We start from the raw sequence: 288,358 nt of genomic DNA, 5'->3' as shown, positions 1-288,358 counted from the left end.
AGCCGTCCACTGTGGTATTTCTGCTACAGCAGCACTAGAGAACGAAGATACTGTATATGAAAACCCCCAAAGTTCTGAATACTGAAACACATTTGTTTTCAAAAGTTGTCAGCTAAGGGACTGTGAACTTAAAGCAAGGTGGGTATGGGTTACCTGATGATGTAGTGCTTATTGTTCTGCTCATGGTCATTGGCTAATGCTAGTTCATGCTCTATTAGCTGATGCTAGTTCTGTGGCAAATCCCATGCAGATATTGCATCCAACTAAAGTCTGGCTGAGCTCTGAGTTAAAAAGGACAAACCATCGCAACATTGCACCTGCCCTGTACAGCACCATCCACTACTGGTACTTGTGTGATAGAGGAGTAACAGAATGAAATACAAATTCCTCTTTTAAAAAATGATAGGGGGATGTGCAGTTACCATTGGACCACTGCTATTGTGGAATCCTACTGGGCAGAAATTGTGTAAGCACCCCCACCCCTGTGAAGCATAATCCTGGATCAAATGATAATTCTGCTCTCTTGTAGGAATTCCCTTCATTGTTCTGCAAACGCAGACCTTACCCTCCGAGAGCTCTTTCTTGTTTATTATTTTCCATGACCACATCTTTCCCTTTTCTTTCTTTTTTTACATTTTAATTCTGAATTAGGTGAAGGTTCACAGAACTGATCATCAGTTTCATGTTTAATATTTTATGCATCCCTTTCAATCCTCTCAATGTAATATTGGTTATCACTCCTCCTCTCTGGTATCCTGTTTCCATTCCTCCTCCTTTCGGAACCTCCTGTCCTTGGGCAAATGCTGCCTTTTTTATTGTAAAGGGTTGATTATTCTAACACTTGAGGGGTGACTAGGGACAATAGTTTGGTGTGTGTGGGGGGCACCAGTCTGTATCTGACCATTAAGCCTGATCTCTTTAAGGGTTTAGGGCTTTGTTCATATTTTTCTCACATTATATCCAGGATATTTTTCTCACATTGTATCCATTGTATCTAATGGGATCCCTTTCAGAGCAGTTGGCAGTGTTAGCTGGGTCCCATACAGTTCGGGTCTCAGGGTTGTGGAGATTGATGTTCATATGGTTCAGTAGTGCACTGGATGAATCGTTTCCACATGTCTTTTGAAGTTCATCACTCTCTATGTTAGACAGGGTTCTCTAGAGAAACAAAACCAGGAAACTAATGATTTTGTGTGTGTGTATATATATATTATTAATTGATATACATAATTATATATAAAACACAAGAAATAAACAGTTAATTAATCTATAAAGCAGTACAAATGGCTCAGTGCAACTTACTTCTGTGAGACAGCTAATACACTGGCAGTTGTTCAAGTGTTGAGGGCCGCTGTAGAGCACTTCAGGCTCTCCGGGCACAGGCAGCAAACAGCAAGGCAGGTCACCAACAGTCAGCCAGATGACAGGGTCCAGACAGTCCCCAGCTCAAGTGATGTACACTCCAGTAGCATGGTGAAGCAGGTCTTGAAGGAACCTCAAATTACAGCGACACAGTCCATGGGTTAGGTGTCCCACAGGTAGTGTAGTTTGCAAATTGAGGCAAAGAACCAGCAAGGCAGCCGCACACTGGTCCGATGATCAAAGAGCAAGAGACAAGAAAGGCTAGGCTCACTGAGCCATTTATCTCTCCGCCCTTCAATTAATCCCACACGTGTTCATTGGCTATGTTGGCACAATAAACCTACTGATCACACTCTCCTTTCCTTTAGACAAAAAAGCACCGTTTCACCTTAAATGACTGCTCATGAGCTTTTGAGGCTCCAGTAGCTATTCACCAAAGTAGGATGAGAACATTGTATTTATCTATCTAACTATCTATCTATCTATTTATTATTGATGGATTGCTATGCCAAGTGACCTTGGTGTCCCCAAAAGCTATGGTCGTGAGCTGCCTCGGAGGCTCATTTGCTCAAGGCATTTGGTTATGTCGAACACATTTTCAAAACTTTGCCCCCGTGGGCTCCACCACATTCATGGATACATTGGCAACAAAGACGAACACACATGTATAAATATCCTCTGTCAATCTTATTATGTATACTCATTCTCCCTCATGTGTTCAGCCTGCTTGTATCCAAGCACCTGCTTGCAGACCACCATCACGGCAGGGCTGTCCAGAGGATCGTATTTGCTTCTGTTGCCTTAACCGCTTGAAAAATTCCTAGTTTCTTCCCCTAACGCCATCTCGTTTTCCTGACCTCCTTGCTATTATATTGCCACACTTGAAGCGAGCAACGGACGCTGCCTTTGATTGGAGCTATGTAGCCTTTGCAACCTGTTTCTTGCGAGGGCTGCTGTAAGGCTTGCCGGTCCCCGATTTCTAATATACTATCTTACACAAAGCCATGGGGTTCTGATCTGTTTTTGCCTCTAGATAATTTCAAGCATCTGTAGCTAAACCCAAAGTTCTTTCCTAAACACAATTCTTAAATCTGACTTACTGGCTTTTCACCTTTGCTCTCTCCATGCTTAGGGGAGGCAACCTTTAAGCCACCTGTCATAGGCCTGGAAGAAGGGATTCCATCTGCATCTGATCTTTGTGCAGGAATGAGCTCCAATGAGCCGTCGCTTCTCAAAGTCTCTTTAGCTTCATTTTCTTGTTTGACGTCTAGACAAACATGGGTTTCCCACCTAATCAAGACCCCACATTTCTGGACTCAATTCCTTTCTTTTCTGCTTACAAACCAGCCAACCTTGTCTTGAGTCACTTTATTCCTAGCTTGTTATACTTGCTAAAAGCAGAAATTTGAAGCCTCTATGCTTTCTCACGTGGATCTTTTCCAAATACTTTCACCAGAGCACAGTGGCGGCCCTGTCAGATCAACAACCATGAGGCCTGGGGGTCAAATACACCTGCCGCTCCTTGGGAGAAGATGAGGTTATCTGCTACCCTAAAGATTTACAGACACAGAAACCCCTGGGGCCACTACTAATCTGAGTCAACGTGATGACAGTGTGTTTGGGAGAGCATCGTTTCAGTGGATCTATTTGCCTTCGAGTGGTTAGAACTGTTTTATTCAAAGTTCTACAGCTGTAATCATTGGGTCTCCGTCTTTTCAGCACCACATACATTTCTTCACCACTGCCTGCCTGCGAAACCAGCAACATTTATTTTTAGTTAAGACAGCATCCCAATTCAAAAAGCAACAACAACGAAAACAAAACAAACACCAAACTCACTGCCGCCAAGTTGAGTCTGAGTCATAGTGACCCTGTAGGACAGGGTGGAACTGGCCCTGTGGGCTTCTGGGACTGTCTGGTTAGCAGCCTAGTGCGTAACCATGACGTCATTGATGAGGAACTCCCCTTGTAGGATTTAGGTGAGAAATAAACTTCTTTGAGATGAAATCCATTGAGCTAAGGAAACCTAGTGGCTCAATGGTTAAGGGCTTAGCTGCCAACCTGTGGGAAGCTGCAGCTCTCGCCGCCATTACAAGATGGCGCCGGGCAGTCAGGGCGGTGGCCCAGTTAAATGGTAAACAACCACTTAGAGCATGCGCACTGCTTAGATGACGTAGTCATAACTCCACCCTGGAGTATGCTAATAAGGGTTCTGGCGAATGCACCAATCAATGCACAGCACGTCCCCATAGAGCGCATATAAGCAGCAGTAGTTTGGGGCTTCGGGGTCTTTTTCCGCATCTGCAAATCGAACCCGCATTAAACGCCTGTGGAAGAATCCTGTTGTGGCGCGTCCTTCTTGCTGGCGAGACTGAGCGCGCGACACCAACCTACAGGGTGGTGGCCTGCACACACCTAGCATCTATTTGGGAGGAAGACCTGGTGGTCTTCTTCCATAAAGATGGGAGGCTAGAGTATCCTATGGGGGCAGGGCTACCCCGTCACAGAAGATCATTGAGGTGCAAATGGACGTGGTGCCACCTCAAAACAAGGCAACATTAGCTGCTGGAATATCTCAAAGGCGCAGTGGGTTTTTGTCAAATAGAAGTTTATTTCTCACTCACCTAAACTCTGCAATGGGAGTTTCCTCATCAACGGGCAAGTCTCCTCTAAAGATATCATCTGACATCTTCAACATACAGCTTTCAAGATAGTTATAAATACTCATGTTTAATCATGTCATATGAGAAGTTGAAAGCTTTCCCATCTCTATTATGCTAAGGGACAGTTTAAATAGCATTGACATTAAAGTTTTTAAAAAAAACTTTAATTAAAGTGTTTTTTTTTGCTCATTAAAGATTGGATAGCATTCTGCTATGAAAATATCCGGGCCTAGTATTTTTTCCTCTCCTTGAGGGTGGGAGCAGAGGTCTTGGACAAAGTTATGTATGTGTTTTTCTTATGAAAACTGAAAGGATTTAGTAGCTTAGTATAATACCAATTTCATTGGCTCACATTGTGAGAACTGACACTCTGGACTGTGATCAGTTGGGCAGTTCTGTTGGTCTCACCTGGAATTACTCAGATGGCTGCAGTCAGGTGACCCACTGGAGGGAATGGCCAAGATGACCCTTCACCTACGACTGTCAAGGGATGCAGGTTGTAAGCAGGATGCTCAGTCTCTCAGCAGGCTTGTCCAGGTTTCTTCTCACAAACTGGAAGTATTCCCAAAGGGTAAACCCCAGGGTACAAAGTTGCTGCAAGCTTTTGCTTGTGTCACACTTGCTGATGTCTCAGTGGCCAAAGCCAATCATACGGTCAATCCCAGATTCTATATGGGAGAGCGTAGATTCCACAAGGGCACAGATACAGGAGGAGCTCTTCTTGGGGACCGTATATTATATAATGTTATATAGTACTATTAAGTTTCTTCATATAATGGCATGCCCCAGCTTCTGGGAGGAGCGGGGACTTGTCTGAGTGGAAGGGAGTCACTTCTACCATGTCACGCTCTTTTCGTGGGAGCCCACATCCAAAGATGGAATGATGTGGGATGACTGAGCCCTGACCCCCCATCCCGATTTGAGGGTTATCCCAATCCAGAGCTTCCTGTAGGACCAGCTGGGACCTGCTACGACTGCAGAGCAGGATGCTTTTTCCTTTTGCCCAACTCTGTCTTCTTTGCTCCAAGACGAGTGTTGATTCTGAAGACAGCCTCGAGTAAACGTTGTGCATGCAAGTTTCCTTTGTAGGAACCCAGCCTGTGACGATGGAGTTATACAGAGTAATATCACACTTTCTCACAAAACAGACATCCCTCTTTGATTCTGCGATTATTCCCCGCTCTGTAATTTCTTATATTTCATGCTAATGCTTCCCCTCTCCACTTTTATTTCCTTACTCCATTACATTTTCTAGTGGCTAATTTTCTTACTTTTTTCCCAATAGCCACATTGTCCACATATTTTTTAGTTTAACTATTTACTCATTTTTAAATGGGAAATCTACTGTATATGTTTTGAATTGATGAAACCATTTTAGACCGGGCTTTATGGTTTTACTGCATTGCTTATGAGAGAAGGTTGCCCACGTGGCTTGTGGAACTGATTACAGGAGTATTTGGTTAATTTTCATAAATTAACATGAACACGTGAAGTGTACTACAATATCAGGGCACAGAATTTGATTCATAGCAGTGAATTCTACCCTATAGACTTCCTGGCTTTATTCTCTGTCCACTTGAGCTTGGATTCAGAAAGGTGATAAAAGTCACTACCAGTAGTGAGTAGTGGTTTGTTTTTCCTTGATGAAAGTTGTTGCCAATTTACTTGGTCACTTATAAAGATAATATCTTCACTGGAAGTGGTACCATTTAGCATTACAACATACCTTTTTTTTCTCCCTCTTAACACTTTTTGGCCTGAATACATCTTGTTTGATGTCAACATTATATCTACTTTCTTTTCTTTTTATTAAGTTGCCTGGTTTCTCGTGTCCATTCTTTAATTATCAACCTTTCTGAAGTACCTACCGGTACTTTATTTTAAAGTGTCTTTTGTATATGAGAGTAAGTAAAAAATGTATGGCTACAAAATCATAGAAACCTTCATGAAACAGAAATATCAACATGTGAAGCTCCTGTTTCTCAGCACATCCTCTATGTAGGCTCTCAGGCTCTCAGAGTGGTGTGTTCCTCTCTCCACACCTGTTCTGAAGAATTCTGCATTCTTCAGTGGACATGATGTCACATAGCAGTTTAGGCATCCTTAAGGTCTCAAAAATTGTGTTCCTTTGAATTAATCTTTGCTTTTGGGGAACAAAAAGAAGGGGCAGGACAACTCATTTGGAATGAAAGAACAAAAAAACACAAGAAGAAAACCCTCACCATTACCTTCTCAGTGGACTGCTCAGCTGCCCTTGGAAGTCACTTAATTTTTTTAATTGGCTCTAATTATTTGGAGGGTTTTTTAAGGAAATGAGACAATTGCCTTACTGAAAGAACTAGAGTTGTCCCCTGGCGGCGGGGACATCTGTGAACACTTTTTGCTCAGAAGTTATAACCCATGAATGTATAAACTGGAACCCTGGTAAGGGTGACTTTTGGATTCACCTGTGTGCTTGCGTGCGTGTGTGTCCTTTCACTCTGTGGGCTGTCAGCATCTTGGAAAGTTTATGTCTATCTTAGTGGTGTTTCATATCTGTAATCACCTCTTCCTTAGGCAATCCCTTTGGGTCCTGTCTATGCAACTCAATGACATCGCTTCAATCCCAACGCTTGCCACCCTATAGGGCAGAGTAGGACTGCTCCTGTGGGTTTTCAAGACTGTAACTCTTTTCTTTTTTTTAGAAAAATATGGAACGCCTCATGAATTTGCGTGTCATCCTTGTGCAGGGGCATGCTAATCTTCTCTGTATCGTTCCAATTTTAGTATGTGTGCTGCCGAAGCAAGCACATCAAGATTGCAACTCTTTATGGGAGTAGAAAGCTTCATCTTTCTCCCGAGGAGCAACTAGTGGTTTCGAACTGCTGCCTTTCCGGTTAGCAGCCCAACTTGGAACCCACTACACCAGCAGGGATCTTTTATGAATAGCAACAAAATATTGGCTTATAAGGTTCCCTCCTCCATCTCTTTCCTCTCTGCCACTTCACAGTTTCAGGCAATTAATATTTCTGAATGCTCACTCTTTATGCCCCTAAATATGCTTCGTAAAGGTATCCAACTGCATGGATCCTAACAAACTATGAACATTGAGGAGAGTGGGAATTTCGGAACACTTCATTGTGCTCATGTGGAACCGGTCCGTGGATCAAGAGGCAGTGTTGAACAGGACAAACTGCACGGTTTGAAAGTCAGGAAAGCGGGGCGTCGGGATTGTCTTCTCTCACCACATTTACTCATTCTGTATGCGGAGCAAATCATCTCAGGAGCTGAAGGACACGAGGAGGAAGAGTGTGGCATGGCAATTAGAGGAAGGCTTATTAAGAACCTGTGATGTGCAGAGGACACAGCCTTGCTTACTGAAAATGAGGAGGACTCAAAGCCCTTGCTGATGAAGATCAAGGATTGCAACTATAAATATGGATCACAACTCAATATTTTAAAAAATGTTTTGTTAGGGGCTCATACAACTCTGATCACAATCCATACATACATCAATTGTGTAAAGCACATCTGTACCTTCATTGCCCTCATCATTCTCAAAGCACAACTCAATATTAACAAACAAAACCAAACTCAAATCCTCACAAGTACCAATAGGCAACGTCGTGATAAACAGAAAGGGTCGAGGTTGTCTAGAATTTCCTCTTGTTTGGATCCTCAATCAATGCTTGTGGAAGCGGCGGTCAAGGAAACAAATGAGCTAATCGCACAAGTTAAAGCATGTTAGGTTTCTGGAGAGGGTTGTGCCTTGGTTCTTCGTTTGCACGCTGAAAGAATTCACACCGAAGCATGTTTTGTCATGCAAGCGAGTTTTTATGAAGGACAAGAGAAGTGTTATGTTTTACCGTCTCAAAAGGGTGCGCGCTATTTATGTAAGGAGTGCCAAGCTGCGCGGGAGCTGCGCGGGGTTCACAACTGGGCACGAACAACCACGTGGAAAAGAGCACCTGCACGTACGGAACTAGGGTGGGGGCGGGCAGGGATGCCAGGGGGTCAGAAACCCAAGAACCCTAAAGGCTAAGAGCATGTGGGCCAAGAGGCTGTGGGCCACGAGCAGGCTCGGAGCGGACGCACCTGCACCTGTGCAGGACCAGGGTAAGAGAGAGAAATTGGCCCTCCCAGACCCGGCTTTCCACACCTCTGGCTGGAAAGACATGGTTGAAGGTATTGTTTGACCTCATTGGCTGAGTTATGGCCACCTCTGCGATATGGTGGAGGATGGGTTCTAAGTTTCACCTGTGCTCAGGGGTCCTAGTCTGTGCATGCTCAGTTTGGGGTCTTCCCATAGGTGTCTAATGGGGTGCCTGATTTCTTTCCAACCTCCTCTATGTGGGTCTTTGCAGTCATGGGAGGGACAACCCCTGTCCCTAACAGAACACGGGTGTCACTATGAGTACTAAGATGTGCCAACCCTTGGTACTTTTAGTTGCCTAAAACAGACCAATCATAGGATAATTATTCCTGCAGAATTATCAACACAACACCCCAAGGAGCGTAGGTAAGAACAACTCACTGCAGTACAGATCTCGGTCTCTGTCTTCTGAACCTCAGTTCTCTGAGCTCAGGGTATAATCACCACTCAACATCCTTTCTTCCACACATAGGTGGTTTCTCATTCCTTTTTATGGTTATGGTGTTTCTTAGGGAAGCAGCAGGTTATAACTCAGAATCAGGATACAGTTCTTTGGTCAGGCCAGTCTGTTCTCAGTCCTGCTCGCAAGCTGACCCTTCCTTGGGGCTAAGCCTGTTGTCCCTTGGCCCTTTAGGCCTCTTGGGTCAGGCTGGCCTTTGCCTGATTCTGGAAGATGTTACAAAGCTCTTTAGGTTCACCCCGTCAGAAATGCTCCTTGCTGAAGGTGCTGCTCAGCGCTTTCTCTGTGGACCAGAAGCCTACTGTTCCATCTCGTGTTGGCTCTGGGTTCTGCTCCTTCCGTTTTTCTGCCGAGGCTCCTCACCATCTCATGCAATCTCCGGGGTTACAGATCTCTCTGTCTTTTGCGTCTAGGTGGTTCTCAGCTCAGGGACCCTGGGTCCAAAAGATGTGGTCTTCTCTCTCACTGATTTTTTTCTTGGTAGTAGTGAGAGCTCCACTTTCCACCTCTGGGCTGGCTTACTTAAATCCATCAGGATAGCAAGACTGACCAAGGCCTTCCATTAGTATTGTAATAAATTAGGGTTTCCATACTCCTTATTTGCATGATTCCATCCCCACAAGGCCCCTTATTTGCATTATTAACAAGCTGGCCAATTCCCTTACTGAGCTAAAACCACAAAGAGTTTTTTTTTTTAACTATCTACTATGTGTCAAGCATATTTCTAGGTTCTAGAGATCTAGCACTAACAGGGCTGAAGCCCCTGTCCTCATAAGCAGACTCTCACAGGGTCACTTAAGCTGGGATGAAACTCATGAGAAGAATCATCACCAAGTGGAAATGGGTCCCTTGAAGACCTGTTTGCAGTTTTGGGGGGATGATTTTTCTCTTTGTTCAGATTGAATAATTTCTATTGTTCCATCTTCCACTTCACTGATTCCCTGCCCCCCCGCCCCAGTCTCTTCCATTCTACTATTGAATCTGCCTATTGATATTTTTGTTTTACTTATTATATTTTTTATGGTTTTCCTTTTCACATTCCACTTCTTTTCTAAGGCTTTCCTTTGTTGCATTTGCTTCAAGTGTGTTCATCGTTGCGCATGAAACATTTAAAAAACCTCCCCCAGTCTCTTCAGAGAATTCCACTATTTCTGTCATCTTGATGTTGGCGTCCAGTAACTCTTGTTCCTCGCTTAGACATCTTCTTGGTTCTTGGCATGGTGAGCGATTTTTAAATGGAAACCTGGACATTTGGGGCATTGTGCTCTGAGACTCCGGATGCTTCTGTTTTGATTGGCTTCCTCAGATGCTGCTCCAAGAGGGGAAGCCAGGCATCACGCTTCTAGGGCCACCATCTGGCTAGGGCCAGATGGAAGGAGAAACTGAAGTTCTTCATCTGGCCTCCGTTGACACATGAGTGGGAGGAGGACTCCTCATTGCTCCTGGGTGGTGGGGGCTCCTGTCCCCCATTCACCATGTGGCCTCTACAGGGGATGGGGAGGAGCTATGGCCTGTGGAGACGGAAGTCCCAGTTCCCTACTTGACCTTCTCTGAAGTGCCAGAGAAGTGACATCCCTTGTGCTTTCACAGTGGAAGAAGTCTGTGCGCAGTGCCCAGCCATAACGGGTGTTTATGCGGACAGTTTTTTTCTGTGGTGTTTGGCGGGAACCAAGGGGTTATCGTCTAAAAGATTCTGTCTCGGCAGGCTGCTCTTTCCCCAGCCGTCTGGCCAGAAAAAGTCGGCTTCTGTTGGAGTTCTGTGCACCTGTGGGTGTTTCTGGGTTGCTGGCTTCTCTAGCACCCAGCCTGTGATATGGGAGAGAACACAAAACCAAAAACACCTCTAGATACCCACTGCTTGTTTCTTGGGTTCTGAATCCCTATCTGGACTGCCTTTTTTTCTCCATCTCTCTGAACATGGTTGTGTTTATTGTATGTATTATGTCTAAGGTTTTTGGTCGTACTTAGTGGAAGGAAAAGGAAGCAAGGTACAATTTGCATACACGTACATTTGAAAGAGCTTGTTGCTTCCCATTTCTCCCCCAGCCTTTCAGCCTGAGTACTTAATATTGTTAGAAACATTTTTGAAAAGAAAGAATGTGTGATGAAATGCAGAAAACCCCCAAACTGGGCCCATCTAAATCCCTTCTGATTTTAGACCACGATTGGGAATGGCTATTTTTTTTATTACTTTCTTTGGATTTTTATTGTTGTTGTTTTGTTTTTTTTAAAATAATTTTATTGGGGGCTCATACAACTCTCATCACAATCCATATATCCATCCATTGTGTCGAGCACATTTGTACATTTTTGCCATCATCATTCTCAAAACATTTGCTTTCTACTTGAGCCCTTTATATCAGCTCCTCATTTTCCCCCTCCCTCCCCATCCCCCCCCCCTTATGAGCCCTTGATAATTTATAGATTATTATTATTTTGTCATATCGTTCACTGTCCAATGTCTCCCTTCACCCACTTTTCTGTTGTCCATCCCCCAGGGAGGAGATTATATGTAGACCCTTGTAATCGGTTCCCCCTTTCCAACCCACCCTCCCTCCACCCTCCAGGTATCACTATTCTCACCACGGTCCTGAAGGGATCATCTGTCCTGGATTCCCTGTGTTTCCATTTCCTATCTGTACCAGTGTACATCCTCTGTCTAGCCATACTTGTAAGGTAGAATTATGATCATGTTAGTGTGGGGAAGGAAGCATTTAAGAAGTAAGGGAAAGTTGTATGTTTCATCGTTGCTACCCTGCAATCTGACTCTTTTCCTCCCCGCGACCCTGCATGGCCTTGTTATCAATGTAGAACGCATTAGAAAGTGGATGCAATTAGGCTAAAATTTAGCACCCTATCATTTGATCTCCCCTATGATCCTTTGAATTTGTTCTGGTTTTAAATATTTTCTGCTTTCTTTATGATTGGGACTTTTTATCTGTTTTACTTTATTATAGTTATTAGCTTTTGTATGCTTTTTAAAAAAAAGTTTCCCATGTATGAAACTCAGGATAGGGAAATCTAGAGAGACAGTAACTAGATTAATGGTTCCTTGGGGGTGTGGCAGTGGAGATTGGGAGAAATGGGGAGTTAATAACGATGAGTACAATAGTTAGAAAACTATTTTAAAACTGATTGCGGTGATCATTGTACAACTCTCCTTGATGTGATTGAATTGGATTGTATGCTATGTAAAGTCTATGCCAATAAAACTATTGAAAACAACAACAAACAAACACACATTGGGCAAATCTCAACGGGCTTTAACAGTGTTCAGAGTGCTTTATGGATGGCAGTGGACGCCCCAAGTCCATTTGTGGGGTCCTTCTGTGGGTTGAGCAACTGGTGAATCCCCACGGACCATGGTCTAGGAATGGGGATAGCTTTAATAACAAAGAGCATGCATTGTAAAGTGGATTTGAACCAGTGCAGCCAGGCTGGAATGCAACACCTTTTCATTAGATCTCCCTTCTCAATTTATTCTGTTTTTAAGCATTTTTCTGCTTCCTTTCCAATGGAGGTTTTTGTCTGTTTTATTTGGCCATTGTTGTGGGGTCCTTTTTTATTCTTTGTTTCTGTTTTGTATATTTTTCTGCGCAGAGAGGTCAGGACAGGTGGATCTGTTAGGTAGCTAGGTCAGGGACAAGGGCGTTGTCCCTCCCATGCCTGTGAAGGTCCCCATAAAGGAGGTTGGGAAGAACTCATGCGATCATTAGACATCTATGAAGACTCTTAACTGAGCGTGCTCAAATTCAAACCCCTAGCCAGGTGGGAGGTACACCTGGGCAGTCCAAACTAGGCCCAGACCCATGACATTACCCAGGTGGGTTTAACAGCACCAATGGGCTCAACTTATACCTTCAACCATGCCTCCCCCAGCCAGGGGGTGGGTCAGAATAAAGGCAGGAAGCACACTCTGGGGCTTCCTCTTTCTCACCCTGCTCCTGGTCAGTGGCAGGTCAGGGTGGTGGTGAGGGGTGATGGGGGTGAGGTCTCCCTCCGCTGCATGGGCGCACAAGCACCCACCCTGGCCTACTTTGGGGCCACAGCCTCTCTTGCTCCATCAAGCTCTCTTGTGGCCCGTGCTCTCTCGGGCCCAGTCCTCTTGCCCTTTCTCCCTCCACCTCTCAGCCCCTGGGGCCCCTCCCCAAGTCTCGTACGTGTGGCTTCCCTTAAACCTCTCTTTAATTGTAACCAGCAGAGAGTGGCTGTGAAAGGTAGCAAGATTAGGGATAGAAGGGGTTATCTCCACTGAATGCCTACCTAAACAAAAATTAACTGGCCATGCCACCATCAAGGGGTTACAAAGAGATCAGGCACACATTAGACACCTATGGGAATGATTCTAGGCCCAGGTGGAGATCATCCTGAGCATGCACACAGGGCACCAGAGACATTACATCACACACGTGCACCTGAACCCAGCCCCACCCTCCCCTCGCAAGCCAATGGCTAAATCGCAGAGGGCAGGTCACCCCTCCTGCAGGTGCTCTCTTGCAGGCCCCAGGGTGGGATCTCTGCCGTGTGCTTGGCGCACAGGCGCCTGCCTCTTTTTTGATTCAGGCACTATACTGAACCTGTAGACTCCTCTTCACGCCCCCAGCCCCACCAGGCGGCCTTGCCATCTTTCCACAGATGGCATGCACTTTCTGAGACTGTCATACTGGAAGCTTCCCTTTCCCTGATAAAAGTCACTTGGAGTTACAAAAGTGCTCCTGCCCCAGGCATCCATTCAGCATTGAGAAGCAAGAACCTCGGTAAACCATTGCAGAATCCACCAGATGCGTTTAGAGATCAGCATACGCTTAACAGTGACTGTGAGAAACCAGATCTCTGTTGGAAGGAGCTTATCAATTTATAGAGGGTACATGACAAGAGTCTGCTTCCTGGACAATTATACACGTCTGGCTTCTTTACACACAGGTCAAGGGAAATACTTCATTATGAGTACTGGACAACTAAGGGACGAAGGAGGAGAAGGCTTGGCTGCTTTTAGAGATGGGCAAAAGCCAGGTGCCATACAGCTTCATATTAGCATTTTAAAGGAGGGCAGTCGTGGGGAGAACGCTTTCTGTCCAGAGAGTGCACATTAGGTTGGATTCTCACTGGAGCTGGTCTTCCCAGCCCTGAGGTTACAAGGGAAGAGATTAGGCTGCTTCCAGGTTCTCAGTTTCCCACAATTGCACAAGGCTTCTTACTATGATGGAACTATTGAATTGGTATGATATGTTAATGGAAGCTTGATAAAATGATTTTTAAAAGTTTGCAGAGTAGTGATATATAGGTATGGCCAGGGCTGTCCAGCATGGGAACTCCCTACTGCTACATGTTATGTTATTTAAAAAGTATCAAACCTGATGGTGGTCCTCATTTCCTCCTCGTCCTCCAATAATTTGTCACCCACATGAAGATGTGAGGGATATTGCTTTTCTGATGTGAGGTGTCATTTTTCATATACTTTTATCAGGTGATAAAAATTAGGTCAAGTGGCAACACCCTTATCAGTGGAAGGGAATGACCTTAAGCGACCCTGACCAAGCGGAGGGTGTTGACTTGAGATTCAGACAGCTCCTGTTTCTAATGTTCTGCTCTAAAATCTCTGACCTCTACGGACCTGAACTGTGGTTCCAGATTTAACCCACAACTCTTGAACTACCCAAGCAGTACACTTGCAGTGCAGAGGGGTGGGGCTTTCCGAAGTAAAATGCTTGCTATACATAAAAAAAAGAAACCTCATTAGTCCTCAGTCCGAGATGGGAAATTGATTTCTAGAGTTGCAGTTTAAAAAGAAAGTAACCAAAAGAATTTGGTATCGGTTTTAAGTTTCATAGATTAGATTTATAAGGATTGAATAGGAGGTTAGAAAAGAGAGTTGTTAGCTCTGCCAGGCATTTGTAAAGCTTTTATATATATATATATAAATATATATTATCTTATATATTATATAAAGCTTATGCTTATATATAATATATATTATATGTCTTATAGATTTTAAAAATATGTAACATGCCTAAATAGTTTAAAATGTTTAAGGGAATTTGATTTTAAAAAGGAAAATATAGACTACTGGTTTAGAGTACGGACTGTGGGAGCAGACTGTGTTAGGGGCTGGTAAACTGGTCTGCCATCTGCTTAAAATTAAGAATACATTTTGTTGTTCAGAACATACACTACTTTATAATTTAGTGACATTCTTTGAGCAGCCATTCTGTTTCTCCTTTCAGACTTGTTTTTCCTCCATTGACAATAAACTCACTAGTCTCTAAGAGTGTTTTTAAAAAAATCATTGTATTAGGGGCTCATACAACTCTTATCACAATCCATCCATACAGACATCAATTGTGTAAAGCACGTTTGTACACTCATTGTCCTCATCATTCTCAAAACATTTGCTTTCCACTTAAGCCCCTGGCATCAGCTCCTCATTTTCCCCCTCCCTCCCCGCTCCCCCCTCCCTCATGAACCCTTGATAATTTATAAATTATTATTTTGTCATATCTTGCACTGCCCAACGTCTCCCTTCACCTACTTTTCTGTTGTCTGTCCCATGGGGGAGGTTATGTATAGATCCTTATAATCGGTTCCTCCTTCTCACCCCACCCTCCCTCTACCCTACCAGTATCGCCACTCTCACCACTGGTCCTGAAGGGGTCATCTGTCCTGGAATCCCTGCGTTTCCAGTTCTTTTTTTTTTTTCGTGATCCAAGTGAATTTAATGAAAGTTCAAAGGAGCATCAGGTTTTACGCGGCACCCATAGGATTCCTTTGACCATGCGGCCTGGCAGAGACTGCTCCAGGACATGGAAGGATCTCTCCCCTCCCATGAAGACGACCAGACCACACAAGCAAGCCAAGACAAGACCCCTCTCCCTCTCGGTCCCTGCCTTTTCAAGGGTTCCGGGGGGGGGGAGGGGGGCGTGGTGAAAGACCCCAGGTTGATCCGATTGGCTGGATTGCAGTCACCTGGCCCAGGTGGGCTGCTCCAGGTATAACGCCCATCTGGGCCCACCGGTGGGAAAATCCAGCTTTTGTCCTTTGCTGGCTCTCCTGGGCATGCGTAAATGGACTTCCCAATTCCCTAGGCTAAGCTACCTAACAGAACCAGTGACTCCTCTACCGTGTCTGTTCAATGTAGGAGGAGATATCGATCTCGTCTGGCAGCTCACTAAGATTGACCTCAAAGTGGTCCTGCACATCATTGAGAATCTTGGCATCATTCTCATCCGAAACAAATGTGATGGCCAAGCCCTTGGTGCCGAACCGGTCCGCTCTGGCCACCCGATGCAGGTAGGTGTCTGAATCCTCAGCCATGTCGTAGTTGAAAGCGATGTTCACCCGCTCAATGTCCATGCCTCGGCCAAACAGGTTGGTGGCCACAAGAATTCGTCGCTGAAAATCTTTAAACTGCTGGTACCGAGACAGCCTCTCTTCCTGGGGCAAGCCCCGGTGGATGGCGATGCCGGGGAAGTTCTCCACGAGGAGCCGGGCCAGGGCAATGCACTACTGCACGGACTTCACAAAGATTTTTCACCACCTGGTTAAACTCAAGGACATCTAGAAGGTCAAAGAGCTTCCGGTTCTTCTCGTTGTCCTTCAGCTTCATGTAGTACTGCTGCAACCCAGGCAGCACCAGCTTCGTCTCATCATCCATGAAGATCTCCATTGGGTCTTGCATGAACTTGCGGCAGACTGGACGGACATCTTTGCTCAAGGTAGCACTGAACATCATGACCTGCTTCTCATGGGGGGTCATGCGAAAAATTTCCTGGACATCCCAACGCATGTCAAGCTGGTCGAGCATCTTATCACATTCATCCAAGATAAAGTGTTTGATATGTTTGAGGTTCAGGCTCTTATTTCGAGTCAGGGCTAGGATCGGCCAGGGGTCCCCACTACAAGATGCGGGCAATTCTTCTTCAGCACCTCTTCATCCTTCTTGATAGAGAGACCACCGAAAAACACCGTGACCTTGACATTGGGCATGTATTTAGAGAACCGCTCATACTCCTTGCTGATCTGGAAAGGCAACTCCCGATTGTGACACATCACCAGCACGGACACCTGCCCAGTAACTGGTTCGGGCTGTTGCAGTGTGGCCAGGACAAACACTGCAGTGTTCCCCATGCCTGACTTGGCCTGGCACAGGACATCCATTCCCAGATGGCCTGAGGGATGCATTCATGCTGGACTTCTGACGGATGCTCAAAACCACAGTCACCAATGGCACGGAGCAACTCTGGCTTGAGCAGAAAGTCACGGAAGCCAGAGCTGTGGATGGAGACGTAGGAGCCTTTGACATCCTTCTTGGCAGGGGCTTCGGCCCCATCTCCTCCAGCTGCGGTCTCCACTTCATCAACGTCATAGTCCAAGAGTTCATTTCCACATCGTTCTCTGCCATAACTGCGCCGGCAGGGGGACAGGGGCGGGGTTTCTGGGCAGGTTCCCTCCTGGACGGCCATGATCTTCGTGTTTCCAGTTCTTATCTGTACCAGTGTACATCCTCTGGTCTAGCCAGATTTGTAAGGTGGAATTGGGATCATGATAGTGGGTGGGGAGGAAGCATTTAGGAACTAGAGGAAAGTTGTATGTTTCATCGTTGCTACACTGCACCCTGACTGGCTGGTCTCCTCCCCGAGACCCTTTCATAAGGGGATGTCCAATGGCCTCTAAGGTTCTTATCTAATCTTCTTTGAGTTATGGTCGACAATTTGATACCATCAAGATAATTTTGCTCAAAGCAAAGTTAAAAAGCAAACAAAGCAAAACAAATATTAGTTGAGCTAAATTGTTTGGATTAAAAACTTCGGGGGATATTTTTGGCTCACGGTTTTAAGATGCTCTCAGGGCAGTAGTTTCCGGGGTTCATCCACCCTCCATAACTCCGGAAAGGGTAGAGTACATGAGAAATTTGAAAGTCTATTCTGCATTTTCCCCTTTGACCAAAATGTCCAGCATTGGTAGTACCGGAGACCATTACCAGACCCATTATCATACAGCTTTTCCTGGTCTGGTGGCAAAGGAGAAAGCTAGTCACGGAAGCAATGAGCCACATATTGCATATTCTCCTCCTGTTACGGACTCCCCGGCTTCTGTTGTTCCAGGTGAACGGAGACCCAGTGCTGGGCTGTGGCTGGTCATTCACAGGCTTTTAAGACCCGGAACTACTCAACAGAGGGGGAGGTTGAACAGAAGCGCTAAACAGGTTATGAGGCCAACTTACTGGGATGCCCATGAAACCACGACCTCAGCCGCTGCTCTTGTGTGATTTGGGGTCACTCTTGTAAAGGCATCGATCACTCAACTTTCGCTAATTTAACTTTTTACAGATTACAACTTCTTGACAGCAATTACAATAATTGACTGTGCAACTCTACCTTGATCAACTTGATTTTTCTTCCACCACTGTTAACCCCTACTTTCCATTTCTGTTCCACCCCTGGCAACTGCTGATCAATATTTCCCCCCCCTACTCATTTGCCTTTTCTTGTCTTTTTATGCAAGTAAGGCCATACGAAATTTGACCTTTTATGATTGACTTCACTCAGGATCATGTCTTCCAAGACAGCCTGTAGTATTTTTAATCGTCTTCACTGACACCGCAATTCAAATGCTTCAGTTTTTCTGTGGTCGTTCTTACTCATTGTCCAATTTTAATATTCATACAATGGCTTAGGTCAGGTGTACCTTACTCTTCAAATGACATCCTTGCTCTTCAATGTTTCAGAAAGGTCTTGTGCGTGATAATTGCCTCATGAAATATGTCTTTTAATTTCCTGTCCACTGCTTCCGTGAGCATTGACCCTGGATCCGAGTAAAAATGATCATATGGTTTTTCTTTGCTTTATTGATGTGCTATAATACAATGATTGATTTTCAAATGTGAATCCTCCCTGCATTCCAAAATAAATTCTATGATTTAGGCATAGTGCTGGTATATTACTTGTTAAATATGCTGTTAATTAAAAAAAGTATTTCTGCATCTATATTTAGGAGATACTGGCTTGTAGTTTTCTTGTCTGGTTAGGGTATCAGGGTATGTTTGCTTCGTAGACTCCCTTACGGATTATTCTTTCCTTCTTTATCTGCAGGGAAAGTTTAAACATTTAAATGCAGGTGTCAATCCTTCTCTAAGTATTTTGGATATTTTTCCCAGTGAATCCATCTTGTCCAAGTCTTACTTTTGTTTGAAGGTTTTGATCACTGATTGAACCTCTTCGCGAGTTTTGGGTCTTTTGAGGCTTTGTGATCTCCTTTTGAGTTGGCTTGTGTGACTAAGAATTTATCCATTTCATCTAGGTTATCAAATTTGTTGCCAAGCAATGACTCATGATATTCCGACATAGCTCTTTATTGCCACGGGGTCAGATGTGACATCACCTCTTTCAAGGTGCCAATACTCTGCATCTTTCCATTGTCAGTCTAGCTAAGGTTTGTAAAATTTTTTGATGTTTTCAAAGAACCAGCTTCTGATTTTCATTGAGTCTCTCTATTGTTTTTAAACAGTTGTTCATGCTCTGATCTCTGTTATTTCCTTTCTCTGCCATCTGTTTTTGTATTGTCTGCGGGCTAAGAATAGTTTTGATACTTTAAAGTGGTGGGAAACGCCCCAATGTTACATATGAACATTGTATGAAATAGAACATACATGAGGTTTTATCTGTGGCTGAGTTGAGGAGCTATGACACACACCGTACGGCCTGCAAGGGTTAACATAGTTACTGTCTGACTCTTTACAGACAAGGTTTGTCAATCTTGACCCGACTTCCAGCTTAATTATTATTTGAAAAGTGCTTAGAATAGTACCCAGTGCCCTGTACGTGCATTATGTGTTTAAAAATCACTTGGGGGAATTTAATCTGTTGCACTTAAATGAACTGACCATTACTTGAAAAAAGACAGCAAAAGCAATTAAATTTTTTCTTAAGAGTAGTAACTTTTATAAATAGAATCAGGATTTACAGTTGAAACTGGTGAACAAAGCTTAGGGCTTTAAAAGGTAGAACTTCAGTAAATTAAATATTAAACACCCCAGTAACTCTATTAGTTCTCTGCCAACCTCAACTTCCCTCTTGGACTTGTGGGCCAGGTGCTGCGAAGAATTCTCGTGCTCATAAGCCAGGCTATCTAAGACTGGGAGGTAGTGGGGAATAAGTAATTATCTGGAGTGATTCCTGGATCAAATTCTGACACCTTTGTTGTGAGATGTTTGGGTACGTCCTATCTGTAAAATAGGTAACATCTGTTTTATAAGCATGTTGTGAAGATGAAACCTGCCAGTGGTCATAGGCGCAGTTCTGCCTTGGGATGGCAGTGAGATTTTGGTTGTGATGCTTGTGAAACGCTGGCGGCAGTGCCTGGCTTTTTAGTAAGCACTCCATAATTGCCATTATTTTCATCACCATTTTCCGAAGGGAGGGCACAGAGTGAGCTACTGCTTCTAGCAGAGCAGAAGGTCCTGTGTGTGGTGTGATTTGAGTGGGACTAGGAAGCTCTCTCTGGTTGGCTTGATATTTTGACCCACTACTCTAAGATTCTTCTAGTTGGACGCCGCCGTACTCTCCCCAAACCTGTTGCCGCAGTGTGAATTCTGACTCGTGGTGACCCCAGGTGTTACTAAGTGGACTGCTCCATTGGATTTTCTTAGCAGTAATCTTTCTGTGGCAGCGCAGCAGGCTTTTCTTCTTTGGCACTGCAGGCGTCGACCGGAACCAGCCACCTCTAGTACTCTTTAGAGGGTGCCACTTCCTCCTTCGTGGGCTTTTATCAGTACTACCTAGTATTTTTCTTAAAGAGCTCTGCTGGCTAGTGGGTTGCTCACTGGGCTGCTAACCACAAGGTCAGCAGTTCGAAACCACCCACCTCTCCCATAAAGCATTATAGTTTGGAAGCCCAGAGGTCATTCTACCTTGTTCTGTAGGGTCACTATGAGTTGGAATAAACTTGGTGGTGGTACTGAGTTGTGTGTGTGTGTTTATTATGGTGTTTTTCTTAAAAAGGCAGCCTGAGAGCAGTGGAGATGCAAGGGCCTGGATTAGTGTACTCCAATGGAGGATGGGTACTGAGCCTCTGAAAGTTGATAAAGAGTCAAAGAAAAGGAGCAACTGTACACGCGCTCAAGTTTGTCTCATTAACCTGTTCCCCTCAGGTGTTAGGGCAGCTCCACTTTCTTCCTGGGCCACTACCCCTTGGGCAGGCCTGCCTCCTCCATGCACCCTGGGCAGGAATGGAACTTTTGTGCAGCCAGATTTCCCCTCTTCCTGCTCACTCGCTGCCCCAAGCCCCTCAAGCCCTGTAATTTGATACCAGGACTCCAGTGGTCTTGGCGCCAGGTGAGGGACCAGAGTTTATTTCCCAGTGACCTTGAGGTTTGACAGACGAGCCAATTCCCTGGCAGATGGTTGGGGCCTGCGGCTTAGGTTCACATTTCACATTAACAGCATGCCTAGCAGCAGGTCTGATTTTTCCCAGGAGTGGGGAATACGGTTACCAGGTTGACCTTGACCACTAGCGACGGCGGGGAATGGCTCATTGCACTTGTACCTTGCACATTACCATCTTGAGGTTTCAGGATGCGTCGGACCCAATTTTAGTCTCTGGGTCTGGTCCTTTCCCCAGGGAGAAGAGTGGCGAAGGGATTGGCTGAAGACCCGTGTCTCCATGGAGACTGTGACGCGATCCCTGGACGCGGAGTTAGGAAGGGGGGGCCGACGGGAGAGGCTGAAGGAGGTCCCGGATTTGACCACCTTCCTCGAGTCCCCGCCTTAGGGTGATCCTCTTTCCCGCTTTGCTTTCGAGGCTTGGGAAAACTGGCAGATCCCATTTTGGAGGGGGAAACTGAGGTCCGGAAAAGGCAGCGAATCTTTTGGGGTCATCTTGTGCCCCCAGGAAGAATAGAGGTAGCTGATGTGCCCCCAGGAAGAATAGAGGTAGCTGAACGTGGCAACCGAGGCCTTTCTTCCCCTTCCAAGTCTGGGAAGTCCCCCGTTGTCCTTTGAGCCTTCCCCCACGCAAACCGGAGTCGGCAGGTGAGAGCTCTTCCTGGACAGGTAGCCCAGGCGGTTGTCCTTCCAGGAGCGCGTCCCCTTTAAGAATAGGCTCCGCCCACGACGCAGCGTCGCCCCTGGCGGCCCCGCCCCCTCCAACCGCTTCCGCGGGCCGTCCAGGCCCCTTTAAGGCGGAGCCCCACCCCCGCCGCCCCTCCCCCCGTCCGCACCAGGTGCCACGGCAGGTCCTGCTGCGCGGCGCGCGGCGGTGAGCGCTGGGCCCGAAGGGCGCGCGGCAAGACCCCCGGCTCCCCGCCTTTGTCCGAGGCGGCCGGGGCCCAGGGAGGGGGGGCGGTGGCCGGGTCCTCCCGAGAGAGGGGTCCGGGCGATTTAAAGGGCAGGGGTGGCCCGTAGTGCCAGGGACTGGGGTTAAGGTCGGGCGTTTTTACAGCCCCCCACGCCCCTTTCCTGGACAGTGCCCCTGTGCAGCCCAGCTGGGGAAGTGTCCTCCGTGGACCACGGACCTGTAAGGTCGAGGCCACCTCCCTGGGGGCGGCTGCTGCCCGGGTCCAGCTGGCTGAGGCCAGGAGGTGGAGGCCCACGCCCCCCCCCCCCACACCCCCAGAGGTCCAGGCTGAAGACTGTGTCCTTTGAGAGGGTTGGGGTGGGGGGCAGGCCTCGCCTCCCCGTGAACTCCAGGCAGAGGTGGGGTCCCAGTAAAAGGCACTGGTGTGGAGGGTCGCATAGCCTCCCCCATAGGCGACCTGAGTTGGGGGCTGGGGGGAGGATCTCCCTTGGGGAAACCTCAGTGCAAACTCTCTGCCCATCAGAGAGCTGGCCGTCACCATGGCAATGCGGGAGTTGGTGGAGGCAGAATGTGGGGGTGCCAACCCCCTCATGAAGCTGGCCGGACACTTCACCCAGGACAAGGCCCTGCGACAGGAGGGCTTGAGGCCTGGTCCCTGGCCCCCGGGAGCGCCCACCCCAGAGGCGGTGAGTGGAAGGCCCAGATGTGCACCTTGGGCTAACTGCTTTCTTTATCGTGTTGAAAATGGTGATTACCACTTAATGAGTGTCTACTAAGCACTGTGCTTGTTTATATAGCCGAAGTTGCAGTTTCATAGATGAAGAAACGGAGGCTCAGTGGCAGACTTGACTTGTCCTAGGTTGTCTTCCTAGTCAATGGAAGAGCCGGAGTCTAACTCACTTTTAATGGACCGGAGGATTTTCACCATGGCACCATGTTGCCCTTCTTATGACGATTATTTTCTTTTTCAGGTCTCTAAGCCTTTGGGAGTAGCCTCTGAAGATGAGGTAAGTGTCTTTTCTGCCCTAAACGATTAAGAACTTGGCTACTAGCCAGTAGAGTGGCTGGTGTGAACCCCCCAAAGGTGCTTTGGAAGAGAGGCTTGGCAATCTGCTTCCAAAAGGTGACAGTCTCAGAAACTGTGGAGCAGGTTCTACGATACACACCTGGAGCTGCCGTGGATTGGGCATTGGCTCAATGACATTGTGTTTTTACCTGTAAACTACGCTCATCCTTGTTTCACGTGGAGACCTTTCCTGACCACATGAGACTTGCTTTTGCTTTCTGTTTCCAAGTCTTTGGAAAGAAAGTTTCTCTCCCTTTTTAAAAAAATCCAGTTTTATGTGCTTGCTATTCCTTCAATAGTGTCCCGCCCCCCGAAGGACCCGGTCTCATGGGGAGACCTCCTGACTGTTCCTTTCATCATCTTTGTGTGGCAGCTGGTGGCAGAATTCCTGCAGGATCAGAATGCCCCCGTGGTATCCCGGGCCCCTCAGACCTTCAAGATGGACGACCTCCTGGCGGAAATGCAGGAGATCGAACAGTCCAGCTTCCGCCAGGCTCCCCAGAGAGGTGGGTGCGGTATGTGGTGGGAGCGGAACCCACCGTTCTCTGGGCAGGGCCACAGGGGTTCTGAATTAGGCCGACGGCATTGGGAACTAGATTGCAGACTGAAACAGAAGGGGCGTAGTGTTTCTGTGTGCCCCCTGGGTTCCTTAGGCGTGACGGAATGCAAGGATTTCTTCTTTCTCATTTAAGCCCCTGGTGTGGCCGACTTGGCCTTGTCTGAGAACTGGGCCCAGGAGTTTCTTGCAGCTGGAGATGCTGTGGACGTCACTCAGGATTATAATGAGACAGACTGGTCCCAGGAATTTATCTCTGAAGTTACAGGTGAGGCTCTTCATGGGGAAATCTTTAATGGTTCCTACGGGGCAATCAGAATGTATACTGCTCCCCTACTTCATTTTAGGATGCAGTGTGATTTCAGTTGCTTGTGACTTCCCTGGCCTCTTGATTTATTTTTTGCAGGGCATTGCTTCAGTTGCTAATAGGGACTTGAATTTCATGTTAAGCAGAGGACAGAGTTTCAACTAGATAAGAGATTTTTCAAAATCTATTGTTGAAAGCCAGTTCAAACCCAAACATGCGGATAGGAGAGAATGATGGGTTAGGGCAGTCGGTTTGCTCTCTGAGTTTAATGACTGCAGTGTGGTGAGAGGCTTCCCAGAGACTGGATGGATGGCCATGGTACCCAGGGAGAGCGAGATATCTGTCACAGCACCTGGGATTCTGTTGTCCTTTGGAATGTATTCGGGACCTTGGGAAGTGGGATTGTGGAACTTTATTTCTTTTTAGTTGAGAATAATTTTATTTAGCAATTTGTGATCTCTGTAGAATTATACAAGCAATGCATTAGTACTGTCTCATTTGAAAAGATTCAAATTATAGCAAAGTGTACAAGGATCCTTCATGGCACAGCAGTTAAACAATTAACTACTAACCCAGGTCAGTGGTTCAAACCCACCAGCTGCTCCACAGAAGAAAGACGAAGCAATGTTTCCCAAAACAGCACGAAACCCGCTGGGGCAGTTCTGCTCGGTCCCGTGAGGTCGCTCGGAGTCACACTTGATTCAACAGCCACTGGTTTGGGTTTGATGCAAGGCAAAACCTGAAGCTTCTTACCCAGCATATGGCGCCACTCCCCACCCCCCAAGCCCCCTCCAATACAGTTTCCTCGCTTGAGGGAAACCCACTTGTTTGGGGTCCGTCCTAGGACCCTTCTAAGTGAGTACAACAGCCCATTACAAACAACTGATTTGCCTTACAGTGACCCTACCTGACCCAGTAGAAGAGACTTATCCCAAGTCCACACCCTGATGACAATAATGAAAAAATGAATAATAATAGTCAATGTTTTTTTTTCCCCATAGGCTTTAAATGCATTTATCTGTTTAAACCCCATGAAAATTCTTGAGGTACTTGCTGATTCTAGTTCCAGTTACAGACACGGAAATTGACATTTAGAGGTTAAGTAACTTGCCCAGTTTTGCCTGTGGAGAGTTGAGATTTGACTCTAGGATGAGCTATTTTCTGTCTTGCCTGGCCACAGACTCCAGGTCTGAGAGTGCCCATTGCTCACTTCACATGCTGGATTGATCTTTTGCCAGGTAACCCTGGTTGCTCTCAAAGGGAAGCGCCGTTAGCCTTTCCTCAGTTTATATCAACGGTAGCAAATGCAAATTAGAGAAGGTGAAAAAAGATTCCAGACCCGAGCTGCTCAAGTTTGACTAGCTTGGCTGATCACGGGAATCACCTGGGGATCTGGTAAAACTGCAGATCCCTGATGTCTGTTTGCCACACAGTGAATTAGAACCCCTAGTGGGAGGAGCTCAGGGATCTGAACTTTCATCAGGTCCTCAGGTGATCCCAGTGATCAGGAAGTTTGGAGACCTAGCTTCTAGACCAGTGGTTCTCACTGCTGGGTTGGACCGACCCTTTTGCAGGGGTCGCCCGATTCATAAATTACAGTGATGGGTGAAGTTGGGGTCACCACATGAGGAACTGTATGAAAGGGCTGTGGCATGAGGAAGGTGGACAACCACTGGGCTGGATTCTTAGGACCCTCTGCCTGGATTTTTCTGAGGTGATACTTGATTTCTCTCCCACATTATTATTATTAATACTGTAGTAAGGTGGAAGTTTACCTTAGCAAGTAAGGTTCCCATGTATTAATTTCTGCACAAACCTATTCATAGAGATTGGTTACATTTTTAATAATATGTCCTAATTGTCATCCATTCACTTTGTGATCATACTATTTCTACTACTCTGCAGTTTCCCTGGTCCCTTACTTCCTTGTTTTTGCTCTTGAGTGATTTTTGACCATTTGGTCTCCTATAGATGTTTTTTTTTGTTTTAAAGGTGTTCATTACACATGGGTGATACTCTGTTTTATGAGTGAATCTGTTATTTAGCTCAACGGTGACTTCAAGAGATGAAGTCATCTTTTTTTTTTTGCTTTAAGGTTTAAATGGTCTGTTCAGGTGATTGTCTCAACCAGCCCAGTGTGCCTGGACTTTGTAAGACTTTGAATTCTGGTCCAACTTCCCTCTTGTTCTGTTAGGACTCATCTGCTGTGGCTCAGATGAGAACGGTCAGCAGAGGCCTGACACCCTCTGTAGTTGTCCCGATCTCAGGGTCAGTAAGGCCATGGTTGTGTCTGTAACTGCGTCCCCCAGGTGGCTTATTGTTTTTATGGATGTACATGCATGCACGTACATACCCATATGTACAGATGCCTGTCTGTGCACATCCACGTCCCCACATACACGACCAATGCACATAAATCCCCGGAGACACACGTTCACAGTCCTTGGCTGTTGTCATTGTCGCAAGCTTACATTTATCATCTCTTGGTCAGAAATGCCTTTTTCTACTATACACTTCTTCGTGACATAATTTACCCTGGCCAAGAGAAACAGAATCAGTGGCATTCCTTTATGTGTAGGAAAGAGCCTATATCAGGAAGTATATCAAGAAGGCCTTCCAGCCCAGCTCAAGTCCCTAAGTCTGATGCCAGTCCATAACGCTCTCTCAAGACTCGGCTAGCTGCAGGCTGGGGACACACAAAGTTGAAGTGGGGCGCAGGAAGGTCAGAGGCCAGTGGGCACGGAGTCGCAAGGATCCAGTCAGTGGAAACATAGCAAGGTACTTACAGCTCTCAGGGTCAGTAGGTCCCCATGGGACGCCCCTGGAGCAGGCAGGGTCCCATCAAGCAGGCACGCAAAGGGCCAGAGAGAGGGAGGTTCTCTGGTTCTTGCTCATGAGAAGCCACACCCCCAAGTAAGGCATTATCAGGCTGTGGCCTGGTTGACAGATTGGATTTTACCCTCCACGTTCATAGAATTTCAAGTTGACGTGACATCTCACTGCCACAGTACATTCCCTCCATTTGCCTGACTGCCCTTTCCATTACCACCATCACCAAACATAACACCTCTCCCTCCACCATCTCTGCTGAATGTTGGTGTCTGTATAGCTCGCTAGTCTTACCTTTTCCTAAAAGTGCATTTATGCAACACTTGCCCTTTCGCCACATCATTTTTATTCTCTCAAAGATAGGGCTGTCTCCACATGCAGAAGAGAAAGGCCCCTCAAATCTAACAAACCCAACTCACCTGTAATGAAAGCCAGGGAGCCCTGTGCACAGGGCTCCTTTCCAAGCCGGCAGTTGGCGTGAAGGTGGACAGCAAGTGACTCCTGGTTCCATGAACAGTGCTAAGTACTTTTGATTCTTGAACACGTTTTATCTTCATAGTAGCGCCTGTTAAAAGCCCCTACTCCCCATCGCATAGACGGGGAAACTACGATCTGGAAAGATTAAGTACTTGTGCTTAAAATCATTGAGTAATGGAGTTGGCATTCAAACTCATGTCCGTTTTAGCTTCGGTGCCTAGGTCTTTGTCCAGTGAAAACTTGAACTTGAGCAAAGGTGCTCTCCTCCTGACAAAGGCTCGGTTTTGCATACAAACCCTCAACTTGGATTTTGCAGTCACCTCTTCCCCTCCGATCTCTTGCAAGGTGGCTTCTGCCATCTTCTGACAGCTCAGGAAACAAAAGTCGCCGCTGTGAGTGCTGCAAGGTTGCTGCGATCTGAATGGCGTGCAGTTGGCGATGCTTTCTTTAACCCATAACTGCAAATCACTGCAAATCACTACTTCAACATAAAACTTAGAAAACATGCCGGGCCTGCCTCCTGTGTTAGTCCCCTGTGAGAGAGCTCGCTCTTCTATTTTTATGTTCTGTTGGATCTCTGGCTGCTTCCTCGACACAAAGATCTATGAAACAGGGAAAGACCGTGTGTGTGCTTGGAGTCTGGCTTCATACAAATGTCTCCCGGAGGCAGTGTATGTAGGAAGTCTTCAGATTTGCTGTTGAGAAAGATGGAAGTAGCTTTATCACAGAGCACTGAGCAAGGGGTCAAGGGGAGGGTGACTCATCTGACTCCCTGAATCTCTGGGTGGTTTTGGTGCCTTCCCCCCCCCCCCCACCAGTTTATTAGGTAAATGCCAGGGAGCCAGCCCCTAACAAATCATCATGGGTCCGGGAGGCGCAATTCTACAGCAATAAGATTGTTGTAAAGGCATAGATAATAAGAGAGAGAAGAGAGATTGAAATAAAGGAGTCGGACACATTTCATGGTAGATTGCTCGCCTCAGCCCCGCCCAGTGGTCCAGGTGAGGATGTGGAAGGTGGGAATTGCAGGAGCGAGGGAGAGCAGTGTATTACTAACCAAGGCTTATATCTCTCTTGGGGGCGTGCAGGTCCCCTAACTACAGGTAAGGACATAGGTCACAGGAAGGGGTTGTGCTATAGGTAATACAACAGGCGTCCTCAAACAACGGCCTGCGGCCCGCTGAGGACATTTATTCAGCCCACTGGGTGTTTTTGCCTCGTTTGTTTTTTTACTTCAAAATCAGATATGTGCAGTGTGCATAGGAATTTGTTCATAGTTTTTTTTTTTTTAAACTATAGTCCAGCCCTCCAATGGGTTTGAGGGACAGTGAACTGGTCCCTGTTTAAAAAGTTTGAGGACCCCTGTATAAGGTGACCAGACGTCCCGCTTTTGGCGGGACAGTTCCAATTTTTAACAAATTTTCCCGTGTCCTGCAGCGTTTTTAAAAGTCCTGATTTTTGAAAAGCATGCACGAAAAGCTAGGGTATACGGTTTTCGGCTGCCATGTGGCTATTTCACCAGGATATGAGTTTTATTAATGGTGCCCCGCTGGTGTCCCATTTACCAATGTTAAAATCTGGTCACCTTACTGTAATACAGTGATGAGAGGGGGATGATTTGGGGGTATACATTCAATAGGAAGGGGAGGGATTAGGGGTACACATGTGACAAGATGGGCGGATCCTAGATACTGGGAGGCAGCCTAATTTTGGATGTTACTGAGCAGGTTTGACCTGTTCTCTGGCTCTCCCTAGAAACCATATCAGTAGGGTGTGAACCCCACCTACAGTGGACCAGACCCATTTTGCTGGGGGTGGGGGTGGGGTTGGGGGTGGTTAAATTGGCTGAAGACTGTGTTTGGGTGGGACCCAAGCTAATGGAGTTTGACTGCCTGGTTATCGTGTGACTTCTGCTGCTGCTTTCTGAAAAACAGCCAAACAGAAAGTTAGGTTCTGTACCAAACGAGCAAGAGTGGGGTGACATTAGCCCCAGAGAGGGCAGGTTTAGTTCCCCCTTGAGTCAGAATCGGCCCGATGACAGTGAGTTTGGGTTTTGAGTTGTGACAGTTCCCAATTCTAAGAGATCGGTGGCAGGGAGTTTTGTGACTAGTTCTTGCCGCTCAGAGTTAAGGGGCCAGTGCAAGGCATTGCTTGACAGCCTTGCTGGCTCCGTGCTTTTGGTCAGGAGGGTGTGCTAAAGCCTACAGGCTGGGAGCTTGCAACTGCCGAGATATGAACTTGGATATTAATTTTAGGATGTAAGTTCCCAAAGGTAGGAATGGCCATAAAACCAGGAAGGGAATTGTTGTGGGCTGCAGCCACCAGAAACGGAGGAGTGGGTAATGTGTTTATGGTCAAGTGACTAGGGAAGACTGGGGGCTAGAGCCGGACAGGCTCTCACGCTGTGAGAGGTTTCCATCAGCAGCCGCAGCCCGTGGCTGTGGGATCAGCCTGCTGCTCTTCCACTCGGTCAGTTGTTGACATTGTAACTGTTAGCACTTATTCACATGGGCTGCATGGTCGGAATTGGGAGTGATTTATATTTGTAGGCAAGAAAATTCGTTTAAAAGGCCTGGGAACAGCCACCAGACACTGAGGATGTAAATGACAACAGGAGGGCAGGCAACAATACGAGCTTGAATCAGACCTTTTTGGATCCCTTGGCTGAGCTCCGTCTTGAGGAGGAGTTTTAAACCTGAAGCGGTTTGCGGCCCCGTAATGGTTGCCACTTGGGGCGCACAGTGACATGTCACTGCTGGCTGGTGGGCCTCAGTGGTCAGCTTGGCAGATGGGTGGGCCGCTAAGAGTACCACTTCAGATATCGCCGACTTTACAATCTTCCTAGAACCCGATGGGCGCTGGGTCTTGTGGAGCGACCGATGTAAGGCAGTTTCTAAAGGGAATCCAGTCTTGAAATGTTGAATGACTGGAGATCTGGAAGTTAAAGTAAATGGATTTTTCTTTTCTCTTTATTACAGCATTTGTGGATGATGACGATTAATTATTGCTTTATGAGTGAGTAGACTTGAGATGAGAAATGGTTATATTAAATCTTTATAATTTAATCCCCATTGTTAAGGTCCTAGAATCAAGTTTAGAAGGCACCTTCAATTCCTTTTTGTTTTTTCGCTTTTTTTAACAGAAAATATAGTTAAACTAGAAGTTGCTCTCTGCCCAACCCCCGCCCTGTGTCGTACCAGCCCTCACAATCGAATGGGTCCAAGGGGCGATTTTGTAATTGAGGAGGAAAATTAAAGAGACATCAGACAAGATAAAGCATGCAATTGCTCACTTCCCAGACAGCCATGATCCCAGCAGCCAGGTCTGTGTAGAGAGCATGAATGTATTTCTATTCACGGCTTATATACACCTAGGGGACGTGCACACCCCCTAATTACATTATAACAGGAAGGGGCTGTACCATAGGCATATGTGCGCCAGGAAGGGGATGAGCTAGGGGTCCACATGTGACAAGATGGGTGGGCTCTAGGGTCCAGATGGCAGCCTAACCTTGGTCCTTCCTGAGTTGGCTTGACCTTGTCTTTGGGCCCTCCTTCAGGGGAGCAATCCACTGTCCTTAGGAGAAGGGAGTGGGCCCCACCTAGGGTGGGACAGACTATAGGATCTGATCTCTCTAGACCAGGGGTCCTCATGCGGCCCGCCGAGGACATTTATCCGGCCTCCCGAGTGTTTTTGCTGCCGCTGCCTGTCCTGCTTAACAGCCGACTGGTCCAGTGTGCATAGGAATTTGTTCATAGCTTTTTAAAAAAACTATAGTCCTGCCCTCCAAAGGTCTGAGGGACAGTGAACTGGCCCCCTGTTTAAAAAGTTTGAGGTGGCTGTTAACCGAAAGGTTGGTGGTTCGAGCCCACCCAGGGACGGGATGCACGTTAAGGTGCCTCTCCTTGGGAGGTACAAGAAAAAAAGATTGAGGACCCCTGTAGATGGCTAAAACCCTCAGGGAGGTAACCTCCAAGCAGCTGATTGACCATGTGTTAGCAAGCAGCATCTTAGGTTTGGCATATAATTTGGACAGGACAACCTGGGGAATAACCATTCTGTATCCCACACCTTCCCCCACAAAAAGGTTCAGGGAAGTTCTGACTTTTTGTATCATTATAGTACTATGTCAAAGATTGGGAAATTGCCCCTGGTATGTATTTGTTTATACGTACTTGGGGTGTGTGTGTGTGTGTGTGTGTGCGTGTGTGTGCGTGTGTGTGCGCGCGCGCACGCACGTGTGTATTCTAGGCAAATTCATCATTTGCAGATTTCTGTAACCAACATAGCTATCACGATACATAACTGCTCTGTGTACACAAAGCTGATTTTTCAGTCTGCCATATATATTTTTAAAAATGTGTGGATATTTGAATGCTTCCTTGCAGTTCTCTGGACCAAATATTTCTCCACTTTGTGCTGGATGAAGCACACCTTTCAAGCAGGGTGCTTGGATGTAGATTCCGTTCGGCAGCCTCAGCTGCGCGGAGCGTGAGGTTCAGAAGCCAATTACGAGAGGTGAAACTGAACTTTGACAGGCGAAGCAAGCAGCGGGCGACAAAAGCCTGAGGTGGTAACTCAGGGACGGCTCTGGGGCGTGGACAGCAGCCTCACTGGGACCTTGCCTGCTGTGGATGCGCGCTTGCTGGAGCAGGTCGCCCTGCTTAGTACGGTCGGTCTGCTTCATGTGTGCATTCTCGTGCAGTCTTCACAGCAGCCTCTGTGACTTGATAAGTAGGCCTGTTTTATAGACTTGGAAATGGAAGCGTGAAGGATTAAATAACACAATGACAACGGGAAATTAAGAGACAGGGTCCATGATCAACCCCCTCCGCACCCCCGAAACGCAACAGAACAAAGCAATACACCTGTCCACGACAGCTCCTGTTATATGAATAATAAGTAGCGTGCTATTCTTTGCAGTTAGGCATATCTTGAAAGTCTTGATCCGATGTGGAGATCAATTTGGTAAAAGTATGCTGGCACAGTTAAAGTGGAACCGAAAGTTCTGTTACGCAATCATACGGAGGGGCTACGTCTTGGCTTCTCAGACTTGAAAACAACAACAGCCAGCTGTGGACATTGGGCGTCAAGAGGACGGCCGCTTCAAGTGTGTGCTCTGTAGAGCTGTGGACCGAGGGCCGAGGGCCCGCTACTCTAGGGCCGCTGGAACGATCTTTTGCCTTGCCCCATTGGCTCCCTCCCCGCCTGCCCCAGGGCAGTGAAGAGCAAAGTCCGGGAGGCCGAGCCGCAGCGCAGCGCCTCCCCCGCTGACTTGTTCCTCCTGGGGCTGCAGCAGTGCCCCTTGTCACTAGTTTCTGAAGTTGTTTCTAGAGTTTGACTTAAAAACACAGCCCCCAAAACTTGACTCAGATGATCCAAGTCAGACTGGGGTGGCAGACTGGGGTGGCGGTATGAGGCGCAGGGGAGCCTGCAGCCTTCGGGGAGACTAGAGTTCTGTATCTTGATGTGCTGGGTGGTGGTTCTGTATCTGTATTCATAGGTAGGGAGCAGTTAGGCAGTCACTGTCCTTAAGTTGGGCCCACTCTGTGTGCTTCCTTGTTGGCATGTAATAGTGCATTTTAAAAATGACAACAGCATGAACTGGCAAGAGTGGGCCCATGTTTCTTTCATCCTAGCCCCGCGTTCTGCCACGCAGATCCTCTTGGCGTGATGTGAAGCCTTATTGGCGGTGTGGACTCTGGACCGACGGCGAGCAGTTCAGAGCCTTCTGTTCTCAACTCCTTTCCAGCTCCCTGTAGTCCCTTCTAGGAAAGGGAGGCCCTTGTGCCTACCTGCCCAATTGAAGGGGAAGAGTGTGATCGGTCCTTTCTGAGCTGCGTTGTGTGGTCCTTTGCTCACAACTCGCAGTAAATGCCTTCTCATGGTTCCTCTGGCGTGGGCTGGCTCCTGAAGCTTGTGTCGGAAATGGAGCCTCTTCTTTTAACCAGGGGCGTCCGAGGGAGTCCCCGGAGCTTTGTCTGATTTGGCTTGGTGAACGGGATCGGTTGAGTATGTGCTTACGCTCCCTGGCCCTGGCCCCTCAGTGGACTTGGCGTGATTTCCCCTTCTCTGCTCCTTGCAGACCCCCTGTCGGTGTCCCCTGCCCGCTGGGCTGAGGAATACCTGGAGCAGTCCGAGGAGAAGCTGTGGCTGGGGGAGCCTGAGGGGACAGCCACCGCTGATCGCTGGTGAGCCCCGCTACTGCGCTTTGGATTCCTGCAGAGGACAGCCCCGTCCAGCCCTCTCCAGCTACATCCTCTCCAACCAACGTGCCATCCCTTCTTTCTTCCTTCCGTCTTTAAGATTTCCACCAGTGCTGTCGCGCCAGTTAACCTCTCACATGTTGTGAAGCCAAGAATCCCAACTAGACCCTACTAGGCAGCAGCTCTGATGAACAACCCCAGAAACCAACTGCATGCCCTTGAGGCCATGCTGACTCATAGTGACCCTCCGCAGGCCGAGGCTCCTGTATGTCACTGTTTACAGGACTACAAAGCCCAGTCTTTCTTCCCCAGAGCTGCTGCTGGGTTCAGACGGCCAACCATGCGGGTCCCAGCCCAGTGCTTAGCCACTAGACCACCAGGGAGCCTCCCCGTTCCGACAGCCTGACCTTTTGCACTCTCGTCCCTCTGCAGAGCTGAGCTTGCTCTGTTTGCTCTGAAAGCATGATGCTTTGGGAAAGGGGAGGTAAAAGCTGTAGCTGGGTTTCCACTCCCGCCCAGAGGCCTCCTTTAATGCAGACTGGGGTTGGTAGGCACCTGCGAGTGGAGTGGTGTCCCCCTCCCCGCTCATAGGCACTCCGATTGCCCTGGCCTGGGAGTAGGGGCTGGCAGGGGAGGTGGCGGACGCTGTCACGTGAGTGTAAGCCTCACCTTCTCAGGTACGATGAATACCACCCTGAGGAGGATCTGCAGCACACAGCCAGCGACTTCGTGGCCAAGGTGGATGACCCCAAGCTTGCTAACTCGGAGGTGAGCTATATCCTGTGGCTTCTCAGCCCAGCAGGACTCGTCTGCACAAGCAAGAGGCTGGCTTCTCTGGCCCCTGTTGAAAGAGGCCTTTTCCTTCCTGTCCAGAGGATAGACGTAGGGGCTGTGTCTCCCTTCCAGTATTGTCTCTATTTTCCTTGTTGCCGTTTCTCTTCTCTGACGCTTTCTTCAACCTTTAGAGACAGAAATCCTTTTCCCTTTATTTTCTCTCTCTCCCTCTCTCCTCCCCCTTTCCCCCTCCCTCTCCCCCTCCCTCCAACTTTTTCCTGGCCAGGGTTGTTAGCACAGTTGTTTGCAGCTAGAGGTGGTCAGGGGAGGGGCGAGTGCAGGGTCCTCTTGGGCATGGTTCAGAGAGCACACCTGGAAGCCCTCTCCCCAGTGGCCCATGTGTGTCTCTGTGCCCCAGTTCCTGAAATTCGTGCGGCAGATTGGCGAGGGGCAGGTGTCTCTGGAGTCCGGTGCAGGGTCGGGCCGAGCTCAGGCAGAACAGTGGGCAGCAGAGTTTATTCAGCAGCAGGTATGACACTGACCCGTCCCAGCCCCACCTCAGCAGCACCTGGTGGCCTCGGCTTCGGGCTCGGGGTGCTGCCGTCCTTGATGGGGAGGGGTTGTTGTGGCCAGCTTCTCCCGGTAGCATACAGGTACTGAGCTGGGTGGGAAAGAGGTGTTGAGGATGGGCTCCTCCTCAGGAGTGTTGAGGTGGGTGGTGGTTTGTGGGGGGCTGGCTGTGGTGCGGGGGGTGCAGAGTGGGGGTGCTGAGCAGCGTTCTTTGTCACAGGGTGCCTCGGAGGCCTGGGTTGACCAGTTCACGAGACCAGCCAACACCTCTGCCCTTGATGTGGAGTTCGAGAGAGCCAAGTCAGCTGTAGAGGTGAACACAGGGACAGGGACCCAAGAGAGACTCCCTTGGCCGGAGTGGGTGTTAGGGACATCGAAGACGAGGGTGACTGCGTTTCGTAGCGTCCCTGGGCCATCTGTGTCAGAATTAGGGGCCGGGCCGGGGATCGCCTTATAGAAAATGCCGACTCTGCCCGTGAGGGGACAGAATCGAATCAGGGACACGTGTGTCTTAGAAGAGCGCTCCAGGACATCCTTCCTTAAACTGCAGGGCTGCTCCTTCGAGCCTGAGTCTGCATGGGCCGAGGGGGCGGGGGGGCCTCGAGGAGTCTCTGGTTGCAGCTCCCTTCCCGTTCTTACAGTCTGATGTCGATTTCTGGGACAAGTTGCAGGCAGAGTTGGAGGAGATGGCCAAGCGCGATGCCGAGGCGCACCCCTGGCTGTCCGACTTGGATGACCTCACCGCTGCCTCCTATGATAAGGTAAGAACTCGCTCTTCTGGTTCGAGAATTTCTTTCCTTGTCTCTCCTCTGAGGCTGTGACTGGAAGATGCTCACGTTGAGTACTCTCATTTTCTGGATCCCTTCCCTAACAAGCAGCATGAGTCGCCCCCTTGCTGCAGCCCTCCTCCGGCCTTCGGTGTGTCTTCTTGGGCTGCGGCACAGTGAACGTTCTCGTCTGTGGATATGCCAACGCAACGCACTATGTGGACCGAGAGTCGAGGCTGCAGCTGATGCAGACTGTGCACCGTTTGAGAAGACTGTGAGCTCCCTTGGTGGGAGTGGTCGTTTGTCCACTGTGTCTTTGACGCCACATCTCGATATCTTTGTTTTTGTTGTTGTTAATGTTGTATGATGAACTGGGTGAAGGTATACAGAGCAAATAATTATTTTTTTATTCCATAATTGACACACAGTTTGTCTCATGCTATCAATTGCAGTCCCTACTGTGTAACGTTGCCTCTCCCACTTCCTCCTTGTGTTTTGTTTTCGTTCCTCCCCCCTAGCCCTTCTGATTAACTGCTGCCCTTTTATCTTAAAGGATTGGTTATTGTAAAGTGGGCGTGCCTTCCTAGTGTTATTGGCTTCCCTATCGACCTGTCTGGTTTTGCTGAAAATTGAGCTTTTGGGGTGAGTTCATTTCCAGACCTGAAGGATGACAAAGGGCTCTCCCAGAGCTGTCCGACCTGCCAGCCCGGCCTTTGATGCTTTTGAGTTTTGTACCACACTCTCTTGCTGTGTCCGGGACCTACTGATGCGCAGTTGGTAGTGGTAGCAGGCACTGCGTCTCTGGTCCCCGAGTTGAGGTTGATGAGGTCCACTGGTCGTTTGGGCGAAGGGTTCCCTGCATATTTGATTGTCTTCACTCTGGGCACTGGGTGGAGAGAGACTAAGATGGGCACCTTACATGGCCACTCACTAGCTCTCAAGACCCAGCGCGGGATATAGAAGGTTGTCGTGGACTAAGAGTGCTCATGGTGGTTAGCTTGCATAGACTTGAGGTCACGGCAGTACTGCCAACCCCATCCTCAATGCTGTGGGTTGCTAAGAGTTACTCCAGAATGCTCTTTTGTTTTGTTCATTTATGCACATACTCTAATTTGGAAAATTCTTCCCTAGTCAGTACTGCAAGAAGGGTAGATTGCATGGATTAGGAACCAGCATTGTGGTTACAGGAGGATGACACTGATTCGTTGCATTGGAGAGGCCTGAAGGACATCTCGATCACGCTTGTTTTCGTACACAGGCACACACACGCGTGTGTGTGATGTATTAGTATGGTGTTTTAAGTTGAAGTTTATATAGCATATTTAGGTCCCCACTAAATAATTTTGATACAGTTCTGTGACATGGGTTGCATGGTCCACCTTCTCCTTATTTCCCTTCTTCTTTGCCTCCTGCATGCCAGCTCCCATCCTGTAGCTTTCCCCGTTGTTCTAGGGCAAGGGTGGGCGCCGGCCGCATGCAGCTGTTTGTGCAATGCAGCACGGCAGTCCCCGGCGATGTGGTGTGCATTTGCTAAGCCAGTCTGTTATTTGGACAGAAGGTGACGGCTGGGAATGGCTTCACTTCTGAGTGCCCAGGACTGTTTGAGAGCGGTAGTCTTCCTCTCCTCTCGGATGGCCCAGTATGCATGGCCTTCCTTAGGGGTTTTAGTGTTCGACATTTTCTCCCCTTCTCTCTGGGACCTTTGGTTGTGTCCTGGTTAGAATGGCCAGTCGAGGGAGCTGAGCCCGGTGTACTGTGCTCAGATCTCGGGCCAGATGAGGGTGACACGCATGATTTGTCGGGTGGACTAGTGGAGGAGTCTTTGGTTGCTCTCATTTCCGTTTTGTTCCACATACGTAGAGAACAATAGTTATATCTCGGGGGTAGCGCACAGCTTTCAGTGACTCACTGAACTAGGATGTAGACCATTTTCTTTATGAACTCCAGTCGATCAAGTCGTCCCAGGACACTGTGGTCCCAAGTCTTCAAGCCTAGTATACCAGCCCGAGAGGTGTCTGGTTATGTCTAGGTAGTATCTTCACAGACACTACCCTCGTGTGCTTCAGTGCATGTATGAACACCCACGCAGTGCACGTGCACATACACGTGTATATGCATGCGCCTGCAGATGCGTCTGTATGTGCACTCCATTATACTCCTATGTGCCCGCACACGCCCTTGTGTGTACAAGACTTCCTGTCTACACACACATTTCTTGGTATAATTGTTACAAAATTGCGTGTTACAAAAATCATTTACCAAAGTCACCTGTATATGTTTCTTAGTATCTTCATTTACCGTGGGCAAGCTGTGCAGGCTTCCCCGGTACTTGGTGTTGAATTTCCTATCACCGAAAGAACAAGTGTCTACTGCTTAGAAAGAGATTCCTCCTTCCTCTCCCTCCCATTCCTCGCCATCCTCGGTCATTGCCTTCTGTGTGTGTACCCATCCTGGGTCTTTTACGAACGTGCGATTGGACGATGGCTGTCTTGCTGTGACCAGCTTACTTTCCGCAGCATCGCGTCTTCCCGATCCATTCATGCTGTGCTTCGGCGCCTCCGCCTCGTTTGGTTCCCTTGTCTACATGGACGGTGTCTGCTCTGTGTCCATCACTGGGTGCTGAGGTTGCTCTGATTGTCTGATCTGGTGAGGAGCACTGCAGTGATCCTAGATGTGCACGTGTCTGTCCTTGTCATCACCTTCGTGTCTTTGGATCTGTATGCAGAAGTCGGATGGCTGGACCGTAGGCATTGCGATTTCTCACTGTCTGAAGCAGTGCCATGCTTTTGCCGTACTGGCTGTACCATTTTATAATTCCGCCTGTGTAATGCCCGGCCCTGGTCAGCATCGACTCGCTGGCAGTGAGTTTGGTTTTGGTCCATATTAAGGAAGTTTTCAAAGCAATGAGGATAGTATCTGTTTAGAGTATTTTAAACTTCTTGGCGAGGCTCTGGTGTATATTCCCATTTGATGCTCTCAGAAGGTAAACATTGTTTTCATTAGGAAATGGACTTAGAGATGGACAGTAATTTTCCCCCTATAGGGTGTTGCAACATATGGATGGATGATGGACAGTATTAAGGTGGAGTGCAGAAGGATTTATTCTATTGAGTTCTAATGGTCTAGGGCTGGGGTTGGCCTGTCACCTCTTTATCTGCGGCCTGCGAGCTGAGAATGGTTTGAGTGTTTGTTCCTGGATGAGCATCCCCGGATGTGGAAACGCAGGTCTATCGAAGACTTCCTGAAATAGACTCACCCCTCCCAAGGGTCAATGTCTGTCCTCCCGCCTTGCTCCCCACGTGTTGTGAGCGGGAGAGGCAGTGTGAGCCTGACACGGAATGGGTTGACTTGAGCAGCGATGGTGCTCTGGAATACAGAGCATTGCCGGCCCGTACTCCCCGAGTCCTCTTGGGCCCCAGCTTCTTTCTTCCTCGTCCCCGTTGTGGCTCATCCTTTGACCCCGAGCTCTCTCCTTTCTCATTTGCTTCCCTTCCTTGTAGGGGTACCACTTTGAGGAGGAGAACCCCCTGCGTGACCACCCCCAGCCTTTTGAGGAAGGGTTGCGGCGACTTCAGGGGGGGGACCTGCCGAATGCTGTGCTGCTCTTTGAGGCGGCCGTGCAGCAGGACCCGAAGCACATGGAGGTGAGGGACTCGTTCTCCTGGGGCCGGCCTCGTCTGCTGCTGAGCGCAGCCCTAGGTTGGGCAGTGCAGATGGGCTAGGGCCTGCGTGCTGGACGGTGGCCGAGGGCTCAGAGCAAGATGGTGAGCGGGAGAAGCCAGAATAGGAGAGGATGGAAAGGTGAATCCAAGGGTGATGGAATCTGTCAACTTCCCTCTAGGCCTGGCAGTATCTGGGTACCACTCAGGCCGAGAATGAGCAAGAACTGCTAGCCATCAGTGCACTGCGGAGGTGAGTACACAGAAAGGTGGGCCGGGGGATGGCTGCAGGTCTCTGCAGGAGCGTGTAGGAGGAAAGGACCCAGGCCCAGTTCCTTGTCTTCTTTCTGGGCACTACCAGGACTGTTTTCTCAACTTCCACACTGAAGTTGGGAGAGAGGTGGAGCTAACTGGCTTTAGTCTCTTCACCAGCTTTGGGTTTCTTCGTGAGGCCACGGCTGGTTCCTTGGTCACTGACGCTTGCCTCGCCACCGAGCTGGATCTCGACTCTTAGCTCCCATGCCAGAGGATGCCTCTGGATCTCTCCTTGGGGAGGGTGGGCATTGTGGTTGGATTGGACGCTTGCTTTCAATTGCTGGGAACTGATGGGTGCCAGTGCCATTGCTGACGCCAGGGCCGCCCTCTTCTGTCCCAATAGATGCCTGGAGCTAAAGCCGGACAACCGGACAGCACTGATGGCACTGGCGGTCAGCTTCACCAACGAGTCCCTGCAGCGCCAGGCCTGTGAGACCCTGCGAGACTGGCTGCGCTGCACACCTGCCTACGCCCACCTGGTGCCCCCGAGCGAAGAGGGGGCCAGTGGATCAGGGCTCAGCCCCGGCAAGCGCGTCCTGGGATCTCTCGTATCGGAGTGAGTGCCAGGGACCGAGTCCCAGGGGGTAGGATGGGACCTTATTTCGCCAGTGTGGGTTCATTGAGACCCAGGGGCCTGACACTGGGATGGGGACCGCGGGACCCACTTGGCGGGGCAGTCTCCGTTCTCCAGGTCAGTGTTAGGGTGAAGCAGAAAAACAGGTTTCTGGGGTCGAGTTTGGGACGGCGGGATCTTGAAGCCGTGGTTGGCTGACTATGGAGTTAATTATGGAGGGCGTGGCAATGTAAACCTAACCGTCTACCCACTTAGTTTCTGTGTTTCCCCGACTCCTCCTGCAGCTCCATGTTTCTTGAAGTTAAAGAGCTCTTTCTGGCCGCAGTGCGCCTGGACCCTTCTTCCATCGACCCTGACGTGCAGTGCGGGCTGGGCGTCCTTTTCAACCTCAGCGGGGAATATGACAAAGCCGTGGACTGTTTCACGGCTGCTCTCAGTGTCCGTCCCAATGTGAGCCTGCAGGGAGGACGAGGCCTTCGTTGGGACGCCAGGAGCCATGGGCTATTTTCCCCAGTGTCCCGTAGGCTGCTTGCCCAGGGAGGATTGAGGAGAGGAGGGCGGGAGTCCAGGGTCATTGGGATGTGAGAGCAGAGTCTGCCTGGGTGAAGAGTTAACATTGTGGCCGACTGTTGAGGAAGGGTGGAGGGCCACCCCTGTCAGCACAAAACAGAGTGGGAGCTGGCGTGGGGCGTGGAGAGAGCTCGTGTGCCTGATGTGTCTGCATCTCCACCCCAGGACTATTTGTTGTGGAACAAGCTGGGAGCCACCCTGGCCAATGGAAACCAGAGTGAAGAAGCGGTAGCTGCCTACCGCCGGGCCCTCGAGCTGCAACCTGGCTACATCCGTTCCCGCTATAATCTGGGCATCAGCTGCATCAACCTCGGGGCTCACCGGTGAGAGTGTCTGTTGAATAACCGAGGGATGGATGGGTCCCCCGGGTCCATCCCCCTCCCCCCACCCGTTTCCAGCTCCTCCTCCTTGGGTTGTGCCATTTCACTAAGCAGCCCTGGCGTTGTCTCCCCCGACGCCAACAGCCGCCCGCCCTCCGTGGCCATTCTGCTCACCAGCTCTCACTCCACTTCTTCCCTGCAGGGAGGCTGCGGAGCACTTTCTGGAGGCCTTGAACATGCAGAGGAAAAGCCGGGGCCCTCGGGGCACAGGGGGTGCCATGTCCGAGAACATCTGGAGCACGCTGCGCTTGGCGCTGTCTATGTTAGGGCAGAGCGATGCCTACGGGGCAGCGGATGCCCGGGATTTGCCCACGCTCCTTGATTTGTTTGGCATGCCCCAGTGACAGTGGGATGGGCTGCCCTGTGAGTGTCTGCCCGGAGGGGTCCCCGCGCTGGCTGTGACTCCCTCTCCCCAAATGGGCCTGCCAAGGGGGTGGGCTGATGACCGTTAGCGGTACGACCTCTCAGGAGTTGCCTCAGTATAGGGTCCGGTAGCCCGTGTTCCAGTCCCTACGTGATGGTAGGAAAGGGAGCTGTGTGCTCTCTGTCCTTGGCACTTCCAGGGCCGCGTCCACATCCAGCGACTGATCTCTCTGCCCGTCATGCCCTTTCTTGGTGCTGCTTTTTGGGTAGGGCCCAAAGATAGAGGGTATCTGTCATCAGCTGCCATTTCTCACAGGGCCTACACCATCTGTAACGTCTGTTGTGTCCCGTTCCCCCTTTCTTGGGAGTTGATAGTGTAGCATCTGTAGTCAGTTATGTGTTGAAGGCTCTCCTGCCATGGCCCCTCTCACAATGATGACGACAGCTGGGATAAGGCGTGTGTTGACTGGACTCTCGAGCGGAGCTCACCTTTGGGAGAGGTGTTCATGGTTCTGGTGTACTTGACCTTCTGCTCAGATTCCCTGCACGGCACTGCAAGCAGACATTGCTGGTGTCCTCATCATTGTGGGCGTGCTCAGAAGCTTAGATGTGGGTCATCAGTGGGCCAGGGCCCAATGCTTCAGTGTGGGGGGTGGTCGCTGGGAGGATGGAAACTAGAGGGGACCAGATGGGGTCAGATCCAGGGCTCTGTTCTAGGGGCTTTGGTGGGAGGACCCTAGGAGCAGGATGCCGCCGCTGTGGTGCAGCAAACCCACCTCTTACAAAGGCCCGTTTGTGGGAGTTGAGCGAGTTCTGGGAAGTTTACGGATTGCAGCCTTGCCAAATTCTTTCAAAGACGGGCACCAGTGTTACTGTAAGCCTTTGTCGTCCTTCTTGACATGTTTCTAGGGGAGAGGGTAAGCAAGTCCGCCTCCCTGTTACCTCACAAGGTGAAGATGAAGCAGCCTTTTGGATTCTTCTCAATGTTCCTGCAAGATATGCAAGCCCCAGAAATGACTGCTAAGCCTTTTGCCTTGTCTTCAGTAGCTAATGATCAGAGAGATTTTTAAAAGAAAAATAACTACCATGGTCTCAAAGTTCCATCCTGAAATGTATTTTTCTCTGTATGAATGTGTATATGATTTAAAAATAAAAATGTAAAATATTTGTATGAATAATAAACAGCTGACACGGGTTTGAAGCTCGTTGCTGGTTGTGAAGGTCAGGGGTGGAAGGTGGGTTGGTGTTTGGAGAATTGGTATTCAGTAGTTTTCCTCTTCTGTCTTCAAGATCGCATTGGAAGATTAATTATCCGTCTGGCTAATCATCCTGAAGAAGCTAATTATGTGCTCAGTGGTGGTATGAATAAGATGGGCAGGGTGTCCCTCGTCATGGCGCTGATGTTCCAGTGAAAGGGACAGTGTTTAGCAATCACAGACCTTTACTCTGTTTGCTGCCCCCAAGGAAAACAGGGTGTCATATAAAGGTTAAAAGTACCAGCCTGTGTGATCCAAGGCTTATAATAATAAAGTACAAATCCATGGGAGGGAACGATGAGCTTACATTCTGAACAGTCAGCTTGTAGAAGGCTGTGGTTGACAGTGGGAGCCCCAGATCCACTCACAGGGCCCCCCCAAAATTGGCTTTTGACGCTAGTCCAGAGATGTGTTGAGCCCTGCTCTCAGGAAGCGTTTTCAAGTTGGCCAGTTTAAGGCATAACGCCTTAATCGATCTCCCTCATGACCTACTTTGGATTGCTTGGGGGTGCAGTGGCTGCACCCTGGGCCGTGACCCACAAAGCCAGCAGTCCGAAGCAACAGCAGCTCAGAGGGAGAAAGACCGCCCAGAGACCCGCGGGGGCTCCCTGTGAGTCAGCTTTGGCTTGAGGCGGTAAGTTTTGGCCCGTTTGAGGAGCCGTGGTTGTGTAATGATTTGTGTGTTAGGCTGATAAACTGCAAGGTCAGCAATTCTTAGCTACCACTCATGGGGAGGGAGATGGGGCTTTCTACTCCCGTAAAGAGTAAATGGTCTACCCTGTTACAGGGTTGCTATGAGTCAGCATCTACACGATGGTGGTGAGATTTTTTTTTTTTTAGTTTGATCTATTTTGAATTTGTTCCAGTTTTTAGTATTTTATGGCTTTTCTTTTTCATTGGAAGCTTTTATGTTTTTTTTGTGTGTCATTTTTAAAATCTTGATTTTTTTTCTGTCTGAAATCTAGGAGAGGTAAATCTACAGGGTCAGCAACTGGATTAATAATTACCTAGGGACATGGCAGGGAGGCTTGGAGGGGGATGGGACACTAATGAGTACAAGGAAGAAGAGAATGTTCTAAATTTGTAGTGATTGCACAGAACTGCTCAGTACCCTTGAACTATTGAATTGCGTGATAGGTGAGTTACATTGCCTAAAAAAGGTTCCTGCATGTGGTGTGGCCAGTTGGCTTGAGTGTCAGCGGAAGGTTGGTGGTTCCTGGACGTGCAGACTGAGTGCTGTTGGCTTGAGCTGTGGTGAAGAAGATGGAATGGTCTTCCAGAAGAACACGCCAATCTGCCTTTACAAGTCAGCCTGAGGCCTCCTTAGATGTGAAACTGGTGAGCCTGTGGTCTCAAGTACTTTGGACAGGTTATCAGAAGCAACCGGTCTTTGGAGAAGGTGATCATGCTTGGTAGAGAGTGAAAAAGGGGAAGAGGCTGTATGAGATGGATTGATAGCCTGGCTTCCACAAGGAGTGCAAACAGCAATGACTGGGAGGTTGATGCCGGACTGGACAGGCATTCCTTTTATTGTACGCCGGGGTCACTATGAGTCAGAACCGAATTAGTGATGGCCCGAACAGCAGCCATGAACTGGAGGCACACACGTCATTGTCCACTTCAGAGGTGGCCCAAGAGATAATTGACAAAGAAGACACACCCAGAGGGCGGATCAGTGGCCACAAGGAACAAGGGACAGGAGGGTCCCAGAGAACAGAAGGAGGGCCTATTTAAAGGACTTCTGTACTTTTAGGGCAGAGTCATTCATCATGCGTGGTCCAGAGGGTTTCCAGAACTATTAGGGACCTATTACTGCCATGTGCCACCCATTAAAACAAAACCAAACTTAAACTCTGTTTCATTCATTGCCCTTCCTTCAGTATAACATCATGTGTCTGTTTCCACTCTTTCCCCAGTCCTTCTGAACTGTGACTTTTTTCAACTCAAATCACTTTAACATGTGCCAACCTCACGAATGTTCCTGTGCCTCTTACACATCTGTCTATTGTTTGGCTGGTAATTGAGCTGCCAGCGTGAGTGCAGTTCCAGACCTGAAGGGTGGCGAAGGGCCTTAGCCTCCGAGGTTCCAGCAGCTGTCTCACCAGCAAGCCCAGTCTCTCAGCCCCACGTTTCTCTCATTCCATCCAGGACCTTCTTACTTGTGCCATTCTCCTTTCCCCGTCCAGAACGGATGTCCGTCTTTTTGTTTGCTAGAGCCTGCTTTTGTATCCTGGGTAGGGAATTTATCGTGGGTCTAGTTTGTTAGTTGACAGACCACAAGAAGTATACTGAGCTTTGGAAAGGCTAGCGCATTTCCTGGATATCTTGGGTTGGAAGCTTGCCTCAGTGACTGAGTGGGGTTTTGGGTTGTCTCCCTAGCAGAGTGATAAAGCTGTCCTACATAAGAAGGGGTACCAAATTTTGTTTTTTTTAAAGCTATGTATTTAATTTTTTTTTTTTTTACAAAACAACCTTGTTACCTTCAAAGTACTCTCTATTACACTTAATACATTTGTCAAATCTGTGATTCTGTTCTTGGAAACATTTTTCAAACTCATCTGTTTGGATGACTGACAGCACCTCCCTCACTTTTTTCCCTTCACCTCTTCTACATTGTCAAATCACTGTCCTTTCATGTCCCTCTTCATTTGTGGAAACAAGAAGTCCCACAGAGTGAGATCAAGTGAGTCAGGTATGTGGGTCATTAGAGGCATACTTTTTTTTGGCCCAAACTGGTGCACTGAGATGACTACCAAAGCAGGTGCGTTGTCGTGGTGGCAAAACAAGTCCGCTGTCTGCCCCAAATCAAGCCTTTTTAGTCATACATGGTTATGCAACCTTTTCAGAACCTCTAAATAGCTTGATTAGCAGTCTGCTTTGGTGGGACAAACTCCAAATGCACTATCCCTCTCACATCAAAATAACAGATGAGTATCAGTTTTTTGTGATACCCCTCATATGAAAAATAGAGAGCAAATGGATATTTCGGGGCCAGAGCAGTGGACTATGACAGTGGGTGTTAATACTCACCAATATCCAGGTTCCCAGCTTCCTGGGCCCATGGAAGATGCCTTTCCAACTTCCTGACTCTAGATGGGCCCATATGACTCATTCTTGCCAACTGAACCTTTAGTAAGGATTTCACTTCTGGGTGGTGGTGCTGTAGTTAGGTGCCCTCCAGCTGGTCCCGACTCACAGGGACCTCGTGCACAGCAGAGTGAAACACTGCCCAGTCCTGCCTCAGCTTCCTAATGGCGCCTGTGCTTGAACCCAGTGTTGCAGCCACGGTGTCAATCCGTCTCGTCCAGGGCCTTCTCCTTTTACGCTGCTCCTCTATGAAGCACGATGTCCTTGTCCAGGGACTAGTCTCCCAACAATACGTCCAAAGTACGTAAGAGGAAGTCTCGCCATTCTTGCCTCCAAGGAGGACTGTGGCCACACCTCTTCCAAGACGGACCTGTTGGTCCTTTTGGCAGTCCTTGGTACTTTCACTGTTCTTCTCCAGCATCACCACTCACTCAAACGCACCAAGTCTTCTGGGTAGGTACAGTTAAAAGCGGTGTGTCATTTCCACCCTCTGCTCCATCGTGACTGAAATACATAAGATGGCAAATAAATAGAAAATGTGAAACCACACCGTGAAGGTGAATAAAACTTGAATAATAATTGTGTGGGAGAAGCACCCTTGCTGACCGACACTGGACTACATAAATCTCAAGTCTCTGAGGTTTTGTGGTTTCTTTGAACCGTTAGCATTTTCCGACTGATTCAATTAGTTGTTCTTAAAAGCATCATCCTTTCTAGTGTTCCACATGGGAAATTTTAACTGCCAACTTGTGTCGGTTACTAAGTAGTAACTGATCATTTAAAATATTTTAAAATAATTATCTGTTAGGTATTATTTGAGTCTTACCAAGAATACATTTAACTTAATATGTAACTGATGGTGCACAATAATGAGTTTATATTCAATGTCATAAGATTGTTATCAGTAATGTGCAGACTTCTTGCCATTTCTTCAGAAGTAACTATTCATTGCTTTTAAAAAACAGTTTTATTAGCATAGTTCACATTGCATATAATTCCATAGTTCAGCCCTATGAAGGAGAGTTATACAGTCATCATCACAATCAATTTTAGAACATTTTCTTTGCTTTAAATTTTAATATAGTCTGATAAGGACTTTTTCCGCCTTATGGTTTTTTGGTTTTGTTTATTTTGGTCCTCAAGGAATTGACTATTTTTTCTTTTTTTTCAAGGTAGAATTTGGATCATGGTAGTTGGGGGGGGGGGAGGAAGCATTTCATTTTCTTCTTTCTTGTAATCATTGTTATTAACTCCCCATTTTCCCCAACTTCCCCTACCACACCCCCAAGAAACCATTAATCAAATTACTGTCTCTCTAGATTTATCTATCTGGATTTAATATTCAGAAAAACATACAAAAAACCCACAACCACCAATATCAAAGTAAAACTGAAAAACTTCAATGAAAAAGAGAGCAGAAAATACTAAAAATTAGAAGAAATTAAAAATGGGTCAAAAGGGAGATCAAATGCTAAGGTGTCAAATGACCTGGTGTCTGATCAGAAAGGATTTACCAGCGGCTTAGTCCATGTATACTTCCCTTTCCTCTTTCTTTTTTAACTGAAACAACTTTAGAATGGATCAAATGGGAGACCAGTGATCTTACATTTTACCCCAACTCCATCTGCCACAGGTGAGTCTACAAGTCTCTTTGTCAGATAACAAGGCTGCTCACATCCCTTGGCTATGACCAGAGGGGACTCACCACAGGCTTGAACCGTGTGTGGCCCTTGAAAGTGAATTTTGGGTTCCCACTGTCAGCCAGGTGTTCCTCATTGAAGTTCTGCTCCAAGGATCATAAATAATGTGGTGTGCTTCCTCCATGAGGACTTAGTTGACACTTCTCATAGAAGGCTGCTTGTTTGAAGACACGCCTTTAAGACCCCACATACTACTCTTTCTCATAGCCAGACACCATCTAGTTTCTTCACCATACTTTGGTATAGCATCCATATCTTCAGCGGGTGAACGGGGAGCCGGGCCATGTCATAAGAACTAATTGTTTTTTGATTAGGGCTAGCATTAAGTGCTGGAAGCTTTAGCTAGAGCCAATTTGAGTCAAGACAGAGGTCAATTGATCAAGCATCAAGTTTGATCCAGCAAAATCATGATTACAATGATCTCTGATAGTAAAGCTGTTCGAGACCCGTACCTGTGGCTAGAGGGGATCTTGAAGCTTCTTAAACTGACTAGATACTCTGCAGATTGGTTTTGGGCTCCCACTGTCCTCCCCAGTCTTCTACAAATTGGGTGTTCACAATTCGGCTCTGATATTATTCTCTTTGTCGTATTTGAATTTTGTTATTGTTGTGTTTGGATCACACAAGCTGCTGTGCTTCTTCCATGTGGACTTAGTTAACTCCTTGCTTAGATGGCTGCTTATTTGAATACAAGCCTTTAAGACCCCAGACACTATTCTGATGATAGCTGGGTACCATCTACTTTCTTCACCACACTTTGCTGTATCATCCTTATCTTCAGTGATCATTTCATGAAGGTGAGTATCGAGCAGGGCCATGTTATAAAAACCAACTGTTCTAGGATTGGGGCTAGAGTTCAGTGGGGGCCCAGAATTCATCTGCTTGTCCCTGAGATATGCATGACTCGGGTTTACTTTGACTGTCATATTATGATAAAATCAAAATCCCATAAGACCCAACTATCCCAACAATAGCAACAAACCAATTATCAGACAACAACAACAAAAAGCAAACAAAAACAAGCAAACAAAAGGCAGGAAAACAAAAATCCATAGAAACAGAAAAGCAAAACATTGACAATCATCCCCCTGGGTAGAAGGCAATTGCACTGGTAACATCAATTTTCCTAATGACGTGCACTTTGGACACCGTCAGCATGAGGAGTCTATGGGAGCACAGTGCCACTGTGAGCCGCCCCTATGAGTTGTTGTCCTGCACAGTTGGATCTCCCATGCAATTGAGCTCTGTTTACCCTACGCATGGGGCTTGGTGCCAGGGGGGAAACTTCCTGGATCAATTCTTCCAAGTGCAGATCCCTGCCCAACAGATCGAAGCCTGCCATATCACTGCCATCGAGAGGGCCATGAAGTGCTAAATATATGGTGATTCTGGGTTCCTTTCCATTGGACACCACCAAGCCTGGGTTCTCTCCTAGGTCCAATGACCACCAAGTCCACAGGTCCAGGATGGCCACTCTCTGCTTCCTCTCCCCTCCAAGTACCTCAGTCTTTAGCTCAAGGGTTCAGGCACCTTTGAGGCAGGGCTCAGTTCATTCAGCTAGGCCTCTATGTTAAGTTCTTCTGGTTTAGCCCTTGTGTTATGCCATGCTGCCCGCAAGGCCAGCATTCAAGGTCATCTTGATGTTTATTAGTCCATGACATGGTTCACCAAGGGTTGGGTAGAAATGTATTTGTAGTGTGTGCCCAGGAACATAAAATCTTGCCCATTGCCTCTTTACATTCTCTGCAATCATTGGTTCCTTCTCCCCCATCACCCACCATACTCACCAACAGAATTAGCAGTGTCTCCTGTAGACGCTCCTCTCCCCTGGTCTTGGCTTGATTGTCTGGAAAGGCTCTCCTTCCATTCCCGTAGGGGCCCACGGATTTTTCCCAGACTTGTCTTGGTACTGTACAGCCCCACGTGGATGGTCTTCTCCCATTTCCCCCCTCTTGAAGGAGTGACCCCAGACAGCGTGAGGTCTCCTCCTCCTCAAGATGGCTCTTGTGAGGCGCATAAAAGGGAGGTGATGTATGGTTCATGGCCAGTAGGTAGCTTTCTCCCCTTTTATTCAGGAATTGGTCCCTAATAGCTGTTCAACTGGTGTTTATTTATGGTAGTGGACTCACGCAACACTTGTCCTTTTGTTGACTTACGTCACTCAGCGTAATGGTTTCCAGGTCTGTCTGTGTCATGAGGTATTTCATGTTTTCATCACTGGTCATTTGGGATGCATCGGATTCCATTGTATGTGTGCATCATCATTTCTTTATCCATTTTTATGCTGCTGGGCATTTGGGTTGCTTCCTGTTTCTTGCTATTGTGAACTGTGCTGCTATGAACATAGGAGATCATACCTGCAATCATGTTGTGTCTCATTTCTTTAAGGTAAATGCCTAATAGTGGTATTGCTGGATCATATGGGATTTCAAGTTCCAGTTGTTTTAAGTATCACCATATTGTTTTCCATATTGACAGTATGTATTTACAAGTGGACTAACAATGCGTACAAGTTCCAATCTCTGCACATCCTCTCCAGCATTTGTAGTTTTCTGGTTTTTAAAAAAAAATTTGGGCTAGCATTGTGGGTATAAAGTGGTATCTTATGGTGGTTTAAATTTGCATCTTTCTGATGGCTAGTGATCATGAGCAATTTTCCATGTGTTTGTTAGCCATGTGTACTTCAGTTTTGGTGAACTAGTTGTTCATGTATTTTTCCCGTTTCTTAATTTGGTCTCTTGTTATTTTCTTATTGAGTTGTTGTAGAGTTCTGTATAGTTTAGTAATTAGCCCTTAGTCTGATGTGTTGGTACAAAGTGTGGGCTCTCATTTCACTCTCCTGATGAAGTCTTTTGATGTGCATAAGTGATGTAATTTCAGCATGCCCACATCATCTATCTTGTCTTCTGCTGTGTGTGACTCCTCATTATACTTGATATTCTATGTAAGTCCTGCAGTAGGCCCCTTAAGTTTGTTCCATCCCTCTCCCCAGTGATCCTGAGAGATTTGGGGTGTGTTAGATAGGGTTCCCTAGAGACAAAAAACCAGGACACTTATGAATATATATATATATATATTGATATAGTTAAAGTTTATTGTGCCAACCTGGCCAATAAACAGATGTGGGGTTAAAGGAAGGGCAGAAAGATAAATGGCTCGGTGAGCCTTGCCTTTCTAGTTCTCGGGTCTCTTTCTTTCTGATGGTCGGACCAGGGTGCAGCTGCCTTAGCCAGTTCATGCTTCAGCTGGCAAGGTTCACTTCCTGGAAGACTTCCATGAGGAGAAGCCACATGGACCACCTACCCTGATGCAGCCCTGGGTGCTGGAGCAGCCATGTAGAGACTCCTGCCAGCACTGAGATGCTTACACATTCACTGACTCAGCTTTCCCACTACAGTTGGCATCATTGCATCTGTTTTGTGAGATGGAGGAGGGCTTTGTGGAATGGTGTTGAACATATGGGTAATGTTAGACTTGTGGGCTTGGGCAGCATTGGGTTCGGTTGTTTTCTTGATGTGCTCTTACCCTTATATAAAACTCTTTCTCATACATATGAGTTTTCTGTGGATTTGTTTCTCTAATGTACCCAGACTAATACAGATCTATATTGATAGATATATACAGCATGAAATAAAATAACAGCTAATTAGTCCACACAGCAGTACAGAGGGCTCAGTTCAACTCACTTCTGTGGAACAGTTAATACACTGGAAGTCCTTCAACTCATGAGGGCTGCTGGGTCCAAGGTCAAGGAAGCAGACAACTGAGTCTTCCTTAGATCAATGTAGGCAGTCTGGCCACAGGCAGCAAAGAGTAGAGTGGGTCACCAACATTCAGCAGCTCAGGAACTTAGTGAAGAAGGTTTGAATGGGATCTTGAACTCAAGCAATGCAAGATGACAGGATCCGCAGCCTCAAGCTCAAGCAATGTATACACCAGCAAAATGAAGAAGCAGGTCTTGAAGGAACCTCAAGCTCTAGCAATGCTATCCACGCGTTGGCTGTCCCACAGGTAGTGTAGCTCATAAGTTGAGGCAGAGAACTAGCTAAAGCAGCCACACGCTGCTGGTCTGATCACCAGAGAGCAAGAGAGAGAGAGGGGCGGGCCTTGCCAAGTCATTTATCTTTTTGCCTGCCAATCAAACTGCGACCTTATTAATCCCACATGTTCCTATCGGCCAGGTTGGCACAATAAACCTATCACATGGGGTTTACATTTAAGACTAATCCATTTTGAGTTTTTTTTTGGTGTGTGTGGGGAAAGATATGGGTCTTGTTTCATTCTTCTGCATATGGAAATCCAGTTTGTCCAACACCACTTGTTGAAGAGGCTTTCTCCCAGTGGATATTTCTAGGTCTTTTGTCAAAGATTAGTTGCTTGTTGGCTGATACATTTATGTCTGGATTTTCTGGTCTGATCCATTGGTCCATGCATCTCTTGTGCCAGTACCAGGCTGTTTGACTACTGCGGCTAGGTAGAGGTTTTAGGTCAGGTAGTGCCAGACTTTCTACTTAGTTCTTCTTTTTAATAAGTTATTTGCTTATCTTGGGTCTTTTGCTTGCTCATGTGAATTGGTAATTCGGTTTTCCATTTCTTTAAAGAATCTATTTGGGATTTGAATTGGTATTGAATTGTATCTGTAGATTGTTTTGGATCAGTGATTTTCAACCTGTGGGTCGCGACCCCTTTGGGGGTTGAATGACCTGTTCACAGGGTCGCCTAATTCATAATGGTAACAAAATTACAGTTATGAAGTAGCAACGAAAATCACTTTATGGTTGGGGAGTCACCACCACATGAGGAACTGTATTAAAGGGTTGCGGTATTGGGAAGGTTGAGAACCACTGTTTTAGATAGTATTGTCATTTTCACAATATTAAATCTGCCTATCCATGAACATGGGATACTCTTCCATTTATGTAGGTCCCTTTTAGTTTCTTATAGTTGTGTTTTGTAATTTTCTCTGTATAGGTATTTTATTTCTTTAGTTAAGTTTATTTCTAAGTATTCAATCTTTTGTATGGTTATTGTAAATGATATTGGTTTCTTAATGTCTTTTTCATAGCTCGTTTTACTGGTATACAGGAATCCAATTGATTTTTGGTTATTAACTTTGTATCCTGTTACCTTGCTGAATGCCTCCATTGTTTCCAGCAGGCTTTTTGTGGAGGGTTTTGTATATATAGGATCACATCATCTGCGATGAGAGTTTCACTTCTTATTTGCCTCCGTGTATTACCTTGATTTCTTCTTTTTGTCAGATGGCTCTAGCTAAAACTTCCAGCACAATGTTGAATGAGAATGGTGATCGGGGAAATCCTTGCCTGGTCCCTGTTTTCAGTGTGAATGTTTCTGACTTTCCCTCATTGAGCATGATGTTGGCTGCTGGTTTCTCATATGTGGCTTTTATTATGTTGAGGAATTTTCTTTCTGTCTTGTTGAGTGTTTTGAACATGAATGGATGTTAAATATTGTCAGAGACCTTTTCTGCATCTATTGATGTGATCATGTAGTTTTTATTTCTTGTCTTGTTTATGGGGTGGGTTACAAAATACTTTCATCACATATGTTTGCTTGCTCATTTTTGAATTCTCTAAAAAATGGTTTTATGCTCTTGTTGCTTCTTGGGATTTGCTGTTTCTCATTTAGTATTATATTTAAATGATTCATGAATATTTTAATAACCTGCAGTTAATTAATATATCATTTTTTTCATGCTTTGGATGAGTATTTAGGTTATATCTCTTTTTTACCTGTAATAAGCAAAATTCTGCTACAAGTATTTGTGTAACTGTTCCCTAGTGCACACGTGCAAGCAATTCTTGGGTAGATGTCAAAGATTAGAATTATTGGGTGTAGGATATGTGGTATTTCATTTATAACATAATGCTCATATGTTGCCATGGTAAGTGTTTTAATTTACCCTCCCACCATCAGTGTTCCCATTGTTCTGTATGACTTCCATCCTTAGTCCTATGAGGCTCTATGGGCATGATTTTCCCATTCTAGGGTCTTAAAATGATATTTTATTGTGATTTTAATTTGCAGTTCTTTGATTAATGAAAAGATTGAGTATCTTTATAAGTTTCTTGGCTATTTATATGTCCCCTTCTGTTACTTGCCTAGTTTATTTCTACTGCCCATTTGGTCATAGGATTGTCCTTATTATTTTTAGAAGATATTGATATATTTGGATAATACTACATATGTATCACAAATGATTTCTCTGTGGATTGTCTTTTCACTTATTTTATGGTATGTATGGATTGGCACAAATTCTTAATTTTAAATTTCATTTCTCGATCTTTTAAATTATTGCTTTTTGTGTGTAGTTAAAAAAGTTTGTGCCTATCTCAAGCTCATAAATATCCTATATATTATTTTAGAAGTTTTAGTGCTTTGAATTTTATATTTAAATTTCTAATATTATGAAATTGATTTATATACATGTTGAGGATTTTTCCCATATGGGAGTCAGCACCATGCATTGAGTTAGTCCTCTTTTTTGGGTAATGATCTGCACAATGTCACCTGTAGTATATATCAAGGGCCCACATATATTTATTTCTGGCTTCCTATTTTTTAAAAAAATTAATTAATTAATTAATTTTAACATTGTATTAGGGACTCATACAACTCTTATCACAATCCATACATACATCAATTGTATAAATCACATCTGTACATTCTTTGCCCTAATCATTTTCAAAGCATTTGCTCTCCACTTTAGCCCTTTGCATCAAGTCCTCGTTTTTCCCCTCCCTGCTCCCCCCTCCCTCATGAGTCCTTGATAATTTATAAATTATTATTTTGTCATATCTTGCCCTATCCGGCGTCTCCCTGGCTTTCTATTTTTTTAATGCTTTTTTTTTGGCCACCTAATTCAAAATCATACAATTTAATAGTTCAATCATATTAAGAAGAGTTGTACAATCTCTTCTTGGCTTCATTTATTTTGATTTTTCCTGGTGCCAATATCAAAGAGCACACGTGGTCCTTGCCATTGCTGTTGGATTAATTCCAACTCCAGGTGACTCTCTGTGTACAGAGTAGGACAGGATCATGGTGTTTCCAGAGCTGTGACCTTGTAGAAGCCGATGGCTCAATCTTTCTTCTGAGTGGCCTCTGAGTGTGTGTACACGGCCAGCTTTTTGGATAATAGCCTAGGGCTTAAACATTGGCACCGCCCAGGGACTCTTAATGGTCTTTGCTGTAAGTCTTGGTCAATCCCTATTTCTAAATTTATTCATGTTTAATGATCTTGCTTTTTTTTTTTGTTTCATGAACCTTTTCTTTTCATGTAAAATTTCAAAAGAACTCATACAATTCTGTAGAAAACCTATTTGGATTATATTTAATCTGTAGGCCAATGTAGCAATCTTAAAAAACTCATTGTCATCGAATTGATATTGACCTATAGTGACCCTATATGCCAGGGTAGAACTGCCCCTGTGGATTTCTGAGACTATAACTGTTCATGAGGGTAGAAGACCTTGTCCCTCTCCCGAGGAATGACTTGTGGTTGAACCGCTGTCCTTTCGGATCACAGGCCAGTGTGTAATCCCTGCAACCAAGGCTCCTGTAATGATCTTGACTGTTTGAAATTTTAAAAATCAATTGACTTGACCCAAGTGAATTTGAATTCTCTTATGTTTATATTAATATTATAACTCCTGCTTTTTGATTTAAGAACTTAGAACAAAAAGACCTCAAAATTCATAGAGAAATGGAATTAAAAGATAATGGAATTTTTTGAAATCCTTTTTATGCACTTGAAAAAAATTTAAATCTGGAGTGTCCTTTATTTATGTTTATGTTGTCTTCAGGCTTATTAATTGTTAACCTGTTTTCCATTTTGATTTACTGTTATTTTTTCTTATAACACAATGAGGACTTTAAGGTCATTAAACCAATGAAAAATTTCCTATATTATCATTGATACACTTGAAAAGGAGATAATGTGTCCTCCCCCAAGAGAATAATAATGTCAAAATTAACTAGCAATTGTGTAGTTTATAAATCACTCATGTATTTATTAATTTATCTACTTTCTTATTGTTAGCTGGATATTTGTATCCAAAGGGTTTGCCTTAGGAAAAAAATATGTATTTTGTAAAACGGTTGATTTACTATGTCAATCATCATCTAATTTACAATAAAAAGTGAAAAAACAAAAACAAACAAAAAATTCCCCTACTCTAATATTGCTAATTAACATACCAAAGAACCTTCTGATGAATGTGATTGTAAATATAGGTATAAATGTTAGGATTTACAAAATCTATATATTTTAGAAGACACAAATCATTCCACAACTCATTTTTGTCCCCCAAGACTTGGCTTGTAGGGCTTCCTGTAGGAAGCCCTTACTAAGTCTCTGGGTGTTCTTATCCAATCTCCTTATGTTTCTAGAACATACTATGTAACTTTTATCCAATTCTAATCGCAACTTATATTGATGTGCAGCATTTCTGTGTTTGTCTATCTTATTAAATAACAAGCACAGCACATGATACATTTACAGAGTCTTTGCTCCAAAACAATTTTATGGGCTAATCGGCAACATGATTTTTTTCTCATTCTCTCAGCCCCTGCTATTTCTCACCTCCTCTTGGAAATCTTAGGAAAAAATTTTAAGGTTTAGTCTTATGAACTATTATCTTTACGGCTTGTGTTTGGACTCCTTTTGGCATATTCATCCTTAACTTTCATTAATTCTCAGTTTAATTTGCCTGTTCTCAACATTATTTCTTAGTTAAATGAGACGAGAAGTCGAAGATGAAAACACTTTATGCAGATGGAATAGGAAGAGGAAAAACCATAAGTTACTATATCCCAACCCACTATCATGGGGCCAGTTCTGACTCATATCAACCCTATAGGACAGGGTAGAACTGCTCCTTAGGGTTCTGACATTGTAAATTTTCACAGTGACAGTTACTCTCATCTTTCTCCAGTAGAGAAGCTGGTGGGTTTGAATTGCTGACCTTTGGGTTAGCAACCCAACACTTACACAACTGTGCCTCTAGAAAACAAAAAGGATTTGGAATTGCCACCACTGGGTCAACAGACCTTAATAGCAACCAACAGCTCTCCACACAGAAGACCCCCCATACTCCAACCTTGCTAGGGGCTTCAGGAATGCAGTGATCATTAAGAGCAAAGATCCAGGAATGAGATTGCCTGCCTTCATAACACACTTGTCAATCATAATACACTTGGTTATCAACTTTAATGGTCTCAGGGGCTGATTTAGTATTTCTAGAGCCAGGTGTTGCCTCTGGCCACTCATGCACCCCTACCATATGTGTGTATGCACATGGGCACAAAAGGTCTAGTAATGGTGAGGAGATTACTCTCCTTATTTTCCAGACACCTGATGAGTCGAGAGTGGCTGCAACAAAGCAATGATGGGCACAAGACTGGGCAACATTTCATTCTGTTACATTATAGCTCACTAACAGGTGCCCTGGTGGTGTGGCGATTAAGTGTTGGGGTGTTATCTGTATGGTCGGCAGTTGAAAACCACCAGCAGCTTTGTGGAAGAAAGACTGGGGGTAGAAGGGAGTGGAGCACAACCTGGCCCCCCAAGCTCAGAGGACAATAGCCCCGCTCAGAGCAGCCAACACACAGAGAGGAGCATATGGCCGGCCCCACTAGTGCGACATCCTGTACTGACCCATAGCCCTACATGGGACAACAGTGGAGACACAGTGGGGGATGTGTGGCCAAGCTGACCCACCACCCCGAGGCAAAACACTAAAGGCGTGCAATAGAACAGTAAGGGGAGCAGAGCAAGGAAGTCCCGAGGGAATATAAAAAATAGACTTTGGTGCCAGGGTGTCGCACCCTATCAGACTCAACTGAAAAACACTCCTAAAGATCAATAAACAGACTTGAACGATTTACAAGCTTTTCTTTCTTTTGTTGTTCTTTTAGATTTTGTATATCATTGGCTTTTTGTTGTTATTGTTGTTGCTGTCATTGTTGCCTTGTTTTTATGTGTCACTTTGTTTGGCACTGTCGAGATTAAAACAATCATTTTATTAGAAGCTCATACAATTTTTTTCACAATCCATACATACATCATTTGTGTCCAGCACGTTCGTACATATGTTGCCATCATCAGTCTCAAAATACCTGCTTTCTACTAGAGCCCTTGGTATCAACTCCTCATTTTACTCCCCCCTCCTCCTGAACCCTTGATAATTTATGAGTAATTATTTTTTATCATATCTTACACCATCCGACGTCTTCCTCAGCTAGTTCTCCGCTGTCCGTCCTCCAGGGAGGAGGTTATATGTAGACCTTGTTATCTGTTTCCCCTTTCTCCCTCACCCTCCCTCCACCTTCCCGATATCCCCACTCTCACCACTGTTCCTGAGGGGCTCATCTGTCCTGGATTCCCTGTATTACCAGTTCCTATCTGTGCCAGTGTACATCTCCCGGTCCAGCTGGTTATTTTAGGTAGAATTGGGATCACGATAGTGGGGGGAGGAAGCATTCAAGAACTAGAGGAAAATTGTATGTTTCATCATTTCTACACTGCACTCTGACCTGCTTGTCACCACCCCACAGCCCTTCTGCAAGGGGATGTCCAATTTCCCCCGGATGGGCTCTGGGTCCCCACTCTTCACTCCCCTTCATTCACAATGCTATTATTTTTATTAATTTTTTGGTCTTTGATGCCTGATACCGGATCCCTCGATGCCTTGTCATCTCACATGCTGGTGTGCATTTTCCATGTGGGCTTTGTTGTTTTTCAGTTAGATGGCCCCTTGTTTATTTTTCAGCCTAGGGGACCCCAGATTATGTGCACATTATTATCTCTGCAGGCTATCTAGTTAAGGCAGGCTGAATAAACAATGTGGAGAAGAAAACAACAGGACTGATGGTTCTTGGGGGACATGGGAGAGTGGGAGGTGGGGGGGAAGGGAAGTGGTATTAACCAACTCAGGGACAAGGGAACTATGAGTGATCCAAAACCAGTGGCAAGAAGGGGGTGTGAGGACTGGTAGGGAGTGATCAAGGGCAATGTAACTGAGCAGAATTACTGAAACCCAAATGAAGGCTGAGCATGGTAGTGGGACAAGAGGAAATCTAAAGGAAATAGAGGAAAGAAGTAGGAGGCAAAGGGCAGACCTAGAGGCCTAAATACAGGCAGGTACATATGTAAATATATTTATGTATGATGATGGGGAACTGGATCTATGTGCATATGTTTATAGGTTTAGCAGTAGGGTAGCAGATGGACATTGGGCCTCCACTCACATACTCCCTCAATATAAGAACCCTTTGCTCAACTAAACAGACATTCCATGATACCCACCTTCCCAACATGATCGCTGAAGACAAATGTGTGCATAAGCAAATGTGGTGAAGGAAGCTGATGGTGCCCAGCTATCAAAAGATATAGCGCCTGGTGTCTTAAAGGCTTGAAAGTAAACAAGAGGATATCTAGCTGAGAAGCAACAAAGCCCACATGGAATAAGCACACCAGCCTGTGTGATCACAAGGGTCAAAGGGATCAGGTATCAAGCACGAAAGAACAACAAATCATACCATCATGAGTGAGGGAGAGTGTGGGGTGGGTACCCAACACCCATCTGTAGGCAACTGGACATCCCTTGCAGAGGGGTAGCAGGGAGGAGATGAACCAGGTAGGGTTCAGGGTAGTATCAATGAAATACACAACTTTTCCCTACTTCTTAAATGCTTCCTCCCCCCACCACCACTATCATGATCCCAATTCTACCTTACAAACCTAGTTAGACCAGAGGATGTACACTGGTACAGATAAGAACTGGAAACAGGGAATCCAGGACAGATGAATCCCCCAGGACCAGTGGTGAGAGTGGCAATACTGGGGTAGAAATGGGCAACCAATTACAAGGATCTACATGTAATCTCCTCCCTGGGGGATGGACAGCAGAAAAATGGGTGAATGGAGACATCAGACAGTGTAAGATATGACAAAATAATAATAATTTAAAAATTATCAAGCTTTCAGGAGGGAGGGCAAATGGGGAGGGAGGGGAAAAAATTGAAAAATGAGGAGCTGACTCCAAGAGCCCAAGTGGAGAGCAAATGTTTTGAGAATGACGAGGGTAACAAATGCACAAATGTGCTAGACACAATAGATGGATGTGTGAATTGTGATGAGAGTTGTATGATCCCTCAATAAAACGATTAAATAAAGAAAAAAGCTAGTCTCCAAAACCCACACGAGGTGGCCGAGTCAGCATTGACTCAATGGCAGTGACTTTGGTTTGGTTTATGAGTTAGAACAAGGATCCCTGGTGGTGTAGTGAATTATGAATTTGGCTGCAGGCCGCAAGGTCAGCAGTTACAATCCACTAGCTGCTCCACAGGAGAAAGATGAGACTTTCTCTGTTCCAGTAAATATTTACAGTCTTAAAATGCAAAGGGATATTTTCATTCTTTCTTATAGGTTTCTATGAGTCAGACCAGATTCTACGAGGCAGTGGGGCAAGTTGGAACCAACTTGATGCCACCCAGCAGCAGCAACAACAACAATAACAGCAACAGCAGCAGCAGCAGCAACAACAGCAGCAACAGCAGTAACAGCAATAGCAAAAGCAGCAGCAACAGTAAAAACAGCAGCAGCAGCAGCAGCAGCAATAGCAACAATAGCAGTAACAGTGAAAACAGCAAAAGCAGCAACAGTAACAAGAGCCACAGCCACAGCCACAGCCACAGCAGCCACAGCAACAGCAGCAACAGCAACAACAGCAACAGCCGAAGCAACAACTACAGCAGCAGCAACAGCAACAACAGCAATATCAGCAGCAACAGCAGAAGCAGCAGCAGTAGCAACCACAGCAACAGCAGCCACAGCAACAACAATAACAACAACAGCAGCAACAGCAGTAACAGCAATAGCAACAACAGTAACAGCAACAATAACAGGAACAGCAGTAGCAACAGCAACAACAGCAGCAACAGCAGTAACAGCAGCAACAGCAACAGCCACAGCAACAACTACAGTCGCAGCAGTAGCAACCACAGCAACAGCAGCCACAGCAACAGCAGCAACAACTACAGCCACAGCAACAGCAGCAACAGCAGCTGCAACAACAATAACAGCAACAGCAACAGCAACAATAACAGCAACAACAATAATAACAGCAACAGCAGCAGCAACAATAACAACAACAGCAGTAACAGCAATAGCAACAACAGTAGCAACAACAGTAACAGCAATAGCAACAAGAGCAACAACAGCACCAAGAGCAGCAACAGCGAAAACAGCAGCAATAGCAACAATAGCAGTAATAGTGAAAACAGCAAAAGCAGCAACAGCAACAGCCACAGCAACAGCAACAACAACAATAGCAACAGCAGCAACAGCAACAGCAGCAGCAGTAGCAACCACAGCAACAGCAGCCACAGCAATAGCAGCAGCAACAACAATAACAGCAACAGCAACAATAACAGCAACAGCAGCAGTAACAGCAATAGCAACAAGAGCAACAACAGCACCAAGAGCAGCAACAGCAAAAACAGCAGCAGCAGCAGCAGCAATAGCAACAATAGCAGTAACAGTGAAAACAGCAAAAACAGAAACAGTAACAACAGCAACAGCCGCAGCAACAACTACAGCTGCAGCAACAGCAACAACAGCAATAGCAACAGCAGCAACAACAGCAGCAGCAGCAGTAGCAACCAAAGCAACAGCGGCCACAGCAACAGCAGCAACAACGGCAACAACAGCAGAAGCAGCAGCAGCAACAGCAGCAGCAACCACAGCAACAGCAACAGCAGTAACAGCAACAACAACAGCAACAGCAAAAGCAGCAGCAGCAACAGCAGCAATAGCAGTAACAGTGAAAACAGCAAAAGCAGCAACAGTAACAACAGCAACCACAGGAGCAACAGCACCAACAACAGCAATAACAACACCAGCAATAGTGACAGCAACAGCCACAGCAGCAGCAGCAGCAATGGAAACAGCAAAAGTAGCAGCAGCAGCAACAGCGGCAGCAACAGCAATAACAACAGGAGTAACAACAGCAGTAACAGCAGCAACATCAACAACAGCAGCAACAGCAGCAACATCAACAGCAGCAGCAGCAACAATAGCAACAACAGCAACAAAAGCAGCAGCAGCAAAAACAGCAGCAACTGCAACAACAGCAATAGCAGCAACCACAGCAGCAGCAACAGCAACAACAGCTGCAAACAATAGCAGTAACAGCAACAGCAGCAGCAACATCAACAACAGCAGCAACAGCAATCGCAACATAAGCAGTAACAGCAACAGCAGCAATAGTAGCAGCAACAGCAACAGTAGCAGTAACAGCAATAGCAGTAATAACAGTAGCAACGGCAACAGCAACAACAGCAGCAGCAGCAACAGCAGGCACAGCAGCAGCAACAATAACAACAGTGGGAACAGCAACAGCAGCAGAATAGCAAGAACAAAGACAGAAACAGATACTTGAGCTAAAGCAGCAACATGTTTGAGGACTTGCAGATGGACATTTTGCTTTTCCAAGTGGGATAAAACCAAAAACTCACTACCACTGAATTGATTCCAACTCATAGTGACCTTCAACGGCAGGGTATAAATGCCCCGGTGGGTTTCCAAAGCTGTAAATCTTTACAGAAGTCAACAGCCGCATCTTTCTCCCATGTAGCTACTGGTGGGTTTAAACTGCTGACTTTACAGTTAGCATTCCATTGCGTAATCCACTAAGCCACCGGGACTCCTTCCACTTTATGACCTTATAGGCCAGGGGAACCAGAGCTGTTGAGTTGTAGGACCTCCTGGGAAAATCCTGAGAAATCATGTATCTGTTAGTCATACACACATATCTGTACCAGCACCCCGACTCTTCCTGACTCCTCTTCTTTAGTTCTCTTGCTCCCCCAACAGTGGAGCCCTGGTGACATATTGGACTTCAAGTTGGGCTGTTAGCTTCAAGGTCAGCAGTTCAAAAGCACCAGCCCCATTCATGGGAGCAAGATAAGGCTTTCTATTCCCAGTGAGTAACAGCCTTGGAAACGCATGGGGCAAGTCTACACCGTCCTGTATGGTCTTTATGTGTTGGAATCCACCAGATGACCACGGGTGACTCTGAACAGTTATTATGTACAATCATTTAGTTGTTTGATTGCTAGACCTCCTTCAAGATCAGCTCAAGAGCACTCTCCCTTCATACTGTGAAAACTAATGAAACATTCTCTACCGTACTGTCATCCTCATAGCATACAGACACTGCTGCAGAATTTGTTTAAAGACAAATTTTCTTTTTTAAAAATTTTGATATTTTAATTTTTTAGTTTTTAAGGGCTCATAAAACTCTTATCACAATCCATCCATACATAATTGTGTAAAGCACATTTGTACATTCATTACCCTCATCATTGTCAAAACATTTGCTTTCCACTTAAGCCCCTGGCATCAGGTCCTCATATTTCAGCCTCCCTCCCTGCAATCCCCTCCCTCCTGAACCCTTGATTAAAAAAAAAAAAGAAGAAAAAGACGACTTTTCTTTCTGTTATCATTCCGGTGTGGTTTCAATTGAGATACAGTCAAATGATGAATACGCAGATAGACATCCTGTCTCCCCAGTTGTGTTTGATTAAGACTTCATTGAACAAACCATACAGTCTTCAGCTGTTAGCGTGTTGGCGTTTACTTTGTATATTTTCTAAGGACAGAGAGATTTGCAGCATGTAAATATTTGTTGAAGAGAAGGCACATACTTAATTTATTTTGTAACTGGAATTTGCCTTAGTAATCATGAAAAGCTTAAGCCTTTGAAACAGAAGTATAAATGATTTGAATGATATTCTCAACATACTTCCTCTTACATAAGATAATTCGTGTTAAATATCTATCACCATGCCATTCATTAAACATTATCAGCTGAGCATCCATTAAGTTATAGACTTGGGAGAACCAGCACTCCCCTCAGTGTGAAACCTAAGTAACTTTGATCAAAGAATTGCAGGTGCTGGGAGGTAAAATGGGGACGATGATTAGGAATAAGGTCAAGGTGCTAAGTATAAAAGCGAGGAAAAGGGACCATGTATGGCTCTCTGCACAGATCAATGTAAAAGGGAAATATCTAGGTCCATCTGCTCTTTAAAAGAGTGTTATTTTTATTTTTAAAAAAACCCTATTAAATGTAGTTCTCTTTCTTTTTACCTTTCCTCCCTCCCTCCCTTTTTCCCTCTCTCCCTTCCTATCCCTCCTTCTCCCTGCTCCCGCCCTGTCGTCCCTGGCCTCCTCTTAGTCATCAAAGTCTTTTGGTGTAAAAGGACATTTTTATTTTCTTATAGTAATGATTCTATTAAATATTTATCTTTGTGAGACTGACTGAGCTTGTTCAACACAATGTTCTCTCATGTTGCCTGTGTCTTGGTCGTGTTGAAGAGCGCTGTCATTGTTTTAAATCGATGGGTACATTCCATTGTATGAACATACCAGGGTTGTTGTTTTTTAATCTATTCCTCTATAATCTGAGTTGTTGGTTGTTTCCATGTTTTTGCTATCCTGGAAACTGCAGCAATGAACATAGGTGTGTGTGTGTGTGTGTGTGTGTGTGTGTGTGTGTTCATGCTGTCTGCTCTTTAAAAGAGTTTTAAATCTTGTGTTTGAGATTTGAGAGAGCTTCCTGATGTTGAAAGCACTTCTGAAGGTGACAGCCTATTTCTTCACGTTTCATATTTATATTAGTCAAAGCAGGCCCGATTATGTTGTGGTAACAAGTTATTCCAAATAACAAATGGTTCGCAAATAAAAATGTTACTGCTCATGGTCTTACAAATCTTGTGGCCAGCAGGGGGCACTGCTGCATGGTGACACGGGCTGCCCGGGCCTCCGCCATTGGAAGCCGCATTTTGGGGGTTCTGCGGCAGGAAAAGAGAGAGACTGGAGAATCGTAGTTTCGCTTTTCACTCCCCGTGATGGAGGAGACACATCGGATAGCACACACATTCATGGCCAGGACGGAGGAAAGAAATATGTGATGGATATTACTGCCCTTACTACATCTTTTAGCCCAGTTCTTTTTTTTAATTTTTTATTTTTTTTCAATTAATTAATTAATTAATTTATTTACATTTTATTAGGGGCTCATACAACTCTTATCACAATCCATACATATACATATACATACATCAATTGTATAAAGCACATCCGTACATTCTTTGCCCTAATCATTTTCTTTTTTTAATCTTTTTATTGGGGCTCATAAGGCTCTTATCACAATCTGTGCATACATCAAATGAGCAAAGCACCCTTATACATTCGTTGCACTCGTCACTCTCATAATTTACCTTCCACTTGGGTTCCTGGAATCAGCTCGGTTTCCCTTTGAGAGGGATGCCAGTGTTTCTTGCTTTGGAGAAGCTTTTGCGATGTGGCTTTGTGCAGAAAGTGGACATGGCCTGAACCTGCCCAGTGAAACTTGAAGACACCGTCTATTTGCGTCCTTTGGCTGGGGGCGGGGGGGGGGGCGGGGAGGTGGGGCTTCATTCTCTGTTACTGTTTTAGTCTAAGTCCAGGGTGGTAACTCAGGTTCTGTCTCCTTCATTCTCTACTTCCCAATCCTCCCAATAGCTTCTTACCACAGGGTTATTTTTGTTATATTGCCTTTGTTTAGGCACCACTTAAAAAAATGTGTTCAGTCGGCATCAACTTGATGGCAGTGAGTTTAAAAAAGAAATCTTAGGTCCTAGGGCTTGTTATCAGGTGGCATCAAGTTGGTTCTGACCCATAGCAACCCTGTGCACAACAGAACGAACCACTGCCTGGCCCCGGGCCATCCTCATCATTGTTCCTGAGGCCGAGCCCCTGGTTGCAGCCACCGTGTCAATCCATCTCCTCGAGAGCCTTCCTCTTTTTCGTTGTCCTTCTACTTTACCAAGCCTAAGATCCCTTTCCAGGGACTGGTCTCTCCTGGCATATATCTATATTCCAAAACAATCTCACTGCCATCAAGTCAATGCTGACTCTTAGCAACTCCCTCTACCTCTCCCAGTTGGTTCTGATTTCTAGGACATCCTGATGAGTAACAACATGTGTAGTAACAGCAAGCGAGTGCTGGTGTCTAGTCTGGTCTTTTCAGAAATGGCTTACAGACCCCTGGATCTTTCTGCGATGAGGCATTGGACCCAGTTGTGCTGAGCTCTGTATTATTATTATTATTTCGGTTGGATGGAGTTGCGTTTGCTTTTGTGTTCTGATGACATCTTTCTTCAAGATTATGCTCAGGCCCTCTCTTTGCAATTTATAAGCTCAATTAAGTAGCTGTCTTAAGTCAAAGGGTAGAACTCTTCCCAGACTTCACATCTGGATTTCTCATTCCTTTCAGAAGCTGCTGAACTACAATTTTTTTAATAGCAGAATTTTCTTCTTGTTACAGTCACGTGTGGTTTTAATTGAAAATGTGCCAAATGACAAACACATAAACATCCTGCCCAAGAAGCCTCTTGCTCTTCACCTGTCAGTGCTGTGGTTTGCCTTCTGGGTCTTTGGACACACAAAGAAGTCTGCACCATGTATGCGCTTTCAGAATGGGCTGTGTTCCCCCCCTGAAAGTGCAATGTGTAGCGGAAATGTGTCTTCTTGAACTGTAGTTTATACAATTTAATGATATTGTATTAAATAACACAAATAGCTAAGCACTTCATGCTACTATATTATCATCGTGTTACATAATATAATTTACACTGTGATGTTAAGTCCTCATAACATCAAACTGAATAATGTTCTCAAAATCGTTCTTTTTAGTTGAGACAATTTGGGTAAAATACCTAGCAGAGTGCTATTCGCTTATCCAGTAAACATAACGGGAGGTTTTCTAATAGCTAGGTGTTGGGGATATAGAGGGAATGAGATACCGAACTTCTGCTAAAAATGATGTATAGATGCTAAGTTATGGCTCTGTTGGTTTGAATGACTAACCGAAAGGTTGGTGGTTCAAATGCACCAGCAGCTCTGCGGGAGAAAGACAGTCTAACTGCTTCTGTAAAGCAGCGCCGCAGACACCCTATTTCGATAGGGTTACTATGAGTCAGAATCAACTCTGTCGAAGAGGGTTTGGGTTTTGGAAAGTGGGATTGCATGTCCAGTAGAATGAGGGCATAAAAGAGAGAGGAGCCCATTGTAGCTGGCTCACTAGTCGGAGGAGCAATTCCTTCCATTACACCGAGACCCTCGTGTGGGTCCATGGTCGATTTTGGACAGCTTCCAGTCAAGTTTAGAGGTATGAGACTTTAATTTTTCACTCCTGAGGCCTGTGATCCCTGGGGTGGAATGGAGAAAGTTGACCCAATACTAACTATACTACAGTGTACTAAAGAGACAGATGACTACTAGCCACTGTAACGCCATCTTTTTTTTTCTTATTTATTTATTTTAAGACCATTTTCCTGGGGGCTCATACAGCTCTTATAACAATCCATACATCAACTATATCAAGCATATTTGTACATGTGTTGCCATCTTTAGTTTCTGTAACGCCATCTTGCTGCCTGCTGAATGACCTGCCTTCTTCCCCCTCTCCTCTTGGAAAGTCCCACTAGTGATTGATTTCAGCATGTGCTCTTATGTTATTGAGATCAGAACATTGTAATTAATAACATTGTTCCTTTTGATGTGGTAACCAGGATATTACTATTTTTTATTTTATTAACCAGAATGCTATAATCAATACTGTACCCTGTAATGCTCACTCACTCTAAAGAATAACATTAATTTTGCTTTCTGCTTCTGTCCACGCTTGCTTAAGTCCTAGACAAATGATAAGTGCATTTTTTGCCTTTAAAGATGGACTGAAATATCCACTCAGGACTGCAATCAAGGAGTCATTTTTAGATTCTCGCACCCCGGTTATAACCGAATAAAGGACTCTTCTAATAAATTTCTAGACAGTATAGTGGTTGTCATTTATTTGAACCTGCAACAGTACCAACTAAACCCTATAATCCCACTTTCTCATGCATACTCATTGTTCCAACTCATTTAATTCTCACGAGAATTCTCTTATCTGGGCACTGATGTCATGATTATTAGAGGGGAGGCCACCAAGACACGGGAGTTTAAAAAAGCCTGATCAGGTAACATATATCTAGTAGTATATCTGTTAAGTCAAGGCCCTGTAGTCTGACTCTAAAGACTATCTTCTTAATCCAGTTGGGTTGGTTGTGGGAACCAGACCCAGGAAGAGAATGCGTGCAGATGATTAAGAGTCTGGGAAGCAGACTCTGGTGGAGGAAGGCCTTCATGCTCATGAGTTGGAGATGAATCCCAGTCACATTATCCTGACTAAAAATCATTCACAATATCCCCCCAGAATAGTATGCTTCTTACAAGCTCATGGTTGCTTACTATACGCCTGAAGGTTGTCTGAGAGCAATCAGACCTATTGTGCGGCCCACTCCCTCCCGATACTGACCACCGATTGTTCCCCTGGAGAAGAGCTCCAGGACATCCAAGGTTGAGCCAGCTCAGGGATGGCCAAGGTGAAGCCGCCATCTTAACTCTAGAAACTGCCCACCTTGTTACACATGTGCCTTCTTATCACACGTATGTACCTCCCCTTCCTATTCCGTGTGTGCCTCCTGTTACCTATGTGTGTGACGTGGCTTGCATGTCCAGTGATTATATAAGCCTGTTGGAGAATACATTTGTTCTCTCTCTGGTTCCAGACTCCATAAGAGAGCAGAGCCCTTGCATGTCTTGTCCATTGTCTCGTTAGTTTTCCCTTTCAATTACACAACTGCTCCTTAGGACCCATTAGGTCATAAGGCTGGACCTTACAGTCGGTGACCACTCAAAACCGCTACTCCACTTTTTATGGCCGATGAGGTTGCATATTGGGGTGCTCTCATGTGTCAGAGAAGATCTTCCCTTTGGCCTATATTGACCCTGCACTCCAAGCCCTGGAATACAGAGTGCTTCTGGGAGACAGCAAGGCTCCCTGGTGGCATAGTAGCTACATGTTGGGCTATGATCGCATGTTCAACAGTTCAAAGCCACCAGTATCTCTGCAGGAGAAACAGCCTCAGAAAACCACAGGGCTTCCTATGAGTTAACTGTGACTCGATAGCAGTGAATCAGTCTTGGAGACAGCAGGCCAGACTTGAGGTGAGCGCCCTCTTACTAGCCCACAAGTCTCCATAACAGGGTTTGGAGGCCATCACAGTGCCTTATCGATATGATCTCCACCCCGAGATGAGTGAGACCATATAAAACTGGTTCCACTCAATGCATGCCTGTTTCTTTGGGAAAGGACTGTGTGTTAGTCTGGGCAGACGAGAGAAACAAATGCATGGACACTCATATGTGTATAAGAAAGAGCTTTATATACAAGAACGGTTGTATATTGAGAAAACATCCCAGCCCAGATCTAGTCCATAAGCCTGATATTAGCCCATATGTCTGATACCAAGCTATAAAGTCCTCTTCACACTCACAAAACACATGCAGTGACGCCAAATGCAGGAAGATCACAGGCCAGTGGGTGGAAAGTCTTGTGGCTCCAGCAGCGGTATAAACATCTCAGTGCTGGCAGGGGTCTCCATGTGGCTCCTCCAGCTCAGGGCTCTAGCTTAGCTCCATGTGTCTTGTCTGCAGGAATGTCTCACGGGGAGTGAGCGTGTGTCCCACCTCCAGTGAGTTATTTATCGCCTTAGCGCCTCCAATGAGGTCATCAAGTTGCGACCTGATTGACAGGTTAAACTCCACCCCTTCACCCTTAAGTCTCCAGTTGACAACAGATTATGTAGCTACCACAGACGGTTAGACTCCTACCCTTCCTTCAGTCCAAGGAGGTGCAGGAGGGCTGGCACTGATGGGCTTAGGTAGCATCTGCCCCTTGTCTTTTACATTTCTTTCCTCCCTAGCCCACAGCCACCCTCTGGCAATAAGCTGTTTATGTTCTCTTCCCATTTGGGACAGTTCTCTTCAATGGTATTTTGCATCTTATTTAGCTGTGGAATCTTAATGGTGCAGTGGGCTAAGTGTTATGCTACTGACCCCAAGGTTAGTGGTTCAAACACACCAGTCATTCCAAGAGAATGCTGTAAGGTTCAAAATGTAAAAACTCATAGCCACTGTAAACTCTCAAAAGCCCTTTATTGGGTTTCTGTGAGTTAGAATCATGGCATTGGGGGCTGTGGGTTGTTTATTTTTAATGATGGTTTATAATACAGTTATGCTTTCAGTCTTATCAGACCAGTATATGAAGAGGGGGCATTTAAAATTTAGAAAAATCCAGTTTTTCAAAATAGTTTTCTTCTTGAGACCCCCAGAACCTTCTTTCTCATTTCCAATAAAACATCTCTCTCCCTTCCAAATCATTATTTAGTGAGTCCGACTCAAAGGGGGAACTCATAAAATGAAGACAATAAAATAAAACAAAGTGAATGTAGCACATTTAAGAAGCTTTTCCATAGGGGTGTGTGTGTAAAAGGGAGCTCATGTCAAGGAGTTCAAGAAGGAAGAGAAAGTTTTGAAACGGATTGTGGTAGCAATTGTACAACACTGCTTGATGTGCTCGAACTATGGAACGATATGATATCTGTATTAACCCCCAGTTAAATTGTTTGGGGGGAAAAAAGATTTTTGAAGCCTTTTCTTTCTCCCTCCTTCTCTCCCTTCCATTTGTCGATCCTATCTTCATTTATTTCTTTCATAATTCAAAGAGACTATGATAATTTAGGCAACAGATGATTGGAATTGTTGAAGTATTAGCTGCATATTAATCGCGACCTTTATGCAAATTATGCAAATGAACCTGTCTTTGATTGCTGAGTTGGGATGAACTCCATGGCAGAGAGCTTGGGGTCTTTCGCTTCCCCGGAATATGTCAGTGCCAGCTCTGACATCTTGTGGAGATCCCTTAAACTGCATGTTGAAACCTAAAAAGTGAAACAAAGCCCCCAACCTACCAACCCGCTTGCTTCAGTGTGGATTTCAAATGCTGGTGACCCTGCAGGACAAACTAGCGCTTCTTTCCAGAAGCAGACAGCCACAGCTTTCCCCCTTGATCCTTGAGGCCGACCTTCAGGTTGGCAGGTATGTGCATAACCACTTGGCCTCCTGAGCTCCGTTCTTGAAACCTGGAACCTTTGATTTCAGAGGAGCAAATTCAGGACGCAGTGAATGGATTCCAGTTTGAAAATAAACGACTGAGGGTTTGCAATTGATCAATCTAGGACAGATCTCAGGCTATGTAAAGACCACATTTGCACTTGACGTGGGGTCTGGGTTGGAATGATTCTGTAGCAGTGGATTTTTGGGGAAGGCTGGTAGTGAGCCGGGGGAAAGAGGGTAGGAACAGGAGGCAGGGCGCCTCATCACCCCAACTGTCTCCTTTGCCTTAAACAATGCCCAACCCCAGTCATCCCTGGACGAAATAGCGGCCTGTGTTCATATCTGACGGAGATAGGCTTATGTTTCCTTTCTCTTCCTTGAAGAAAATTGAATAAATCAAAGAATAATATCTAGATTTCTGGGTATTACATGACAATATGATAAAAATTAACATTTATGGCATTTGACAAATTTCCTTTCGGGGACTATAACAGTAATAATTCCTTTTTTTTTTAAAAGAATTCCCTCTTTGGGTATCTATTATAAATAAAAATTATTTTAAGAAAGTTAATCATGAGCATGTTCTTATTTGTTAAAAATAGCTGAGATGCCTACTAATTGCAAATTCTTAAAATTGTCACTTACATTTTAAATCGGGACCCCACTGTTATTAGTTTGCACTTGTATTGAACAATGTGACCATCAGCTGGACTGGATAGGACTTGGATCTGACCAGAGGCACTTCTAGCCTTAATGCACAGAGGTGGAGAAGGGTTCGTCACGAAAGAATTGGGCATCCACTACGGGGAAGTTGACTGTTGTTCACTTGGGACATTTCCTAGCCTCATGCTCAGCAACAGAGTTGGTGTCTCTTCTGTCCCAACCAGGCAATGTCCTATATCTGTCAGGAGATCAGGCCATCATATTGGTCAGGAAGGGCATTCTCTTGCTTGAACTTGCATAGACAACTCTGCTGTTGGTCTTTAAGGGCCCTTTTAAAGCTCTGGAGCACAACGTTAAAACTGAAGTTACTGTCAGGGAACCCAGTGAGCTGGAGAGAACTGAGCTGAGACGCCCAGCGTAGGAGTAGCTGATTAAGACAGTGATCTGAACTGAAAGTAACAGTCAAGCCTTTAATCACAGATGGTGTCCGCAAGAGAAGCCCACAGAAAGTTCTGACTCTCCCCTGTTCCTTAGTTCTCAGGAGCGGCTCTTGAGTGGGGAATTAAGTGAATCAGCACCGAGACAGAGACCTGCCTCACTGCCAAGAGAGCCCTAATAAATGGCTTCTGCAGTTTCTGAATCCACAATCCAAGGAGAGGGCCAGTTCAATAAAGTCTGCTTGTTGTTGTTAGGTGCTGAGGTAGTTTATTGTGCCAACCTGGCCGATAAACACATGTGGAGTTAATTGAAGGGCGGAGGGATAAATGGCTCAATGAGCCTCACCTTTCTGGTTCTGGGGTCTCTTGCTTTGTGATGGTCAGACCACGGTGAAGCTGCCTTAGTCAGTTCCTGCTTCAGCTGGAACTGCACCCTGGCTCACTTCCTGCAAGACATCCCCAAGGAGAAGCCACATGGATCTACCCCGATACAGCCCTGGTTGCTAGAGCAGCCGTGTGGAGACCCGTGCCAGCACTGAGATGCTTACACATTCACTGATTCAGCTTTCTTCCTGCAGTCGGCATCATTGCGTGTGTTTTGTGAGATGGAGGAGGACTTTGTGGATTGGTGTTGGACATATGGGTTAATGTTGACTTGTGGGTTTGGGCAGCACTAGGTGGGGATATTTTCTTGATGCGCACTTAACCTTTATATCAAGCTCTCTTATACATATGAGTTTCTGTGGATTTGTTTCTCTAAAGTACCCGGACTAACACAGGTGCCATCAGTTGATGCCAACTGATAGCAATCTTATGCCCAATAGAATGAAACACTGCCCGGTCCTGCACTACCCTCATAGTTGTTCCTGTGTTTGAGCCCACTGTTGTAGCCACTGGGTCAGTCCATCTCGTTGAGAGCCTTCCTATATTTTGCTGCCCCTCTACTTTACCAAGCATGAAGTCTTCTTAGTTTTTTCAGGCTCTGGATTCTTGGAGGACTGGCTCTACATCTTTATACCTTTATACCTGTCAGTTAAGTGCACCCCTTTGTAAACCAACCTCGTTTCCCCCCTTAATGCCTAGTGCATTTTATTTCAGGTAGACTCAGAGAGAAGAGATAATAATGAATTTTAAGGACAGGTACAGTTCAAAGGAGGAGCCTTGGTGATGCACTGGGTTAAGGTGGATGATCTAAGCCTACTACTACTGCTTCTTGCAAGGAAGTTGTGGCCGTCCACCCACAGTATACAGCCTTGGGAACAGTATATGAGAGTTCCACCTTATCCTTTAGAGTCATTATGAGTCAGGCTTGATTACAGGCGAATTAAAAAATAATATTTTCTTTAAAAAATCATTTTATTGGAAGCTCTTACAACATTATAGCAATCCATAATTCAATTAGATCAAGCATAATTATACAATTACTGCCACCATCAGTTTCAAAAACTTTTTCTTTCTTCTTGAACTCTTTGGTATCAGTTCCCCTTTATCCCTCCTCCAAACTCTGCTCCCCAGGAACTATTATAATATCATTTGCTGTATCTTATACCGTCCAATGTATCCATTCACCTACAATTCTATTATTTGTTCCCCTTGACTAGGGTTATACAATCATCATTCCTATTGGATTCCCCTTTCCCCCTCTATTCATATACCCTTAGGGAACCATTACTCCCATTACTATTTCTGAAGGGTTTATCTATCTTGAATTTCATGTATTGAACCATCTTTATTATACAAATGAACATGCACAGGTCTCACAAGATTAATGAGGTGACACTAAGATCATAATAGTAAGGGGAGGAAATATTAAAGAACTAGAGGATATTTATGTGTTTCATCAGTACTATACTGCACCCTGGATATGTCGTCCCTTCCCTGTGACCCTCCTGTGAGGTACTGTCCAGTTATCTTACAGGTGAGCTTTGGGTCTCCACTTTGTCTGTGCTCCTTCACATCAATCTGATTGCTTGTTTTTGAATTTCTGATACCTATTCTTGTTAGCACCTCATAATCACACAGGCTGGTGTACTGATGTAGGCAACTCTTTAAGATCCCAGATGCTATATTTTTTAATAGCTGGCACTACTGGCTTTCTTCACCACATTTGCTTATGCACCCATTTTGTCTTCAGTGATGGGGTCCAGAATGTATATAATGCCACATTATTTGAACCAACTGTTTTTGTACTGAGGTAAGATTTAAGTTGAGGCCCAAAGACCATCTGCTTCCTTATTGTATACACACACACACACACACACAGATACACCTATCTTTATATGTTTACATATCTATATTTATACTTATATATTTAATTTTTACTTTCTTATTTGTTCCTCTTTTTCTTTCCTCCTGTCCCCACTATCATGTTTACTCATCATTCACCTCTCAGTAATTCCTCTCGGATATATTTAAATTGACCTAATATGACCAGGAACGCTACACCTTCCTCACTGTCAATTTTAGATCCCTTGCTATTCCTCTGTCCCTGTTGTTATTTGCTCATCACCACCACCCCTCCCCCCATGCCTCCCACTCCTCCCCCATTGGTAAGGAAAAAACCAAAACAAACCAGGCAGAGACCATACAAATAGTTCTGAGTCTCACTGTTGTAATCCTCGGCTATTATCCATTGAGCCAATCCCCTTTTCTTTGAGGGATCCATAACCCAGGACCCGCTTTCAAGGTCCTATTTTAGGAAAAAAATCTATTGTGAATTGGGTGAATATTTAAAGAATAAACCAGTTTACCATTCAATTTCTGTACTGTTTTGTTTCATGTCATTTATCGGCAGATCAGTGGCAGGCTTCTGGATGTCGCGGGAAAGAATCCAAGAGGCCAGAGGATGAGACAGATGCAGGATCTAGATCCAACTGAAGACAAATGAGCTTTGCCAGAATGACCATATCTATTGGAAGCAGGTTGCACCCTTGAAAAAACTCCCTTCCAATTGATTGGCTGCTCATAATCTGTTTCATCATGGAAGTAATTACATCATATCAGATGTCATCAAGAGAGAATACCTGCATCATGACCACCAAACCACTGAGAGTTATGGCCCAGCCAAGATGATGCAACACCTTAATCATCACCGTTCTTTATGCCACTTCCACCTTAGGTTGTGCGTTTCCATTCCTTCTTTTCAAACGCTTCTGGGTGTTGCCCATGGCTAAGTGCTGCCCTTTGAGCTCAAGCAGCTGGCTTTTCTAAGGTGTGCCTACTCTCTACTGTTACTCTTCCCCTTAGAGACCTATTCATTGTTTGGCCGAACTGTGGCAAAGGGCCATAGTCTAGGGGGTTCCACTAGTCTGTATCTGACAAGTAAGCCTGGTCTCTTCTTTGATTTTGAGCTTTGCTTCACATTTCTCCCCAATGCCACCCAGGACCTTCTACTGTGACCCTTTCAGATGAGTGCTTGCATAGAGCCGTCACGCTCTAGTCTGTGGGATTGTGGAGACTGATGTTTGTATGTTTCATCAGCTCTCTTGACTAATTGTTTCCGTGTATCATTGACCTCCTCCACTCTTCTTTCCATCTGGACCTGTAAAGACCAATCGTTGTACCTTAAATGGCTTCTCATGAGCTTTTAAGCCATCAGAGGTTACACACTAAAGGAGGAGGTAGGAGATTGTTTTTTTATGGACTATGTTAAGTGTGTTAGTCTGGGTATATTAGAGAAACAAATCCACAGAAACTCATGTATAAGAGAGTTTTATATAAAGGGTAAGTTCACATCAAGAAAACATCCCAACTCAGTGCTTCCCAAGCCCACAACTCCAACATTAACCCATTAACCCATATGTCGAACACCAATCCACAAAGTCCTCCTCCATCTCACAAAGCAGAGGCAATGATGTCAACTTCAGGAGAAAAGCCGAGTCAGTGAATGTGTAAGCATCTCAGCGGTGGCAGGGGTCTCCACATGGGTGCTCCAGCACCCAGGGCTGCATCGGGGTAGATCCATGTGGCTTCTCCTCAAGGATGTCTTGCAGGAAGTGAGCCTTGTCAGTTGAAGCAGGGAACTGGCTAAGGCAGCTGCACCCGGGTCCAACCATGAGAGACCAAGAGACACAAAAACCAGAAAGGTGAGGCTCATTGAGCCATTAATCCCTCCACCCTTCAATTACCCCCACATGTGTTTATTGGCCAGATTGGCACAATACACTAACTACCTCATTAAGACAATGGGTTTTTGTGGCTGAAGTGAGAGCAAGGATTAGGAGATCAGAACAGACATTTGCAGAAACTCAGAGAGGGGGCAGTTACTAGAAATGAAACACTCTAGGGCAGGGCCATGAGTGTGGGTTGGGGGACTGGCATTTCCGGGAAAATCCCAATACATTCACTAGGCATCCACTAATATCCCTTCTGAAGAGAACTTTTCTCTGACTCGGTTCAGCTTTCTTGAAGTCCACCATTACAACCTTCACTTCTACAGTTACAACCCCTATAGCTACTCAGTATGTTTCCTTTATAGTTTTTCACATTTGTAATGGAACAATTTTATATCTAATTATTTATAGAACATCTTTCACTGCCAGCAAACACTAGGATGCCAGGAGTAGTGTTTGTATTATTCTTTCTTTTATTGCCAGCCTATGGTCCACGGCTTATATGCTTAGTAAATGCAGACTGTGCTCAGTACTGTTGGTGTGACACCCTGTACTCAGTAACTCACAGTTTACTTCAGTCAGCAGTCATACTCTATGAATATTTGTTATTTCTATCACTGTTTTTGCTCTCTCATGGGACAGATAATAAAAGCCATTAAAAATGAAGAGAGGATCAGCATATGAATTAGAGACAGCAAGGATGAGATGGATTTGGGGTCAAACCTCCTGGGAAGAAAATGGGGCAAGTGAGTCAGTCAACTGGCTTATCCTGGGGGAGAGAGTGGAGGAGGAGGAGGGCAGCCCTGGAGGGCACTGAAGCTGGGAGATTGCTGAAGCCTGGCCATCAGCCTGGCACTCGGAGCAGGAGGGTTGGCTCCCAGAGAACAGAGTAAAGGAGGTTTGTTTTGTGAATACCTTGTAGACTAGACTCATCCTAGTGGGCTTGACAAAGTGGTTTTAGGGGGTACAAAAGATCCCCAGGAGAGACTAAAGTTAAGTTTCATCAAAGCCCCTTGTCATTATGAACACGTCTGTGCTCCTGGTGCACAGCCTCCAGACTAAACAGAGAAGAGGAGGAAGACCATACTGAGATGGAAAAAGCACGCACCCTCCACCGATCGATAATTTCCACCTACCTCCCTGTACATTCACCTGTCTATTTCTAAGCAGCCAGTTTCCTTTTTTCTGCCGACTTGATACTTATTCTTATAATTCAAGCCTTCTTGTGGGTCAGCTTCAGTTGTGAGCCGAGCCACAGGGAAGAACCAAGGGGAACGGCACCATACTTGTCCTGCAGGCCCGGAGATGAGAGTCAACTGATCCCAGGACCCTCCCCCAGAAGGCTCTCGCAGGCATGCCAATCAGCCAGAGAGCTGGGCTTTTGTGGGGAGACGGCCACTTATGCTGTTGGATGCAGCCCACCAGCCCTGACTACAGGGACCGGAATCGTGGGACCAGTTCATGGGGCTTCTTCTGAGGGACCTAAGGAAATATGATGTCAAAGGCTGTGCTGCTCATATAAGGAGATATGTGAGATCCAGCCTCTAATTGGTGCTTGAGCTTCAGAAGGTGGTAGATTAAAGTCTTCAATAGCTTCTGAGAAGGTAAAAAGGGTCTCTATTGGCTCTAGATATAGAGGGCGTAAGGGGATGTGCCTATATATTCCCCTCCCACCCTGCTAAACCTTTGTCAGTTCCTGAGAACCCCTCACAGTTTTGTTGTCTGCTGTTTTTTATGGTAGCAGGGGTGAACTCGCCGGCAAGGGGCTCAGGATGGCTTGGAGTGGACATTTCTTTCCCCAGGGACTCTGTTTTCTCCTCCTCAGCATCCCTGTGGGCTATTCAGGTAAGAGGCACTACCTCTTTCTGGAATCAGTAGTAAGCGGGCGGACACACTGGACAGGGGGCAGGTCCGTGGAGGCATGGACTAAGCCTCAATGCAGACTATATATGTTTGACCAGAAAGGAACCATGTGATGATAAGTACTAGTTGTTTTCCTGTGGGGTGATAACTGGGTGTAATGGCAGATTTTACAGAGAAATAGCTGTCCCTCACTTAGCTGGTTAGGGTTCAGCCCTCCCCCATATCTCCCTTGATTTCAGTGAGGTTCTGTTTAGTCCAGAGGGCTCCCAGACTGTGGGAAGAACCAGTGAGTGGCCTGGGTGGAGTCTCTGGAAGGCGCCTCACAAACTACCTGACTTCCTCATGATTTCAGTGTTTCTGTTCCTTTCTGACTGCAAGCGTGTGTGAGCACACACGTGAGAGTTCGTGTGAACCTGAGTGAGTGTGGATGTAAAGGGTATATCCAGGCTAGTTGTGTGAGAGGGGACAGGGCTGCCCCAAATGACCCAGTCAGTCTGTAGAATATGCAGTGCCCATATCATTGGAGTGTGCACCTATGTGTGTGTGCGTTTACCTGTGGGAGTGTGATGATTGGCAGAGGCGGAAGACCTGCCAGCTATAACTTGATTATAGACCGTCTTGGACCTGCCTGTCTCTCTGAGAATCCCATGGCCTCATCTTTGTCTGACTGCAGTGCTTGTCTAACCCTGGGCTCTGAGGAGTCCTCTGCCTCCTGGTCTCACCTCTACTTCTTGGGTCTCCGCTGTAAAGCAGAGAAACCTGCAGCCACGAGGAGGGTCTGCTACTTCACAAGCCAAGACATGTCTGTAAAGTCTCTTCTGTCCCTGCTGCTATGTAGTTTTTCATGTTCTGGGGTCTTGGGCTGGGACTTTCCCGCCAGGATCCATTATTGAAGAGGAGTGAATTTTGGGGGGTGACTCTTCAATCTCATGGAAATTTTCTTTGTTTTCCTACATGCTGGTTTCCCCTTAACCTCTGACACAGAGGAGCTCAGTATAGGGACTGGGCTGTACCCTGGAGGAGGTAACTCTATTAGGATATGAACATTAGTCCAGGCGGAGACTGTGACAGCTCTGTCTTTCCTCAGTGTTTCTTGTCCCCTCGCTCAGTTTTTCAACTTCTGTAATTCTCCATGGAAAAACTCCACGGAGTTCTTATTTTTCAAGTATTGTCAGATGCTACTAATTTCACCATAAATACAAACATTGCACAAAGCATAAACATATACCCTGATAAATTACCACCAAGGGAGCACAGTACTATGACCACCTTATACTAGACATTCACTGTTCTTGGAGAGGGGCATGATTGAAAGGACTAGACATTCCAAATGATGTTAAGGCATTCGTTAAAGAATAGAGACCTGCAGGAGAGGTCTACAGGGGACATGCCATGGACAATACGGCCTCCGAGAGTTTACAGGGTGAAAAGTTTTTGTGGGGATGTTGTCTTAGTATGTGTTTCTCGGGGTCAGTTTCTGGTTTGTACAGTCACATGGTTTTAGGAGCTTTTTCTAGGTCATTTTCCGTGTGTGTGTGTGTGTGTGTGTGTGTGTGTGTGTGTGCGCGCGTGTGTTCACGCCAAGATGGCGTCTGGAAATGCAAAATGGACTCTGTAGCAAGGGTGTCTGAGATACTTAGTATGTCTAGTTTGTCGTGTGTGCAACTATTTTTTTCTTAGCTCCAATCCTGGCTTGGAGCTGGCGCGGCCATGTTAGGTCAACTAGACATCACTCCTGTCTTTGCTAGGTTCTGTTCTTAAACTAGTTGAACCCCGTATCTCAGGAGAAAGAAGACCTGGAAAACAACTGAGGCACAGACTTGAGAGGTGACTTTATAACAGCCTGAGGTCCGTCCTGTTCCTGTTAGTGTCTGCTACTCCTTCTGCTGCCTGTAGTTTTTCCGTACATTGCCTGCTTCCTTGGTTGATTTATTATTATTGTTTTTCAATTTGAAGCGGTACTTTACATACAATGGGGAGGGAGAAAATAAACACATGTCTAGTCCAAATGCAATGTTGAAAACAGCATTTTCATACCAACCTCCTCCCCCAAACACTAGGGTTAATAGCATGTACATGGATTCAAGAAGGACCACCTCTGTCTTTCACACTCAGTTTAAAAAATCATTTTATTGGGGGTTTGTATAGCTCTGATTACAGTCCATCCGTCCATCCATTGTGTCAAACACATTTGTACATATGTTGCCATCATCATTTTAAAAACATTTTCTTGGTATCAGCTCCTCATTTCCCCCCCTCCCTTCCTCATGAACCCTTGATAATTTAGAAATTATTATTATTTTTTCATGTCTTACACTGACCAATGTCTCCCTCCACCCACTTTTCTGTTGTCCATCCCCTGGGAGAGGGTTATATGTAGATCATTGTGATCAGTTCCCCCTTTCTCTTCCCCTCTCCCCTTCTCCCTTCCCCTCCTGGTATTGCTACGCTCATTATTGATCCTGAGGGGTTTATCTGTCATGGATTCCCTGTGTTTCCAGCTCTTATTTTTACCCATATACATGCTCAGGTCTAGCCAGATTTGTAAGGTAGAATTGGGATCATGATAGTGGGAGGTGGGAGGAAGCATTAAAGAACTAGAGGAAAGTTGTATGTTTCATCAGTGCTGTGCTACCCCAACTGGCTCGTCTCTTCCTCGTGACCCTTCTGTAAGGGGATGTCCAATTATCTACAGATGGGCTGTGATTCTCCACTCTGCACCAACCCTCATTCACATGGATATGATTTTTTGTTCTGGGTCTTTGATGCCTGATACCTGATCCCATTGACACCTCATGATCACACAGGATAATGTGTGTGCTTCTTCCATGTGGACTTTGTTACTTCTCAATTAGATGACTGCTTGTTTATCTTCAAACCTTTAAGACCCCAGACACTATATCTTTAGATAGCTGGTCAATATCAGTTTTCTTCACCACATTTGCTTATGCACCCATTTTGTCTTCAGCGATCGTGTTGGGAAGGTGAGCATCACAGAATGCCAGGTTATTAGAACAAAGTGTCCTTGCATTGAGGGAGTACTTGAGTAGATGCCCAATGTCCATCTGCTACCTTGATACTTAACATATAAATATATGTACATAGATCTTTTTCCCTATCATTAGATATAAATATAATGATATATGTACATGCCTGCATTTAGACCTCTATAAATGTCTTGCCTCCTAGTTCTTTCCTCTATTTCCTTTTAATTTCCTCTTGTCCCACTCTCATGTTCGGCCTTCATTCAGGTTTCAGTAATTCCTCTTGGTTATATTGCCCTTGATCAAGCCCTACCAGGCCTCCTATGCCATTTTTTGCCATCGATTTCAGATCACTTGTTGTTCCCTTTTCCCTGGGTTTGTTAACACCCACTTCCTTTCCTCTCCCCCTCTCTCTCCCTCGCTGGTGTCCTCCTGGAATCACTGGTTCCATTGTTTTTTCCCCCTCCAGATTGTTTATCCTGCCTACCGTATCTAGATAGATGTGCAGAGACAACAATCAGCACAAAAACAAGGCAGAGTAAAACAAAACAATAAAAGAAACAAAACAACAAAAAACACCCACAAAAAAGAGCCTATAAATAGTTCCGGTCTGTTTGTTGACCTTTATGAGTGTTTTCCAGTCAAGTCCAATGAGGTGCCATGCCCTGATCCCCAAGTTTATGTTTGGTATTCCCTGGGGACCTCATTGCTCTAACTGCTCTCTTGCATGCCCTTAGCGTTTCTCCCCTGTGTTGCACTCTGTTTATTAACAATCTGATACAGAAAATGAGCTGCTATGTTACCATTCTATGCAGTGATTGGATCTTCCTGAATTTCCTTATTTATAAGTCATTATAGTGCTTGCATCACACTAGAATTGCTTTTTCTCATTCCAAGTTCCACAAGGAACAAAGAAAAGAAGGCTTCTTCCCTTTGAAGAAAGGGAAGAAGAGAGTGATAACCCAATTTTTTGGGTCTAAAACCAGTTTTATCAGGGAAACAAAGAACAATTTCTACATCTGCAAGACAGAGTTTGGCTTCGGCTGGTATGTATAGATAAGATGTGTGTGGGTATATGTACACACACACAGGTTGTCCGCAGCCTGGAGCCCATCCCTACCATCCATGGTAATACTTTGTGTAGGAGTCTAGGTTCTTTAGAGAAAAAAATCCACAGAAACTAATGTATAAGAGAGAGTTTTATATAAAGGTTAAGTGCACATCAAGAAAACATCCCAACCCAGTACTGCCCAAGCCCACAAGTCCAACATTAACACGTATGTCCTACACCAATCCACAAAGTCCTCCTCCATCTCACAAACACACACTATGATGCCGACTGCAGGAGGAAAGCTGAATTAGTGAATGTGTAAGCATCTCAGCTCCAGCATTCAGGGTTGCATCGGGGTAGGTCCATGTGGCTTCTCCTCAGGGATGTCATACAGGTAGTGAGCCTTGCAAGTTGAAGCAGGGAACTGGCTAAGGAAGCTGCACCCTGGTGCGACCATCAGAAAGTAAGAGACCCGAAAACTAGAAAGGCGAGGTTCACCGAGCTGTTTAATCTCTCCACCTTCAATTAGCCCCACATGTGTTTATCGGCCAGGTTGGCACAATGAACTGACTAACTCACTTGGAGAGTGCCAGCGGAGTTCACTATAGAAAAAGGAAAAAAGAACAAAGGAGGGGAAAAATAGATCTTCCCATAACATCAGAATGTTATAGGGATACATTATAAGCACTATTTCAGGAAGTCAGTTTCCGAATATTATTTTTTTCGTCTTGCTTTTAAACATAAATGTTTTAATTTTCACAGCCATTATTTCCTCTGTGTATTATCTCTACAATAACTAACCCTCTAAAAATCTTCATTTCCCCCCTTCTCATTGTTTGTATTCTTTCCTCTTCCACCGGTAACCACAATAATGACTTCTAATGTCCCAGATGAATTCAGCCTGAGCTCAAACATTATGACAGTCTGTATTCTCTGCTGGAGTTCTTTCAGGAGAAAGTTTATTTTTTCAATTTATCAATGTTGTTTCATTTGTTAGTCTGGGTAGACTAGAGAAACAAAGTCATAGACACTCATATGTATATAAGAAAGAGGTTTATATACAAGAGCAGTTGAATATTGAGAAAACATCCCAGCTCAGTCCAGATTAAGTCCATAAGTCCAATAGCTCATATATCCAATACCAATCTATAATGTCCTCTTCAGACTCACAGAATACATGCAATGATGCCGAATGCAGGAGGCTCACAGGCCAGTGGGTTGGAAGTCTTGTGGATCCATTGCTGTTGTAAGCATCTCAGTGCTGGCAGGGGTCTCCACATGGCTCCTCTGGCTCCAGAGGTCTGGTTGCATCGGGGTAGGTTCATGCGGCTTCTCCAGCTCCCAGGGGGTAGCCCCATGCGTCTTGTCAGTAGAGCATCTCTCAGGGAGTGAGCAGAGAGAGAGAAGTGTCTCCCACCTCCCAGGAGGAAATACAGGAATTCCCAGAATTCTCGGGAAGGCCATGCCCACACAGAGGCCTCATTGGTTATATCTTGATTGACAGGCCAGACTCCTCCCCTTCACTCACAATCCTCTCAAATTGACACCAGATTATGGAAATACCACACATTTCATCATAGATTGTTCATTTTTTTTGTGCTCTATATTGGTTCATTACGTAAATTTGTAACCATTTAGTTTTCTGTTCAACTGTCAATGGACTCAGGGTCTATTCCTAAAACAGAGCATTGTAATAACACTACTCTGAACATTATTATGTATGCTTTTTTGGGGGGTGGTGGTGGTATTTACTAGCTTCTCTGATGTCATTCCCATTTAATACTCTTTTTAAAATCCCATTTAATATTCTTAATGAATTCACACTTATCTTTAAATTTACTTTGATTTTCCATTCTATCTTATCTGGTCATCTCCAAAAAAGTCAACCTTACTGCCATTGAGTCGATTCTAATTCCTAGCAACCCTATGGGACATGGTAGAGCTGCTTTGTGGGTTTCTGGGTCGGTAAACTCTTTACTGGAGCATAAGCAACAGCAACAGCAGGCTCCGTGTACAGCTGGACAGTAGCAGGCTGTGTCAGTCAGGGTAGATTAGAGCTACAAACTTATAAACAACCATCTGTGTATAAGAAAGAGCTTTATATACAAGAGCAATTAAATATTGAGAAAACATTCCAGCCCAGTCCAGATCAAGTCCGTAAGTCTGATATGAGTCCATATGTCCAATACCAAGCTATAACGTCCTCTTCACACATGCAATTACACCAAATGCAGGAAGATAAAAGACCAGTGGGTGAAAGTCTTGTGTATCTAGTGGTGTTGTAAGCATCTCAGTGCTGGCAGGGATCTCCATGTGGCTCCTCCAGTTTCCAGGGAATGGGAGCTATCAGTGCAGTCCCATGTGTCTTGTCAGTAGAGCGCCTCTCAGGGAGTGAGCAGAAAAAGAGTGTGTCCCACCTCCAAGGAGGAAATTACAGGAGTTCCCAGAATCCTCAGGAGAAGACCATGCCCACACAGAGGCCTCACTGGCTATGGCCTGATTGACAAACTAGACCCCACCTCTTCACATTTAATCCTCTCAACTCCCAAATTGACACCAGATTATGTAACTACCACACAGGCTTATAGAGGTTCATTAGGACGAAGCACACAGAACAATGTAGAACACGAGGTTGAAACCTTTTCTGGAGTTTTAAGAAGCTCCAGGGAAAGGTTGTTAATGTTGCATTCCCAGCTTCAATTGTAAACCAAAAAAGGCTAAATCAAATATTACACACACACACGCACACACACACACACACAACCATGAACTGACAAAAGGACAAATAAATCATTATTGGAAGAAGTATGGCCAGAGTGCTCCTTGAAGGCAAGGTGAGACTTCATGTGGCTTACTTCAGACATGTTGTCAGGAGAGACCAGTCCCTGGAGAAGGACATCATGCTTGGTAAAGGAAGGAAAAAGAGGAAGGACCTTGGTGAGATGAATGGGCTCAAGCATCGGAACAATTGTGAGGATGGTGCAGGATCACACAGTGTTTCATTCTGTGTGCAGAGGGTGGCCATGGGCTGGAACTGACTTGATGTCACCTAACAACAATAAGCCTTAGTTCAAGGCCTGGCTTTTGAAAAATATCTCCTGTGTCCGGTGTCTTTGTGTTGCAGATGTGGAGCTGAAACTGGATGGTGGAGCCCACGGCTGTGAGGGGAGAATGGCAATGAAGTATGAAGGAAGGTGGTATATAGTGTGGGATCCCTCCTGGAACTTGGACAAAGTGGCTGTGGTGTGCAGACAACTGGGATGTGGAACTGCTGTTGATGGTTCCCAAACACGGCTTCATATGGAAGAAAAGCCCAATGCAATTCACTTTAAACAATTTTCCTGCAAGGGAACAGAAACAACTCTCAATAAATGTCCACATTTTGCTTTCTCAAGTTATTACTCTCTGTATGTAACAGAGCTTTCAAATGTTGCAGTTGTATGCTCAGGTAAGGCCATTCTGATCTGGCAGGGTATTCCTCAGTATAAAAGCCTCAGTCTTTTAAGTAGAATTACTGTGGAAATTTAGGCTCATGGCCTCTTGAGCTTCCCTGGGTAAAGTCTGCCCTCATGAATGAGTCTTAGAGCATTATGGGATCAGTAGGAGAGTTTTCTTAACTCAGGGTAGCAAAGGCCTTAGGTCAATGATTCCTGGAACTTTGAAATATTGGTTGTGCGTCTTGAGATGCAGGGATGGTGGGTGGGTCAGGAGGTGTGGTGCTAGAGCTGCTTAACAACTGTGTACAACTATGAACCTGAAACCTCTCTGGGTTCTGTCTCTTCAGGTGTAATATGGAGACCCATGACTCAGTTTCCCCTACTGTTATTTCAGATGCGAGAATCTAAGACATCCATTCAATCATGCTTCAGTAAGAGATTATTAGTCTCTAATAATGACCTTCAAATATGACTTAATCTGGTAACGTTGGGACATTATATAGAGAATTCAGAAAGAACTTCCTAAAGTGACTTTTATGTGATTTTCCCACTGAACAATATTGAAACCCTCATTCCTCACCTGTCCCCAGCCCCCACATTCCCAAATATTGCCCAGGAAAAATTTATCTGTCTGTAATTTTCAAAACCATAGACAAAGACTCTCATCTGGGTCCTGTGCCAGGACGCAATCCAGGGAGGCCCGATTCCATTCTGACTTCGTCAGTCTGAGTCCTGCCAGGGAGGATCTACACTGAGACCTGTGTTGGGCTTCTGGGACCTCCCATGATGCTTAAGGCAAAGGGATGTCTATGTCTCTTCCAAGTTATCTTACACAGATTCGCTCTGTGGGAGATGGTGACCGGACTTCAGATTTCAAGACATTTTAGGCAGACCTACCAGCAAAATAAGGCCCTAGGTGGCCTAAATGATTTGCACTGGGTTGTTAACCTGAAAGGTGGCAGTTCAAATGCCCTCAGTGTTGTGGAAGAAAAGGCCTGCTGATCTGCTGCTGGCACTATCGCAGCCAAGAAAATCCCACGAAACAGTTCTCTGCTCAGTCCCACATGGGCATGCCATGAGTTTGAATGGACTCAATGGCAACCAACTAACAATAACAACAACTAGGGAAGTTGGAATCGGTAGGTGGTACTTGGCTGCTAACTGGAAGGTTGGAGGTTTGAGTTCACCTTCTTCTGAGATGCCTCCTAAGAAAGGCCTGGAAATCTACTGCCAAAAAAACCCAACCAACCAACCAAACGAAGACATCCCTTGAAAATCCTATGGAGCACAAATCTGCTCCGACACAGAGTCGCCGTGGGGCGGAGCTGCCTTGACAGCGGCTATTACAATGATTACTTTTTGCTGGCACTAGTGAAATCAGTGAACAAAAGACATTGGTTAAAATGGATGCTTTTATTTAATAGAAAAAAATTAATTAGCTATTCCTTTCACTCTTGCCACACTCTTTTTTGGGTTTCTACAGATTTAGAGTAAAGTGGAGTGGGTGTGGGTTTCTGTTTCTCTTGGGAAATACATAGCATTGATCCAGGGCTCTTGTACTCTGTGCTGTAGTGACTGCTAGAAGAGACTTCAGCTTTCTAAATAGTAATGTCCAGTAATAGAATTAAGAGAAAAGAAAGCTACATAGCATGCCGGTGTGAAGCTGATGCGACCTCCTTAATGAGAGGCTTTAGCTGCCTTTCATGCACCAGCCTCCCTGTGATGTCCCTTCTGCCCAGGCTCAACTTCTGCTGAAGAAAAGGAGATAAGAAACACCCAATGGAAGGGTTCTGTGCTCCTGTGAATCCCAAGCTCTGTTAACTGTTGACTAAGACCATCATTAAATCATTGAATCGTTTTAGTCACCGTGGCTCTCCTCCCTCACTTCACAGAGATCTCACAAGCAAAGTATTGTCGTGAGGAGAGCTTGCTCTTTAATCTCAGATATTAGCTACCTTCCTTGATGTGGATATATTATGAACTTTTGGGGAGATATGCTGAGTCATTGTTTAAAATGGAGTCTTTTGGAGTTCTCGTTGGGCTGATCTATTCAGATGAGAAAATTCTTTACTTTTCAAATAATATACATAATGATGGAAAATTAACAGAGTAGGGAAGATTCTAAAGGGTAAAATAATCCTACACAATTCTAATGTCTTTTAGCTTTTATGTCTCGCTAGCCAGCCATACAATTTAAGCCTTGACTAGACTTTTAATTTATTATTGGCTGCATTGCATAAAAATCACCCACCAATCTTTAGTCTTCTGTTCAGCCATCAGGGTGATATGAAGCTTCTCACTTTGCATGTCTCCGAGTGTTTCCCTATCCTTGATTTTCTGTATTTCTACCCATTCTCTGTACATTATCTTTTACTTAAAAATCTGGTGATTTGAGTGATCTGAACTGAATTTTGTTTGCTACCAGGTCCTGGATAAAATGTATGATGAAGTTCATCAACTAATCTTCCAATGTGGAAATCAAACTTGCTAGCCAATTTGGGTTGATATATAATCTTTTAAGATTTTGTCTGCTAATTTTTTTGGGGAAGGTTATTTCTTATGTACTTACTTAAGTATTATAGAATTATTCAGTTTTATTAGGTTTCTTTAAAGTTGAACCCAAATTCCCAAAATTCCTGGCACATCATTGGTCCTAATATCTTTTTATTGTGTTTTTAATGCCAGCAGAATTTTCAGTGACCACTGCTTTTACTTTATTAACGATTACTCGTGCCTTGTTAAGTTGTGATCACGCTTGTTCCACAGTTGGGCCTCCCCTCACCCCACGCTCTCTCTCTTTGGCGATTTTATGATAGTCGCAAGGGAAGGTAGCGAGGATCTAGTGCTGCAAACGCAGAAGCCACGAGAGGGAGCCCATCCCTAAGGGAATGCCAGCTGCCGCACCTGTCCCGATTTCCCTCCCGAGATCTCACTCTTCCCAGCTCCACTGGTGAGTCTTGGGGCTTTAACACCGGCTAACTCAAGGATTTCCTCACATAAAAACTTAAGAAAGAAAAACAAGGCGCCAACCCTCTGCCCTCCAGATGATTCCAACTCATAGGGACCCAGTGCAGGGTTTGTGAGACTGTAAACGACGGGGGCAGATTGCCTCATTTTGCTCCTGCTGAGAGAGAACCCCAAACCAAACTGCACTGCTGTTGAGCCAGTAACTGTTGACGGTAGTAGAAAGCTCTGTTCTTCCAAGGAGCTGCTGGGGGTTTCCCACTGCCCCCCCCCATCCCCCATCACAGCCCAAGGCACGACTGCTACCCCAGGAGGTTCCAAGTTTCGATCTTTAGTTAGCAGGCCAGTGTGTAACTCATTAACCCATCGGGAGAGGATAAATCCTTTCTACTCAGTTCACCTAAGAGAGGAGGAACACGCCATCAGTAAATATGGAAAACAAGCTAAACGTAAAGGTGCAACAGTGGCCAGGCAGCTTCCGTATTTTATCTTCTAAATACTAGGCTTGTTTATAGATTCAAGGAGCAGGCCTGGCTTAAGCGGTCAAAAATGATTGTAAAAAAATTAAATAAACTTGAAGAGTTGATTTGGTTTTAGAAAGGTTACTGAATTGGGCAGCACACGCCTAGTAAATTATTAATAATAAAACCTCCACTGAACCCTGAACAAGAGAAAGTACGATTTTAATACCCCAAACAAAAACAGAATCCAAAAGGAAACAAAGCCCTTCTAAACAAACAAACAAACAAACAAACAAACAAACAAACAAACAACAACATTACAAAGCAGCAGATAAAAACCCCAGCAGCAGCAAAGAGAGAGTAGGGGGATTTTGCAAAGCTGTGATGTTTATGAAAGTAGATTGTTGCATCTTTTTCCTTCGAGCGGCTGGTGGGTTTGAAACAGTAACCTGTTGGTTAGAAGCTGCGTACTTAGCCCAAGAAGAACGCACATTGGCCCTATTCCTGACCCACGGGGTGCCGGATGTGGAAAGAAAGGAGCAATCTCAGTCATTTTAAGATTCTTGCCTATCCTTTGTTTTGCTTTTAAAATCAAGTCCCAGAGTGCTCCAGCAGGTCAGATATCAATATCCAAGCCGAATGTTTATTCAATGAGCCGTTTCCTTGACCTTGGTCCTGTTGGGTTCACACATCATTCTCTAGGGATTCAGGATCTTCTCAACTGAGAGGGAAGTTGTTGCCTAACATTGGCCCTTTCCTTTACGGAGGCTGACCCTGGACGCTCGGTTGGAACGCCGCTTCTGCGTGGTCCATCTGCTTTAATTGAACTATGCTTCCAGAAGGCTGACTCCCCCACTGAGGAGGGCTTTCTCTTCTATGTCTTGTTCTCACTCAGCTGTTAGGTCATTCTTTCCCTCTAGGACAGCATATGCCTTCTCAGGGCTGCCGCCGACACTCCACACACAACCATCTCCTGGGGCTTAAAGTTTTTCTTTTTCGTCCTCAGGGTTTGTCCGTCTGGCTGCAGGAAGTGGACCATGCTCAGGGCGAGTGGAAGTATATCCGGAAACCGAGTGGACTCCGGTTTCTGATAGGAACTTCACCGACGCCACTGCCCACGTCATCTGTGCAGAGTTGGAGTGTGGCAAGGCTGTGTCTGTTCGGGGGGACATGCCCTTGCGAGACACTAATGGGAAGATCTGGGCGGAAGAATTTCAGTGTGAGGGGTCAGAGGCTGAGCTCAGGCTGTGTCCTAGAGTGCCCTGTCCTGGAGGCACTTGTCACCGCGGCAGGGCTGTCCACGTTGAGTGTTCGAGTAAGACTCAGAGCAGAACTTTCACCTGCTCCGTCACCCCTCCACTTGGCGAACCTTAGAATGTGAACTGGACACGTTTCCAGTTGGAGGCTCCTCAAAATTATCTTCCAAGCGAGACATCTATTAGGGAGAGGCACCTTGCAAGCGGGACGTGAAGGGTAACTGGATAGAGAAGCATCCTGGAAGGGCGGATGTGGAGGACTCGACGGCAACACAGGCCGTGTTTCCACAAAGGAAAAGGGCTTTTGAAAGGGAATTTAGGTGGGAAGGACATCATGTTTATTCATGAAAAGAGGCAAAGCGTTCTAGGAATTGAGCCCACATCGCCGGAGTTATGGTAACTGGGCACACCTGCAGCAGGCAATCGAGTGGGGACTGAGGCACACACTTGCGGGCGGGGTGTCGTCAGTCATTACAGGAGGTGTGCACGTGCCAGGACTTCCTCTGCGTGGGTGTTTTTGGCCCTTGGGTGCAGCTCAGGTCACTCGTGTCTGGTCTGCCCCTGCTCCTGTGCTCACTCAGAGCTGGCCAACTACTGAAAGCTGCAGACCAGGGAGCAGGACTAAAACACGTTATTCTTACAGCGGAGAAAAACACATGATTTTTGCAGCGGGGAAAGGAACGGACAATTGTCTAGGCTAGTGTAACATGCCTCAAGTTTAAATGTTAGTGGAATGTGAGGGTCATACGTGTTGGCCTAGGGAAATCCCCCAGTCACCCCAACTCGGAATACAGGTTGGGAGAATGCAGCCTCTTTCCTAACTTGTCTCCAGGAAATATCACATTGTTTTATCAACATTCCCACTTCTCTTTCCCAGGATACACAGGACTGAGACTTGCACCCCCAAATGGCTCTGAATGTGAGGGCCAAGTGGAGATCCAGTTTCTTGGAGATTGGAGACCACTCTGTGACTCTCTCTGGGATCTTGCGGATGCCAATGTTGTCTGTCAGGACCTTGGCTGCGGAGTTGCCCTTTCTACCCCAGCACGAGTGCCCTTTCAGGAAGGAAGTGGCCAGGTGTGGAACCACCGGTTTCGCTGCTCAGGCACTGAGTCCCATTTCTGGGAGTGCCCTGTGACTGCCTTGGGGAACCCTAACTGCTTCCATGGGGATGCTGCCGCTGTGATCTGCTCAGGTAAGACAGAGGAAGGGCCGATGCATTTAGGACTCCTCCTAATAGAGGTGCCTGAGTGAGGGATCTTAACGGTGGGACTCACAGATGAAGACTTTTGGAAGAAGTGACTTCTAGTCTCATAGACCATTCACTTTTCAACTCTAGGCAATAATTATAAAACAGTACTTCCCTGTTCATTCTGAGGCCTCTGACTTGCTGAGCCCTGCTCTTGACTTTCTTTTTTTCTGTCTTTTTTTTTTAGCTATAGGCTTGTTTTCTTTGAAAAAAAAAAAAGGCATCTCACTGTGGTCGATGAGCACACACAGTGCCCAAACGTACACGAATGACACACAGACAATTCAGTGACAGTGATCACATTCCTTGAGTTGCGCCATCACCTCACCCTCTTTTTCTCTGAGCTGTTTCTCCCCCATTAAGATAATCTTATTTCCCCCATAAGTTTACCATCTATCCTTTTGAGTTGCTATTGCCAATGTGATCTCATATAACTAGACCTTGAAGGAGACATCCTTTGCAAAATATGTATTAAGTGTAAGATGAAATAGAGTCCAGCTCTTATCTTACAAATCAAAAGGGTTTGAGAGGGGCATGATCTGCGTTGAGAAAACGTCTGGACCAGAGATAAAAGGACAGATGCAGTTAGGACACTTGGGGGCCCTGCAGTGAGACACTCCCTGGTCCAGAACTTTATACAAGCCAGGTCTATATACACTCCCTGTCATCTAGCCGACATCTTCTTACAGGTTTACACAAAGGGACAGTTAACAATTATCTGTAAACAAGGAAACGTTAATACATCAGCCAAAAAAGCACACCAGCCTGTGTGACCAAAAGCTGTCGAAGGGATTAGGTATCAAGCATCAAAGAATGAAAAAAATCATATCATTGTAAATGTGGGTGAGTGCAGAGTAGAGACTCAAAGCCCATTGGTAAGCAACTGGACACCCCCTTACTGAAGGGTTGTGGGGAAGAGATCAGCCAGTCAGGGTGCAGGGTAGTAGCAACGATGAAACATATACCTTTCCTCTAGTTCTTAATGCTTCCTCCCCGCCCCTCCCCCACTAACATGATTCCAATTCTACCTTACAAATCTGGCTAGACCAGAGGATGTACATTGGTACAGATAGCAACTGGAAACACAGGGAATCCAGGACAGATGACTCCTTTAGGACCAGTGGTGAGAGTGGCGATGCCTGGAGGGTGGAGGGAATGTGGGGTAGAAAGGGGAACTGATTACAAGAATCTACGTATAGCCTCCTCCCTGGGGGATGGACAGCAGAGAAGAGGGCGGGGGCAGATGTCGGACAGTGTAACATATGACAAAATAATAATAATTTATGAATTATGAAGGGTTCATGAGGTAGGGGGGAGTGGGGAGGAAGGGGGAAAATCAGCAGCTGATATTAAGGGCTCAAGCAGAAGGCAAATATTTTGAGAACGATGATGGCAACAAATATACAAATGTGCTTGACACAATGGATGTATGTATAGATTGTGATAAGAGTTGTAGGAGCCCCCAGTAAAATGATTTAAAAAACACACAAACATCAGCCAAACTGTTCACAGATGGGAGGGAGGATAGGGTAAGGAGCAGGGAGTAGCAGATATTTTGCAGACTGCTGTGCTTCTTCAGCGTTAATCAGGGAACATGAGGAAAAATGTCCATTTTATCTCAGTGGAGAGTCAGGCCAGCCACTGCTTCATCAGTTCTTTAGATTGAGCTGTCAGCATGTTCCCACGGCCTTGAACCATGGGAGGTGGTGGTCTTGTCCCATTTACCTAAGGAGCAAACAACATTGCCCCCACAAATAAGCAAAATTATTGTTTGGTCTTAAAATGCCTGAGGATATTTTTGGTTTATGCTTTCCTTTAAAGATTATCTGAGGGCAAATTAGTTTGTTTATTTCTTAACAATTGCACTGACATGCAATTCACATATCGTACCTTTTACAAGTTCAATCACATTCATAAGAGGTATGCAACCATCCCTACTATCAATTCCACGATGTTTCTTCTTCCTGGTACTCATTGTTGTTAGCTCCCTATTTCCCACTGACATCCCCTGATGTGTCCCTTTGAGCCTACTGATCCAGGTAGTGCATCTATAGGTTTACCTATCCTGTACACAATGTCATACAAAGCCAAGACACAATGCAAACAAACGGTCCAGCAATGACAGACTCGAACAGTGGAAAACCTCAGTTGAAAACAAAGCAGAAGATAATGCAAACTGGAACAATTACATATTGGATCAAGAGGGAGATCAATGATAAGTGGTCACATTTTGCCCTAACTGCAACAGCAGTGATCTACCCTACTGATAACAAGGCCTTTCCCATCTCTGGTTACTGGTCAGAGGGAATTCACCAGAGTCTTGATCTGCATGGCGGACCCTGTAAATGGGTTCTGAGCTTTCATTGGCATCCACAGACTTTTGCAAACTGGGCGTTCAGAATTTAAGCTCTGGTACTGTTCCCTCCTCTGGGTTTGGATTTTATTTACAATTCTTGGATCACACAGGCTGGCATGCATCTTCCATGTGGACTTAGCTGATGTCTCACTTTGATGGCTGCTTATTTTAAGTAAGACACTCCTTGAAGACACCGGATACGATTATTTTTGGTAGCTGGGCACCATCTACTTTTTCCACCACACTTTTCTATAATACCCATAGCTTTAGTGATCACTTCATGGGGGTAGTTATTGAGCAGGACCATGTCATAAGAACGAATGGTTCTTACATTAGGGCTTCAATTAAGGGCAAGCCCCAAATCGATTCATATATCTATGGTTTATATACATCCCTGGTTAATTTGACAAACATCATTATTTTGCTGATATATATTATAAATTATCTCCATTTGGCATATAGTTTTATTGACATTACCATTAATTTAGCCAAAGGGATAGAATTTAAAACACTGTTGAGAAAAACAAAGTATACATGTGCAGGGCAGGTTTTTAGACCAAAATACACAGATTACTGATTTGTACAGATTAACAAGTTTGGTGGCTGGACACTCTTTACACTAACAATGCGAGTTGGAGAAAGAGCAAAACTTTCAATAGTGCTCATTCACAAGGCAACACTGGTCTATAAATGCCATACAAAGGCAAAGAAGAGTCTTTAAAGATAATACACATGGCTGCCTTGCGTTGCCAATATTGGGCACCCCCAATCTCTTCCTGTGCCTGACTCCCTTTCTTTTTCTTTTGCTCCAGCAAAATAGAGAGTGATTGTGCTTTGGTTGGCTACTTTCAAGATTTTAAGACCCCCAGGCATATGCAACAAACCAGAAGGTAGCACAGAAACACCAAACACATCATCATGTGTCCCAAGGAGCCGTGACCCTAAGCCTTCAGACCAAGAAACCAAAACCCATGAGGTGTTTGGTTGTATATGGTAGTTTAGCAGTATTACTTCCCCCCACTAAATATAGCTCCACCACAACTTTTGACAATTTTACAACTTTGTTTTCCTTTTAGCTCCTCATTTTCCCCTTCCCACCTCCACCTTCCCTCCCTCCCCCACGCCCCCTTGATAATTTATAAATTCTTCCCCCATGTCTTACACTGACTGCTGTCTCATTTCACCCACTTTTCTGCTGTCCATACCCCTCCGATGGGGGCCATATGTGGATCATTGTGATCAGTGCCCCTTACTCCCCCCCACCCCTTCCCACTTACCCTCTTTTTATTGCTGCTCCATTTACTTGTCCTGAGGGGTTTATCTGTTCTGGGTTTCCCGTGTTCCGTTCTTCTGGTCTAACCAGATTGGTAAGATAGAATTGGGATCATGATAGTGTGTGTGTGGGAGGGGGGCGGGCAGGGAGGAAGTATTAAAGAACTAGAGGAAAGTTGTATGTTTCATCGGTGCTATACTGCACCATTACTGGTTTGTCTCTTCCTTGTGGCTATTCTGACAGGGGATATCTAATTGACTACCGATGGGCTTTGAGTCTCACTCTGTTCTCCCCCTCATCCCCATTGATAAACCTTTTGTTTGTTTTGTTTTGGGTCTTTGATGCCTGCTACCTGATCCCATCGACATCTCATGGTCACCCAGGCTGGTGTGCTTCTTCCTTCTGGGCTTTGTTGCTTTTCAGCTAGATGGCCACTTATTTATCTTCAAGCCTTTAAGACCCCAGACACTATATCTTTTGATAGCCAGGCACCAACAACTTTATTCACCACATTTGCTTATACACCCATTTTGTCTTCAGTGAATGTGTCGGGGAAGATGGGCATCACAGAATGCTGTCTTAGTATAACAAATTGTTCTTGCATTGAGGGAATACTTGAATGGAGATCCAATGTCCATCTGCTACCAAAATACTTTATAAATAAATATATGTAAATAGCTCTATTCCCCTGTCATTGTATATAAATGTGTTTACATGTATACATGACTGTATTTAGACCTCTATAAAGGTCCTATGTCTCCCAGTTGTTTCCTCTATTTCCTTTTACTTTTCTCCTGTCCCACTGTCATGTTTGGCCTTCATTCAGGTTTTGGTAATTCCTCTTGGCTACATTGCCCTTGATTGATCCCCCACCCCCCAACATCCTATGCCCTTCTCATAATCAATTTTAGATCACTTATTGTTTCCTTGTCCCTGGGTTTGTTGGCACCCCCCTCCTTTTCCTACATCACTTCCTCTTTCGTGCCCCCCAGGAACTGTCGGTCCCATTGTTCTCTCTTCTGGATTGTTCATCCAGCCTATCTTGTCCAGATAGACATGCGTAGACAACAATACACACAAAAACAAAGCAAAGCAAAACATAACAGAAAAAGAAGACAAAATAGAAATCAACAGCTAATAAAACAAAATAAAAAAATAATAAAGAAAAGAAAAACCAACAGCAAAAACTGAGAAGCACTCAAACTGTTCCAGGTCTGTCCATTGACCTTTATGAGTGTTTTACAGTCGAGTCTCCTGGGGTGCCACGGCCTGGCCCCCAAGTCCACCTTTGGCACTCCCCAGGGACTTCGTTGCTTTGCTCCCCTGGCTGCTCCGCTGTACACCCTTCGTGTTCACCGCAGTGTGGTGGGCTAGGATTGGGCACATCTCCCACATACAGGTACAACTTTATTGACAGCAATTACAGTAACAGCTATGAAAACCTACCCTCAATCAGTGTGATCTTTCCACCATCAATGGAAACTCAGTGCTTCACAAACAGCAGCACTTCTTTTTCCTCTCACTTCTACCAACCAGTAAGGAACTTTGATCTCTGTGCTTGCCTATTCTTGTAATTTTATATGAATGAGATAGCAAAATATTTGTCCCACTTAGCTTAGAAGGATGAGACTTTCTACTTCTGTGAAGATCAATAGTCTTGATTTTTGGTCACTTGACCTCCCTCTTGACCCAACCTGAATTTGCTTTAGGCTTAAATATTCCTTGCTTGTCCCATGACAGAAGTTTGTTTTCTGGCTTTTAGAATATTGATGGTGGCCTTTTCTTTCCTATTTTTTATTTGTATTTTTATCTTTATAGTATTATTTTCATTTTTGCCATTTTCTTTTATTATTTCTGTTGGGTGTCCCAGTTTTGAAGCAAGGAGCGACCGCACGGAGACAATAGCTGATGCAAGGGTTGATCGGGGATGTGGAGAGGGTTGGGGAGTGAGGTGTGGGTAAGGGAATTTGGGGAGCAAACAATGAATTCAGGAAGGAGCACTAGAACTGATTGTGATGATGTATATACAACTCTTTAAAAAGTGATTTAACCATGGAAGTGTATGATATGTGAACACTATCAAGAAAACTCCTAAAAACAAATTTGACCTTGACCAATGGTGACCATGGGTGAAGGAGGAAGAGTTGTTGACTAGGGGGCATTTGAGTGTATGTCCATGGTGGTGGGATAATTTGGAAAAGGATATTAATAATGGTTGTATAATATGAAGAGTATAAATCAATGGCACTGAATTATACATGTAGAAGTGGTTGATTTGAAGAATGTTTTGTTGTGTATATTTATGCCACAATTAAAAATATAATTACATGAATAACAATGAGCACAAGGAAGAAGAAAATGTTCTGGAATTAACTGTGGTGATAATTGTACAACTCTTCTCGATATGACTGGATTATTGAATTGTATGACATGTGCATGAAGGGGTAATACAATTGTTAAAAAACAGAGTAAACGTCAGAGGAAAAAATTAAGTCTTGAAAACTCACAGAGGCAATTCTACCCCATTCTATAGTGTCACTGTGAGTCGCAGTTGACTCAATGGCACTGTTTGAGTTTGAATGTCCTCAAGGTCCATTCATACATACAAAAACATAGCAAAACCAAACTCACGGCCATGGACTTGATTCTGACTCATCATGACCGTGCAGGCAGAGTACAATGGCCCCTGTGGATTTCTGAAACAGTAACTGCTCACAGGGGTAGAAAGCTTCAACTTGCTCCCATGGAACAGTGTGTCTCACAACTTTATTGCTCTTCCTGCCTGAGTAGTATTCAACGGCGTGCATGTACTACATGTTATTGACATATTTATCTGCTGATGAAGTTAGGCTGTTTTTACCTTTCAGCTATTGCTAGAGTCTCAGTGAATGTTGGCACAGAAGTATCTGAGTCTCTGCTTTCCTCTTTTTGGGTTACATCTAGGAATGGAATTGTCAGGTCCTACAAGACCTGGGTGGCATACTTGTGAAATGTTGAGCTGCTAACTGCAAGGCCATCACTTTGAAACAGTCCCCTGGGAGGAAGAAGGGGCTTTTTACTCCCCAAACAGTTAGAGTTTTGGAACCCGCAGGGGCCATTCCACCCTGCATCCTAGGGTCACTCTGAGTCGGCAGCCACTCAATGACAGGGCGTTTTGGAGTGTAGTAGTTGTAAAGACTGTGTTTCTTAAGCTCTAATGTTTCTAACCTCATGTTCATCGAGATGAACGTCAGAGCTGAGCTCAGCGGATGTGGTCTGTGCCTTAGAATGACCTGCACGTAATTTAATGCTTTTCTGTTACTTTTTTGAAAGCTTACTACTTTTTGAACAAGAAGCCCACATGTTATTTTGCATGGAACCCTACCAATAATGTTGTTGGTCCTACTGAGCAGTGTGTCCCTTGTAGGAAAACAGACCCATCTTCTGCTCCCAGGCAACAACTCCACGTCTCATCCAGCGGGCTCTGCAGCCTTGGAGGACAGAGCTGCCAACCGCTCAGGTGAGGTCCCACAGCAGCAGACCCCTACTCAATCCTGCCTAAATTCCTGATTGACATGTCTCTCTTTCCCTAGAGAGCAGATGGCTCCGCCTGGTGGACGGGGGCAGCCCCTGTGCTGGGAGAGTAGAGATTCTTCACCAGGGGTCCTGGGGCACCATCTGCGATGACAACTGGGATATGAAGGATGCCCATGTGGTGTGCAGACAGCTGGGCTGTGGAGTGGCCATTAATGCCACTGCCTCTGCTCACTTTGGGGAAGGGACGGGACCCATCTGGCTGGATGATCTGCAATGCACTGGGGAGGAGTCCCATGTGTGGAAGTGCCCTTCCCAGGGCTGGAAGAAGCACAACTGCAGACACAAGGAAGACGCAGGGGCCATCTGCTCAGGTATGCTCTCCCATGTCTGCATCCTGGGGGAAGCTGCATGGAGCACCCCAGAGGTGGGGTCGGTCCCTGGGGAGCTTGAGCTGATTTAACTGGAGAGGAAGAGGCTTTCTGCTGGGCTCCTTGCTGTTCAAGCAGTTTCTTTCTGGCAGTGTTTCCTTTCAAAAGGTAGCTTTTCCCAGAGTTATCCAAACAAAAGCAGCACTTGTATTTCAGACCTAGTAAAAAGGGCTATCTAAGTGGCTTGTAATCTTGCGTGTCTCTCTAGAAGTCCCGCATCCCCTTGCCGCAATTGCTCCAGTCCTGATAATGCGAGACTACAGGGTTCAAATGGAGGCAGACATACCCCGATTAAGGAAAGCGAACAGAAAGGATTTTATAAACTCCGTCAAAGTGGACGAGTCCTTTGCAGTGTCTGAGATCAAGAGTCACATCTCCTGACAGTGGAGGACCACAGCACTAAGGTCAGTCACCCTGCACCCCAGGGCCTCATTCTTTTCATCTCTACTTCCAGAGTCTCTGGCCCTGAGGCTGGTGAGTGATGACCATGACTGTGCTGGGTGGCTGGAAGTCTTCTACAACGGCACGTGGGGCAGCGTCTGCAGTAACCTGATGGAGTCCACCACGCTGGCTGTGATCTGCAGGCAGTTGGGCTGTGGGAACACTGGGCAGCTCAACATTTCTGCTGGTGTCAGGACAGGCTCTCTGCTCCAGTGGGTGGATAGAATCCAATGTCACAAAAGTGACTCTACCTTGTGGCAGTGTCCTTCTGATCCCTGGAACAACAGATCCTGCCCTCCAAATGAAGTCGCTCACATCGTTTGTGAAGGTGAATTAGTTATCTGAACTTGGGTGGACTATACCATCATTTTGTTGTGTTTGTTTAATTGTATAGCTTCAATGTCAGATTAAGTCTACAAAATGCACTTACACATTAAGAAGATTAATTCTCGAACCTTATATCTGTTTCCTGAGAAATATGAAGAGACTTTTTAGGCTTGCATCGGTCACTATCATTTTCAGCTTCTCCGCTTTCTTGAAAAGCTCCTATCCTGATTACAGTACGTCCCGGTTAGGCTCGCATAACTGCACAACTCTGAAGAAACAGGCCTCACATCACTAATCGCACCCCAAGAAACCACTTGAGATATATGTGTCCAACTTAAGTATCCAAAACTATATTGTCTCAAAATATGCCCCCTTTCCCCCAATTCTGACTTACCTTCCAATACTGGAAACACATGGTAGCAATAAAAAATTTAAAGTAAAATCTAACCTGGTCATAAAAGTATCAAAACATAATTGGGTGTAAACAGAGATACGAGCATCTTGATCGTGTACTTCAGTGAAAACACAAATTTTGTAGATGGAATCTTATAACCTAGAATATGGGAGGCTAGAGATGGGCCTTCACTTTCAATTATGCTACGTAGTGGTAAAACCCACCTCAGCAATAAAATCAGGACTCTAGTCCAAAAGTCATTTTGCTTTCCTGGCTAAAGAAGATTTTATTTTTTTCTTGAACTGATGAATCCATGGAAAAGCAAACCAAAAAAATGGAAAGAAAAAGAATAAAGGAAAAAGAACAGTAGTATATGTCCTTGTGTGATGCAAATAGTTAATGCAGCTGCTTTCAGACAGATTGGTAGTTCGAGTCCACCCATAGGCCACAAAAGAAAGGTCTGGCAATATAATTCCCCAAACCCAGTCCCTGAAAACCCTACACCAGACTTCAGTGAGTAGCTGGTTAGCGTCTTAGAAGATTGTAAGGAGCAGTCTAAAGTGTAACTATTGGTTTCTCCCTGAGTGGAGGGAAGAAGATAAATGAAAAAAATTAATCTAATAGTTTAATGGACCATAAAACATTAATCTCTTGGACCCTGAGACTAGACAAACTAGGCAATGCCAGTTACCATAACCAATTGTCCTGGAAGGGATCATGTTAGAAGCTCCTGGACAGAGTGGGAAAAGGATATGGAACAAAACTCAAAATGATATGCATACAAAGATCAGTTTCATTGATCAGATAGAGACTAGTAGGCTGGAGCCCTAATAGGGTAGTGGTTATGTGTTGGGCTGCTAACTGCAAGGTCAGCAGTTCAAAACCACTTGGTGTCCCTTGGGAGACAGACAAGATGTTTTTTACTCTCATGAAGAGTTATAGTCTTGGAAAGCCATAGGGCAGGTTTACTTTCTCCTACAGTGCCGCTATGAGTTGGAATTGAGTCAGTGGCAGAAAGAGAGAAAGATGGACACGGGTGGAACCTCTGAAATTCTATCTCTTAGTCACCCTTTAGGTCTGGGAATCAGCTCACTCTCGTGACTCAACTTTCAACCAAACCAGAGACAGTCCTGTAAAGACAGTGGTGGGATTCAAATAAATTACCAACTGGTTCACTGCCCCAATGACCATTTAAAAGCTTGTAATCAGCAGTCTAAGTGTAACTATTGGTTTCACTTAAATGTTAAAAAAATGATATACTGAAAGGTAGTTTATTATTCCATACAATTAACACTCAACTAAGTACAGCAAAGGGGGGGTATACAAAACTAGTTTATGTTATAAGAAAGAGTTTTAAAATTTTAGTGAAAAATATGAAATATTATCTGACAAAAACCAATAAAACTGCTATTTAAGATATTTCCATATTACTTCTTGATTTGTGTCTTCCCGTGTGATCTGCTTCACTTTCATCCGAGCATCATTGCTGTGTGATTTATCCTTAACCAGCTTTTCTCTGTAGGAGGGGGTCCCCTTGCCTTTGAGGTAGGTCAGCTAGAGAAGAGTCATTGTGTTCCATATACTTGAAACAGGCGACCTCTGCCCTCTGAACATACTATGTTCGCCTTTGACAAATCCCTTTCCACTCCTGCTGAACTTACAGCAATTGTTCTTTTTAGCTCGTTGAACATGTCCCGGAATTGCATCACAATCCACTCCATGCCTGGGAATTTGGGGTGTGACTCAAAGCTGAAATGAACGGCGTGCATGACACCGGGTCCCCCTCTGGTTGTTTGGCACTTTTCCCTCTTCGAGTTCTGTGCGTGTTTACTGAAGTCACAGATGCAAGGCAATAACAATCGTTAAAAGTATATCGAATTTCAGGAAACATGGATACATATTAAAGTGTTGCACCATCTAATTTTTATACCTATGGGAGGAGTGAACATTACTACGGGTGCTTAGTAATGTTAAAAAGAATGTTAAGAAGATAAGGAATGTGACTTTGTGATTTCCACATTGTGTGACTGCCCAGATCTCCACCATAGTGAGAACCCTGACCCAAGTGCCATTTTAACAACCAGATCGCCAATTCAACAAAAAATTAGGTAATCCCTTTTGGACAGATTGAATCCCACCACTGTCTCAAGAGATAAATGAAATCAAGGCAGGGAAGTACACACATCTTAGAATAATCAATCATTTGAGATCAAAAGAGCAGCATCTATGCAAGAACAAAGTTCAGATGGTTAGGAATGAAAAAAGGAGAGAAACAAGAAAAAGCAAGGAAGTAGGATAATTAATGTTGCATTGTGGGGATTGCAATCAAGGAGATGAAACAACATGTATATAAATTGATGAACAGAAAACTGTCCTGTCAACCTTCATTCTGTAAACCTTCAGTCAACCCACCATAAAAACCTTAAAACAAACAACCCCCCATGAAGTGCAGTTCTACTTATGCACAACATGGAGACTTCATATCTTAGAAAAGTTGGCAACCTGTTTTTAAGTGCACGTCTCAGTTTTAAACCTGTTGAAGTTGATATTGAAGCCTCTGGCCACTTGATTGTTTCTAGATCCCCCTAATCCAGCTCTTCCCCATTGCCTGTTTTTTCAGGAAAGAAGCCTAAGAGCTGTCCCACCGGCGCACCCTGCAAAGGTAGTCACTCCGCAGATCTTTCCTCTACTGGTTCTCGGGTTGCCAGCTTTCCACTGTCAGTAATAAGTGTTCCTGCTTCCAGACAGGGAGAAGCTCCGCCTCAGGGGAGGAGACAGCAAGTGCTCAGGGCGAGTGGAGATCTGGCACAATGGCTCCTGGGGCACCGTGTGTGATGACTCCTGGAGCCTGGCAGAGGCCCAGGTGGTGTGTCAGCAGCTGGGCTGTGGCTCTGCCCTGGAAGCCCTGCACGAGGCTGCATTCGGTCCAGGAAATGGGAGCATCTGGCTGGATAATGTGCAGTGCAGGGGCAGGGAGTCCTCCCTGTGGGCCTGTGCAGCTCAGCCCTGGGGCCCTAGTGAGTGCAAGCATGAGGAGGATGCTGGAGTGAGGTGCTCAGGTGAGTGCAGAAGTGGGGAGCAAGAGTGTAGGTTGAAAGAGGACTGAGATTGTATCCAGAAACTCTTCCTGGGCAGACCTGTCTGCCTGTGCGCTGGCTTTAGACACAGACAGATGTGGTCTCCTGAGAACTGGGAGAATGTTACATGATGATAGGTGTGACATGATGGCCTCTCCAGTGTTCCCATGTTCTTTCTCTTCCTTCCAGGAGAGAGGTCAACATCTCCTCCCACCACTAAAGGTAAGTGGCTTTTGGATATGATCATGTGATAGAGAAGAGACTCAGATTTCTCAAGGATCTGCAATACAAAATTTTTCCATATTTCTGACACAATTAGACATTGTCAATTTTGATTGCCCTATTATAACAAAACGGGGACCCTAGTGTTCACAGGCATGTAGAGCACCTTAAGACCACATTGAGAACACAGGTGACACACCGAGAGCAGCTCCTAGGTCAGGCACGTCTTGAGGCACAAGAAAACCCATGTGACCTGAGCTGACACTCTCCTGGAGCCAAGGACTAAAGAGAGACTGAGTTCAGGAGTGCTCCTGGACATCGGGTCCTCTCTAGAGGCTGAAGTCCCCTTTTCTTCCCCCAGGAAACCCTGCACCCTCCTCCCCGGACTACGGCATCTTCTCCCTGCCTTGGGTGCTCTGTGTCATCCTAGGGGCTCTTCTCTTCCTGGTCTTTATCATCTTGGGAACGCAGCTGCACAGACGGAGAGCAGAGCACCGAGGTAGGCCTCAGGGATTCTAAAGGAACTGGAAAGGAGGGAACAAATGTGTTGGGCCACTTGTGAGAGCAAGAAAAATGCACAAGTTTAGTCTTTACTCTCATGCTCCGGCAAAACTCCACCTTCTGTACAATAAACTCAGTATCTGCATCATTAAGTCTGTGGTCCGGGGTCAGTGTGGGAAGTCTCTGAAAGAGTGACTCTTTTCAGTGGAGCTTGACTGTCAGACCAAGATGCAGGACCTAGTTCTAACCCACAAGGGCACAGGCTGAAGCTGTGCCTGACAGGCCAGAGGGTTTCTCCAAGGGTGGGCCCTGGAACAACCGAAGACTTTGCCTATTAATAAGTGCACCGTCTAGATCAGCCTCTGAGCTCACGTTGCTTTCTGCAGACGCACACGCTTTTGAAGATGCTCTTGAGGAGGCCTTGTATGAGGACATTGACTACCTCGTCAACCCAGAGAAGGGGAAGCTTTTGGAGCTCTCAGGTGTGTATGCTGTGTCCTCCCTTCTGTCTGGCTATCGCTGTGGGGCTCTTCAGGAAGCACATAGTCTCTAGCTGTGCACAGCAGCTTTGTTTTCAGCAGGAACACGACCCCCTGTCTCTACTCGTCTAAAGACTCAGGATTTCTTCTGAACCTTGACATTCAACCTTCTTCTGTAGGAAAAGCTTTGCTTGTTATATGTTATTTCTTCCCCTCTCAGAAAACATGTCTGATGACTCAGTGACTAAGCTGCCATATTACACTGGGGACAATGAGGAGGATGAAGATCCTGAATCTGCTCCAGGTAATAGGAATAGATCTGCCTTTGGATTGTTGGGTTGTGGAAGAAGAATCCCATCCAAACATTTCTTCTGTGCTTGGGATGGAAAGGGTCCCCTATCTCTAGTGAAACAATGCCTTATTCTCTGCCTACTCTGTGACCCCAGATGGAGAAAACCCAGCTCAGCTTTTGCATCCATAACTACTTCTCCTCAAGCACAGACGTATATCTATTGTGCTGGTATCAACTCAGAGACTATGTTTTAAAAATAACACTTCAATCGAGCAATCTCCAATATTCCAGGGTGAGAGAGAACACTGGAAAGTAGAGTTTTGAACCTGAGGTAGCATGATATTTGAATTATTTGGTGTTTATATGTATATTGAGATGAGGGAGAAATTGATGTATTAAAGCCCTGGAATAAATGGAGCATGTAGTGTTACACTGATCAACCATGAGGAGTTCTTACTGGCATGGGGCCTCAGAGCTAGACCCAGGGACCTGGTGGGGCCATGTTTAAACATCCGCCTGCTAACCCCAAGGTCAGCGACTCACATGGACCAGCTGCTGGGCAGCAATCTGCTCCCATAAAGAGAGCAGCCTTGAAACACTTGGGGCCGCTCTGCACTCTGCGACGAGGTCACTGGGTCTGAATGGACTCAAACCATGGGTGGGGCATGTTTTTGTAAGACCAGACTTTTCTCTGAGGGTTCCCCAGGGAGGAGAGGTGGTTAGCTCTAGGGATGGGTGATGGCCAGATGAGCTTTGTAAAAATGGGATCCTGAGTTATCAGCCCACTGTAGGGGATTGAAAGCCAGACCTCCGTGACTGGAATTGGTGGGTCTCCTGCCTCCGCATGACAGATACCCAAGTGTCTGTCTCTCTGAGAACTGTGTGTGTCTCATAGCTTCAGAAGGTAAGTGAGCAACCTCATGTTCACCCTCCCTCAGTCACTAATATGGACATATGGGTTCCAACTCTTTTACTGTATATTGAAAATAGTAACATAATAACTTTTATTATATATTTGGGTATTAAGGACCATCGTAGAAAGGCATAAGTAGTCTAAATACATTTCAATATATTGAGATCAAATATGTGCCTTTGAAATCTGGGGCCTGTGTGGATCAGCTAGAATCTCTGCGTTTGAAGAAACTGAGCATCCCACGTAGGCCAACAAATGGTAGCTGTTCCACTAACACCCTTGCCTGCTTTCAGAACCTCCAGGAAGCCCGGCTGATGCCTCTGAACATGGTTATGATGATACTGAAGAGTTGCCTTTTCCTGAAATTTCTCCTACCCCAGGAATGAGTGAAAAACATTTTTTCCCAGAGGGAAGAAATGATGCTCAATGGTCCCAGGCAGGTGAGTGGACCACTGTCCCTCCATAATCTTGCATTTTTGTCAGAAGAACATTCTGTTTGGATGCTCCAGTGCTCATTTTTGTTTCCTGCACAGTCACAAGCTGGCCAACTTCCTACACCCAGAGATGGCTCTTCCAAATGCTTGAATATTGTAGCCATTTATCTTTTCTTTCACATGGTCCCATTGGGCCCTCTGTTCCATACCTACCATCCCCTCAATGGGAATGGGCTGCATAATGAGCTTTTGTTCATGTGTTTTACACCCTAGTGGGACATCCGTTCTAACAATAAACAGGAGACATTTGAGGATCATGAGAGCTTATCTGAGAAAATAACGAGGTAAATTGAATGGCTGAGCTAGTTGTCTGACTTGGAAAACATGTAACCTAGAGATTAAGGTGGCATTTCACAGTCTTATTGCAAAATGTACAGTGGCCTCAGTTAAACTCTGAAAGTCTCAGCCCTAAAATGAAACAAATGTATTTCAATGGACAGATAAAGATTATTATTTTCTTCGACCAAGATAATGCTGACGTATGGCTGTGTGGTCATTGAGGTGCAAGGGACTACAATATGAAATTTCCTGGGTATTTTAGAGAAACAAATCCACAGAAACTCATGTGTAAGAGAGTGTTTTATATAAAGGTTAAGTGTACATCAAGAAAACATCCCAATGCAGTGCTGCCTAAGCCGACAAGATCAACATTAACCTGTCTGACGCCAATCCACAAAGTCCTCCTCCATCTCACAAAACACACACAATAATGCTGAATGTAGGAGGAAAGCTGAATCAGTGAACGCGTAAGCATCTCAGCGCTGGCAGGGGTCTCCACCCGGCTGCTCCAGCACCCAGGGCTGCATCGGGTAGGTCCATGCGGCTTCTCCTAAGGGATGTCTTGCAGGAAGTGAGCCTTGCCAGCTAAAGCAGGGAACTGGCTCAGGCAGCTGCACCTTGGTCCAACTATCACAAAGCAAGAGACCCAAGAACCAGAAAAGTGAGGCTCACTGAGCCATTTATCGCTGTCCTTCAATTAACCCCACATGTGTTTATTGGCCAGGTTGGCACAATAAACTAACTAACTCACCTACCTTAGCATCTGGCCGAGGATCCAGGAGCATTCTCATGAATAGTTCGAGGTAAGGATTGTCTGTTTACTGTCTGTGTAGTGAGGGACTAAGGTATACAGAAACATAATTTTTTCCTTGAGTCTTTAAAAATCAGTTTAGAGTAGTATTGAAGAAGAATGTTCGCCTCTCTCCCAGTCTTTCTCATTGCTGGCTCATCTTCTTACTAGCTGTCATGATCAGCACAAGGCTTTGCACAGAGCACCGAGTCAGTATGGTGGCTCTAGTCTGTCAGACAAGCACTGAGTGTCCACAGATACTTGGGGACCACTCTGTACTAGTCTGTCCTTCTAACAAGGGCCTCCGTCCTATCTTTTTGTCATTGCTGTAACCAGAATTATCCTTCTTGTTTCAGGCGAATCTCTGCAGCCTCCTAGCAAAGCTGCTTACTCCAAAATGGACGGGAAAGCTTCCTCAGTGGTCCACGGGCACGGGGAAGACCTTGGATACGATGATGTTGAGCTTAGCACCATGTAGTGCTGTTTGCAGAACAATTATATCAGTGAAGAACCGTTTATATTTTGTTTCCCCAAATAAGCATGTATTCTGTTTTCTCCATTATTGTAATGCTGAAAAAAATCATAATAAATACTCTTAGTTTCTCAACCCAGTGTTGGTCTCTTAAGGATTTAGTAACATTCATCCCTTTTAACCAGAGAAAGGTCAGTCTTCATCCAAATGCCTTTCCCAATGTGATTTCTCACTTGAAATCTCAGTATATTACCTCTCCACAGACCCCATTCATTCTTTCTTCATGTACAGCAATGTTTGTGCTTTCCCTGCATATCATGAAACTCTGGAATCTTGTCTTACACGTAGCATTTGCTCTTAGGAAGACTAACTTATGAAATGTTCAGAGAATAATTCAGAATATTCCACATTCTACCCAAACCTAGCAGTTAGGTTCAAAGTGTGTGGGTAGGTGAGGTGGGTACAGCAGTTCTCATTTTTTATAGAGTGAAAATAACAAAAGTCTTGCCTTATAACTTCCTTTTCTCTTTCTCAGCTATTCCTCCATTCCCAAAGGTTTCACTTTCTGTGTCAAATTTCATGTCCCATTATTTACCAAAGTGATTATTAATTGAATGCCTTGATTCAGGAAAAGGATCTAAAATTTGGGGTTAACATCATTTCATGCCATGATTTTTTTTCCTAGAAGAACCATCCATATCTTGGAGACTAATAAACTTGAAAATCTATTTAGAAAATTAATCCTTACCATTTTTTCTAGAATCACTCTAAATACTAAATGTTTTAGACTGGGATTTCTAGAAAAGCAAAATAAGTGGGGTATTTATAGAGAGGCATGCTGGTTTTTGCCCCAAATTGGCACACTGAGATGGCTGTGTGAGCAGGTGCATTGTCGTTTTGTCAAAGCCTGTCCCCTGGACAGGAGGAAAGTAAAAGTAAATAAAGGAAAGAACTACGAGGCAAAAGACATTTATAGAGATATAAATATAGGCATGTATATATGTAAATGTACGAATATATATAATGATAATGATATAGGTTCATGTGCATATCTTTATATGTCAAGTATTAAGGCAGCAGAAAGACTTCACCATCCTTCTGTTAACTTCCAGCCTTATGGCACAGTAGTTTGAGAGAGATGTCTGTATTGTCTCTATGTACTACAATTTATTCAAGTTTTATTTGTCTGGAAAGCTCTGAAATAATCTATCAAGTCATCCAATTTTGCTGTTTAGATCTTTAGCCTCCTTGTTGAGTTTATTTCTCAGTGATCTGTCTTTTTCAGAAAGTTGTGTATTAAAGTTATCAATTATAATGGTTGAGCCTGTGATTTCTTTTGTCATCTTTGATTTATAAATTTCATGGGTCTCCCATTTGGCGTGTATATATTTATTATGCTAACTGGTTCTTGGTCTGTTGTTCCCTTGAGCATTATCTAGTGCCCCTCCTTGTCTCTTGTTATGGCCTGTATCTTGAGATCAATTTTGTCAGATATTAAGATCCCTATCCCTGGTTTTTTTTTGCAGTGCCATTTTCTTGGCACATTTTTCTCCAGAGTTTAATTCTGAAATTGTTTTTGTCTGCAAGCTTGAGATGTGTCTTCTGTAGGCAGCAGATCGATGGGTTATGTTTCTGATCTCATCTGTTAGCCTCTGCCTTTTAATGCCTGAGTTCTGGCCATTGATATTCAGTGTTATTACATCCATCTGTGAACTCTGTGATGTCATCTTATACCTTTTGTGTTGGGTATTTTCCTACCTACCCAACTTATCTCTTATGTTGTGTGTGTGGTTTATGTTTGCCTTCTTTCTACTATTCAACCAATGCAATCATGGGTACTGTTTTCTCTTTGCCACCCTGTGGGTGGAGTTTTTCTATGTGATGGTCTCTTATTTATCCGTGGTGAATGTTGTTCTTCTGTGCATACTGGATCAACAAGAAACTTTTATAGGCTTGTGTTTCTTTTTATGTATTCTTTGAGGTTGTCCTTGTCTTGGAAGACTCTGACTTCTCCATCTTTCTTAATAGATTATTTGGTTGGGTAAAGTATTCTTGGGTTTGAGTTGTTTCCCTTCAATTTTTGGAAATATGTTACTCCATTCCCTCCTCTTCTTCGTTTCCACTGATAGGTCTGAACATGCTCTTATTGGGGTGCTTTTATATGTGACTGCTTGCTTTTCCCTAGTTGCTTTTATAATCTTCTCCTTTTCTTCATAGTTGGATAATCTGACAATTATGTGTCTTGGTGACTTCTCGGGATTCAGTCTGTCTGGTGTTCTTTCAGCCTCCTGAATGGTTTCCTGATTTTTCATTTATTAATCTGGGGAAGGTTTCCTTTAATAATTTCCTTGCTATTTTCCCTGTTGACTTGTTTATTGTGTCTTTTTATGGTAGTCCAATTTTTCTAATATTGTTCCTCCTCATAGCATCAGACATAGATCTCAAGTTTTCTTCAGCTTCTCTCATTGCCTTATTTAACTGCTTTTCCCCTTTGTTGAGGTCTGCTTGGTTATCCTCTCGGTCACTGGTGTGATTTTCTGCCTCCTCAAGTCTGTTGACAAAGTCTGTCAATTTGCCACTGGATTTTGTTATTTCCTCCCTTAAATCTTGTATTTTGCTTTGGCAGTTGCCTTTATATCCTCTATCATTTCATCCTTTTTCTGCATTGCGTCCCTCACATCCTGTTTGACTCCAGACATCATTCTGAAAATTCCTTTCTGTGGCAGGTCAATATATTCTTCTTCTATGCATATTGTTAGGTTCATGACTTCTTCCAGCATTGCCTTCTGTTTTTATTGCTTTTCCTTTCGAGTGGTTAGACCTGGTTGCTGTTTACATGTTGTTTTAAAGGAGCCTGGTGACATCTTCTAGAATCTAAAAGCACTGGGCTCTCTCTTGGGGGATTCATATGAGTGCTTCTATGAACTACCTGCCAGTAGCTATACTGAGGGGTCAGGTTATCGCTATATCCCTTGTTTTCACTCTTGCCCTAGCCATTCAGTTTTTTATTATATTGAATGTGAGTTGGATAGTCTTCTCATGTGACGCTGGTTGGGTTGTTGTGGGCTCGGCTCACGAGGGCATAGCTTCACTGGCTGATCTCTAAGTAGGCCTCATGGTTCCTTGTACTTCTCGGGTGGCCTGTGGAGTTTTCATGTGCAATTGGAATGCCGAGAAGGGCATGTACCCTCCTTGGTGTAGAGCTCTGTAGCTGTCAGGAGGTATTATTATAGACTGAGAGATCACATTGGAGGTTGGGTGATGTTCCCGCAGTAGCATGGAGCGCCACCAGTGTTTGGCAGGAGTTTCCCACAGTCACTTATAGGGCCTCATGGTTTAGGCTGGAGTTCCCCCCACTGTTTGAAGGAAAGAACACCCTGTTGCCTGGTGTATGAAGAGGACCGGCGTGATTTCCCCAAGTTCAAAGCCAACAAATGACGGTGGGAGCTCCCCCTGTTGGGCCTTCAGAGTTGCTTCGGTGGAGGGGAGTGGCCTGGAGGCCCCTAGTGGCTTGTGAAAGGAGAGAGGGAGTGGAGGAAAAAGAGAAGGAATATAAGAAAGACTGGAGCAACAATGCCAAGCAAAATAAGACCCACTCACACAACTAAAATTCACAGAATGAACAGAAATGAAAACAGTAAAAATAAATAAGTAATAAAACAAAAAGTAGAACTGAATCTGCCGAGTTTGTGGCAGGAAAGAGCTAAGAGATAGAAGAAGAGGAAAAAGGAAGAAAAAGTGTAAGAAGAGCAAAAAGAAAAGAACATGGAAAAAAGAAAGCAAAGGAGGGAAAATTAAAAAATGTAGATAGTTGAACCCCATGTCATGCTGTGTGCTCACTGTCTCAGGGGGTTGGCTGTATCTCTCCCCACTGGTTGGGCATTGTTGCCCTAGGCAGAGGGTAGGGGTCTGGAAACCAGCAGTGGCATGTGGAAGGAAAGAGAGGGAGAGGAGAGAATCATAAAAGCAGAGAGAGAAGAGAAGAGAAGGAAGAAAGAGAGAAGAAAGAAAGAAAAAGAGAATAAAGAGAAAGAAGAGGAAAAAGCTCAACTGTGCACACTAAGATTGGCTGTGATGGTAAAGAGGGTAGAAAGAGGAGGAACTACAGAATAAAGAGATAGATGATCCCTGATTACCTGACTGTGGGGCCAGAAGGGTTTAAACCCTGCCCCATGATGGCAGGTTGGTGTGCCCTTTTAATGTAGTTAGCCAGTGGTGCTGGGCGGAATTTCTCTAGTTGGTGAGATCATCTTAGAAGTCTGATGGATGTTTCCTCAGCAGCACAGCATGCTATAGAGAGCTGTCCCAGCTGCCTCCTGTTGTGTGTAGCACTCCTACAGAGGGCAGGCTAGAGTTCCCCCTGCTGTTTGGGTTGATTTGCCCTAGGCGGAGGTTAGTGACCTGGAAGCCAGTATTGGTGTATGATAGGAAAGAGAGGGAGAGAAGAGGAGAATGAGGGAAAAAAAGGGGGGGGGGGAAAGAGGTAAAAAGAAGAAAGAAAGAGAGAAAAAACAAACAAAACCAAAGCACACCTGAACTTGTTGAGACCGATTGTGGTGGGAAAGATAGAAAGAAGGGCGAGAGAATAAAGGAGAAGAAATAGAGTGGTAATTAAGGAGATAACTGAGATTTGATCACCTGTCCACGGGGCTGGAGGAATTCCTACTCTTCCTCAATTTAGTGGGGGTGGTGTGCCTGCGTGATGTAGGGTTCCACAGATGCAGGGTGGGATTACTATTGCAGGCAAGATCACACCAGCGGCCAGGTGTCAGCTCCCAATGCAGTACTGACCCAGTATAATGGTTTACAAATCGATCCATGCCACGAGTATTTTATGATTTCATCACTAATTATTTAGGGGTGCATAGTATTATATTGTATGAGCAAACAGGTGTTTCTGTATACATTCTTCAACTGATAGGCATTTGGGCTGTTTGCAACCTCTTGCTATTGTGAACCGTGCTACTATGAACTAGGGGGAGGATATGTCACTTCATGCTCTGCCTCTTACTTCCTTGGGGTCCGTGTGCCCAGCAGAGGTATTGCTGAGTCACATGGTATTGTATTCCCACTTGTGTCAAGAAGCAGCCTATCACTTTCCATAATCACTGTACACGTGCACAATCCTACCAACAGTGTGTGTGTGCCAATCTCGTCACAACTTCTCCAGCATTTGTTGCTCTGTTTTTTTAAATTGGGCTATTGTTGTGGGTGTAAGGTGATATTAGATCATTGTTTTGGTGGCTAGTGATTGCAAGCATTTCCTCATGTGCTTCTTACCCATGCAAGTGTCATCTTTGGCTACTTCTTGGTACATGTCCTTGATTGCTGTTATTATTGTTAGGTGCTCTCGAGTTGGTTCCAACTCAGAGAGATCCTAGGTTCAACAGAGGTAAACTAACTGCCCACTTCTGTGCCAGCCAGGCAATTTTTCTTACGTTTGAGTCCATTGTTGCAGTCACTGTGCCAATCCATCTTGTTGATTGCCTTCCTCTGTTTTACTGACCAAGCGAATTGTCCTTCTCTAGGTTTCTCTTGACGGTATATCCAAAGGACATGAGACAAAGTTTCATCATTCTTGCATCTGAGGAGCATTCTGACTGTACTACTAGCAAGACAGATTTGGTTTTCCTTTGGACAATCCTTGGGACTTCCAATATTGTAAGCCAGCAGCATAATACGAATGCACCTATTTTTTTTCAATCTTCCTTAATCAATGTTCAATTTTCACATGTAATGAGGCAATTGAAGATACTATGTCTTGGGTCAGGCATGCCTTAGTCCTCAAAGTAACCTCCTTGCGTTACAACACTTTAAATGGTTTTCAGCAGCAGATTTGCCCAATGCAATGCATTGTTTGATCTCTAGACTGTTGCTTCCTTGAACATTGATTATGGATCCAGCAAGACCAAATCCTTGACAACTTCAATCTTTTCTCCATTTATCATTAAGTTACCTATTGGTCTAGTTGTGAAGATTTTGGTCTTCTTTACAGTGAGTTGTAATGCATACTGAAGACTTCAATCATTGATCTTCATCAGTAAGTCTTTCAATACATCCTCACTTTCATCAAGTAAGGTTGTGTCATCTGCATATCACAGATTGTTAATAAGTCTTCTTCCAATCCTGATGTTGCATTCTTCTTCATATAAACCAGTTTCTCTGATGATTCATTCATCATATAGAGTGAAGAAATATGATGAGGGGCTACAATCCTGACACACACTTTTCCTGATTTTAAACCATGCAGTAACCCTTTATTCTGTCCAAATAACTGCCTCTTGATCCATGTACAAGTTCCTGAGGAACACAGTGAAATGTCCTGGAATTCCCATTCTTCTCAAGGATTTTTTATTCTGATCCACACAGTTGAATGCTTTTGAATAGCCAATACAGCACCAGTTAACATATTTACCATAATTAAACCCAACCATTCTTATTTGGTCTTTCTTATTCTCTGCTTTTAGTCAAGATCCATCTGACATCTGTGATATATCCCTTGTTCCAAGTCCTCTTCTAAATCCAGCGTGAACCTCTGGCATCTTCTGGGCAATGGACTGTTGAAAACATTATTGGAAGACCTTCAGCAAAATTTTACTTGCATGTGGTAGCAATGATATTTTTCTATAATTTGAGTGTTCTGTTGGATCACCTTTCATTGGAATGGGCAAAGAGATGGATCTCTTCAAGGCAGTTGGCCAAGTAATTGTTTTTCCAAATTTTCTAACAAAAATGAGTAAGTGCTTCATCACTCTTGAAACATTTCAATGGGTATTCCATCAATTCCTGAAACCTTGTTTTTGGCTAATGCTTTCAGTGCAGTTTAAACTTCTTCATTTGGTAGCATTTGTACTTGCTCATATGCTACCTCCTGAAATGGTAAAATGTCAACTGGATCTTTGGAATACAGTGACTATATGTTCTTTCCATCTTCTTTGCTGCTTCCTGCACCATTCAATATTTTGCCCATAGAATCTTTCAATATTGTACCTCAAGGCTTAAAAATTTTAAATTCTTTCAGTTGGAAATATGCTGAACATGTTAGCAATTTGGGCTGTTTAACACGATACATCAATTGTATAAAGCACATCTGTACATTCTTTGCCCTAAACATTTTCAAAGCATTTGCTCTCCACTTAAGCCCTTTGCATCAGGTCCTCTTTTTTCCCCTCCCTCCTCACTGCTCCCTCCCTCCTGAGCCCTTGATAATTTATAAATTATTATTTTGTCATATCTTTCCCTATCCGGCATCTCCCTTCACCCCCTTCTCTGTTGTCCGTCCCCGAGGGAGGAGGTCACACGTAGATCCTTGTAATCGGTTCCCCCTTTCCAACTCATTCACCCTCTACTCTCCCAGTATCGCCCCTCACACCCCTGGTCCTGAAGGTATATCATACACCCTGGATTCCCTGTGCCTCCAGCTCTTATATGCACCAGTGTACAACCTCTGCTCTATCCAGACTTGCAAGGTAGAATTCAGATAATGGTAGTTGGCGGTGGAGGGGAGGACGCATTTAGGAACTGGGGGGAAAGCTGTATTCTTCATCGGTGCTACATTGCACCCTGACTGACTCATCTCCTCCTCTAGACCGCTATGGGAGGGGATCTCCAGTGGCCGACAAATGGGCTTTGGGTCTCCACTCTGCACTTTCCCCTTCTTTCACTATGTTAAGATTTTTTTTTTTGATGATGCCTTATACCTGATCCCTTCGACACCTCGTGATCGCACAGGCTGGCGTGCTTCTTCTATGTGGGCTTTGTTGCTTCTGAGGTAGATGGCCGCTTGTTCACCTTCAAGCCTTTAAGATCCCAGACACTATCTCTTTTGATAGCCGGACACCACCAGCTTTCTTCGCCACATTTGCTTATGCACCCGTTTGTCCTCAGTGATCGTATCATGGAGGTGTGCACCTATTGATATGATTTTCAGTTCTTTGATACCTGATAACTGATCCCTTTGGAACCATGTGATCACACAGGTTGGTGTGTTCTTCCATGTGGGCTTTGTTGCTTCTGAGCTAGAGGGCCGCTTGTTTATCTTCAAGCCTTTAAGACCCCAGACACTGTCTCCTTTGATAGTCGGGCACCATCAGCTTTCTTCACCACATTTACTTGTTCACCTGCTTTGGCTTCAGCGGTTGTGTCGGGAGGGTGAGCATCATAGAATGCCAATTTAATAGAAGAAAGTATCCAGGCATTGAGGGAGTGGTTGAGTAGAGGACCAAGGTCCTTCCTCCACCTCAATACTAAACCTATAAATATAGGCACATAGATCTATTTCCCCATCCTCATATATATTTCCATATACATGTCTTTGTCTAGACCTCTATAAATACCCTTTGCCTCCTAGCTCTTTCCTCTATTTCCCTTGACCTTCCTCCTGCCCCACTATTATGCTCCGTCCCCACCTGGGTTACAGCTGTACCTCTTCATTACGTTACCTTACCCTTGATCATTCCCTACCAGGCCTGCCGCTCCCCCCTCACCACCAATTTGGATCCCATGTTGTTCCCTTTCCCCTGGGTTTGTTAACACCACTTCCTTACCCCCCACCTCCCCCTATCCCAAGTCCCCCTGGAACTGTTGGTCCCATTGTTTTTCCTCCAGATAGTTCATCCAGCCTATCTTATTTAGACAGACCTGTGGAGATAATACCATGCACAAAAACAAGACAGAGGAAAACAAAGCAACAGTATACAACAAAACAACAACAAACCACTGACAAAGAACAAAACAAAACACATAAAGAAAGGAAAGCTTGTAGTCAGTTCAAGGATCATTCGTTTGCCCTTAGGAGTGTTTTCCAGTCCAACCTGTTGGGGCACCCCGCCCTGGCCCCAAAGTCCACCCCCAGCACTCCCTGGGGACCCTGCCACCCCATTCCCCTGCTGTTCCGCTGCACTCTCCCAGTGCTTCGCCTTGGTGTGGTGGGATCAGGTCAGGTGCAATTCCCACACTGTCTCTGGTGCTGTCCCCTGTAGTGCCATCGGTCAGTGAAGGGCGTCATGTCCCATAGTGGGGCCAGCCATGTTGTCCTCTCTGTGGACTGGCTGCTCTAATCAGGAACATCATCCTCATGGCCTGGTGGGCCAGGCTGTGCCCCACGCTCTCCTCCTCCCCTTTCATCTGCTCCCGTGTGCTCCGATCAGACATATCCCTCTCCCAGAGCTGCAGAATCAATGTCGTCCTTTGAAACAAATTATTCTGGGGGGAGGGGCAGGCACCCACTTAATTTTTGGTACTAGGGCCAGCTTCCTAGACCTCTCTAATGGTTCCCTATTCCACACCAGAATGTTGCCTTCACACCTTGAGGCACTGGGTTGAAGTCTGGTCCCTCTTTCCCTGTGGAGATATAAACAATACCCTCCCCTTGGGTGGCAAACCCACCACTCTTGTAAAGATTTAAAACTTCAGAATCCCACAGGAGAAGTTCTGCTCTGATTTTCAGGGTCACTGTGAGTGGGAATCTACTCAATGGCAATTGGTGAATGGTATAATTGTCCTAAAATCCTCTGAACACTCATCTTGTACAGGCATTAGCAACATTAATTGTGATAATCAAATGACAACTCACACTCTCTAGTGTGTAATTCTATACCAGGCACCAAAATCTAAATTCACTGCTATCAAGTCTATGCAGGTTCATAGCAACCCTATGGAACAGGGTAGATCTGCCCCGTTGTGGGTTTCTGCAACTTTTACTACTTTTCAGAAGTAAAAAGCCTCATCTTTCTCTCAAGGAGCAGCTGGTGGTTCCAAACTGCTGACCTTGTGTTTAGCAGCCCAGTGCCTAACCACTATGAAACCAGCGCTCCAATTAATATTTGAACTCATTTGAACACTGTAATTTGTACAGTATTCCAAATTATAAAAATAAAAAAAATTGAGTCAAAAAGTCACTTAAAACTTTTTAAAGTGGTAGAATTGAAATTCAAACCCAGGAAGCCCAGAAGTGGGTTCCATGTTGTTCACCATCATTATACCTAGCCTCTCATCCAGCCCAAATATTATATTCTGTCAAATTAAATATGGCATTTCAAACATGATCACTGTACTCTCTTTAATGATAAAGACATTGTATCATAATGATAAAGAATAAATCATCAGGCAGTGTTTTAAGTGTGAAACTTTTTAATACATTAGGATCAATAGAAATGGAGGTTATAGCATCTTGAAAAACATCACATTGTTAAGAAATTCTCAACCTATTGACAATTATATAAATAAAAATTATTTGTCATAAATAAATAATATATTTATTGTAAAGTAACTATCAATGTTAATATTAATTAATAAAAAGTCAAAGTAAAAAGAGTTTGGCACGTTTCTTACAACAAATCAGATCTCAGCATTAACAAGGCTAGAGGGAGAAATCATAGATTTCTAAAAATCACAAAATTATTCAAATGGTCTGATGGAAACATGGATGCTACAACTTAACTTTCCTGTGGAGTATTTTTATAATAACTAGCGTATGATGTAGTTTTAATTTATATTTAAATACACATGAACATCCACTGCCACTCCATCCAGTCCTTTCTAGTGCACAGCAATCATATCTGGGAGTCCTGAGACTATAAGCCTTTCCTGGGCAGTCAGCCTCGTCTTTCTCTTGAGGAGGCCCCTGCTGCTAGCATTTCACTGCTCACCCAACAGCACCACCAGATCGCATATCTCACATCAACAGACCAACGAATAAATATTTAAAATGTGTTTCTAAAAGACCATGTGGATACCAGACAGCACTGCTGGCAGAATGGGGAAGGACCAGTCTGAGACGCTCATAACAGAGGGCAATGGTTGTCATGGGGATAACCATGAACTGAGCAGCCACATCTTCCATGCTCCAACCCCCCCTCCTTCCCCTCTTGACCGATACCAGTTGATCTCCATCCAAGAGGACATGTTCAGAAACAGATTTAATTAGATAGAGTAATCAAAATCTGTGACATTTATTTTACATTAATTTTATCCTTAAATATCCCATGGTTACAAATATAGTCTCAATCTACTTGCCTCAAATATCTGGCAGATAAAACATACAAACTAAATAGAAGAACCTGGATGGATTGACTTGTGGATCCCCACAATATTTCTCCCCCCCCACAATGTTTCTTGTAAATTAACCTCTGTGTCTTTGGTTATAAGCCCATTTGGAATGACTTGTCTTTCTTATACTAATGAGGCCCATGTCAGTCTGGCACATATTGACCTTACATACAATAGAATGAAACACTGTCTGATCCTGCACTATCTTCAAAATTGTTATATTTGAACCCATTTTTGCAGATACTATGTTCATCCATCTCCTTGATAGTCCACCTCTTTTTTCAATGACCCCTCTACTTTCCAGGGACAGATCTTTCCTGATAACATATCTAAAGTATATAAGTCTCACCATACTGGATTTTCAGAGCATTCTGACTGTCCTTCTTCCAAGACAGAATTATTTGTGCTGTGGCAGCATCTTCAATAGTCTTTGCCAATACCAATGCACATGGGCAAGGTCTGCAGTTGAAAACCACCAGCCTCTCCATGCAAGAGAGAAGGGGCTTTCTACTCCCAGTGAACAGTTACAGTCTCAGAAACTCACCAGACACGACTGTGAGTCAGCATTGACTGGACAGCAATAACTGTATTTTGGGTTTGAGTTGGCCAACACCATCACCCAAATGCATCAGTTCTTCTGTGGTCTTCCTTATTCATTATCCAGCTTTCACGTACATATGGAATAATTGATACTTCAGTCTTCAAAGGAACAAGATTAATATAGAATGTGTCTTGAATTGCTCTCTGTTGAGATGCATAAGAGCTTCAACAAGCATACAGGGAAGGGGAAAGAGATGCCAAAGGTCATGAAACTCACTCAGAAGTAGGAGCTCAGAGACCAAGACCTTCTCACAGAGCCAACACACAGAGAGAAAGTCATCCCATAGGGCCAATGACCTGAATTCAGACTTCTAGCCTCCTGGCTTATGAAAATTAGATTTCTGTTGGTTAAAGCCACTTATATGTGGTATTTCTGTGATAGCAGTACTAGGTAACTAAGATAACAATCTCCTAAAATATAAAACCACCAAGTGACTTCCTATAGCAATTAAGATCAAATTCAAGATTTTGTTTTTTAACAAGATCCTTTCCGATGTGCATTAGCCTCCCTTTCTGCATCCGCCCATTCCTCTTTCCTCCTTGCTCTTCCTGCTTCACCATCTCCCTGGATTTTTCAGATATCTGATCAAAAGCAAAGTGCTTTCCTACCTCAGGCTATTTCTATGTGCTTCAGTACTCCTCAGAACCCTGGTGGCAGTGTTGAGGAAGTGGTGGCCTGACAACTACAAGGTTGGTGGTTTAAGTCCACCTGTGACTCTGCAGGAGAAAGTTGAGGCAGTAAAGATTTACAGCCTCTGACACGCATAGGGTCACTGTGAGTCAGAATCAATTTGATGGCAGTAGGTCTGGGAGATCTGGGCAGGGAGAGGAGGGAGTTCGTGCTACTTGGAATGCTTTTCTGCTTTTATAGATTGCTCTTAATCTTGCATACCTCTGTTCAAATACAGCTCTTTGTGAAAAATGTCCTTCATAATCTTGCAGCCCTTATGCCTCCACTACCATTTCCACCTGGCTTGTGTCTTCCTACTGTATGATCACGCTGGCCACTTCCTTTACTTAATAGTACCTTTTGAGTGCTCGTCACTTAACCATTTATTTGCCTAATATCAGTCTTCTTTTCTAAAATAGACATTAAAGATAGTCTGACTTGTTTAACATCCCCGTTCCCCCACCCCCAGCATCTAGTAAAAGGTCAGTAACCAGTAACATGTTATAAGCATTTGCTGAATAGCAATAAAGGTAAAAAATAAATAAACTGACAGCCTTGGAGTCAATGCTGATTCATAGCAATCTTATAGGACAGAGTAGAACTGCCCTTGGGGAGAGGCTCTAAATCTATTTAGGAAAGAAAGCCTCATCTTTCTCCTGTGGAGCAGTTGGTGGTTTGAACAGCAGCCCAATGTGGCACTAAGCCACCAGGGCACTTTACACTAATTCACAGCTTTAGTGCCCTGTGCCACGCATGGTTCAAAATCCTTCCATATGGAGCTTTTAAAGTGAGAGAAGGGTATTTGCTGAGAACCAAAAGTGAGATGGATAATTTGTATCAAACTGTTTTCATTTCCAAACTGTAACATGAGCCATCCTATTTATTTAGAGCTTTGGTCAAGGCCAGAAAAGATTGTGCCAGTGGACTAGTTAGTTTATATTAAAATAAAGGGTCAGAAGAGGAACTGTTGAAAAAGAGAACTCAGGAGAAAATGGGCGCCCCTGTTCTAGTTTCTAAAACTGATTGCTATGAACAGACTGCTGTTTTATAAAATGGGGGTTAATGTCGTCACTAACGTGTAGGGTGTCCCCTGACTGTAATCCAGGAGCAGGTAGTTTCTCCTTCAGTGAAACGTGTGTACCGGCCATTTCCTCTAAATGCAAGAGGCTCTCTGTGACGTGAGGGAAGAGAAGAAAGTCAGTCTTGTACTTGATCTCCACAAGGGCTCGGGACTCTGGGACCTTCCTGAAGCTGCACTTAGCCAGAAGTGACAGGAATAGGAATTCTCCTGTTTAAAGTCCAGTGTCACCGTCCTTGTGATTAATGGAGAATTGTTCATCTCTCTAACCCCAATTCTCCATTACCTGACTCTATTGTTGCTCTTAGGCACTACCCTGTAGCCATGACATTTTGATTATTTGGCTCAATGAAACAGGAGGCCTAGGTTCAAGTCAACACAAAGTGTATTTTCTTGGGCCGGTGGGCTGAGGAGAACAATCCAAGAGCCAGGCATTTGATTCAAGCAGCTGAGCCGGATACCTGGGTTGTAGGAAGAAATGCTATATTTATTCTTAATAGATCTTTTCTCTATCAGCCTCAAGAACAGAATGACACCCGACATCATGAAGTGTTTGCATCTCATATAAGGAAATATTTTACACTCGGCATCTAATTGGTGTTTTCATTTCATAAAGCTACTGTTACATGCCCTTGATGGCAATGCAGATGTCTCATTGAGCTTCTATTGGTTCGGGAAGATGGTGATGTCAGGGCACGGGGCTATATAAAATCCCCTCCGTGCTTTACAAGCCGTGAGAAGAGCTGAGAGGACTCTTTTGCTACTTGGAGGACACGGAGGCAGCGACCTGAGGACATGAGCATCACAATGATGATAAGAGGGCGCTCTGCTCTCCAGGGACTTATTAGTCTTCTCCCCGGGGTCTTAGCAGGAGCTCAAGGTAAGCCTGGCTTTACTTCCTAAATCTGTAGAGCCCTATCAGGTTAGCTCAGGGCTCTGAACAATAATCATTAGTGACCCGTTGATTGTGACCACTTATAAGGACTGCTAGCCTCAAGGTTTGCCCTTTAAATTCAGAGGGCTCACAGGAGATTGCTGAGAAGATCAGCTTCAGGACAATGTACTGCCTATCTGGGGTTCCTCAGGGTCAGGATCAACCCTAGGGCAGTGGGTCTAGTTGTCTGGGGGGATTGGTGAAACTTCATGACAGTGACTGTTGGATTTTCTCCTCGAGCATCTCTGTTTTCCACTGTTGCCAGTGGATTGTGAGGGAGTTGAAAAATGTGTCTTCAGGTTGAACTGAGTCTATGTTCCAACTCTCTTCCACAACATCTACAAGCCTTGAGACTTCCAGACCACGTGTCAGTTTTCCCATAATGAATGATGGCTGAGTGACTAGCTCATGACGGGTGCCTGATTTGTACCTCTTAGTTTTGCCAATATGTCTTCTTCCAGTAGGGACTTGGTATTTCTACTGCTTTAGGCTGTAACCTCGAGTGTCTGTCTGTGAGGGTATATATGTATGTGCATGTGTACATATGAAAACATGTATGTCTGAGAGAAAGAGGAATAATATGTGAGTGGCATTTGAGGTTATGTGAAAGCTAAGTGGGAAAGCAGTCTGTGTGCTCCGTAGAAGTCCATTTCTTAGGTGTGAGAACAGAGCTCACACTTTCTCAAGTTTGGCTGTTGTATTTGATGGCACAGGTGGTAGTGATGCTGTGTGTGCATGGACAGACAGGGAAGTCTTGCTACTGTGAAGAAAACCCTCCCAATGTCAACTCTGGTTAAACTCCAGTTGACCCTGCACCTGCAGTCTGCGCCTGACTTTGAGTTCTTTGACATCCCCCCACAAACCCACAGCTCATGTGTGTGTCTGTTTTATTGTAATCTTTCCCCAGCACTGAGTTCTTGGCAGACCCTTATCTTCGTCCGTGTGATGTTTCCCTTCCTGCCCTTTGGGTGGATGTCCTCCAACCCCAGTGCAGAGAAAAGTAATGTCGAATATAGGTGTCCGTGGGTTCCTTGATAGCAGTGCTGAAGGCAGGAAAGGGATCTAGTCTTGCAGATTTCAGGACGCACCTTGGTCAGTGTATCCCAGCCTCAGTGGGGACACTGGACCTTGTTCTCTGGCTTCCTCTTCAAAAAAGAAAAACAAAAACAAGAAAAGTCAGTGGTGAATTGATTTAGCCTCATGGTGAGGCCATCATGTCAGAGCACAGCCATGCTCAGCATTTTCAACGGTGTTCTTTACAAAGGACACACCAGGCCTTCTGTCTGTGCAGCACTGAACCGCCAGTATTTCCGTGGGCAGCCAACAGCATGAACCATGTACCACACAGACTTCACGACGTTCTTTAAGATCTACTGTTTAGGAAGAGCCCTGTCGCTGTGAATGTCCTTCTCTGGAATTTCTCCTCAGCGGCTCCCTCAATCCCTACATGTCTGGGGGTGTCCTGCCTCTGAGGGGTTCCAGACATACATGTTTAAGTTCCAACATAAGAATGTTCAATCCTCATGGTGATAGAATCAGCAGTTCTTCATGTTAATCTTGGTCCTGACCCTGTCAGTAATTTTCCCATCTCTCTATCTTTTCTCCCTGGTTCAAGCTTCTCCGCTCTGAATCTTCATCTTGCTCCTTTGGGAAATTCTAACCCTGCCAAGAGTAGTAGGAAATTTCTGCTCCTCACTCCATTAGTGTATGTCTTAGAAATTCTAGTTCCTTGAGTATGGGCCACATGCCAATGAGGGGTGTTATGTTTTAATCATTATATTAGGGGCTCATATAACTCTTATCACAATCCATACATACATCAATTGTGTAAAGCACATTTGTACATTCATTGCCTCATCATTCTCAAAACATCCGCTCTCCACCCAAGCCCTTGGCATCAGCTCTTCATTATTTCCCCACCCCTCTCCCCTCCCTCATGAAAACTTGATAATTTACAAATTATTATTTTGTCATATTGTACCCTCTCCGACGTCTCCCTTCACCCCCTTTTCTGTTTTCCGTCCCCCAGGAGGATATCACATGTAGATCCTTGTAATCGGTTCCCCCTTTCCAACCTACTCACCCTCTACCCTCCCAGTATCGCCCCTCACACCCCTGGTCCTGAAGGGATCATCGGCCCTGGTATCCTTGTGTTTCCAGTTCCCATCTGTACCAGTGTACATCCTCTGGTCTAGCCAGATTTATAAGGTAGAATTGGGATCATGATAGTGGGGTGGTGGTGGTGGAGGAAGCATTTAGGAATTAGAGGAAAGTTGTATGTTTCATTGTTGCTACATTGCACCCTGGCTTGCTCATCTCCTCCCTGAAACCCTTCCATAAGGGGATGTCCATTGACCTACAAATGGGCTTTGGGTCTCCTCTCTGCAGTCCCCCCACCATTCACAATGATATAATTTTTTGTTCTGATGATACCTGATCCCTTCGACACCTCATGACCGCACAGGCTGGTATACTTTCTCCGTGTGGGCTTTGTTGCTTCTGAGCTAAATGGCCACTTATTTACTTTCAAGTTTTTAAGATCCCAGATGCTATATCTTTTCATAGCAGGGCTCCATCAGCTTTCTTCACTACATTTGCTTATTCACCCACTTGGTCTTCAGTGATTGTGTTGGGTGGGTGAGCATCATAGAATGCCAGTTTAATAGAAGAATATTTTCTTGTATTAAGGGAGTAGTTGAGTGGAGGCCCAATGTCCATCTGCTGCCTTAATGCTAAACCTATAAATATATGCACATAGATCTAGTTCCCCATCCTCATATATAAATATATTTACATATGTGCATACCTTTTTAAAGACCTTTATAAATGCCCTTTGCCTCCTAGCTCTTTCCTCTGTTTACCTGGACTTTCCTCTTGTCCCACTCTTATGCTCAGTCTTCATTTGAAACGAGGGCTGTTCTTACCAGACCTGGCTCTCTCTGAGAAGCAGTGGTCACCTCTGAAAATGAAATACATAATTACTGTGCTGATTCCCTTGTAGTGTTTTTAGCTATGAGAGCAGTCAATATACATTTCACTGGACCAAGAAAGATCCACCTCTCCAACAGGCCTTTCTCAAAGATAATTTTGTAGGAACATATTATTAAAGTCTATTCTTCTAGTTCACATTGCTTTGCCTATCTAGCTGTGAAATCTCATCCACCATTTGGTACCAAAAAGCATTACGTTTTTCAGGAGCCTGGGACAAGTTACAAGTTGTCTCTATAGTAAAAGTAGAAAGTTTTTCCAACAAAAATATTTGTTAAACACTAACCTTTCATTTTAATAGAGAGCAAGCCTCAGTCTCTGCACACCCAAACACCCATGCAGGCACATACACATAAAGTTTGTTGACACCTGTGGTTCTCAACCAGTGGGTCATGACCATTTTGGGAGTCAGATGACCCTTTCACAGTGGTCGCCTGATTCAGAACAGTAGCAAAATTAGAGTTATGAAGTAGCAACGAAAATAATTTTATGGATGGGGTCACCATAACCTGAGGAACTATATTAAAGGGTCATGGCATTAGGAAGGTTGAGAACCACTGGTTTACAGCATTTTCTATCTGCTTTAAAAATTGATCAGCTATTTAAAATTTCTTTGTTACATGAAAATATATTTTATGCCATTTTATAGTAATTCAATATATTATTGAATATTTCCTATCTTGTTCCATTTGTTGACTTTTATGTTTTTGCTAATAATTCCCTAATAAACAAAGTTCTTAGCTATGTCTACATTGATCTCCTAAAAATATCATTATTATTTTCTTAGGACAGTCATTTTGATAGACTAATATGTATTTCCTAGTTGCCCATGAAAATAATGTTCATCTGCTTTAACTCTCAATAACAATAACTGAAAATGCTATGTTTTCTTTATACTCTTCTATGGATGTAATGTATCATATATTTAAACCCATTTTGACCCTATATGCAAAAATACGATCTTCTTTCCTATATTACACTTCAAAGATTTCTAAAATTCCAGCTGCTTAACATCCTCATCAACACTTGATATGGCAAATCTTTTTTCATATTAGCCATTCTTTCAGGTGTATCATATTGTGATGGTTTTGTTTTGCATATCCCTGATAAGTAGAAACACACATTTTCTATAATGATAGCAATGTGGGTCTTCCTTTCTGAAATTCCAATTTCTTTTGCCCAGTCTCTATTGAGTTGTTGTTTCAATATGGGTTTGTAAGAAGCTTGTGATTTTAGCTTTCAATTCTTGGTCAGATGATATGCACTGTGATTTCTCTCTTCCTCTTTGGCACTCTCTTGCTGGCATATTTGGATGAAGATAAGTGATTAACTATTATATAACTAGGTTTTGTTTTTTGCATCATAGTTCATTAGCCTTGTTTGTGTTTCTCTAAGAAATCTTCACATACTACAAAAATAGGTCCTGGTGGCCCATTGTATAATCATATGACTGCCAATCACCAATTCGATCTCACCAGCCACTTCCCTGGAGGAAGGGCAGCAGTCTGCTTTCTTCAAGCTCATAGTCTTGTGAAAGCCAGGATGGGGTCGAGGAGCCCAGGAAGAAAAAGAATGTTTGAAAACTGATTGTTATAGCAATTGTATACTTCTGCTTAATGCAATTGAACTCTGGAGGGATGTATGTATTCATTCTCATTTAATAATACATTTATAAATAAATAAAAATATATTTTAAAACATCACAGTCTTGGAAACACCAGGAGGGAGGTCTGGTCCCCTCTACCCCCTCTTGACATCAGTATCATTGGTAGCCAGTCCGAAGGTATCATACATTTACGTCAACTACTTGACCTCAGAGATTTATTGTTTTAATTTTTGCTTTTTGATTTTCAAACCTTGTAAAATTGGTTTTGGTTTGTGAGATGAGCTAAACATCATGCAATAAAAAAAAATTATGCCCACTAAATTAACCATTCATTATTTCACGCATCAAATTTCAGTGAAATCATTGTAAAAAATTTGATGACTATTTGCCTATGAATTAGTTTCTGGATTTTAACTCTATACCACTTATTATTTCTCTATCTTTGTTCCAATATTTCACTGTCTCAATATTACAACCTAATAGTAAATTTTTTTATATTGGTAACTTAAGTCATCTAGTTTTGTTCTTAATTTGTTCTTGATCTTTTCATATGAATTTTAGAATAAACTCGACAATTTCCAAAAAGGATTGATGTAAATTTTTGTACTGAGATTGTGTTAAATGTGTAGATTAGTCTTGAAATAATTAGCCTTTTCATAATCCCAATCTTCAAAGGTACAAATATATCTTTCCTATGTTTTTCAAGTGTGTTTAATTTCTCTAACAATATTTCTTACATGTGATTTCTTGGATCTGTTCAAAGGTTTGTACGATTTTTATGCTGCTCAAGACCAATTTCTATGAGGCTAAGGTCAGACATGCTTCCATCCTCCACATATCCCACCCAAAGCACTCTCTGCTGCTCAGTTAAAAAATCATTACAATGGTCACACAAAACTCACAGACTACATTACTGATTATGAGGTTTATTAAGGATGTTAGCGAGTCACAAATGCTCAGCATTCAATTATTGTGACAAATAGTCTTTCTCAGCCATGCATCCAGGCAGGGCTCTCTGGTTTCACAGTCCACTGGCATCTGCTCAAGCAGGCTTACAAAACTCTTTTAGAATTTCCAACAATGCCCAAAGGGCATGCCTCTTCACCAAATGACTCAGCCCAAGGTGCTTAGCTCTAAACGCCCCCCCCACCCCCCGTCAGTAAATCTAGCTCCCCCAATTAAGTATCTGGAAGCACCCTGCTCCACAAACCAGCCTCATCTCTGAAGGCACTTTGCTTTGTGCCTTCACCTACATTTCTGTTGTTTGTCCCCCTGGGTGTTGGTGGTGGTGGTGGGGGGTGTTGGGCATTGATCATTGTGATCAGTTCTCCCTTCTACCCCTTCTCCTCCAACCTACCCCCTACTCTCCTGGTATTGCTATTCCCATTTCTGTTCCTGAGGGGTTTATCTGATCTGGATTCTTTGTGGAAAGCTCTTATCTGTACCAGTGCATGTGCTCTGGAACTGAAAAGTAGAACTGGGTCATGATAATGGGGGTTAGGAAGCCTCAAAGAACCAGGGGAATAGTGTGAGTTTCATCAGAGCTATGCTGTGCCCTGGTTGACTCACCCTTTCCTGTGACCCTTCTGTGAGGGGATGTTCCATTGTCTATAGATGAGTTTTGGATCTCTACACTGACCCCACCCTTGTTCTCAACAATATGATTTTTTGTTGGTTGGTTGGTGGGTTGGTTTATAACATCACTTTGCCCTCTTCCTCCCTGTGTTTCTGGTTTCTCTTTCTCTTTCTTTCTTAATTCTACTGAACTTTGGCTGAGGGTAAATGTTGCCCTTTTTCTCTTTAGTGGTTGACTATTCTAAGGAGTGCATACCTCCTGTAGTGACACACACTTCGGCTCTTTTTTCCGTTCTGTTCATAATTCCTGCAAAATGACTTGATGCTATCACACAAATAAAGTTAAAGGACTCTGATTCAGTGATTAATTAGTTTTACTACGATGATGGGTACAAAGTGAGCCATGTTAAAAGGAGGAAAAATAATTCTATAACCAGCAAAAGAAGGAGCCAAACTCATCCAGGATCTCTGTGTAGAGAAGCAGGAGCAGGGACCATGAAGAAAGAGTCATAGTGGCAACTTCCTTGTCCACAGAATAAATAAAACCGAGAACCTGAGGTCAGGTGTCTGGCTTACAGACAGAGTGGACATTTGTCAACACCAAAGGAGATTTGTGACAATTTCCTGAGCAGGGCAGAGGCAAAAGGTCCCCATGCCTGAGAAATCAAAAAACAGAAAGAGAGAAGTACATTTAAAAAAAACATTTTATTAGGGGCTCATACAACTCTTATCACAATCCATTCATATACATACATCAATTGTATAAAGCACATCCGCACATTCCCTGCCCCAATCATTCTCAAAGCATTTTCTCTCCACTTAAGCCCTTTGCATCAGGTCCTCTTCCTCCACCCTCCCTGCTCCTCCCTCCCTCATGTGCCCTTGGTAATTTATACATTGTTATTTTGTCATATCTTGCCCTATCTGGAGTCTCCCTTCCCCCCCCTTCTCTGCCGTCCATCTCCCAGGGAGGAGGTCACATGTGGATCCTTGGAATCAGTTCCCCCTTTCCAACCCACTCACCCTCCACTCTCCCAGCATCGCCCCTCACACCCTTGGTCCTGAAGGTATCATCCACCCTGGATTCCCTGTGCCTCCAGCCCCCATATGCACCAGTGTACAACCTCTGACCTATTCAGTCCTGCAAGGTAGAATTCGGATCATGGTAGTTGGGGGAGGAAGCATCCAGGATCTGGGCGAAAGCTGTGTTCTTCATCGGTACTACCTTGCACCCTGACAGTCCCATCTCCTCTCCTAAACCCCTCTATGAGGGGATCTCCAGTGGCCGACATTTGGGCCTTGGGTCTCCACTCTGTACTTCCCCCTTCATTCAATATGGTATATATATATATATATACATATATATATATATATATATACACACACACATACATACATATATCTTCTTCTTTTTTCTTTTTTTTGCATGATGCCTTATACCTGGTCCCTTTGGCACCTTGTGATCGCACTGGCTGGTGTGCTTCTTCCATGTGAGCTTTTTTTGCTTCTTAGCTAGATGGCCGCTTGTTCACCTTCAAGAGAGAAGTACATTTTAAGGATGTATCCATAAGGTTTTCTGATCCTGAGCAGTTGCAACCAGTTAACTTCCCTAATAAACTCCCATAATCCCAATTGTGGTTTGTGTAACAGATGAGCAAACCCAGTAGAGAAGTAGAATGCCACGGGAGGGATGATTGGTGTCAGAATAGGAACAAGAAGGATGGAGGTGGAGGTGTGTCTATCCTCTGCCTCAAAGTAATTATCCTTGAACAGAAAGAAAATTGAGTTCTCATTCTCCTTTCTGACACTGGGGGAGGCAGACATGGTTTCCACACCATTTATTCACTTTGCTAATCTTATTGTTCTTTATATAGGCCTGACTATTGTTTGGCTGAAAACTGACGTAAGGGGATGAGTTGAGTTGCAGACCTGAAAGGTAATTAAGGCCATTGTCTCAGGAGTTCCACCAGTCTCTATGCAACTAGTAAACTCATTCATTATTATTAGTCCGCCATCTCTCCCAACCCCAAGAAATGATTAATCCAGTTACTCTCTCTATAGAGTTACCTATCCTGGATGTCATATAAAGAAAAGCACAGGACAACCAAATGCAATCAATCATCAATAATAATAATAACAAAATAAAACACAGAAAAAACTCAGTTGAAAAGTACATATCTAGCTTTCTGAGAAATTCCCAACTGTTTCAAGAAATAGTTTTACGTAAACTTATGTACACAATATCAGTGGAAAAGGATTCCAATTTCCTCACATTTTTGCCAACACTCATTATTGTGATTTTCATTAGTAGGTATGAAGTGATAGCTGATAGGAGTTTTTTTCTCAGATATCGTACATTGTAATCATTTGGTCATCGTGAGTTGTACAATCATCGCCACAATCAATTTCAGAACATTTTCTTCCCACACTCACTATTTCCTTCCATCGTACTCTGCTTTGTCCCTTTATAGATCTACCTGTATAGGATTTCTTCTACAGAGAAGTCATACAAAACACAATCATACAAAATCCTGCAAAGCAAACAAACAAAAAATGACTCAATAAAACATACATATGGGGGGCTGGCACAGCAGCGCTACGGGCACCACGTGAGGCCTCAGCCGCGCTGGGGAAATGGCAGCTTCTGGGGAGAGCGGGTCTGCGGGCGGGGGGTGGGGGCGGCACGGAGGAGGAGTTTATGACCTTTTATAGTGAGGTCAAACAAAAGAGAAGAGAGACTCGGTTTTAACATCCAAAAATCAGATAGAAAGACTGACCTGTCCTGGCTCCTCCTACTTCAATTTGAACACATTGAGGTTCTTCAGATAGATCCTGAAGTGACAGATTAAGATATAAAAAAGAGATTTTGGCAGTTGTCGATATTGGTGCATCCTGACAAAAACCAAGACGATGCTGACAGAGCACAAAAGGCGTTCGAAGCTGTGGACAAAGCTTACAAGTTGCCACTGGATCAGGAACAAAAGAAGAGGGCCCTGGGTGTAATTCAGGCAGGAAAAGAATACGTGGCACACTCTGTGAAAGAGCGAAAAAAGCAACTGAAGAAGGAAGGGAAAGCCACAAATGTGGAGGAGGCTGACCCCGAGCTGTTCAAACAGCGGTATATAAACAGGCCGTGAAACTCTTTGCCGACCTGGAAATTAAAGGGAAAGAAAGAGACGCCAAAGAGATGCATGAAAGGAAAGGGCAAAGGGAAGAGGAGATTGAGGCTCAAGAAAAAGCCAAACGAGAAAGGGAGTGGCAGAAAAACTTTGAGGAAAGTCGAGATGGCCGAGTGGACAGCTGGCGAAATTTCCAAGCAAACACAAAAGGGAAGAAAGAGAAGAAAAACCGAACCTTCCTGAGACCACCAAAAGTAAAAATGGAGCAGCGGGAGTGACCACCGCCGGGCCCGGCCACAGAAGCTTCCACCAGCTGCCCCCCTCCTGCTTGGAAGGACTCATTCTCTCTCCCGCCCTCCCCCCACATAAAATAGTACTTGCTTTTTAGTCCACTTTGTTTCAGTATACTTTAATATCAATCAGAATAATTCTTTTGTACATTGAAATGAGGGGCTCAGTTACAAAAAACAAACACCAAACCAAAAAGACCTTCCGCACTCCCTGCTCCCTGAGCAACCTGGGTAGGAAGGTGCCGCCCTTGGGGATCCTTCTCTCTCCACGGCCTGGAACTTCATGTTTGAAGTTCATGTTTGAATTGTGACGGCTAGAAACTTCATGTGGAGTTGATGGAAATCATTCCATTAAAGCTGTTGCTTACGATGGTGTTGCAGTCACTTCTGTAGAGACAAGCCTGGACCACCCTACGGAGCCCCTGTTCTTGAGTTGCTTGCTTCTGGGCGTGGTATCCTCTGAAGCCTGAATCTGACAGGGGCGGCAGCGCGGGCGGGCAGGCAGGGCAGCCCCTCAGTGCCCTGCTGCTCCTGGGTGTTCGGCATGTGCTCTCCTAATCTCGCTGACCCATCAGTGTGGCACGAGGCTCTGAGACATCCAAACCTGTTCACGTTCCAAAGAGCTAGCTGTCCTCATCCCAGTACCATGTGTCCTAGCCCATCTGTGTGCACTAGTAAGCTTCTGGATGTGTAATAAATTTTTATACCCCCCCTCACCCCCCAAAAAAAACCATACATATGAAAATCTCAATCAAAGAGAAAGCAAAAAATATTGAAGAGGAAAAATATTAAAAAGTGACACATGTTACTAGAGACATGTGTTCTCTAGAGAAACAAAACCAGAATGCTAATAATTTTATGTACATTTATATAGATAGATGTGTAATATAAGAAATAAACAGTTCATTAAATTATAAAGCAGTACAAATGGCTCAGTGTAACTCACTTCTGTGAGACAGTTCTGAAACATTGGCAGTCCTTCAAGCTTTGGGGCTGCTGGGTAGTCCTCTGCAGAGCAATTCAGGCTATTCGGGTACAGGAAGCAAACAGCAAGGCAGGTCACCAACAGTCAGCCAGATGGCAGGGTCCGAAAGTCCCCAGCTCAAGTGATGTAAATTCCAGTGATGTGGCGAAGCAGGTCTTGAAGGAACCTCAAATTACAGCGACACAGTCCACGAGTTAGGTGTCCCACAGGTATTGCAGCTTGCAAATTGAGACAGAGAACAAGCAAGGTAGCCGCACACTGGTCCAATGATCAAAGAGCAAGAGACAAGAGAGGCGAGGCACACAGAGCCATTTATCACTCCACCCTTCAATTAATCCCACATGTGTTTATCGACCAGGTTGGCACAATAAACTAACTACCTCATGAAGCAGCATTAAAATGGGTCAAAAGGAGATCAAACAATAAGGTATTGCATTTAGCAGGTTATTCCCATCCCTCGATTATGGTCTGGGGGAATTCACTGGATACTGAAACTATGTGGGGACCCTGCAACTGGATTTTGGGTTTCCACTGTCATCCATAGCTTTCTGTAAACCAATCGTTACAATTTAAACTCTGATACAATTCCTTCCTTTAGTTTGAATTGTATTACTTACAATCCTTGAATCACACAAACTGCTGTACTGCTTCTATGTGGATTTAGTATATCCTGATTTAGATGGCTGCTTCTTGGAAGACAATACTTCAAGACCCCAAGCACTATTCTTCCTGACAGGCCAGCACCATCTTATTTCTTCATCTTAGTTCTTATTTCTTCATCTTATTTCTTATTTCATCTTATTTCTTCATCTTATTTCTGCTCTCCCCTGAATGGGAATAGGTCTGGACAGTGAGATGTAGATATTTTTTTCATGTATTTTACACCCTAGTGGGACATGCGCTATGACAATAAATAGGAGACCTTGGAAGATCGTGAGAGATTATGTGAGAAATTTCTTTAATAAAAAGGTAAATTGAATGCCTGAGCTAGTTGTCTGACTTGGAAAACATTTAACCTAGGGATTAAGGTGGCATTGCCCAGTCTTATTGCAAAATGTACAGTGGCCTCAGTTAAAGTCTGAAAGTCTCAGCACTAAAAGGAAAAAAAAATATAATTACTTCTCATTATTTCAATGACCAAAATAATTCCGAGGTATGGCTATGTGTTCTGTGAGGTGCAAGGGAGTACAATATGAGATGCCTTGGGTATTTTAGAGAAACAAATCCACAGAAACTCATGTATAAGAGAGAGTTTTATGTAAAGGGCAAGTGCACATCAAGAAAACACTCCACCCCAGTGCTGCCCAAGCCCACAAATCCAACATTAACCTATATGTCCGATACCAATCCACAAAATCCTCCTCCATCTCACAAAGCACATGCAACGATGCCGACTGCAGGAGGAAAGCCGAATCAGTGAATGTGTAAGCATCTCGGTGTTGGCAGGCATCTCCACACGGCTGCTCCAGCACCCAGGGTTGCATCGGGGTAGGTCCATGCAGCTTCTCCTAAGGGATGTCTTGCAGGAAGTGAGCCTTGTCAGTTGAAGCAGGGAACTGGCTAAGGCAGCTGGCACCCTCGTCCGACCATCAAAAAGCAAGAGACCCAAGAACTCGAAAAGTGAGGCTCACTGGGCCATTTATCTCTCCACTCTTCTATTAACCCCACATGTGTTTATCGGTCAGGTTGGCATAATAAACTAACTAACTCACCTGCCTCAGCATCTGATCGAGAATCTAGGAGCATTCTCATGAATAGTTCGAGGTAAGGATTGTCTGTTTACTGTCTGTGTAGTGAGGGACTAAGGTATACAGAAAAGTAATTTTTGCCTTGATTCTTTAAAAATCAGTTTAGAGTAATATTGAAGAATGTTCGTCTCTCTCCCAGTCTTTCTCATTACTGACTTGTCTTCTTACCAGCAGTCACCATCAGCACAAGGCTTTGCACAGAGCACCGAGTCAGTATGTGGTGGCTCTAGTGTTTCAGACAAGCACTGAATGTCCACAGATACTTGGGGACCCCTCTGTACTAGTCTGTCCTTCCACCAAGGGCCTCCGTCCTGTCTTTGTGTCATTGCTGTAACCAGAATGATTCTTCTTGTTTCAGGTGAATCCCTGCAGCCTCCTAGCAAAGCTGCTTACCCCAAAATGGAAGGGAAAGCTTCTTCAACGGTCCATGGGCAAGGGGAAGACCTTGGATACGATGATGTTGAGCTTAGCACCATGTAGTGCCATTTTCAGGAAATTATATCAGTGAAGAATCATTTTTATTTTATTTCCCAAAATAAACATGGATTCTGTTTTTATCATTATTGTAATGCTGAAAAAAATCATAATAAATACTCTGAGTTTCCCACCCAGTGTTATTCTCTTAAGGATCTAGGAACATTGAGTCCTATTAACCCAGGAAAAGTAAGCCTTCTTATATATGCCTTTCCCCATGTGACTTCTCACTTGAGATATCACTCTCAGTATATTACCTCTCCACAGACCCCATTGAGTCTTTCTTTAGGATTAATAATGTTAGTGTTTCCCTGCATATCACGAAACTCTGGAATCATGTCTTACACTAAGCACTTACTCTTAGGAAGACTAACTGATGAAATGCGCAGTGAATATTCCACATTCTACCAAAACCTAGCAGTGAGGTCCAAAGTGCGTGGGTAGGTGAGGGGGATAGAAGACAGTTGCAGCAGTTCTCATTTTTTATAGAGTGAAAATAACAAAAAATTTAAAGTATAGCTTCTTTTTCTCTGTCTTAGCTATTCCTCCACATCCAAAGGCTTCACTTTCTGTGTCATTTTCATATCCTATTGTTCACCAAAGTGATTATTAATTGAATGCATTGATTCAGGAAAAGGACCTAAAATTTGGGGTAACATCATCTCATGCTATGGATTTTCCTAGAAGAATAATCATCCATATCTTCCAGACTAACCAAACTTGAAAATCTATTTGGAAAACTCATCCATACCATTTTTTCCCCTCTAGAATCATTAAACTGGGTTCTCTAGAGAAATAAAATCATTGGGATATACCCTGCTCCCCCAAAAGTAAGACACCCCCGAAAATAAGACCAACTTACAGTTTTGCCTCCCGCTGAAATATAAGGCACCCCGAAAATAAGACCTCCCCGAAAATAAGACCCACCGAAGCTACCATAACTCTGGACTCTGGACTGTAGTGGCGGGTGCTGCCGTGCAGCTCACTGTTGGCTGCAGCACAGCCATAGCAGACAGAATGTGTGAGATCTCTTTTAATACAACAATAAACAATAAATGTGTACTGTATTGTTCATGGAAAAATAAGACATCCCCTGAAAATAAGACCTAGTGCATTTTTTGGGAGCAAAAATTAATATAAGACACTGTCTTATTTTTGGGGAAACAGGGTATCTATATTATTTATATCAAGAAAATAGTTCCAGCAACTTTTGATGCTGCCAATTTCAGAGTCCTAGCATCAGGCATCAAGTTCTTTGCGTGTGATTCATGTAGGTGCAGGGGCTGATGAATCAAAATCATCAGAAAGCAATGTGTTAGTTCACAAGTTACTAAGGCGAATGACTCCAACATAGGGAAGATGGCAAACTAGTGGCTCATAAGCTTTGGAGGCTGACAATTCCCAAGAATCAGCATTCAGATGGTGGGTTCCAAGGAAGAAGCATAGTAATGGCAGATATATATATATATACATACATACATATATACAAATATATGTGTTCATGTGTAATATGTCTATATGTGTGTGTATCTATATGTCTATGTATACACACACACATAGCATGTAGGCCACAATCCTGAGGAAACTCCTCTTACAATTAATTGACTGATTGCATCAGATTATATCATGGGAGATGATTACGTTGTCACACAACTGACACATTACATCATTATATGGCTGCCAAACTAGTCAGAACGGTGGCCCAGTCAAGGTGGTTTGCAACCTTAAGCAACAACACTGTTTTTCTCCCCGGCTCTAATTTATATCCTTTAAAAATAACTCAGTGTGTGAAAGGCTGGCACGCCCCAAACATGTTCTCTATCCCACCCTATGGAGATGATTTCCCCCCACTCCCACCCCCAAAGCAGAGTAACTTGTTCAGAACGTTCTCTTACATGCTGTGTATTTGACCTTCTGGAGGCAAACTGCAGTTGGGTACAACAACCTTCAAAAGGTCTAGCAACAACTACCAGAGAGATGTCAGGAAAACCCAGGGACTTCAAACTGAGGATCCCAAATAATACGAGGCAGCTCTCCAAGCTTAGCATGCCAACTCCATTTTAAAAAATATATAACAATAGTTTTAATAAAACAAAAGATGATACATGGCATAATTCAGTCAATATAATGCATTAAAGTTTCCTATGATTTGCCATTCTGTTTTTTTTAATTTTAACAATTTATTAGGGGCTCATACAATTCTTATCACAGTTCATACATATACATATATCAATTGTATAAAGCACATCTGTACAGTCTTTGCCCTAATCATTTTTTTTCTCCTCTTTTCTTTTTTTACATTTTATTAGGGACTCATACAACTCTTATCACCATCCATACATATACATACATCAACTGTATAAAGCACATCCATACATTCCCTGCCCCAATCATTCTCAAGGCATTTGCTCTCCACTTAAGCCCCTTGCATCAGGTCCTCTTTTTTTCCCCCTCCCTCCCCTTTCCCCCCTCCCTCATGTGCCCTTGGTAATTTATACCTCGTTATTTTGTCATATCTTGCCCTATCCGGAGTCTCCCTTCCCCCCTTCTCTGCTGTCCCTCTACCAGGGAAGAGGTCACATGTGGATCCTTGTAATCAGTTCCCCCTTTCCAACCCACTCACCCTCCACTCTCCCAGCATCGTCTCTCACACCCCTGGTCCTGAAGGTATCATCCACCCTGGATACCCTGTACCTCCGCCAACTCCATTTTTGTAGAAAAGAGTTTCCTATAAATTCTTCCCATATTGAGTTCTAACTCTTTTGTCACCATTATTACTATGCAGAAAGGTTTTCTGGCTCCCCCCCCCCCCCAGATCCTGGAATGATAAACCCTACAAAACCCAATCATCATTAGACTCATTCATAGACCACATGGATTGCTTGAAATGGTTGCCTTCCTGAACTCACACTATGAAAGACTGCTCAATGACTCCTGGCTACTTTTTGCTCTCCCGTCCATCATCAGGCCATTCTGGTTCTCTCCAAAATCTGGGTGCTGAGCTTTGTCCTAACCCGTCTTCATTGTTTTTCCCTGATTCATATTGTGGCACTAACTTCTTTTAGAAGAATTAATACCAGACTAATCCCAAGGAGTTAGAGAGTAAAGATATCCTAAATGTCTAACTTTTAAGATGCTGCTCTGCTCCATTTCCCCAGACTCCTCCCTTGAGTCTATTCCCTCAGTCTCCTAGGTGCTGCGATTCACCGCAACATCCCACAGAGGCTCACAAAGCTTGGAGCAGATGTCTCACAGGGTGGGGGGTATGATTTTGTTGATGATCCAAAGGTCAGGCGGAGGCAAGCCAAAGGTAGGGTCTAGACCCAGAAGCCCAAAATGTCCAAAGGTCATGGCAGGTCCTTTTGCTTCTTCCAAAGCTCTGTCAGGAAGTAGGGGTATGGCTTTCCAGATAAGGTGATGTGTGTAAAAATTGCATGATGGTACCAGTCACATCCTCTAGAAAGTCACAACCTCTACAAAGTCACACCCTCTACCAAGGTAGAAGCAAAGGTTGTATCTTGGTTGACACCCACTATTAAGGTGAGGTCTTAATCTCACCGTAATCCTGTCTATTAACATCATAGAGAATGCCCTTCAAAATGGGACTGTAGTCCTAGGCACTTAGAGTCCAGAATTCTTATATGTCACATAAGGAATTTTGTCTAGGAGGGCCACACGAATGGACTATAACCCACCGAAAATTATAGTCGCTATCTATTTTGTCTTTGTTGACTCCATGCATCCGAAGTAAAATATGGAGAGTAGAGGGGGACTTCAAAAAGTTCATGGGAAATGGAAATAAAATATAGTGGACTTTCCCACAAACATTTTGAAGCCCCCCTCACAGAATAACTGTGATGGCATCCTAGGTAGGTCAGCACTCGACGACTGTCTGAAAGACTCCACTGTTCAAACCCACCAGTTGCTTCTAGGGAGAAATATGAGGTTATCGGCCCCTGTATAAATTTATACAGCCTTAGAAACCCTCTATGGGCCATTATGAGTCGGAATAGCTTGATGTCAGTGGGTTTGACTTGGGTACTTTAATAGCTTAATCTATCATTATTTTGTTCTCAGTCCCATGGCCAATATATGATGGAAGACCAACTGGGAAACACGTTAGATGTCTTCTAATCCCCATACATTTCCAAAACTCACAAGGACTGTAAAATCAAGCATAGGTGATATGCTGTGCTTTCCTGACAGTATCTAGATCCATCACCTAAGTAATAGGCTGGTTTCAACTTGTTTTCAAGTGATCACTTTCAGTTCTTTGGTTTGTTTGCTTGTTTCTCACTTGTATGTCACTAAAGAATCCAAGTCCACTCCACGTTTACTTGTCCTCCTTTTATTGCCACTTAGACCAATGTTTGATCTGAAGGATAAGGAATCTATTTTTAGTTGTGACCCTTCACTCACTCTGTCTTAAAATTATTTTAACTTCAGCTATTTATTTTAATTTTAAAGAAAAGTATATTTCATGTTGAAAGAAAAGTATGTCCTTTTCCTTCTGTTGTTGCGCAGCCATCTCCAAATCAAATCACATCAACCGTAGTGCCCCATGGAGCACCCCCATCAACGTGGTCATTATTACTTTTTCCTCCCTCCATAATTTCCTGCCCCCCCCTTCCTGCCCCCACCTCTGACCCTGGCCTCCTCTTCAAAGTCTTATCCTGTGGAGTGAAAATCACTTTTCTTTTTCTGACAATAATGCGTCATTAAATATTTATCTTTGTATAGTATTTTCTAACATAACATGACAATGATGTCTCTAACATGTACTGAAGACATATATAACTCATAAATATATGAGTGGAGAGAGCACTCGCCCGCTGGGAGGAGATAGAGTGCCAGTGGAGGGCAAGGGCGACTGAGGAGCACACAGTCCATGGAGAACAGCGCAAGGGCATCACTGAAAGGCGTATCACGAGGACTTCCAGGAAGATGGCGCCGAGGCAGGGTCGCCCATGGGAAGAGCTCACTGTGTGATTGTCAGATTTATGGGTGAAGAGGCTGAGGAGGGGTACCAGGACACGAGACTGAGTCTCACAGCACCTGGGGTTCTTTTGTCAGTTCTCCCACGGAGAGCACAGCTGTGTCTGTCATGCACACATTCCCTTTTCAAAGAACGCCCCTACCAATGTCCAGTTCTTTGCCTCTGTTGTCTGAGTGGTGGAAACTCCTGGCCTCTTCCCCTTCCCTCTGCACCCCCTGTTCGGTGGCTCGCCAGTATGGGGTTGTGGCTAAGGACAGTCTATCTACTGGGAGCATCCCATGGACACATGAGAGGACTCCTGGAGACCCTGGATGCTGGAATTGTGGTGGCCCACAAGAATCTCTAATTTTTAAAATTAGTTTTCACCTCAGCTCTGCTTGGTGGTCCACGTGGAGGGAGAGAAAGAACCTTCAATGCTAGTCCAGGCTTTATATTCTCTGGGGACATGCAAGCCCCCTAATTCCAGGTGAAGACATGTCACAGGAAGGGTTGTGCTGTAGGTAATACAGTAATGGGAGGAGGTGATCTAGGGGTATCCACAAAATAGGAAGAGGAGGGAGGGATTGTGTATACATGTGGCAAGATGGGCGGATCCTAGATACAGGATGGCAGCCTAACTTTGGATGTCACAGAACCGGTTTGACCTGTTCCCTGGCTCAACTGATAGAGACCATGATCATTAGGGTGTGAACCCCACCTACAGGAATCAGGCTAATGGTCGCAGGCTCCACCCCTGTGGTGTGGGGAGACAGCAGTCTGGCAGGGACTGCCTTCAGGGAAGATGTCTGTAAGCATATGACCTCCCCCCACAATGAAGCAAAACAATATTTGAGTTATTAGGATGCCTGAACAGGAAGAAATAAATATGCCTGCAGTTAAAATAATAAGGGGATTTTTGGAAGAAAATATCCCCGATATCTAAATCTACATTTAAATTTAATTACACTGAACATTAAGGCAGAGATAGCAACCATTCAGGAACCAGAGAGAACACCAATTAGATTACCCCCCAACCACCCCCAGCACATCAAGACATATAGTAGCCAAATTATCCAATTTCAAGGAAAAGGAGAGAATCATGAGAGCAGCTAGAGAGGAAAAATACAACAGTCAGATAGAAAGGTAAACGGATAAGAATAAGCTCTTACCTCTTTGCAGAGACCATGCAGGAAAGAAGAAACTGGACCAATATATTCCAAAAGTTGAAAGACAACAAATGCAATCCAAGAATCCTTTATCAAGCAAAGGTCTCCATTAAATTTGAAGGAGAAATAAAAGTTTTCACAATAAGGAAACATTTAGAGAATGAGTAAAAACAAAGCCAGCATTATGAGCAGAAAATTAACCCCAGCACACACTCATGAGATCACCACAGGGTGTAACCCTACCCAGAAAACAACACCCTGAAAACAGTACCCAAACGTTACAGATCCGATGGAGAAATTAAGACAAGAATAAACTCCTTACACAAACACATATCCTATAAAGAAGAAGAAATAAAAACAAACACAAATAAGCCCCTGGCCTAAGCTCCTCCCCAGGGGCTTACGTGGAGAGTAGATGTTTTGAAAATGATGAGGGTAACGAATGTACAAATGTGATTTATAGATTGATGTATGTATGTATTGTGATAAGAGTTGTATAAGCCCCCAATAAAATAATTAAAAAAATAAACACAAATAACGACATGGCAACAACTAATCTACATTTAGATTTAATTATACTGAAGGTTAATGGTTCAAGTGCACCTATTAAAAGACAAAGAGTAGGAGACTGGATTAGACAACAAAATGCATCAAATTATTGCCTTCAAGAGACACATCTCAAAAATACAGACAAAAATAGACTGAGAGTCAAAAGATGGTAAAAGATTTCTCAAGCTAATGGCAGTTAAAAAATAGCAGGAGTGGCAATATGAATCTCTGAGAAAATAGACTGCATAGTACATGATATAACAAGAGATAAGAATGGGCTCAAGGGATCATTAGACCAAGACCCCATAAACAGAATAAACACACATGTGCCCAAGAAAAGACTCTTGAAATTTGTTGTGTCAGTCTGGGTAGACTAGAGAAACAAATTCAGGGAGACTCATATGTGTATAAAAGGTACAACTGTACATTAACAAAACATCCCAACCCAGTGTAGTCTAAGCCCATAAGTCCAATATAAGCCCATATATCTGATATCATCTATGAAGTCCTCTTCAAACTCATGAAACACATGTACTGATGCCAAATACAGGATGATCACAGGCCAGTGGGTAGAAAGACTTTGGATCCATTGGCATTGTAAGCATCTCAGAGCTGGTAGAGTTTTCCATGTGGCTTCTCCAACACCCAGGACTGCATCAGTGTAGGTCCATGTAGCTTCTCCATAGGGATGTCTTGCAGGAAGTCTTCTATGTCAATAGAGTGTCTCTAAGAAAGTAGTCAGAGAGAGTCTCTCCTGCCTCCAAAATCTCTCTTGCCTCCAAATAGGAAATGCTAGATTTCCCAGAATTCTCAGGAGAAAGCCATCATGCCCACACAGAGGCCTCATTGGCTATGATCCAATTGATTGACTAGACCCCACCCCTTCACTTTTAATCCTCAAATTGACACCAGATTATGTAACTATCATATTCATCAACTAAGTCCTCAAAGAGATGAAAAGAGAAATCGCCATATCGACAATTAGAGTAGGAGACTTCAATACACTTCTCTGAAAGAAAGATCAACAGGTAAGAAACTCAATAAAGAAATTGAAGAACTGAATAATACAATTGAATCACGCAACCTCCTAGACATTTTCAGAGCTCCCCAACCAATAGCAACAAATTACACATTCTTTTCCAGTGCACACAGCTTACATGTGAAAATAGACCACATGCTGGACAGAAGGCAAGCTTGAGAAAATTCAAACACATAGAGGTCATTCAAACCATTTTCTCTGACCATAGCACCACAAGGTTGGAAATCAACAATAGAAAGAACAACAACAACAAAGAAATCAAAGACAATCATTTGGAGACTCACTTACACACTTCTCATTAAAGATTGGGTAGTAGCCCAAATTAAAGAGGAAATTAGGAAGTTCTTAGAAACTAATGAGAATGACAAAACAACATATAAAAATCTATAGGATTTAGCAAAGGCAGTTATCAGAATTTGCTTTATTATAATAAATGCCCATATAAAAAAGAGGAGAGAATTATGGTCAGAGACTTAACACAGAAACTTCAGCAGTTAAAACAGAGTCAACAGCATAATCCTTCCAATAGCAAAAGAAAAGAAATGATAAAAATTAGAGCAGAGGAAAATGACCTGGAAAAGAGAAGAACAAAGGAAAAAAAATCAGCAAAGCAAAACGTTGGTTCTTTGAAAGGATCAAAAACTTTACAAAGGAAAAAGTGGAGCAGATGACATTATCTAGAATTAGGGATGAAACAGGGGAAGTCACAACAAACCCTAAGGAAAGAAAAAGATTAATTTTGCAGTACTGTGACAGACTATTCCAACAAACTCAATAACTTGCAAGACTATCCCCAAATGACCACATATGGACATTAAAAACTTGAACCGACCCACAGCAAAAGAAGAAATAGATGAGGTCACCAGGAAACTCAGCTCATAAAAGCCCTGGTCCAGAGGCCTTCACAGGAGAATTCTACCAAGTATTCACAGAAGAGCTGATACCAATCCAACACTAATTCTCCCATAACATAGAAAGGGACTGTAAACTTCCAAACTCATTTTATGAAGCACAAACCTGATACTCAAACCAGGAAAGACCCCACAAGGGTACATTATCTCTCATGAACATAGATGCAAAAATCCTCAACAAAATCTTGGCCAATAGAATCCCACCGCATATAAAAAAATAATACATTATGATTAAGTGAGATTCGTACCAGGGATGCAGGGATGGTTCCATATTTGGAAAACAGTTAATGTAATCCACCACATTAACAAGAAGGACAAGAAACATATGATCATATCAATTGATGCAGATAAAATATTTGATAACATCCAACACCCATTCCTCATACAGATTTTCAAGAAGATAGGACTAGAAGGGAGAATCTTCAATTCAATAAAAGATATACATGGAAAAACAATAGCCAATCTTACACTCAATGGAGAAAAACTGCAAACATCTCCACTGAATAAAAGGGAACCTAATAAGGATGTCTCATCCACACTTCTATTCAACATTGTGCTTGAAGTCATAGCCAATATCATAAGATCACAGCAAGATATCAAGGGTGTACAATTGGGTAAAGAAGAGGTGAAACTTTCACTATTTGCAGATAATATGATTTTGTATATTGAGAATCCTAAAGGGTCCACAATAGGATTTCTGGAAACAATAGAGGAGTTAGGAGAATAGCAGGATACAAGATTAACAAGCAGAAATCAATTGGATTCCTATATATCAGTGGTGGGAATACAAAAAAGAGATCAAGGAATCAAGAAATGGCCATTCACAATAACTATGCAAAAGTTGAAATACCTAGGAATAAACCTAACCAAAAAACCCCCCAAAAGACCTCTATGAAGAAAACTACAGAACATAACTATAAGAAACCAAAAGGGATCTACAAAAATGGAAGCATATTTTGTGTTCCTGGATTGAAAGGCTCACTATTGTGAAAATGTTAATACTAACTGAAGGTAATCTACAAATTCAATGCACTCCTGATCCAAATTCCAGCATCATTCTTCAAAGAAATGGAAAAACTAATCACCAACTTCATGTGGAAAGGGAAAAAGCTCAGGATAGGTAAAGAACTCCTGTAACTTGAGGACTTAAGCCGGAAAATACATGGTGTCAGAGGAAGCAGAAGACAACTGTACCAAGAGTGGTTTACTGTTGGTTGGTGGACAAACAAGGCCTTGCTGCATCAATACCCTATATGGTGTGTTAAGATATGTATTATTCCGGCAATCCTGTGAAGGTCATTGTGTTATTTGTTGCTTATGCTTGTTCATATTAGAGGTGTCTCACCATTAGGGTCACCCTCTTGAAGTTTTGTTATTGTTTTTGTTTTTAGCTAAGTGAAATCCAGGGACTGTGAGCCTATAGGGAAAGCAAATAGAACAAGGGTTTCAGTGGGGAGGAGGAATATAGAGGGATAGGGCAGATAGAAGAGATAAAAGGGAGATGATGTCAAGGAATCCAGGAAGGAAAAAGATGTTTGAAGACAGATTCTGGAAACAAATGTGCAATTCTGTTTGACATGATTGAACTATGGAATGTTATGACATATGCATTAACTACCAAGTCACAGAAAATTTAAAAAAAGCATAAATGCAGGAATGGGTTTTGAGCTCACACTAAATCCTAGCTCAAAATTAAGAACAATTAGTTCTTACATCATGTCCCTGATCAATACTTCCCTCAGGAAGGGAACACAGAACACAGAATACTTCCCTCAGAAAGGGAATACCATATTTAGATGGTGCCCAGTTATCAGATAAAATAGCATCTGGGGTCTTAAAGGCTTATCTCCAAACAAGCATCCATCTATGAGAGATGTCAACCAACTCCACAGGGAAGAAGTACACCATCACCAGTCAACGAAGGATTGGTATCCATATAATCTGAAGTTGAAGTAGGGATCACAGTCAGAGCATAAATTGTGAGAATCCAGTGTGCAGAAGGCAAAGGTTGACAGTGGGAGCCCAAGATTCATTTGTGGAACGACATAGGAAATAAGTCTCCAGAGAACTGCCAGTATCTAAAATTCAGGAATGGGAGGAAAGTAGTCACTAAACAGAGTGACTGGAAGAGAGGAGTACATAAAATCAAAAGCATAAATCTGACTTGAACAGTTAAAATTGTAGACCCCCCTATAATGTGGACTGCACTTGATCTGGTTCCCCAAAATTTCTGTATTTTTGGTTTGTATTTTGTGTGTGTTTTTTCTTCATACATAGTAGAATGTATCCCAGTGGTGTTAATGGAGGTCACCCTCTTGAAGCTGTATTATATGCTTTTCCATTTTTCAGTATATGAAACCCAGGATTGATGAACCTATAGGGACAACAAGTAAAATAAGGGGCTTGGTGTGGGGGAGGATACAGTGGCAGTGGTGGGCTAAAAGGGAGACATGTATGTCAAGGAGTCCATGTAGAAAAAAAAAGATTGGAAACAGATTGTAGTGGCAATTGTACAATCCTACTGGCCATGATTGAAATATGGAATGATATGTTATATATATTAAATGCCAACTAATAATATCTATATAGATTTGGGGCTCACAGTTTAAGAAAAAGTAGTTCTTTTGACATGGCCCTGATTGATGCTTACCCTTATGAAGAGATCACTGAAGATATGGGTGCTGTAGCAAGGTGTGATGAAGAAACTAGATGGTTCTGAGATGTGAGAAAGAATTGCATGTGGAATCTTAAAAGACTTGTCTTCAAACATACAGCCATTTAAGTGAGGATCAACTAAGTGCTCAGGGAAGAAGCATACTAGCCCATGTGATCAAATGTAATAAAATAATAAAATCCAAATGAAGGAATTGTATCAGAGCCTAACTTTTGAACACCTGGTTTACTGAAGGCTATGGATGACAGAAGAAGCCCACAACCCATTTGTAGGGTTCACACATAGATTATACCTCCAGTAAATATCCTTTGATCAGAAGACAGCATTGGGTTAAAATGAAATGTCTTATAATTTGATCTACATTTTGACCCATTTTTAAGTTGTTTCAGTTAAAAAACAACAACAGCAACAAACTTCACTGCACTGAGTCAGTTCTAACTCACAATGAGCATATATAACAGGACACAACTGCCCCTACTTCAGAGACTAACTCTTGAATGGCGTAGAAAGCACCGTCTTTCTCCTGTGGAGCTGGCTGGTGGTTTTGAACTGCTGATCTTGCAGTTGGCAATCCTACTGGTAACCCCTATGCCACCAAGACGCAACGAAGGGGAGATAAAAGCAGATTAAGGCTCCAGTGAATCCCCTCTGACCATAGACCAGGATGTGAATAGCATTGCTAGTATGCAGAGTACATTGGAAAGGGGATTACTTCAGAGGCAGTTAGGTTAAAATGCAACATCTTATTGTTTGATTTCCCTTTTGACCCATTTGAAATTTGTTCTAATTTTTAAAATGTTCTGCTTTCTTTTCAATTGAGGTTTTTCTTTGTTTTAATTTTTAATTATTATATGTTTGTTTGTTGTGTGTGTGTGTTTCTGTATATTAAATCCAGGATAGGTAAATCTATAGAGACAGTGACTAGATTAATGGTTTCTTGGGGTATGACTAGGAAGGGTAGGGGAAACTGGAAAGCTAATAACAATGAGTACAAAAAAAGAAGAAACTGTTCTAAAATTGATTGTGGTGATGATTGTACAACCCTTATTTATATGACTGAACTATTGAATTGGATGACAGGTAAATTAAATGCCAATAATACGGCTTTTTAATAAGAATAAACCAGGACTGGCTGAGGAAAATGGCAACTAGTTAAGACTCACCTATCCAGAGCTCCTGCTGCTAGACCAGAAAATGGGGTGGTAAAGTGAAGAAAGCTGGCAGATGGACTTCTGAAATTAGAATTAGTGTACTAGAGTCTCTCCTGAAACCCCCCCCTTTTTTTTTTGTGATTTCCACTCACAAAGCAAACCAAGAACGTGCTAAATTGCTCTAGGTTTGGCGAGTTGGGCTCATGGGCTCCAGCTGAAAAGCTACTTCAGCCTTTTCTCAGGCAGTAGCGATATTTCCAGGCTGATGGTCTAAAGGGGATATAATCTCAGACAGGAGGAGAACCCCATACCCGAACTCCATGTGCTGTTAGCTGCCTTGAGCTCATAGCCTGGGGAGTGGGGGTGGCGGGTAGCCATAATTTGGAGTAGAAGAAAACACAGAAATTTACCCCAGGAAGATTGTGGTGTAGGAGAAAATAGGTGGATAATCATAGTCCAGGGGCAAATTCAGTTCCAGTTGGCCTTGAAGGAAACAACGCCTCTGATAAGCAAGATCTCCCCTTTAGGGGTCAGTGTGACAACCCCCAAATCAGGGAACATCACAAGCATAATATAAAATGAGTGAGAATATAAATTCTTAGTAAAAACTAAAAATCCCAGGTTCTTTACTCAATTGCTCAGCTCCAAGAAACACATAGAAGGGGTCCCTTAACATAAATCAGCACAAGAAGAAGCCCATGCTAAGGAATGCCAGAATTTAGCCACAGAGCTTGGGGGATTTTTGCATAACAAAGACCTGCTGAAGCAAGTCTAAACTTCTGACAGAGCACAGAGCTTGAGCCCAGAGCCAGGGAGACAATTTAATTTGATTCTATTCTAGATGGATGGGGGAGGGAGGATCCTCTGATCTAGTTGGGCATCAGCAGTCTAGATAGGACAATAAGCCCAACTTCCCTTTCACGGAGTCTACTCACAGCTAGATGGGTCTTGTCTGTCCTGGGGCCCTACATGGGGCAGTGGGAACAATCCCCACCCCCAGCAGTAGTGCTACATGCAGCACAAGTGAGGTATATTAGTGAGCTCCAGTTCTCAATACCGTGGTGGGAACTGACGCTGCTGGTGCAATCTTGTCTTTGAGAGTAATCCCACCCTACATCTGTGAAACCCTACACTAAGTGGGCCCACCACCTCACCACCTTGAGGAAGAGTTGGAATGCCTCCAGTCCCATGGACAGGTGATCAAGTCCTCCTCCATCTCACAAAGCAGACACAATGACTCTGACTGCAGGAGGAAAGCCGAGTCAGTGAATGTGTAAGCATCTCAGTGCTGGTAGGGGTCTCCACACGGCTGCTCCAGCACCCAAGGCTGTATCAGGATAGGTCGATGTAGCTTGTGGACATCTTGCAGGAAGTCAGCCTTGAAAGCTGAAGCAGGCAACAGCTAAGGCAGCTGCACCCTGGTGTGACCATCACAAAGCAAGTGACCCAAGAACAAGAAAGGCGAGGCTCACTGAGCCATTCATCCCTCTGCCCTTCAATTAACCCCACTTGTGTTTATTGCCCAGGTTGGCACAATAAACTAACTTATTCACTCGCCCTTCTGTCTTTCCCAATGTAGTCGGTCTCAACGGGCTCAGGCTTATTTTATATTTTTTCCCTTTTTCTTTCCTCTTTCTTCTTTTTCCCAATTTTCCCTCTTCTCTCACTTTCTTTCCTATCATATGCCACTACTGGCTTCCAGGTCACTACTCTCTACCTAGGAAAAATCAACCAAAAGATCAGGGGGAACTCCAGCCTGCCTTCTGTGGGAGTGCTGCACACGACACAAGGCAGCTCTGACAGCCATCTACAGCACTATGCGCTACTGAGGAAACCTCTGTTGGACCTCTAAGGTGATCTTGCCAAATAGGGCAATTCCGTCCATCACCACTGGGTCCCTGCATTTAAAGGGCACACCAACTAGACATTGTGGGGCAGGGTCTAAACCCCTCTAGCCCCACATTCAGGTAATCAGCTATCTCTTTGTTCTTTATTTTTTCTTTCTCCCTCTTCTGTCTTAATATTCACAGCCAATCTCAGTGTGCACAGCAGTGTTTACTTCCTTTCTTTCTGCTTTTCTTTCTTCTCTCTTTCTTTGTTCTCTTCTCCTCTCTCACTGCTTTTATGGTTCTCTTCTCTCCCTCTCTTTCCTTCGACATGCCACCGCTGATTTCCAGACTGCTACCCTCTGCCTTGGGAAATCTGCCCAGCCAGTGGGGAGAGCTACAGCCTACCCCCTGTGACAGTGCTGCACATGACAAAAGATAGTGCTACACACAGCACGGCATGGGGTTCAGCTCTTTATCTATTTTTAAAACATTTTCTATCCTTTGCTTTCTTTCTTCTTCTTTCTTTTTTCATGTTTTCTTCTTTCTCCTCTTCTTATATATCTTCTTTCTTTCCTGACACAGTCTCAGCAGATTCAGTTTCTGTTGTTTTCTGTATTTACTGTTTTCACTTTTGTTTAGTCTGTGCATTTTTTGTGAGCGGGTGTTAGTTTCTTTGGTATTTTTACTCAAGTCTTTGTTCTCTCTCTTTATTTTTAATCTCCTCTCCCTCTCTTTCCTTTCACATGCCACTAGCTGCCTCCAGGCAATTCCCTTCTGCCTAGGGAAACTCTGAAGGCCCAACTGGGGGAGGTTCCGCACACATTTATTGGATTTACATGCGGCTGGGGAAATTATGCTGGTTGTCTTCCATTATCAAGTATCAGGGGATTCTCGCCTTCAAAAATGGGAGGAACTGCAGCCTAAACTTCAAGGCCCTACAAATGACTGGGGAAAATTCCTGTCCACCAGTGGTGGGGCTCACACTGCTGCAGAAACATCCACCCAACCTATGAGGTGATCTGACTGACTAAGGTAATCTCCCCTGGTAGCTAAGATGCTCTACAGCAAGGAGGGTACACCCATACTCCATCCTCAGCACTCCAGTTGTAGAGAGAAACACCACATGCCAACCAAGGTGCTCCAAGCATGGTGAGGTTTACTTAGAGATCATCCAGCAAAACAACAGCCACCCTAGTGGGCCCACAACAACCTGACCAGTGTTACATGAGAGGATTATCCAACTCACATACCAAATAATGGACTAATGGTTGGCGACAGTAAGAGTGAAACCACAGGAATACACAGCAGTAACCTGACCCTTCAGTACAGCTATCTGCAGGCAGTTTGTAGAAGTACTCATAAGAGTTCCTCAAGAGAGAGTCCAGAGCTCTTTGACTCTGGAAGATGGCTCCAGGCTCCTCTAAAACAACACGTAAACAGCAACCATCCTGAACAGCCTCAAAGAAAAAGCAGGAGAAACAGAAGACAATGCCAGAAGAAGTCATGAACCTAACGACGTGCATAGAAGAAGCAGATATTGACCTGCCATAAAAACATTTTTCTTGGGTCAGGGAATGTATGGATGCGCTTTATACAATTGATGTATGTAAATGTATGGATTGTGATAAGAGTTGTATGAGTCCCTAATAAAATGTAAAAAAAGAAAAGAGGAGAAAAAAATGATTAGGGCAAAGAATGTACAGATGTGCTTTATACAATTGATGTATGTATATGTATGGACTGTGATAAGAGTTGTATGAGCCCTTAATAAATTGTTAAAAAAAAGAAAACATTTTTCAGAATGCTGCTTGAAGTCATAAAGGATATGAGAGAAACAATGCAGATAAATGATGAAATAATAGAGGAGATAAAGGCAACACACCAAGGAGAAATGCAAGACTTAAAGGAAGAAGAAACAAAAATCCAGTGTCAACCTGACAGACTGCCAACAGACTTGAGGAGGCAGAGAATCACACCTGTGACCTAGAGGATAACCAAGCAGACCTCAACAAAGAGAAAGGGAGTCAAGTAAGACAATCAGAGAAGCTAAAGGAAACTTGAGAGCCATGTCTGATGTTATGAAGAGGAACAATATTAGAATAATTGGACTAACGGAACAAGACACCACAAAGAAGTCAACAGGTAAATAGCGAGGGAATTCTTAGAGGAAAACTTCCCCAGCTTAATAAATGAAACTCAGGCAACCATTCAGGAGGCTGAAGGAACACCAATAAAACTGAATCCCAAGAAGAAATCACCAAGACACATGATAGTCAAATTTTCTAACTATGAGGAAAAGGAGATCATAAAAGTGGCTAGCGAAAAGAATACAGTCACGTATAAAGGTACCTCAATAAATGTATGTTTAGACATATCAGCAGACACGATGAAGAAGAGGAAGGAATGGAGCAACATATACTAAAAATTGAAGGAAAACAACACAAACCTAAGAATACTATACCCAGCCAATTTATCTGTTTAAATAGATGGAGAAGTAAGAGTCTTCCCAGACAAGGAAAAACTCAAAGAATACATAAAAAGAAACCCAGCCCTATAAAAGATCCTTGTTAATGCAGTATGGGCAGAAAATCAACACTCACCGATGGCAAATAAATGACCATCACATAGAACTACTCCACCCATAGGGTGACAAAGGGAAAACAGCCCCAAGGATAGCATTGGCTAAATAGTGGAAAGAAGGCAAACATAAACCATACACACCGCACAAGTGGATAAGATACGTAAATAGGAACATATCAAAACAAAATGCACAAAATGACCTCACAGAGTCCACAGATGGTTGTAATAACACTGAATATCAATGGCCTGAAGTAAGGTATTAAAAGGCAGAGGCTAACAGACTGGTTAAGAAAACATAACCCATCAATCTACTGCCTACAGGAGACACAGATCAAGCTTGCAAACAAAAAAATGTTGAGAATTAAAGGCTGGAGAAAAATATGACAAGCAAATGGCAATGCAAAAAAAGCAGGGGCCATAACAAGAGACAAGGAGGGACACTAAATATAATGCCCAAGGGAACAGAAGACCAAGAATCAGTGAGAATAATAAATATACATGCGCCCAACGAGAGACCCACAAAATTTGTAAATCAAATATTTCAAAAAATATTTGTAAATCAAATATGTAAAAAGAAATCACAGGTTCAACAATTATAATTGGTGACTTTAATACACCACTCTCTGAAAAAGACAGAAAGAAACTCAACAAGGAGGGTCCATATCCAAGCAACACAATCGGCTGACTTGACTTGATACGATATTTTCAGAGCTTTCCACCCAAATGTAAAATTTTCACCTTCTTTTCTAGCCCACATGGCACATATTCGAAAATAGACCACATGCTGGGACACAAGTCAAACTTGTGTAAATTCAAGCCCATAGAGGTTAAACAGATGTCTCTCTTCAATCACTGTGCCATAATGCTGGAAATTAACAGAAAGATGTTGAAGAAAACAAGGACAAATAGTTGGAGGATGAATAATTCTCTATGGCAAAAGGAGTGGGTATTGACCCAGATCAGAGATGAAATCAGGAAGTTTCTAGAAACCAATGAGAACGAAAATATGACACACCCAAACCTTTGTGATACAGCAAAGGCATTTATCAGAGAAGTCTGATAGCAATAAATACACACATGAAAAAAAAAAGAGACTTGTGGATGATATTTTGGCACAAAACTTACACGAATAAGAGCAGAGTCATCAGAACAGTCCTACTAATAGCAATGGAATAGAATAATAAAAATCATAACTGAGATACAGGAGATGGAAAACAAGAAAACTATAGAAAAATTAATGCAGCTAAATGTTTGAAAGACTTAACAGAATTATTGATAGACTGCTGGTAAACCTAACCATAAAAGGAAGGAACAAACATCAATTGCAAGGATGACGGATGAAACAGAGGATATTACAACAGACCCTATTAAATCAAAAGGATAATTACACAGTACTATGTAGGCCTGTAGGCTAGTGAATTCAGCAATTTGGAAAATATGAACAAATACTTGGAAACACAATACCTCCTTAGACTATCCCAGATGGATGTCAAGACCGTCAACATGCCCATAACAATGGAAGACATAGACAAGGTTTTTAAGGGATTACCAACAACAACAACAACAACAAAAAACCCTGATCCAGATGGCTTCACAGGAGAATTCTACTTAGCATTCAGGGAAGAATGGACACCAATCCTACACAAACTCTTCCAGAACCTAGAAAAAGATGGAAAAGTCCCAAACTCTTTTTTAAAGGTAGTATTACTCTGATACCGAAAGTGGGCAAAGATTCAAGAAGAATTGAGAGCTACAGACCAATATCCTTAATGAACATTGATGCAAAAATCCTTAAAACACTGGCCAATAGAATACATATAAAAGATAATTCACCGTGACAAAGTGGGATTCATACCAGATATGGAGGGATGGTTCAACATACAAAAGACCATCAGTATTATTTGCCACGTTGGCAGGAAAAAGGATATGAACCACATGATAATATTGATAGATGTGGAAAAGCCATTTGACAATATCCAACACGCATTCCTGTTTAAGATACGAAGGAAGATAGGAATAGAAGGAAAATGTCCTCAATATTATACAAGCTATATATGAAAAATCAATAGTCAACGTGGTAGTCAATGGAGCAAAGATGAAAACAATTTCACTGCAAAAGGGATCAGACATGGATGCCCCATGTCCCCACTCCTATTTAACATCATGCTGGAGGTCCTAGCTAACAACATAAAGACAAAGAGGAAGGAAGAGGTGAAATTATCATTATTCACAGACGATATGATTCTATACATAGAAAATCCCCAAAACCCCACAAGTGGTGTGTTGGAAGCAATAGAGGAATATGGCAGAGTGGTAGGATACAAGATCAACAAAAAGAAGTCTATTAGTCTACTATACACATCAGACAAGATCACGTAAGAGACAATTAAAAATGTAGGACCCAATACAATAGCCAAGCACAAATTGAAATACTTAGGGATATACCTGTCTAAAAAAATGAAATATTTTTATGAGGAAAATTATAAAACTGCTATAAGAAACCAAGAGTGACCTCATCAAATGGAAGAATATCCCATGCTTGCTGATTTGAAGACTCAATATTGTAAAGATGTCAATTCTGCCGAAGGCACTATAAAAATTCATTGCTATCCTGATATGAATATCACCCTCCTTCTTCAAAGAACTGGAAAAACTGATTACCAACTTCATATGGCGGGGGAAGAAGCCCAGAATTAGCAGAGAATTCCTCAAGAAGAAGGACAAAGTGTGAGGGCTTGCGTTACCTGACTTTAGCATGTATTATATGGCCCCAGTAGTCAAAATAGTGTGGTGCTGGTATAATGACAGATATTGAGGCCAATGGAAAAGAGTTTAAAACCCACCAATAAAACATCAGCATACAGCAACTGATCTTTGATAAGAGCCCCCAAAATATCAAATGGGAAGCAGATGCACTATTCAATAAATGGTGCTGGGAAAAATGGATATCTACTTGTAGAAAAATGAAGCAAGACCCTTACTTCACTCCATATACTCAAAGTGGATCACAGACCTTGAGATAAAACCCCAAGCAATTAGGGCCATTAATGAGCAAATTGGGACAAACATGAGAATATTGGCACAGGGAATACATTGGGAAGGATACAAACACAGCGGAGTCACAAATAGACAAGTACGATGTACTGAAGTTAAGTCACCTGTGTACATCGAAAGAATTCGCCAATAGAGTAATAAAAGAGCCCACCAACTGGGAAAGCATCTTTAGCAATAACACATAAGAGAAAGGACTTATTACTAACATCTACAATACTTTTCAAGTTTACAATAAGAGAAAACTGCTCACTGAGGAGATGGGCAAAGGACCTAAACAGAAGTTTCACAGAGTCTGAAATACGAGGCCAATAAATATATGAGAAAATGTTCCCAATCATTAGCCATAAGAGAAATGCAAATTAAAACAACTATGAGATACCACCTAACACCCTCAAAGATAGCCCAATTGAAAAAAAAAAAGAAATCAACAAGTGTTGGGGGCCGTGTTAAGATAGTGTGTTAGTCTGGGTACTTTAGAGAAATAGATCTACAGAAAGTCATGAATAAGAGAGAATAAGTCATGAATAAGAGAGAGTTTTATATAAAGGTTAAGTGCACATCAAGAAAACATATCCAAACCCAGTGCTGCCCAAGCCCACAAGTCCAACATTCATTCATATGTCCGACACCAATTCACAAAGTCCTCTTCCATCTCACAAAACAGACGCAATGATGCCAACTGCAGGAAGAAAGCTGAGTCAGTGAATGTGTAAGCATCTTAGCGCTGGCAGGGGTCTCCACACAGCTGCTCCAGCACCCAGGGCTGCATTGGGGTAGATCCATGTGGCTTCTCCTCAGGGATGACTTGCAGGAAGTGAGCCTTGTCAGTTGAAGCAGGGAACTGCCTAAGGCAGCTTCACCCTGGTCCGACCATCACAAAGCAAGAGTCCCGAGAACTCAAAAGGAGAGGCTCACTGAGCCATTTATCCCTCCGCCCTTTAATAAACACCATGTATTTTTAGGCCAGGTTAGCACAATAAACTAACTACCTAAGATAGCAACTCTCATTCACTGCTTGTGGACCTGTAGGTATGTACAGCCACTATGGAAAATCGATTTGGTGATTTCTAAAAGATATGGAAATTGCGCTACCATATGACCCAGCTATACCCCTACAGGGCATACACCCAGAAGAGGTAAGAAACAAACCAGGGCCAGACATCTGTGCTTCAATATTCACAATTGCAAGGAGTTGGAAACAACCCATATTTCCCTCAACAGATGAATGGATTAAAAAACTGTGGTACATACATACAATGGAGTTTTATGCATTGCTAAAAAGCAGTGATGAATTCATGAAGTATATCGCTGCATGGAAGGAACTTGAGTAAATTATGCTAGGTGATATAGGCCAAGTGCAAAAGGACAAGTACAACATGAGTCTGCTGAGGTAAGTTTATAAAAAAAGAAGAAGAAAAGAAAGGCAAAAGAGGCACAGGGAAAAAGCTACTGTATATAAACACTCCACGGGTGAGGTCCAGGTAGGATGGCAGGGGCCAGACCAAATCCAGGGGTACATATGATAGCCAACTAAAAAGGAAGGTGAAGGAGGAAATGGAAAAAAAAGGATAGAAATGTGTAGTGGGGGAATAGGGCACTAACCCACCCAAGGGGAGGGTATTGTTTATATCTCCATCGGTAAAGAGAGACCAGACTTAAATCTGGTGTTTTGGGATGTGAATATGGCATGCCGTGATGGAGAGGGGAGCCAATGAAGGGGCCAGAGGGCTCGGCCCCCATACCAGCTACGTGGACAACAGCCCCTCCCCCCAGAAGAATTTACTTTAGAGGATGGCACTGAAGCTGCAGCTAGGGGCGAGGGACATGTCTGATCAGAACACATGGGAGCAAATGAATGGGGAGGAAGAGAGAGTGGAGCACATCCTGGCCCACCAGGCCTGGAGGATGATATCCCAGCTCCGAACAGCAAAGGCAGAGAGTGGACAATATGACTGATCCCACTATGAGACATGCCATCCCTCGCTGACCCATGGCCCTAGGGGACAACACTGGAGACTTAGTATTGGGATTGGCCCGGTATGAACTCAGTGGCATCACCTGTGAAGGTTCTCTCAGAATTTTTTCGTAAAGCAGTTTCACTTGAACCTTGTTTTTTTTTTGTGTGTGTGTGATGGCTGATTTAAGAGAACAGCATGTGGAAGATGCCATCGTTACCTCACCCCCCAAAAGCTCAAGTGAAATCAAAGATCAAGACGATGCTCATTTAGGTTTTTTCTGATGTGTGGGGGATAGTGTATTTGTAGTTCGTTCCACCAGGTCAGACTGTTTAGCTTTCTATGTAGAGGTCCTGAAAAAAAACAACAACCCTGATTTGTGGCATACAGGGGACAGTTTTTTATTTTATTTTTATAAATAATTTTGTTAGGGGCTCTTACAGTTCTTATATCAATCCATACATGAATTGATTTAAGTATATTTGTACATATATTGCCATCATCATTTTCAAAATATTTTCTTTCCACTTGAGCCCTTGGTATCAGCTCTTCTTTTTCTCCTCTATATTCCACCTTCCCATTCTCATGACTCCTTGATAAATTATACATTCTTGTATTTTCATATCCTACACCTTCCACTGTCTCCCTTCACCCACATTTCTGTTGTTCATCCCCCACTGGGGGGCAGTTACACATCAATCATTGTAATCAGTTCTCCCTTTCTCCCCCCCACCTTCACCTTACCCTCATGGTATAGCTACTCCCATTATAATTCCTGAATGACTTATTTGTCCTGGTTCTGTGTGTTGAGAGTTATTTTCTGTACCAGTGTACATGCTCTGGTCTAAACAGATTTTAAGTATAACTAGGGTCATGATATTTGGGAGAAGGAAGCATTAAAGAACTAAAGGAATGTTATGTGTTTTGTCGGTGTTATGCTGCACCCTGGCGGGCTCATTCCTACCTTGTGGCCCTTCTGTGAGGAAAAGTCCAATTCTCTACAGATGGGCTTTGGGTCTCCATTCTGATCACCATCATGTGCATTGATATGATTGTTCTTTTTGGGTCTTCTGATGCCTGATAACTGACCATGTTGATACCTTGTGATCACGCAGGTTGGTGTTCTTCTTCCATGTGGGCTTTGTTGCTTCCCTGCTAGATGGCCGCTTCTTTAACTTCCAGGCTTTAAGACCCCAGCTGCTATATCTTCTAGTAGCCATGCACCACCAGCTTTCTTCACCACGTTTGCTTATGCACCCATTTATCTTCAGCAATTGTTTTTGGGATGGTGAGCATCACAGAATGCCAGGTTATTAGAACAAAATGTTTTTGCATTGAGAGAGGACTTGCATAGAATTTGAATGTCTGTATGCTACCTTAATACTTAACATATAAATATATGTACATACACCTATATTCTTATTGTTATATTTTAATATGTTTGCATATATATAGGCCTATATTTATACCTCTATAAATGTCATTTGCCTCCTAGTTCTTTCCTCTATTTACTTTTACTTTCCTCCTGTCCAGTGGACAGACTTTTTCACCACAGCAATGCATCTGCTCATGCAGCCATCTCAGTGTACAAATTTTGGGGAAAAAACAGCATGCATCTCTCTGTATGCCCCAATTATTTTTCTTCTGTAGAAAGTCTAGTTTAAGACATTTAGTACTTAGTGTGATTCTAGAAAAAATGCTATGGATTAATTTTCTAGATAGATTTTCAAAAGGTTGGTTAGTCTCAAAGACATGGTTGGTTCTTCTAGGAAAAAAAAATCATGGCATGGGATGATGTTAACCCCAAATTTTAGGTCCTTTTCCTGAATCAAGGCATTCAATTAATAATCACTTTGTTGAACAATGGGACATGAAAATTCACACAAAAAGTGAAATCTTTGGGAATGGAGGAATAGCTGAGAAAGAGAAAAGGAAGTTAGAAGGCAAGATTTTTGTTATTTTCACTCTATAAAAAATGAGAACTGTTGCAGCTATTTTCTCTCCCCCTCACCTACCCACACACTTTGGACCTCACTGCTAGGTTTTGGTAGAATGTGGAATATTTTGGATTACTCACTGCACACTTCATCAGTTAGTCTTCCTAAGAGCAAATGCTCAGTGTAAGGCATGATTCCAGAGTTTCATGATATGTAGGGAAAGCACAAACATTGCTGTACATAAAGACTGAATGGGGTCTGTGGAGAGGTAATATACTGAGATTTCAAGTGAGAAATCACATTGGGAAAGGCATTTGGATGAAGACTAACCTTTCTCTGGTTAAAAGGGATGAATGTTCCCAGATCCTTAAGAGAACAACACTGGGTTGGGAAACTAAGAGTATTTATTATGATTTTTTTAGCATTACAATAATGGAGAAAACAGCATTTGTGTTTATTTTGGGAAATAAAATAAAAATGATTCTTCACTGATATAATTGTTGCGAAAATGGCACTACATGGTGCTAAGCTCAATGTCATCATATCCAAGGTCTTCCCCTTGCCCATGGACCACTGAGCAAGCTTTCCCATCCATTTTGGGGTAAGCAGCTTTGCTATGAGACTGCAGAGAGTCACCTGAAACAAGAAGGATGATTCTGGTTACAGCAGTGACACAAAGACAGGACAGAGGCCCTTGGTGGAAGGACAGACTAGTACAGAGGGGTCCCCAAGTATCTGAGGACACTTAGTGCTTGTTTGGAATGCTAGAGCCACCACATACTGACTTGGAGCTCTGTGCAAAGCCATGTGCTGATGTGACTGCTGGTAATAAGATGAGCCAGCAATGAGAAAGCCTGGGAGAGAGAAGAACATTTTTCTTCAATACTACTCTAACTGAAGAGTCAGGGCAAAAATCCCTTCTCTAGATACCCTAGAATCTCACTAACCAGACAGTAAACAGACCATCTTTACCTCAAACTCCTCATGAGAATGCTCATAGGTCCTCGGTCAGATGTCAGGTAGGGCCTCTCATGTTGTAGTCCCTTGCTTCTCAAGGATCACATAGTCAAACCTCAACATTAATCCTGGTCAAGGGAAATGCTACCCTTTTTCTGTCCATTCGTATACTGAGAAGTAAGTATCTTTTTGTTTCCTTTTAGTCCTGAGACTTTCAGACTTTAACTGAGGCCACTGTACATTGTACAATAAAACTTGACAATGTCACCTACTCTCTAGGTTACATGCCTACTCTCCAGGCATTCCATTAATTTGCTGTTAAAGATATTTCCAAGATAAGCTCTCATGATCTTCAAAGGCCTCCTATTTATTATCAGAATACATGTCCCATTAGGGTATAAAGTACATGAACAAAAGCTCTGCACCTCATTATGCAACCCATTCCCATTGAGGGAATGGTAGGTATGGAACAGAGGGCCCAATGGGACCATGTGAAAGAAGAGATACATGGCTACACTATTCAAGCTACAGAAGAGTCCATCGCTAGATGTAGCAAGTCAGCCAGATTGTGACTGTACAGGAAACAAAAATGAGAACTGGAGCGTCCAAACGGAGTGTTCTTCTCACGAAATAGTAAGATTCTGGAGCAGAGCGGTCCACTCACCTGCCTGGGACCATCCAGCATCATTTCTTTCATCTTGGAAAAAATGTTTTTCACTCATTCCTGGGGTAGGAGAAATTTCAGGAAAAGGCAACTCTTCAGTATCATCATAACCATGTTCAGAGGCATCAACAGGGCTTCCTGGAGGTTCTGAAAGCAGGCAAGGGTGTTAGTGGAACAGCTACCATTTGTTGGCCTACGTGGATGCTCAGTTTCTTCTAATGCAGAGATTCTAGCTGACCCACACAGACCCCAGATTTCAAAGGCTTTCCAAAGACATGCATTTGATCTCAATATATTAGAATGTATTTAAACTAATTATGCTTTTTAAAAATGGTCTTTCATACCTAATATATAATTGCAGTTACTGTGTTACTATTTCAAAGATACAGTAAAAGAGCTGTAACCCATAATATGTCCACATTAGTGACTGAGGGAGTGTGAACATGATGTTGCTCACTTACCTTCTGAGGCTATGAGAGACATACAGTTCTCAGAGAGACAGACACTTGGGTATGTATAATGCAGAGGCAGGAGTCTGGCTTTCAATCCCCTCCAGTGCTCTGATGACTCAGGATCCCATTTTTACAAAGCCCTTCTGGACATCACCCATCCCTAGGGCTAACCAGCTCTCCTCCCTGGGGAAAACTCAGGGGAAAGTCTCCGGTCTTCCAAAAACAAGCCCCAACCCATGGTTTGAGTCCATTCAGACCCAGTGACCTTGTCGCAGAGTGTAGAGCAGCCCCAAGTGTTCAAGGCTGCTCTCTTTATGGGAGCAGATTGCTGCCCAGCAGCTGGTCCCTGTGAGTCGCTGACCTTGGGGGTAGCAGTAGGATGTTTAAACATGGCCTCACCAAGTCCCTGGGTCTAACTCTGAGGCCCCCTGTCAGCATGAGCTCCTCAGGGTTGATCCGTGTCATCCTACATGCTCCATTTATTCCAGGAATCTATTACATCAATTTCTCCCTCATCTCAATATACATATAAACACCAAATAATTCCAATAGCACATTACCTCAGGTTCAAAACTGTATTTTCCAGTGTTCTCTCTTACCCTGGAATATTGGAGATTGCTCGATCGAAGTGTTATTTTTAAAACATAGCCTCTGAATTGATACCAGCCCAATAGACGTACATCTGTGCTTGAGTAGAAGTAGTTATGGATACAAAAGCTGAGCTGGGTTTTCTCCGTCTGGGGTCCCAGAGTAGGCAGAGAATAAGGCATTGTTTCACTAGAGATAGGGGACCTTTTCCATCCCAAGCACAGAAGAACTGTTTGGATGGGATTCTCCTTCCACAACCCAACAATCCAAAGGCAGATCTATTCCTATTACCTGGAGCAGATTCAGGATCTTCATCCTCCTCATTGTCCCCAGTGTAATATGGCAGCTTAGTCACTGAGTCATCAGACATGTTTTCTGAGAGGGGAAGAAATCACATATAACAAGCAAAGCTTTTCCTACAGAAGGAGGTTGAATTTCAAGGTTCAGAATAAATCTTGAGTTTTTAGATGAGTAGAGACAGGGGGTGGTGTTCCTGCTGAAAACAAAGGTGCCGTGCACAGCTAGAGACTATGTGCTTCCTGAAGAGCCCCACAGCGATAGCCAGCACCGGACAGAAGGGAGGGCACAGCATACACACCTGAGAGCTCCAAAAGCTTCCCCTTGTCTGGGTTGACGAGGTAGTCAATGTCCTCATACAAGGCCTCCTCAAGAGCATCTTCAAAAGCGTGTGCATCTGCGGAAAGCAACGTGAGCACAGAGACTGATTTAGACGGTGCACTTATTAATAGGCAAAGCCTTCGGTTGTTACAGTGCTCACCCTTGGAGAAAGCCTCTGGCCTGTCAGGCACAGCTTCAGCCTGTGCCCTTTTGCATCAGAACTAAGTCCTGCATCTTGTTCTGACAGTCTAGCTCCACTGAAAAGAGTCACTCTTTCTGAGACTTCCCACACTGACCCCGGACCACAGATTCAATGATGCAGACACCGGAGTCTATTGTACAGAAGGTGGAGTTTTGCCGGAGGAAGAGAGTAAAGACTAAACTTGGGCATATTTCTTGATCTCACAAGTGGCCCAACACATTTCTTGCCTACTTTCCAGTTCCTTTAGAATCCCTGAGGCCTACCTCGGTGCTCTGCTCTCCGTCTGTGCAGCTGCGTTCCCAAGATGATAAAGACCAGGAAGAGAAGAGACCCTAGGATGACACAGAGCACCCAAGGCAGGGAGAAGATGCCAGAGTCCGGGGAGGAGGCTGCAGGGTTGCCTGGGGACAGAAAAGTGGCCTTCAGACTCTAGAGAGGACCTGATGTCCAGGAGCATCCCTGAACTCAGTCTTTCTTTAGTCCTTGGCTCCAGGAGAGTGTCAGCTCAGGTCACATGGGCTTTCTTGTGCCTCAAGAAGTGCCTGACCTAGGAGCTGCTCTCAGTGTGTCACCTGTGTTCTGAATGTGGTCTTAAGGTGCTCTACATGCTGGTGAACATTAGGGTCCCCGTTCTGTTATAATAGGGCAATCAAAACTGACAATGTCTAATTGTGTCAGAAATATGGAAAAATTTTTTATTGCAGATCCTTGAGAAATCTGAGTCTCTTCTCTATCACATGATCATATCCAAAAACCACTTACCTTTAGTGGTGGGAGGAGATGTTGTCCTCTCTCCTGGAAGGAAGAGAAAGACCATGGAACACTGGAGAGGCCATCATGTCACACCTATCATCACGTAACATTCTCCCAGTTCTCAGGAGACCACATGTGTCTGTGTCTAAAGCCAGCGCACAGGCAGACAGGTCTGCCCAGGAAGAGTTTATGGATACAAACTCAGTCCTCTTTCAACCTACACTCTTGCTCCCCACTTCTGCACTCACCTGAGCACCTCACTCCAGCATCCTCTTCATGCTTGCACTCACTAGGGCCCCAGGGCTGAGCTGCACAATCCCACAGGGAGGACTCCCTGCCCCTGCACTGCACATTATCCAGCCAGATGCTCCCATTTCCCGGACCGAATGCAGCCTCGTGCAGGGCTTCCAGGGCAGAGCCACAGCCCAGCTGCTGACACACCACCTGGGCCTCTGCCAGGCTCCAGGAGTCATCACACACGGTGCCCCAGGAGCCATTGTGCCAGATCTCCACTCGCCCTGAACACTTGCTGTCTCCTCCCCTGAGGCGGAGCTTCTCCCTGTCTGGAAGCAGCAACATGTTCATTACTCATCATCTGGGAGGCAGTGAGAACCCATGAGAGGTGAGAGCAGTAAAGTACCTGTGCATGGAGTCGTGGTTGGGCAGCTCTTGGGTTTCTTTCCTGAAGAAAAAGACAACGGGGAAGAACTGAGTTAGAGAGAGCTGAGCTCTGGAAAGAAATTCAAATCAGTACCAGGCTTGAGTCTTTCAGGACAGGATGTCCTAGGTCTTATTGAGCATAAATGCACAGGAATATCAGGAGCTTAATGAAATCAGAACCTTCACTTCCCCTCCAACAGATGAACAAGAGGGGCATAAGGTGATTCTTGCGTTTTTTCTTTAGCTATAAAGTATCATGAAGAACACGTGACTGGAGCTAATGGTTGAACTCTTGATTGTGAACCCAAACCTTTTTATTTCAGATCAGAGGTGCCTTGGGAGAGAGACCTAGTGACCTGCTTCTGCTAGGACACAGCCTGACCATGCTCAGGAACAGCTGCACCGAGTACACAGAGAGTGTTGTTCTGAGTAGGAATCAGCTGGTTGATAAGGAACAAGGACAGTGATAACAGCAGGAATTCATTAGGTTAAAAAATCACAAGAAGTAAAATAGACATTTTTGGACTTTGGATCAGCTTCATGGATAAGGTGAGAATTAAGGACATTTTGTATTTTTTTAAATAGATTTTGGTGAGGGGCACAGGCATGACGAATTCTTCCACATCCAATAGTCCTGTTCTTTCTTGCCTGAGATAGGACAAGGTTTGTTAATGTTGGTCAGGGTGTGCTCCAGAGTGATGGATATCTGTCCCCTGTCTTACTGTAACACACACAGGGCTGCTGCACATATCTGTAAGTTTGCTGTAGTGTGGGGACTTGTTCTGTGTTGCTGCAATCCTTGAAGGCTATGCTATAAGCATTTCAAATACCAGCAAGGTCTCCTGCAGTGAACAGACTAAGAACAGACTAGGGAGAAGGAAGAGGTGGTATACATGTCAAATATTGGACACTGAACATGTTATGAATGGCAATCAACATTATCTGATAGGGGCTGGTTAAAGGAATTAACTTACCATATATACTCGTGTATAAGCTGAGTTTTTCAGCACAAAAAATGTGCTGAAAAACTGGGATTTGGCTTATACACGGGTCAGTGGCATGAATCTATGTCATCTGGTCAAGCCCGACTAACAAAAGGAGGAAATCTCATGAAGGCTGACATAGAGTTAATACCAAAGTGGGTTTGAGATGCATGGGAAGACATTCCAGAAGACATGGTGCAACATGCCTTCCAAAAATGTAGCATTCGTAATGTTATGGATGGCAGTGAAGACTGCGCTTTGTATGAAAATGACAGCAGTCATGGTGATGACGGTGATCTCAGTGAGGACAGCGTCTATGATGACCTCACACCAGCTGAAGCTCTGCATTGGGATACGGATGATGATGAGGAATCCAGTTTTGAAGGTTTTTAACTCTTTACATTTTAGCTTGGATGCTGATTGAGCTCAGGGAATAGTAGTCTTAATGTATCATTGTTGATACCTTATTGCTTTTTCAGAACCTATTTTCCACTTACTGTGCTGGTTTACTAATGTTAAAAGATTTGTTGTCCTTTTATTTATGTTTTTGATTTAAAATAAATATTTAAATACATCACCCCACTGATGTCTCAATTTTTAGTAATTTTATTGTCATTTGTTTTGATTATTGAAACTCACCAATAGCTTCTGCATTTTCCACCCTAGGCTTATATTCGAGTCAATCAGTTTTTCTGGCTTCCCAGGTAATAATTAGGCACCTCGACTTATACTCGGGTCAGCTTATATTCAAGTATATACAGTAGGTTAAAAGACAGTGAAAATATGACTGAGGAATGGCTGCCTCCTTAAAGTAGTCATCCTTCATGATGTGGACGGAGCGCAGCTTTGGAGAACTTCCCTAGCTAGTGGATATGACTCGAATGAAAAAACAGCAACAAACATCTGATAATAATTAGAATGTGGAATGTCCAAAGTCTGAATCTCAGAAAATAGGAATCACCAAAAATTCAAATGGAACACATATGCAGATTCAGGTTGAAGCAGAAGAAAATTAGAACAAGTCCATATGGAGCCCAGCTATGACTTTGAATTTATACCACCTGAACTTGGAGACTGCCTCATGAACAGAACTGACGCACTGAAGATCAGATGAGCTGTGAGATGACAGCAAGAATATGATGCCTGAAGAAAGATAAAAGTAGGGGGGAAAGAGGGGGAAGATGAACAGCTGACATCAGGGGCTCAAGTAGAAAGAAAACATTTTGAAAAAGACAAGGACAACATATCTACAGGTGTGTTTGACACAATAGATGTATGCATTGATTGTGATAAGAGCAGTAAAAGTCCCCAATTAAAAAAAGAATGATACCAGTCATTAAAAAGACAGGAAAGAAAGGAAAAACCAAAATGGATGTCATAGGAGACTGAGAAACTTGCTCTTGAAAACAGAGTAGTTAAAGCAAATTGAAGGAACAATGACCTGTCCTAAGGAGCAGTATAATGAAATACACAAAGGCTTGAAGTTAGAAATCAAAAGTGCAGAACCCAGTCAGCGTACTTTAATATAAAAGAGACAAAGAGAAAAAATTCCAGCCTCAACTTACAATATTGCAAGATAGTCTCTGGGCAAAATATTGAATGATGCAGGAAGTATCAAAAGCAGGATACACAGAATCACTGCACCAAAAGAATGAGCTGGCATCCAACCCTTTCCAAGGTAGCATACACTAGAGAAAAGTAGTACTGAAGTAGAAGTCCACGCTGCACTGGAGACGTTAGGGGGAAGCCAGGATCCAGGAACGTACAGAATGAATACCAATTGAGATGTTTTGAAAAGTTGATACAGTGCTGCAAAAATTCATTAATTTATGCAAAGAAATCTGGAACACCTGGCAATGGACTGGAGGAGACCTGTATTTTTGCCGACTCAAGATAAAAATAACCCTCGAATATGTGGAAATTATTGAACAATAGCATTAATATTCTAGGAAAGTAAATTTTGCTGAAGATAATTCAGAAGTGTTTACAGCAGTGGATTGATGGGAGCTGTCAGAAATTCAAGTCAGATCCAGAAGGGGACGTGGATTAAAGTATGGATAACATTTTGAAGAATGCAATTTTAGAACATTAAACTGTGCTCACGTGGAACCTGCGCATTGACCAAGAGGGAGTTGTTTGAACATAACACAGGCATGGTGGTTGAAAATCGGGAAAGGTGCTCTTCGTGTTGTTATCTTTCACCATACAAGTTCAATCCGTATGTTGAGCAAATATCCAAGAAGCTGGGCTTTATGCAGAAGAACATATCACGGTTGGAGGGAGGCTCATTAACAAGCTTACGTTGACGTAACCTTACTTGCTGAAAGTGAAGAGCACTTGAAGCGATGAAGACCAAAGGCTACAACCTTCCCTGTGGATTACAGCTCATTGAAAAGAAATTCAAATCCTCATTTTGGACGAATAGATAATATCATGATAAATGGAGAAAGGAGTGACGTTTTCAGATACTTCATGCACTTGAATCCATAATCAGTGCTTGTGGGCAAGTCAATTGGGCAAGGCAACTGCACAAGATTTCTTCAAGGTGTTAAAAAACAAAGATGTCGCTTTGAGGACTAGAGTGTGCCTGATTAAAACTGTGATATTTCTAATTGCCTCATCATCATGTGAAAGTTGGACAATGAGGAAGACAAACTGGTGAATAATGGATACATTTGAGTTATGATTCTGTCAAAGAATATTGGAAGGATTTGAACTGTTAGAAGAAAAATATATCTTCTTGGAAGAAGTACACCCAGAATGCTCCTTTGAAACTAGGATAGCACATCTCAGGTACTTTGGAGGTGTGATCCTGAAAGGCCAGTTCTCAGATAAAGATATCATTCTTCATGAAGTACAGGGTCAGTGAAAAAGAGGAAGACCATAAAGGAGATGGATTGACAAATTGGCTGTAATCTGGGGTTCAAACATGACAACAATTGTTATTATGGAGCAGACTGTTTTGTTTTACTGTACATATATGTTCTGTGATAGGTTTTAGGTCAACTTGGGTGGACCAGTATTCTCCCATGATGTGATCTAACTTCACGATGGGATCTTCGGTGAAGTTGCCAAGCAGTTGTGAGGAGAAGAGACCTCCTTAATTGAATCATAACTTTGGTAACTGTGAGAGAGCTTTCATTCAGGCTATGGCCTATGAAGGGGTACCCTGCCAAACCTGGAATTAAAAAAAAGCTATATATTATAGTTTAATATCTTTTTTTAAACAAAAGAACCTAATCACCCCCAAAGTACTGTCCATTAATTAAACTTACTACATTTGTCAAATCTGAGATTTCATTCTTGGAAATATTTTCAAATTTCTCTGTTTGGATGACTGACAGCATCTCCCTCATTTTTTCCTCACCTCCTCAACATAGTGAAATTGCTTTCCTTTGAGGTCCCTCTTTACTCACAGAACGAAGTGAGGTCAGGTGACTAAGGTGCACAGGACAAGAGAGGCATGCTGGGTTTTTCCTTAAACTGAAGCACTGAGATGGCTGCGCGAGTAAGTGCATTGTTGTGGTGGCAAAACCTGTGCTCTGTCTACCACAAATCAGGCCCTTTTTTGTTGCACTGTTATGCAATCTTTCAGAATCTCTAAATAGAAAGCTTGGTCAACAGTTTGACCTGATGGACAAACCCCAAATGCACTCTCCCCCTCACATCAAAAAAGAAAATGAGTATCATCTTGATCTTTGGTTTCACTTCATGAGCTTTATTGGGCGAGGTGATGATGGTGTCCTTTGCCGGCTTGATTGATGTTTGCTTTGGGGGTCATAAGAATAGCACCAGGAATGACTTTGGGAAAAGTCTGTGTCTCTTCAGAGCTGTTCTTTCAAAGCACAGTATGTTTCTACTCGATGCTCTTTACGTTGGTCAGTCAGAACCCCAGAAACAAATTTAGCGGTGATCCTTCTCATTCACAAATCTTCCACTAAAATTGGAAGCTGAACTGATCTCCAAGACAGTCCAGATAACTTCCCCACCTCTTCAATGGCCCATCATTGGTCTTGAAGCACAAGTGCACAAATTTTTTTTGACAATTTCCTCTTTTAGGGAAGGTCATCAGATGTCCAGAATGAGGTTTGTCATCAATCAACATTTCACGTTTGTTGAAATGAGAAAACCACTCATACACTTGAAGTTTTTCCCATAGCGCAGACCTTGTAAGCTGTGTTCAACATTACAACAGTTCCTGCAGCATTTTTCCTGAGCAGAAAACCAAATTTCACAGCTGAATGCTGTTCTCTTAAATTGGCCATCATGCGCACACACAAAGTTTCAAGCAAAACTGCTTTTACATAAAAATTCACTGTGACCAGAGAGAACATTCCCAGGTGATGCCACTGGGTGCACTAACTCAGTTAGTTGCTCAATGCTTGCCTATTGAGAAAAATGTGTATTGTTCATTTTTCTTGGATACCCTTTTTCATTCTTAGTATAAATTATGTATGTCTACTGTGGATTTGGATCCTGCATCTGGTTCATTGAACTTCAGTTATATCACCTGCCAATCTGAGATGTCATCAGCTGGCTGCTGAATTTGAATTAATATGGCCAATTTCAGATTCATTCAGCTCTGCATCCACCAACCAGCCTGTGTTTTCTGTCTTCATATTCATGTTTCGTATTCGTCAGCCCCTCCAGCTATAGGAGTCAGTAGAAGTCTGCAGCTTATAGCTCATCCATGGCCCTCAACCACATTGAACTTAACCTACTTCTACAACTGTGTGCGCTACTTCTTGATGGAAGTCTTCTTTGATATACATACCCATACAAGCCTCACTGGTTTTACTTTTCTAGAGAACTAAGCCTGATGCAGGATCAGTATGAATAATGGCTGATTCTCAGTGCAGCTTTCCTTTATTGTAGATCAGTTCTTATTACTAGTTCTAATGAGTCTGGTCTCTTAAAAAATAAACAAAAACAGAATTAGGAAGTAAATGTGAAAAGAGCATATTGTTGTTGCTGTTAGGTGCAGTTCAGTTGGTCTTACCTATAGTAATCCTATATACAAAAGAGCCAAACACTGTCTGGTCCTGCCCCATTTTCACAATTACTGTTATATTTGATCCCATTATTGCATCTTCAGAGTCATCCATTTTTTTGTGTTTCTCCCTTTCACTGATTGCCTACTCTACCATGTATCATGTTATTTTCCAGGCACCGGTTTCTCCTGTTAATATGTTTGTATTAGTCTGGGTGCTTTAGAGAAACAAATCCACAGCAACTCATGTATAAGCGAGTGTTTTATATAAAAGGTACGTGCACATCAAGAAATCATCCCTACTCGGTGCTTCCCAAGCCCACAAGTTGAACATTCACCCACTAACCCATATGCCCAACACCAATCCACAAAGTCTTCATCCATCTCACAAAACAGACACTGTGATGCCAACTGCAGGAGGAAAAGCGAATCTGTGAATGTGTAAGCATCTCACCACTGGCAGGGGTCTAAACATGGCTGCTTCAGCACCCAGGGCTGCATCAGGGTAGGTCCACGTGGCTTCTCCTTGGGGATGTCTTGCAGGAAGTCAGCCTTGCCAGCTGAAACAGGGAACTGGCTAAGGCAGCTGCACCCTGGTCCGACCATCACAAACCAAGAGACCTGAAAACTAGAGGGTGAGGCTCACTGAGCCATTTATCCCTCCGCCCTTCAATTAAGCCCACATGTGTTTATCAGACAGGTTGGCACAATAAACTAACTCAATGTTCAAAGTACATAAGACAAAGTCTTGCCATCACTTAAAAAAATCACTTTATTGGGGGCTCATACAACTCTTATCACAATGCATACATCCATCCATTGTGTCAAGCATATTTGTTGCCCTCGCCATTCTCAAATATTTGCTTTCTATATGAGCACTTGATATAAGCTCCTCACTTTTTCCTCCCTCCCAGCCACCCCCTCATGAACCCTTGATAATTTAAAAATTATTATTATTTTTGTCCAACATCTCCCTTCACCACTTTTCTGTTGTCTGTCTCCGAGGTTATACTTAGATCCTTGTAATTGTTTCCCCTTTTTTACCCCAACCCTCCTTCCACCCTTCTGTATCACCACTCTCATCACTGATCCTGAAGGGATCATCTGTCCTGGATTCCCTGTGTTTCTGGTTCTTATCTGTGCCATCCTCACTTCTAAGGAGCATTCTGGCTGTACTTCTTTCAAGGCAGATTTATTCTTCAGATAGTTGATGGTACTTCCAATATTCATTGCCAACACCATAATTCAAATGCATCAATTCTTCCCCAATATTCCTTATTCATTGTCCAACTTTCATAAACATATGAAGTGATTGAAAATATCATATATATATGGCCTGGGTTTGATGCACGTTAGTTTTCAAAGTGACGTCTTCGTTCTTTAATACTTAAAGTGGTTTTTTATGGCAGATCTGCACGAAGCAACTCAATATTTGATTTCTTGACTACTGATTCCATGAGCATTGATTGTGGATCCAAGCAAATGAAATTCTAGACACCTTCAATCTTTCTTCTGTTTATCATGATATTATCTATGAATCATGTTATCTAGCATGATGCTATCTATTGGTTAACTGGTATGGAGTTTTCCCCCCTTCTCTTTTCATTGAGTTCAATCCATATTCAATGCAATGAGAAAAAAAAAGAAGTGGGAGGGCGGAGTGAACCCTATATGTTGAAAGTAGCTCTCCTTGCACTGAGCTCTAAGTCTGTGCAAAAGGAACCAATAAAGACACTGCGAACACCAATTACTGCGGCATGAAAAAAGCTTCGTGGATTTGGGCAACCTCAGAGAATAGTGGGTTGAAAGAAGGAGAAAGAACTCAAAACTGTCAAATTTAGAATAAAAGTCCCTCAGAAAATGAGAGAGGATGGAATTTACTGAGTAAGTGTGAACATTATCCAAAGAAGGTGCCAGCATGTATTTTCCACTCTGAAGTGGAGAACACGGAATGTGGTGCTGAACTACTGGTTGGTAGATGTGATGGAGGAAGGAACAGGGAGCTTCTGCACAAGTGCTTCCAGTCTGCTAGGGTAAAGAGAGGGACATTGAACTTGAACAGAAAATTGGGACCGATTATTGACCAATTGAGGTAATGTCAGAAGATATGAAATAGCAATTCTGAGCAGTTGGAGAACAAAGTTAAGAATGTATAGTAGGAATTTTAAGGTGCATTAACTGACCTTCAGAAATATATCTGTCATCGTAGTGTGAGATTAGTGAATTATTTGTACTTTTCTCTAGGCTTGTCCTTCAGCTTGCATGTAGTCAGACAGGAGTGTGCAGATAGGAGACATTTCCAAGGATCAAGGATCAGCCATGTGAGTTTTATAGAGGAAAAGTGTGGCAAGGGAATTACAAGTGGTGACAGGAGAGTGGATGTAATAATAGACCAGGACATGTAAACAAGTAAGCAAAAAGTTCCTGGCATAAGGCCCATGATTGCAATGGTAAACAATGTAGACATATTCAAGATTGAGTCTTCATGGGGAAAAATACCTAACAGAGAGTTAAAGATGCTGGCCAAGAATACTTGACTACAGATCTAAAGTAGTGTGATTATGGATGATGGATATGTGAAATAGACCATTAGATGAGTAGTAACAAAATATAGGTGAATAAGTGTAACAGGTTGTCTGCATGAATATTAAATTGAGAACAAGAGAAAAAAGACAGAAAGCATGCAAGCCTGGTTCTGAAATCTTCAGTGGATTATTGAGTGCAGAGCAGGAGGGAAGAAGACTAATAAAGAAATGATGAGTTTGTCATTCCATGCGTTTAAATGGAATTGTGATTTAAAAATAATTTCAGAGTAGAACTGATTAGAAATTTCAATGGGGATCAAGATCAAAGAAGATGCTGGTGCCACATTTAGGATCAAAGGTAAGTGGATTATATGAAAAATACTAGCCAGGCTTTGCTTTGAGTAAGAATGTGAAAAAACACTGAAAGACATCAGAAAAATATGCTGATGTTAATTAGAAAATAAATAGGCATCAGCAAATTATTTTAGTACAAGAGAGAAAGTATAAGCTTGGGCCAGATACATGATTACAGCAAGAACAGAAAACTGTAAATCCATATGTTGAAGGGTGAACTTGTAGTTTGGCTTTTAGCAAGAACAAAGATAGGTTGAGAAGACTGAGAACATCAGTCTGAGATTATTTCTAAGGTGTCCTATTGTCTTTTACAACGGAAAATTATGAGAAGACCATATTATTTATCTTTTTTAGGAAGAACAAAGCATAAGATACCCTCTAGGTCCCGCTCACCCCTCCAGGTTATCACTCTCCATCACCCTCATTGGGGTTCAAGATTTGACATTACGGAGCAGGCAGTTAAGTGACCTTAGTGCAATTACAATGGGAAAACATGGGTAAATAGCTATAGTATGCTCAATCTGAAATTTGCATCATATAATTAAAACAAAATTGCATTACTGAATACATAAAAGGATGGTATAAAATTCAGATGAATAAATTACCTTCACAAACGATGTGAGCTACATCTTTTGCAGAGCAGGATCTGTGGTTCCAGGGATCAGAAGGACACTGCCACAGGGTGGTGTCACTTTTCTGACACTGGATTCCATCTACCCACAGAGGTTGAGACCCTGACTTGATACCAGCAGAAATATTGAGCTGCCCAGTGTTCCCACAGCCCAACTGCTTGCAGATCACAGCCAGCGTGGTGGACTCCATCAGGTTACTGCAGACGCTGCCCCACGTGCCGTTGTAGAAGACTTCCAGCCACCCAGCACAGTCATGGTCATCACTCACCAGCCTGAGGGCCAGAGACTCTGAAAGTAGAGATTACTCTTTAGGAATGTATCCATGACCTTAGTGTGAGATCAGTAAATTATGTACACTTTTCTCTAGAGTCGTACAACTGTTTGCATGCAGCACGGAGTGTGCAGATAGTAGAGTTTTCCAAGGGTTGAGGGTTCACCTTATGGGTTTCACCGTGGGAAACGGTGGCAAGGCAGTTAGAATTGGAGCACTAGGATCCAATGTGGCACCCTTGACTGCTTCCTCCAATCTAGGAGATGAAACCAAGTGTAAGGGAGCCTCACCCCTTGCAGGAGTTCATAAGTCAATTTCTGATCTTTTTTCTTCATTACAGTACCTTTCCCTCCACTTGTGCCCTGCTGTCTCTCATATGCTTCTGTTGGTAGACTGCATCAAGTAATTTCTGACTCAAAATAGCCCTGGGTAGAGAAGAACCAAATACTATCCAGTTCTGCACCATCCTCATAATTTTTATTATTTTTGAGCCCATCGTTACAGGCACTGTGTCAATCGATCTGATGGCGTCTTCCTCTTTTCCACTGCCCTTCTACTTTACCAAGCATGACCTCTTTCCCCAGGGACTAGTCGCTCCTGACAACATGTACAGAGTATGTATGAAAAGTCTTGCCATCTCTGCTTCTAGGAAGCACTGTGCCCGAACTTCTTCTAAGAGGAATTGGTTTGTCCTTTTGGAAATTTATGATGCTTTCAATATTCTTTACCAGCACCACAATGCATCATATCAATTCTTTCATCTTCCTCACTCAATATCCAAATTCCACATGCTTGTGAAGCAATTGAAGATACCATGGGGTGTCTCAGGCACACCTTAGCTCTCAAAGTGACATCCTTGATGTTCCAAACTTTAAAGAGAGCTTGTACAACAGATTTATCTAATGCAGAAGGTCATTTGATACTTTCAGTGCTGCTTCCCTGAGCATTGATCATGGATATAAGTAAGATGAAACCCTCGACAGCTTCAATCTTTTCTGTTTATCATAATGTAATCAGTGATCAATTGATACAGTAGTGAGGGTTTTGCCGTCTCCACATCTAATTGTAAGCCATTTTGAAAACTGGGATTACTGATCACCATCAAACAGCACTTCAAGTCCTAATTTTCAGCAATCAAGATTGTGTCATCTCTACTTGAAGGTTGTTAATAAGTCTTACCCGTGATGCTGAATTCTTCCTCATATGGTTCAGTTTCTCTAATGATTTGTTCATCATACATATTATATAAGCATGACCAGAGGATACAACCCTGCCACGCAGCTTTCCTGACTTTGAACCATGCAGTGTTCCCTTGCTTTGTTTGAGCAATTGTGTCTTGGTGTACAGGTTCATCGTGAGCAAAATGAAGTGTTCTGGAATTCCCACCTGTCTCAGTGCTGTCTATAGCTTGCTCTGATCCACGCAGTTGAATGTCTTCTCACAGTCAATAAAATACAAGCAAGCAGTTCTCTGGAATTTTCAGCTTTTAGCCAAGATCCATTTGGTGTCAGCAATGAGTCTGTCAATTGTCTGACAGTGTGTCATACATGTGATTGCTCGCATGTTGGTGTCAGCTTTGCCACTGGTATTTCAAATACCACCAAATTCCCCTAAGATGGACAGATTTCAGCAGAACATCCCGACTAAGGGAAGACTACAAAAAAGGAATACACTGTCCACGTCTGAGCAATTAGCCCTGAAAACCTGGGTCTGAGATAGGGCGTAGAGGAACTGAGGTCAAGTGACGTAGCCTTCCAGTTATTAACTGAGATGCAAGATGTTAGTGAGATTTGAAATAGATCGTTATTTTTACTATGTCTAAAATCGAAGTCCTGTTTCTCTGGGAAACACTAGAAATGTGTGGTGAAATCAATGTAGGGAGACATTTGTTACCCGCAGGAATGTGAATAGCAAGGACCATAGCTAGAAGCTCCCATTCTCTCAGACTATGTAGCTGAGGCTCCCCAAAGCCCATGTCCCAACTCCTGTGGAGTTTCAAGCTTCCCACCCCAAATACGGTACCCAGATAGAGAGCTTACCTGAACACACAACCCCTGCATCCTCCTTGTGCCTGCAGTCGTGCTGCCCCCATTTCCGGGAAGCACAGCTCCACACATGGGACTCTTCTCCTGTGCAGTTCAACTCATCAAGCCAGATGGGTCCTGCTCCTTCCCCAAAATGAGCAGAACCAGTGGTGGTCAGGGCCACGCCACAGCCCAGCTGTCTGCAGACCACGTGGGCATCCCTGAGGTCCCAGCTGTCATCACAAATGGTGCCCCAGGAGCCGCCATGGTAGATCTCCACTCTCCCCTCACAGCTGCTGCTCCCGTTCACCAGGCGGAGCCATATGCTCTCTGTGTGAGACAGGGACTTCAACAGGGCGTTTGCAGAGGGGAAGTTGTAGAGGAGGCAGCTGTACAGCGATGGGAATAGATTCTGCACCTGCAGGCGCCCTCACCTGAGCAGTTGGCCCCATTGTCCTCTGAGACTGCTGCATCAGACACGGAGACATTGCAAGGTGGCAGCAGCTGCGTCTGATTTCCTATAGAAATGAGACGGTTAGGGGAGCAGAGGGCCTGTGCCATGGAAAGTGGAAATAAATAAAATGAATATTTACTGAGGGAGCCTGAGGTGAAAACCTTAATATTGGATAAAAATATCGTAGCTTCAGAGTGAACCTTTTCTATAGAGTCCCACTTTTGACAATGACAAATATGCTTCTTTTCAACAAACTATTGTCCTTATGGTGACTCAGGAAAAGTCGGCAAAGCTGTGGTGAACCATGTAAGGTCAACTTTTGGAGACAAGATCTCAGAGAAAAGCGAAGGGCTACTGGATACAATAGAGAATGATTAAGAAAGACATCAGTCAGCGTAACACATGGCAAAAAAATGATAAATTATCAAGGGTTCATGAGGAATGGGGATAAATGAGCTGATACCAAGGACTCAAGTAGAAAGAAAATGTTGATGGCAATATATGTACAAATGTGCTTGACACAATGGATGGATGTATGGATGTGATAAGAGCTGGACGAGCACCCAATAAAATGATTGGAAACAAGGAAAGTGATTAAAGAACTGGATACATTGCAAGTTAATTAAAAACTGGATACACTAGAAAGTGATTAGAGAAGTACAGTATTGGTGAAAGAATAGAAAAATCATATTGTGGAAAAAATGGAGAGCCTCAAAAAGATTAAAAAATACATGAACTCTGTGATAAAGGTAGGGCTGCAGGGGAAAAACATTTTTAAGAAAGGTTATGAGCCAATTAGGAATCCATGTAAGAATACAAAGCTTGCCCCCTTCATCACATCAGATGCAGAAATAAATTGCAGAAGAATTGAACTATTATATACAAAAGACAGACAATTAAACTTCCAAAAATTGTGTAAAAGAGTATCGTCATGACCTTTGATTTTAAAGTGAACATAAGAAGCTTCGGGGTAAATAAAATATTGATGAATTTGTATTTCATTAAAATTAGAAATATGGTTCATTAAAATTTATTATGAGAGTGAAAACAAAATAGCAAATGTTTAATATCTCAGATAACACATATGTATATACACAAAAAGCCATTGTCACATGATTTGTAACAGCATTACTGGTTATATACAGTAATTGGAAACATATCACTGCCAGTAGTTATATGGGCCAATATATTTCATGTGATCTTTTTATGGGATACTTTATATGAAAGTATGAATGAAACACCGATTTAAGCAATGACTTGGATGAATCATAAACATAATATAGAGTCAAAGAAGTTAGACAAAAAGGAATATACTGAAAGATTAAGTTTAAAAAAATTGGCAAACAAAGGTTGGAAACACACTCTGCCTAATTTCTCTATGACAGAGGCTGCAAAAAGATGAGTGAAAAACATGGAGATGATAAGCCTTGAGCAAAAGACAGGAGTATAAAAAATTGGATTAAAACGTGATTGGAAAAGGAGGCCGAGTAAACATCAGTGATGGAGGAGAGAGAAGGAGCAGGGCTCTGTACTGCATCTGGCCTTTTTGAGACACGGAAGGCAACACCCAGGGCGAGGAGAAACCAGAGCGGCCGAGAGTGAGCCCTGACTCCTCTCTCACCTGAGCAGACCACAGAGGCTGTGCTTCCCTGGGCACACGCAGGAATCCCCAGGACAGTCACAGGGCAATTCCACAAAAACGACTCGAGTCCTGAGCAGTGAAATCTGTGTTTCAAGATCTGCTGCCTTCCTTGCTGAGAGGATGCTCTTGGGGTGGAGACTGCAACTCCGCAGTTCAGTTGGTGACAGACGACATTGGCATTGGCCATGCTCCAGTGGGAGGCACAGAGCGGCCTCCAGACTCCAGAAAGATTCATCTCCACTTGTCCCTCACACTGGGAGCTGCCATTTTTCATGAGCCGGACTTCTGCGTACTCTGGTGGAAGAAGATGAATTTCAGAAAAAATGTGTTTTTCTTACACCAAGAGAATATGAAGGCAAGTTAAAGATCCCCTGTGAGGCTCACCTGAACAGACAATGTGGACAGTCTTACTGTGGGGACAAGTGTCTGTGGGACAGGACACTCTGGGACAGAACCAGAGCTCAGATTCTTCCCCCTTACACTGGAATTGCTCATTCCAGACCTTTCTATTGGCATCTCTCATGGGCACGTCCTTCAGGACAGATGCAACTTTGCCACACCCCAGCTCTGCACAGATGACCTTGGCAGTGAGGAGTGTAAAATTCACATCAGACACTGGAGTCCAGTCTTCTCCTGAATTCACTTCCACTTGCCCCGAGCAGGGTCCATGTCCTCCACCCAGATGCACAAATCCTAAGGGAGGAGAAACAAACACAGTGAGTGTTCATGGTCCCGTCTTGACTTTTGGTAAAGACATTACAGGTTATGATGTGAAGATATTACAGGTCATGATCTGAAACTCTCCTTTCCTTAGTGGTGGGGCAGGGGCAGAATTCTAATATCAGTGCAAAAAATGAGAACCCAGTGAATGGGTTTTTGAAGGGCTATCCAGAAGGTTTAAAAACATTGGTTTAGAATGACTGACTGGAACGTGCTTTGGGAAGTATATTTTGGGAAGAAATGAATTCTTAATATATGGGTATGGAACTTTCAGCGAATAAGGAAATTTCACCGTAAGAGAGCATTGAAGCTTAATTGCAGAGGTATTAAAAACAGGACTTATTGAGAGGTTAAAGCAAAAGCAAAAAAAGAGGGGATAATGAGGGGGTATGGATTAGGAGAGGGTGGACACCTATTGGATAAGGTTAGAAGGTTACTATGAGCTACTGGGGCTAGAATTCTGACTTTATCTCTTTCCTTTCCTATCCTCTGGCACTGGAGATAGGGAAAATCATAAAATCTGGATGTGTAAATACATGCCAAACTGCCGACAAATAGATGACTGAAGAAAAGAAATACAGCCCGTGTAGGCAAACATTGCCTTCTTTCCCCTAGGAGGGATACTTGGGTACAAAGACTGATTAAGCCTTGAGTGTGTGAGCGTGTGACTATTTCATGTCAGGACTATTTGCACAAAGGCTGAGCGATAAAGAAATTCCTTGTCACAACAACAGGTCCGAATGTGCTCTTGTGTGACAATGCTTGTTACCTATGAACCACGAGAACATCTTAGTCTGAAGGCATTGTGCCCAAAATAGGCCCTGAGTTTGATTTTTTTGGTAAATTTCCTCCTTCAATGTGAAAAAAACCTTGGCAAGTGGAGACGCTCAAGAGCCCTTCTCTCCTTTGAATCTCTCTCTCTTTTACTCTTGACTCAATTACATGTCTGCTACCTTAATACTGAAACCTATAAATATATGCACATAGATATATTCCCCCATCATCACATATAAATATATTTACATATGCACATGCCTGTATTTAGATTTCTATAAATGCCTTTTGCCTTCTAGTTCCTTCCTCTATTTGCTTTTACTCTCCTCTTGTCCCACTATCATGGTCTCCCTTCATTTGGGTTTCAGTAATTCCTCTCTGTTACATTGCCCTTGATCAAGTCCTGCCAGGCCTTGTTGGCTCACCAAGCCCTGAGAACGATGATATTTCTGCTCAGAGCAGCCAGAGCACACAGAGAACCATAGGGCCTGTCCAAGTACTAGACTTGATGTCCTTCACTGACCCTTAGCACTACAGGGGACAACACTGGAGACACAGTGGGGCAATGGTGACTGTTCTGACCCCACCATACCGAGGCGACACACTAAGGGTATGCAACAGAATGACAAGGGTAACAGAGCAATGAAGTCCCCAGAGAATACAAAAAAATAGCCTGTGGGGCCAGGGCGTGGCACCCCATCAGACTCGACCAGAAAACACACCTAAAGATCAACAAACCGACCTTGAACTATTTACAGGCTCTTCGTTTTTTTTTGGTTTTCCTTTTTTTGTCATTGGTTTTGTTTTCTTTTGTTGCTTTGCTCTGCTGTCTTTTTTAAGGTGCATATTATTATCTCTGCAGGTCTATCTAGATAAGCTAGGCAGGATAAACAATCTGGAGGAGAAAACAAAGGGACCCATGGTTCCGGTTGTGGGGAGACATGGGAGAGGAAGAGGTGGGGTAAAGGAAGTGGGTGTTAACCACAACAGGGATAGGAGAACGAGTGGTCCATTATGCTAATTTTTGCTGAGTTGATTCTAACCAGTAACAACCCGGAAGAACTAGAGTTGCCCCATAAGGCTTCCAAGACTATCCATAAGGCTTCCAAGACTATTATTTCCAGGAGTAGACTCCATCACTTCCTTCTATTAAGCAGCTGGTGAGCTTGAAGTACAGATCTTTCAGTTAGCAATAGAGTGTTCAACCACAATTTCACCAAGGCTCTTTGCCATATATTTTATTTTAGGAGCTCTGGTGGTGTTGTGTTTATGTGTTGGGATGTGAGCTGGATGGACGGCAGTTCAAAATCACACGTAGCTCTGCAGAAGAAAGACGGGGCTCAGAAAAACACAAGCTCAGAAACATACCAAAGGTCACTTTGAGTCAGAATTGCCAGTTGTACAACCATTAGCCTCTCTCATTAACAATCTGGTTCTACTACTATGATGGTGCCTGTGTTTTGGACCTTGATTTTCAGCATGATATAGAACTCTTTCAAGGGACTTTCAAATCATCTCCACTGATGAAAGTTACAGGCAGTTTAAAGAAGTTGATCACCCAGTGAAGTTCTTGGCTTTACCTATCTACTCTCATAGCCTGAGCAGGCCAGAACATGACTGACCATCATACAGCAAAAGGTCTGCAGAGCATCAGAGTATCACACTCTGTGCTGGGCCGAGTTCCTGAGTGACTTCAGGGCAGCACCACTGTCGTCATTCCCACCCAGAGCAAGTGGTAGAATCCAACTACTGACCCGGCTGTTGGTAGCCCAATGGTAACCACTAGGGCTCCTCCATAACATAAGAATCAAAAGGGACAGTCTCTATGGAAAAAGGAACGTTCAGAATTAAGACTTGAATCGTCAGCATAAAAGCAGGAGATTGGACCCAGGGGCTTACAACTGAGATGAGTATGGCATTTAAAACTGAAACACAGAGACAACAAATGGAGAGATGATGGAGAGTAAATGCCACTAGGAACAGGCTCAGTACTCACTGCCATCGAGTCAATACTGGCTCATAGAGACCTCCGCAGTTTCTGAGACTGTAACTGTTTATGGGAGTAGAAAATCCAGCCTTTCTCCTGATGCTCCATAGGTGAAGTCATAGAAGGATGGGAAAGGAGAAGAGAGAACACAGAGAAGTAGAGGAGAGGAGAGAGGGAAAAAACGAGTACTGTAATAGCAGAAGAGATAATGGACGACAGTTTTCTAAATTGGGTGGGACGTGTTAATGCGTTTAGTCGACAAGGTGAGAGAAGCCAGAGGAGGCTGTGACAACCCCACACCCAAGCGTGTCCTACAAAAGGAGCTACACATCAAAGAGAAAGGGGAGATTCTTGAAGAGCGTATGTTTGTGAAAACAATGCGTACATGATTTGTTCTTATCAATCACATATTCTGTGTCTTCCCCCCGCCCCTTCTGTCTTCAAAGAAGTTTATGTTGGGCTTTATATGTTTGGAAGTGTTATTTATGTAGGTGTGTTATTTGGAAAAAAATACTTGTGTTAGTCTGGGTAGACTAGAGAAACAAATCCATGGATACACACATGTGTATAAGAAGGAGATTTATATACAAGAGCAATGGAACATTGAGACAACAGCGCAGCCCAGTCCAGATCAAGTCCATAACTCTGATATTAGCCCCTATGTCTGATACCAATCTATAAAGTCCTCTTCAGACTCACAAAACATATGCAATGATGCTGAATATAGATCACAGGCCAGTGGGTAGAAAGTCTTTGGATCCAGTGGCATTGGAGACATCTCAGTGCTGGAAGGGGTATCTGTATGGCTTCTCCAGCACCCAGGGCTACATCAAGGTGGGTCCATGTGTTTTGACAGCTGCTATGTTTCCCAGGGTGTGAGCAGAGAGTCACCCACCTCCAAGGAGGAAATACCGGAATTCCCAGAATCCTTAGAGGAAGGCTATTCCCACAGAGAAGCCTCCTGAATGACAGGCTAGACTCCAACCCTATGTGCTTAATCCTTAAACTGACAATTATATAACTACCACAATACTGTAATAGAAAAATATGTACTCTTGAGAAGCTCCCTCACCTCCTAAAAAGTTCTCATGAGGTCCTAGCTAACAACATAAGACAAAGGAAAAATATTAAAGATATTCAGCTGGGGAAGGAAGAGGGAAATTACTTTTTTTGCAGACGATATGATTCTATATATTGAAGATCCCTTAAACTCCACAAGCGGAGTGTTGGAAACAATAGAGGAATATGGCAGAGTGGCAGGATACAAAATCAACAAACAGAAGTCTATTGGATTGCTCTACACATCAGACAAGATCACAGAAGAGATGATTTAAAAAATATCTAGGGATATAACTGACTGAAAAAGCAAAAGATTTGTATGAGGAAAATTATAAAACACTACTTCAAGAAATCAAGAGTGACCTCAACAAATGGAAGAATATCCCAGGCTCATGGATTGGCAGACTCAGTATAGGAAAGATGTCAGTTCTGCCCAAGGCAATAGATAAAGTTGAATGTTATCCCAATATGAATACCACCATTCTTCTTCAAAGAATTGGAAAAACAGATTACCAACTTCTAAGGGAGGGGGAAGAAACCCAGAATTAGCAGAGAACTCCTCAAGAAGAAGGACAAAGTGGGAGGGTTTGCTCTACCTGCTTTTAGTACTATACGCCCACAGTAGTCAAAACAGTGTCATATCCAGACCAATGGAAAAGAGCTGAAGACCCAGAAATAAAAACATCAGCATACAGGTAACTGATCTTTGATAAGGTCCCAAAAATATTAAATGGGAAGCAAATGCCATCTTAAAAAAATGGTGCTGGAAAAAATGGATATCTACCTGCAGAAAAATGATGCAAGACCCTTACCTCACTCCATGCACATGAATAAACTAAAGGTGGATCACAGACCTTGAACTAAAACCCCAAACAATTAGGGCCATTAAGGAGGGAATTGGGATAAACCTGAGAACCTTGGCACAGGGAATCCATAGGCTATCAGAAATAGGGAAGGATACAAATACAGAGGAATCGCAAATAGACAAGTGGGATATACGGAATATAGGACACCTGTGTACATTGAAAGAATTCACCAAGAGAGTAATAAGAGAGTCCACTGACTGGGAAAATACCTTTGACAATGACACATCAGACAAAGGCCTTATTACTAAAATCTATAATACTTTGCAAGCTTATAATAAGAGAAAAACTAACTGCCCACTGAGGAGGTGGGAGAAGGACCTGAACAGAATTTTCACAGAGTCTGAAATCTGAATGGCCAATAAACATATGAGAAAATGTTCCTGATCATTAACCATAAGAGAAATGCAAATTAAAACAGCTATGAGGTACCACCTAACACCCTCAAAGAGCTCAATTAAAAAAAAATCAGAAAGCAACAAGTGGAGGGGCTGTGGTGAGATAGGAACTCTCATCTACTGCTAGCAGACCTGTAAGTATGTACAGCCAGTATGGAAATAGATTTGACGATTTCTAAAACAGATGGAAATCGAATTACCATACGACCCAGAAAACCCCTACTGGGCATATAGCCAGAAGAGTCAAGAAACAAACCACAGGCAGACATCTGTGCTCCAATGTTCATTGCAGCACAGTTCACAATAGCAAGGAGTTGAAAACAACACAAATTTCCATCAACAGATGAATGGATTAAAAAACTGTGAAACTGTGGTACATACATACAATGGAGTACTATGTATTGCTAAAAAGCAGTGACGAACACATGAAACATATCACCGCATGGGAAGAACTGGAGGGAATTATGTTAAGTGAAGTAAGACAAGCACAAAAGGACAAGTATAACATGAGTCCGCTGAGGTAAGTTTATATATATGAAAAAGCTACTGCATACAAACACTCGAGGGGTGAAGTCCAGGTAGAATGGCAGGGGTCAGGTAAAATCCAGGGGTACATAGGGTAGCCAACTAAAAAGGGGGTGGAAGGAGGAAAGGGGGAAAAAGATGTGTGATGGGGGAATAGGGCACTGACCCACTCAAGGGAAGGGTATTGTTTGTTTCTCCACAGGGAAAGAGGGACCAGATATAAAGCCAGTGCCAGATGAATGCAGTGTGCCGACAAGGAGTGGGGAGCCAGTGGAGGGGCCTGAGGGCTCGGCCCCATACCAGCTACGTGGACAACTGTCCCTCACCCCAGAAGAATTTACTTGAAAGGACGACACTGAAGCTGCAGCTAGGGGAGAGGGGCATGTCTGATCAGAGCAAATGGGAGCAAAGAAGGGGGAGGAAGAGAGAGTGGAGCACATCCTGGCCCATCAGACCTGGAGGATGATATCCCTGCTTTGAACAGCCAATGGACAGAGTGGACAATGTGGCTGATCCCACTATGAGACACACTCTTCCTTGATGGAGACTCAATGTCTGGACTGGCCCGGACTGACTCTGTGACCCTGAGGCAAACTACTGAAAGCGTGCGGCAGAGCTACCATGGGAGCAGAGCAGAGAGACCCTGAGGGAGTACAAAGGACAGATTCTGGGGCCAGAGCATGGTACCCCATTGGACCTGACTGAAGGACATGCCTAGAGATAAAAAATCAGAACTTTATCTATTTACAGGTTTTACTTTCTTTAAAAAATTTTTAATTTTAATTAATTTATTCTTCTATGGGTAATTAGTTTCCTTTTTAATTGTTATCACTGTGTTCTCACTCATCACCTATCTTGCTATGACTTGATTTTTGGTGCATATTATTATCTCTACAGATCTATCTAGATAAGGTGGACTGGATGAATAATCTGGAGGAGAAAACAATGGGATCAATGGTTCTGGGGGTACACAGGAGAGGGGAAGGATGGGGTAAGGAGGTGGTGCTGAACAACCCAGGGACAGGGGAACAACAAGTGATCCAAAATCAGTGGCAAGGAGGGTGTGAGAAGCCTGGTAGGGATTCAGCCAGGGCAAGGTAATCAAGAGAAATTACTGAAACACAAATGAAGGCAGAGCATGATAGTGGGACAAGAGGAAAGTAAAAGGAAATAGAGGAAAGAACTAGGAGACAAAGGGTATTTATAGAGGTCTAAAGACTGGAATGTACATATGTAAATATATTTCTATAAGAGTGTGGGGAAACAGATCTATGAGCATATATTTATAGGTTTAGTATTAAGGCAGCAGATGGACATTGGGCCTCCACTCAAGTACTTACTCAATGCAAGAATACTTTGTTCTATTAAATTGGCATTCCAGGATGCACACCTTCCCGACATGATTGCTGAAGAAAAATGTGTGCATAAGCAAATGTGGTGAAGAAAGCTAATGGTGCCTGGCTATCAAAAGATATAGGGTCTGGGGTCTTAAAGTCTCGAAGATAAACAAGTGGGCATCTAGCTGAGATGCAACAAAGCCTACATGGAAGAAGCACACCAGCCTGTCTGACCATGAGGTGTAGAAGGGACCAGTTATTAGACATCAAAGAACTAAAAATCCTATCAGTGGGTGCCCACCTCCCTGATATAATCAATGAAGACAAACGTGTGCATAAGCAAATGTGGTGAAGGAAGCTAATGGTGCCCAGCTATCAAAAGATATAGCATCTGGGGTCTCAAAGGCTTGAAGATAAACAAGTGGCCATCTAGTCCAGAAACAACAAAGCCCACATGGAAGAAACACACCAGCCTGTGTGACCACAAGCTGTTGAAGGGATCAGGTATCAAGCATCAAGGAACAAAAAAGCATATCATTGAAAATGTGGGTGAGTGCAGAATGGAGACTCAAAGCCCATCGGTACCCAACTGGACACCCTCTTACTGAGGGGTTGTGGGGAGGAGATGAGCCAGTCAGGGTGCAGGGTAGCAATGATGAAAAATACAACTTTCCTCTAGTTCTTAGATGCTTCCTCCCCCCACTATCATGATCCCAATTCTACCTTGCAAATCTGGCTAGACCAGAGGTTGTACATTGGTACAAGTGGCAACTGGAAACACGGGATCCAGGACAGATGACTCCTTCAGGACCAGTGGTGTGAGTGGTGATGCCTGGAGGGTGAAGGGAATGTGGAGTCGAAAGGGGGAACCGACTATAAGAATCTATATATAGCCTCCTCCCTGGGGGATGGATAGCAGAGAAGAGGGCAGGGGGAGACGTCGGACAGTGTAACATATGACAAAATAATAATTATTTAGGAATTATGAAGGGTTCATGAAGTAAGGGGAGTGGGGAGAGAGGGAGAAAATGAGCAGCCAATATTAAGGGCTCAGGGGCAGGGCAAATGTTTTGAGAATGATAATGGCAACAAATGTACATATGTGCTGGACACATGGATGTATGTATGGATTGTGATAAGAATTGTATGAGCCCCCAATAAAATGATTAAAAAAATAATTCCAAAAAAATCTGGCCACCCAATGAATTCCAACTCATGACAATCTTATATGGTGCAGTGTACTCTTTTTTTAAATACTATAACATACAATTTTGCATGTGTATGAGTAAATGGGTATGCATGTATATCTGTAGGCATATTTATATACATATTTATATGTTACATATATGTTTATGTATACAATAAAGCACATAGGGATACCTCTTGGAATTGGTTTTCTGTAATTGAAGGCAAGGACCATAATGTGGTGGGAAAATTCAGTCAACTAGCATAACAGTTCATAAAAATAATGTTCTACATCCTAAAAAAAAGGGCTAAAGAATCAGGCGATTCATTTGAAATTAAATGGTAGATATTATCTCATCAACTGCATCCACAGTAAATGGATTAGAAACAAAGTAAAAATGAATCAACATAAAGCAATAGAATTAAAGTGTACATTGCTGAAGTAATATTCAACTTTTAGTACTTGAAATAATGACAAGTTGAAAATAAATGATGGGTAATTATATATGTATTTTGTAAGTCAAAAAAGAAGGAAAGTGAATGTCAATTTATTGATATTGTGAGTAAAATTTCAGACTCTGCTTCTGTAAATGTTTACATCCTTAGAAAACCTATGTAGGATCTCTGTGAGTTAGAATTGAAGTGATTGCAAAACCCAACAAAAATTTTTTTCTTGATATCTCGGTTTTTGGGCTTGTTCTGGGGTCAATGGGGGTGCTGATTCAGAAAATGCATTGGATAGACTGCTTCAGCTGTAGTTTCTACTTTTGTCAAATGACTGGGGAGTTTGTATCAGAAATCTGTGCTTTCGGTATGAAATAAGTATATTTTTATGTAGCACACTTATATTTTAATTTCAATACATTTCCTTCATGCTTAAAAGATCTTAATTAAAACACCACATTAAATTATCCTGAGTTTTCATGGGCAAGCAGAGTGAAGAGTGGTAGAGGCCTATGTTCTGTATCTCCAAATCTAGAGCTGACAGGGGGCATAGTTGTCTTTTTGGAACTGGCCAATCAGATATACCCAGAAACAAGGTTAACATTTGAGGCACCAAAATATGAGTTGGCAGGCATTGCTGTGACTTTCTGTTGTTGTTCGTAGACAACTTATTTAATCAAATTTTATCATTGGGATCATTTCTGCCAATATTCACATCTTCTCCATACTTGAGCCTCAGCATGCAGTCTTTTTCATCCCACACAACAAGCACATGGAATCCACATAAATATATACCTGATATTCTCCACCCCTGGGCCTTCAGTGTCCACACATGATCCTTAGGTACCCGTGGTCAGCTTCTGCTGCTTTCTATCGACAGATACTATAAGCATTGTTCACCTTCTTCAAAAATTCTGCTACATTTTAGTTTTTCAAAAAACCCAGGAAATTCTCTTCTCATATAAATAGATGCATCATGTATCAACATTTTAATATCTTACCATAAGACATATCAGTGAATTTTTATTACATCTTCTATTGACTTGTAAATCCTTGGATAAATGCCCTTCCAAGTTTGAGGTCAAGTGGGTATTTCAAAGAAAAAAGGACAATGTTTTCTAGAAACAACGGAAAGAGAACACTGTGTCTCAGAGAATTTCAAACAGAATGTTCTGTCCCTTAAAGCCAAGAAATTATGAACACTTAGGTCTGGTTCTTGTTTGATTTATTGAATGGAATGCTCTATGCTTCTAGTACTACCAAGTCTGTGAACAGCAGTGACCTCACTCTATGTACACAGAAATAATAAATTCAACTGGGTCCTTGAAGTGAGAGGAAAACAGTTTCTTTCTCCCCCTCCCCTCCTCTGGGCTGCTTGTCACAAAGGGAGTGAGTTTGGTGGTTTGCAAATGTTTACTCTTATAGAAAGAAAATTATAAGACAAAGTTATGAAATTTGATTTTAACAAGGATGATACCAGAGCACACTATTTTGCTAGACAAGACCACCCAAGAAGGAAAGACTAGCAGCTTAACACTGTATGGCAGTGGTTCTCAACCTGTGGTCCGTGACCCCTTTAGGGTTCAAACGACCCTTTCACAGGGGTTGCCTAAGACTGGCCAAAAACATATATTTCCAATGGTCCTAGGAACTGAGACACACTCCTCTATCATTTCTAGATGGGTCCGCCCACATGCAGCTAACACCCACATAGGAGTAACCAGCGTGAAGATTGTTACCCATGCTATACCACGGTTCAAGACAAAATTTCATTGATTTTTCATTGGAAATAAATATTTCACAATATAAAATTACATATTATTTTTGTGATGAATCACTATACTTTAATTTGTTCAATTTGTAACAATGAAAATACATCCTGCAAAGGTAAACAAGCGGCCATCTAGCTCAGAAGCAACAAAGTCCACATGGAAGAAGCACACCAGCCTGTGTGATCACGAGGTGTCGAAGGGATCAGGCATCATCACAACAAAAAATCTTAACCATAGTGAATGAGGTGGGGAGTGCAGAGTGGAAACCCAAAGCCCATTTGTAGGCCATTGGACATCCCCTTACAGAGAGGGTCTTGGGGAGGAGACGAGCCAATCAGGGTACAATGTAGCAATGACAAAACATACAACTTTCCTCTAGTTCTAAATGCTTCCTTACCCACCCCACCCACTATAATGATCCCAATTCTACCTTGCAAGTCTGGCTAGACCAGAGGATGTACACTGGTACAGATAGGAACTGGAAACACAGGGAATCCAGGGTGGATGATCCCTTCAGGACCAGTGGTGAGAGTGGTGATACTGGGAGGGTGGAGGGAGGGTGATTGGAAAGGGGGAACCAATTGCAAGGATTTACATGTGACCTCCTCCCTGCGGGACGGACAACAGAAAAGTGGGAGGAGGGAGATGTCGGGTAGACCAAGATATGACAAAATAATAATTTATAAATTATCAAGGGCTCATGAGAGAGGGCAGAGTGGGGAGGGAGTGGAAAAAATGCGTACCTGATGCCAGGGGCTTAAGTGGAGAGCAAATGTTTTGAGAGTGATGAGGGCAATGAATGTACAAATGTGCTTTATACAATTGATGTATGTAGGGATTGTGATAAGAGTTGTATGAGCCCCTAATAAAATGATTAAAAAAGAAAATACATCCTGCATATCAGGTATTTACATTATGATTCATAACAGTAGCAAAATTACAGTTATGAAGTAGTAATGAAAATATTTTTATGCTTGGGCAGTCACCACATGAGAAATTATATTAAAGGGTCATGGCATTAGGAGGGTTGAGAACCCAGGGAAGAGATGAGCCAGTCAGGGTGCAATGTGGCAGCGATGAAACACATAACTTTCCTCTAGTTCTTAAATGCATCCTACCCCCTACTATCATGATCCCAATTCTACCTTACAAATTTTGCTCGACCAGAGGCTGTACACTGGTACAGATAGGAACTGGAAACACAGGGAATCCAGGGTGGATGATCCCTTCAGGGTGAGAGTAGACATATTGGGAGGGGTGAGGATAGGCGGAGTGGAAAGGGGAACTGATTACAAGGATCTACATATAACCTCCTCCCAGAGCCACAGACAACAGAAAAGTGGGTGAAGGGAGATGTCAGACAGTGTAAAATATGACAAAACAATAATTTATAAATTATAAGGGTTCATGAGGGAGGGGGGAGCAGAGAGGGAGAGGGAAAAATGAGGAGTTGATGCCAGGGACTTAAGTGGAGAGCAAGTGTTTTGAGAATGATGAGGGAAATGAATGTACAAATGTGCTTTGCACAATTGATATATGTATGGATTGTGATAAGAGTTGTATGAGTACCCAATAAAATGATTTAAAAAAATAAAAGTGGGAAGATGAAAAAAAAAAGGAAGGTTGAGAACCACTTCTCTATGGGATGTAAATGGAAAGTTTGTTCTTCACAGATGCTTTGAGTCATAGACAATGAGTTTATGTTTCAGACACTGTGATTAAGAAATCACCCACACAATGAAGATATGTTCTGCTCTGGAGCTTTCCATTCTCCCAGCCAGTGGACAATAACCATACCTGAGCAGATGATTCCGGCATCCAGGTCGTGATAGCAGTCATTCTGCCCCCAGCCACTGGATGGGCATGACCACACATGGGACTCCATTCCTGTGCATTCCAGGTCGTCCAGCCAGATAGGGCCTGATCCTGCACCAAAGTGAGCCTCAGACAAGACTTCAAGAGCTTCTCCGCAGCCAAGCTGTCTGCATACTACATGGGCATCCTGCATGCCCCAGCTGTTTTTACAAATGGTGCCCCAGTAACCTTGGTAATAGATCTCCACTCTCCCTGCACAGCGACTGTTCCCATTGACCAGGCGGAGCTGTCTGCTCTCTGAGGAGAGAGAGTGAAGTCAGTGGAGACATTTACACAGACATGAGAAGGGCTATCCTTCTTTTGGGAATGCTCACCTGAGCAATTGACATCACTGTTCTGTGAGGTTGTGGAATCCACTGGGTCAGACATGAAGTCATTGCACCTTGGTGACATCTCAGTCTGGTTTCCTACAGAAACCAATGATACAAGTCAGTAGCATTGAAGAGTAAAAACAAATAAGACTGAAATTAGCTAATGTATGGAAGCTGCTCCATAGGCCATATCATTGTTAACCTTGTGGCTTGTGGAGTTTGAGGCAGGTCTAAGAAGGATGTAGGAAAAAGGTCAGAAACTCTACACCCAGCAATTAATGGTATTTCCCTTAGTGAGCAAAACCAGAGAATTCAGTCAGAGCGTAACAGTCATAGGCCAACAGCTGAACTGATTTCTTACAAACCAAAATGACCATTGAGCTAGAAGCCAAACTTTTCCTTGGGAGCTAGAGACATTTTTTTGTGTGTGGATCATTTTATTGAGGGCTCTTACAAGTCTTATTACAATCCATACCTCAATTGTGTCAGGGATATTTGTACATATGTTGCCATCATTCTTTTCTAGACAATTACTTTCTAGTGAGCCCTCGGTATCAGATTCTCCCTGACCCCCTTTTTGATCCCTTTGATAGATTAGAAATTATTATTATTTCCATATCTCACATTGACTGCTGTCTCCCTGCCCTCAATGGTTTCTGTTGTTCTTCCCCCTGGAGGGGTGTGTGTGTTGATCCCTCTCCCTGCTCTTCTGGTATTTGCTATTCCCATTTCTGCTCCTGGGTTGTCCATGTCCTGAGCTCTTATCATAGATATAGATATAGAGATAGATATAGATATATAGATAAGGGAGCTAGGAGTCTTTAACACGGAAGTTAGAACAAAGAGGATGCAGTCAGGAACTGGACTGCTCACCTCGCAGTGCTTCCAGCCAGAAGAACGAATCAATGGATGCCTTTTCATGCGTGTGGAGTGCTCTGTGAGAGAACACAAACCACAACAGGAGCTCGTGCACAGAGTGAAGAAAAGTGTAAAAATCCCTTAGACCCATAAAAGGACAAGATTTATTAATCTGATAGAGATTGATGGAAACTCTGAGACTATGGTGCTTAGATATCCTGCCAACCTGGAACTGAGCTTACTCTTGTGGCTCAGTGTTCAGTCAAACAATAGACTGCCCTTGAGGTTAACAATGGCACCAGGGATGCATGCTCACCTGAGAACTGCCAACCACAGGGAACCAACTAGGTAACATTAACCCAGGGGTGACTCAAAAGGGAGAAAGGGCTCAGAAAGAAGGAAGGTGGGGAGTGGTTCACAGAGGCAGGAAGTGAGAAGAGCGCTCTGCCTGGTGGGGACTGCAGCCACAGTCACGGAGCAAAGTGTGCATGAGCTGTGCAATGGAGGACCATTTGCTCAGTCCATTTGCACCCACCACCACATAAAGTAAAAAAAAACAAATGACCCTTTACATTAGTGGAAGCAATATATACTAAATATTAACTATATTTGAAGAAGCAACATTGACTTCATTTTTGAGGAAAATACAATTTTCAGAAGTTAGCAAAGAATTTTTAAGTTCTTTTTCACTAATGGAATTTTTCAATTCAGTGTAAGGGTTAATGGTTGAGAATCTGCGCTCATAAAGGCAGGTGACTGCTGGTGGACAGAGAAACATGATAACTCTCCTGGTTCCTTATGGGTAGACAGATACATTTGAGAATTAAATATGATGGAAGGAGCTAAAAAAACTAAGCCACTGCTTTGGAAGGAAGAGTGAATATTGCTTTATTTTCTTGCTAATGAGCAACAAATTATACCCCAGACTCTAATTTGGAAACCCTGAAGAAAGGTGAACCACAGATATATGCCAAGTTCTGGGTTAAATTTAGTTCTGGGTTAAAAAATAGGTTGGACCCAGTGGCTTACAACTAAGATGAATATAAAATTAAAAACTGAAACACAGAGATAAAGAAAGACAATAAAGAGTAAATGTGATTTGTAACATGCTTAATACTCACTGCCATTGAGTCAGTGCTGACTCATGGCCACCCGCTATGGGTTTTTCAGAGTGTAACTGTTTATGGGAGTAGAAAGCCCAGTCTTTCTCTGGTTGCTAAGTAGGTGTAGTATACAGAATTGGAGTCATAGAAGGATGGGGGCAAGAGGTTAGAGATGAGAGCAGAGAGGAGCAGAGGAGAAAGAGAGAAAAGAAACTAAGAATACAGGAAGAGAATGGATGACAGTTTTCTAAAAGGGGTGGGACATGTTAATGCATTTATTCAACAAGTTCAGAGAAGCCGCAGGGGGCTGTGACAACCCCACACCTAAGCGTGTCATACTAAAGGAGCTACACATCAAAGAGAAAGAGGGGATTCTTGAAGAACTTATGTTTGTGAAAATAGTGTATTCTGTGGTAGTGACACAATCTGGTGCCATTTGGGACTTGAGAGGATTAAGAGTGAAGGGGTGGAGTCTAGTCTGTCAAACACATCATAGCCAATGAGGCCAGTGTGTGGGTGTGGCCTTCTCCCTTGGAGACTCTCTACTGACAAGGCTGAATCCCTGTGAGACACTCCTGAGAAGCCACATGGACCCACTGACATGTGGTATTCCTTAATTCTGCATCATTACATGAGTTTTGTGAGTCTAAAGAGGACTTTATAGAGTGGTATTGGACATATGGGCTAATATCAGACCTATGGACTGGATGTGGACAGGGCTGAGATGTTTTCCCAATATTCAACTGCTGTTGTATATGAAGTTCTTTCTTACACACATATGAGTATCTATGAATTTGTATCTCTAGTCTATCCAGACTAACACATATACATTATTTGTTTTTGCCAATCACACAAATTTGGTACCTTTTTTTGTATGCAAAGAAGGTTATTATAGGCTTTATATGTTTAGAAGTTTTATTTAAGTGAATGTGTTATTTGAGAAAAGAAACAGTAATAGAAAAAAATAAGTATCATGAGAAGCTGCCCAAATTCTATCTCCTAAAAAGGGAATAAGAATCAGGTGACTCATTTAAAAGTAAATGGTAGCTGTACTAGACAGGGTTCTCTAGAGAGATAAAACCAGATTGCTGATAATTTATATATATACCACAAGAAATGAACTGTTAATTTACATACAGATAGATATATAGTACAAGAAATGAACAGTTAAATTATAAACAGATAGGTAGCTATATAATAAAAGAAATGAACAGTTAAATTATAAAACAGTACAAATGGCTCAGTGCAATTCACTCCTGTGAGAGAGTTGTGAGATACTAGCAGTCCTTCAAGTTTTGAGAACCACCAGGTAGTCCTCTGTAGAGAGAGAGAGAGTTAGGCTGTCCCAGCACAGGCAGCAAACAGCAAGGCAGATCACCAACCATTAGCCAGGTCACCAACTGTCAGTCCCCAGCTCCAGAGATGTAAATTCCCATCGTGTGGTCTTAAAGGGACCTCAACTTACAGCAACACAGTCCACAGGCTAGGTGTCCCACAGGTAGTGTACCCTTTAAATTGAGGCACAGAATAAGCAAGGCAGCCGCACACTGCTCCAATGATTAAAGAGCGAGAGACAAGAAAGGCAAGGCGCACCGAGCCATTTATCTCTCTGCCCTTCAATTAATCCCACTTGTGTTTATCAGCCAGGCTGGCACAATAAACTATCTCAGTAGCTATTTTCTCACCAACTGCATCTAAAGTAAATGTATTAAAAAGTAAGAGTAAAAATGAATCCAGACAAAGCAACACAATTTGTTGCTTGTGTATATTGCTTGTATAATATTCAACTTTTAGTATGTGAAATAATGGAAAGTTGAAAATAAATGATGGGTATTATATGGGTATTTTGCAAGTAAAAAAAGGACAACGGATGTTTCTATATTGATATTGTGGATGAAATGTGAGATAATCTGCTCCTGTAAATATTAACATCTTAGAAAATCTATGTAGAGTAGAGACCCTATGTATCAGAAAATTTTCTGGTCCTTACAGGTAAGAAATTATGACCATTTAGGTGTGATTCTAGTCTCATTTATTTCATGGAATGCTCTATGCTTCTAGTATGACCAAGTCTGTGTAAAGCAATGTCCTCACTCGATCCACAAGGAAACACTCAATTCAAGCATATCCTTGATGTGAGGTGAAAGCACAGTTTCTTCTACTCCTTCCCTCCTATAGCTCCTTGTCACAAAGGGAGTGAGTGGGGTGGTTTGAAAAGGATCACACGTACAGAGAGCAAATTATAAAAATACAAAGTTATGAAGTGATTGTGTTTAGGATGATACTAGACTATATTGTTTTGTTAGTTTAGACCACTGGAGAAGGAAAGACCCACAGCTTTGCACTCAGTGGGAAGTAATGGAGTTTGTTCTTCACAGACGCTTTGAGTCACCAAAGACCATGAGTTTGTGGTTAAGCCACTGTGGTTAATCAATCACCCAATAGTCAAGATATGCACTGCTCTGGAGCTTTCCATTCTCCCAGCCAGTGGACAAGACAATAACCATACCTGAGCAGATGACTCCTGCGTCATCGTAGTGATTGCAGTTGTGCTGCCCCCAGCCACGGGATGGGCATTCCCACACATGAGACTCCATTCCTGTGCATCCGAGATCATCCAGCCAGATAGGGCCTGATCCCACACCAAAGTAAGACCAAGGCATGACTGTGAGGGCTTCTCCACAGCCGAGTTGTTTGCACACCACATGGGCATCCTTCATGTCCCAGCCGACACTACAAATGGTGCCCCAGTAACCTTGGTAATAGATCTCCACTCTTCCTGCACAGTGACTGTCCCCGTTGCCCAGGCGGAGCTGTCTGCTCTCTGAGAAGAGATTGTTAAGTCAGTGGAGACATTTACACAGACATGAGCAAAGCTATATTTCTTTTGGGAATGCTCACCTGAGCAATTGACAGCAACTTTCTTTGAGGTTGTAGAATCCACTGGGTCAGACAAGAAGTCATTGCAACTTGATAGCATCTCAGTCTGGTTTCCTACAGAAACCAATGATACAAGTCAGTAGCATTGAAGAGTAAAAGCTGAAATAAGACTGAAATTGGCTAGTATATGGAAGCTGTTCCATAGGCCATATCGCTGTTTACCTAGTGACTTGTGAGTTTGAGGCAGGTCTAAGAAGTATATACTAGAAATATCAGAAACTCTACACTCAGCAATTAATGGTATCTCCTTCAGTGAGCAGAATCAGAGAATTCAGTCAGTGAGTAATTCCCATGGACCAGCAGCTGAACTTATTTCTTATAAGCCAAAACTACAAGTGCCATCGAGCTGGGAGCTGAAAGTCTCCCTGGGAGCTCGGAGTCTTTAACACGGAAGTTAGAGCAATGAGGATGCAGTCAGGACCTGGACTGCTCACCTGGCAGTGCTTCTGGCCAGAAGACCGAATAAATGGATGCCGGTTTAGAGTGTGGAGTGCTCTGTGAGAGAACACAAACCACAATAGGAGCTCCTGCACAGAGTGGGGAAGAAATTGCCAAAACAAACAAACAAACAAACAAACAAAAAAAAAACAAACCCAAATTCTGAAATACTTTAAAGAGACCAGATTAACTAATCTGATAGAGATTGTGGGAACCCCTGAGAGTATGGCGCTTCGATATCCTGCCAACCTGGAACCGCACTTACTCTTGTGGCTCAGAGTTCAGTCAAACAACAGACTGTCCTCTGAGGTGAACAATGGCACCAGGGATGCATGCTCACCTTGGAACAGTCAACCACAAGGGATCAATTAGATAACACTTGCCCAAGGGGTGAGCTCAAAAGAGAGGAATGGTAAGAAAGAAAGGAGAAGGGGGGTGGCTCACAGAGACAGGAAGTGAGAAGAGCGCTCTGCCTGGTGGGGACTGCAGCCACAATTACGGAGCAAAGTGTGCATGAGCTTGTGCAATGGAGGACCATTTGCTCAGTCCATTTGCACCCACCACCACATAAAGTGAAAAAAAAAAGACCCTTCACATTAGTGGAAGCAATATATACTAAATATTAACTATATTTATACAAGCAGCGTTGACTAAATTTGAAATATATACTAAATACTAACTATATTTTAGAAGCAACGTTGACTGCATTTTTGAGGAAAATAAAAATCTCAGAGGTTAGAATTTGTATGTTCTTTTCTAATAATGAAAATTTTCAATAGTTTGTTTCTGTTTTCTTCTTTTATTTAAAAATAATTTTATTGGGATCTCATACAACTCTTATCAAATTTAATCAAAGGTGATCATTGGGAACCTTTCTGCTAATATACTCATCTTCTCCATACCCTAGTCTTAACCTGAAGTCCATTTCATTTCTTACCACTAGCTACACAGAATTCACATACACACACACATGACATTCCATACCACATCTGGACCATCAATGTCCACAGAGAACTCTGAGTTACTATGAGAATTTTCCACTTGTTTTGTTGCCCATCTGTTTAATCAAACATGATGTTCTTCTCCAGGGATTGGTCTCTCCTGGCATATCCCAAGTGTATAAGACACACTCGCCATCCTTGTCTCTAAGGAGACAGCTGGCCCTACATCTTCTGAGACAGATTGATTTGTCCTTTTAGCAATCCATGGTACTTTCAATGTTCTTCTACAGCACTGCAATTCAAATGCATCTATTCTTACATGATCCTTATGCGATGTCCCAGTTTCACATGCATATGAGACAGAGGAAAACATCATGGATTGGGTTGAGCACATCGTGCTCCTCAAATTAACACTCTTGCTTTTCCATACTCTAAACTTTAGAGTCTAAAGCAGTGGGTCTCGACCTTCCTAATGCTGCGACCCTTTCATACAGTTCCTCCTGTTGTGGTGATCAACCAACTATAAAATTATATTCGTTGCTAAGTTATACCTGTCATTTTGCTACTGTTATGAATCTGGCGACCTCCTAAGGGATTGCTACCCAGAGGCTGAGAACCGCTAAAGATATCTTGTGCTGCAAATTTGCCTAATGCAACCGATCTTTCGATATCTTGACTGCTGCTTCCATGAGCATTGACTGTGGATTCAGGTAAAACAGAATCCTTGAAAACTTCATATTTTTTCTCCCATTTATCATGCTGTTACCTATTGGTCCCGTTTTCAGGACTTTGGTCTTCTTTACATTGAGTCGTAATCCATGCTAAAGGCTGCAATCCTTGATCTTTGTCAACAAGTGGCCAAGGCGTCCTTGCTTTCAGCCAGCAAAGTTGTTTCAGCTGCTTATTGCAGTTCGTTAGCGAGTCTTTCTCCAATCCTGATGCCACGTTCTTTTTCATATAAACCTACTTCTGTGATTATGTGCTTAGCATACAGATTGCATAAGTAATACGAGAAGATACAATCCTGACCCACACCTTTCCTGATTCAAACCCTGCAGTATTCCCTGTTCTTTTCGCACAACTGCCTCTTGATCCAGGTGCAAGTTCATGTGAGCACACTGAGAGACTCTGGGATTGCCCTTCTTCTCGATGTCTTCAAAAGTTTGTTGTGAGCCACACAGTTGCATGCCTTAGCATAGCCAATAAAACACAAGTAAACAATTTTCTGGTGCGCTCTGTTTTCAGCTGAGATCTATCTGAAATCAGCAATCTCTTGTTCCACACTCTCGTCTGAATACAGTCTGAACCTCTGGCAGCTCATTGTCAAAATACTGCTGAACATGTTGTTAGATGACATTCAGTAAAATTTTACTTACATGTGATATTGTTCTATAATTTGATCATTCTGTTGGATAACCTTTTTTTAGAATTGGTGCAAATATGGATCTCTTCCTGTTAGTTGGCCCAGTAGCTGTCTTCCAAATCCTGGGAGAGGTCTGTGAATGCTTCCAGTGCTTTATCAGCTTGTTGAAATATTTCATTTGTTTTCCCACCAAGTCCTGGAACCTTGTTTTTGGCTAATGCATTCAGTGCAGCTGGATCTTCTTCCTTCAGCACCATTGGGTCTTGCTCATACGCTACTTCCTGAAATGGTGGAGTGTCGACAAATTCTCTTTTGTAACGTGGCTCTGTCTGTTCTTTCCATCTGCTTTTGATGTTTCATGCATCATTCAATAATTTTCCCATCGAATCTTTCAATATTGCAATTTGAGACTTGAATTTTTCTTTAGTTCTTCCAATTTCAGATATTCTGAGAGTATTTTTCTCTTTTGGTTTTCTAATTCTAGGTCTTTGCACATTGGATTACAATTTTTTTGTCTTCTGAAGATTCCCTTTGAAATTTTCTATTCAGCTCTTTTATATCATGATTTCTTCCATTTACTTCAGCTACTCTACAATTAAGAGCAAGTTTCAGAGTCTCTTCGGACATTCAATTGCATCTTTTTTTCTCTTTCCTGTCTTTTTAATGACCTTTTACTTTCTTTTTTTTTAAAATTTCTGTATGTTAATATTTTATTCAAAAGACTTCAATTTTTGACCTTTTACTTTTTTCATGAACGATGGTCCTGGTGTCCTCCCACAGTTCATCAGATCTTCTGTCATTAGTGTTCACTGCATCAAATCTGTTCTTGAGATGGTTTTGAATTCAGGTTTTATTTTAGACTTGTTTTAATGTTCTTCAGCTTTATCCTGAACTTATATATGAGTACATAAATATACACATGATGTTCTCCACACCATACCTTGACTTTCAGTGTCCACAGAGAACACTTGTTTCTGTTCTTTTTGTTATATGCTGTGCAGTTGTTCTGACCCATGGAGACCTTAGGCTCAACAGAATGGAGCACTAATGGGTCCAGAGTCATCCTGTCAATTGTTCTATGCTTGAGCCCGTGGTTGCAGCCACTGTAGCAATCTATCTCATTTAGGGACTTGCTCTTTTCCACAGCCCCTCTATTTTATCAAGCATCATGTCCTTCTTCAGGGCCTGGTCTCTCCTGGTAACATATACAAAACACATGAGATGAAGTCTTGCCATCTGAGGTAGGTAGTTTATTGTGTCAACCTGGCCAATAAACACATGTGGGGTTAATCGAAGGGCAGAGGAATAAATGGCTCCATGAACCTCACCTTTCTAGTTCTCTGGTCTCTTGCTTTCTGATGGTCAGACCAGGGTGCAGCTGCCTTAGCAGTTTTCTGCTTCAGCTGGCAAGGCTCACTTCCTGCAAGACATCCCTGAGGCGATGCCTCATGGACCTACCCTGATGCAGTCCTGGGTGCTGAAGCACCTATGTGGAGACCCCTGCCAGCGCTGAGATGTTTACACATTCACTGACTCGACTTTCCTCCTGCAGTTGACATCACAGTGTGTTTTGTGAGATGGAAGCGGATTTTATAGATTGGTTTTGGCCATGTGGGTTAATGGGATAATTTTGGACTTGTGGGCTCGGGCAGCACTGTGTTGGGTGTTTTTTTTTTTATGCACATTTAACCTTTATATAAAACACTCTCATAAATGAGTTCCTGTGGATTTGTTTCTCTGAAGTACCCAGACTAATACACCATCTTTGTTTCTAAAGAGTGCTCTTACATTTCTTCTTCCAAGATTGATTTATTTTTCCTTTTGGCAGTTCATTGCAGTTTGAACTCATTAGTTCAATATTCTTTATTTTACCAATGTCCAGCTTTCACATGCGTATGATCGAAAATACCATGGGAAGGCACCTTAGTCCTCAAAGTAACATCCTTGCTCTTTAATAATCTAAAGAGGTCTTGGGAAACAAATATTCCAACGTAACTTGTGTTTTCACCTCTCCTCTACTGCTTACATAACATTGATTGTGGATCCATGGAAGACCTATTGTCAGCTTCCACTGCTTTCTGTCCCTAGTCACTATAATCATTTTCCAAATTCTTGAAAAATTCTACTTGTCACCTTATTCGCATTTTATTTTTAAAAACCCATAAAATTATCTCCTTATATATCATTGGAAGCATCATGTATTAACTTTATAATATCTTTTTATAAGATCCTTTAGTTAATATTTATTATACCGTTTACGATTTGTAAGTGCTTAGATGATTGTTCCCCCAAGTTTCAGGTCATGTGGATGTTGTTTAAAAGAAAAAGATGGAAAATCTTTTCTAGAAATAGTGGCAGAATCTAGCTCAGAAGCAACAAAGCCTACATGGATGAAGCACACCAGCCTGTGTGATCCTGAGTGTCAAAGGGATCAGGTGTCAGGCATCAAAGAACAAAAAATCAAATCATTGTGAATAAGGAGCAGTGCATATCGGGACCCAAAGCCCATCTGTAGGCAATTGGACATCCCCTTACAGAAGGGCCACGGGGAGGAAATGAGCCACTCAGGGTGCAGTGTATCAACGATGAAACATACAAATTTCCTCTAGATCCTAAATGCTTCCTCCCGCCTGCCCCCCACCCCCCACTATCTTGATCCCAATTCTACCTTACCAATCCTGCTAGACCAGAGTATGTAGGCTGGTACAGATAGGAACTGGAAACACAGGGAATCCAGGAAAGATAATCCCTTCAGGACCAGTGCTGAGAGTGGTGAGACCCAGAGGGTGGACGGAACATAGGGTGGAAATAGAACCAATTACAAGGATCTGTATATAACCCCCTTCCTGGGGGATGGACAATAGAAAGTGGTTGACGGGAGATGTCAGACAGTGTAAAATATGTCAAACAATAATAATTTATAAATTATCAAGGGTCCCTGAGGGTAGGGGGAATGGGGAGGGAGTGGAAAAATGAGAATCTGACCAAGGGCTCAAGTAGAAAGCAAATGTTTTGAGAATGATGATGGAAGCAAATGTACAAATGTGCTTTGACACAATTGTTGGATGCATTGTGCTAAGAGTTGTACAAGCCCCAATAAAATGATTCAATGGGAAAAATTGCAGGAAAACCCTGTGTCTCAGAAAATTTCAAATAGAGTTTTCAGGTCCTTACACCCAAGAAATTATGACCATTTAGGTCTGATTCCAGTCTGATTTATTTGATGGAATGCTCTACGCTTCTAGTATGACCAAGTCTGTGTAAAGCAGTGTCCTCACTCTATCCTCACAGAAACACTCAATTCAAGTGTATCCCCGATGTGAGGTGAAAGCACAGTTTCCTTCTACTCCCTCCCTCCTATAGCTCCTTGTCACAAACAGAGTAAGTATGGTGGTTTGCAAAGGATCACACGTACAGAAAGGAAATTATAAATACAAAGTTATGAAATGATTGTGTTTAGGATGATACTAGTGTGTATGGTTTTGTTAGTGAAGACAACTGGACAAGGAAAGACCCACAGATTTACACTCAGTGGGAAGTAATGGAGTTTGTTCTTCACAGATGCTTTGAGTTATCAAAGACAATGAGCATAAGTTTCAGACACTGTGGTTAATCAATCACCCAATAGTCAAGATATGCACTGCTCTGGAGCTTTCCATTCTCCCAGACAGTGGACAAGACAATAACCATACCTGAGCAGATGACTCCTGCGTCATCGTAGTGAATGCAGTTGTGCTGCCCCCAGCCAGCAGATGGGCATTCCCACACATGAGACTCCATTCCTGTGCATCCGAGATCATCCAGCCAGATAGGGCCTGATCCCTCACCAAAGTGAGCCATGGGAATGGCTATGAAGGCTTCTCCACAGCTGAGCTGTCTGCACACCACCTGGGCGTCTTTCACATCCCAGCTGTCACTACAAATGGTGCCCTAGTCATTCTCGTGATAGATCTCCACTCTCCCTGAACAGCTACTGTCCCCATTGACCAGGCGGAGTTGTATGTTCTCTGAGGAGAGAGAATCGTGTCAATGGAGACATTTATACAGATATGTGAAAAGCTATCTTTTCTTTCAAGAATACTCACTTGACCAATTTAAGTGCAATATTGTGTTAGACAGGGTTCTCTAGAGAGACAAAACCAGATTGCTGATATATATATTCACAAGAAATTGACTGTTAAATTATATACAGAAAGAGATATAATACAAGAAATGAACAGTTAAATCATAAGGCAGTACAAATGGCTCAGTGCAACTCACTCCTGTGAGAGAGTTGTGACACTGCAGTCCTTCAACTTTTGAGGGCCGTCATGTAGTCCTCTGTAGAGAGATGTAGGCTATCCAGGCACAGGTAGTAAACAGCAAGGCAGGTCACCAACCGTCAGCCAGGTCACCAGCAGTCAGTACCCAACTCCAGAGATGTACATTCCAATTCTCTGGCGAGGCAGGTCTTAAAAGGGCATCAAGTTACAGCGACACAGCCCACAGGTTAGGTGTCCCACAGGTAGTGTAGCTTGCAAATTGAGGCAAAGAACAAGTAAGGCAGCCACACACTGGTCCGATGATCAAAGAGCGAGAGACAAGAAAGGTGAGGCTTGCCAAGCCATTTATCTCTCCACCCTTCAGTTAACCCCACATGTGTTTATCAGCCAGGCTGGCACAATAAACTAACTATCTCAATCCACCCCTTGCCAACCTGGCACTTGTACACAATTCTTTAGCCATATATAGTTATATAATTTCTGGACATTGATGAAATCACCCTTATACTTATCACCAATCATCTATCATACATATAAATGAAAACACACTGAGTCAAATTGTATATGATATATCATACATGAACAAAGGAAAGATATGCAATAAGCACATAAAAAGAAAATACACGGAAAATTACAAACCTTGCATTTGCAATTGATCATGTGATTGTAACTGATAGATAGAACTACCTTCTACTACTACCCATTTGGTATTACCTTTGCCCTCGGCAAGCACCTCAGTTGGCTGTGGTTTTTTGCCTGGTGGGGTGGCCCAGACCTTCATTCCTGAGGGGTCTGGGTCATTATAAGTCCTGTCAGGATTGGGTTGCTGTAATTTACCATTTACTTTAATCACAGGGCATGGTAGCACTAAGAGTCGGCCTATGGGATCTCCTGGATTCCAGACATATTCTTCTTTACCTCCATATGTAACACCAGTCCAATTTCTCCTAGGTAATCAGGATCACACCACTTAGTACAGTGACACCCTTCCTGGCCTGTTGATCCAAAGGCATGAGAAGCCCAAAGTGGCCAGGGGGCATTCTCAGCTGCCAGTTCAGTGGAATCCATGCTGTGTTTCCAGGTGGGAGAGTTCCTTCCTTTGGGACCAGGACATCCAGGCCTAAGGAACACAGGGTTGCTGGGACAGAAAGCAAAAATGCTGCAAGTGGATCACTAGGAGTAATAGTGAGTGGTGCCACTCCAGCTTCCACCCCTTGGCTCCTTGACCCATGAATTCTGGCTATTGGAGACACAGCACCATATATTGGCCACTGGTTTAGGGCGTCTACAGCTTCCTGGAGAACATTGCCCCAGCCTCGCAAGTTGTTGCCACCTAGTTGGCACAATAATTGTGTCTTTAGGAGCCCATTCCATCGTTCTATCAAGCCAGCAGCTTCAGGATGATGAGGAACATGATACGACCAGTGGATTCCATGGGAATGGGCCCATTGCCGCACTGCAATTACTGTGTGTAGGGAACTGCATATCCCCCTACCGTGGATTTAAGCCATGTACGACCTTTATGAATTTACTCTCAGTTTCCTGCCATACAAACTGCCCTGAGATTTTACTGACCTTTGTTCCTTTCCCGCCAGAGGGTGGCTGCCTTGACCCTTGCTAGGATTGGTGCTCTTTCACTAGCAGCTGCTATACTCATTGGTCAATACGTGGCTGGTGGCATCTCCCCCCAGGCGTGAGGTATGCTTCATTAGCATACTTACCTGTTTGATCAGTTGTCCGCCATTTCTTCCTTATTTAGAGATGCACGACTATTGGCTACCTCAGCTGTACCTTATTTTACATGTAATGTATTGGTGCCAACCCATCGCTGGCTATTTAAACCTCTGCTCTCAACTCAACAAATGAGGCTTGATCAGATTCCTGTCTTGCCTCCGTCTCTCCGCGCCCTTGCCCATCTTCATTCCCAGTCCCTCTTTCAGGTACCCATGTTGTTGATATCCCGCGGGATGGGACAGCTGTGAAGTGAGTTCCTTGATCTGAAGCAATGTTATGTGGGATGCCATGCCGGTGGATGAGGTATTCTGTAAGTCCACGATTAGCAGTTTTGGCAGAAGCATTGCATGCTGGGAAGGCAAATCCATATACAGAGTAGGTGTCTATTCCATTAAGAACGAAATGCTATCCCCTCCATGATGGAAGTGGTCCTATGTAATCAATCTGCCACCAAGTTGCTGGTTGATCTCCCCAAGGAATGGTCCCATATTTTGGACTTAATGTTGGTTTCTGCTGCTGGCAAATGGGGCGCTTAGCAGTGGCTGTGTCCAAGTCAGCCTTGGTGAGTAGAAGTCCATGTGGCTGTGTCCATGCATGACCTCCATCCCTGCCACCATGTCCACTTTGTTCATGTGCCCATTGGGTGATAACAGGGGTGGCAGAGGAAAGAGGAGGACCAGTCTCCATAGTGCGTGCCATCCCATCCACTTGATTATTAAAGTCCTCCCCTCCAGAGGTAATCCTTTGGTGAGCGTACACGTGAGATACAATTAACTTTACTTTCTTGGCCCATTAGAGAGGTCTATCCACATACCTCTTCCTCACACCTCCTTGTCACCAATCACAATCACAGCCCAGATATAACAACAATTATGTTTTTAGGACATGACCCTGCACAAAGTTCACCTTCATGCAGAGATCACTAAAGATAGGGGTGTGTAGCAAAGTGTGGTGAAGAAATAAGATGGTGTTGGCCAATCAGAAAGAATAGTGTTTTGGGTCTTGAAGTAATATCTTCCAAGAAGCAGCCATCTAAATCAGGATACACTAAATCTACACGGAAGAAGTACAGCAGTCTGTGTGATTCAAGGATTGTAAATAACACAATTCAAATTTAAGGAGGGAATGGTATCAGAGTTTAAACTGTAACGCTTGGTTTGCAGAAAGCTATGGATGACAGTGGAAACCCAAAATCTAGTTGCAGGGTCCCCACATAGTTTCAGTATCCAGTGGATTCCATCAGACCATAATCAAGGGATGGGAATAACCTGCTAAATGCAATACGTTATCATTTGATCTCCTTTCAACTCATTTTAATATTGCTTCATGAGGTAGTTAGTTTATTGTGCCAACCTGGCCGATATACACATGTGGGATTAATTGAAGGGCAGAGAGATGAATGGCTCAGCGAGCCTCGCCTATCTTGTCTCTTGCTCTTTGATCATCGGGCCAGTGTGCGGCTGCCTTGCTTGTTCTTTGCCTCAATTTCTAAGCTACATTACCTGTGGGACACCTAACCCATGGGCTGTATCACTGTAATTTGAGGTTCCTTCAAGACCTGCTTCACCACACCATTAGAATTTATGTCTCTTGAGTTGGGGACACTAGGACCCTGTCATCTGGCTGACTGTTGGTGACCTGCCTTGCTGTTTGTTGCCTGTGTCTGGATAGCCTGAATTGCTCGATAGAGGATGACCCTGCAGCCCTGAAGACTTGAAGGACTGTCAGTGTCTCACAACTGTCTCACAGGAGTGAGTTGCACTGAACCATTTGAACCACTTTATGATTTAATGAACTGTTTATTTCTTATGTTATACATCTATCTGTATATATATATATATATATAATTATTAGCCTTCTGGTTTTGTTTCTCTAGAGGACCCTATCTAACACACTTCACTTTTTAATATTTTTCCTCTTCAATATTTTTTTCTCTTTGATTGAGATTTTCATATGTATATTTCATCTAGTCATTTTTTGTTTGCTTGCTTTGTAGAACTTTTTCTGATTTTGATTTGTATGATTTCTGTGTATAAAAAAATCCCATACAGGTACATCTATGAAGGCACTAACTGGTAGGGGCAAAGCAGAGTAATATGAAAGGAAATGGGGAACTAACAACAGTGAGTATGGGAAGAAAATGTTCTGAAATTGATTGTGGTGATGATTGTATAATTCTTCTTACAATGACCGAATGATTACATTGTATGCTATGTGGAAAAAAAACTACTATGAGCTATCACCTCATACCTACTAATAAAAATCACAATAACATGTGTTGGCAAAAATATGGGAAATTGGAATCCTTTTCCACTGATAATTTTGTATATAACTTTATATAAAACTATTTCTTGGAAGCAGTTGGAAACTTCTCAGAAATCTAAATATATACTTTTCAACTGAGTTTTTTCTGTGTTTTATTTTGTTATTGTTATTATTGATTGATGATTTATTGCTTTTTGTTGTCCTAGGCATTTCTTTATATGACATCCTGGATAGGGAACTCTATAGAGAGTAACTGGATTAATAATTTCTTGGGGTTGAGGGAGATGAGGGACTAATAATAAATAATGAATAGGTTTACTGGTTGGATAGAGACTGGTGGAACTCCCGAGACAATGACCTTTAGTTACCCTTCAGGTCTGCACCGAAACTCATCCCCTTGCATCAATTTTCAGCCAAACAATAGTCAGGCCTATATAAGGAACAATATGATTAGCAAAGCGAATACATGGTGCGGAAACCATGTCTGATCTCTCTCAGCATCAGAAAGGAGAGTGAGAATCCAATTCCCTATCTGCCCAAGGATAATTCGTATGAGGCAGAGGTTAGACATGCCTCCACCTCTATCCTTCTTTTTCCTATTCTGACACCGATCGTCCCTCCGTGGCATTCTGCTTCTCTACTGGGTTTGCTCATCTGTTGCACAAACCACAATTGGGATGATGGGAGTTTATTAGGGAAATTAACTGGTTACAACTGCTCAGGATCAGAAAACCTTATGGATACATTCTTACCGCGAAATTGAAAAGTACTTCTCTCTTTCTGTTTTATGAATTCTCAGGCATGGGGTCCTTTTGCCTTCTGCCCTGCTCAGGAAATTGTTACAAATCTCCTTTACTGTTGATAAATGCCCACTCTGTCTGTAAGCCAGAATCCTGCCCTGAGGTTCTCAGTTTTATATATTCTCTGGACCAGGAAGCTGCCACCATGGCTCTTTCTTCATGGCCCCTGCTCCTGCTTCTCTACACAGAGATCCTGGATGAGTTTGGCTCCTTCTTTTGCTGGTAATAGGATTTCCCCCCTCATTTTAAAATGGCTCACTTTATACCATCATAGTAGTAAAACTGATCAATCATTGAATTAGAGTACTTTAAGTTTATTTGTGTGATAGCATCAAGTCATTTGGCAGAAATTATGAACAGAATGGACAAAAGAGCCATATTATGTGTCACTGCAGGAGATATGCACTCCTTAGAATAGTCAAAAATTGAAGATAAAAAGGGAAACATTTACCCATCGCCAAACTTCAGTAGAGTTAGGAAAGAAAGAGAAACCAGAAACACAGGGAGGAAGAGGACAAAGTGATGTTATAAACTAACCCACCAACCAACCAACCAACCAACCAACCAACCAACCAACCAACCAACCAACCAACAACAAAAAAACATATTCTTGAGAACGAGGGGGGTCAGAGTAGAGATCCAAAACCCATCTGTAGACAATGGGACATCCCCTCACAAAAGGGTCACAAGGAAGGGATGAGTCAACCAGGGCACAGCATAGCTCTGATGAAACTCACACCATTCCCCTGGTTCTTTGAGGCTTCCTAACCCCCATTATCATGACCCCAGTTCAACTTTTCAGTTCCAGAGCGCATACACTGGTACAGATAAGTGCTTACCACAAAGAATCCAGATCAGATAAACCCCTCAGGAACAGAAATGGCAATAGCAATACCAGGAGAGTAGGGGTAGGTTGGGGGAGAAGGGGTAGAAGGGGGAACTGATCACAATGATCAATGCCTAACATCCCCCCACCAACACCCAGGGGGACAAACAACAGGAATGTAGGTGAAGGCACAAAGCAAAGTGCCTTCAGGGATGAGGCTGGTTTGTGGAGCAGGGTGCTTCCAGATACTTAATTGGGGGAGCTAGGTTACTATCCCTGGGGCTTCGAGCTAAGCGCCTTGGGCTGAGTGACTTGATAAAGTGGCATGACCTTTGGGCATTGTTGGAAACTCTAAAAGAACTTTGAAAGACTGCAGCAGCAGAGCAGATGCCAGTGGGCTGTGAAACCAGAGAGACCCCTGCTTGGAGGCATAGCTGAGAAAGACTATTTTTCAGAATAATTGAATGCCGAGCATTTGTAACCCTCCATCGTCCTTAATAAACCTCATATTCAGTAATGTAGTCTGTGAGTTTTGTGTGCCCATTGTAATGATTTTTTTAAAAACTTAACTCAGAAGCAGAGAGCGCTATGAGTGAGATATGTGGAGGATGGAAGGAAGCACGTATAATCTTAGCCTCATCGATATTGGTCTTGAGCAACATAAATATTGTACAAACCTTTGAACAGATCCAAGAAATCACATGGAAGACTCCAACATATTGTTAGAGAAATTAATCAAAACGTGAAAATCAAAGGAAAGATATATTTGTATCTTGGAAGATTTGCGATTATGAAGAGGCTAATTATTCCAAGATAATCTATACATTTAACACAATCCCATTAAAATTTTTACACCAATCCTTTTTGGAAATTGTAAAGTTTATTCTAAAATGCATATGAAAGGCCAAGAACAAATTAAGAACAAAGTTAGATGACTTAAGTTATTAAAATATAAAAATTACTATTGGGTTGTAATGATTAAGATGGTGAAATATTGGTACAAGGAGAGAGAAATGGTAAGTGGCACAGATTTTAGAACCCAGAAATGAATTCATAGGCAAATAGTCATCAAGATTTTGACAATGATTTCACTGCAATTTAATGCAGGAAATAATGATCTTTGAAGTTAATGGTGTTTGGTTAATTTAATAGGCATAATAATTAAAATTCTATGATGTTTAGCTTATTTCACAAACCAAAACCAATTTTGCAAGGTTTGAAAATCTAAATGCAAAAATTAAAACAATAAATCTCTGAGGTCAAGTAGTTGAAGTAAATGTGTGATACCTTCAGACCGGCTACCAATGATACTGACGTCAAGAGGGGGTAGAGGAGAGCAGACCTCCATCCTGGTGCTTCTAAGAGTGTCATCTTTAAAAATATTATTTATTTATTTCTAATTTATTATTAATTGAGTATGAATACATATATCACTCCACAGTTCGATCACATCAAGCAGAAATATACAATCACTATAACAATCAGGTTACAAACATTCTCTTTCTTCCTGGACTCCTCGATTCCATCCTAGCCTTCACAAGATTCTGAGCTTGAAGAAAGCAGACTGCTGCCCTTCCTCCAGGGAAGTGGCTGGTGAGATCGATTTGGTGATTGGCAGTCATGTACTTATGCAAAGGGCCACCAGGCTCTATTCTTGTAGTGTGTGAAGATTTCTTAGGGAAACACGTACAGGGCTAATGAACTGTGATGTATAAAACAAAACCTAGGTTATATAATAGTTAACAACTTATCTTCATCCAAATATACCAGCAAGAGAGTGCCAAAGAGGGAGAGAAAAAAATTACAGTGCATATCATCTGACAAAAACTGAAAGCTAAAATCACAAGCTTCTTACAAACCCATATGGAAACGACTACTCAATAGAGACTGGGCAAAAACAACTGGCATTTCAAAAAGGAAAACTGACATTGCTATCAATATAGAACGTGTGGGTGTCTGCTTATGGATATGGAAAACAAAACCATCACAGTATAACACTCCTGAAAGACTGGCTAATATGAAAAAAGATTTGCCATATCAAGTTTTGGTGATGGTGTCAAGCAGAATGAATTTTGGAAATCTTTGAAGTGTAATATAGGAAAGAAGATCATATTTTTGCATATAAGGTCAAAATGGGTTTAAATATATGATACATTACATTCATAGAAGCATATAAAGAAAACATAGTATTCTCAGTTATAGTTATTGAGGGTTAAAGCAGATGAACATTAATCTCATAGGCAATGAGGAAATATATATTGAAGTCTTTCAAAATGGCTGCCCTGAGAAAATAATGATGACTTTTTAAGAGATCAATGAAGACATATCTAAAATATTTGTTTATTAGAGCATTATTAGTGAAAATATAAAAGTCAACAAATGGAACAAGGTAAGAAATTAATATTCAATAATATGTTGAATTACTGGCAGCTATAAAATGGTATAAAATATATTTGAATGAAACGCAAAAATTTAAAATAGCTGATTAATTTTTTAAAACCTTTTATTAGGGACTCATACAACTCTTATCATCATCCATACATGTACATACATCAATTGTATAAAGCACATCTGTACATTCTTTGCCCTAATCATTTTCAAAGCATTTGCTCTCCACTTAAGCCCTTTGCATCAGGTCCTCTTTTTTTCCCCTCCCTCTCCACTCTCCCCTTCCCTCATGAGCCCTGGGTAATTTATAAATTATTATTTTGTCATATCTTGCCCTGTCCGGCATCTCCCTTCACCCCCTTTTCTGTTGTCCGTCGCTCAGGGAGGAGGTCACATGTAGATCCTTGTAAGCAGTTCCCTCTTTCCACCGCACTCACCCTCTACCCGCCCAGTATCGCCCCTCACACCCCTGGTTCTAAAGGTATCATCCACCCTGGATTCCCTGTGCCTCCAGCTACTATCTGCACCAGTGTACAGTCTCTGCCCTATTCAGTCCTGCAAGGTAGAATTCAGATCATGATAGCGGTGGGTGGGGTGGAAGAAGCATTTAGGAACTGGAGGAAAGCTGTATTCTTCATCGGTGCTACATTGCACCCTGACTGACTCATCTCCTCCTCTAGACCCCTCTGTGAGGGGATCTCCAGTGGCCGACAAACGGGCTTTGAATCTCCACTCTGCACTTCCCCCTTCATTCACTATGGTAAGATTTGTTTTTGATGATGCCTTATTCCTGATCCCTTCGACACCTTGTGATCGCACAGGTTGGTGTGCTTCTTCCATGTGGGCTTTGTTGCTTCTGAGTTAGATGGCCGTTATTTCACCTTCAAGCCTTTAAGACCCTAGACACGATCTCTTTTGATAACCGGGCACCATCAGCTTTCTTCGCCACATTTGCTTATGCACCCGTTTGTCCTTAGCAATTGAATCACGGAGGTGTGCACCCAATGATATGATTTTTTGTTCTTTGATGCCTGATAACGGGGCACCATCAGCTTTCTTCACCACATTTGCTTGTTCACCCGCTTTGGCTTCAGCGGTTGTGTTGGGAGGGTGAGCATCATAGAATGTCAATTTAATAGAAAAAAGTATTCATGCATCGAGGGAGTGCTTGAGTAGAGGCCCAAGGTCCTTCCACCACCTTAATACTAAACCTATAAATATAGGCACATAGATCTAGTTCCCTATCCTCATATATATATTTGCATGTACATATCTTTGTCTAGACCTCCATAAATGCCCTTTGACTCCTAGCTTTTTCCTCTATTTCCCTTGACTTTCCTTCTGCTCCACTATCATGCTCCGTCCCCAACTGGGTTACAGTTATAACTCTTCATTATGTTACCTTACCCTTGATCATTCCCTCCAGGCCTGCCACTTCACCTCACCACCAATTTGGATCCCATGTTGTTCCCTTTTCCCTGGGTTTGTTAACACCACTTCCTTACCCCCTACCTCCCCCTATCCCAAGTCCCCCCGAAACTGTCAGTCCTGTTGTTTTTCCTCCAGATAGTTCATCCAGCCTATCTTATTTAGACAGACCTGTGGAGATAATAACATGCACAAAAACAAGACAGAAGGAAACAAAGCAACAGTATACAGCAAAACAACAACAACAAACCACTGACAAAGAACAAAACAAAACACATCAAGAAAGAAAAGCTTGTAGTTAGTTCAGGGATCGTTTGTTGGCCTTTAGGAGCGTTTTCTGTTCAGTCTGTTGGGGCACCACGCCCTGGCCCCAAAGTGCACTTTCAGCATTCCCTGGGGACCTTGCCGCTCCATTCCCTTGCTGTTCCGCTGCACTCCCCCAGTGCTTTGCCTCGGTGTGGTGAGATCAGGTTGGGTGCAATTCCCACACTGTGTCTCCGCTGCTGCCCCTTGTATCGCCCTTAGTCACTGAGTGGCATCATTTCTCATAGTAGGGCCAGCCATGTTGTTCTCTCTGTGGACTGGCTGCTCTAATCAGGAACATCATCCTCATGGCCTGGTGGGCCAGGCTGTGCTCCACTCTCTCCTCCTCCCCCTTTATCTGCTCCCGTGTGCTCTGATCAGATATGTCCAGCTGATTAATTTTTAAAGCAGATAGAAAATGGTGTCGATCAGTGGTTCTCAGCCTTTCTAATGTCGTGACCCTTTCATACAGTTCCTCATATTGTGGTGACCCCCCCAACCATAAGATTATTTTCATTGCTACTTCATAATTTTAATTTTGCTGCTGTTATGATTTGGGTGACCACTGTGAGAGGGTCATTTGACCCCCAAAATGGTCACAACACACAAGTTGAGAACCGCTGGTGTAGAGAAACTTCATGTGTATGTGCCTTTTTGGGTGTTTGCGTGTGCAGAGATAAGGCATTCTCACCATTAAAATGAAACTTTAGTGTTTAACAAATATTTTAATGTGTGTTGGAAACACATCCTACTTTTACTGTAGAGACAACATGTAACTTGTCCCAGGCTCGCCAAAAAACTTAATGCTTTTTGGTACCATATGATGGATGAAATTTCACAACTAAATTAGGCAAAATGATGTGAACTAGAAAAATAGACTTTAATAATATGCTCCTATAAGCATTATCTTTGAGGAAGAAAGGTCTGTTGGAGAGGCAGTTTTTCTTGGTCCGGTGTGATCTATATTCACTGCTCTCACAGATACAGAGGCTCCAGGGAATCAGCACACGAAGTGTGTATTTCATTTTCAGAGGTGACCACTGCTTCTCAGAGAGTGCCAGGTCTGGTAAGAACAGCCCTCACTGGCACATGGCCCATCCTCAAGGAACTGGAATTTACAAGACATGTGCTAAGGGAGTGAGGAGCAGAAATTTCCTACTACTGTTGGCAGGGGTAGAATTCCCCAAAGGAAAAAGATGAAGAATTCAGAGTTGAGGAGCTTGAAATAGGGAGAAAAGATAGAAAGATGGGAATATTATTGATGTGGTCAGGACCAAGATTCAAAGGAAAAATGTCTATTCTATTACCATGAGGACTGAACATTCTTATTTTGGAACTTGAACATGGCTACCTGGAACCCCTCAGAGGCAGGGCACCCCCAGACATGTAGGGACTGAGGGAGCCACTAAGGAGACATTCAAGAGAAGGACATTCACAATGACAGGGCTCTTCCTAAACAGTAGACCTTAAAGAATGCCATGAAGTCTTTGTGTGGTACAATAGTTCGTGCTGTTGGCTGCCCATGGTAATACTGGAGGTGCAGTGCTGCACAGACAGAAGGCCTGGTGTGTCCTTTGTAAAGAACACCGTTGACAATGTTGAGCATGGCTGTGCTCTGACACGATGGCCTCCCTGTGAGTCTAAATAAATTCACCACTGACTTTTCTAGTAGTTGTTTTTCTTTTTTGAAGAGGAAGCCAGAGAACTAAGCCAATGTCTCCAATGAGGCTGGGATACACTGACCAAGAAGGTGCATCCTGAAATCTGCAAGATTAGATGCTTTTCCTGCCTTCATAACTGCTATCAATGAACCCACGGACACCTATGTTCGCCATTACTTTTCTCTGCACTGGGGTTGGAGGACATCCACCCAAAGGGCAGGAAGGGAAACATCACACGGACGAAGATAAGCGTCTGCCAAGAACTTGGTGCTGGGGAAAGACTCCAATGAAGCAGACACACACATGAGCTGTGGGTTTGTGGGTAAGTCAAAGAACTCAAAGTCAGGCGCAGACTGCAGGTGCAGGGTCCACGGGAGCGTAACCAGAGTTCACATTGGGAGGGTTTTCTTCACAGGTAGCAATGTTTCCATGTATGTTCATACACACAGATCATCACTACCACCTGAGCCATCAAATATAGAAGCAAAACTTAAGAAAACATGAGCGATGTTCTCATACCTAAAAAATGGACTTCTATGGGGCATACAGAAAGCTTTCCCACTTAGCTTTCACATAACTTCAAACTCCACTCACATATTATTTCTCTTTCTCTCAGATATACATGCATTCATATGTACATATGCACATGTATATATACTCTCACAGACACACACTCTAGGTTACAGCCTAAAACAGTAGAAATACCAAGTCCCTACTGGAAGAAGACATATTAGCAAAACCAGGGGGTACAAATAAGGCAACCATCATGAGCTAGTCACTCAGCAATCATTCATTAGGGGGAAACTGAGACGTGGTCTGGGAGTCTCAAGGTTTGTAGATATTGTGGAAGAGAGTTGGAACACAGACTCAGCTCAACCTGAGGACACACTTTAGAGCTCCCTGACAATCCACTGCCAACAGCAGAAAACAGAGACGCTTGAGGAGAAAATCCAACAGTCACTTTCATGAAGTTTCACCAACCCCCCAGACAACTAGACCCACTGCCTGGGGTTGATCCTGACACAGAGGAACCCTAGATAGGCAGTACATTTTTTCCCGGAGCTGATCTTCTCAACTCTCTCCTGTGGACCCTCTGGATTTAAAGCACAAACCTTGAGGCTAGGAGACCCTATAAGTGGTCACAATCAACTGGTCACTAATGATTCATTGCCTTTATGATTATTACACAGGACCCTGAGCTAACCTGATAGAGCTCTACAGATTTTAGGAAGCAAAGCCAGGCTTACCTTGAGCTCCTGCTAAGACCCCGAAGTGAAGAATAATAAGTCCCTGGAGAAGAGAGGACCCACGTATCATCATTCTGATCCTCATGTCCTCAGGTCGCTGCCTCCGTGTCCTCCAAGTAGCAAAGAGGTCCTCTCTGCTCTTCTCACAGCTTGTAAAGCATGGAGAGGATTTTGTATAACCCCGTGCCCTGACATCACCATCTTCCCGAACCAATAGAAGCTCTATGAAACATCTGCATTGCCATCAAGGGCATGTAACAGTAGCTTTATGAAATGAAAACACCAATTAGATGCCGAGTCTAAAATATGTCCTTATATGAGATGCAAAAACTTCATGATGTCGGGTGTCATTCTGTTCTTGAGGCTGATAGAGAAAAGATATTAGCAAGTCAGGGTGCAGTGTAGCAATGATGAAACATACAACTTTCCTGTAGCTCCTAAATGCTTCCTCCCACCCGACCCCCACAATCCTGATCCCAATTGTACCTTACAAATCTGGCTAGACCAGAGGATGTACATGGTCCAGATAGGAACTGGAAACACAGGGAATCGAGGGCGGATGATCCCTTCAGGACCAGTGGTGTGAGTGGCGATACTGAGATGGTCGAGGGAGTGTGGGGTGGAAGGAGGGAACCGATTTCAAGGATCTACGTGTGATTCCCTCCCGGGGGGACAGACAACAGAAAAGTGGGTGAAGGAAATTGTCAGACTGGCCAAGATATTACAAAATAATAATAACATATAAATTATCAAGGGTTCATGAAGGAGCGGGGAGCAGAGAGGAAGGGGGAAAATGAGGAACAGATGCCAGGGGCTTATGTGGTGAGCAAATGTTTTGAGCATGATGAGGAAATGAATATACAAATGTGCTTTACACAATTTAGTTATGTATGGAGTGTGATAAAAGTTGTATGAGTCCCTAATAAAATGATTAAAAAAACAAATACAAAAACAAAACAAAAAAACAACACTAAGCCAAAAAACATGGATTAGATACGAAGGACTCGAATTGAAAGTAAATACTTAGAAAATAATGATGTCAGCATATGTACAGATATGCTGGATATATATATTGTTTGTTATAAGAGCTATAAGAGCCCACAATAAAATGGTCCTATAAAAAATACATACAGCATTTCTCCCTATAGCCCAGGCATCCGGCTCAGCTGCTTAGATCAAGTGCCTGGCCCTTGGATTGTTCTCCTCAGCCCACCGGCCCAAGTAATTATGTTTTTCATTGACTTGAACCTAGGCCTCCTGTTTCATTGAGCCAAATAACCAAAATGTCATGGCTACAGGGAAGTGCCTAAGAGCAACAATAAAGAGTCAGGTAATGTGAAATTGGGGTTAGAGAGATGAACAGTTCTCCAATAATAACAAGGACGGTGACAGTGGACTTTATACAAGAGACTTCCTGTTCCTGTCACTTCTGCTAAGTTGAGCTTCAGGAAGGTCCAAGAGCCCCGAGCCCTTGTGGAGATCAAGTACAAGTCTGTCTTTCTTCTCTTCCCTCATGTCACAGAGAGCTTTCTGCATTTAGAGGAAATGGCCAGTACAGACATTTCACTGAGGGAGAAAAAACATGCTCCTGGATTACAGTCGGGGGACAGCCTACACGTTAGTGACGACATTAACCCCCATTTAATAAAACAGCAGTCTGTTCATAGCAATCAGTTTTAGAAACTGGAACAGGGGCGCCCATTTTCTCCTGAGTTCTCTTTTCCAACAGTTCCTCTTCTGACCCTTTATTTTCATCTAAACTAACTAGTCCACTGGCACATTCTTTTCTGACCTTGACCAAAGCTAGAAATAAATTGGATGGCTTACTTTATAGTTTGGAAATGAAAAGTTTTATACAAATTATCCATCTCACTTTCGGTTCTCAACAAATACCCTTCTCTCACTTTAAAAGCTCCATATGGAAGGATTTGAACCACGCGTGGCACAGGGCACTAAAGCTGTGAATTAGTGTGAAGTGCCCTGGTGGCTTAGAGATCACACATTGGGCTGCTGTTCAAACCACCAGCTGCTCCACAGGAGAAAGATGAGGCTTTCTTTCCTATAAAGATTACAGCCTCTCCCCAAGGGCAGTTCTACTCTGTCCTATAGGATTGCTATGAATCAGCATTGACTCCAAGGCTGTCAGTTTATTTATTTTTTTACCTTTATTGCTATTCAGCAAATGCTTATAATGTGTTACTGGTTACTAACCATTTTAGTAGATTCTAGGGGCGGGGCGGGGATGTTAAACAAGTCAGACTATCCGGAACTTCTAGTTTAGCAAAGGAGAGTGATGTTAGGCAAATAAATAAATGGTTAAGTGGTGCGCACTCACAAAGTGCTTTCAGGAAAGGAAGTGACCAGCATGATCACGTATTAGGAAGACACAAGCCAGGTGGAAATGGCAGTGGAGGTATAAGGGTTGAAGATTATGAAGGCCATTTTATTCATGAAGAGCTGTATTGGAACAGAGGCATGCGAGATTAAGAGCAATCCGTAAGAGCAGAAAAGCATTCCAAGTAGCAGGACTTTCCTCCTCTCCCTGCCCAAATCTCCCAGCCCCACTGCCAGGGCTCTGAGGAGCAGGGAGGCACAGAGAAATCGCCCGAGGTAGGAAAGCACTTCACTTTTGATGTGATCTCTGCAAAAGCCAGGGAAAAGCAAGGAGGAAAGAGGAATGGGAAGATGCAGAAAGGAAGGCTAATGCACATCAGAGAGGATCTTGTTAAAAAACAAAAACTTGAATTTGATCTTAATTGCTGTAGGAAGTCACTTGGTGGTGGTTTTATATTTGAGGAGATTATGATCTTAGTTACCTAGTACTGCTATCAAATAAATACCACATATAAGTGGCTTTAACCAACAGAAATCTAATTTTCATAAGCCAGGAGGCCGGAAGTCTGAATTCAGGTCGTTGGCCCTATGGGATGACTTTCTCTCTGTGTGTTGGCTCTGTGAGAAGGTCTTGGTCTCTGATCTCTTAGTCCTGAGTGAGTTTCATGACCTTTGGTATCTCTTTCCCCTTCCCTGTATGCTTGTTGAAGCTCTTATGCATCTCAACAGAGAGCAATTCAAGACACATTCTATATTAATCTTGTTTCTTTGAAGACTGAAATATCAATTATCCCATATGCATGTGAAAGCTGGACAATGAATAAGGAAGACCACAGAAGGACTGATGCATTTGGGTGATGGTGTTGGCAATCTCAAAGCCAAAAAACAGTCAATGCTATCTAGTCCATGCCGACTCACAGTGGTGTCCTGGTGAGTTTCTGAGGCTAACAGTTCAGGGAGTAGAAAGCCCCTTATTTCTCCCACAGAGCAGCTGATGGTTTTCAACTGCAGATCTTGCCAATATGCGTTGGTATTGGCAGACTATTGAAGATGTTTCCAGAAGCATAATTGAGCTGTAACAGAAGCACAGCCAGAATGCTCTCAAAATCCAGCATGGCGAGACATATGTTTTGGATATATTATCAGGAAAGACCAGTCCTTGGAAAGTAGAGGGTCAGTGAAAAAAGAGGTGGACCATCTGGGAGATGGATGAACATAGTATCTGCAATAATGGGTTCAAATATAATGGTCTTGAGGACGGTGAAGGTCAGAAATTGTTTCATTCTATTGTATGTGAGGTCAATATGAATCTGCACTTACACAGGGGCCTCATTAGTATGTGGCCTCATTAGTAAAACAAAGGCAAATAATTCCAAAATGGGATTATATCCAAAAATGGCACAGAGGTTAGGGTTTGCAAGAAATGTTGTGGGATCCACAATTCAATCCATTGGGGTTCTTCTATTTGGTTTGTATGTTTTATCTACTAGATTTTGAGGCAAGTACTTTTAGAATATATTTGTAACATGTGATATTTAAGGATAAAATTAATGTAACAGATTTGATTACACTACCTAATTAAATATGTTTCTGAACAAGTCCTCTTGGCTGGAGAACAAGTGGTATCAGTCAAGAGGAGGAGGGGGATTAGAGCGTGGAGGATGTGGCTGCTCAGTTCCAGGTTATCCCCATGACTATCATTGTCCTCTGTTATGAGTGTCTCAGACTGGTCCTTCCCCATTCTGCCAGCAGTGCTGTCTGTTATCCACATGGTCTTTTAGAAACACATTTTAAATATTTATTCGTTGGTATGTTGATGTGAGATATGCAATCTGGTGGTGCTGTTGGGTGAGCAATGAATTGCTAGTAGCAGGGGCCTCCTCAAGAGCAAGATGAGGCTGACTGCCCAGGAAAGGCTTATAGTCCCAGGACTCCCAGATAGGATTGCTGTGCACTAGAAAGGACTGGATGGAGTGGTAGTGGGATGTTCATGTGGAATCAATTATAAATTAAAACTACACCATACACTTGTTATTATAAAAATACTCCATAGGCAAGTTAAGTTGTAGCATCCATGTTTTCATCAGACCATTTGAATAATTTTGTGATTTTTAAGAAATGCCATGATTTCTCACCTGATGCTGTCCCTAGCCATGTTCATGGCTGAGATCTGATTTGTTGTAAGACATGTGCCAAACTCTTTTTACTTTGACTTTTTATTAATTAGTAATAACATTGACAGTTACATTATAATAAATATTTTATTTATTCATGAAAAATAATTTATATGATTTTAAATAGGTTGAGAATTTCTTAACATTGTGATGTTTTTTAATGGTGCCATAGCCTGAATTTCTATTGATTCTAATGCCAATTGCATTAAAAATGTCACACTTAAAACACTGCTGGAAGATTTTATTTGTTCAGTGTCTTTATCATTAAAGAGAGTATAGTGGTCATTTTTGAAAAGCCATATTTAATTAGGAAGAATGTAATGTTTGGGCTGGATCAGAGGCTTAGTATAATGATGGTGAAAAATATGGAATCCACTTTTGGGCTTCCTGGGTTTGAATTTCAGTTCTGCCATTTAAAAAATTTTAAGTGACTTTTTGCCTCAATTTCCTTATTCTTATGATAGGGAATACCATACAAATTACAGTATTCAAATGAGTTAAATACTAATTAGAGTACTGGGGGCATAATGATCATGCACTGGGCTGCTAACACAAGGTCAGCAGTTTGGAGCCACCAGCTGCTCCTTGAGAGAAAGATGAGGCTTTTTACTTCTGTAAAGTAGTAAAAGGTGCTGAGACCCACAACGGGGCAGATCTACCCTGTTCCATAGGGTTGCTATGAACCTGCATAGACTTGATAGCAGTGAATTTAGTTTTTTAGTGTCTAGTATAGAATTAAACACTAGAGAGTGTGAGTTGTCATTTGATTATCACAATTAATGTTGCTAATGCCTGGTCAAGAGGAGTGTTCAGAGGATTTTAGGATAATTATAGCATTCACCAACTGCCATTGAGTGGATTCCCACTCACAGTGACCCTGAAAATCAGAGTAGAGCTTCTCCTGTGGGTTTCTGAAATTTTAAATCTTTACAGAAGGGTTGGGTTTGAACCACTGACCTTGTTGTTAGCAGCCTAATGGATAACCTACTGTATCACCAGGGCTCCTATTATAGCAGGTGGAATTCAACAGCTCTCCCCTGAATTCCTCAGCCAATTCCAAATCATGCATGTTTTACAGCAATGGTTCTCAACATTCCTAATCCATGCCCTTTCATATAGTTTCTCATGTGGTGGTGAGCCCCTAACCATAAAATTATTTTCTTTGCTAATTCATAACAATAATTTTGCTACCATTATGAATTGGGCGACCCCTGTGAAAAGGTCCTTCAATGCCCAAAGGGGTCATGACCCACAGGTTGAGAACCATTGTTTTACAGGCTGCCTCTTTTCAAGAAAAAGGAAAAGCCTACAGTGTTGTGAATTCCCACCTACCCTTCCAATCACTTATTCTTCCATTGGATACATCCATTTCTGGGCCCACTGCCATGAAGTCAGTTTCCACTCATAGTGACCCTAGAGGAAAGAATAGAACTTTTCCATAGGATTTCTGGTGCTGCAAATGTATGGAAGCAGACAGTCTCATCTTTCTTGAATGGAAAGGCTGCTGGGTTTGAACCACAAACCTTTGGGTTAACAGCCCAGTGCTTACCTCATTGCATCACCAGGGATTCTCTCTATGACACAAGGCTTTGTCAATGCCCTCTTGCAGGGGTTGGCATTCCCATAAATGATCAGTAGAGGGCAATTTGCAGAAGTTGTTGCTTATGGTGGATAGGCCATGTCACCGGGAGTCAAATCTTCACTAAGCAATCACAGCCATAGTTTCTACCATTTTCATGACACACATGCTCTTTCCTATCAGGGTTTGGGTTTGCTCAGCTCGGGAACAGATAGAGACATGAGTTGCAAGTAGAAGTCAGGGCAGCTTGCTTGCTGAGCTGAAAGTCACGAATGCACCAGGACAGCTTTGTGGTGATGCCATTTACTGGAGTTAGATAGGAGTTATAAAGGTGCTCAGGGAAGCAGCTCCCAGCCTCTGAGATGCATCGGAGGAACCAATGGTTATGATTGTTATTGGAAATTTGTGGAATGATCTGCCAAAGAAACACTTAACAGAACAGACATTTCCTGTAAGTATTGAACAAGGTTCTTGTGGGCCCCTGCTAAATTAACCAATCAATTTTTAATTTATTACATGGGAATAGAGTTGGTAGTTCTGGGGAATGAGCCAGAGAAGGAGTAGTAAAACTCTCCCAATTTTAGTAGCCTCTCCAGTTGTTCTGGTAATGACCAGCTTCTCTTCTGCTTTGCCAGCAATTTCAGCACAAACCTCTTGCTTCATAGCCATTCTCCACAGGTGTCCTCCAGGTGTTTCCTCAGACAGGAAACCACAGTCAGGTAAGACCAGACTGGTATTGCCTTCTTGAAAACCATTTTGACTTCCTGTTCCCCATCTGAGGCAAACTCCTACCTTCTCTGTGCGGGGTCACCAGCGACTCTCTTTCATGTCAACAAATCCACTTCAGTCCCACCTAGCCTTGGAATTATATCAAAAGATCTGTTTGCAGGCTATCTTTTGGGAGTCTGACAATGTGTGGCCTGGCCATAAAAGCACCTAGCAGTGTATTAGCCCAGCGGATGCACTGTTGGCAGGTCAAACTCTATAAGGAAGGGTTGAAAAGAGAGAATCACATTTCCTCTTCATTCTTCAGATTCTTCATTCTTTCTGTAGCAGCGAAGAAAAAAGTTGCCTCTAAATAAGTTATCATACCACACTATTATTTAAATAAATAAATAGCTATGTGTGAGGATGTTTTTGTCCTGCTAGTAGCTCTGGTGTCATCATGTTTAAGACGGCTCTGGCTTCTACCTGCAAGGTAAGCAGTTTAAAAGCAGCAGTCTTTCTGCCGAAGAGAGAGGAGGCTATCTATTCTTCCAGAGTTGTAGTCGTGGGAAACTCACAGAGGCCGTTCTACCCTGTTCTATAGGGTTGCTATGAGTCTGCATGGAGTGGTTGGCAGTCAATTTTGGGGTAAGCATGCACTTTCACACACACACTCACACATTCAGTTACATACACATCAAACAAAAAATAAACTCAGAACCAACCTATAGGACAGGGGTAGAACTTCCCCTGTGAGTTTCTGAGACTCTACAGGAGTAGAAAGCCCATTCTTTCTCCTGCGGAGCAGGTAGTGGAGTCAAACTGCAGACCTTGTAGTTAGCAACCCAACGTGTAATCACTATGCCACCAGAGTCAAAGACACACACACATATACAAACACACACCAGAAATACATTATGAATTTATAGTCATCTTTAATGACTTATATTTAAATCCAATATTGCGTGGTATATTCTAGTCTTTCACCTCCCACTATGATCTGATTGCTGTCATCGTACCCCTCTGCCCCCAAAACACATTACTGTGCTTAAAGAATTCTTTGTGCATTTTGGATATATCTGACAAATATAAATATATGTAGATATGCCTGTCAGATAAATGATATAATTATTCATTCCTATTCTTGCTATCTTCCTTCTAATGTTTTCTTTTAAAGAGAAAAAGGTTTTAAATTAAGATATGTATTTTCTTTTACTGTTAGTTGCTTTCTGTTTCTTATTGAAAATAACTTGACCTATCCCAAGGTAATGATGATTTTTCGTCCATTTATGTCTGTGGTTCTCAACCTTCATAATGCTGCGACCCTTACAATTCCTCTTGTTGTGGTGACTCCCCAACCATAAAATTATTTTCGTTGCTACTTCATAACTGTAATTTTGCTACTCTTATGAATCGGATGACCCGGTTCAAGGGTCTTTTGACCCCTAAAGCATCGTGACCCACAGGGTGAGAACCATTGATGTAGATGGAGCAGGAGGACCACAGGATGCAGACCTCAGTGATTCTGGGTTCAGCTGAATGAATTCAAAGTTGTCACACCACTGGTGGCTTCAGGGATTGGCAGAAGGAGGTGGACAAACAGATGCAGGATCTAGACTCACCAGAAGTGAAGTATTTTCCACGTAGTCAATCTACACTCAGTAGATTAAACTTCCCTCAATTTCCCCCCCCCCAATCATTTTATTGGGGGCTCGTACAGTTCTTATCACAATCTATATATACAACCATTTATCAAGCACATTTGTACATTTGTTGCCATCATCTACTTGAGCCCTAGGTATCAGCTCCTCATTTAAAAAAATTCATTTTATTAGGGGCTCATACAACTCCTATCACAATTCATACATACATCAATCATGTAAGGCACATTTGTACATTTGTTGCCCTTGTCATTCTCAAAACATTTGCTCTCCCTCCCTACACCCCCCTCCCTCATGAAACTTTGATAATTTATAAATTATTATTTTGTCATATCTTGCCCTGTCTGACATCTCCTTTCACTCACTTTTCTGTTGTCCATCCCCCAGGGAGGAGGTCACATGTAGATCCTTGTAATAGGTTCCCCCTTTCCAACCCACCCTCCTCCTTCACTCCCGGTATCGCCACTCACACCACTGGTCGTTAATGGATCATCCGCCCTGGATTCCCTGTGTTTCCAGTTCCCAGCTGTGCTAGTGTACATCCTCTGATCTACCCAGACTTGCAAGGCAGAATTCAGATCATGATAGTGGGGGGAGGGGGAGAGGAAGCATTTAGGAACTAGAGGAAATTTGTATTTTTCATCGTTGCTGCAACGCACCCTGACTGGCTCATATCCTCACCAAGACCTTTCTGTAAAGGGGATGTCCAGTGGCCTACAAATGGGCTTTGGGTCTCCACTTTGCACTGTCCTGCTCATTCACTATGGTAAGATTTTTTGTTCTGATGATGCTTGATACCTGATCCCTTGATACGTTGTGATCACACAGGCTGGTATGTTTCTTCCATGTGGGCTTTGTTGCTTCTGAGCTAGATGGCCATTTGTTTACCTTCAAACCTTTAAGACCCCAGATGCTATATCTTTTGATAGCCAGGCACCATCAGCTTTCTTCGCTACATTTGCTTATGCACCCATTTGTCTTCAGTGGTTATATCGGGGAGGTGAGCACAAAATGATATGATTTTTGTTCTTTGATGCCTGATAACTGATCCCTTCAATACCTCGTGGTCACACAGGCAGGTGTGCTTCTTCCATGTGCGCTTTATTACTTCTGAGCCAGATGGCCGCTTCTTTACCTTCAACACTTTAAGACCCCAGACGCTATCTTTTTTGATAGACGGGTACTATCAGTTTTCTTCACCACATTTAGTTGTTCACCCACTTTATTTTCAGCGGTTGTGCTGTGAAGGTGAGTATCATAGAATGCCAATTTAATAGAAGAAAGTATTCTTGCATTGAGGGGGTACTTGAGAGGAGGTCCAATGCACATCTATTTCCCCATCCTCAAGTATAAATATATTTGCATATGTACATGTCTTTATCTAGACCTCTATAAATGCCCTCTGCCTCCCAGCTCTTTCCTCTATTTCTTTTGACTTCCCTCCTGTCCCACTATCATGTTCAGTCACCACCAGGGTCTCAGAAATTCTTCTTAGTTACATTACCCTTGATCATGCCCAACCAGGCCTCTCACACCTTCCTCACCACCAATTTGGATCACTTGTTGTTCCCTTGTCCCTGGGTTTATTAACACCACTACCTTATCCCCACCTCCCCATGTCTCCATGGAACTATCAGTACCCCTGTTTTCTCCTCAAACTGTTCATCCAGCCTATCTTATTTAGACAGACCTTCGGAGATAGTAGCATGCACAAAAACAAGACAGAGCACAGCCAAGCAACAACATACAACAACAACAACAAAAAAAACAACAAACCATGCCCTATGGTTGCTGGGTGCTGTTGTTCAGGTACAGCGCTCCAGTGGATGGCAATGGGCCAGAGCAATACTGTGATGTATGCATGGGGGCTGTTCCTTTTCAGCAGCCTCCATAGCCCTGTCACTGGTACATGGCAAAAAAAGATGAAGAAGAAGAAAAACAAACAAACAAAAAACAAACAAACCAATGACAACAACAAAACAAGAAAGAAAAGCTTGTATTTAGTTGAAGGATTGTTTGTTGGCCTTTAGGAGAGTTTTCCAGTCCAGTCTGTTGAGGCATCATGCTCAGCCCCAAAGTCCACCTTCAGCATTCCCTGGTGACCTGGCCGCTCCATTCCCTTTTCTGTTCTGTTGCACTCCCTTAATATTTTGCCTCGATGTGTCAGTAGCTCATCGGGTGCAATTCCCTCAGTGTATCCCCAGTGTTGTCTCCTGTAGGGTTATGGGTCAGTGTGGGACATCATGTCTCATAGTGGGGCCATGTGGTCCTCTCTGTGGTCTGGCTGTTCTAATTGGGAACATTGACCTCCTGGCCTGGTGACTTGTAGAACAGCCCAGCAGACTTTAACAAATGCGAACAAAAATCTAATAATATCATCAGAGAAGCTGAAGAACACTTAAGACCTATGTCTGATGCTGTGAAGTGGAAAAACATTAGAATTATTGACTTACTGGAGGAAGACACAACAAAGAAGTCATCTACAACATTAGTGAGAGAATTCTTAGAGTAAAGCTTCCCCAGCTTTGAGAATGAAAACCAGGCAACCATTCAGGAGGCTGAAAGAACACCAGCTAGATTTGATCCCAAGAAGAAGTCACCAAGGCACATAATGGTTAAATTATCCAACTTTGAGGAAAAGGAGAAAATCATGAGAGCATCTAGGGAAAAACAAGCAATCACATATAAAGGTTTCCAAATAAGAATATGCTCACAACTATCAGCAGAAACTATGAAGAAGAGGAGAGAGTAGAGTAACATATTCCAAAAATTGAAGGAAAACAATGCAAAATAAGAATACTCTACCTAGCCAAATTATCGATCAAGATAGATAGAGAAGTTAGAGTGTTCTCAGACAAGGAAAAACTCAAAGAATACGTTAAAAGAAACCCAGCCCTACAGAAGATCCTTGCCAACACAGTATGGGCAGAAGAACAACATTCACCAAGCATATATAAGAGACCACTACATAGAAAAACCTCACCCAGAGGGCAAAAAAAGAGAAAACAGACCTCAAGATACCAATAGTTAAATATAGAAAACTTGAAAGGCTGCTGAGGTAAGCGTTAAAAGAAAAAGGCAAAAGGGGCATAGGGAAAAAGCTAAAGTATACAAATAATCCTGGGGTGAGGACCAGGTAATATGGCAGGGACCAGACCAAATACAGGGATACATAGGTAGAAAACTAAAAAGGAGGTGGGGAATAGAAAAAAATTAAAAAGAAAAGGGCAATGGGGGCACAGGGGACTAACCCACCCAAGGTGAGGGTATTGTTTTTGTCTCCACAGGGATAGAGGGACCAGACTTCAACCCGATGCTACAAGATGTGAATGCAACATACCGGCGTGGAGTAAGGAATCAGTGGAGAGGCCCTGGGGGGTTGGCCCCAACCCCAACTACTAAGGGGACATCTGCCCCTCCACCCAGAAAACTTTATTTCAAAGGACGGTCCTGATTCTACAGCTCCAGAAGAGGGGCATATCTGATCGGAGCACACGGGAGCAAATGAAGGGGGAGGAGGAGAGAGTGGAGCACATCATGGCCCACCAGGCCTGGAGGTCGATGTTCCCAATTAAAACTTCCCTCAATTGTATGAAGGCTATGACCAGATTTAAAATAAAATCATTTTATTAGGTGCACTTACAAGTCTTATCACAATCTATCCATCCATCCATCAATTTTGTCAAGCACATGTGTACATATGCTGCCATCATCATTTTCAAAATGTTTTCTTTCTACTTGATCAGCTCATTTCCTCCTTTCCCCATCTTTCTCCCATAAATTATTATCTTTTTCATGTCTTACACCAACTACAGTCTCCCTTCACACACTTTTCTGTTGTCCAACCCCCTGGGGGGTTGTTATATATCGATCATTGTGATCTGTTCCTCCTTTTCTCCCCCCACCTTCCCCTTCCCCTCCTGTTATCCTTACTCTCATTATTGGTCCTCGGGGGGTTATCTGTCCTGGATTCCCAGTGTTGCAAGCTCTTGCCTGTACCAGTGTACATGCTCTGATCTAGACTGATTTGTAAGGTAGAATTGTGGTCATGACAGTGGACGTGTGGTGGGGTGTGGAGAGGGATGGAAGTTCTAATAAAGAACTAGAGGAAATTTGTGTGTTTTGCCAGTGCTATACTGCACCCTGATTGACTGCTCTCTTTCTTGTGGCCCTTCTGTCAGGGGATGGCTATGACCAGATGAAGGAGGGGTTATTCTACCCTATTTTATTCACAACTGCCTGGCTGCTTCACAGAAGGTCCTATTATGGAATTCACCATATTATGTATCATGGGAAAATTCTTTCCTAGCCAAGTTGACATAAACCTATCATGAAATATCTATTGAAAATCACTTGACCATACATATATTTTTACGTTTATTATTTTAGTGCCCATCCTTGTATAGGAGTAGACTTTAAAATATTTTTGAAAAAATATAATTAAAAGATAAAATTTCAAAGTATACACTTCATTTTTTAACATAAATCTTATCAAAGTCACACATTTTTGTAAGTGTTCACAGCCAATAACCCATCCCTAAAAAAATGAATTCTTGGGAATTTGACCAGGTCAACACATCCTTTATAACATTATTGACTTAAAACTTATTAAGATAGAGGAACAAACGATGCCAGAAGGAGCCAAATCATGACTGTAAGAGACGTCTAATCATTTTCCAGAGAAATTCTTGCAGAATTTCACTTGTTTGATGAGAAGAATGAGCAGGAGGATTGTGGTGGTGCAGGATGCTGTGGTAAAGCTTTCTTAGCCATTATTCCGATATAGTGTTGACCAGTTTTATAAAACATTTCCCTAGCAAGCAGACGTTATTGTTCTCTGACTCTCTAGAAAGTCAACAAGCAAAATGTCTTGAGCATTCCCCGAAATTCTTGTCCTGATCTTTGCTCTTGACTGGTCCACTTTTGTTCTGACTGGTTTGTGTCCCCCTCTTGGTAGCCATTGATTTGATTGTGTTTTGTCTTTAGAATTATACCAGCAAATCTATGTTTCATCTCGTGTTACATTTCTCCAAAGAAATTTATCAGGCACTTGCTCCCACAGTTTAAGATCTCCAGTGATATCTCTGCTCTTACATACAGCTGAGTCCATAGGGCAGAACGTTTGCTCCACTTTGGTTCTTCTGTCAGAATTGTGTAAGCTGAACCAATTGAGATGCCTATGACATTGTTATAGATTCTACTGTTAATCATCAGACATGAACAAGTTTACCTGAGTCTTATATCAATGTGTGTGGTTTGTTTAAAATATCAATATGTTGGCTTTAGGTTTATTGCTCTGTAATTTCTTTCCTTGAGCATTTGATTGTCCATTCTCTCTTTTATTCTTGGTGAAGTTTGTATAAGAGTTGTATTCAATATTCCTTGACTATTTGAACGAATTTTCCTTGGATATCATCTGAATTAGAATTTTTTTTTGCTGGAGGTTTTGTTGTTTCTATTACTATCAATGGTTTATTTTATCTTTTTAATTTTTTATTGTTACTTGGGGAAAAGTCTACCAGCTTTTTATTCAATAGTTCACACATATTGTGTTTCATTTAATTTTATTGGTTTCAGTCTCCTGTTGGAGGTTTTATACTTTGTTATTTTTTTATTTTATTTTTTAAACATTTTATTAGGGGCTCATACAACTCTTATCACAATCCATACATATACATACATCAATTGTATAAAGCACATCTGTACATTCTTTGCCCTAATCATTTTTTTTTCTCCTCTTTTCTTTTTTTACATTTTATTAGGGGCTCATACAACTCTTATCACAATCCATACATATACATATATCAATTGTATAAAGCACATATGAACATTCCCTGCTCCAATCATTCTCAAACATTTGCTCTCCACTTAAGCCCTTTGCATCAGGTCCTCTCTTTTTTTCTCCTCCCTCCCCGCTCCCCCCTCCCTCATGTACCCTTGGTAATTTATACATTGTTATTTTGTCATATCTTGCCCTATCCAGAGTCTCCCTCCCCCCCTTCTCTGCCGTCTATCTCCCAGGGAGGAGGTCACATGTGTATCCTTGGAATCAGTTCCCCCTTTCCAACCCACTCACCCTCCACTCTCCCAGCATCGCCCCTCACACCCTTGGTCCTGAAGGTATCATCCACCACCCTGGATTCCCTGTGCCTCCAGCCCTCATATGTACCAGTGAACAACCTCTGCCCTATCTAGCCGTGCAAGGTAGAATTCGGATCATGGTAGTTGGGGGGAGGAAGCATCCAGGATCTGGGGGAAAGCTGTGTTCTTCATCGGTTCTATCTCGCACCCTGACTGACCCATCTCCTCTCCTAAACCCCTCTATGAGGGGATCTCTATTGGGTCTCCCCTCTGCACTTCCCCCTTCATTCAATATGGTATACACACACACACATATATACATGTACATATATATATCTATTTTTTTTGCATGATGCCTTATACCTGGTCCCTTTGGCACCTCGTGATCGCACTGGCTGGTGTGTTTCTTCCATGTGGGCTTTTTTGCTTCTGAGCTAGATGCCCACTTGTTCACCTTCAAGCCTTTAAGACCCCAGACACTATCTCTTTTGATAGCCGGGCACCATCAGCTTTCTTCACCACTTTTGCTTATGCACCAGTTTGTCTTGAGCGATCCTATCATGGAGGTGTGCAGCCAATGATATAATTTTTTGTTCTTGGATGCCTGATAACTGATCCCTTCAGGACCACTCGATCACACAGGCTAGTGTGTTCTTCCATGTGGACTTTGTTGCTTCTGAGCTAGATGGCTGCTTGTTTATCTTCAAGCTTTTAAGACCCCAGTCACTATCTCTTTTGATAGCCGGGCACCATCAACTTTCTTCACCACATTTACTTGTTCACCCACTTTGGCTTCAGCAGTTGTGTCAGGAGAGTGAGCCTCATAGAGTTCCATTTTAATAAAAGAAAGTGTTCATGCATTGAAGGAGTGTTTGAGTAGAGGCCCAAGGTCCTTCCGGCACCTTAATACTTAACCTATAAATATAGACATATAGATCTATTTCCCCATCCTCCTATATATATTTGCATGTACATGTCTAGACCTCCATAAATGCCCTTTGACTTCTAGCTCTTTCCTCCATCTCTGTTGACTTTCCTCCTGCCCTACTACCATGCTCCGTCACCACCTGGGCTACAGCTATACCTCTTCTCTACACAACCTTACCCTTGATCATTCCCACTAGGCCTGCCACTCCCCCCTCTCTACCATTTTGGGTCCCATGTTGTTCCCTTGTCCCTGTGTTTGTTAACACCACTTCCTTACCCCCTCTACCCCCCCACTCCAAGTCCTCCCGGAACTGTCGGTCCCGTTGTTTTTCCTCCAGATAGTTCATCCAGCCTGTCCTATTCAGACAATCCTGTGGAGGCACTAACATGCACGAAAACAAGACAGAGGAAAACAAAGCAACAGTATACAACCAGACAACAAAACAACCAAAACAAACCACTGACAACAAACAAAACAAAACACTTCACAAAAGAAAAGCTTTTAGTTAGTTCAGGGATTGTTTGCTGGCCCTTAGGAGCGTTTTACAGTCCAGACTGTTGGGGCACCACGCCCTGGCCCCAAAGTCCACTTTCAGCATTCTGTTCCGCTGCACTCCCCCAGTGCTTTGCCTTGGTGTGGTGGGATTAGGTCAGTTGCAGTTCCCACACTGTGTCTCCGGTGCTGTCCCCTGTATCGCCCTTAGTCACTGACGGGCATCATTTCTCATAGTGGGGCCAGCCATGTTGTTCTCTCTGTGGACTGGCTGCTCTACTCAGGAACATCATCCTCACGGCCTGGTGGGCCAGGCTGTGTTCCACTCTCTCCTCCTGCCCCTTCATCCGCTCCCGTGTGCTCTGATCAGATATGTCCATCTCTCAGAGCTGCAGAATCAATGTCGTCCTTTGGAACAAATTCTTTTTTGGGGAGGGGCAGGAATCCACTTAATTTATGGTGCTGGGGACAGCCTCCCAGACATGTGGACAGTTTAGCCGGTGAATCAGGTTGCAACTCAATTGAGGGACAACTGAGATTAATTGCTTTCAGAGGCTGGTATCTCTTTCTCCCTGGAGCCAGGCTACACACTCTGTCTCCTTCAACTTCCTGTTGCTTAGCCACATGGTTGAGACCTCCCAGAGCCTTGCGATGCTTCCATTGCCATTGGTTCCCAAAGACTTTACACACACCGGCCGGTGAACTTCCTGCATTTTGCATCATTACTTGTGACTGCTTGTAAGTCTGAAAGGAGATTTATGTATTTGTATTGATTTATAGATTTGTATTGGATTTATGGACTAGTATGAAACTCATGGCAGACTTGATTTGCACCTGGGTTGGGATGTTTTTTTGATATCCAACTACTCCTTGATATGAAGCTCTTTCTTACACTTATATGACTGTCACTAAACTTGTTTCTCTACTCTACCTGGACGAACTCTCAATGTCTATCATTTAATTAACATATTTAGACCATTTACATTCAATGTATTTTTAATGTGTTAGGGATTTTATTGATAATTTGCTTCTGTTTTTTTAATAATTTTATTCCCCCCCTACCTTCCTATGGATTACTTGGACATATTGAAAAATCTATTTTAATTTTCTAGTGTTTTTAAGCTTACCTCTTTTATAGTTATTGTAGGTATTCATCTCTAAATGATCACAATATACTGTTGTTATTACTTTACTGCTTATGGTGAAATTTAGAAAGCTTACCACCTTTAGTTCTCTTTACTCTCTTTATCGTATAGTTGTCTTAAGTAAGTCCTCTACATACATTTAGAACTACATCAGGTATTTGTTAAACATTTTTTTAAAAACTCAAGAGCAGAAGTAAAGTTCATTATATTTGCTCACATATTTATTCCCTCCATTTATCATTGTTGTTGATGTTCCAGGGATTTTTTGTTTGTTTTTGTTGTAATTTCCTTTTTGTAGGAATAGATTCATTTAGCTATTCTTTGAGGACACAAATACAGACCATAAATTATTTAGTTTTCTTTATCTTGATGCCAACTTCATCTTCACTCCTGTATTGGACAGGGTTCTCTAGAAAGACAAACGAGATTGCTAGCAATTATATATAAATATATTTATATAGATATATAATTCAAGAAATAAAGCGTTAAATAATATACAGATAGATAATACAAGAAATTAACAGTTATATTATAAAGCAGTGAGACACTAGCAGTCCTTCAAATTTTGAGAGCTGCCAGTTGCCAGTCCCCTTCTGTAGAGAGAGCTGGGCTATATATACCCAGGAATCAAACAGCAAGGCAGGTCCCCAACTGTCATCAACTGTCGGTCCCCAGCTCCAGAGATGAACATTCCAATTGTGTGGGCTTAAAGGGACCTCAACTTACAGCGACACAGTCCACAGGCTAGGCAACCCACAGGTAGTGTACCCCTTTAAACTGAGGCACAGAACAAACAAGGTGAGGCTCACTGAGCCATTTATCCCTCTGCCCTTCAGTTAATCCTACTTGTGTTTATCGGCCAGGCTGGCACAATAAACTATAGCAACTCCATTGGGATATTTTGTCTATTGATAAAATTGTGGGTTGTCACATTTCCTTAGCTCTTAAAAATGCTGTTCTACTTCTGATCATCCAATGGGAAATTAATTATTATTTTCCTATGTGGCATTATGTCACTTTTCTTTCACGTATTTAAATATTTTTCTTTCTTGTGTGTTCAGAAATTTGATGATATGTTATATTATTATTTTTTGGCTTAAACTTTTTGAGGTTTGATTAGATTTTTAATCTGTAGGTTTTTGCTTTCTGCCAAGTTTTAGGGAATTTTATCACTATTTCTTTTGGAACTGCTCTCTTAGTATGACACAACTGGAATCATATTTATGACCACTTCATTGTACTAGGTACGCACCTGTGTTAGACTGAGTAGACCAGAGAAACAAATCCATGGACACACATTTGAGTATAAGAAAGAGATTCATATACAAGAGCAATTGAACATGGAGAAAACACCCCAGCTCAGTCCAGATCAATTTCATAGTCTGATATTAGCCTATATTTCTGATATCACTATATAATGTCCTCGTCAGACTCATGACACACATGCAATGAAGTCAAATTCAGGATGATCACAAACCAGTGGGTAGTAAGTCTTTCAGTCCAGTGGTGTTGTAAGCATCTCAGCACTTGAAGGGGTCTCTCTGGCTTCTCCAGCTTCCCAGGTCTGGTTGCATCCATGTGGCTTCTCTTCTGAAATGGAGCAGGGAGTAGCAGAGAGGGAGAGGTGTTTTCCACCTCCAAGGAGGAAGTACCAGATTTCCAAGAATTCTCAGAAGGCTGTATCCACACAGAAGTCTCATTGGCTATCTCCAGATTGACTGCTTAGTCTACATCATTACACTCTTCCCTAAATTGACACCAGATTAGGTGACTACCCCAACATCCCAGGAGAGGTGGTTTCTCATGGTGACTTTCAACCAGCTATATCCCAAACACTTAATTGTGCTCAAATGGAACCCTTAAAAAGAAGAGGGATCAGAACAGTATAAATCATGTTTGTATACTTTCACTATACTCATGATGTATGTATATTGAGAAAATAATCTGAAAAAGTACACTATATGAAGAAGAACACAGCATCAGGATCGGAAGACCAATAAATTATGATTTCCAGATGACAAAAACTTGCTTTCTGAAAGTGAGGAGGACTTAATATACTTATTGCTGAATATCAAAGATGTCAGTATAGATTGCAACTCAATATAAAGAAATAAAAAATCTTCATAACTGGGTTAATAGAAAATATGATAAATATTGATGCAGTCAAAGATTTCATTATACTTGGATCCATGCTTATTGTTCATAGTTTTAGCAGTCAAGAAGTCAAATGCTTCATTGCATGTGCTAATCTGCTGAACAAGACCTGTTTGTGGTGTGAAAGAGCAAGAGTGTCACGTTGAGGACAAAAGGGTTGATGACATAAGCTGTGATATTTGCAATCCCCTCAAATGTATGGAAAAGCTGGACAATGCAAAAAGGAAGACGGGAGAATTCATGCATTTGAACTATGATGCTGGCAAAAATACTGAAAGTCCCAAGACTGTCAAAAGAACAAACAAATCTATGTGGAAGAATGACAGCCACAATGACCTTAGAGTCAAGGATGGCAAGACTTCACCTCGTGTACTTGGAACATATTATTAGGAGGCCCCAGGTCCTGCAGAAAACATTGTGCTTGGTAAAGTATAGGGAGAGCAGAAAGAGGAAGACCTGTGTTAATATTGACACAGTGACTGCAACAATGGTCTCCAGCATAGGAACAACTATGCAGACGGCACAGGACTGGTCAGTATTTCATTCTGCTGTGCATAGGGTCTCTGTGGCTCAGAACCAACTCTATGGCACCTAACAACATCTTGAAGTACAATGTTGTTTTTGATATAGTTATGTCTATTCACCTTCAAGGAAATCCAATCAATACAACTCTTATCAAATTCATGCACCGATCATGAAACCTAGTATTAAAGAAATTGAAGTACCCTACCAATTGAACATTGACAAAGGAAGACGAAGAAGAATTGGTACATTCATATATGGAACACTACACCAAGCAGGCACACCATCCCATTTCCTTGAGGAAGAGTTGAAATTCCTCCACCCCCATGGATAGGTGATCTCGTCACAGTAATCTCTGTACTTACCACTCTATTTCTTCCTACTTTATTCTCTTGCCCTTCTATCTTTCCCACCACAGTCTGTATCAATGAGCTTAGGTTAGTTTCTTTCTCTCTCTTTCTTTCTTCTTTTTACCTCTTTCCCCATCTTTCTCCTCTTCTATCCCTCTCCTTCCTATTATACACCATCATTATTGGCTTCCAGGTCACTACCTAAACCTAGGACAAATTGACCCAAATAGCAGGAGGAACAATAGCCTGCCCTCTGTGGGAATGCTGCACACCATGCAAGGCAGCTGTGACAGCCCTCTACAGCGTGCTGCGCTGCTGAGGAAACATCCAACAGATGTCTACGGTGATCTCACCAACCACAGCAATTCACCCAGCACCACTGGATCCCTGCATTAAAAGCGCACACATCTCTGCCATCGCGGGGCAGGGTTTAAATCCGTTTGTCCCACATTCAGGCAATCACGGATCAGCTATCTTTATTCTTTATTTCCTCCTTCTCTCTTTCTTCCCTCTTTACCATCGCAGCCACCTTAGTGAGCACGGTTGAGATTTTCCTCTTTTTTCTTCCTTCCTTCCTTCCTTCCTTCCTTCCTTCCTTCCTTCCTTCTCTTCTCTTCTCTCGCTGCTTTTATGATTATCTCCTCTCCCTCTCTTTCCTTACACGTGCCACTGCTGGTTTCCAGACCCCTACCCTCTGCCTAGGGCAACAATGCCAACGCAGTGGGGAGAGCTACGGCATGCCCCCTAAGAAGTGATGCACCCAGCACGAGACAGTGCTACACACAACACGGCATGGGTTCAGCTGGTTCTTTATCAATTAAAAAATTTTTGCATCCCTCGCTTTCTTTTTCTTGTTTTCCCTTCTTTCTTTTTATTCTTTTACCCCGTTTCTCCATTCATTCTTGTTTTCTATCTCTTCACTCTTTCTTGCCACAGTTCCAGCAGATTCTGTTCCCCTTTTTGATGTTTAATTACTTTATTTTTACTCTTTTCACCTTTTAAATCTGTGCATTTCAAGTGTGTGTGTGTGTGTGTGTGTGTGTATGTGAATGGGTATTAGTTTGCTTTTCATTGTTGCTCCAGTCTTTGTTTACTTCTTTTTCTCTTGCTTTCCCCTCCCTCTCTTTTCTTTCAAAAGCCACTAACAACTTTCAGTTGTATGTTCAGATCTATCATCAGAAATGATGGAGAAAAAGAGGGAATGGAGTAACATATTCCAAAAATTGAAGGAAAACAACACAAACTCAAGAATACTTTACTAAGACAAATGATCTATTAAGATACATGGAGGAGTATATCTTCCCAGACAAAGACAATCTTACAGAATACATCAAAAGAAACCCATTCCTAAAAAAGATCCTTGTTGATCCAGTATGGGAAAAGATCAGCAGTCACCGAGGACAAATAACAGACCATCAGATGGAACAACTCATAGGGCAACAAAGAGAAAACAGCACCCAAGATTGCATTGGCTCAATCATGGAACAAAGACAAACATAAACCACACACATGACACAAGTGGATAAGATAGGGTGGTAGGAAAACACACTACACAAAAAGTACAAGATGACATCACAGAGTTCACAGATGGATTTAATAACACTGAATTTCAATGGCCTGAACTCAGGCATTAAAAGGCAGAGGCTAGCCGACTGGCTCAGAAAACATAACTTATCTGTCTGCTGCCTGCAGGAGTTACATTTCAACAGGCTGAAACTTAAAGGCTGGAGAAAAATATACCAAACAAACGACACTGCCAAAAAGGAGGGGTAGGGATCTTAAAATCTGACACAATTGATTTCATGATACAGATCATAACAAGAGACAAGGATGGGCACTATATAATTCTCAATGGAACAGTAGAGCAAGAACCAGTGAGCATAATAAATATATATGAGCCCAATGAGCGACCTGCGAAATATGTACATCAAACACTCCAAAAGATTAAAAAGGAATCACAGTCTCAGTCAGGATTCAGTGTAGCAAAGATGAAACATACAACTTTCCTCTAGTTCCTAAAAGCTTTCTCCTCACCCTACCTACCGTCTATCATGATCCCAATGCCACCTTACAAATCTGGCTAGACCAGAGGACGTACACTGGTACAGATATGAAATGGAAACACAGGGAATCCAGGATGGATGATACCTTCAGGGCCAGTGGTGAAAGTAGGGATACCGTGAGGGTAGAAGGAAGGTGGGGTAGAGAGGGAGACCTGATTATAAGGATCTATATAAAACCTTCTCCACGGGGGATGGACAACAGAAAAGTGGGTGAAAGGAGACATCGGACAGCTTAAGATATGACAAAATAATAATTTATAAATTACCAAGAATTTACGAGGGGGGCGGGTGAGGCTGAAGGTAGGGGAAACATGAGGATATGATGCTAGGGGCTTAGGTGGAGAGTAAATGTTTTGAGAATGATGATGGCAACGCATGTACAAATGTGATTTACACAAATGATGTATGTATCGATTGTGATAAGAACTTTATGACTCCTTAATAAAATCATTAAAAAAAGAGAAAGAAACCAGAGGCTCAACCATTAAAGTTGGTGAATTTAATATACCACTCCAAAAAAGACATGTCATTGGGAAAGAAACTCAACAAGGAGGCTACAGATTTAAATAACATGATTGGATGATTTGACTTGGTACATATTTTCAGCGCTTTTCACCCATATGCCTAAAATGTCACCTTCTTTACAATCCCACATGGCACATAGTTGAAAATAGACCACATGATAGGACACAAGTCAAACTCCAGCAAATTGAAGCACAGGGAGGCTGTACAGACGTCTCTCTCCAATCACTGTGCCATAAGGCTGGGGATTATCAGAAGAATGGTGAAGTAAACAATGGCAAACATTGGAGAATGAATAATTTTCTATAGCAAAGCAGTGGGTATAGACCCAGATTAGAGATGAAATCAGAAAGTTTCTAGAAATCAAGGAGAACAAATATACAACATACTGAAACTTTTGGGATACAACAAAGGTGTTTATCAGAGGAAAGCTGATAGCAATAAATGCACACATGAAAAAAAGAAGAGAGACTTGTGGATAATATACCAAAACAAAACTTATACCAATTAGAGTAGAGTCAACAGGACAATTCTACTAATAACAAGAGGATAGAATAAGAAAAATCATATTTGAGTTACAGGAGAGGAAAAAAAAACTATAGAAAATTTAATGAAGCTAAAAGTTGGCTCTTTGAAAGAATTAACAGAAGTGAAAGACTGTTGGCAAACCCACCCCAAAATAGGAAGGTACAAACGTCAATTGCAAGGATGAGGGATGAAACAGGGAACATTACAACGGACTCTGATGAAATCAAAAGGATAATTTTACAGTAGTATGAAGGCCTATCCTCTAACGAATTCAACAACGTGGAAGACATGGACAAATACTTGGAAACACAGTGCCTCCCTAGACTATCCCAACAGGCCCATAACAGTGGAACAAATAGACAAGGTTTTTAAAGGATTACCAACCAAAAAAATTCCCTGGGCCAGATGGCTACACAGAATTCTTCCAAACATTCAGGGAAGAACTGACACCAATTCTACACAAACTCTTGCAGAACATAGAAAAAGATGGAAAACTCCCAAACTCTTTCTATGAAGGTAGTATAACTCTGATAACTAAAGTGGGCAAAAATCCCACAAGAATCAAGAACTACAGACTAATATCCCTAATGAATATTGATGCGAAAATCCTTAACCAAATTCTGGCTAATAGAATACAAAAGCATATAAAAAATTCACCGTGACCAAGTGGTATTCATAACAGGGATGCAGGGATGGTCCAACATATGAAATACCATCAGTGTTATTTGCCATATAGGCAGGAAAATGAATAAGAAACACATGATAATATCGATAGATGCAGAAAAATCATTTGACAACATTCTGCAAGCATTCCTGCTTAAGACACTCAAGAAGATAGGAATAGAAGGAAAATTTCTCAATCTTACACAAGCTATATATGGAAAACCACCACTGAACATGGTAGTCAATGGAGAAAAGACTAAAACAATTCCTCTGAAAAGGGGGATGAGACAAGTATGCCTCTTGTCCCCACTACTTTTTAACATCGTACTGGAGGTCCTACTAAACAACATAAGATAAAAGACATAAAAAGTATTCCTCTGTGGAAGGAAGAAGTGAAATTATCATTTGCAGGTGATATGATTCTCTACATAAAAAATCACCTAATCTCAACAAGTGGGAGTTTTGGAAGCAATAAAGGAATATGGTAGAGTGACAGCATACAAGGTCAACAAACAGAAGTCTATTGGTCTGCTATACACATCAGACAAGGTCACTGAAGAGACAATTAAAAAGGTAGTACACTTTATTACAGCAAAACACAAATTGAAATATATAGGGATATACCTGAGTAAAAAAATGAAAGATTTGTAAGACGAAACTTATAAAACTACTACAAGAAGAGAGACTTCCACAGAACACACCAGCCTGTGTGATCGAGTGGTCCTGAAGGGATCAGTTATCAGGCATCAAAGAACAAAAAATCATATCATTGGCTGCACACTTCCATGATAGGATCGCTGAAGTTAAATGGGTGCATAAGCAAATGTGGTGAAGAAAGCTGATGGTGCCCGGCTATCAAAAGAGATAGTGTCTGGGGTCTTAAAGACTTGAAGGTGAACAAGCGGCCATCTAACTCAGAAGCAAAAAAGCCCACATGGAAGAAGCACACCAACCAGTGCGATCACGAGGTACCAAAGGGACCAGGTATAAGGCATCATGCAAAAAAAAAAAGATATATGTGTGTATATGTATATATATGTGTGTGTGTGTATGTGTATATATACACACACACACACATATATACACATACATACCATATTGAATGAAGGGGGAAGTGCAGAGGGGAGACCCAAGGCCCAAGTGTCGGCCACTGGAGATCCCCTCATAGAGGGGTTTAGGAGAGGAGATGGGTCAATCAGGGTGCGAGGTAGAACCGATGAACACAGCTTTCCCCCAGATCCCGGATGCTTCCTCCCCCCAACTACCATGATCCGAATTCTACCTTGCGGGGCTGGATACGGCAGAGGTTGTACACTGGTACATATGAGGGCTGGAGGCACAGGGAATCCAGGGTGGATGATACCTTCAGGACCAAGGGTGTGAGGGGCGATGCTGGGAGAGTGGAGGGTGAGTGGGTTGGAAAGGGGGAACTGATTCCAAGGATCCACATGTGACCTCCTCCCTGGGAGATGGATGGCAGAGGAGGGGGGGAAGGGAGACTCTGGATAGGGCAAGATATGACAAAATAACAATCTATAAATACCAAGGGCACATGAGGGAGGGGGGAGCAGGGAGGGAGGGGAAAAAAAAGAGGACCTGATGCAAAGGGCTTAAGTGGAGAGCAAATGCTTTGAGAATGATTGGGGCAGGGAATGTATGGATGTGCTTTATACAATTGATGTATATATATGTATGGATTGTGATAAGAGTTGTATGAGTCCCTAATAAAATGTAAAAAAAGAAAAGAGGAGAAAAAAAGAAAACTATTAGGGCAAAGAATGTACAGATGTGCTTTATACAATTGATGTATGTATATGTATGGATTGTGATAAGAGTTGTATGAGCCCCTAATAAAATGTTAAAAAAGAGAGAGAGAGAGAGAGAGAGACTTCCACAAGTGGAAGAATATCCCATGCTCATGGATTGGAGGACTCAATATAGAAAAGATGTCAGTTTTTCCGAAGGCACTATAAAAGTTCAATCAACATCCTGCTTCAAAAAATTGGAAAAATAGATTACCAACTTCATATGGAGTGGGCAGAAGCCCAGAATTAGGAGATAATTCCTCATGAAGGAAGACAAAGTAGGAGGGCTTGCTCTACTTGACTTTAGCACGTTTTACACAGCGACAGTAGTCAGAACTGTGTGATACTTGTATAACGACAAATATACAGCCGATGCAAAAGAGCTGAAGACCCAGAAATAAAAATATCAGCATAAAGGCAACTGATCTTTGATGAGGGCCCTCAAAATATCAAATTGGAAGCGTATGCCCACTTCAATAAATGCAGCTCAAAAATGTATATATGCCTGCAGAAAAATGAAGCAATACACTTACAGCATTCCACGCACAAGAATGAACTCAAGATGGATCACAGACCTTGAGGTAAAATCCCAGACAATTAAGGCCATTAAGGAGGGAATTGGGACAAACCTGACAACCTTGGCACAGGGAATAAATAGGCTATCAAAAATAGGGAAGGATACAAATACAGAGGAGTCACAAATAGACAAGTAGGATATACAGAAGTTCAATCACCTGCGAATATCACAAGAATTCACTGAGTGTAATAAGAGAGCCCGTTGATTGAGAAAACATTGTTAACAGGCATAATTACTAAAGTCTACAATATTTTGCAAGCTTACAATAAGAGAAAAACTAACTGCCCACCAAGGAGGTGGACAAAGGACCCGAACAGAAGTTTCAGAGACTGAAATCTGAATGGCCAATAAACATATGAGAAAATGTCCCTGATCATTAGCCATAAGAGAAATTCAAATTAAAACAACCTTGAGATATCACGTACCATCCTCAAAGATAGCCCAATTCAAAAAATCAGAGAGAAACAAGGGTTGGAGGGGCTGTGTTGAGATTGGAACTGTCAACCATGGCTGGTGGAACCACAGGTATGCACAGCCACTATGGAAATCGATTTGGTAATTTCTAAAACAGATGGAAATTGAGCTAGCACATGACCCAGCAATCCCTGTACTGGGCATACACCCAGAAGGGGCAAGAAACAAACCAGGGCCAGACATCTGTGCTCCAATGTTCATCGTGGCACCATTCACAATTGCAAGGAGGTGGAATCAAACCAAATTTCCATCAACAGACGAATGGATTAAAAAACTGTGATACATATATACAATGGAGTACTATGCATTGCCAAAATCAGTGATACACTCAAAAAACATATCACCTTGTGGGAAGAACTTGAGGAAATTATGCTAAGTGAAGTAGGCCAAGTGCAAAAGGACAAGTACAACATGAGTCTGCTGAGGTAAGTTTATTTAAAAAGAAGAAGAAGAAGAAAAGAAATTCAAAAGGGCCACAAGGGAAAAGATACTGAATACAAACATTCCAGGGGTGAGCTCCAGGTAGTATGGCAGGGGCCAGACCAAATTGAGTGGTACATATGGTAGCCAACTAAAAAGGAAGGAGAGGGGTAGGAAAGGGGGATAAAAGGATAGAAATGTATAGCGGGGGTATAGGGCATTGACCCATCCAAGCGGGGTGTGTATTTTTGTCTCCGCAGGGAAAGAGCATCCAGATTTAAATCTGGTGTTCTAGGATGTGTATGCAGCATGTCGGCATGGAGAGGGGAGGCAATGGAGGGGTTTGGAGGCCCAGCCTAAATCCCATATACATAAACAACTGCCCCTCCCTCCATAAGAGTTTACTTTAGAAGATAGTACTGAAGCTGCAGCTGGGAGAGAGGGACATGGCTCATCAGAACACATGGGAGCAAATGAATGGGGGAGGAGAGAGACTGGAGTACATCCTGGCCTATCAAGCCTGGAGGAGGATATCCCCACTCAGAACAGCCAATGCACAGAGTGGACCATACGACTGATCCCACTATGAGACACGATTTCCCTCGCTGACACATGGCCCTACAGGGACAACACTGGGAACTCAGTGTCAGGATTGACCCAGTCCGACCCTACCATACCAAGGCAAAACACTAAGAGCATGTGACTGAGCAGAGTGGGGGAGTAGAACAGGGAGATTTTGAGGAAATGCAAAGGATAGACTTTGGGGCCAGAACAGGGCACGCCATCGGACTCGACTGGAGGACACTCCTAGAGGTCAAAAAACAGACCTTGATCTATTTACAGGTTTTACTTTTTAAATTTTTAAAAAATTCAATTATTTATTTATTTTTTGTCATTTGTTGTCCTTGTTTTCTTCATTGTGTTCTCTTGTGTTGCTTTGTCTTACTATGCCTTGTTTCTTTATGCATATTATTATCTCTGCAGATCTATATATATAAGATTGGCTGAATGAACAGTTTGGAGGAGAAAACATCAGGGCCGATGGTTCTGGGGAGACATAAGAGGGCGGAAGTGGGGGAAAAGAAGTTGTATTGACCAACCCAGAGACAAGGGAACAACAAGTGATCCAAAATTAGTGGCAAGGAGAGTGTGAGAGGCCTGATAGGGATTCAGCAAGGGCAATGTATCCAAGAGAAATTACAGAAACCCAAATGAAGGCTGAGCATGATAATGGGACAAGAGGAAAGTAAAAGAAAATAGATGAAAGAAATAGGAGGGAAAAGGCATTTATAGAGGTCCAAATACAGGCATGTACATATGTAAATGTACTTACATAGGATGATTGGGAAATAGATCTACATGCATATATATTTATAGGTGTAGTATTAAGGCAGCAGATGGACATTGGACCTCCACTCAAGTACTTAATGCAAGAACACCTTGTTCTATTAAATTGGTATTTTATGATGCACACCTTCCGACACAATCGCTGAAGACAAAGCAGGTGCATAAGCAAATGTGGTGAGAAAGCTGATGGTGCCCAGCTATCAAAAGATACAGTGTTTGCGGTTTTAAAGGCTTGAAGATAAACAAGCAGCTTATCTAGCTCAGAAGCAAGTGAGCCCACATGGAAGAAGCACACCAGCCTGTGTGACACCAAGGTATTGAAGGGATCAGGTATCAGGATCAAAGAACAAAAAAATCATCATTGTAAATGAGAGTGAGTGCATAGTGAAGCCCCAAAGCCCAACTGTCGGCAACTGGACATTCCCTTACAGAAGGGTCGCGGGAGGAGATGAGCCAGTCAGCGTACAGTATAGCAACAATGAAACAAAAAACTTTTCTCTACTTCTTAAATGCCCACACTCCACTCTCTCATGATCCCAATTCTATCTTGCAGATCTCTCTAGACAAGAGGATGTACACTGGTACATAAAAGGAACTGGAAACAAAGGTAATCCAGGACAGATGATTCCTTCAGGATCAGTGCTGTGAGTGTCAATATCAGAGGGTCGAAGGATGGTGGGGTTAAAAGACGGAATTGATTATAAGCATATACATATAACTTCTTCTCTCGGGTTTGGACAACAGAAAAGTGTGTGACGGGAGATGTCGGACAGTGTAAGATATGACAAAATAATAATAATTTATAAATTATCAAGGGTTCATGATGGAGGGGGTAGCGGGAAGGGAGGGGGAATAAAAGAGGAGCTGATACCAAGGGCTTAAGTGGAGAACAAATATTTTGAGAATGATGAGGCAACAAATGTACAAATGTGCTTGACACAATTGACATATGTGTGGAATGTGATAAGAGTTGTATGAGGCCCCAATAAAATGATTTTAAAAAGAAGTCGGAAATTTTTTTATCTTTGTCTATTTACTAACTTTGCTAAGAATCATGTTCTCCATTGTTCCACATCTTGCAGTGAAGTCATCATATTCTTGATGTATAATATTCCATGTATGAATGTTTCAGAGTTTATTTTTCCATTCCGGTATAATTGGAGTGCTTGATGGTTTCCATCTTTTTGCTATGATGGAAATTGCTGCAGTAAACATAGATGTGCATATGTCTACCTGTATTGTGTTCTTTTTTTATTTAGGGTGTATACAAGTAGAGAGATTGCAGGATTGAAAGATAATTGTATTTACATTGATTTAAGGAACATTCCGTCTTTTTATTAGCTCAGCACTACCTTCACTCCATAAATTTGCTATTTGTGAATGTTTTAGAGCTATACTATTTCCTTCACTGCCTTTACAGGATAGCTCTCTCTTCCCAGAATCATGACAGCAGGATCTTGTTTGAATTTAAACCCTAGTCAGAGGAAAGCAATTTTGAAGCAATGCATTTTCGAAATGAAGCCCATAGGCCTGCAATGTATTTTAAGTTTAATCCCGATAGTCGCCTTTATTAACACTTATAACACACAATTCGCTATACGTTCCTGGTATCCGTGTCTATACTCTTCCTTGTCTACTTCTCCCTGATGATAGAGCTGTTACCTTCTCTCAGGCTCTAGTTGGCAGTTGTTGGTAGACCCTTTGGAGGGTCTTCTACCCTGATTGTGGCTTACCTCTAGAAGGTCTAATGGCTTTACAATTTCTGCAAACAAACACATGGCATGCAAGATAGAGTTCTGAACAAGTTACTGCATTTATGGGTGATGATCTCTAAAGGGGAGCATATAGAACATATTTGGGGTAATCCAGCCTATCACTCATGGAGTTAGTTAAACAGGACACACTTATTTGAACTGGGAAGAAAAACACCGTGTTGGTTAACGTTATATGCCAACTTGATTGGACCAAGATTCTCAGTAATTTGGCAGTTTTATCATGATGTAATTAGTCTGTTCTATAATAATGTAATTATTTCCCATGATGTGACCTGATGTGATCAGTCAATCAATTGTGAGAGGAGTTTCTTCAGAATTGTGGTCTACTTGCTCTGGTATATGAGGGGATTCCTCCCCGCCCCAAACTGGGAAAAAGCTGTGCTAGGTGGAGCTTTTGTGGTAAGCATTTTTCCCATGAGGCAATCATGGGGCTACTTGCTCTGAGTTAGTATACCTAGTGGTGTCGCCTGGTTATGTTCTCTCTGAATTTTTCATAAAGGCAGTTTCACTTGAACCGTTTTTGTATGTGTTTGATGGCTGATTTAAGAGAACAGCATGTGGTTGTGAAATTTTGTTTCCTACTTGAGAAAAATGGCACAAAAACTGTTGTGATGTTGAACACGGCTCACAGCACTATGGGAAAAACTCAAGTGTTCGAGTGGTTTTCTTTTTTCAAAAAAGGTGAAACGTCGATTGTAGCCAAACCTCATTCTGGACATCCATCAACTTCCCGCACAGACAAAAATTTTGACAAAATTCATGCATTTGTGCTCAAAGACTGACGACAGACAACTGAAGAGATGGGGAAGTTATCTGGACTGTCTTGGAGCTTGGTTCTGCTTCTCATTTCCACAGAAGATTTGTGAATGAGAAGGGTCACTGTGACATATGTGCTTTGGGTTCTGACTGGCCTAGAAAGAGAGCATCAAGTGGAAAGAACAGCTCTGAAGAGACACAGACTCCCCCCCACCCCAGGTCATTACTAGTGATGAGACATGATGCTATACTGACGACCGCCAAGATAAACATCAATAAAATAGAAGACGCCATTGTCACTTCACCCGCCAAATGCTCATCAAGTGAAATCAAAGATCAAGACGACGCTCATTTGAGTTCTTTTATTTAAAAAGTTTTTTTCAAAATATCATTTTATTGGGGGCTTATCCAACACTTTTTTTGTTTTTGTGTGTTTCTTTTTGGTGATTTCCATTTTATTAGGGGCTCATACAACTCTTATCACAATTCACACATATACATACATCAATTGTATAAAGCACATCTGTACATTCTTTGCTCTAATCATTTTCAAAGCATTTGCTCTCCACTTAAGCCCTCTGCATCAGGTCCTCTTTTTCCCCCTCCCTCCCCGCTACCCCTCCCTCACGAGCCCTTGATAATTTATAGATTGTTATTTTGTCATATCTTGCCCTATCCGGAGTCTCTTTTCCCCGCCTTCTCTGCCATCTGTCTCCAGGGAGGAGGTCACATGTGGATCCTTGTAACCAGTTCCTCCTTTCCAACCTACTCACCCTCTACTCTCCCAGCATCACCCCTTGCACCCCTGGTCCTGAAGGCATCATCCATACTTTACTTCCCATGCCTCCAGCTCCCACATGCACCAGTGCACAACCTCTGCCCCATCCAGTCCCGCAAGGTAGAATTCGGATCATGGTAGCTGGGGGGAGGAAGCATCCAGGATCTGGGTGAAAGCTGTGTTCTTCATCGGTACTACATCGCACCCTGACTGACCCATCTCCTTTCCTAAACCCCTCAATGACGGGATCTTCAGTGGCCAATAAATGGGCTTTGGGTCTCCACTCTGCACTTACCCCTTCATTCACTATGGTATATATATATATATATATATATATATATATATATATATATATATATATATATATATATATATATATATACACACACATATGTTTGTATGCATATACATGTATGTATATATTTGCATGATGGCTTACACCGGGTCCCTTTGGTACCTCGTGGTCGCACAGGTTGATGTGCTTCTTCCATGTGGACTTTATTGCTTCTGGGCTAGATGGCTGCTTGTTCACCTTCAAGCCTTTAAGACCCCAGACACTATCTCTTTTGATAGCCGGGCACCATCAGCTCTCTTCGCCACATTTGTAAGAGTGCATTTGGATTTTTCCCACCAGGTCAGACTGTTTAACTTTCTATGGAAAGGTTCTGAAAAACTTTGATTTATGGCAGATAGGGGACAGGTTTACATTTTATTTTTATAAAACATTTCATTGGGTCTCCTACAACTCTTGTGACAATCCATACACTAATTGATTCAATTATATTTGTACATATATTGGCATCATCAGTTTCAAAATATTTCCTTTCTCCTTGAGCCCTTGGTATCAGCTCAACCTTTTCTCCTCTCTATTCCAACCTCCCATTCTCATGATTTCTTGATAAATTATAAGTTATTATTATTTTCATATCTTACACATTCCACTGCCTCCCTTCAACCACATTTCTGTTTTTCATACCCCTCTGGGTGGGAGAGCAGTTATACATCGATCATTGTAATCTGTTCTCCCTTTATTCCCCTTCTCCCTCCACTTTCGCCTTACCCTTATGGCATTGCTACTCCCATTATTGCTCCGGAGGGGCTTATTTTTCCTGGATTCTGTGGGTTGCAAGTTCTTATGTGTACCAGTGTACATGCTCTGTCTAACCAGATTTGTAAGGGAGAACTGGAGTCATGATAGTGGGGAGAAGGGAGCATTAAAGAACTAGAGCAATGCTGTGTGTTTTGTCGGTGCAATACGGCACCCTGGCTGGCTCATTCCTACCTTGTAGCCCTTCTGTGAGGAAATGTTCAATTATCTACACAGGGGCTTTGGGTTTCCATTCTGATTCCCATCATTTGCATCAATATGATTATTTGTTTTGGCTCTTCTGATGCCTGATACCTGACCATTTGACACCTTTGTGATCACACAGGTTTGTGTTCTTCTTCCATGTGGGCTTTGTTGTTTCCCAGTAAGATGGCCACTTATTTAACTGCAAGTCTTTAAGACTCGGCCGTGATATCTTCCAATAGCCAGGCACCACCAGCTTTCTTCATCACTTTTACTTATACACCCATTTTGTCTTCAGTGATTGTGACAGAAAGTAGAACATCACAGACTAGCAGATTATTAAAACAAAGTGTTCTTGCATTGAGGGAGGACTTCAGTAGAAGCTCAATGCCTGTCTGCTACCTTAATAGTTAACATATAAATATGTGTACAAAAACCTAGATCCTTATCATTATATACTAATATATATGTATACATGGCTATATTTATACCTCTATAAATGTCTTTTGCCTCCTAGTTCTTTCCTCTGTTTACTTTTACTTTCCTCCTGTCTAGGGGACAGGCTTTGCCACCATGACAATGCATCTGCTCCCGTAGCCATCTCAGTGTGCCAATTTTGGGCAAAAAGCAGGATGCCTCTTTTGCCCCACACATCTTACTCACCTGACCTTGCTCTATGCGATTTCTTTTTGCTTCCACAAATGACGAGGGACATGAAAGGACAGTGATTTGACTGCGTAGAAGTGGCGAAGAAGAAAAAAACAACACGAGAAAGGTATTGTCAACCATTCTAACAGATGAATTTGAAAAATGTTTCCAAGAATGGAATCACAGATTTGACAAATTCATAAAGTTTAATGGAGAGAACTTAGAAGGTTATAAAGTTGTCTTGTTAAAAAAAATCTAAATACATAGTTTCAAAAAACAAAATTCTGGGGTTTTGACAGGGTACCCCCTTGCATATATTTGTATGTAAATATGTGTATATACATACACACATATGTGGATATACACACATATGCATACATGTGTGTTTATGTATGTGTGCATGTATACACATTTATATCACTACTCTGGATTCTGTATTGACGTCATCATCTGACTTCTGATTCTTGGCAGTTGTCAGCCTCTGAAAGTTATGAGCCAGTAGTTTGCCATCTTACCTATGGTAGTTTTGGAAAGTGGTGAATCAACACGTTGCTTTCTGCTGATTTTGATTCATTAGCCCCTGCAACTACATGTGTCAGGAGAAACCAGATGCCTGATCCACGGTTTCTGAACATGCCAGTCTCTATAGCTGCATGAATCATTGCCTGCATCAGAAATCTCACTCTCTATGCCCCAATGATGTTGCTATTCTAGAAAGCCCAGTCTAAGACATTTATATTTAGAGCGATTCTAGGAAAAAATGGTAAGGATGAAATTTCTAAATAAATTTTCAAATTTGGTTTGTCTCAACTATTTGGATGGCTCTTCTTCTAGATAAATACAAGGCATGAGATGATGTTACCCCAAACTTTAGGCCCTTTTCCTGAATCTAGGTGTCCATTAATAATCACTTTGGTGAACAATAGGACATGAAATTGGCACGGAGAGTGAATTCTTTGAGTACGTACGTGTAGCTAAGAAAGGGAAAAGGAAGTGAGAATTAAACATTTTTGTTATTTTCACTCTATAGAAAATGAGAACTGTTGCAACTATTTTCTACCCACCTCATCTACCCATGCACTTTGGACCTCACTGCTAGGTTTTGGTAGAATGTGGAATATTCTGGATTATTCACTACACATTTCATAAGTTAGTCTTCCTAAGAGCAAATATTCAGTGTAAGACATGATTTCAGGGTTTCATAATATGTAGGGAAAGCAGTAACATTGCTGTACATAAAGACTGTATGGGGTTTGTGGAGAGGTAATATACTTAGATTACAAGTGAGAAATCACATTGGGAAAGGCATTTGGATGAAGACTTACCTTTCTCCATTTAAAAGGGATGAATGTTCCTAGATCATTAAGAGAATGGCACTGGGTTTGGAAACTCAGAGTATTTATTATGAATTATTTTTAGAATTACAGTAATAGAACAGACAAAATCCATATTTATTTTGTGAAGCAAAATATAAGCAAATCTTCAATGATAAAATTGTCCTGAAAATGGCACTACATTGTGCTAAGCTCAACATCATCGTATCCAAGGTCTTCCCCTTGCCCATGGACCACTGAGCAAGCTTTCCCATCCATTTTGGGGTAAGCAGCTTTGCTATGAGACTGCAGAGAGTCACCTGAAGAAAGAAGGATGATTCTGGTTACAGCAGTGACGCAAAGACAGGACAGAGGCCCTTGGTGGAAGGACAGACTAGTACAGAGTGGTCCCCAAGTCTCTGAGGACATTTAGTGCTTTTATGAAACACAAGAGGCAAAACATATTGACTTGGTGCTCTGTGCATGGTGACTGCTGGTTATAAGATGATCCAGCAATGAGAAAGACTGGGCAAGAGGTGAACATTCTTCTTCAATATTACTCTAACTGAAGAATCAGGGCAAATATCCCTTCTCTAGATACCCTAGTATCTCACCACACAGACAGTAAACAGACCATCTTTACTTCAAACCCCTCATGAGAATGCTCATAGGTCTTTGGTCAGATGTCAGGTAGGGCCTCTCATGTTATAGTCCCTTGTTTCTCAAGGATCACATAGTCAAACCTCAGCATTCATCCTGGTCAAGGGAAATGCTACTCTTTTTCTGTCCATTCGTATCCTGAGAAGTCATTATCTTTTTTTTCCTTTTAGTCCCGAGACTTCCAGACTTAACTGAGGCCACTGTACATTGTACAATAACACTGAGCAATGGCACCTACTCTCTAGGTTACTAGTTTTCCAAGTCAGAAAACTAGCTCAGGCATTCAACTTATTTGCTGTTAAATAGATTTCCCAGATAAGCTCTCAGGGTCTTATCTTAGCATGTCCCACTAGGGGGTAAAATTCATGAACAGAAGCTCAACATCTCATTATGTAGACCATTCCCATTGAGGGGAGAGCAGGCATGGGACAAAGGGCGGAATGCGATCATTTTAAAGATTCAAAATGGCTACAAAATTCAAAGCTACAGAAGAGACATCTCTGGGTGTAGGAAGTTACCAAGATTGTGACTGTGCAAGAAACAACATGAGAACTGGAGAGACAAAACTGGATGTTCTTCTAACAAAAAAAGCAAGATTCTGGAGGGACAGGGGTTTACTCACCTGCCTGGGAACATCCAGCAACATTTCTTTTCTCCGGGAAAAAATGTTTTCCACTCATTCCTGGCGTAGGAGATGTTTCAGGAAAAGGCAACTCTTCAGTATCATCATAACCATGTTCAGAGGCATCAGCCGGGCTTCCTGGAGGTTCTGAAAGCAGGCAAGGGTGTTAGTGGAACAGCTACCATTTGTTGGCCTACGTGGGATGCTCAGTTTCTTCAAACGCAGAGATTCTAGCTGACCCACACAGACCCCAGATTTCAAAGGCACATATTTGATCTCAATATATTAGAATGTATATACTCTAATTATGCTTTTATAAAATGGTCTTTCATACCTAATATATAATAAAAGTTAGTGTGTTACTATTTTCAACATACAGTAGAAGATCTGTAACCCCTAATATGTGCACATCAGTGACTGAGGGAGGGTGAACATGGGCTAAAAAAACCGAGGTTCCTCACTTAGCTTTTGAGGCTATGGGAGACACACAGTTCTCAGAGAGACAGCCACGTGGGTATCTATCATGCGGAGGCAGCAGACCCACTAATCCCAGTCACGGAGGTCTGGCTTTCAATCCCCTCCAGTGGTCTGATAACTCAGGATCCTGTTTTTACAAAGCCCTTCTGGACATCACCCATCCCTAGAGCTAGCCACCTCTCCTCCCTGGGGAACACTCAGGGGAAAGTCTCCGGTCTTCCAAAAACAAGCGCCAACCCAGGGTTTGAGTCCATTCAGACCCAGTGACCTCGTCGCAGAGTGTAGAGCGGCCCCAAGTGTTCAAGGCTGCTCTCTTTATGGGAGCAGATTGCTGGCCAGCAGCTGGTCCATGTGAGTCGCTGACCTTGGGGATAGCAGGCGGATGTTTAAACATGGCCCCATCAGGTCCCTGGGTCTAGCTCTGGGCCCCATGTCAGTATGAACTCCTTATGGTTGATCAGTTTACACTTCGTGCACCATTTATTACAGGGCTTTATCACATCAATTTCCCCTTATCTCAATATACATATAAACACCAAATAATTCAAATATAATGCTACCTCAGGTTCTAAATTGTATTTTCCAGTGTTCTGTCTCACCCAGGAATATTGGAGATTGCTCGATCGAAGTGTTATTTTTAAAACATAGCCTCTGAGTTGATACCAGCACAATAGACGTACATCTGTCCTTGAGTAGAAGTAGTTATGGATACAAGACCTGAGCTGGGTTTTTCCCCGTCTGGGATCCCAGAGTAGGCAGAGAATATGTCATTGTTTCACTAGAGATAGGGGACTTTTTCCTTCCTGAGCACAGAAGAAATGTTTGGATGGGATTCTCCTTCCACAACCCAAACATCCAAAGGCAGATCTATTCCTATTACCTGGAGCAGATTCAGGATCTTCATCCTCCTCATTGTCCCCAGTGTAATATGGCAGCTTAGTCACTGAGTCATCAGACATGTTTTCTGAGAGGGGAAGAAATCACATATAACAAGCAAAGCTTTTCCTACAGAAGGAGGTTGAATGTCAAGGTTCAGAATAAATCTTGAGTCTTTAGACGAGTAGAGACAGGGGGTCGTGTTCCTGCTGAAAACAATGCTGCCGTGCACAGCTAGAGACTATCTGCCTCCTGAAGAGCCTCACAGCGATAGCCAGCACCGGACAGAAGGGAGGACACAGCATACACACCTAAGAGCTCCAAAAGCTTCCCCTTTTCTGGGTTGACGAGGTAGTCAATGTCCTCATACAAGGCCTCCTCAAGAGCATCTTCAAAAGCGTGTGCATCTGCAGAAAGCAACGTGAGCTCAGCGGCTGATCTAGACGGTGCACTTATTAATAGGCAAACCCTCTGGCCTGTCAAGCACAGTCTTCAGCCTGTGCCCTTGTGGGTTAGAACTAGGTCCTGCATCTTGGTCTGACAGTCAAGGTCCTCTGAAAAGAGTCACTCTTTCAGAGACTTCCCAAACTGACCCCGGACCACGGATTCAATGATGCAGACACTGGAGTCTATTGTATAGAAGGTGGAGTTTGGCCGGAGCAGGAGAGTAAAGACTAAACTTGTGCATTTTTCTTGATCTCACAAGTGGCCCAACACATTTCTTCCCTACTTTCCAGTTCTGTTAGAATCCCCGAGGCCTACCTCGGTGCTCTGCTCTCTGTCTGTGCAGCTGCGTTCCCAAGATGATAAAGACCAGGAAGAGAAGAGCTCCTAGGATGACACAGAGCACCCAAGGCAGGGAGAAGACGCCAGAGTCCGGGGAGAAGGCTGCAGTGTTGCCTGGGGGGAGAAAAGGGGCCTTCAGACTCTAGAGAGGACCCGATGTCCAGGAGCATTCCTGAACTCAGTCTCTCTTTAGTCCTTGGTACCAGGAGAGGGTCAGCTCAGGTCACATGGGTTTTCTTGTGCTTCAAGGTGTGCCTGACCTAAGAACTGCTCTCAGTGTGTCACCTGTGTTCTGAATGTGGTCTTAAGGTGATCTACATGCTGGTGAACATTAGGGTCCCCGTTTTGTTATAATAGGGCAATCAAAACTGACAATGTCTAATTGTGTCAGAAATATGGAAAAATTTTGTATTGCAGATCCTTGAGAAATCTGAGTCTCTTCTCTATCACATGATCATACCCAAAAACCACTTACCTATAATGCTGGGAGGAGATGTTGTCCTCTCTCCTAGAGTGAAGAGAAAGAACATGGGAACACTGGAGAGGCCATCATGTCACACCTATCATCATGTAACATTCTCCCAGTTCTCAGGAGACCACATGTGTCTGTGTCTAAAGCCAGCGCACAGGCAGACAGGTCTGCCCAGGAAGTGTTTCTGGATACAAACTCAGTCCTCTTTCAACCTACACTCTTGCTCCCCACTTCTGCACTCACCTGAGCACCTCACTCCAGCATCCTCTTCATGCTTGCACTCACTAGGGCCCCAGGGCTGAGCTGCACAATCCCACAGGGAGGACTCCCTGCCCCTGCACTGCACATTATCCAGCCAGATGCTCCCATTTCCCGGACCGAATGCAGCCTCGTGCAGGGCTTCCAGGGCAGAGCCACAGCCCAGCTGCTGACACACCACCTGGGCCTCTGCCAGGCTCCAGGAGTCATCACACACGGTGCCCCAGGAGCCATTGTGCCAGATCTCCACTCGCCCTGAGCACTTGCTGTCTCCTCCCCTGAGGCGGAGCTTCTCCCTGTCTGGAAGCAGCAACATGTTCATTACTCATCATCTGGGAGGCAGTGAGAACCCATGAGAGGTGAGAGCAGTAAAGTACCTGTGCATGGATTCGTGGTTGGGCAGCTCTTGGGTTTCTTTCCTGAAGAAAAAGACAACGGGGAAGAACTGAGTTAGCGAGAGCTGAGCATTGGAAAGAAGTTCAAATCAGTACCAGGCTTTAGTCCCTCAGGACAGGATATCCTAGGGCTTATTGAGCCTAAAGAGAAAGGTAAGTCAGGAGCACAGTGAAATCAGAAGCTCCACATCCCCTCCAACAGGTGAACAAGAGGGGTGATGCTTTGCGTTCTTTCTTTAGCTATATAGTATCATGAAGAACACGGGACTGGGGCTAATGGTTGAACTCTTTTTTTTTTTTTCTTCTAGTTTTCCTTTTTATCGTATTTTATTTTATTTATTTATTTATTTAACATTTTATTAGGGGCTCATACAACTCTTACCACAATCCATACATATACATACATCAATTGTATAAAGCACACCCATACATTTCCTGCTCCAAACATTCTCGAAGCATTTGCTCTCCACCGAAGCCCTTTGCATCAGGTCCTCTTTTTTTCCCCCCTCCCTCCCCGCTCCCTGCTCCCTCATGTGCCCTTGGCAATTTATACATCGTTATTTTGTCATATCTTGCCCTATCCGGAGTATCCCTTCCACCCCTTCTGTGCCGTCCCTCTCCCAAGGAGGAGGTCACATGTGGATCCTTGGAATCAGTTCCCCCTTTTCAATCCACTCACCCTCAACTCTCCCAGCATCGCCCCTCACACCCTTGGTCTTGAAGGTATCATCCACCCTGGATTCCCTGTGCCTCCAGCCCTCATAAGTACCAGTGTACAACCTCTGCCCTATCCAGCCCTGCAAGGTAGAATTTGGATCATGGTAGTTGTGGGGAGGAAGTATCCAGGATCTGGGGGAAAGCTGTGTTCTTCATCAGTACTACCTCGCACCCTAATTAACCCATCTCCTCTCCTAAACCCCTCTATGAGGGGATCTCCATTGGCCGACACTTGGGCCTTGGGTCTCCACTCTGCACTTCCTCCTTCATTCAATATGGTATATATATATATATATATATATTCACACACACACACACATATATATATATATACACATATATACATGTATATACACATACACACATATATCTTTTTTTTTTTTTTGCATGATGCCTTATACCCGGTCCCTTTGGCACCTCATGATTGCACTGGCCGGTGTGCTTCTTCCATGTGGGCTTTTTTGCTTCTGAGCTAGATGGCCGCTTGTTCACCTTCAAGCCTTTAAGACCGCAGACACTATCTCTTTTGATAGCCGGGCACCATCAGATTTCTTCACCACATTTGCTTGTACACCACTTTGGCTCCAGCAGTTGTGTCGGGAGAGTGAGTATCATAGAGTTCCAATTTAATAAAAGAAAGTATTCATGCATTGAGGGAGTGTTTGAGTAGAGGCCCAAGGTCCTTCCGCCAATGGTTGACCTCTTGATTGTGAGCCCAAACCTTTCTATTTCAGATCAGAGGTGCCTTGGGAGAGAGACCTAGTAACGTGATACGGCAAGGACACAGGCTGACCACGCTCATGAGCAGCTGCACCGAGTACACAGAGTGTTGTTCTGAGTAGGAATCAGCTGGTTGATAAGGAACACGGAGAGTGATAACAGCAGGAGTTCATTAGGTTAAAAAATCACAAGAAGTAAAACAGACACTTGTGGACTTTAGATCTAGGTTCATGGATCAGGTGAGAGTTAAGGACATTTTGTATTTTTTACAGACATTTTTGAGGGGCAGAGACAGGATCAATATTTGTGCTCCAATAGTCCTGTTCTTTCTTGCCTGAGATAGGACAAGGTTTGTTAATGTCGGTTAGGGTGTGCTCCAGAGTGATGGATACCTGTCCCCTCTCTTACTGTAACACACAAGGCAGCTGCAAACATCTGCAAGTTTGCTGTAGTGTGGGGACTTCTTCTGTGTTGCTGTAATCCTAGAAGGCATGCTGTAAGCATTTCAAATACCAGCAAGAACTCCTACAGTGAACACGGTTCATCAGAGCTTACAGACTAAGAACACACGCGGAAGAAGGAAGAGGCGGTATACATCTAAAACAATAGGCACTGAAATCCTTCTGAATAGCAATAGAACATTATCTGATATTGGCTGGAATATGAGTCTCTTAGGTTCAAAGATACTCAAAATATGCCTGAGGAAGGGCTGCGTCCTCAAAAGAGTCCACCTTTATGATGTGATGGAGCAAAAATTTTGGGGACCATCTTTGCTAATGGATATGACTCAAAAGGAAAGGAACAACAGCAAGCATCCATTATTAATTAGAATGTGGTTTCATTGTTGCTATCCTGCACCCATAATGGCTCATCTGCTCACTGAGGCCCTTATGTAAGCAGTTGGCCAGTTGCTTACAAATGAGTCTTGGATCCACAATCTGCACTCCCCGTTATTCACAATGACTTGTTTTGTTTGTTCTTTGATAACTGACACATGATCCCTTTGACATCTCATGATCACTCAGGCTGGTGTGCTTTTTACCTGTGGGCTTTACCTCTAGCTCCTAAATCCTTCCTCCTCACACTCCAAACTATCATGATGCCAATTCTACCTTACAAATCTGGTTAGACCAGATGATGTGCACTGGTACAGATAGGAACGGGAAACACAGGGAATCCAGGACAGAGGATCCTTTCAGGACCAGTGCTGAGAGTGGCAATACCGGGAAGGTGGAGTGGAAAATAGGACCTGATTATAAGTATGTGTATATTACACCCTACCTGGGGGATGGACAACAGAAAAGTGGGTGACGGGAGATGTTGGTGAGTGCAGGATACAAAGGATAATAATTTATAAATTATTAATGGTTCATGATAGAGGGGGTGGTGGGGATGGAGGAGAAAAATGAGGACCTGATACCAGGGGTTCAAGTGGAAAGCAACAGTTTTGAGAATGATGACGGCAACAAATGTACAATGTGCTTTACTCAATGGATGGATGTATGGATTGTGATAAGAGTTGTTCAAACCCCGAATAAAATTATTAAAAAAATAATCAGAATGTGGATTGTCCAAAGTATGAATCTCAGAAAATAGGAATTCACCAAAAAATCAAATTGATCACATGTGCAGATTCAGGTTGAAGCTGAAGAAAATTAGAACAAGTCCACGAGAGCCAAACTGTGAGTTTGGATATATACCCTCTGACTTTGTGACTGCCTCATGAACAGAACTGAGGCACTGAAAACTAATGATTGAAGATCACATGATCTGTGAGATGACAGCAAGAATATCATGCCTGAAGAAACATAAAAGTATGGGGAAGGGAGGAGGGAAATGAGGAGCTCATGCCAGAGACTCAAGTAGTAAGAAAATGTTTTGAAAAAGATGATGACAGCATATGTACAGATATGTGTGACACAATGGTATGTATGGATTGTGATAAGAGCTGTAAGAGCCCCCCCAAAAATTTAAAAGAAAGATAAAAGTAATTAAGAGACAGGACAGAAAAAAAGGACAAAAGGAAAAAAACCCAAATGGTTGTCACAGGAGACTCTGAAACTTGTTCTTAAAAACAGATCAGTTAAAGCAAATTGAAGAAACGATGAACTGTCCTAAAGAGTTGAACAGAAAATTTCAAAAGGCAGTTTAAGAAGACAAAGTAAAGCAGTTTAATGAAATACACAAGGTCCTGCCATTAGAAATCAAAAGTGTAGAACCCAGTCAGCACACTTTAATATAAAAAGACAAAGAGAAAAATTCAAGCCGCAACTTACAATATTGCAAGGAAGTATCTGGGCAAAATATTGAATGATACCAGAAGTATCAAAAGCAGGATACACAGAATCACTGCACCAAAAGGATGAGCTGGCATCCAACCCTTTCCAAGGTAGCATACAATAGAGAAAAGAAGTACTGAAGTAGAAGTCCACGCTGCACTGGAGACGTTAGCGGAAAGCCAGGCTCCAGGAACTGACAGAATGAATACCAACTGAGATGTTTTTACAAGTTGATGCAGTGCTGCAAACATTCATTAATTTATGCCAAGAAATCTGAACACCTGGCAGTGGACTGGAGGAGACCTGTCTTTGTGCCCATTCAAGATAAAAATAATCCTCGAATATGTGGAAATTATTGAACCATAGCAGTAATACCCTATGAAAGTAAATTTTGCTGAAGATAATTCAAAAGTGGTCAAAGCAGTGGATTGATGGGAGCTGTCAGAAATTCAAGTCAGATCCAGAAGGTGATGTGGATTAAACTGTGGATAAAATTTTTGAAGAATGCAATTTTAGAACATTAAACTGTGCTCATGTGGAACCTGCGCATTGACCAAGAGGGAGTTGTTTGAACATAACACAGGCATGGTGGTTGAAAATCGGGAAAGGTGCGCTTCGTGTTGTTTTCTTTCACCATACAAGTTCAATCCGTATGTTGAGCAAATATCCAAGAAGCTGGGCTTTATGCAGAAGAACATATCACGGTTGGAGGGAGGCTCATTAACAAGCTTACGTTGACGTAACCGTACATGCTGAAAGTGAAGAGCACTTGAAGTGATGAAGACCAAAGGCTACAACCTTCCCTGTGGATTACAGCTCATTGAAAAGAAATTCAAATCCTCATTTTGGACGAATAGATAATATCATGATAAATGGAGAAAGGAGTGACGTTTTCAGATACTTCATGTACTTGAATCCATAATCTGTGCTTATGGAAGCAGCAGACAATTGGGCAAGGCAGCTGCACAAGACTTCTTCAGGGTGTTCAGAAAAATGATGTCACTTTGAGGACTAGAGTGTGCCTGATCAAAACTGTGATAATCGTAATTGCCTCATCTGCATGTGAAAGTCGCACAATGAGGAAGGCAAACTGGTGAAAAAGGGATACAGTTGAGTTATGATTCTGTTAAAGAATATTGGAAGGATATGAACTGTTAGAAGGGAAATGTATCTTCTGGAAAGAAGTACACCCCAAATGCTCCTTTGAAACTAGAGGCACATCTCAGGTACTTTGGAGGTGTGATCCTGAAAGACCAGTTCTCACATAAAGATATCATGCTTCGTGAAGCACAGGGTCAGTGAAAAAGAGGAAGACCATAAAGGAGATGGATTGACAAATTGGCTGTAATCTTGGGCTCAAACATCATAACAGTTGTGATAATGACACTGGAGCAGATAGTGTTTTGTTGTACTGTATATATAGGTTCTGTGATAGTTAGATTTCATGTAAACTTGGGTGGACCAGGATTCTCCCATGATGTGATCTAACTTCATGATGGCACTTTGGTGAAGTTGCTAAGCAGTTGTGAGGAGAATAGACCTCCTTAATTGAATCACAGCATTGATATCTGTGAGAGCTTTCATTCAAGCTATGGCCTATGATGGGCTACCCCTGAAAGCCCAGATTTTTAAAAAAGGTATATATTAAAATTTATTAGAATTATTGTTATTATTATTATTATTATTTTTTTTTACAAAAGAACCTTATCACCTTCAATGTACTCTCCACTAATTACACATAATACATTGGTCAAATCTGAGATTCCCTTCCTGGAAACATTTTCATACTCATCTGTTTGGATGACTGACAGCACCTCCCTCATTTTTTTCGTCACCTCTTCTGCATAGTGAAATCATGTCCCTCTTTATTCACAGAAACAAAAGAAGTTGCATGGAGCGAGGTCAGGTGAGTAAGGTGCATGGGGCAGCAGAGTCATGCTGATTTTTGCCCCAAACTTGAGCACTGACCTGGCTGTGTGAGTAAGTGCATTGCCGTGGTGAAACAACCTGTGCCCCATCTGCCACAAATCAGGCTCTTTTGTGTCACACACTGTTATGCAATCTTTTCAGAATCTCTAAATAGAATGCTTGATTAACATTTTGACCTGGTGGAACCAAGCCCAAATGCACTATCCCCTTCACATCAGAGAGCAAATGAGTATCTTTTTGATCTTTGGTTTCACTTCATGAGCTTTATTGGGCGAGGTGATGATGGTGTCCTTTACTGGCTTGATTGATGTTTGCTTTGGGGGTCATAAGAATCGCACCAGGAATGACTTTGGGGAAAAGTCTGTGTCTCTTCAGAGCTGTTCTTTCAAAGCACAGTATGTTTCTACTCGATGCTCTTTATGTTGGTCAGTCAGAACCCCAGAAACAAATTTAGCGGTGATCCTTCTCATTCACAAATCTTCCATTAAAATTGGAAGCTTACCCGAGCCTCAAGACAGTCCAGATAACTTCCCCATCTCTTCAATAGCCCATCATCGGTCTTGAAACACAAGTGCACAAATTTTATTTACATTTTCCTCTTTTAGGGAAGTTCATCAGATGTCCAGAATGAGGTTTGTCATCAATCATTATTTCACCTTTTTTGAAATGAATAAACCACTTGTACACTTGAGTTTTTCCCATAGCGCAGACCTTGTAAGCTGTGTTCAAGATTACAACATTTCCCACGTATGTTCCCAAGCAGAAAGCAAAATGTCACTGCCACATGCTGTTTTCTTAAATTGGCCATCACACACACACACACACACACACACACACACACACACACACAAGGTTCAAGTGAAACTGCTTTTACAAAAAAAAATCACTGAGAGAACATTCCCCGCGCACCCACAGGGTGCACTAATTCAGAACGAGTTTCTCAATGCTAGCCTACAGGGAAAAAGGTATATTCTCCTTTTTCATGGATACCCCTTTATATTCCTAATATAAACTGACTGTGCATGTCTACTGCGGATTTGGATCCTGATGATTATGAAAAATTATGATCTTTTCAGCAAGAACAAAGCCTAAAAATCACTCTGGCTGTTGTTCACCCTGGAGGTTATCACTCTCCATCACCCTCATTGGGGATCAAGAGTTGACGTTACCTTGCAGGCAGTTAAGTGACTCTAGCGCAATTACAACTGAAAAACATGGGAAAAGAGGTTTTGTAGGCTCAATCTGAAATTTAAATCAAATAACTAATACAAAATCACATCAATAAATACTGAGAAGCATTGTATGAAATTCAGATGAATAAATTACCTTCACAAACGATGTGAGCGACTTCATTTGCAGAGCAGGATCTCTGGTTCCAGGAATCAGAAAGACACTGCCACAGGCTGGTGTCACTTTTCTGACACCGAATTCCATCTACCCACAGAGGTTGAGACCCTGACTTGATACCAGCAGAAATATTGAGCTGCCCAGTGTTCCCACAGCCCAACTGCCTGCAGATCACAGCCAGAGTGGTGGACTCCATCGGGCTATTGCAGACACTGCCCCACGTGCCGTTGTAGAAGACTTCCAGCCACCCAGCACAGTCATAGTCATCACTCACCAGCCTCAGGGCCAGAGACTCTGAAAGTAGAGATTGCTATTTAAGAATTTATCCATGGCCTTTGGGTGAGATCAGTAAATTGTGTATACGTTTCTCTAGAGTAGTACAACTGTTTGCATGCAGGACGGGGTGTGCAGATAGTAGAGGTTTCCAAGGGCTGAGGGTTCGCCTTGTGAGTTTCACCATGGGAACCAGTGGCAAGGCAGTTACAATTGGAGCACTAGGATCCAATGTGGCACTCTTGATAGTGTCCTCCATCTAGGGGATGAAATCAAATGTAAGGGAGCCTCACCCTTGCAGGAGTTCATAAGTCAATTTCTGATCTCTTTTCTTAATCAGCGCACCTTTCCCTCGACCTGCGATCTGCCATCTCTCATATGCTGCTCTGGGTGGACGGTAGAAAGTAATTTCTGCCTCAATATAGCCCCGGGTAATGAAGAACCAAATACTATCCAGTCCTTTCCCATCCTCATAATTTTTATTATGTTTGAGCCCATCGTTGCAGGCACTGTGCCAATCTATCTGATGGCGTCTTCCTCTTTTCCACTGCCCTTCACTTTACCAAGCATGACCTCTTTCCCCAGGGACTAGTCTCTTCTGACAACATGTACAGAGTATGTATGAAAAGTCTTGTCGTCTCTGCTTCTAAGAAGCACTCTGCCCGAACTTCTTCTAAGAGGGATTGGCTTGTCCTTTTGTAAGTTTATGGTGCTTTCAATATACTTTACCAACACCAAATTGCAACACATCAATTCTTCTTTCATCTTCCTCACTCAATATTGAAATTCCACATGCTTGTGAAGCAATTGAAAATACCATGGGGTGACTCAGGCACACCTGAGCTCTCAAAGTGACATCCTTGATGTTCCAAACTTTAAAGAGAGCTTATATAGCAGATTTATCTAATCAGGTCAGTGGATAACTTGAGTGCTGCTTACCAGAGCATTGATGATGGATACAAGTAAGATGAAATCCACAACAGTTTTAATCTTTTCCACTTATCATAAAGTAATCAATAATCAATTGGTACAGTAGTGAGGATTTTGCTTTCTCTACATCTAATTGTCAACCATATTGAAAATTGTGATCCTAGATCTTCATCAAACAGCACTGCAAATCCTAATTTTCAGCAAGCAAGATTGTGTCATCTCTATTTGAAGGTTGTTAATAAGTCTTACCCTGATGCTGAATTCTTCCTCATAGGGTTCAGCTTCTCTAATGATTTGTTGAGCATACAGACTATATAAGCATGACCAGAGCATACAACCCTGCCACACAACCCTCCTGACTTTGAACCACGCAGTGTTCCCTTGCTTTGTTTGAACAATTGCGTCTTGGTGTACAGGTCCATCGGGAGCAAACTGAAGTGTTCTGAATTCCCACCTGTCTCGCTGCTGTCTATAGCTTGCTCTGATCCACGCAGTTGAATGTCTTCTCACAGTCCAGAAAATATAAACAAGCAATTCTCTGGAATTTTCTGCTTTTAACCAAGATCCATTTGGTGTCAGCAATGAGTCTGTCAATTGTCTGACCGTGTGTCATACGTGTGATTGCTCGCATGTTGGTGCCTTGCTGTTAGCTGTGCCCCTGTTATATCAAATACCACCAGAATCCCCAAAAGTGGACATATTTCAGCAGAGCCTCCCGACTAAGGGCAGACAACAAAAAAGGAATACGCTGTCCACATCTGAGCAATTAGCCCTGAAAACCTGGGTCTGAGATAGGGTGTAGAGTAACTGAGGTCAAGGGAAGTAGCCTTCCAGTTATCAACTGAGATTCAAGATGTTAGTGAGATTTGAAGTAGATCATTATTGTTACTATGTCTAAAATACAAGTCCTGTTTCTTTGGGAAACAGTAGAAATGTGCGGTGAAATCTATGTAGGGAGACATTTGTCACCCGCAGGAATGTGAATAGCAAGGACCATAGCTCCCAGTCTCTCAGACTTGTTTAGCTAAGGTTCCCAAAGCCCATGTCCCAATCATTGTGGAGTTTCAAGCTGCCTGCCACCAAACATGGTACCCAGATAGAGAGCTTACCTGAACACACAACCCCTGCATCCTCCTTGTGCCTGCAGTCGTGATGCCCCCATTTCCGGGAAGCACAACTCCACACATGGGACTCTTCTCCTGTGCAGTTCAACTCATCCAGCCAGATGGGTCCTGCTCCTTCCCCAAAATGAGCAGAACCAGTGGTGGTCAGGGCCACGCCACAGCCCAGCTGTCTGCAGACCACGTGGGCATCCCTGAGGTCCCAGCTGTCATCACAAATGGTGCCCCAGGAGCCGCCATGGTAGATCTCCACTCTCCCCTCACAGCTGCTGCTTCCATTCACCAGGCGGAGCCATCTGCTCTCTGTGTGAGACAGGAGCTTCAACAGGGCGTTTGCAGATGGGAAATTGTAGAGAAGGCAGCTGTACAGCGATGGGAACAGATTCTGCACCTGTAGGCGCCCTCACCTGAGCAGTTGGCCCCACTCTCCTCTGAGACTGCTGCATCAGACATGGAGACATTGCACGGGGGCAGCAGCTGCGTCTGATTTCCTATAGAAACGAGACGTTTAGGGGAGCAGAGGGGCTGTGCCATGGAAAGTGGAAATAAATAAAATGAATATTTACTGAGGGAGCCTGAGGTGAAAAGGTTAATATTGGAGTAAAAGTATCATAACTCCAGAGTTGACCTTTATAGAGTCCCACTTCTGACAATGACAAATAGGCCTCTTTTCAACAATATATTGTCCTTATGGTGACACAGGAAAAGTAGGCAAAGGTGTACTGACCCATGTAAGGTTAACCTTTGGAGACAAGGTCTCAGAGAAATGCGAAGGGCTACTGGATACAATGGAGAGTGATTAAGAAAGACATCTGTCAGTGTCAGTAAGATGTGGAAAAAAATGATAAGTTAGCAAGGGTTCATGAGGAAGTGAGATAAATGAGATGAAAACAAGGACTCAAGTAGAAAGAAAATGTTTTGAAAATGGTGATGGTGGTAACATATGTGCAAATGTACTTGACACCATGAATGTATGTATGGTTAGTCAAAAGAGATGAACGAACCCCCAATAATATGATTATAAAAAAGGAAAGTGATTAAGGAACTGGATACACTAGAAAGTGATTAAGCAAGTGTGGGATTGGTGAAAGAACAGAGAAGTGATATTGTGGAAAGAATGGAGAGCCTAGAAAAGACGAGGATATACTTGGACTCAGTTTGTGATAAAGGTGACGCTGCAGGAGAAAAGCAGTTTTAAGAAAGAATGAGGAGCCAATTAGAAATCCATGTAAGAATACAAAGCTTGTCCCCTTCATCACATCAGGTGTAGAAATAAATTGCACAAGAATTGATCTATTATATACAAGAGGCAGACAATTTAAGTTCCCAAAATTGTGTAAAAGAGTATCTCCATGATCTTTGCTAAGAAAAAGCTCTTTTAAAATGAACATAAGAAGCTTCAAGTGTATACAAAATACTGATGAATTTGTATTTCATTAAAATTAGAAATATGGCTCATTAAAATTTATTAAGATAGTGAAAACAAAATGGCAAACGTTAAACACCCAAGAAAAGACATATGTATTTACTAAAAAAAAACCATTTTCACATGGTTGGTAACATCATTGCTGGTTATAGTCAGAATTGGAAACAAATCACTGCCAGTAGTTACATGGTTCAATATATTTTCATACGATCTCTTTATGGGATAATTTACATGAAAGTATGAATGAAACACTGATTTAACCAACGACATGGATGAATCATAAAAATAATATAGAGTCAAAGAAGTAAGACCAAAAGGAATATTCTGAAAGTTAAAGTTTTAAAAAATTGGCAAATAAAAGTTAGAAACACACTCTGCCTAATTTTTCTATGACAGAGACTGGAAAAAATGAGTGAAAAACATGGAGATGATAAGTCTTGAGCAAAAGACAGGAATATAAAAATTGGATTAAAACGTGATTGGAAAAGGAGGCCGAGTAAACAACAGTGACGGAGGAGAGAGAAGGAGCAGGGCTCTGTACTGCATCTGCCCATTTTGAGACACGGAAGGCAAAACCAAGGCGAGGAGACACCAGAGCGGCAGAGAGCGAGCCCTTACTCCTCTCTCACCTGAGCAGACCACAGAGGCTGTGCTTCCCTGGGCACACGCAGGAATCCCCAGGACAGTCACAGGGCAATTCCACAAAAACGACTCGAGTCCTGAGCAGTGAAATCTGTGATTCAGGATCTGCTCCCTTCCTTGCTGAGAGGATGCTCTTGGGGTGGAGACTGCGACTCCGCAGTTCAGTTGGTGACAGACGACATTGGCATTGGCCATGCTCCAGTGGGAGGCACAGAGTGGCCTCCAGACTCCAGAAAGATTCATCTCCACTTGTCCCTCACACTGGGAGCTGCCATTTTTCGTGAGCCGGACTTCTGTGTACTCTGGTGGAAAATGATGAATTTCAGAAAAAATGTGTTTTTCTTAAGCCAAAAGAATATGAAGGCAAGTTAAAGATCCCCTGTGATACTCACCTGAACAGACAACGTGGACGGTCTTTCTGTGGGGACAAGTGTCTCTGGGACAGGGAACTCTGGGACAGAGCCAGAGCAAAGATTCTTCCCCCTTACACTGGAATTGCTCATTCCAGACCTTTCTATTGGCATCTCTCAAGGGCATGTCCCTCAGGACAGATGCAACTTTGCCACATCCGAGCTCTGCACAGATGACCTGGGCAGTGAGGAGTGTAAAATTCACATGAGACACTGCAGTCCAGTCTTCTCCTGAATTCACTTCCACTTGCCCTGAGCAGGGTCCTTGTCGTCCAACCAGATGCATAAATTCTAAGAGAGGAGAAGCAAACCCAGTGAGTGTTCATGGTCCTGCCTTGACTTTTGGTAAAGACATTACAGGTTAGTGGTGAGGCATAGGACACAATTCTAATATTAGTGCATAAAATGAGAACCAGTGAATGTTTCTGAAGAGCTTTCCAAGACAGTTTGAAACATAGGTTTAGAATGACATGCTGGAACATGCTTTGGGAATAAATAACACTTTCATATTGGGGTCTGGAACCTTCATGTAACTTGGAAATTTCACAGTAAGAGGACATTGAAACTGTATTGCAGAGGTGTGAAAAGCACGACTCACTTAGAGGTTACAATTTTTAAAAAGGCGATGAGGTGGGTAATGAGGAGGGTCATCAGACAGGAGAGAATGTAGACCAATTAGAGAAGGTTAGAAGGTTATTCTGAGCTGCTGGGGCTAGAATTCTGACTATGTCTCTGTCCTTTCCTATCCACTGCCACTGGAGTTAAGGAAAATTATAAAATCTGGATGTGTCTTGAGGGAGTACTTGAGGAGAGGCCCAATGTCCATCTACTACCTTAATATTAAACCTATAAATATATGCTCATAAATATCTTTCCCCATCACCATATATAAATATATTTACATATGCACATGCTTGTATTTAGACTTCTATAAATGCCCTTTCCCTATCAGATCATAATGATCTATATATAACCTCCTCCCTCGAGGATGGACAACAGAAAAGTGAGTGAAGGGAAACATCAGACAGTGTAAGACATGAAAAATCATAATAATTTATAAATTATTAAGGGTCCTTTGTGGAGAGAGGGGGAAACAGGAACTGATAGCAAGGGCTCAAGTAGAAAGAAAATGTTTTGAGAATGATGATAGCAACAAATGTACAAATGTGATTGACACAATGAATGTACATATGGATTGTGATAAGAGTTGTATGAGCCCCAATAAATGATTTGAAGCACAAAGATCTGCATGTGGAAAGACATGCCAAACTGCCGACAAAAAGATGACTGAAGAGGAGAAATACAGCGAGTGAAGGGCAGCCTTGCGCTCTTTCCCCGAGGAGGGTTACTTGGGTGCAAAGACCGTGTAACCCTGAGTGTGTGACTCTTTACATGTCAGGACTATTGTGCCAGGAACTTGGCAGAAATGCCCAGTGATAATGAGATTCATTGTGAAAACAACAGGAATCTCCCTTAGGGCTGAGTGTGCTCTAGTGTGACAGTGTTTGTTACCTACCAACCAGGAGAACACCTTAAACCTGAAGTCATGGTACCCTGAATAGCCCCTGAATTTGAATTTTTGCAAACTTCCTCCTTCAGTGTGCAAATGAAAACTGGCGAGTGGAGACCTTGAGAGGTCGTCTCTCCCTGGAGTGGCTCTTCCTTCCCTCCTGACTCAATCTCCAGTCTTGGGTTGTTATTCCGTGCATATCAGGTAGCTCCCTGCTGGCTGGAGTGCTACAGGCTAAGCCACTTTCATGATTGAACACTTTATTTTACAGGCAAGTTTTGATGGTAGAATGTTTCAAGATTTTTTAGGTGTTCTAAGCAGAAAACAAGTTGTTCATATATGAGTCTACATCTTATAGAATCTCAGACAGATAGAAATGTTTGCGATTGGGGAGCTTGGATATCTATCTTGAACGCCTAGTAATGCCATTTGATCTGTGAGCTGGTTCTCAATGAAAGCATATGAGTCAAGTCAACTTGTGGGTCATGTCATGCCAGAGGATTTTCTTACAAATTTGCGTCTTAATAATTGTGTGTGACAGTAATTGATATGTTTTAATTCTATAATTTGTATTTGAATGATGTTGTTTACAAAGAATATTGAAAGTATCATGGACTACCAGAGAACAATTAAATATCTCTTGGACAAAGTATAGCCAGACGTTTCCTTAGAAGCAAGGATGGTGACATTTCATCTCACATACGTTCGCCAAGTTATAGGGGAGACCAGGCCTTAGAAAGGACATAATGCTTGGTAAAGATTTATAAATTGCAAAAGCCTCAATAGAGAAGAAAGATACAAATATTTTGGAAAACTCTTATTGAACAAGTGTTAAACATATTTCATCAGTGTCCTCTTAACCCCCGTGACATCACGCTGTGGGCCAGTGAGGTCGACCCACGTGGTGACAATGTCAGAAGAGGGACACCGAAAAGGCTGTCTATAAGGTGCTTGGTAGGGTTTCAGCAGAAATGTATAATTCAAATTAAAAAATCTCTGTAGTTATTATAACAACAAAAACGTTTCCTAGGTAAGGGTATCTTATAATTTATAATATACTGACTAGGCTGAAACTCAGTGCTAATCTACTTCTTGAGCCTTGACATGTGCTCAGCACCAGAGCTGTCAGTATTTCCCAATTTTAATCCTGCTGGACTCAACGTACACTGAGACTTGACTCAATGGTTTGGGTTGCAGATTTGGATGCTGCTGCTTTGAATAATGTAGCTTTGCTTGCCTGTACTACAATCACGACACTGTTTTTAAACTACAGCTTTATTGTCATATAATTCACCAATTATACAACTCAGTAGTTCAATCACGTCAAGAAGAGTTGTTCAATCACCAACACCCCACAATAAGTTTTAGAACATTTCCTTCAATCTTGTACTTAATTGTTATTCGTCCCTATTTCCCCTGTGCCATACCCGCAAAGGACCTTTAATGCAGTTACTTTAGCTATACGTTTCCCTATCCAGGATGTCATATACAGAAAAATATAAAAAGCTCAATAGACATCAACAATAACAAAAACGTCCAGCAAGAATAGCAAAGTAAAACAGATATGAACCTTGAAAAGAAAGCAGAAAGTATTAAAATGACATTCCAGGAACTAAAGAATTTGGGGAGAATTTGAGTCACATATGAGACTGATGAGAAAAAACAGTCATTAAAAAGATAATGTGCTTATCCTTCATTATTCATGCCTCTCCCATCCCCCCAAAAAAGTTTAGTAAGTTTAGGACCCCTCTTTGGTCTAGTTGGTAGGAGGTTAGAGTCTTCTCATTCTAATCAAAATACTTTTTATGTAGCAGGTTTTAGTTAGTTCCTATAGTTTACTAATTTCTGTTGAGTTGATTCCAACCAGTAGCAAGCCTGAAGGACAGGAGAGCTCTCCAGGGCTTCTGAGGCAGTATTATTTTCAGAAGCAGACTGCCATAACTGTTTTCCACTGAGCAGCAGGTGGGTTTGAAGTACAGATCTTCCAGTTAGCAATAGAGAGTTTAACCACAGTTCCACCAAGGCGTTTTGTCACATATTAGATATATGTGGATTAGGATCCCTGGTGGTTGTATGGCTAGTGTTGGGATGTGATCCACGTGGTCAACAGTTCAAAACCACCAGTAGCTCTACAGGAGACAGATGGGGCTTTCTAGTCCCATAAGCAGTTACAGGCTCAGAACACACAAAGGGTTTTTATGAGTCAGCATTGACTTGATGGCGGTGAATGCTGGATTACAGTAAGATTTCACATCTATCAGATTAGAACCCTATGAAGCAGCACTGTGGGTGAGGTCCACAGTGATAGCAGCGATGGATTAAACAGTAAGCACAGTAGCAACAACTTAGAGCACGCGAGGGGCACTGTGAGAGTTAGAAAGGTGAAGCTATGCAGTAGATATAAGTAAATCAGCACCGTGAAGCCTGTGAGTACTTCGCTTATTGAGGAATCTGCCTCTGAGCAGAACTGCATCAGAGGATTTCTGAGACTGTAAGTCATTACAGAAGCGCACTGCCTCCTACTGAAGTGACTGGTATGTTTCAACCATCAGCCTCCTGACTGCAGCCCAACAGTTGACCCATCTTGCCACCAGAGCCCTTACTATAAAATGCAGCCGAGAATAATGTATCAGAAATCCACTGTTGATATTGTTTGGCTAGGGGATGTGTGCTAGCAACCCCCCTCCTAGTCAGAACAGAAGAATGGTGACAGCCAGGGTCAGCCTGTGGATACAGTTGCATCTCATACCCTGTATGCTCCGCCTTCCTCTGAATTCTGCCTCCGCACCAGGGTATCAGCACCACCACTGAGGAACACCAGGAATGTATAACCACACCAGAGCTACTGGATTAATTCGATAGGTACTCAAACTCTTCATTTTCATCATTTTTATGAGCTACTTTTTCTTTCCACTTTTTTTTTCTTTTTCGAAATAATAAATGGTATACTTCTGACTTTCAGGAAGATTGGTAAAATGGCTCAATTGAGATAACTGTGTCTTTGCTGCTATCTATGTGAGTGAGTTTTCTGAGGTCGCTGATCAGAGCCTCCGCTAGTTCTCTTATTCTGCTGTGTCTGTGTCTTGATTTCAAGGGACTTTTAAATCATCTCCACTGATGAAAGTTAAAAAGCATTATTTCTAATTAATAAACTGGATTTAATCAAAATGTAAACTTTGCTTTTGAAAACCTACGTGAAGAATAAGATCCCAAGCTATAGAATAGGAGAACATATTGAACATAGAATTGATGTGTAGAATATATATGTAGAACCCTCAAGATCTCAACATTAGCAACAAAAATATCAAATAGAACTGAAAAATATGTGAGCAGGTATTTCACAGAATTAGATACTGATAAAAAGAAATTTAGTGTTAGTAGCCTTCAAGTAGATCACCCAGTGAAGCTCTTGGATTTGCCTTCCTACTGTCATAGCCTGAGGACAGAATATGAGTGGCATTCATATCAGGAAGGTCTTCTGAGCATCTGAGTATCAAACTCTGTGCTGGGCTGAGTCCCTGAAGTGGCCCCAGGGCTGCACCACTGTCACCCAGTTTAGTCACTTATCTAGAGGACGTTTTATTGAGTATTGGCTATCTTCCAGGCTTGTGTTATTCTTATATTGAAAATTCCAAATCTCTGGGTCAGATGTGCTAAAAAACATGTGACTCAGAAACCTTAGTCACCATTAGCTCCTGACAGAGTCAGTTCCCCTTTGTCTAACTCAGTGTGCTGCTGACCACAAGGCCAGCAGTTCTAACTCACTAATCGCAGGAGAAAGAGGAGGCTGTCTGTTCTAATAAAGGTTTATAGCCTTGAGAACCCCAAGGGACAGCTCATCTCTGTCCTCTGGGGTCACTGTGAGTCAGTATCAACTCAATAGCATTAGGTTGGCTTGTTTTGGGGTCCAGGTGTACATTGTTCTCACAAATCCAATCTTCTAATTCCACTTAATTCTTAAAGATAGGCACACACAAAATCCGCTCAGGTCCTTAACTAAAGATGTGTGCCTCATAATTATTAAGAAATTTCATTCATTTTAATTGCAAAAATACCCATTAATTGTTGTATGTTGAAAGCATGTAGTAATCTAGACTACAATTTGTTGAAAAGGACCCCTATCAATTTTCTATTCCAGATGCCTGAAATAAAAAATAACACTGATTTAGTGTAGATCATTCGTTATATATCTTTGTTATGTAGGAATATATTGTTCCTCATCCTGAAGAAGAAGAATGTATTCAAGGAGCTCTGTGGAATTGTCACAAGGAGATGGCCTGGTGGGTAGGTGTTGGTCGGCAGCTCCAAACTACAAGCAGTTCTAAGGTGAAAAGATGGGATTTTCTATTCCTTTTAACCGTTAAACATTTTCAGAAACCCACAAGGGCAGTTCTATCCTGTCTTGTAGGTTTGCTGAGTCAGTATTGACTCCGTGGCAGTGAGTTTGGAGTGTTTACTTAATTATTTATTTTGTGGTGCTAGCAGGTAAGTGTTCAACTGTTAACGGCAAGGTCCATGATTCAAATCTGCAAGCTGCCTCATGGGGAAGAGATGAGGCTGTCTGCTCCTGTAAAGACTCAGAAATCCTACATGGAGGTACGGTGAGTTGGAATAGACTCTGTGGCAAGGTGTTTAGGTCGTGTTTATTATTCTCTGTCCAACCTGCAATCACGGCACTATCATCAGGAGTCTGGATGCTATACTTCAGGTAGGCCTGGGTTAGGTGCTGCCTGCATACACAGTTATCAATTATTTGGGAAGGCAGCATTTTTTGGGGGGATCCTGAAGAATGCTGTCCAGGTTCTAGAGAATGGATTCATCTATCCTGGGTGTTCATGATTAGGAAGACCTGAATGGCTCAGCACTCACCTGAAGTAACCATTTCCTGGAGTCTCTTAGAGCAAATGGACACATGTCTCCTTCCTCTGGGTCATAAACACTATTTGCATTGGAAGCTGCTACTTTGGCTTTGAGATACAATGTCGTGCAACCTCACAGTGGCTTTTGCCGATCTGATCCAATCCAGTCCAGTGTAAGCATGGGAAGAAGTGTAAGGATGGCTCAGGGCTGGCAGTGATTCATTCTATTGAGCACAGGGTGTCTGTGGGTCGGAATTGACTGGATGGTGTCTCACAACAACAAGGGCCATTCTGACTCGAATTTCCTAATCAGAGCTGTTTGCTCTTCTGACAATCCAGTACTTTCCATAGTCTCCCCTCACAAGTCTAACATTCCAGATTGAGTGACTGTTGATAAATGACTGAGGATGCTTATTTACATGTGGTTCTTATATGAACACAAAATATCTCTTTAGTGGTCGGTTATTCTAGGAGTGACAGAGATGTATAATTCTCAGGTGAGGCATACAAATCTGATTTTTCTCTTAAGCAATGAAAGTATCCTAATTATTTAGTATTAACTTATGCCCCCTTAGTAGTCTCTAGTATCCCCTCTCAGAGTGTTGTGTTTTTATATGCTTCCTAATAATGTCTGTTTTTCTTTTCTTAAAAAAATCATTTTATTGGGGGCTCGTACAGCTCTTACCACAATCTATATAATGTCCTTTTTCATAGATAATATTAAAATCAAGAAGACTTAAAGATTGCAAATCTTGAGTACAATAATCCCCACTTTATCATGAATTTGTGTTACAATGAACTACATCTATAACCATCTGTTTTTACTTTTTGTACACTTTATCAGTAATATTATGTACTATATACAATGTTGTAGCATGTAATTTGCTCATGCTATTCTCAGATATTCACTGACAAATATTAATGTTAGGATTTGCTATTAAATATGTAATTGAAATAGTAAAATATTAATTAAAATGGAGAAAATTTGATTTATATTGGGACCAATTTATGATGAAGTCATTGGAATAGACTGCTACTGCACGTCAGGGAAGATCTGTACTGTGTTCTTACATGACACCAGAAATGACACAACCTGGGGAGGGTTAGTGACTTGGTAAAACAGAGAATAGGGTTGGCATCCAGACTGATACCCCTTTGTTCATATATTTTGAAACTTCAATTATGGTTTAGGAGAAAAACACGTGGATTCTTTGAAGCACAGAGATTATGAGAGATCAGGATAGTGTAAGTTCATGGTAAGTGCTCCTCAGGGAACCATGTATCGATTTGAATTAAACCAAACTGAGAGTTATAGTCAGATGTAAACTTGTCTATTATCCTGGTGCTGTTATTCAGGAAGCATTGAATTGCTAATCATAAAGTCAATGGTTAAAACACACCAGATGTTCTATGGAGAAAGATGAGGCTAATAGAAAATTCTCTATAGTGCTTCCACGAGATGGAATTGACCTAATGGTAGTTTGTTTTGTTTTGGGTTTTTTTGGTGTGTGTTGTTGCTCTTACGCAAATTATTTAATCAAATTTCAACATTGGGATATTTTCTGCTTACATTATCACCTCCTCTATGCCCCAATCTCAGTCTCTTTCTTTCATAACCACTAGACGTACAGAATTCACATAAACAGACACTTGATAGTCTTCCCATCACACCTTGACTTTCAGGTGCACAGAGACCACTTAGGTACTCCTAGTCAGTATCAAGTTCTTTAGCTTCAGCTACGCTAAGCCCTCTCTACCTTCTTCAAATATTCTACTGGTCTCTTTGCCTGCATTCTAAAACCCCACAAAACAAAGCCCTCAAATTCACTGCTCTTACAGCACTGAGGAAAGGGGCCCAGGTGGCAAAGTGGATCACATGTTGCCTTGCTGCCGGCCAGGCCAGCTGTTCAAAGACATCAACCGCTCCTCAGGAGAAAGATGAAACTCTCCGCCTTTGTTAGGAGCTTCATTCTTGGAAATACCCTGGGAAATTTCTCTTCTGTCCTGCGGGTTGCTGTGAGTAGGAATCAATTCAGTGGCAGTGAGTTTGCTTTTATATCATAGGAAGCAGCATTACACATTGACACACCATTTGATACCTATTGTACCTTCTACTGACTCGCAATTGTCTGTGAAGTATTCCCCAGTGTTTGAGATCACAGGGATGTTGTTTCAGAGGAAAAAAGGGAGAGAGAAGCTTTTCTAGGAATAATGGAAGGGGAACCCTGTGACTCAGGACAAATTACTCTTAGTTTTATGGTCCTTACAATTTCTTATTAGTTTTATAGAAATAGACTATTTTTAAAGTTACGAGATTTGATTTTAATTAGGATCGTACTAAAAGGAAAAAAATTCCTGATATCAAGTGACAGGAAATGAAGCCAGCTCAGAGCAAGCCTACAGGGCAGGATAGAATTGGCTGGTGAATTTCTGAGACGGGAACTCTTTATTCGAGTAGAACCTCTGTCCTTCCTCAGAGGAGGAGCTAGTGGTTTTCAATCGCTGAAGTTGATCATAGCTCAGCGAGCAAGCACTTCACCACCAGAGCGTCTCTGGATGACACTAGAGCATACTATTTGTTAGTCAAGACCACTGGAGAAGGAAAACAAGCAGCTTACCACTCAGTGGGAAGTAATGAAGTTTGTTCTTCATGGATGCTTTGAGTCACCAAAGATGATGAGTTTGTGGTTAAGACACTATGGTTAATCAATCACCCAAGAGTCAAGATATGCTGTGCTCTGCAGACTTCCTTCCTCCCAGCCAGTGGACAAGACAATAACCATACCTGAGCAGATGACTCCTGCATCATAGTTGTGATCGCAGTAGTGCTGCCCCCAGCCACGGGATGGGCATGACCACACATGAGACTCCATTCCTGTACATTCCAGGTCATCCAGCCAGATAGGGCCTGATCCCACACCGAAGTGAGCCCAAGGCATGACTGCGAGGGCTTCTCCACAGCCGAGCTGTCTGCACACCACCTGTGCATCCTGCATGTCCCAGCCAACACTACAAATGGTGCCCCAGGAACCTTGGTAATAGATCTCCACTCTCCCTGCACAGCGACTGTCCCCGTTGACCAGGTGGAGCTGTCTGCTCTCTGAGGAGAGAGAGTCAAGTCAGTGGAGACATTTACACAGACATGAGAAGGGCTATCCTTCTTTCGGGAATACTTACCTGAGCAATTGACAGCACTGTTCTGTGAGCTTGTGGAATCCACTGTGTCAGACATGAAGTCATTGCATCTTTGTGGCATCTCAGTCTGGTTTTCTACAGAAACAAAATGATCCAAGACAGTAGCATTGAAGAATAATAAATTAATTCAAACTGAAATAAGCTTGTGTATGGAATCTATTTCTTAGGCCCTATCACTGCTAACCTTCTCCTTTGTAGAGTGTGAAGCCAGATGCTAAGAGGATGTACCAGACATGTCAGAAACTCTGCCCTCAGCAATTAGTGGCGTTTCCCTCAGTGAGCAGAACTAGAGACTTCAGTCAGGTAGTCGTGGACATGGACCAGCGGCTGAACAGACTTTTACAAACCCACCACAAGTGCAATCGAACTGGGAGCTGAAAGTCTCCCTGGGAGCTCGGAGTCTTTAACGCGGAAGTTAGAGCAATGAGGATGCAGTCAGGACCTGGGCTGCTCACCTGGCAGTGCTTCCGGCCAGAGAAGGAATAAACGGATGCCGGTTCAGGAGTGCGGAGTGCTCTGTGAGAGAACACAAACCACAACAGGAGCTCCTGCACAGAGCGGGGCAACGTGTCAAACAGACTAAAACCCATGAAATGACCAGATTTACAATCTGACAGAGATTGTGGGAACCCCTGAGACTATGGCGCTTACATATCCTGCCAACCTGGAACTGAACTTACTCTTGTGGCTCAGAGTTCAGTCAAATAATAGACTGTCCTGTGAGGTGAACAAGGGCACCAGGGATGCATGCTCCCCTGGGAACAGTCAACCACAGGGGACCAACCAGGGAACATTTGCCCCCAGGTGAATCCAAAGGACAAAAGGCCCAGAAAGAAGGAAGGTGGGAAGAGGTTCCCACAGGGAGGAAGTGAGGAAAGCGCTCTGCCTGGTGGGCACTGCCCCTGGGGCCACCGAACCACCTGAGCAGGAGCTGTTCAAGGAGAATCAGAGTGCTCAGTACATTGTCAGCCAGTCTCCACATCGAGTTAAACACATGGAAGAGACTTTACGTTTGTGGGAGCCGTCTACACTAAATGTGAACTATATTTGTGGAAGCAAGGGAGGCGTCAATATTGGGGAATAAGTCTCTCAGAGGTTAGCCAAGGACTTGTATGTTCTTTCTCACTCATGGAAGTTTACAGTTTAGGATCAGGGCTAATGGCTGAGGATCTGTGCTCAGAAAGGATGGGAGCTGCTGCCGGATAGAGAAACATGATAATTTTCATAGTTCCTCCTTGTGGGTATGCTGATACATTTTGGGAATAGAGACCACTATCCACTCATCAGCTTTTCTCCTGACATATTTGTGTAATATTGAAGCTATGAAGGAGGGAGCTCAAAGAACTAAGCCATGACATGGGAAAGAAGAGTGAATATGGGTTTATTTTCTTGCTACTGAGCAACAAAGTATAGACTCTGATTTGGAATCTGTGAAGGCTAAGAACGAGAAACAAAAGGCAACTAGAAGTACATGTGCTGGGCTCTGGGTTGGATTTAGAGAACTGAAGCATCATCGTCACCTGCTTTGCTTTCCTTAAAAATATATATATATATCCCACCGCATTCCTTGAGATGTTTCTATGTAGAATGCAAACGTTGCATTAGGACAGTTACCCTGCATACAAAGAGAAGGGATCACGTGACAAATTCCCCAAGTCGTGAAGAGAGGGCCGACTGGAAGAAGAGAAAGCCCTTGGAGTCAGCACCCGGAGACTTTATGGCTCGATGTCCAGGAACATGGAGGGAAGGAGAGAGAGAGGAGAATCATGGAAAATCTGAATACGTTACAATGTACACGCCAACATAAGAATCAGAGACCCTCTAGGACAGAGTAGAAGTACCACCAAGGTTTTCTGAGACTGTGACTGTCTTTTTATTTTTAATCACTTTATTGGGGCTCTTATCAGGAGACAGGAACTCTACATGGCAGTAGAAAGTCCCATCCTTCACACAGAGTGGCTGGTAGAAATTAACTACTGACCTTTCTGTGAGCAGCCCAGTGGGTAGGGCCCCACCAGGCTCCTCAACTGTATTAAAATCATTAAAAGGTCAGTTATTATGGAAAATTGAATGTTCCGAGTTATGACATGAATAGTCCATTTAAAAAGCAGGTTGTCTCAAAATAAATAAGAAACAGAGCATGTTCATCACAGCACAGTTATGCAAGAATGAGGAAACGGCTGGAAATAGCAGGAAGCTGGAAACAGCCTAAATTCCCATCATAGAAGAATGAATCAAGAAACTGGTACAAGCCTGTGTGATCATGAGGTGTCGACCAGATCAGGTAAAAGGCATCAAAGGAAACAAAAACCCCATATTGTTGTGAATGAGGTGGGGTCAGAGTAGAGATCCCAAAACCATCTGTGGACAATAGGACATCCCCTCATAGAAGGGTCTCAAGGAAGGAATGAGTGACCAGGGTGGAATATAGCACTGAGGAAATACACAATGTTCCTTCATTTGTTTGAGGCTTCCTCACTCCCACTATCATGACCCCAGTACTGTCTTATACTTTGGGATAGACCGGAGCATGTGCACAGGGACAGATAAGAGTTCATGACACAGGTTTGCAGGTCAGATAAATCCCTCAGAAACAGAAATGGGAGTAGCTTTACCAGGAAGGTAGAGTGAACGTGGGGGCAGGAGGAGAAAAAGAGGGAAATGATAGCAATGTTCGATGCATATACAAACCTCCCCAGTGATCAGTGGAAGATTTGAAAATAATAATTTATACTTTATCAAGGGGCTGCGAGGGTGGAAGTGGGGTAGGAGGAAGGGGAAAAAGAGAAGCTGATGATATCAAGAGCTCAAATAGACAGTAAATGTTGAGAAAATAATAATGGCAACATGTGTACAAATATGCTTGATATAATTGATGTATGGATTGCTGTAAGAGCTGTAAGAGTGCCAATAAAATGATCTTAAAACAACCAAATTCTGGTACATGCAGACACTGAAATACATTGCATCCCTTAAAAACAGCCATGAAACCATGAAACCCCTCAAGCCGTGGAAGGGTCTGGAAGACAGGGTGCTGAGTGAAGTTAGGAATCCATGCGGTAGCAACAGGCAGCAGAACGGATACAGCTCACGTTCACATGCCATCCAGTGTTCTGGTGGGAGACCAGAGAGCCTGGTAAAGAGCTGGACCACCCATCACCCACTCCAGTTAAGTACAGTGTAGGTCACTTGGCCAAAGGGAACCTCATAATATCTGGGATCAGATGTCGGGTAGAAGGTAGATACTGTCTGCTGAGTGGTAGCCATGAGAGTCTGGGGCGATGTCTTCCAGAGAGGGTGGTGGCCCTGCCAGAGGGATGAGGCTTACTGATGGGAATGGGAGGGGCAGCACAGGAGAGGGGGGAGGTAATGGCCACGTCAGGAAGAACATAGGTGCATGTTTGTTGGGGCTAGATGTGGAAGGGCTGACAGCCAGGTGTGGGGAACAGAGTCTCAGAATGCCCTTTGCATCACCTGGTAGGGAGGACTTTAATGGGATGCAGCAGGAAGGCAGAATTGACATAGAATATCTCAGGGTATCCTGGACAACCAGGCAGGAGGCTGCACAGCACTGGGACAGTGAGGTGCAAGTCCTGGATCTTTGAGGTGGATGCTATGCTCCAGAGGCTGCATTGGTGAGACCCCAACTGGGAACTCCACTGGGTGAACTGGACTCTACCCCAGACACACTGGTGACCTGAGGACTTGACCTGGAGAACACACTGTGTCTGAGGTAGAGGACAGCTGTCCTAAGAGCAGGGCACTGTTGGTTGGTGAGCAAACGAGGTTTCCGTCCATTAGCACCCTGTATCTTTTAGTTATATACGTGTTATCCTGGCAACCTGCTGGTGGCCATTCTGTTGTATTCTGCTTATATTCAGTTATGTTAGCGAGTATCTCAGAAGTAGGTCACTATTGGGGTTCACCCTCTTGAACCTGTGTTAGTTGCCTTACGATGTTGAGCCTACAGGGAAACTATAACAGGGTTTGGAGTAAAGGGGACATAGAGGTGTGGAGAAGATAAGAGGGAGATGATGGCAGAAGTCCAGGAACGAAAATATGTTATGGAAAATGTGTCATTATGGAATAAATTGCACAATTATGTTTAACATGTCTGAATTATGGAATGGTCTGACATATGTATTGGTTCCAAAGTTACAGCAAATTATAAAAGTAATAAAAACAGGCTGTACACAGTGGGTGACTTACAACTGAGATGAAGTTAAAAGCAAGGCACTGAGAAAAAAGAACGGAAAACTAATGGAGAGTCAAGATCATTTGACACATGCTCACACTCACCACCATCACGTCAAAGGTGACTCATGTGACCCTGAGGGTGATGAGACGGCATCAGTATTATTGAAGAACAGCAACTTAAATAGTAATTTTGGTGCACAACACCTTTTCAGAGTATTAAACAGCAAGTGTGCTATGTGCTTGACCCAAGTCATGGTATTTTCCGTAGGCTCATATGTGGTGTCGTTTGTAAACATTGGGCTCTGACTTACATGGTTGGCAGTTGGAACCACTAGCAGCTCCGTGGGAGGAAGACTGGGCTTTCTGCTCTCATTATAAACAATTGCAGTCTCTGAAGCCCACAGGGGGTTCACTATGAGTCAGTATTGACACAAAAGCATTGATGGAGTTTGACTTCTTGTGCACGTAAAAGTTGGACATTGAATAAGGAAGATCGGAGAAAAATCGATGCATTTGAATGTGTAGTACGGGTGAGTAATATTGAAAGTAACATGGACTGCTAAACGGACAAATCTATCTGTCTTGGAATAAGTACAGCCAGAGTGTCCCTCAGAGGCAAGGATGGCAAACCTTTGTCTTACATACATCAGACATTTTGTTAGGAGAGTCCAGTCCTTGGAGGATGACATCATGTTTGGTAAGTAGGAGGGAAGCACATAAGAGGAATGTCCTCAAGGAGACTGAGACAGTGGGTGCAACAATCGGCTCAAGCATAAGGAAAGTCGGGAGGACCTCGCAGGACCAGATAATGTTTTTGCATAAGGTTGTAATGGGTTGGAACCAACTTGATGACAACTAACAATATCAACAATGAATCGTGGTCTGGAGCTACCATATATTTACTGTCTATCCCTTTTACATATATTACTATTTTAATGTCCACTTTCGTTCTTTGGGGAGTTGGTATCACTTTTAATTGTTCATTGATTTTAAATCATCTCATTTGAGGCTCCTTCAGCTTTTATAAAATTCCATACAATATTTGTATAAAGCACACTTTTCCATACGTTACCATCATGATTTCTAACATGTACTTTCTCTTTGGACTTGCATTCTTATGACATGCATTAACCTTGTTGGCCTGGTTCTGCCTTTCTGAATGATTAATAATGATCTCGGTTATGAAACGATAATGATGTCTCTTAGATAAACCAGAGACATATGCAATCCTTAGATATATTAATGGATTTGGGGCAGATATAAAAACTATGAATTCTTATGACATGGCTCAGGTTAATGGCCGTCTTCATGGAGAGGTCATTGAAGAAATGGATGTACAGCAGATTGTGGTGAAGAAACCAGATGGTGCGGTGCTGGGCTATCAGCAAGAACAGTGTCTGGAGTCTTATAGGCTCATCTTCCAAGAAGCAGCCCTCTAAGTGAGCATCAGCTACATTCACATGGAAGAAGCACCCCAGCTTATGCAATCAACTGTTGGAGACTCTCTACTGACAAGGCTGGCTCCCTGTGAGACATCCCTGAAGAGAAGCCATAAGGACCTACACTGATGCATAGAGAATCCTGGACCTGAAGAAGCCACGTGGAGACCCCTGCCAGCACTGAGATGCTTACAACGCCACTGGATGCAAAGACGTTCCACCAATTGGCCTGTGATCTTCCTGTATTCAGTGTCATTGCATGTGTTTCATGAGTCTCAAAAGAACTTCATAGATTGGTATAGGACATATAGACTAATATCAAACTTATGGGCTGGGACTGGACTGAGTTAGGGTGGTTTCTTAATGTACAATTACCCTTTATATAAAACTCTCTCTTGTACACATACGAGTTTCTATGGATTTGTTTCTCTAGTCTACCTGAACACACTGCCTAACACAGTAGGTAAATCTTTAAGGACAGTAGCTGGATTAATAGTTTCTTGGGGCTGAGGGAAATGGAGAATTAATACTAAAGAGTGTAAGAGCAAGGGAATGTTTAAATTGATGTAATGATGGATGCACAACTCTCTCCAATATATTTGAATTATTGTATCATATGTGAATTGTAGATCAATAGATCAAGAAAATGGCTAAATTAAAAAAACTGACTAATTGAGAAAATTAGTACAATTGATAATCTCCAAAAAAAGGCTAATCAAGAAGAACAAAAAGAAAACTACTATGTTAATGCTGGTAATGAAAACAGAGAGATTATGACAATTAACACACATATTGTTTCATGGCTATAAGAAATCCAGAAGCAGAGTGCAGGTGGACATGTGTGGCACTTGAAAGTGGGAGTGGAGGAAGATTTTTTTTAAATACTGCTATATATGTAATTTATTTAAATTAAAAATTTTATTGGGAGCTCTTAAAAATCTTGTAATAATCCATCATTCAATGGTATTACGGACAATTGTAAATATGTTGCCATCAACATTTCCAAAACAAATTGTTTTTACTTCCGTCAGGTAGTATGGCAGGGCCAGACCAATCCAGGGATCATATGGTAGCCAACTAAAAAGGAGGGAGAAAGGAAAAAACAAAAGTAATGGGTAGTGGGGGTGAGGGGAGGGTATTGTTTATATCTCCACAGGGAAAAAAGGACCAGACTTCAACCCAGTGCTGCAAGATGTGAATGAGTCATGCCAGCATGAAGCAGGGAACCAGTGGAGAGATCTGAGAGGCCAGGCCCAGCGCCAACCACATGGACACCAACCCTTCCCCCCAGAAGAATTTATTTGAGAGGACATCACTGAGTGTGCAGCTCCTAGAGAGGGACATGTCTGATCAGAGCACTCAGGAGCAAAAGAAGGGGGAAGAAGAGACAATGGAGCATATGCTAGCCCACCAAGCTTTCATGACGATAATCCCACTCACAGCAGCCAATCAACATAGAGGACCACATGTGCAGCCACGGTATGAGACACAATATCCCTCACTGACCCGTAGCCCTACAGGGGACCACACTGGAGACACAGTGTGGGACTTGCATCCGATCTGATCCCACCACACTGAGGCAAAACACTAAGGGCGTGCAACAGAGCAGGAAGGGGAACAGAGCAATGAAGGCCCCAGGGAATACAAAAAATAGACTATGGGGCCCGGGCTTGGCACCCCATCAGAATCGACTGGAAAACACTCCTCAAGACCAACAAAGAGTCCTTGAACTAAATACAAGCTTTTCTTTCTTTCTTTCTTTCTTTCTTTCTTTCTTTCTTTCTTTCTTTCTTTCTTTCTTTCTTTCTTTCTTTCTTTCTTCCTAAAATCATTTTATTAGGGGCACGTACAATTCTTATCATAATCCATACATACATCAATTATGTAAAGCACATTTGTACATTCATTGCCCTCATTATTCTCAAACATTTGCTCTCCACCTAAGCCCCTGGCATCAGGTCCTCATTTTTTCCCCTCCCTCCAGATCTCCTCTCCCTCATGAACTCTGGATAAATTATAAATTATTATTTTGTCATATCTTTCCCTGTTCAATGGCTCCCCTCATGCACTCATCTGCTGTCCGGCCCCAGGGAGGAGGTCACATGCAGATCCCTGTAATCGCTTCCCCCTTTCCAACCCACTCTCCCTCTACCCGCCCAGTATCGCTACTCTCACCATTGGTCCTGAAGGGATCATCCACCCTGGATTCCCTGGGTTTCCAGTTCCTATCTGTACCAGTGTACATCCTCTGGTCTAGTCAGCTTTGTAAGACAGAATTGGGATCCTGATTGTGGTGGGGGAGGAAGCATTTAGGAACTAGAGGATAGTTATATGTTTCATCGTTGTCTCATCAACCCCTGACTGGCTCGTCTCCTCCCAGAGATCCTTCTGTAAGGGATGTCCAAGTGGCCTATGAATGGTCTTTGGGTCCCCATTCTGCACTGCCCCCCTCATTCACTATATTATGATTAGCAAGCTTTTCTTTCTTATTATTTTGTTTTGTTTTTTGTCCTTGGCTTGTTCATGTTGTTGTTGCTTTGTTTTATTTTATTTTATTGCTTGGTTTTGCACTGTCTTGGTTTTGTGCATGTGATTATCTCAGCAAGTCTGTCTAAATAAGATAGGATGGATGAACAATCTGCAGGAGAAAACAAGGGGCCCCCAGTAATGTGAGGGGAGTGATCTAGGGGTATCCACATAATAGGAAGGTAGAAGTGGCCTATTGTCCTTAACAGCAGGGATTGGGCCCTACCTGGGGTGGGGCCACACAGTAGTCTGATAGCTGACTGCCTTCAGGGAGGGAACTTGACAATCATTTACCATTAGCAGCAAGCAGTGACCTAAGTCTAACATATATTTGGAGGAGACGACTTGGGAGAAACCTTTCTGTTTCCCACAGCTCATTATTATTTATGCATTGTTAGAGCTTTTTTCTGCTCAAGTACCGTGATTGTACAGAGATGTGCACTGTGAGACATGAATGATAGCAGTTTCAGAAAGCCTAGGCAAACAGAATGTAATTCTGCTGCAGAGAGTGGGAAAGGACAGAAATGTCATAGCAGAAACTACCATGTTGGAGTGATGAGAAGAATTACTCCATTAAAGGTGAGGACAAATATGATCTGCTGGTTTCTCATTATTTATGCATGTGCCTTCACTGAGAGGCCTAGGTTAGTGGTCCTTCTCTTTTCTGGTTGGAGGTTTGATTTTGGGTTGTGACATTTCTCTTCTGGTTGGTTCCTCTGGTTGGTTGGGGTTGCCTAGTCCCACTCTGTCTATATGCACCTATGTGAATGTAGAGAAAAGAGCCATTGAATAGGAGCTGTGGTGGCGCAGTTTTTACGCATTGGCCTGCCATCTGCAAAGTCCGCAGTTTGAACCAGCAATTACTCCTTGGAAGAAAGATGGGGCTTTCTACTCCAGTAAACAGTTACAGCCTCAGAAACCCACAGTTCTATCCCGTCCTCTAGGGTCTCTATGAATTGACTGATGCGATGGCAGGGAATTTGGTTTTAGTGATCTATAGAAAGTCAGCTCAATGAAGGCAACTACTATGCTTATCTTTATTATTTTTTATTTTTTCTGTGAATTAGGCAAAGGCTTACAGAACAGACAATCAGTTTTACAGTTTACAATTCAGATGTTTTTTGTTTTGTCTCCTTCATTGCAATCTCCTCAATTGCAATGCATTTCCTGTTTGCAGTTCCTCCCTGCATTTCCGGTTTCCTTTTCCACTTTCCTGACCCTTCTGAACTCTGCCCTTGGGTACCAGCTGCTCTTTGGATCTTAAATGGCTGGTTACAGGAAGGCGTGAGTACCTCACTAGTGTTATAGTTTCTCTTATATTGCTGTCTATTGTTTTGCTGAAAATTGAAGCACTGGGGTGAGCTGAGGAATGAGCTCACCAGTGTCTATCTGACCAGTCAGACTGCTTTCTTGGGTGATTTTTAGTTTTGTTCCACATTTTTCTCTGATTCTGCCCAGGACCTTCTAATAGGTTCCCTTTCTGGGTAGTCAGTAGAGGTAGACAGGCAGCATCTACTTCACCGGCTCTCCACCTGTGGATCATGACCCTTTGGGGTCCAGTAACCCTTTCAAAGGGGTCTCCCGCTACATAACAGTAGCAAAAGGACAACTATCAAGTAACAACAAAACCGATTTTATGGTTGAGGGGTTACCACAACATGAGCAACTGTAGTAAAGGGTCGCGGCATGAGGAAGGTCGAGAACCACTGCTCTAGTTCTGCACTCAGGATTATGGAGCCTGATGATCAGATGGTCCATTAGTCCCTTGGACTAATTGTTTTTATGTACTGTTAGATTTTATTTAACGTTTCCTTAGATTTGCATAATTCCCTTTTCCTTTGGATGGGGACAGACTAATACTTGGATTTTACATGGCTACCCATGAGCTTTTAAGTTGCTACTCACCAATGTAGACAAAGTAGAATGCAGTGTGTGTGTGTGTGTGTGTGTGTGTGTGTGTGTCTGGACTATATTATGCAAACTAGACGCCCTGGTAGTGGAATGGTTCTTCACTGGACTGCTAACTGTAAGATCAGCAGTTCATAGTCACCAGCCACTACTGAGGAGAAAGACGGAACTTTCTAATCCTGTAGAGTTTACCATCTCAGAGATTCACAGAGGCAATGAACCCTGTCCTGTGAGGCTGCTCTGAGCCAGTGTTGACACACGATGGCAGTGAGTTTGGTTGAGTTTTCATTTGGTTATGTCAATTTTCCTTTGTGTCCTCTGAGACTATGTTCCTGTTCCCCCAGGACCAACCACTCATTCATTCCCTCAAGGCATTTATATGTGTCTAAGAGTTTTCACAACTTTGCTCCAGGTATGTGGTCCCACATTCCTGGATACATGCATTCATGGATAACGTATTTGCAGCAAAGGCAAGTACACACAGATAGATGTTCTCTGTCAAACGTATGTATGTTCATGAGTCTACTCCTTTTCTCCCTCCCACATCTGCTCCGTCTACTTGTCAGTCCACGCATGAACTCATAGGTCACAGGTATTGCAGGATCGTGTATTTGACACTTCTTATCTCTGTTGTTTTTAACTCTTGCAAACCTTCCAGTGTGTGCTCTTGCTCCATAATTTTTGCCAACCTCCATCTCATTGTTCATTCGCCAGCATCCATGAACACTTCTCTATTTTCTAGACATTTACTTCCCCTCTCAGCCTTGTGACCCTCAAAGAAAGCTTCTTTTAATGTTAAAACCTATTATTGAGTTAAAAAATACAAGTTGCACACTATCTCTGTCCCTTGTGATTTAATAATTTTTCAGCATGATGTTCTTCTTCATGAACATGAAGTATTTCCCAGATTCATTGCTATATTTTAAATGATATAGAGTGTTATGTCTTGGCTATTTCTCTAGGATGTGTACCAAGTGGAGGATTGCTTGTTATATACTATGTCTTTTCCAAATTTTTGAGGATATATTGTTATCCAAAGTGGTTGTACAACTTCACAGTCCCACCAGCAGTATATGAGGACTCCAGAGAGCCAGCATTTGTTGCATCTGTGTTGGTTTTTTTTAACTTTATTATTAATGCTGCGGTAAAGTGATATCTCCTTATTGTTAGATTTTGTTTGTTTATTTGTTTTTGCATCTCTCCAATGGCAAAGGATATTGACAATTTCTTCATGTGTTTTCTGACTGCCTGGAAGTCTTCATTGATGTGCTCTCAATTATATTATTTATTTTTTCTTGTTGATGTATTGGAATTTTATTCAAATTCCAGGGAATTGTCTCATCTCATATATCATTGCCAAATTTTTTCCAAAATTTTTTAATTTTTTAGGAGCCCTGGTGGAGTAGTGAGTTATGTTGTGCTGCTAACCACAAGGTCCACTGTTCAAGGACCTTGTTTCTCTGTGGGATAAAGATGAGGTGTTCTGCTCCTGTGAAGATTTATAGCCTTGGGAGAAGCTCGGTGCTTGAGTCAGACTGACTCAATGGAAAGGAGGGTTGTTTTAAAGTTGATTTTATGCTTAGTATGTTTATCCATCTTGAGTTTGTTTTTGTGAAAGGTATAAGAAATCATTTTCTTTTGAACATTTCATTTTCACAGTTATTCCTTAGGTTTTGACCAATTATTCTCTCCTTCCCGTGGTCCTTCTTATTCACTTTTATCCCCCTTGGAATTCATTTTCAATTTATCATTGTGATTGGAGGTCAAAACTAATTTTGAAGCCAGTTTCTTAGAGAAACAAGTGAGATACAACTATGGTCTTTAGTCAGTTAAAATTATACTTATATAAATACTATAATTCAATTTTTATTGCTTTATAAATTAAATTTTCTTTTATTGTTTGCCTAAAATGAACTTTAGAGGACTCCCGAGTGGTTCTGGTTAGAGGTCATATTAAAGGCTTTAACCTCAAAAAAAAAAAAAAAGAAATGGATTCTATTACAAGAAAAATCAATTGGCACAACATTTCCCACAATGATTATGTTCTACATCTTACTTTGATGGGTAGTCACTGGGCCTTAAAAATTCGTGTGCAGTGTCCTAAGGTGCAATGAAGAATGAACATTGACCTCCACAAGTGGAACAATAACAAGGTGCTGCCCAGCTACTAATGTCAACTGCTCCAAAAATTCCTGCAGAGAGTGGGGGAAAATCATGGAACTAAATCCCAAATCACAAAAATAACCAGGTTTACTGGTTATATAGAGATTGGAGGAACTGCCAAATCAATGGTCATTAGTTACCATTCAGGTCTGGAACTAAACTCATTCCCTTGCATCAATGTTCAGTCAAACAATAGACAGGTCTACAGAAGGAACATTAACATGGCAAGGTGAAGAAATGCTGCGGAATCCATGTCTGACCTCCCCCAGCGTCAGAAAGGAGAGTGGGAATCAAATTCCCTATGTGCCCATGGATAATTCCAATGAGGCAGAGGTTAGACACACCTCTACCTCCATCCTTCTTTTTCCTATTCTGATACCAATTCTCCCTCCCGTGACATTCTATTTCTCTACTGGGTTTGCTAATCTATTGTACAACCACAGTTGGAATGATGGG

General features: G+C 43.1%; 3 protein-coding genes, 2 non-coding genes and 2 pseudogenes across 9 annotated transcripts; 4 read left to right on the top strand and 3 right to left on the bottom strand.

The window, feature by feature from the left end:
• Nucleotides 1–6,709: 6,709 nt before the first annotated feature.
• On the bottom strand, nucleotides 6,710–6,815 carry LOC142452031 (U6 spliceosomal RNA). Its single transcript, XR_012785097.1, has one exon. It is a non-coding gene; the product is annotated as a U6 spliceosomal RNA (small nuclear RNA).
• Nucleotides 6,816–15,730: 8,915 nt separating this feature from the next.
• On the bottom strand, nucleotides 15,731–17,044 carry LOC142451220 (spliceosome RNA helicase DDX39B pseudogene; annotated as a pseudogene).
• A 4,340-nt stretch (nucleotides 17,045–21,384) lies between these two features.
• On the top strand, nucleotides 21,385–42,509 carry PEX5 (peroxisomal biogenesis factor 5). Of its 5 annotated transcripts, none has more exons than XM_075552100.1 (16): nucleotides 21,385–21,642; nucleotides 22,431–22,593; nucleotides 22,879–22,914; nucleotides 23,347–23,479; nucleotides 23,666–23,797; nucleotides 33,228–33,333; nucleotides 34,026–34,116; nucleotides 34,541–34,651; nucleotides 34,913–35,005; nucleotides 35,334–35,453; nucleotides 38,960–39,103; nucleotides 39,301–39,371; nucleotides 39,777–39,989; nucleotides 40,292–40,457; nucleotides 40,743–40,900; nucleotides 41,100–42,509. In XM_075552100.1, exons 2-16 carry the CDS (start codon nucleotides 22,447–22,449, stop codon nucleotides 41,299–41,301), a joined length of 1,923 nt encoding a protein of 640 aa, XP_075408215.1. In that variant the 5' UTR covers nucleotides 21,385–21,642; nucleotides 22,431–22,446; the 3' UTR covers nucleotides 41,302–42,509. The 5 variants fall into 5 exon arrangements, with proteins under 5 accessions (XP_075408215.1, XP_075408217.1, XP_075408214.1 ...); XM_075552102.1 differs by lacking the exon at nucleotides 21,385–21,642 and adding an exon at nucleotides 21,759–21,868 and having other exon boundaries at nucleotides 35,358–35,453; XM_075552099.1 differs by lacking the exon at nucleotides 21,385–21,642 and adding an exon at nucleotides 21,759–21,868.
• Nucleotides 42,510–83,480: 40,971 nt separating this feature from the next.
• Nucleotides 83,481–107,174, top strand: LOC142451658 (antigen WC1.1-like). The gene is made up of 14 exons (XM_075553371.1): nucleotides 83,481–83,496; nucleotides 84,672–84,707; nucleotides 89,416–89,724; nucleotides 90,543–90,860; nucleotides 97,977–98,042; nucleotides 98,116–98,430; nucleotides 98,942–99,256; nucleotides 102,270–102,311; nucleotides 102,394–102,708; nucleotides 102,916–102,948; nucleotides 103,310–103,447; nucleotides 103,836–103,931; nucleotides 105,427–105,573; nucleotides 107,053–107,174. Exons 1-14 carry the CDS (start codon nucleotides 83,481–83,483, stop codon nucleotides 107,172–107,174), a joined length of 2,268 nt encoding a protein of 755 aa, XP_075409486.1.
• Nucleotides 107,175–130,302: 23,128 nt separating this feature from the next.
• On the top strand, nucleotides 130,303–131,242 carry LOC142451219 (dnaJ homolog subfamily C member 8 pseudogene; annotated as a pseudogene).
• A 27,376-nt stretch (nucleotides 131,243–158,618) lies between these two features.
• LOC142451657 (antigen WC1.1-like) lies at nucleotides 158,619–275,730 on the bottom strand. Its single transcript, XM_075553370.1, has 20 exons — nucleotides 275,652–275,730; nucleotides 275,260–275,574; nucleotides 266,088–266,396; nucleotides 265,683–265,997; nucleotides 264,035–264,118; nucleotides 263,616–263,930; nucleotides 261,283–261,597; nucleotides 194,594–194,908; nucleotides 177,258–177,566; nucleotides 176,853–177,167; nucleotides 175,212–175,295; nucleotides 174,793–175,107; nucleotides 172,456–172,770; nucleotides 162,979–163,020; nucleotides 162,587–162,901; nucleotides 162,348–162,380; nucleotides 161,849–161,986; nucleotides 161,364–161,459; nucleotides 159,726–159,872; nucleotides 158,619–158,740 (listed from the first exon to the last, which is right to left on the bottom strand). Exons 1-20 carry the CDS (start codon nucleotides 275,728–275,730, stop codon nucleotides 158,619–158,621), a joined length of 4,278 nt encoding a protein of 1,425 aa, XP_075409485.1.
• On the top strand, nucleotides 224,913–225,046 carry LOC142452290 (small nucleolar RNA SNORA84). Its single transcript, XR_012785307.1, has one exon. It is a non-coding gene; the product is annotated as a small nucleolar RNA SNORA84 (small nucleolar RNA).
• Nucleotides 275,731–288,358: the final 12,628 nt, after the last annotated feature.

This window comes from Tenrec ecaudatus, chromosome 6 (assembly GCF_050624435.1).
Source record: "Tenrec ecaudatus isolate mTenEca1 chromosome 6, mTenEca1.hap1, whole genome shotgun sequence".
Lineage (NCBI taxonomy): Eukaryota > Metazoa > Chordata > Mammalia > Afrosoricida > Tenrecidae > Tenrec > Tenrec ecaudatus.
The sequence above is the reverse complement of the archived record's forward strand: the minus strand, read 5'-3'. Positions and strand labels throughout refer to the sequence as shown.

Bases quoted from the DNA above. Each gene is read 5' to 3' on its own strand.
- PEX5 (XM_075552100.1), top strand. From the start codon at position 22,447: ATGGCAATGCGGGAGTTGGTGGAGGCAGAATGTGGGGGTGCCAACCCC. The intron at 22,594-22,878 runs GTGAGTGGAAGG...TTTCTTTTTCAG, and splicing joins GAGCGCCCACCCCAGAGGCG to GTCTCTAAGCCTTTGGGAGT. The intron at 23,798-33,227 runs GTGAGGCTCTTC...TGCTCCTTGCAG, and splicing joins ATTTATCTCTGAAGTTACAG to ACCCCCTGTCGGTGTCCCCT.
- LOC142451658 (XM_075553371.1), top strand. The intron at 98,431-98,941 runs GTATGCTCTCCC...CTCTACTTCCAG, and splicing joins CGCAGGGGCCATCTGCTCAG to AGTCTCTGGCCCTGAGGCTG. The intron at 103,932-105,426 runs GTGTGTATGCTG...GCCTGCTTTCAG, and splicing joins GAAGCTTTTGGAGCTCTCAG to AACCTCCAGGAAGCCCGGCT.
- LOC142451657 (XM_075553370.1), bottom strand. From the start codon at position 275,730: ATGCCACAAAGATGCAATGACTTCATGTCTGACACAGTGGATTCCACA. The intron at 263,931-264,034 runs GTGAGGGCGCCT...TGTCTCACACAG, and splicing joins GAGTGGGGCCAACTGCTCAG to AGAGCAGATGGCTCCGCCTG. The intron at 163,021-172,455 runs GTAATTTATTCA...CTTTTTCTTCAG, and splicing joins AGCTCACATCGTTTGTGAAG to GAAAGAAACCCAAGAGCTGC.